The sequence below is a fragment of the Mobula hypostoma genome, chromosome 4, assembly GCF_963921235.1.
Source record: "Mobula hypostoma chromosome 4, sMobHyp1.1, whole genome shotgun sequence".
NCBI lineage: Eukaryota > Metazoa > Chordata > Chondrichthyes > Myliobatiformes > Myliobatidae > Mobula > Mobula hypostoma.
This window is the reverse complement of record NC_086100.1, coordinates 37,460,686-37,749,043: the sequence shown is the minus strand read 5'-3', so window position 1 is coordinate 37,749,043 and position 288,358 is coordinate 37,460,686. Positions and strand designations below refer to the sequence as shown.

The window sequence follows — 288,358 nt, the reverse complement described above, 5'->3', positions numbered from 1 at the left end:
TCCTAATTTCACTCTTAAGCTCCTTCCTGTTAACCTTATAGTTTTCTAGATCCCTATCATTACCTAGTTTTTCGAACCTCTTGTAAGCTTTTCTTTTCTTCTTGACTAGATTTTCAACAGCCTTTGTACACCATGGTCCCTGTACCCTACCATCCTTTCCCTGTCTCATTGGAACATACCTATGCAAAACGTCACGCAACTATGCCCTGAATATTTGACACATTTCTGCTGTACATTTCCCTGAGAACATCTGCTCCCAATTTATACTTCCAAGTTCCTGCCTGAGAGCTTCATATTTTCCCTTACTCCAATTAAGCCTTTTCCTAACTTGTCTGCTCCTAACCCTCTCCAATGCTATGGTAAAGGAGATAGAATTGTGATCACTATCTCCAAAATGCTCTCCCACTGGGAAACCAGACACCTGATCAGGTGCATTTCCCAATACCAGATCAAGTACAGCCTCTCCTCTTATAGGCTTATCTACATATTGTGTCAGGAAACCTTCCTGAATACACCTAACAAACTCCACCCCATCTAAACCCCTTGCTCTAGGGAGATGGCAATCAATATTGGGGAAATTAAAATCTCTCATCATGCCAACCCTGTTATTATTGCACCATTACAGAATCTGTCTCCCTATCTGCTCATCGATATCCCTGTTACTATTGGGTGGTCTATATAAAAAAAAAAACACCCAGTAGAGTTATTGACCCTTCCTGTTTCTAACTTCCACATACAGAGACTCAGTAGGTAATCCTTCCATGACTTCCTCCTTTTCTGCAGCCATGACACTATCTCTGATCAGCGGTACCTCTTTTGACCCCTCGCTGTCCTTTCTGAAACGTCTAAAGCCTGGCACTCTAAATAGCCATTCCTGCCCCTGAGCCACCCACGTTACTGTAATGGCCACAACATTATAGCTGCAAGTACTGATCCACACTCTAAGCTCATCCGCTTTGTTCATGATACACCTTGCATTAAAATAGACACATCTCAAACGATTAATCTGAGTGCATCCCTTCTCTATCACCTGCCTATCCTCCCTCTCACACTGCCTACAAGTTTTCTCTAATTGTGAGCCAACCGCCCCTTCCTCTGTCTCTTCAGTTCGGTTCCCACGCACCCCCCACCAATTCTAGTTTAAACTCTCCCCAATAGCCTTAGCAAACCTCCCTGCCATGATATTAGTCCCCCTTGGATTCAGGTGCAACACATCCTTATTGTACAGGTCACACCTGCCCCATAAGATGTCCCAATGATCCAGAAATCTGAATCCCTGCCACCGGCTCCAATCTCTCAGCCACACATTTATCCACCACCTCACTCTATTCCTATACTCACTGTTGCATGGCACGGGCAGTAATCAAGAGATTACTACTCTTGTAGTCCTGCTTCTCAGCTTCTTTCCTAACTCCCTGTAGTTTGTTTTCAGGACCTCTGTTTTTGTGTCCACAGAATTGCCTGTCTAACCCCCTAACTACAGAGTCCCGTATCAATGCTGCCATCCTCTTCCTTTCCCTATCCTTCTGAGCCACAGGGCCAGACTCTGTGCCAGAGGCACGGCCACTGTTGCTTTCCCCAGGTAGGTCATTCCACCCCACCCCCAACAGTACTCAAACAGGACTACTTATTGTTAAGGGAGACAGCCACAGTGATACTTTCTAGTATCTGACTCTTGCCCTTCCCTCTCCTGATTGTTACCTACTTATCTGTCTCCCGAGGCCCCGGTGTGACTACGTGCCCATTGCTCCTATCACCTCCTCACTTCCCCTGTCCAGACTAAGGTCATCGAGCTGCTTCTCCAGTTCCCTAACACGATTCCTAAGGAGTTGCAGCTCGACGCACCTGGCACAGATGTGGCTGTCCAGGAGGCTGGGAGTCTCCCAGACATTCCACCTCCTACACCCAGTACAGAACACCAGCCTTGCAGACATACTTCCTATTCCTATTCATTCTTCTTCACAAGTAACTTACCTCGCCTCGACCCTTTATTGCTGAAGCCCTGTTGAGCCAAAGCCCTCCAACTCTGACTCCCTCTACTCTGATGCCCACTCTATAAAGCTGTCTTCTTTTAAAATTCTTCCCGCCAGTCTAACTCACTGACGTCCACGCACCTGCTCAGTTGTGCCTTGATCATGTGCCTCCAAGTACTCTGTTGGAATATTAGACTCCAACATCTTCTCAACCACTGAAGTTGAGCTAACAGGTCTATCATTTCCTTTCTTCTGCCTCCCTCCCTTCTTAAAGAGTGAAGTGACATTTGCAATTTTCTAGTCCCTCTGACCCATTCCAGAATCTAGTGATTCTTGAAAGATCATTACTAATGCCTCCCCAATCTTTTTAGCTACCTCTTTCAGGATCCTGGCATGTGGCCCATCTGTTCCAGGTGAGTTACCTATCTTCAGAACTTTCAACTTCCCATGCACCTTCTCCTTAGTAACAGTAAGTACAGTCACTTCTGCCCCCTGGCACTCTCAAATTTCTGGCATACTGCTGGTGTCTTCCACAGTGAAGACTGGCGCAAAAGACTTATTCAGTTCATCCGCCATTTCTTTGTCCCACATTGTTACCTTGCCAGCATCATTTTCCAGGGGTCCAATATTCACTCTCACCTCTCTTTCGATTGAAAAGGATCTTGGCAATTGTAGGGATGACTTGCAGTGGACTGATAAGCTTGAGAATGTAGATATTAAGAAAGAGGATGTGCTGGAACTTTTGGAAAGCATCAATTTGGATAAGTGACCGGGACCGGACGGGATGTACCCCAGGCTACTGTGGGAAGCGAGGGAGGAGATTGCTGAGCCTCTAGCAATGATCTTTGCATCATCAATGAGGACGGGAGAAGTTCCAGAGGATTGGAGGGTTGCAGATGTCGTTCCCTTATTCTAGAAAGGGAGTAGAGATAGCCCAGGAAATTATAGGCCAGTGAGTCTTACTTCAGTGGTTGAAAAGTTGATGGAGAAGATCCTGAGAGGCACTTATTGAGAAAGTAAGGAGGTATGGGATCCAAGGGGACATTGCTTTGTGGATCCAGAACTGGCCTGCCCCCAGAAGGCAAAGAGTGACTGTAGACGGGTCATATTCTGCATGGAGGTCAGTGACCAGTGGTGTGCCTCAGGGATCTGTTCTAGGACCCTTACTCTTTGTGATTTTTAGAAATGACCTGGATGTGGAAGTGGAGGGATGGGCTAGTAAATTTGCTGATGATACAAAGGTTGGGAGTGTTGTGGATAGTGTGGAGGGCTGTCAGAGGTTACAACGGGACATTGATGGGATGTAAAGCTGGACTGAAAAGTGGCAGATGGAGTTCAACCCAGATAAGTGTGAGGTGGTTCATTTTGGTAGGTCAAATATGATGGCAGAATATAGCATTAATGGCAAAAGTCTTGGCAGTGTGAAGGATCAGAGGGATCTTGGGGTCCGAGTCCATAGGACACACAAAGCTGCTACGCAGGTTGACTGTGTGGTTAAGAAGGCATACAGTGCATTGGCCTTTGTCAACTATGGGACTGAGTTTAAGAGCTGAGAGGTAATGTTGCAGCTATATAGGACCCTGGTCAGACCCCACTTGGAGTACTGTGCTCGGTTCTGGTCGCCTCACTACAGGAAGGACGTGGAAACCATAGAAAGGGTGCAGAGGAAATTTACAAGGATGTTGCCTGGATTGGGGAGCATGCCTTATGAGAATAGGTTGAGTGAACTTGGCCTTTTCTCCTTGGAGCGATGGAGGATGAGAGGTGACCTGATAGAGGTGTGCAAGATAATGAGAGGCATTGATCATGTGGATGGTCAGAGGCTTTTCCCCAGAGCTGAAATGGCTAGCACAAGAGGGTATAGTTTTAAGGTGCTTGGAAGTAGGTACAGAGGAGATGTCAGGGATAAGTTTTTTATGCAGAGAGTGGTGAGTGTGTGGAATGGGCTGCTGGCAGCAGTGACGGAGGCGACGGTAGGATCTTGTAAGAGACTCCTGGATGGATACATGGAGCTTAGAAAAATAGAGTGCTGTGGGTAAAGCCTAGATAGTTCTAAGGTTAGGGACATGTTCGGCACAGCTTTGTGGGCCGAAGGGCCTGTATTGTGCTGTATATTGTCTATGTTTCTATTATATATTTGAAAAAACTTATCGTATTCTTTTTCATATTTTTGGGTAGCTTACCTTCATATTTCATATTTTCTCTGTTTATGGCTTTTTTAGTTGCATTCCTTTGGTTTTCAAAAATTCCCCAATCCTCTAGCTTCACACTAATTTTTGTTATATTTTATGCCCTCTCTTTTTCTTTTATGGTGTCCTTGATGTTCATTAGCCATGGTTGCCTCATCCTTTCTTGATCTTCATCTTTGTGATGTATCTATCCTGAGCCTTCTGAATTGCCCCCATAAATTTCAGGTATCGCTGTTCTGCTGTCATCCCTGCTCGTGTCTTCTTTCAATCATCTTTGGCCAGCTCCTCTCTCATGCCTCTGTAATTCCCTTTACTCCACTGTAATACTGATACATCAAACCAGGGGATCATTGCTAAGTCAATGAGAAGTGTAGAAGGGGTATCAAAAGAATCATTAGGCATATTCAAAAATGATGAGGAGCCAGTCTACTGAAGCAGCATACTTAACAGTAAAAACACTGCACAATAAACAGAGAAAAGCAATCTCATAACCAATGGAACTAGTTATAGTTCTGCACATTCACGACATCTAGTCACGGATGATGGTGGAAAATTAAACAGCTAAGAGGACGAGGAGACTTACATTACAAGAGAAGGCAATATCCTGGAAATAATACTTCAGAAGCAACTGTTTTGTCTAGCCAAGGTGTTTCAATTCAGTTACACTCCTGGCATGTATCTGTTAATGTGAAAAATTGCCCAGGAATGTCCTCTTCACAAAAAGGAGAAATTCAACTTGCCTGCTACCACCTATGAAGGAAGATAAATACTCATTTTAATGTTAATTGGGGAGTTGAAGAATAACAAGAATTTTATGATTAAAGAGTGTGAAGGAAACTGAAAAAGAGATTCATAGACAAATGAGGGGTTCATGCTATCTTAACTAGCACTGATTGTGGCAAGTTTGTCATTGTCATTCTCCTAATTAGAGGGTATCCCAGTGTGTAGATATCTTGATTTATGGAAAGCAGACTTTACACAAATTATCACATGCATTTTTCAGTATAGTATTTTTAATATTAAAATATTTTATGTTCATTAATGACTGTATAATGTTCAGTATATATTCCATTAGTTCAATTATTATTAGTGTTAGGTGAATATTTGATAAAATGAAAGAATTCTGACAAGTGTTCAATTTCAAGTATAATTGTCATTCAACCATATACATAAATATAGCCAATCAAAACAGTGTTCCCCAAGTGTATGTAGAGTGATACAATATGATAGTTGGTTCTTCACTTGCGAAGTTCAGGAGGGAAAATCTCCATTGCTGTAGGACTTTTCTTCCCGCCTGCGCTGTGCAGGTTTATAGTAAGGATTGGTGTGCGTGGACCAATTCCACTCTTTAGGCCGGGGAATGTTCCACAATGGCACAGCAAGCTGCAATGACCACAGCAACCGCAAGACTGTAGGTTGACTATTGGAGTTTTCCTTCTAAGTAGACTGCCTCGCAAGGCTAACAAGTCACATCTACCCGGGTTTGGAATCAGAGTTGTCCTTCTAGGCTGGCTGCCAGCCAAGGCTGATAAGTCCAGCCTGCCCACCCAGGTATACCACTGAACACTGAGTTGCACCATGACATAGCAAACTCAGTAAGAACAGGGATGTCATGTGAAGGCATTGCTATGGGCACAGTAGTATAGGAAAGGCCATATGCGAGTGATCTCCTGCATTGCAAACCGAACAGTGGACCTGTGGCGATAACTACACCTGGAAAGGCAAGGCTGTGGGGGGTGCTTCAGCTTCCTTAATTGAGCAGGACGTCCAGCCCAGAACTCACCCATCCCCAATACAATATGGGTGGCTGTAGAAAACACATTTCTGACTTATGAAGGAATTGATTTATGGACAATAGTCTGGATAGAACCTTTATGTAATCTGGTATACTGCCCGTATACTGATTTTCTTTTTTGTGATCATGGGTTATCAAATTGCATGGTGGCAATTATTCTAAATTTAAAGGCCACATCTGATTAGTGAAAATTTTGGAATTTTTCAAACTATTGTATACAGGAAAAGTTAAATAAAATGACTGGCTTGAGAACTGTCTCATGCCTTGGTCCAAAGTGAGCTAAACTTTGGAATGCAGCTGGGATTGGATATGTGGCTGAAGCAAAATACTGGATATGTAGAGAGCAAAATATTTGGAATACAAGAGGTACTGTATAATAAAGTTTTTTCAAGGAATCTATTGAATTCAAAGGGAGTGGGTGATAAAACCCAGCAAGTTTCAGTTTGTGTGTTTGAGCTTGTGAAAAGAAATTTAAAACACCTAGAGCTGGGGACTAGAATGTATGTTTAATTTTTTTTTGACAAACTCAAACGTTCAATCTGAAACTTGTACTTTATTACCCACTGGCTTTATACTCAAAGAATATTCACTGAGAAAATTTAGTATCCCACAGTGCATCATGAAAAATAAGTAACATAAAAGTGCATTTGGGTATTAATCTATAGTCTGAAAAAAGATGCTAATCTGGCATTACCAAAACTCAAAGAGTGCTGGATTATATAAATTTTTGATTCACACAAACAGTCATTCCAGAATGTCAAAGCATATTCTTTATTTACCTATGGATCTTTAATTAATAGGAACTGGATGATCAAATGAAGTATCTAAAAGACAAGAAGTTTAAGAAGACTGAAGAGCTTTATTCCATTAATGAGGAAGTCAAAACAGCTACAAACCAAACATCAGGAAATAAGGCAACACTCCGCAGTCTCAATAGCAGAATTGACAAACTTGACCACGAAGGTATTAGACAGCAGGAAGTCATCTATAACCAGGTAACCACAGGCATATTGTTATCCATATTGCTCTGCTGTATAATGTTATAGATGAAACACTCTGGTTCAGTCGGCTGCGTTGTTATTATTATTATTATTATTATTATTCCTCCCCCTCCCCCTCCCCCTTCCCCTTCCTCTTCTTCTTCTATTTCCGGCTGTTTAGATGCATCTAGGCGTATTACAACCCTCCGCAGGATGTATAATTCATTATAGAACTTCAAGGAGCTCAAATTCTCGAATACAGCCTAGTCTCACATATAAACTGAATGATAGACTCTTCAATCAGATGTTGATTCTCTTGATGGCTAAACAAAGATTTAATAGAAAACCAAAATAAATTGAAGCCAGATGGCCAGATGGCTGCGTAAGTCTCGGGAAGACAATTTCTGGCCTTGCCAAACGCGTGAGATTGAGGCGCGAGCCAACCCCAAAACCCTGTTTGTGTGCATGCTGCGTGATTCGTTACCCTGTTACAAATCAGTACCACGGAATAATAGACAGTACACAGCATACAATCAAAAGGTTTAGCTTTATAATTCTTAATTTAACTAAAGGGTTAGTAAAGAAAGAACAAAACAAGAAAAGAGCCCATTTTAATGAAACAGTCTAATGTGCACAAGTTGGAGCTCACGGTTTCCCCTTCGCCGAACCTCCTTCGATCTCACCCCCGGCTTCATCAAATTACGGCCCTACTCCGGGTCTAATCCTATGACCTCTTCTCTCTTCTTTTCCCTAACAAAAGCCCCAAGCCCAACCTTAGTGTCCCTCACCAGAGAAACCTCCCCTTAATCTGGCCATCCCAATTGGATGGCACACAATTCACCTATCTCTCATCTTCAACAGTAACCCAAACAAGCAGCTTGCACAGAACAGCACAAATGAAAAACGGAACAGCATAACAGTAAAAAAATAAGAACCAGGGTAATGCATAGATAACAATTTTTCCAGATGTTTTTGTTGTCATATAATAGTAAATGAGTTTAAATATTTTTGTATTAAGTAATCTGCTAATTAAATGTGCTGACGATACTATATTGATTGGCCTTATCTCAGATAATAACAAGGCAGCATACAGAGAAGAAGTCATCACCCTGACATAGTGGTGTCAAGAAAACAACCATTCCCTCAATGTCACAAAAGCAAAGGAGCTGGTTGTGAACTACAGGAGGAATAGAGACAGGCTAACCCCTATTGACATCAATAGATTTGGAGTTGAGAGGGTGAACAGCTTTAAGTTCCTCAGCATACACATCATCGAGGATCTCACGTGGTCTGTACATATCAGCTGTGCTGAGAAAAAAACACATCCGTTAGTCCCATGAGACCATGGATTTGCACCTTGGAGGGTTTCCAGGACGCAGGTCTGTGCAAGGTTGTATGGAAGACCAGCAGTCGCCCATGCTGCAAGTCTCCCCTCTCCACGCCACCGATGTTGTCCAAGGGAAGGGCATTTGGACCCATACAGCTTGGCACCGGTGTCATCGCAGAGCAATGTGTGGTTAAGTGCCTTGCTCAAGGACATACACGCTGCCTCAGCCAAGGCTCGAATTAGCGACCTTCAAGTCACTAGATGAATGCCTTAACCACTTGGCCACATGCCAACACGAGAAAAGCACAACAGCGCCTCTTTCACCTCAGACGGTTGAAGAAGTTTGGTATGGGTCCCCACATCTTAAAGAACTGTATTTATTCAATCGCGGGACCCTGAAGAGAGTGGTGCGAATAAGCCAGCGTATCTGTAGATGTGACCTTCCCACTATTCAAGAAATTTACAAAGACAGGTGTGTAAAAAGGGACCGAAGGATTATTGGGGACCTGAGTCACCCCATCCACAAACTGTTCGAACTGCTACCATCTGAGAAATGGTACCGCAGCATAAAAGCTACGGGACAGCTTCTTCCATCAGGCTATCAGATGGATTAATTCACGCTGATTGATACAATTGTATTACTATAAATTGCACATTTAGACGGAGACATAACATAAAGATTTTTACTTCTCATGTATATGAAGGATGAAGTAATAAAGTCAATTCAATTCAAGAAAGGATTCTGGTGCATTAGGCATGCAAAAACAGTTGTATAGATGTCATCAGTCAATGGAATATTTTGATGCAAGTTATAATAACTTTAAAAAGCTGTGCCTGATGGGATAGTTTTATCTCCAGTTTACAATAACTGGACAATGATGCTACAATCAAATAATAATGATATATTATTGTTTCCACTAAATGTTAGTTTGAAAAAAATACAAACATGTTATCTGAAATATCAATTTCTAGCAGCGAAGGGTTTTGTAATGCTATGGCCTGTTGACCAAAGACAAACTGCTAACAGTTTTGTACTCTGGCTTCATGCACAACACGCTGAAGGAACTCAGCAGGTCGGGCAGCATCCGTGGAAACGAACAGTCAACGTTTCGGGCCGAGACCCTTTACCAGGACCCAAGACCCTTTGGTCTCGGCCTGAAATGTTGACTGTTCATTTCCACGGATGCTGCCCGACCTGCTGAGTTCCTTCAGCGTGTTGTGCGTGTTGCTTTGACCCCAGCATCTGCAGAGTATTTTCTGTTTGTACTCTGGCTTTACATCCACTGGATCAATATTGCCCAAACTCATTTAATATCACTTAAATAGATTTTTTTTCAATCTGTGGCCTGAGTGCAAGCATAGACTAAAACATTTAAGGCCACTATAAGAATCCACAATACAAAATATTTCTGCAGTGTTTATTTTTCAGATCTTAATGTTTTTTGTCCTTTTTACCATAGATACTTTAACTTGGATGCTCTTGCAGATGCATGCTTGGCTCCCTGTATCTTGAAAAAACTTCTACTGGCCATAATATTTACATAAAGTTTTGTACTATATCCAATAATACAAATGATTTTTTGACAAACATATTAATTCTGTGATTCCACATTTTTGATAACTTCAAAAAGTCAAGCTATACAGCATTCAAATTTATCTCAGACATTAAGCACCAAAAATCTTATTAATCAATAGATACTGAGGTGAATAACAATAATGGCTTTCATTATATTAATAATTGACATTGGCAAAGAATTTTCTAGTAAATACTGACATTTTCACTGACAACTGACCACATTGATTAACACAAATGCAGACAAATGTTGGGATTCCTGCATGAGCATGCAGTTAACAGACTTACTGGCAAAGTTTTACTGCTTGTTTTCCAAAGGGTTCAGTGGCAGAGCTATATCTTGCATAGATTCAAAAGAATTTATGCTGACCACAGATTCAGCATAAATTGTATGGATTGGTTAATGTTTATTAATTGTTTTAATTTATTATGGTTTATTTCTTATTTAAATAAAAAAAATTCTTTCCAGCCTTTTAAATTGTTTATTAGTTTGTAAAATTTTCTGAATTGCAGACACATTGTAAGAGCTGAACAGTGAGGGTAATGTGGAGGGACATCACTCCGTTGATGTCTTAAGTAATTTTGTATAAGTATTTAAGGTTTATCACTGTTCAAAATAATTAGAACGAACTCATTGTTCTTGTTTTTAATCACAAATGAGAAAATCTGCAGATGCTGGAGATTGGAACAACACACACAAAAAGCAGCATTTTGTGTGTGTTCTTGTTTTTATCCTTTTTTTGTGTGATGTGGTTATTGTGTGTATGGCCAGCATTCATTGCTCTTCACTAACCACCTTTGAAAAGTTAATGGTAAGACACCATTGTGAGTCATTGTAGCCCTTCTGTAAAAATATTCACATAATACTTCTGAGTAGGGAGTTCCATGATTTACACAATGAAGAAAAAGTTATTTATTTTGTGATCAGGTAATGTGTCTTGGAAGGTAACATGCAGATGGTATTCTCTCGTGCCTTCTACATAGTGTATGTCATAAGTATAGAAGAAATAGGTTAAGAAACTTCTGTTAGAGTGTCATAGTCAAGTATAGATCATTTTTTGACAATACAGCCAATGTATAGAGAATAAATGTTTGGAGTCCAACCAAAAATGTTACACAAAGATCCTGAAAAATTCCATTTAAAAAAGGCCCAACTGAAACTTTACATTAGCAGTGACTCAAGCTGATGACTGGATTTTTAGTTAAAATCAAGGTGTATATATATATATATATATATATATATAGCCAGGTGCAATGATAAATAGTCCATTGTAGTGCAAAGTGGTCATTGTGTTGTGTACTAAGGTAGTAATTAGTATTGGTTTAACAGCTGAATGCTTGAAGAGAGGTAACTGTTCTTGAACCAGGTGGTGTGGGACTTCAGCCTTCTGTACTTCCTCCCTGATGGTAGCTGCGAGATGGTGGCATGGGCTAGATGGTGGAGATTTTTGATGATAGATGTTGCAGCTACTTTTAAACTCCAAAAAATACTAATTGAATTCAAGGAATGGATACAAGATAAACTTGAATAAAATGTTTTCTTTCTGTACATTTGCTATACACTTCACCTGAGAAAAAGTTATTCAAAACTAACAAAGCTAAAATGTGACTTTCACTGGAACACACACAAAATGCTGGAAGACCTCTTCAGGTCACACAGTATTTATGGAAATGATAGCAAGAGGATAAGATGGCAGCGCGTGCAGCTCTCCGATGAAATGATATCGTATCTGTTAAGTAGGGGCCGTGGACAATTCTGAATTGATGAAGACAGACGTGAGAAGCAGAGGAACATCTGAAGAAATTTCTGAAATGCCTGGTTCGCTGCTGTTGTTACTGTGCGTTCGAGAATCTCCGGAGGGTAGGCCCCAAAATCCCCGGCTTTGCCTGCTGCTGGTGACTGAGGCTGAGGTCGAAGCGTTCGGATAGAGATGGTGCTCAATGCCCTGTGTCAGAAGGCTGATCAGAGCTCGATGTTTTCGGACAGCTCAGAGTTGGACTATGGTCGGGCATGGCAGGGAGAGTTTTCTTCCTTCTCCCGTCTGTGTGAGATGTGGGACTTTCGAGAAACTTTTTGAACTTTTTTACTGTGCCAGGGACTGTTCTTCATCAAGTTATGGGACTGTTGCACTGTTGTAACTATATGTTATAATTAAGTGGTTTTGTTAGTTTTTCAGTCTTGGTCTGTCCTGTGTTTTTGTGATATCACACCAGAGGAATATTGTATCATTTCTTAATGCATGCATTATGAAATGACAATAAAAGAGGACTGCGTGTCCTCATAATCTAAAAAACTACTCAATATTTTGGGTCGAGACCCTTCAGCAGGACTGTTAATTTGAGATATAATATTTGCATAAATGGTATAGGAGTTATCTTGACCTCAAGGATTAGGTTTAAAATTCAAGTTTCAGATGTTGTGAAAGAATAACTACCCTGTTTTTCTATCAGGGCTTATCTTTCTTGTAATCAAACCTTCCTTGCTGAGACCAAAATTAGAAAATTATTCTTCAGTATCATTTTCAATTTCATCATATTGTGCACATTTATGTAAAAATGCATTAATTTCTGTCATCATTTGAAAAGCAGGTGACTTCAGTGAGTCATCATATACTTAACAAAAATAGACCATTTTGCACTTAACTCAAAGGCTGCTTTCAAATTTTAGGAATATCAGTACTGTATAACAGATGATTTAAGGCAGAATTTTATCCCTTTTACATTTGTACAAAATATATTGACCACCGATTAAATTTCACAGTGGTTGATACCAGAGACTGGAACACGTTGAAGAATGCACAGTTGGTGACTTGCACTTCTGAACACTACTAGCAGCAACAAATGAAAAAACAATTTCTTTCCTCTGGTAAAATAAAAGTAAAGTATACTTGACTGGGTTGATGAAATATATATTCTCTTTTGATAGGATTTTCAGATCCAGCAGCTAGAACAAAGGCTGGCCAAGTTAGAAGGAAATGTGAGCCATAATGAAAAAGAGATTTTGGGAGATAAGGTGGAAGAACTCACAAAGACTTTAGAAGAGAAGAAGAGCACAGTGAACCTATTGAATTCACAACTTAAGAAACTCCAGGTAATTAATCTGTATGTAGAGACTCATTTATTTATTTATTGAATGATTGATTGATTGAGATAGAGCATGGGATAGGTGCTTTAACCATGCCACCCAACAACCCCAGATTTAACCCTTGCCAAACCAAGGGACAATTTACAATGACCAATTAACCTACTAACTTTTTTATAGATGCACCGTAGAAAGCATTCTTCTAGGGTGCATCACAACGTGGCATGGAAGTTGTCCTGTCCAAAACCGGAGGAAGCTGCAGAAGATTGTGAACACAGAACAGCACATCACACAAACCAATCTTCTGTCTGTGGACTCACTTTACACCGCACGCTGTCGGAGCAGTGCTGCCAGGATAATCAAGGACACGATCCACCCATCCAACATACTTTTCGTCCCTCTTCCCTCTGGCAGAAGGCTCAGGAGCTTGAAGACTCATACAGCCAGATTTGGGAACAGCTTCTATCCAACTGTAATAAGACTACTGAACGGATCATGACCCGGATCTGGACCGTACCCTCCAAATATCCGGACCTGCCTCTCGGTTTTTTTGCACTACCTTACTTTCCATTTTTCTATTTTCTATTTATGATTTACAATTAAAAATTTTTAAATTTACTAATTTTAACTATTTTTATTATTTAATATTTGTAATCCAGGGAGTGGGAAGCGCAGAATCAAATATCACTGTGATGATTGTACGTTCTAGTACCAATTGTTTGGCAACTATAAAGTACAAAGTATGTCTTTGCACTGTGGGAGAAAAACGGAGCAATGCACATACTCCTTACAAACAATGGCAGGAATTGAACCCCGGTCACTGGTACTGTAAAGCATTGTGCTAACCATTACTCTACCTTGTCAATTTTAGCAGACTCACTTTCATCGACTGAATATTTTCATGTTGTTTATCTTTTCAGAATATCTCTAATTTCACATTGTGTAATTGATTTAAATAAAAATTGTTTGTTTCATCAGAATATTAAGTGATTTGCTGAGTTGTTAAGTAGCAATCTATATAATACTAAAACTTTCATGCTCTGTCTGTTTGTCTGTTTGTGACCTCCAGTTAGCGCAAACAGTGCATTACAGCGGCACTTTTTTTGACTAAATCGAATTAAAATGTGCTAACTTACAGAATGCAGGTTCAGGGTTATATATACGTATAAAATTGCTCATTCACAAAAATCAACAGGCTCCCTTTTAACCCAAGAACCGATCCGCCATCATAGAAATCAGGACGCGACAGCCTGACGCATGCGCATGGCCAGCCTCAGCAGCGACACCTAACGGAGCAAAAGGGCAGGGCAGCTCTATTTCGAGGGGTCACATTCTGCTAATCACCATCAGCATGTGCAGGATTGGGACAGATCTAACTGCCACCCATCGATAAGAGATAATTAAATCTTATTGTAATGACATACTTCGAGACACCCATAAAGCCCTTTGCTGCAGTCAAAGGACAGCGGTGACTATATCACCATTTAGGAGAGCGCTAACCACATCATCAACAATAATCAGTGTCCTTTGGTGTTACTGCTTTGTATCTTCTATCCAGCATTAGGGTAAAAAAAAAAGTCAGCCTAATTATGCCGCGTGGTCAAGAGATGATGCCAAACGTCATCGGGAAGCAGCAAGGAGAGGGAGAGAACAAGAATCGGATGAGGCCGCATGACTCCAAGATCAAAGAGTCAGAAGAAAAAAAAGATGAGAGAAGAAGAGACAGAGGAGGAGAGGCATGCATGTCTCCAGGATCAGAGACAAACAACAAACAGCAGAAGAGATGAAGAAACGGGGGATGGAAGGACCGCACATCTCCAGAATGACTACGAGATGCACAAGGGTGGCAGATAAACCAGAAATGATGCCATCAAAAGTGTCATTTGTTAAATGAGGAGCAGCTACATTTGCTTTGCTATGCATCGTTCTTCTTTAATAAACTCAGGTTTTCTACTTCAATTTCCAAAGCAAAGCGATACCAATAGCATTCAGGAAAATTTAATGTTCATTCTGGTCACATCAGACTTCTTCTCTCAAAGGGTGCCCCAATGGGTCACCCCGTTGTCTAGTATCCAATAAAATACAGATTTACAAGCATGTGAAGCATCAACAATATTTGAACTTCTAATGAAAAAATATGTTGAATGAACACATGAAATTGAAAGCACTAAGAGCAGTAAAACACCCCGTAGTAAAGAATGTATTAGTTGTAGCTCAATTATCCACAAAGCTTATGAAGCTCCTGGCTTTCAATGAAAATTGTTCTAGCTTCAGGCCACACTTCACAAATAATTGTGATAATTTTTGGGCTGCAGATCTAAGGAAAGATGTGCTGGCCCAGGAGAGGGTCCAGGGGAGGTTCACAAACTTATTAAAAATAGTCATAGACGAGTGTGTCACCACAAAATTGTTTAGTCTTCCCCAGCTAGAAACCCTGAAGGAACCATGAGATCTGCAATCTGCTGAGGGCCAGATCAGAGGCATTCAGGTCTGGCAACCAATGACAATACCAAAGATCCAGGAATGATATCTGGAAAGCCATCACAAGAGCAGTGGCAGTTTTGGACTAAACTTGAATCAATGAAGAATGCTTGATAATTGTGGAAGGGCTTGATTGCTATTACCTCGTATAAACTGAAACCAAGAAATGTAGGTGTGAAAAAGGTTTCACTTCCAGATTATCTCAATGCCTTCTATGCTCACTTAAACCATCAAAACATCAATGAACCTTCATGAACTGCCACAACCTCAGCTAACTCTGTAATTTTAGTCTCTGAGACCGACATGGAGCCTCCTTCGGGAGGCTGAATGCGCGGGAAACATCAGGACCAGATGGGGTACCTGGCTGAGTACTAAAGAACTGTGCTGATCAACTGGCTGAAGTGTTCACTTTTAACACTTTTAGGTGACCGCTTCAGCAGTCTGAGGTACCACCTGCTTCAAGCAGGTTTCAATTATACTGGTACCTAAGAAGAGCATGGTCACCTGCCTCAGTAATTATCATCCAGTAGCAATTACATACACTATGATGAAGTGTTTTGAGAGGTTTGTGATGAAACATAACTCCTGCTTGAGAAGCCATTTGGATCTGCTCCAATTTGCCTAACAGCACAACAAATTTATAACAAGTGCCATCTCATTGACTCTTCACTCAACCCAGGAACATCTGGACAGCAAAGATGTATATATCAGGATGTTCTTTACTGTCATGCACAAAATGCTGGAGAAACTCAGCTGGTCAGACAGCATCTATGGAAAAGAATACTGTTACATGCTCAAGGAGATCTGTTTTTTTTGTGAGAATGATGTAATGGTCTTTTGGAGGTCACCTGATGTGATTTTCCCGCCGATGTGAGGTCACGTGATGACACGTGCCCCCTGTGACTAAATAAGAGTTGACTCAGATGACGCAGTAGGTTTTTGAGTTTGTAGATTTCCGGGTAGAACGTGTTGTGCCTCCGTTTCTGTTGCATGTTTGTTTTTGTGACGCAGTTTCATTTTTAAAACGGAAGGTGCGTTCTCTTACATGGTATTGTATTTGGACTGGAAATTTGTGGCTGGAAGTGCCAATTTACTCAATTCCAACAGTTTTGAAGGGAGAGTGAAGAATTCATCAAAGTGAGGGATCGCGAGAAGTCAGCATCGTTTGGCAGTTTAATAAAGAATCGACCTTATTGAGTCTTCGTTGGAGAGAACCTGCATCGAGATAACTCTTGCAATAGCGCAATGAGTTCATGCAAAAAGGCTGTCTCTCTCTAAAGGAATTTAAGGTCAGGCGATTTTAAACTGTTTATTTTCGACATCGGGAATCCTGTGGACAGAACCAGCAGTAAAGTTACGCCTGTGAAGAAATCGTTCTCCAGAGAAGTCTCTCCCAATTGAATGTGTAAAATTGTTGGACTTTTGAAGTTATCGCTTTAAGAACTGTATCTGACTGTATCGCTTTAAAAACTGTTTTCGCATTTAATGCTTTAAGAACCAGAGCCGAGTGGCAAGTTGGTGAACGGCTGCGTGCCTGTTAACCTCCGGTTAAAGTTTTCCTTTGTTTTTTTTCCTTATCGTTTATACGTGTTTAATAAATGTTTGGTTGTTTCTATATAACCAGTCTCGATTAATATTCATTGTTGCCGGTTACGTAACAATGCAGTCAATGTTTCAGGCCAAAATCCTTCAGCAGGACTGGAGAAAAAAAGATGAGGAGTCAGAGTAAGAAGGCGGGGGAAGGAAGAAACACAAGGTGATAGGGTAAACTGGGTGGAAATTGGTGAAGTAAAGAGTTGTGAAGTTGGTTGGTGAAAGAGATACAGGGCTGGAGAAGGGGGAATCTAACAGGAAAGGACAGAAGGCCATGGAAGAAAGAAAAAGGGGGAGGAGCACCAGAGGGAGATGATGGGCGGGCAAGGAGATAAGGTGAGAGAGGGAAAATGGGATGGAGAACAGAGAAGGAGAGGACATTACCAGAAGTTTGAGAAATCGATGTTCATGCCATCAGGTTGGAGGCTACCCAGTCGGAATATAAGATGTTGATCCTCCAACCTGAGTGTGGCCTCATCGTGACAGTAGAGGAGGCCATGGATGGACATGTTGGAATAGGAATGGAAAGTGGAATTAAAATGGGTGGCAATTGAGAGATCCTACTTTCTCTGGCAGACAGTAGTTACTCAGCAAAGCAGTCTCCCAATCTATTTTGGGTCTCACTGATATAGAATAGGCCACACCGGGAGCACCAGATACAATAAATGACCTCAACAGACTCACAGGTGAAGTGTCGCCTCACCTGGAAGGACTATTTGGGGCTCTGAATTGGAGTGAAGGTGGAGGTCTAGGAGCAGGTGTCGCACTTGTTCTGCTTGCAAGGATAAGTGCCAAGAAGGAGATCGGTGGAGAGGGATGACTGAACAAGGGAGTCACTTGGGGAGCAATCCCTGCAGAAAGCAGAAACTGGGGTGGGGGCGGAGGAACGGAAATAAGTGACTAACTTATAAGTAACTTTCTGACTAACAGACCCTAAACTGTTAAGTTAAGAATACCGGCGTGCCTCAAGGCAGTGTGCTGAGCCCTCTTCTGTACTCCCTTTTCACCTATGACTACGTTCCTGTACACAGTTCTAACTCCATAATCAAGTTTGCAGACGACACCACGGTTGCTGGCCTGATCAGAGGAGATGACAAGACGGCCTACAGGGACGAGGTCCAGCATCTGGCCGCGTGATGAGCCGATAACAACCTGGCCTTTAACACCCAGACCAAGGAGACTTCAGGGATGCTAGGAGCCACACTCATGCCCCCATCTACATCAATGGAGCTGTAGTGGAGCATGTATCAAGCTTCAAATTCCTTGGTGTCCACATTCCTGATGATCTCACCTGGTCTCTGAACTCCTCCATCCTGATCAAAAAGGCGCAACAGTGCCTTTATTTCCTGCGGAGCATCAAGAAAGCTCACCCCTGTCCCAGGATACTGACGGACTTTTACTGCTGTACCATTGAGAGCATACTCACCAACTGCATCTCAGTATGGTATGGCAATTGTCCCGTATCGGACTGCAAAGCAGTCCAGTGGGTGGTGAAAACTGCCCAGCGGATTATCGGCACCCAATTCCCCCACCATTGAGAACACCTACCATAAACACTGCCTGGGCAGGGCAAAAAGCATTATTAAGGATGCGTCTCACCCTAACCATGGACTTTTTATTCTCCTCCCATCCGTTAGGCGCTATAGGAGCCTCTGCTCCCGCACCAGCAGGCTCAGGAAGAGCTTCTTCCCTAAGGCTTTGACCCTGCTGAACCTCATATCACAGCGCTAAGCAGTATTGCACCCATATTGGACTGTCTCAGTACTTTTATATTTGTATGCTGTAGCACTTACTTTTTATTTGCAGTTATTTTGTAAATAATACTATTCTTTTGCACTTCTGGTCAGATGCTAATTGCATTTCATTGGCTTTGTATCTGTACTCGGCACAATGACAATAAAGTTGAATCTAATCTAATCTAAATGCTTGCTGTTGGGATCCCGCTGGAGATGGCGGAAGTTTCCGCCATTTGCAGATTCTCTCTTGTTTGCTCTTAATTGTCTACAGCTCAGCTTTCAATACTATCACCCCTCAAAGCTAATCAATAAGCTTCAAGACCTTGGCCTCAATACTTTCTTGTGCAATTGGATCCTGGATTTTCTCACTTGCAGACCCCAGTCAGTTTGGATTGGCAACAACAGCTCCTCCATGTTATCCATCAGCACAGGTGCACCATAAGGCTGTGTGCTTAGACCCCTGCTCTGCTCACATTATACTAATGACTGTGTGACTAAGCACAGCTCTAATGCAATATTTGACTTTGCTAATGACACCAATGGCGTTGGTTTAATCAAAGGTGTAATGAATCAGCATATAGGAGGGAGATTGAAAAGCTGGCTTGAGTGCTGCCACAACAAAAACCTCTCTCTTATTGTCAACAAGACCAAAAACACAGATTATTGACTTCAGGAGGAGCAAAGTCCTCATTGGGGGATCAGAGGTGGGCATTTTTAAATTCCTCGTTATTACTGTTTCAGAGGACCTGTATTGGGCACCGCACTTAAGTGCAATTATGAAGAAAGCATATCTGCACCTCTACTTCCTACGAAGTTTATGAAGATTCAGCATGACTTTCTAAAACTTCGACCAACTTCTGTAGGTGTGGTGGAGAATATATTGACTGGTTGCATCACAGCCTGGTATGGAAACACCAATGCTCTTGAATGGAAAATGCTACTAAAAGTAGTGGATACGTCTCAGTGCATCACAGTAAAGCCCTCCCCACCACTGAGCACATCTATATGGAGCGCTGTTCCAGGAAACCAGTATCCATCATCAGGGACCACCACCACCCAGGTCATGCTCTCGTTTCACTGCTTCTTTCAGGAAGAATGTACTGGAGCCTCAGACTCTCACCACCAGGTTGAGGAACAGATATTATCCCTCAACCATCAGGCTCTGAAATCAGTGGGGGTAGTTTCACTCAACTTCACTTGGCCCATCACTGAACAGTTCCCTCAACCTATGCACTCACTTTCAAGGGCTCTTCATCTCATATTCTTAATATTTATAGCTTATTTATTTTTATTATTATTATTTCTTTTTTCTTTTATATTTGTAGTTTGTTGTTTTTTGCACACTGGTTGTCTGCCCTGTTGAATGTAATCTTTCATTGATTCTATTATGGTTTTTGGATTTACTGAGTATGCCTGCAAGAAAACAAATCTCAGGGTTGTATATGATGCTATATATGTACTTTGATAATGTATTTACTTTGAACAAGAATGATTCCAGCAATGAAAAAGGGTTAACCTATGTGGAGTATTTGATTTCCATGGACCTGTACTTGATGGAGTTCAGAAAGATGAAGGGAGTTCTAACTGAATCCTGTTGGATACTGAAAGGCCTCTATAGAGTGGATATGGAGAAAATATTTCCATTAATAGGAGAGTCTAGGATGCGAGGGCTTGGCCCATTAAAATTTGTGGATCTGTGGGAGCCAAGTCATAGGGTGTATTTAAGGCAGAGGTTGATAGGTTGTTGATTGGTAAGGAGGGTTAAAGGTTATGGGGAGAGGATAGGAGAACATGGTTGAAAACAAAAATCAGCCATGATTGAATGGTGGATGGGCTGAGTAGATTCAGCTTCTATTTTTTGTTCCTTTTTTTTGGTGTGTGCCTGCATACATGCGAGTCTGAGCGTGCGTGCGCGTCTGTGCGTCTGCGAGTGCGTGCGTCTGTGGTAATGTCTTTTTCATGGCTTTTACAAGGCGCGGAGCAAGAGAGAGACTGTGTGGCAAGCCACTCCTCACACAGATATTTTCGCAGCATTTTTCCCTTTATTTTACGAGGTCGAGTTGTGATCTCGACACTCAACTTGGCACGGATGGAAAGTGTACTCGGGAGCAGACCCGACTGGTTTCAAACCCAGGAACCTCCACTCCCGGGTCCGGCGCCTACGTCACTGCGCCACCAGCCAGCCCTATATATTTTATGTTCTTACTATTAAATCATGGCTTCATTTGCTACTTCAAGCGGATGTCAAAAATTCATGGCAATCATTTGATGACGAGTAGTGTTATCCCACGTGCCAGAATAGAATTTATTCCTCACCAAATAGGCTGCAACAGTACAGCACTTGTGTATTGATGTAGATTTTCTGTGCAATTCTCTAGATTTGCTATCAAATGCTGCCACAAAACCATGACTAATTTTTTGACAATTAGGCAGAAAACAAATGAGCTGAGCCTTAAGCAGTTTTTCAGAAATCAGACTCATACACAGATATTGATGCCAATAGAATTTAGTTCACCAAATCTGAAAACAACAGGATGAAATTAGTAAGAATGACTGCAAGTTTGTTGGATAGTTATATGCCTTTGCTGATAGTTATACATATTTGCAGTTTTCAGCCCCAGAGGAAAATTGGTTATGTGGCTTCAATGTGATGTAATAACAGAAAAAATCTGTTTTGGTTGGTAGGCAAATAGAATCTGAGCCTTTCTCCTTTGAGAGGGAAAATAACCATGTGATAATCATTTTAACAGAATCTTTTCACTTGCTGATGATGAATATGGTATATTAGCCTCTGAATAAAATTCCTTTCCCAATTAAAAGCAATGAAAGAAGAAATGATGAGAAATATTTGCTCTGATGACATGTAATTGTTGGATGCACCATTAGTAGAGGATGAGAGATAGTAATGAAGACAAGGATCAATCCCAAATCCTTTCCCTCTTTGAACAATAATATTTTTACAATTGTCACTGCCAATTACTCTCATCATCATTCTTCTGTGCATATAAGGTCAAATATGATGGCAGAATATAGCATTAGGTCAAATATGATGGCAGAGTATAGCATTAATGGTAAAACTCTTGGCAGTGTGGAGAATCAGAGGGATCTTGGGGTCTGAGTCCATAGGACACTCAAAGCTGCTACACAGGTTAACTCTGTGGTTAAGAAGGCATGTAGTGCATTGGCCTTCATCAATCGTGGGATTGAGTTTAAGATCTGAAAGGTAATGTTGCAGCTATATAGAACCCTGGTTAGACCCCACTTGGAGTACTGTTCTCAATTCTGGTCGCCTCACTCCAGGAAGGACGTGGAACCCATAGAAAGGGTGCAGAGGAGATTTACAAAGATGTTGCCTGGATTGGGGAACATGCCTTATGAGAACAGGCTGAGTGAACTCGGCCTTTTCTCCTTGGAGCGACGGAGGATGAGAGGTGACCTGATAGAGGTGTACAAGATAATGAGAGGCATTGATCGTGTGGGTAGTCGGAGGCTTTTTCCCAGGGCCGAAATGGCTCACACGAGAGAGCATAGTTTTAAGGTGCTTGGAAGTCAGAACAGAAGAGATGTCAGGGATAAGTTTTTTACACAGAGAGTGGTGAGTGCGTGGAATGGGCTGCTGGCGGCGGCGGTGGAGGTAGAAACAATAGGGTCTTTTAAGAGACTCCTGGATGGCTACATGGAGCTTGGGCAAAATAGAGGGCTACGGGTAAAGCTTAGGTAGTTCTAAGGTAGGGACATGTTCTGCACAACTTTGTGGATCGAAGGGCCTGTATTGTGCTGTAGGTTTTCTATGTTAACTATATTTCTCAATGTTCCTCTTTCTGATGTAATTTTACACATAAAAAGTCATGTGAAGCTTCCTTCTAAGTTGCCTTGTTTGGCAATACAACTTGTAGATTCACTGACTCTTAAGTCAAAATGGTTGCTTTGTCTTTAAGTATCAACCAATTATTTCTAAATCTATTATTTTTCATCTTTTAATAAAAGTATTTCATGCATTCCAAATGTTTAACAATTTCATTTGGTGCACTGAAAATTATGCAGTTTGTATAAATAATGTTTTTAACTGTGTGGATTATGTGACAAGAACAAAAGTACATAGAACAAACCACGATTTGTTTCTCTTATTGCAGAATGATATTCAACATTTGAGGAGATACCTGGACAAGTGCAGAGAGGAGAAGATTGATCTGACCAGTAAAATAGAAGACATCCATCTTCACATTGATAATGGAGAAAAAGAATTAAAAAAGAACAAACTTGCTGAACAAGTAAGAAGAAATAACTAAAAATGTTAATTTACATAATGTTACTGGCTGTGATGAATAACTCAATAAACTCTTTAGTAACTCTGAATTCAAACAAATACTATTTATTTGTAGGTGGAATACAAGGAGAAATATAAATTTCTTACCTTACGGGGACCATAATGGTCCTTACAAGTAAAAAGCAATTAAGTTCATGGAACATTTGCAATCACACTGCATGGGCAACTCAGAGTTCCACTTTAATTCTCCTTCATACTCCCACTCTAACCTCAGTCACTGTTAACACCAGAAGGCCCCCCAATGTAAAGTTAAGAAACCCCATTTCACATACAGTTTCAGATAATGTGTTTCTTGCTTGTATCAGAACTAAAAATGGATTGTGCAGGTTATTTATGTGATATCCGTCTCTCAGTTTCTTGCTCCCCCGTAGCAGAGCCTGCTGAACATGTCCTAAGCTCTCTATTTTGCAAAATTTTAAGTTCCTGTGTTTGTATTGCAATTGTCCAATTGCCTTCATCTCATAGATTTTGTTAATTTTCTCTCACCTTAATCCATCGATGAAAGGGAAAACTTTACAACTTATTGCCTTGGCTTCTCTGGGTTTGGCCTTTTGGAGATGATTTATAGTTTCTTTGGATTAATTTGACCCAAATTTGCTGGCATGGAGAATAAAGTAAAAGAAAAATCCAAATCTGACATGTTTTGCTGATATTAGTGAAACATATATTTGGTCAAAATGATTGAAATTTCAGTGAAATTGTGAAAATATGTGGCTTTCGTAAATGCAGTTTAATTTGAAGCCAAACACAATGTGCCAGTAATAATGGTTCTTTCATTCCTGTCAAGCAACAAAAGAGTCACTTAACCATTAAATCTGTCAAAAATTATGGAAATGCTGTGCATCTGTTGGAGAAGAGGTTTAAATGCCAAGAGGAAAAGATTGTTTTGACATCATATACTGATATGCACAGCAATTTGATGAGAAATCTGCACAGGGCTACAATGGAAGACTGACACAAGTTTTATGGGAAAGTTCAGCTACTACCATGCAAAGAAAGTACAAATTAGCAATGTGAGGGTGAGGTCTTGCTCTTGGACAGAAATTCAGAATAATTTATGCAAATTTAACAATGACCACAGTGGTGGATGAAAGGAAGTTGTTAAAAATTATACAAAAGAAATGTTATTCTGTTACTGAACAATAATAAATTATTAAGCAAGTAATCAGCTGTAATATCAGCTAATATATTTAACTTACTTCATATGTGCTGTTATATTTCAAATATTCGTTTGACAGGATAGCTTCATAATGCCTTCTAAAAAATATTGATTTCTCTTCCATTAATGAATGTATGTTGGAAAATTTAAGCTTGAGACAGGCAAATAAAAGTTTTCCCATACACACCATCACGGCTTTCTGAGCATTTGTGCATAAATATCTATTTCATGGAAGTTTACCTAAAACCAGCCTCTTAGGTTCTCCTTCGTGTACTCAGCTTTTCATTTCCACCTAAATCCTTATGTACCGGTGAAAGCTTGTGTAAAGTATTGGTTTTATGTTATTGGCCAAAAACAAGTAACTGTGCAATTACTTGTTTTTCAAACTGAGAGTAAACCAGTACATTGAATTATATTCTCTAGGAAGAGGTGCAGTCGACGTTTCAGGCCGAGACCCTTCGTCAGGACTCGGCCTGAAACGTCGACTGCACCTCTTCCTAGAGATGCTGCCTGGCCTGCTGCGTTCACCAGCAACTTTGATGTGTGTTGCTTGAATTTCCAGCATCTGCAGAATTCCTGTTGTTTGCATTGAATTATATTGTATTGTTATGTCGACTTCCATTGATGTACCTGGCTACGATTATTTAAAACTAATTAAACACTTTAAGGATTAACAATGAAATTCCATTTGCATTTGTGCTAACTGATCTACTCATCCTTTAGGATTTAATGATTGACGATAACCTTCTAAAGTTGGAAGTTAAGCGCCTACGGGACATGCTTCACAGTAAAGCTGATGATGTGCTATGTCTGGAGAAACGAAAGTTGCAGCTTGAGACAGCAATGAAAGAAAGAACTGAAGAAATCAAAATTCACATGGATATATTGCAAATGCAGATCAAGCACATTGAACAGGAACAGCAAGGTATTAGGTATGTCAATTCTTAAACTGACCGATAAGCCTGCAATTTTCTTTGTGAATCATAAGTACAAATCCCATTGTGACAAAGGCAGAGGTAAAAGTTCATAAGCTAGGAGATAAAAAGTATACAGTCAAGTTTACAGTCAGATTTGCATTATCATACTAAGTGGCTTGAAGGACTGAATGGCCTATTCCTCCTCCTAACTAATATATCTGTATGACTTGAATGTACTACCATCTGAATTGAATTCCAGCGAATGTGCCACATGCTAATGTTGGAGCTATGCAAAAGAGGAAACTGATGATATCTACATATCTTCATGGAAGTTTATTTTGATACCGGTCCTGCAAATTGTGCACAATGATCCTACTAACAACATACAATATATTAGCTACAGACGAAAAGTTTACTGTTTAGCAGCAGAACATTCCATCCAGCTCCAATCCCTACTCCAACACATTCACTAAAGAGTTTTCACATTTGTTTTAGTGTCCCAGAGTAAGTTGACTACTTATTTATATATTTTTATATATTTCTTATTGTAACTAATAATTTTTAAATGTTTTGCACTATACTGCTGCCGCAAAATAACAAATGTCATGACATGATAATTAATCTGATTGAAATAATAAATTTGCTGGACCAGATTATCACATTATTATGTAAATCGTTCATTTCAATGATGAAGAACAACGGACCCACCACCGATTTCTGCGGCAGATTGCTAGTTATAAGCCTCTAGACAGAGAAACTACCATCTATTACAACTCTCTGGCTTCTTCCACTAAGCCAGTGTCAAATCCAATATTTGAATACTTCATCTTGACTGCCAAGTAATTTAACCTTCTGCACCAGCCTTCTGTGTCTTGTTAAAGTCCATGCAGACAACATCCATCATCTTTTCTTCATTAACCTTTATGGTAACCTCCTCGAAAAACACTATAAATTAGGTTAGATAGACATGGCCTGCCATGCACAAACCCACATTGACTATCCCTAGTCAGGTCCTATCTATCCAAGTACTTATATGTCCTATATGTCCTATCCTATAGAATACCTTCCCATAGTTAATCCACGACAGATGTCAGGCTCACTGGCCTATAATTTCACACTTATTCTTAGAGTCGTTCTAACAATGGAACAACATTAACTATCCTCCAGTCCCTCAGTTTGTTTATTTTTCTTTATTTTACTGTTTATTTGTGTTAGTAGTTACAATGTTTTTACATTTTAATTTTTTTATTCAATTGTTTCAAAATTTCAATAGTCATCAAACACTATCTGAAACAGTGAAGGAACCTCTGACAGCACAACAGAAACAGTAATTCTGGCAGGACCTCATAGTCTCAAGGCAGCAGTTTGTTATTACTGCAATGGTCAAAAGTGATCCAGCTTATTGGAATCATTAAATTTTTAATCATTTTAAAATGAGGTTTTAAGTGAGGCTTAAATTCAATTATTTTGAAAATTGTGTTCTATTACTTTTGACAGCAAGTTTAAAAGGTTGATTATTTTCATTAGTAATTACAATTACTACATTGCCACCTTAATTTTTAATGACAGTAAGGTACAAATACTTTTTTGGAGGTTGTATTTTAGGATTTTTTTGTTGTTTTCTTAACAGCAGCTTCATTTTATGGCAAATATTCTCTTCTCCAGGGTGGCAAATTGGTGGAGGTATATTTTATTCTGCCCGTCCTCAGTTGTTGCTATGCTTACCTATTATGCAACAGGCAGAACAATAGACTAATCAAAATTACTGCAGTTAGCTGATGTGCCTGGCATGGATAAAGAGATGTCAGCTTCTGGAAACTGAGAGATGTTGTAGGACACCATAGTGTAATTTTTTAGTTCAGTTTAATGGAGTCTGTTGTTACCAAAAATAAGTAAGTCAGATAATTCTACATCGCAAGCACTGTGGACATTTTCTGATGTTTTCCAATATCTCTACTACATAGTAAAATATATCTTCTTCTTTTATTTGTGCATGAAAGGTCATAGTCTGACTTGACCAAATTTGGAATATTGTGTACATTTTTGATCACCGCACCACAGAAAAGATGTGGTAGCGTGAGAAAGAGTACAGAAGAGATTCACCAGGATGTTGCCGGGAATGGAGGACTTCAGTTACAGGGAGGGATTGAGTAGAGAGGAGTGCTCAGTGGAGTGCAGAAGGCTGGGGCTCATCTTGTAGATATTTATAACATTAAGAAGGGGACTTAACTAGGATAAATGCTCATAGTCTTTTTCCAAGGGTAGGGGAGTCTAAAGCTTGAAGTCATAGGTTTAAAGTGAAAGGAAAAGTATTTAAAGGAGATTTAAGACCAAGTTTTTCCACACAAAGGGTGATGGGGATATGAAACAAGCTGCCAGAGGAGATGATAGAAACATGTTGGAAGGTTACGTGCATAGAAAAGGAACAGAGAGATGTGAACTAAATGCAGGAAAATAAAACTAGCTTATATTAGCATCTTGAATTACCCTGCTCCTAAACAGTAAGACCTTGACATTACTTCAAAAGTTAATCCTAATGACTAAAATATTCACATCTTATTGATTCGTGGTTTCTATTGAAAAACAGAGCTCTATAGTAGATCACACAATCTTCAGGAAGCTATGGTTGGTTACTCAGGACACATTACTAAATATATCCTGTTCAGCATGCCAAAATGTCCTTGTAACATTATTTCATATTAAGATGATTTATGTTCATTGGGCTTGTCTAAAAAAAATTGGACATAAGCCTAATATTTCATCTTTTACCCATTTTAATAATAACGATTTCCTAAAAGAATATTCACACTAATTGAATTTAAATTGGCTTACTTTTGTCATATGTACAGAGGAACAGTGAAACAGATGGTTTTGCATGCCATCCATAAAGATTATTTCATTACAGCAGTGAATTTATCAAGTTATTTACTCCCATTAAAGAACTCTCCGAGTGCACTATTCATGTATAGCATCTTCTGAATGAAGAAATTTTTTCTTAGCACTGTTTTTGCTTTTTTATGACAGCTTGAAACTGCACCCTTTTCAAGTTCACTCTGCCTCTTATATCACCAATTTGCATTTTACCAGGGGCATCATTTTTGTATGTTATAATGGTACATTACACTAAGATCAAAATTACCTCCTGTAGTATGATGCCTAGATCTGTACACACCTTCAACCTAATTAAAAGCATAATGTATGAGATTTCCAAACTTCTTAAATTCGTTAAATAATCTTTTGAAAGATAATTATGACCATTGAATGCCTCATCTCAGATCAAAGACTATTGTAGATACCACAACCCTAGGGAGCATGACTTCCACCCATTTGATCCTGGAATGATATTTTTTTTCTTATTTTACTCAGTCCAAAATACACAGTTGACAGAGATTGCAGTATTTCAGAAAATGCTCAAGCTGTAGATCTGAAGATAAAAAAACATATCAGATTTCTTTGATCAGGTATCCTGAAAACCAATCTTGGCACCCTTGGTTTTGACTAAAATGTTGATTTTTGAAAGTATGTCCGGTTAATGAAAACTTATGAAACATTATTGAAATTGATTACTTTATTTTAAAATAGGAAAATAAGATTAATAAGATTAAGCTGTTCTTTGTGTTATTTTTGTTTTAAAGCTGGATAAATGGAGTGAATTAAAGGTAACTTTTTATTAATTTTTTTAAATAAATAGTAAAAACAACCCGAAAACTTTAAAAAACTGCAAATGCTAGGAATGTGAAACAAATGCAGAAAATACTGGAAATACTTGGCAAATCAGGCTGAACTATAAGTACATCAGTAGCAAGAGAGTAGCCAGGGAAAGAGTGCAAAATCTACATAGAGCTAGGTGACATGGGCAAGGTCTTAAAGAAGAGTTCTCAACTGTATTCCCCAAGGAAAATGATATGAAGAATGGTAAATGTAGGGAGAGGTATGTAAATAATCTGGAATAAATTAGTATCAGTGAGGATGCGCTATATGTCATGCAATGTACTGTATAAGGATCTCATAGAGAGCTTTATCCTCAGTTGCTGTAGGAAACAAGGGAGGAGATAGCTGAGGCACTGATGGAGATATTTGCATCTTTGTCAGCCATTGGTGAACTACATAAGACTGGAGGATAGCTAATGTTGTTCCTTTATTTAAGAAGGGTAGCCAAGTAGCTAGGGTGATAAGGAAATTATTGGAGAAAATCCTAAGTAATAGAATTATAACATTCCTACACTTTCTGATGATAATTGAAAATTGCTGGATCAACCCAGTTCTTATGAGGAATTTGCTGAGGTTGTTCGCCCTTTGCACTCGGGGAAGGCTCCAGGTCCTGATGGACTTTCTGGAGAGTTTTATAAGGCTTTTTCCTCTTTGCTTATACCTCACTTACATTCAGACCTTTCAGACTCTTTTAAATGAAGTAGGTTGCCGCAATCTTTTTATAAAGCCTCTATTTCGCTTACTCTTAAAAAGAATAAGGATCCAGCTGAGTGTTCTTCTTATAGACCAATTTCCTTAATTAATGTTGATACTAAAATTTTATCTAAACTTTTGGCTCATAGGATTGAAAATATTTTGCCACCTATTATTTCTGATCAGACTGGATTTATCAAAAATCAATACTCCCACTTTAATATCCGTCGTTTATTGAATGTTATTTATTCTCCTTCTAAAGAGACATCGGAATGTGTGATATCCTTAGATGCTGAGAAAGCCTTTGATCGGGTTGAATGGAATTATTTATTTAAAACTGTAGAAAACTTTAACTTTGGGCCCAATTTTATTCAATGGATTAAATTATTTTATTTATCTCCCTCTGCTCAGGTTCTTACGAACTCTCAGAATTCTAAACCATTTAAACTCCAACATGGAACCAGACAAGGTTGTCCTTTGAGTCCTTTGCTTTTTGATTAGGTCTTAGAACCTAATTTTTTAACCAAACAGCTTTTTTTTCTGGTAGTGGGTTTAGATTGTTTTTATATAATAAAATTATTTCTTTTCAATATTATGTTTAAATTTAATGTATACGGATATGGGGTAATAATAGTATATTTGTGATTCCAATATGTTGTAATTGATATATATTATATATCTTACTGTACTTTGTATTCTTTTGTGTAAGAAATCAATAAAAGGTGTTGAAAAAGAAAGAAAGAATGAATTTATGTACATTTGGAAAGGAAGGGCCTGATCAGAAATAGTCAGCATGGCCGTGTGCAGGGAAATTCTGCCTCAGTAATTTGAGTATTTTGAGGACAAAAGCTGAATGTTGTCCATATGGACTTCAGTCAGGCATTTGACAAGTTCCTGCACAATAGACTACTCTTGAAGATAGAGGGACAGAGTGAGCTGGCTAATTAGATCCAAATTTGGTTTGGTGATAGGAGTAAGAGAGAGTGCTTGAGGAATGGTTTTCAGAAGGGAAGTTTGTAACGGTTGTGTACCACTGGGATTGGTGCTGGGATACTTGTTATTTATGATGTACATTAATGACTTACATGTGAATATGAGGGATCAGAATCAGGTGTAATGTCACCAGTATATGTCATGAAATTTGTTAGCATTGCAGCAGCAAGAAAAACTGAATTACAGTAAGTATATATATTTATATTAAATAATTAGCTTAAAATAAGTAATACAAAAGCCAAAATAAATAAAGAGTGAGGTCGTGTTCATGGGTTCAACGTTCATTTAGAAATCAAATGGTGGAGAGGAAGAAGCTGTTCCTGAATCACTGAGTGAGTGCCTTTAGGCTTCTGTAGCTCTTTCCTGATGGTAACAATGAGAAGAGGGCACGTCCTGGGTGGTGGGGGTCCTTAATGATGGACACCGCCTTTCTGAGACACCACACCTTGAAGATGTCTTGGGCTACAAAGGCTAGTACCCATGATGAAGTTGACTAATTTTACAACTCTCTGCAGCCTACTTCGATCCTGTGCAGTACCCACTTTCTCCCATACCAGATAGTGATGTAGCCAGTCAGAATGCTCTCCACGGTGCAGAGAACCATAGAACCATAGAACATCACAGCACAGAAACAGGCCTTTTGGCCCTTCTTGGCTTGCCAAACCATTCTTCTGGCTAGTCCCACTGACCTGCACCTGGACCATATCCCTCCATACACCTCTCATTCATGCACCTGTCCAAGTTTTTCTTAAATGTTAAAAGTGAGCCCGCATTTACCATTTCATCTGGCAGCTCATTCCACACTCCCACCACTCTCTGTGTGAAGAAGCACCCCTCCCATGTTCCCTTTAAACTTTTCCCCCTTCACCCTTAACCCATGTCCTCTGGTTTTTTTCTCCCCTAGCCTCAGTGGAAAAAGCCTGCTTGCATTCACTCTATATATACCCATCATAATTTTATATACCTCTATCAAATCTCCCCTCAACCTCTGCTATCTCCTCTGGTTCCATACACACTTCTTCACTGTCACACTTGATTGGTCCTATTCTCTCACGTCTTATCCTCTTGCTCTTCACATACTTGTAGAATGACTTTGGGTTTTCCTTAATCCTGCTTGCCAAGGCCTTCTCATGGCCCCTTCTGGCTCTCCTAATTTCATTCTTAAGCTCCTTCCTGCTGACCTTATAATCTTCTAGATTTCTATTTTTACCTAGTTTTTTGAACCTTTTGTAAGCTTTTCTTTTCTTCTTGACTAGGTTTCAACAGCCTTTGTATACCATGGTTCCTGTACCCTACCATCCTTTCCCTGTCTCATTGGAACGTACCTGTGCAGAATACCACGCAAATATTTGCCACATTTCTGCCGTACATTTCCCTTGGAACATCTGTTCCTGCCTGATAGCTTCATATTTCCCCTTACTCAATTAAACGTCTTGTCGGGTCATTCTTTGTTTCCCTTTGTATTTCAGAATTTGCTACTTGCAACTGGTCCACCAATGCTGTGTGAAACACTTCTGCTGGGTCACTGTATGAAGACTTTTCTTCTTCAGTTGCCAACAGTGGAAGGTGTGACAAGCTATCCGCGTTGCTGTGTTGTTTGGTACCCTTGAACTCTACATCAAGAGTCGGTTCCTAGGAACAGCGCGTAACGTTTTCACCAGGTAGCAGTCATCACTGGAATTCCCACACTGGGATTGAAAATAGACACAAGGGGCTGGTGATCTGTCACTAGCATAAACTTTTGTCCGCAGAGTTAGTGCTTTATTCCTCATATTTGACTAAGTCTCTAGGTTGACCTGTGCATAGCTGCATTCTGTGCTTCTCAGTGATTTTGAAGCAAACACAATCAAGCATTCGGATCCACCTTTCATAATGTGTGACAAAACGGCCCCAATTGCATAAGGGGATGCATCACAGACTGACAGGCAGCAATGGGTCATAATGGGTGAGCAGCCCATTGGATGTTTGCTTCTTTGTTTTTGCTTCCTATCAATCTCTGCCTTAAATACACCCAACAACCTGGTCTCCACAGCAGCATGTGGCAACAAATTCCACAAATTCACCACCCTTTGGCTAAAGAAATTTCTCGGCATCTCTGTTTTGAAAGAGCACCCCTCTATACTGAGGCTGTGCCCTCTTGTCTTAGACTCTCCCACCATGGGAAACATCCTTTCCACATCTGCTCTGTCTAGGCCTTTCAACATTCAAAAGGTTTCAATGAGATCCCCCTCATCCTTCTGAATTCCAGTGAGTACAGACATAGGGCCGTCAAACGTTCTTTGTATGATAACCCTTTCATTCCTGGAATCATCCTTGTGAACCTCCTCTGGACCTCTTCAATGTCAGCACATCTTTTCTAAGATGAGGAGGCCAAAACTGTTCATAATACTCAAGACTTCACCACTGCCTTATAAAGCCTCAGCATCACATCCTTGCTCTTGTATTCTAGACCTCTTGAAATGAATGCGAACCTCACATTTGCCTTCCTCACCACTGACTCAACCTGCAAGTTAACCTTCAGGGTGTTCTGCACAAGGATTCCCAAGTCCCTTTGCATGTCAGAGTTTTGGATTTTCTTCCCGTTTGGAAAATTGTCTGCACATTTATTTCTACTACCAAAGTGTGTGACCATGCATTTTCCAACATTGTATTTCATTTGCCACTTTTTTTCCCATTCTCCTAATCTGTCTAAATCCTTCTGCATCCTACCTGTTTCCTCAACACTACCTGCCCCTCCGCCAATCTACGTATCATCTATAAGCTTGGCAACAAAGCCACCTATTCCATCATCTAAATAATTTATATACAGCATAAAAAGAAATGGTCCCAACACTGATCCCTGTGGAACGCCACTAGTCACTGGCAGCCAACCACACAAGGATCCTTTTATTCCCACTCACTGCCTCCTACCAATCAGCCAATGCTCTAATCATGTTAATAACTTTCCTGTAATACCATGGACACTTAACTTGGTAAGCAGCCTTATGTGTGGCACCTTGTCAGAGGCCTTCTGAAAGTCCAAATACACAACATCCACTGCATCCCCTTTATCTATCCTACTTGTAATCTCCTCAAAGAATTCCAACAGGATTCCCTGAAGGACACCTTGATTACTTTGTACAATTTTGTCCTGTGTCACCAAGTATTCCATCACCTCATCCTTAACAATTGACTCTAACATCTTCCCAACCACTGAGGTCAGGCTAACTGGTCAAAAATTTTCTTTCTGCTGCCTTCCTCCTTTCTTAAAGAATGGAGTGACATTTACAATTTTCAAGTTCTCTGGCACAATGCCAAAGTCCAATGATTTTTGAAACATCATTTCTAATGCCACCACAATCTCTAATGCTACCTCTTTCAGAACCTTAGGGTGCAGTACATCTGGTCCGGGTGACTTAATATACCTTTAGGTCTTTCAGTTTTTTGAGCACTTTCTCTCTTGTAATAGTAACTGCACCCACTTCTCTTCCTTCACACACTACAACATCAGGCATACTGCTAGTGTCTTCCACAGTGAAGACTGATACAAAATACTCATTTAGGTAATCTGCCATCTCCTTGTCCCCTGTTATTATTTCTCCTGCCTCATTTTCTACATTTTCATTGATTCCATTGTTTTTCTTGGATTTACTGTGAATGTCCACAAGAAAATGAATCTCAGGGTTGTATATGGTGAAATACATGTACTTTGATAATAAATTTGCTTTGAACCTTGATATATAAGTTAAATTAAATAAATAGTGCAAGAAAGAGAACAAAAAAGAAAAAAAAAGTGAGGTAGTAAACATAGGTTCATTGTCCATTCAGAAATTTGATGGCAGTGGGGAAGGAGCTGTTCCTGAAGCATTGAGTGTGTGCCTTTAGCCTCCTTCCCCTTGACGGTAGCAATCAGAAGAACAGCAGACTAATCGATTCACAGAGATAGAGAGCCTCGCACAGGTTGGGGAGAAAAGTTTGAAAAAGGAGTGTTTTGCAGGGCTCGGTGCATAAGAATAGTGGGTATGACTGCAAGGCCAGTTTTCTGTTCTGGGTTTCAGATGTGGGATGTCTGGGAGACTTCCAGCCTCCCTGACGGCCACACCTGCGCCGGGTGCATTGAGCTGCAGCTCCTTAGAGACCAAGTTAGAGAACTGGAGCTGCAGCTCAATGACTTTTGGCATATCAGGGAGAGTGAGGAGGTGATAGACAGGAGCTACAGGCAGGTAGTCACCCTGGAGCCACAGGAGACAGACAAGGGGGTGACCGTCAGGAGAGGGAAGGGAGGTCATCAGGTAGTGGAGAGCACTTCTGTGGCTGTACCCCTTAACAATAAGTACTCTATTTTGAGTGCTGTTGGGGGAGACCTACCTGGGGGAAGCAACAGTGGCCGTGCCTCTGGCACCGAGTCTGGCCCTGTGGCTCAGAAGGGTAGGGAATGGAAGAGGAGGGCAGTGGTAATAGGGGATTCTATAGTTAGGGGGACAGATAGGTGATTCTGTGGACGCAAAAAAGAAACAAGGACGGTGGTTTGGCTCCTAGGTGCCAGGGTTCATGATGTTTCTATGTGTGTCTACAATATCCTGAAATGGGAGAGTGAGCAGCCAGTCATGGTACATATTGGTACCAATGACATAGGTAGAAAAAGGGTGGAGGTCTTGAAAGCAGAATGCAACGAGTTAGTAAGGAAGCTGAGAAGCAAGACCTCAAAGGTAGTAATCTAGGGATTGCTGCCTATGCCTCGTGACAGTGAGTATGGGAATAGATCTTGTCGTTGTTGGGAACAGAGGAAAGAATGTGGTCAAGTTAGGCGTAGAAGTTCATCTTTACTTCATCTTCAGCATCCAGAGTTGGAGTATAGGCGCTGATGATGGTACCGTGTTGGTTCTTGACAAGTTGGATTCGCAGAGTCATGAGACGTTCGTTGATTCCCAGTGGTTGCTCTGTCAGCTTCTGAAGTAGGCTGTTTCGGATGGCAAAACCTACTCCATGGATCCTCGGTTGTTCAGGATCAAGTCCTTTCCAGAAAAAGGTGTATTGACCTTGCTCTTCCTTTAGTTGCCCTTCTCCAGCTCTGCGGGTCTCACTCAGAGCAACAATGTCAAATTTCTGGAATTCCTGGGCAACAAAGACAGTTCTCCTCTCTGTTCGGTCTGAGTTTGGGTTATCCATCAGAGTTCCTATGTTCCAGGTTCCAAATTTCATAGTTTCATTTCTTGATGTTTTTCGACCGCATAATGGTGATCCCTCTGGACGCGGCTTTCCAGACAGGATGGAGTGAAGCAGACTATTTTTAGGGCACCTTTTCTAGCCCCTTCCCAGTTCAGGGTGAGCAGAGTGGATCCTAAATAGGGCTGCTCAGATGTGAATACTGCTGCCGAACAACTTTCCTGCTTCTGTCCAAAAGTTGAGCGACTGAATCAAGTATTCACCGCTTTCATGCCTGTTCTTGACTAGGAGCTTCCAGCCATCACATTGCCTGCTCCCGTCGCCCTTCCCCGATCGCCAAAAGACTTGAAGAAGTGTCCCACAGAGCGAAGACGCCTGTGCGTGTATTTGTTTAACGTGTTACTTGATGTTGCACTCCAAGAAACACACAATACTTCACAAATCAACCAGCTGATTCCAGTGGCATGGAAACCACGACGATTGGAGCTGATGGATTTGTTGCAGCCTTCATCCATCTTCACAGCCATTGAGTTTGAAGTAACTTCATCCGCTCGTTCCACCGTTGAGGTCTTGGATGGATTGTTCTTTGTCAGGGACCTCACCCTCGACCTTACCGCCATGGGTGACCCTACCAGGAGCATAGCTCCAGACGGCATTGCTCTCGGGATCTCAGGACCACACAAGCCTCTCCACAGTGACAAGCTGACAATCCACGGAGTTGCAGCTCTTTCAGAAAACCCACCTACAACAGATTCTGACTGCCTTCAACCGTGCACGAAACTTGGGGTTACCATCAATTCCAAGAAGACTCAGATCATCTATCAACCATCACCAATTGAGACAAATCGGATAGAACCATCGTTTCAACTTGGCGAAACAACCTTGGAAAACATGGACCACTTTCCATATCTTGGAAGTCACCTCTCCTCCAATGTCGACCTTAATGACGAGATCCAACATAGTCTTAAATGCACTGGAACAGCTTTTGGACGTCGCCAAACAAGAGTCTTTCATGATCATGACATCTGAACAGATGCCAAAATGTTAGTGTACAAAGCAGTGGTAATCCCAACACTCCTGTATGTATCAGAAACCTGGACAACATACCGACGACATCTGAAGGCACTTGAAAAGTTCCATCAACGCTGACTTCGAAACATCTTAAATATCAGCTGGGAAAATAGAAGAGCCAACGTCAGTGTGCTAAATGAAGCAAAAACAACAAGCATTGAAGCCTATGTCATCAAGAACCAACTAAGATGGAGCGGTCATGTTGTTCAGATGAAAGACGAATGTCTGCCGAAACAAATCTTCTACTCCCAGCTTAAAGAAGGCAAACGTAAAAGAGGCAGACAACAGAAGAGATTCAAAGACGTCTTAAAAGCCAACATGGCCTCGGTTAAATGACAGATTCTTAAGATTCATAAACAAGATGGCACTTTGACAGTTGACCATGGCGAGATTAATAAATCCTTTCAAGAATTTTATACCTCTCTTTATCAATCAGAATTTCCTGATGACTCCACTATAATGCATGAATTTTTTAAGAAACTGAATATTCCAAAATTAACATCTAATGAATGTTCAAAACTAGATGTACCTGTTACAGTAGAAGAAATAAAGAATGCTATTTTTTCAGTGAACTCAGGTAAAGCACCTGGTCCAGATAGATTTACAGTAGAATTTTAAAAAATTTTTCTCAACTACACTAACTCCTTGGTTATGTAGTGTTTTTAGGGGTGCAGTCTCAATAGGTAGATTACCGCAATCTTTTTATCGAGCTTCTATTTCCCTAATTCTTAAAAAAGATGAGGATCCTACTGAATGTGCATCTTATAGGCCTATACCTCTGCTGAATGTCGATTCTAAGATTTTTTCTAAAATATTGGCAAGGAGATTGGAGAATGTATTACCCCAAATTATTTCTGCTGATCAAACTGGATTTATTAAAAACCATTACTCTTTTTTTTAATATTAGGAGATTAATGAATATTGTTTATAGGCCTTCACCCAAAATTCCAGAATGTGTCATTTCATTGGATGCTGAGAAAACTTTTGATAGAGTTGAATGGATATATTTATTCAGTACCCTTGAGAAATTTAATTTTAGTCCGATATTCATTTCCTGGATTAAACTGATATATTTTACCCCTTTGGCCTCGGTATTTACTAATAATCAAAGATCCCCTTTTTTTCTTTTTTTTTCATTTATTCCGTGGTACTAGGCAGGGTTGCCCTCTTAGTCCATTACTATTTGATATTGCCTTGGAACTGCTAGCTATTGCCATTCGTGACTCCCCTAATATATTTGGTATTACCCGTGGCAGTGAGATTCATAAATTATCACTATATGCAGATGATCTACTATTATATATTTCTAACCCAGGAAAATCTATTCCGGCAGTATTACCTTTGCTTGCTCAGTTTAGTAGTTTATCTGGTTATAAACTGAACCTAGGTAAGAGTGAACTCTTTCTATTAAATATGCAGGTTCCCATTTATAGAAACTCTCTATTTAGAGTGATTACTGATTATTTTACTTATTTGGGAGTTAAAATTACTAAGAGACATAAGGATCTATTCAATTTCAACCTTTTACCATTAATTAATCAGGTTAAACAACTGATTACTAAATGGTCCCCTTTGTCTCTATCACTGATTGGCCGTATTAATGCTACTAAAATGATTATTTTACCCATATTTTTATATTTATTTCAAGCAATACGGATTTTTATTCCTAAATCTTTTTTTGATACTATTGACTCTAAAATTTCCTCTTATATATGGCAAAATAGAAATCCCAGATTAAGTAAAAAATACTTACAGAAACCTAAGAAAGAGAGTGGTTTGGCATTGCCTGTCCTAAGATTTTACTATTGGGCAATTAATATCCGATACTTAATATTTTGGACACAAGATTGGAATATAACTCCAAGCCCATATTGGGTAAACTTTGAAGACCATTCTGTACAAGGGTTTTCTTTAGCTTCCATTTTAGGAACTTCACTGCCTTTTGCACTAACTAAATTGAATAAACAAATTTTCAACCCTATAGTTAAACATACATTGTGAATATGGTTTCAATTTCGTAAATTTTTTGGCCTGAATGAATTTATGTTATCAAGCCCGATTATATCTAATTTCTTTTTCCAACCCTCGGTAATGGACCAAGCCTTTTTGATATGGAAAACAAAAGGTATAATATGTTTTCGTGATCTATTTCTGGATAACTGCTTTATGTCTTTTGAGCAGTTATCTGAGAAATTTGATTTGCCTAGATCCCATTTTTTTAAGATACCTACAAATAAGAAATTTTTAAAATACTATGTTGCTTACCTTTCCGACTTCAAATCCTTCTGGCATTTTTGATAAAATTTTAGGTTTTAATCCTTTGCAGAAGGGATTAATAGCAATAATTTATGATATAATTATGAAATTACAGCCAGATATATCTGATAAAATCAAAAATGAATGAGGAAGGGAACTTCAACTTTCCCTACCTATAGAGAAATGGGAAAAAATTTTCAATTAGTTAGTACTTCTTCTATATGTGCTAAACATACATTAATACAATTTAAAGTAGTACACAGAGCTCATATGTCCAAAGATAAACTAGCTCGTTTTTATTCCCATATAAACCCTACTTGTGATAGATGTCACTCTGAAGTGAAATCTTTAACTCATATGTTTTGGTCCTGTCCTCTTCTGGAAAAATATTGGAAAGACATTTTTGATATTATTTCAACAGTTCTATGCTTCGATTTAAAACCCCATCCTATTACGGCAATCTTTGGATTGCCAATGGTAGAACATAGATCTTTGTCTTCTTCAGCCTGTAGAATGATAGCTTTTGTTACTTTAATGGTGAGAAGATCTATTTTGTTGAACTGGAAGGAAACTAATCCTCCAACTACATTCCAATGGTTTTCTCAAACCATATTAAGTTTAAATTTAGAAAAAATTAGAAGTGATATTTTTGACCCTTCGGTTAAATTTGAAGAAACTTGGAAACCTTTTATGCAACATTTTCATATGATGTAATCTGACCTTTCCGAATCTTTTTTCTAAATTTAAATTATATGATGAGAGGAGCGGAGTTAACGACATTACTGAACGTGTCTGATATAAGCTGTTGGTCTAGCCCTGTTTTGCCTTTTTTTGGGTTTTTTTTTTCTCTTTTTCTTTTGGGTTTTTTTTTGTTTATATATATATTTTTTCTTTTTATTTCTTTTTTTAATGTTTAATCTCATTATGAGTTTGGAAGTCTTTTATATCTATGTTACTTAAAATTCACTTTATATATGCTGGTGAACATTTTTCCAATCTCTTTGTACCAACTTTGTTATTGAGTTTATAATTTTGAAAAATTAATAAAAAGATTTAAAAAGAAAGAAAGAGCCAACATGAAGAAATGTAACATCGACATCAACAATTGGGAAACCAATGCCAAGGACAGGAAACTCTGGCAAGCCATCATCCGAGAAGGAACAGCAACTTTCGAAGCCAACAGATGTGCAGAATTATAAGAAAAAAAAAAGAAAATGAAAAGAGAGGCAGCAACAACCAAAGCCTAATCTGCCATCTGGAACTACCTGTCCTGAATGTGGAAGAACTTTCAAAGCCAGGATTGGACTCATAAGCCACTTGAGAGCCCATAAGTAGATCAACAGAACGAAGACCATCTTCCTCGACCTCGAGGGATAGCCACGATGACAACGATAGGGATAGAATGAGGTGGAGGGTAAATGTGTGGCTGAAGGATTGGAGCAGGAGGCAGGGATTCATATTTTTGGATCATTGGGACTACTCCTGGGGCAGATGTAACCTGTACCAAAAGGACAGGTTGCACTTGAATCCAAGGGGTCCAATTTCCTGGCGGGGAAGTTTACTAATGCTATTGGGGAGGGTTTAAACTAGATTTGAAGGGGGGTGGGAACCGAAATAAAGAGAGAGACGATGGAGAGGTTGGAGCACAAGTAGAGACAGCTTTGTAGGGAACTTATGAGGAAGGGTAGACAGATGTTAGAGCTGCACTCAGCCTGATGGTTTGAGATGTGTCTATTTTAATGCAAGGAGCAGCATAAACAAGACGGATGAACTTAGAGCGTGGATCAATATGTGGAACTGTGACATCGTGGCCATTACAGAGACCTGGATGTCTCAGGAGCAGGAATGGCTGCTGTGAGTGCCGGGCTTTAGATGTTTCAAAAAGAACAGAGAGGGAGGCAAAAGAGGTGGAGGTGTGGCATTGCCAGTTTGGAATAGTATCACGGCTGCAGAAAAGAAGAAAGTCATGGAAGGATGGTCTACTGAGTTAGTGTGGGTGGAAGTCAAACAGGAAGGGGGCAATAACTACTGGGTGCTTTTTATAGAACCCCCAATAGTAACAGGATATCGAGGAGCAGATAGGGAGGCAGACTCTGGAAGGATGCAATAATAATAGGGTTGTTGTGATGGGAGATTTTAACTTTCCTAATATTCGCTGGCATCTCCTTAGTGCAAGGGGTTAAGATGGGGTGGAGTTCGTTAGGTGTGTTCAGGAAGGTTTCCTGGCACAATATGTAGATAAGCCAACTAGAGGAGAGACTGTACTTGATCTGGTATTGGGAAATGAACCTCGTCAGGTGTCAGATCTCTTAGTGGGAGAGTATTTTGGAGGTAGTGACCATAACTCTATCTCCTTCACCATAGTGCTGGAGAGGGATAGTAGCAAACAATTTGGGAAAACATTTAATTGGGCTAAGGGGGAAATATGATGCTATTAGGTAGGAACTTGGGAGCAGATGTTCTCAGGGAAATGCACAGCAGAAATGCGGCAAATGTTCAGGGAACATTTGCATGGAGTTCTGCATAGGTATGTTCCATCGAGACAGGGAAAGGGTGGTAGATTAAAGAACCATGGTGTACAATGTATGTAGAAAATCTAGTTAAGAAGACAAGAAAAGCTTACGAAAGGTTCAAGAAAGTAGGTAATGATAGAGATCTAGAAAATTATAAGGCTAGCAGGAAGGAGCCTAAGAATGAAATTAGGAGAGCCAGAAGGGGCCATTAGAAAGCCTTGGCAAGCAGGATTAAGCAAAACCCCAAGGCATTCTACAAGTATGTGAAGGGTAAGAGGATGAGCCGTGTGAGAATAGGACCAATCAGGTACAGCAGTGGAAGCGTGTGTGTGGAGTTGGAGGACATAGCAGAGGTACTTAATGAATACTTTGCTTCAGTATTCACCAAGGAAAAAGAAGTTGGCAATTGTCGGGATGACTTACAGCGGACTGAAACACTTGAGCATATAAATATTAAGAAAGAGGATGTGCTGGAGCTTTTGAAAAGCATTAAGTTAGACAAGTCACCGTATACCTCAGGTTACGGTGGGAAGCGAGAGAGGAGATTGCTGAGCCGCTTGCGATGATCTTTGCATCATCAATAGGGATAGGAGAAGTACTGGAGGGTTGGAGGGTTGCAAATATTGTTCCCTTGTTCAAGAAAGGGAGTAGGGATAACCCTGGAAATTTTAGACCAGTGAGTCTGACTTCAGTGGTAGGCAAGTTGGTGGAGAAGATCCTGAGAGGCAGGATTTATGAGCATTTGGAGAAATAATCTGATTAGGGATAGTCAGCTTGGCTTCGTCAAGGTCATGCCTTACGAGCCTGATTGAATTCTTTGAGGATGTAACAAAACACATTGCTGAAAGGAGAGCAGTGAATGTAGTGTATTTCGGTAAGATATTTGATAAGGTTCCCCATGCAAAGCTCCTTCAGAAAGTAAGGAGGCATGAGATCCAAGGAGACCTTGCTTTGTGGATCCAGAATTGGCTTGCCCACAGGAGGCAAAGGATGATTGTAGATGGTTCATATTCTGCATGGAGGTCGGTGACCAGTGGTGTTCCGCAAGAATCTGTTCTGGGATCCCTCCTCTTTGTGATTTTTATAAATAACCTGGATGAAGAAGTAGAAGGGTGGGTTAGTAAGTTTGCTGATGACACAAAGGTTGGGGGTGTTGTGGATAGTCTGGAGGGTTGTCAGAGTTTATAGCGGGATATCGATAGGTTGCAGAACAAGGCTGAGAAGTGGCAGATGGACTCACCCCAGGTAAGTGTGAACTGGTTCATTTTGGTAGGTCCAATTTGAAGACAGGATATAATATAAATGGTACGACTCTTGGCAGTGTGGAAGATCTGAGGGATCTTGGGGTCTGTGTTGATAGGACACTCAAAACTGCTGCGCAGGTTGACAGTGTTGTTAAGAAGGCGGGGACTTCCGTCTGCAGCTCAATGGAGTAATACATAAATTTTGTGGCTGCCTTTAATTCCTCCTTTTCCCCAGTCTAAACCTTGAATTGTTTAACTTTTATTTCTTGGATCTTGGAGGGAAATAGTTGTCATTATGTCGTATCCTTTAAGAAGTGGAAAGCAGCTTTTTGAACCCAGCAATGGAAAGGGAAAAACTTCGAAAGAAAAATCAGAAGATATGCCTGTCTGGGCTGAGCGTTTGGAACATGCGTTGATGGGTCTCGACAACAAAATAGACAATAACACTTCTGAGTTGAAGTCATTCCGACAGAGTATTGAGTACAGACTATTGAGGAAAATATTGTTTCCTTGAATGCTGAGTTTAAAGAATCAAAACGTCAGATTGTGGATATTTCAACCTGCTTGGAACAGGCTCAACACAAAATTGTCGACTTAGAGGTGAAGTCTCGTCGAAGTAATATCCGAATTGTTGGTCTGAAGGAAGGCTCTGAGAGTGGGAATTTATTGGACCATTTTGCCAATTTGTTTCAATCTCTGTTTCCGGATATTTTATCTCAGCCTCCCGATATTGAAAGAGCTCACAGAATTTTCAATTCATCAGATAAAGCTCAGCCAATTTTGGTCAATTTTCTTCGCTTTAGAGTTAAAAACCAAATCATAAAATGTGCAAGGAAACAAAAAGTTTTAAAATTTAACGGTTCTGAGATCCACTTTTACGAAGATTATCTACGGGAAGTTATGGGACAGCGGATCAAATTTATACCTGCTATGAAGATAGCACATGCAAAAGGGCTTTTCTCATCACTCAGATATCCTGCTGGATTAAAATTATTTCCTAAAGATTCTATACCTCGTGTCTTCTGGGATCCCCAAGTGGCATTGGACTGTGTCAATTCTATTGTGGAATCGGCTGATGTATGAAGGATATTAGAGTTGCTGAATAATTTTCTGAAAGAAAACAGGCTTTGAAGATTTCTGTATGGTGAAGATATCCTTTGATTGATGGATTATTTAAAGAAAAGGTGAACTTTTTGGTCTGACTAAAGAATGACTTTTTTTGAAGTCTGTTTAATATACGGAGTGAATTAATACAGTGGACAGATTGTTAACTGGTTTGGTTATCTGTTTCTATCTTCCTTTTTCTCTATTAATTAAGTGATAGTTTGCTTATAGCTTATATAGACTTTTTCTTATGGAGTGTTTAATAATAGATAATTAACTTTAGTTCTTTTGTTAAATAAGGTAGTAAGCTAAAGAATAATGGCGCTGTTTTTCTCTTGTTAGAGATTATATTGTTTTGGCATAATAGCATTGCTTTGACATCTTTGGAGACTGTTTTTGCATTCCCTAGTTTATTTTCAATGATTAAGTATAAACATTTTTTTCTTCTCTGTTGGGCTTTCTTATCTTAAGGTTATGTATTTTCTTTGTAAGAGGGAGGGGGAAATTGAGAGTAAAAACTTTTAAATCACTATTTAAATAGAGCGGCATGCGGAGTTCTGCCTTTTTTGCTTTTTTTCTTGGGGATGCGTTCCAGCTTTTTTTCTCCTTTGCCGGATTTCTATCTTTGGGGATGGTGGGAGGTTTGGGGGTATTTTTGCATTTTGGGGTTTCTGGTGGGATTTCATTTTTCAGTTTTCTTTTTACATATACCCTGTATTTTTCCCCATTATGGAGCTCCAGAGCATGCGTGTTTTCTACTTGGTTATACTCATCACCGCCATCTTTGATTAGCCCGCGATGGTATGCATGTATTTTCGTGTTTAAAAACAATATTCAATGGTACTTAAACAGATCAACATTATTAGTTGGAATGTACGTGGCTGGGATCACCCTATTAAGCGAAGGAAGACCTTTAAAATTATTAATCGATTCCAGCCCGATATAATTTTTGTTCAAGAAACGCATATCAGAACAGGCAATCAAAATAGATTTTTTAAAATGTGAAAGGGCCTTCAATATCATGCTACTTGTCTAAATAAAACAAAGGGAATATCTATTGTTATTAAATCTAATATTTTATTTATTCAAGAAGACATCGTCTCAGATAATAATGGTAGGTTTTTAATTATTAAAGGAACAATTTGTAATAGAAAAATTGTCCTGGTTAATCTATATGGACCTAATGAAGATGATCCTTTTTTTAAAAAATGTATTTGGTTTATTACCAGACTTAAATGAATATATGCTGCTGATGGGAGGTGACTTCAACTGTTGTTTATATCCTTTGATTGACAAGAGTTCAACCAATCAGCAGCTTCTGAGTTGTTCAGCAACACTTATTAATTCCTTTTTAATTGATTATAGTTTGATAGAAATCTGGAGAAATTTACATCCTAATGATAGAGATTATTCTTTTTATTCACATGTCCATAAAAAAATATTCGAGAATTGATTATTTTATAGCTGATTTCCGATTTTTGTCCAAAGTCCAGAAATGTGAATATGATGCTATTGCTGTTTCGGATCATGCACCTTTAAGCTTAACTTTTGAATTAAATGATGTTAGTAATGCAAATGTGCCTAGGTGTTTTCCAGAAAATTTATTACAATGTTCAGACTTTGTCAAATTTATAGAGATTCAGATAAAAGATTTCTTTCTTTTTAATAATACAGGAGATGTGTCGAAATTGATTATATGGGATACACTTAAAGCATATTTGCGAGGTCAGATAATCTCCTATTTGGCAAAGCTCAAGAAACAGACAAAAATAGAGTTAGATAGAATTTCAAAACAAATTAAAGACCTGGATAACACTTATGCAGTTTCTCCTAAAGTTGATTTATTGAAACAAAGGGTTGAACTTCAATCACAATATAATTTACTATTAACTTATTCTATTGAAAGAAATTTGCTTAAATTAAAAAGTCAATTTTATGTGTTTGGAGATAAAATTAACAAACTATTAGCATCTCAACTTAAGGCAGTTAGAGCTAAAAGACAAATTTTAAAAATTCATAAGGGAGATGGTAGTTTAGCTTGTAATTATGAAGATATTTTAAAAAATTTTCAAGACTATTACAACGAACTCTATAAATCTCAGTTTCCAGCTGACCCTTCTAATGTGTATGCCTTTTTACAAAAGATTGATTTTCCTAGAATATCTGTTGAAGATCAGCAAATTCTTGATACTTCTTTTACTGAAAGAGAAATTCAGAAAGCTATTCTTTCAATGCAATCTGATAAAGCTCCTGGACTGGATGGTTTTTCTGTCGGATTTTATTAAAAATTTGAAGATTTGCTTACTCCTTATATGTTGGAAATGATTAAAGATTCTTTTCTGTTAGGAGAGTTACCTTCCACATTCTATGAAGCTTTTATTTCTTTAATTCTTAAGAAAGATAAAGACCCTACCGATTGTGCTTCATATAAGCTTATTTCATTATTAAATGTGGTATTTCATTATTAAATGTGGATGCTAAAATTCTTTCAAAAATAATGGTTGGAGAATATACTAGCTAAAATTATTTCTCAGGATCAAACAGGTTTTATAAAAGTCCTTTTCTAACACTCAGAGACAGTTATACTCATCCCTCTCGAAGACTCCCCAATGTGTTGTTTCTCTAGATACTGAAAAGGCATTTGATAGAGTTGAATAGAAATATCTATTTAATGTTTTAGAGAAATTTAGCTTTTGTACTAATTTTAATAAATGGATTAGATTGATATATAAAAGCCCTATTGCCACTGTTATTACTAATAACTGCAGATCCCCCTTTTCTCGACCTCCGCGGGGTACGAGACAAGGATGTCCGTTAAGCCTTTTGTTATTTAATTTGATGTTGGAACCATTGGCTATTGCACTTTCATGAAGCTAAAGATATTCAAGGAATTTCCATAAATGGGACTATTCATAAGATTTCCCTTTATGCAGATGATCTCTTGGTTTACGTTTCAAATCCTGAAGAATCTATTCCTAGTTATTGAAATTATTAAATGAATTTGGAATGTTTTCGGGATATAAATTAAACCTGCATAAAAGTGAATTATTTCCTTTAAATGATTCTGCTTCTATATATAATGACATTCCTTTTAAAGTTACGGATTCTTTTAAATACTTAGGTATTATCATCACTAAAAATTATGGAGACCTTTATAGAGCTAATTTAGTTCCCTTAGTGGATTTTATGAAGCAATTATTTTCTAGATGGAATCCACTTACACTTTCATTAGCCAGTCGAATTCATGCAGTTAAAATTATGATTTTACCAAAATTTTTATATGTATTTCAAAATATTCCTATTTTTCTAACTGAGAAGTTTTTTGATCAGGTTGACTCTATTATTTCATCTTTTGTTTGGAATAATAAAAGACCAAGAATTGGAAACTGTCATTTACAAAAATTAAAAAAGGATGGAGGTCTTACTTTGCCTAATTTAAGAATGTATTATTGGGTGATTAATATACGTTATGCGTGTTCTTGGTTATATTGGACCGATAGAAATGAACGACCACCATGGGTTGATCTGGAATTGAAAATTGTGAAACAATTTTATTTAACCACGTTATTAGGAGCCAGCTCCTTTACCTGTACAATTAGCCAAAAATTCTATTCTAAATATAAATCCTATGATTAAGCAGTCATTACGAATCTGGTACCTGTTTCATAAGTTTTTTAATCTTAAAAAATTTAACCTTTTTAGTTTAATTTATCGAAACTATTTATTTAAACCTTCACTTAGTGATCCTACCTTTTCTCTTTGGAGGAATAAAGGAATTTTTTCCTTTATGGATTTGTTTCAAGAAGGCCGATTGATGTCCCTTGAGAAATCAGTAACTAAATATTCTCTCTCATATTCACATTTTTTGCAATATCTTCAGGTCAGACATTTCTTACAAGAATATTTAAGTAATTTTCCATATATACAAGGTTCTGACCTGTAAGATATTATTTTTAAAATGAACCCTTTAGTGAAAGGTTTCATTGGGAAAATTTATAATTTACTATTACAACAGGATAACTATCCTTTACTTAAGATTAAGCAAGATTGGGAAAGAGAGCTTAACATGACCTTGATAACAGAGGATTGGTTGCGAATTTTGAAGTTGGTTAACTCTTCTTCGATTTGTGCCAGTCATCCTCTAATTCAATTTAAAATTGTACATCGTTATTATTTGACAAAGGAGAGATCGTCTAAAATATTTCCTAATGTTAATAGTCAGTGTGATAGATGTAAAACTGAGATAGCTACATTGACACATATGTTTTGGTCATGTTCTGTATTGAAACAGTTCTGGAAATCTATTTTTTCTACAATTTCTAAAGCTTTAAAAATCAATTTACAACCTAATAAATTGACAGTTTTGTTTGGTATAATTCATCAATATATTCACGGTATTTCTATATCGGACCATACATAATTGCATTTTTCACATTATTGGCTAGAAGGGCTATTTCATTAAAATGGAAAGATGCTTCTGCTCCCACTTTGATACAATGGTTCTCTCAGGTGATGTTATGTCTTAGTTTGGAAAAAATAAGAAGTCAAACTTTTGATCCTAGATTTGACTTCGAGAAAAGGTGGGGGCTCTTTTGTCCATTACTATCATTTGATTTGAGTTAATTAAGATGGTCCTCTTCTGATTCTTGGGTAAATGGATTTGGTTAGCAGATTGATGTCTTTTTTTTATGGAAGCTTGTATGGCATATAGCTCCAGATTTGTGCTCCAAATGGGTTTTATTTCCCGTTTTTGTTTGTTTCAGTAGGGGTTCTTTTTTCCTTCTTTCTTTTTTCCAAAAAAAAATAACTCTAACATTTTGTTTTTTTTCCTATCATTATTGATATACTTTTTAGCTTGGTTGATAGTTTAATTCTTATTATACATATTGATATGATGTCTTGATTATTTTGATGTATTTTTCTTTGTTGTTGATTTTCAATAATAATTAATAAAAAAGATTTTAAAATGAAAAAAAAGAAGGCGTATGGTGTGTTGGCATTCATTGGCATTCATAATCCGTGGGATTGAGTTCAAGAGCCGTGAGGTAATGTTATAGCTGTATAAGACCTTGTTCAGATCCCACTTGGAGTACTGTGTTCAGTTCTGGTCACCTCACTACAGGAAGGATGTGAATACTATTGAGAGAGTGCAGAGGAGACTTACAAGGATGTTGCCTGGATTGGAGGGCACACCTTAGGAGAATAGGTTAAGTGTACTTGGCCTTTTCTCCTTGGAGTGACAGAGGATGAGAGGTGACCTTATAGAGATGTTTAAGATGATGAGGGGCATTAATCGTGTGGATAGCCAGAGACTTTTTCCCAAGGCTGTAATGGCTAACATGAGGGGGCATAGTTTTAAGGTGCTTATAAATAGGTGCTGAGGGGATGTCAGGGGTAAGTTTTTCACACAGAGAATGGTGGGTGCATGGAATGCACTGCCGGCGGTGGTGGTGGAAATGGATACAATAAGATCTTTTAAGAGCCCCTTAGATAGGTACATGGAACTTAGAAAAATAGAGAACTATGTGCTAGGGAAATTCTGGGCAGTCTCTGGAGTAGGTTACATGGTTGGCACAACATTGTGGGCCGAAGGGCCTGTAACGTGCTCTAAATTTCTATATACTATGTTCTATGAGTGCATGATGATCAGATGCATGAGGATCTAGATTTAAGATGAGAGAAAGATGTTTTAAAGGAGACTCCAGGTATCAACTATTCTTTACACAGAATGGTTGATATCTGGATTTCACAGCCAAAGGAGACATTTAAACTAAAAGTACAAGGCTTAGAAGGATATAGACCTAATGTGGACAAATGGGATTAGTGCACTAATGTGGCTTGAAGCTTTCTAATTCTAACTGGGGTTGCAGATCTGAAACAATGACCTTTTCTCTTTCCAGTGGTTATGCCAATTTGTTTTCTTTAAATCAACAACCATTTGTGTAATAATAATAATAATACATCTGAATGTGAAATATTTTTTCCTTCACATTCTGCTTCATTCATTGTCTACCGGCATAGTAGATAGTTTGCCAGAAAATCCCGGAAAATTCTAAATGGGAAAATTTACTGTAAACGTTGCTTACAGCTTCAAATAACCTTCTTTACCCTGCATTATGCTAAATCACTTTCTATGCTCTCTCTCAAATCAGTGTCGAACTACATGAAAGGTTTTCAAAAATTGACAAAATGAAGAAGAGGTATGAACTTCTGATATTTACAATGGAGCCTCCTGAGGGTGAAGAGGAACGATCTCAGGCTTATTATGTAATTAAGGTAAAAAAAATTATTTACAACTATGAAGAGGAAATGGAAGATGCTGATCTCTTTATTTAATGCAATAAAGAAAACATTTTCTTTGACATCTGATTGTCTTACGACAATTTAACTATTCCAGTGGATATTTACAGACATAAAATAAATTATTTCAAACTTAGTTGATTAATTTTACCTGTCACAACATAACTGCAACAGCATTTTGTTCTCTCTGATAATACAGTTTTTATCTTGTTAATGTATCTTGTCCTTCTGTTCTCTTGTTATGATATTGATTCTTTGCCATGCACTATGATAAAATCCTGAAGGTGCTAAGTCAATTCTCTGCATTAATACCAATTTTACCTTCCCTAGCAAAGAGGTACTAAACCCAACAAGAATATCCTTCTTTTCAATCCTTGCTGGTGACCTAGCTGCACTGATTGGGCATCAAACTTAATGCAACTTCTAGAAAAATGGATTATGCTATTAGGCATTTGACCAGTTAAAGAGAACATTGCTATCAAACCAATTACTATGAGATGTATTGAAAAGACCCATCCCATTATTTTCATGTTTACATGTGACTAACAACCTTTATTGAAAGCCAAGCTGTGACTGGAATTACTGTGATCTATTCATTGACACATTTCATGGCATCCATGAAGCTTTAGTATACCAAGCTTCTAAATCATAATGAAGCTAAGGATTTTTGAATGAATCAAATGTGACATAAGCTGAAAGGTTGAGCATGGTGGAAGGCTATCAAAGCTTGCAGCAGGATCTGGACCCCTGGAAAAATGGACTGAAGATGGCAGATGGAATTTAATGTGAGGTGTTGGACTTTGGTAGGACAAACCAGGTTAGGATTTAAACAGTGAATGATAGAGCACTGAGGAGTGCTGTGGAACACAGGGATCGGGTATTACAAATCTATAATTCCTTGGAAGTGGCACCACAGAGAGACAGGGTCGCAAAGAGAGTTTTTGGCACATTGGCTTTCATAAATCAAAGTATTGAGTACAGCAGTTGGGATTTGAAGACATGGGTGAGGCCAAATTTGGCATATTATGTACAGTTCAAGTGATCTACTTACAGGAAAGGTATTAATAAGCTTGAAAGGGTGTAGAGAAAATTCAAAGGTTCAAAGGTCCAATTTAATGTCAGAGAAATGTATACAATATACATCCTGAAATTCTTTTCCTTCGCAAACATCCACGAAAACAGAGAAGTGCCCCAAAGAATGAACAACAGATAAACATAAGAATGCCAAAGTACCCCCCCCCCAGCTCCCCTCCCTCCTGCACATAAGTGGCAGCGAGCAGCAATCCCCCTCCTCCCTCGGGCAAAAAAATGGCAAGCATCAGCACCATCACCAAGCACTCAAGCTTTACAAGAATGTTGCTGGTTCTTGAGGACCTGAATTATAGGAAAAGAGTAAATAGATTAGGAACGCAAACACGAGGAAAATCTGCAGATGCTGGAAATTCAAGCAACAAACATCAAAGTTGCTGGTGAACGCAGCAGGCCAGGCAGCATCTCTAGGAAGAGGTGCAGTCGACGTTTCAGGCCGAGACCCTTCGTCAGGACTAAGTGAGTAAGAGATTTGAAAGTTGGAAGGGGAGGGGGAGATCCAAAATGATAGGAGAAGACAGGAGGGGGAGGGATGGAGCCAAGAGCTGGACAGGTGATTGGCAAAAGGGATACAAGAAGATCATGGGACAGGAGGTCCGGGAAGACAGACAAGGCTGGGGGGGGGAACCCAGAGGATGGCCAAGGGGTATATTCAGAGGGACAGAGGAAGAAAAAGGAGAGTGAGAGAAAGAATGTGTGTATAAAAATAAGTAACAGATGGGGTACGAGGGGGAGGTGGCGCATTAGCGGAAGTTAGAGAAGTCGACGTTCATGCCATCAGGTTGGACGCTATCCAGACGGAATATAAGGTGTTGTTCCTCTAACCTGAGTGTGGCTTCATCTTTACAGTAGAGGAGGCCATGGATAGACATGTCAGAATGGGAATGGGATGTGGAATTAAGATGTGTGGCCACTGGGAGATCCTGCTTTCTCTGGCGGACAGAGCGTAGGTGTTCAGCAAAGCGGTCTCCCAGTCTGCATCAGGTCTCGCCAATATATAAAAGGCCACATCGGGAGCACCGGATGCAGTATATCACCCCAGCCGACTCACAGGTGAAGTGTCGCCTCACCTGGAAGGACTGTTTGGGGCCCTGAATGGTGGTAAGGGAGGAAGTGTAAGGGCATGTGTAGCACTTGTTCCGCTTACACGAATAAGTGCCAGGAGGGAGATCAGTGGGGAGGGATGGGGGGGACGAATGGACAAGGGAGTCGCGTAGGGAGCGATCCCTGCGGAAAGCAGAGAGGCGGGGGGAGGGAAAGATGTGCTTAGTGGTGGGATCCCGTTGGAGGTGGCAGAAGTTACGGAGAATAATATGTTGGACTCGGAGGCTGGTGGGGTGGTAGGTGAGGACCAGGGGAACCCTATTCCTAGTGGGGTGGCGGGAGGATGGAGTGAGAGCAGATGTACGTGAAATGGGGGAGATGCCTTTAAGAGCAGAGTTGATAGTGGAGGAAGGGAAGCCCCTTTCTTTAAAAAAGGAGGACATCTCCGTCGTCCTAGAATGAAAAGCCTCATCCTGAGAGCAGATGCGGCGGAGACGGAGGAATTGCAAGAAGGGGATGGCGTTTTTGCAAGAGACAGGGTGAGAAGAGGAATAGTCCAGATAGCTGTGAGAGTTTTATTCTCTTAAACATAGGGAAATGAGGGAAGATCTTGTCAGAGATATTCAAAATTGTGATGTGTGCAATAAGGTGAATGGATGCAGGCTTTTCCCCATTGGTTGTGTGAGTTTAGAACTAAAGGTCAAAGCTTTAGGGTGAAAGGTGAAGTACTTCAGGGGAATCCAAGAGGGAACTTCTTCACTCAGGGTGCGAGTATGGAACAAGCTGCCAGAGGAAGTGGTAGATATGGGTTCTATCATAATATTTAAGAGAAGTTTGAATAGGTACATGGATGAGAGCTATATGGAGGGCAATGGTCTGGGTCCAGGTAGTTGGGACTTGGCAGAAGATCAGACTGGCATGGACTTGATGGAGCCATAGGGCTTGTTTCTATGCTGTAGTGCTGTATGATTCTATGTCACAAGTAACTAAGGAATATTTTGGTTATATTCCATGGTGAGAACACCTTTATCCAGCAGGTTTACAAGTAGATGATGGGTGTAACATGAATGTAAAGAAGGATAAGCCAATGATTGGGTACAAATGCAGACAGACCAAAGAGTTAAATTGTACCACAAGTGGGAAAATTCAAAAGGGCGAAGAATGCAGGACTGAAGGTGCTGTATTTAAATGCATGTAGCATTCTGAATAAGGTGGATGAACTCATGGCACAATTTGAGATTGGTTGGTTTGACATTGTGGGCATCACTGAGTCATGGCTGAAAGAAGGCCACAGTTGAGAGCTTAACATCAAATACTTTGTATTGAAAGGACAGGCAGCAAGGCAGAGGCGGTGGTGGTAAGAGATAGAATTACATCTTTAGAAAGAGGTGACATAGGGTCAGAGAATGTTGAATATTTGTGCCAAACATGAGGCTGCTTAACAAAATAAAATCCTATGGCATAGACAATGGAATGGCTGAAAGGCAGGAGGCAGCGAGTGGGAATAAAAGGAGTCTTTTCTGGTTGGCTGTCGGTGACCAGTAGTGTTCCTCAGATCAGTATTGGGACTGCTGCTTTTCACGTTGTTTGTTAATATTTAGATAATGGAATTGATGGTTTTGTGGCAAAGTTTGCAGATTATATGAAGACAGGTAGAGAGTTAGGTAGTGCTGAGGAAGCAATGTGAATGCAGCAGAACTTAAGCAAATTGGAAGACTGGGCAAAAAAAGTGGCAGATGAAATACAGTGTTGGGAAATATATGATAATGCATTTTGGTAAAAGGAACTGTAGTGCAGATTATTATCTAAATGAGGAGAACGTTCAAACATCAGAGGTGCAGAGGGAATTAGGAGTCCTCGTGCAAGACTCCAGGAAGGTTAATTTACAAGTTGAGTCTGTGGTAAAGAAGGCAAATGCAATGTTGGCATTTATTTCAAGGGGAATAGAATATAAAAGCAAGGAGATAATGCTGAGCCTTTATAAGGCACCAGTCTGGCTGCACTTGGAGTCTTATCAACAGTTTTGGACCCCGTATCTGAGAAAGGATGTGTTGTCATTGGGATGAGTCCAGAGGAGGTTCACGAGGATGATTCCAGGAACGGAGGAGTATTTGCCAGCTTTGAGCCTGTACTCATAAGAGTACAGATTAGATTAGAAGAATGTGGGGGGGGCGGGGGAGATCTCATTGAAACCTACTGAATGTTGAAGGGACCAGATAGGGTTGATGTGGAGAGGGTGTTTCCTATGGTGGGGGTATCCAGAACTAGAGGGCACAGCCTCAAAACTGAGGGGCGACCTTTTAGAACGGAGGTAAGGAGGAATTTTGTTAGCCAGAGAGTAGTAAATCTGTGGAAAGCTCTGCCACAGTCTGAGGTGGAGCCTATTTAAGGCAGAAGTTGATTGTTTCCTAATCGGTCGGGGCATCAAAGTGTAACGGTCTTTGCCGCACTGACCCCCATTGCCTGGGGTGAATAGCTGTCAACCCCACCAAACAGTGCAATTGCTTTGGTGTGGATAAGGTGTGAGTCGCTCAATGATCAGCCACGACACAAATATGAAACAATATACGAAGTGCGAGTAAAGAATTACACTTTATAGCAAATTTTTTTGGTGATGGGTTAGTAGAAACAACTACAAGAAAAGGCGCCACGTAAGTAACTTAACAGTCTGATGCACATAATATTTTAATACATTGGAGATTACGCCTCCGATTCCATTCACAACATCCTTCCAAGACTCCAGTCACCCTCTGATCCCCTGAGGTCTGGTGTCCGCCGCCCTGGAACCGCTGTCCGTTCCTCACACGTCCGTCCTCTCTGTTCGCCTCCCGAAAAAGCCCGCGCTCCTCAACTCAGCACATAACAGAACATGACTTCCATTGGCTAACAAATGAATACAATTTCCATTATCACACTGTATAACCCAAACATTGCAGTTACAGAGAACCCCTTGCTCATTACGAGAAGCCATTTTGCTAATAAGTGATCAACAGTTAACAGTCCATCTAGTATACTGAGAGCCCTACAGAAGGATATGGAGAGAAGGCAGGTATATGGGGTTGAGTGAGATCCAGGATCAGCCATGATGGAATGGTTAAGCAGACTTGATAGACTGAATGGCCAAATTCTGCTCCGATGTCTTATGGTCTTATGAGAGAGGGAAAAGTGAATGGGGAATATGCAAGAGGAGGGGGGGCATTACCAGAAGTTCGAGAAATCAATGTTCATTCCATCAGGTTGGAGGCAACCCAGTCGGAATACAAGGTGTTGCTCCTCCAACTTGAGGGTGGCCTCATCACAACAGTAGAGGAGGCCATGGATTGATATACTTGAAATGCGAAGTGGAATTAAAATGGGTGGCCACTGGGAGATCCTGCTTTTATCCCCCTCCTTCTCTATTCCCCATCCCTTTTTCCCTTTCTCACCTTGCCTGCCAATCGCCTCCCTCTGGTGCTCCTCCCCCTTTTTCTTTCATTCATGGCGGCCTGTCCTCTCCTATTAGATTTCTCCTTCTCCAGCCCTGTATCTCTTTCACCAATCAACTTCCCAGCTCTTTACTTCACCCCCCCCCAACTTCTAGCTCTGACTCCTCATCTGTTTTCTTCAGTCCTGCTGAAGGTTTTTGGCCCAAAATGTCAACTGTACTCTATTTCATAGATGCTGCCTCACCTGCTGAGTTCCTCCAGCATTTTCAGTCTGTTGCTTAGATTTCCAGCATCTGCAGATTTTCTCTTGTTTATTTTGTACTTCCACTTTTCTTTCAGAATATCTCAAAGTGCTTTATGGCTAACAAAATATTTTTGAAATATAAACACTAAAATAAAATGGAAGTAGCAGTCACTGAAAGTGCAAGAGATTAATTACTCTCAAATTTACTGCACTTATCAAAAACACTTCCTAATGATTTCACTAAGTTTCTCAGATTCAAATTATTAATCTTTCAGGTCAATGGTAAACATTGATTGAATTACTTCTAATATTTTTATTCCCCAAATTCAGAGAAGTGTCAGAAATATTTAAGCACAAGCTTACTTCTCAAATTCAACAATGAGTTTATTCAGAAGAGTAATATGCAGTAACAAAAGGCTAAAGAAACTGTCAGGCAGAATCTACGGAGGTAGAAATGTATGCCAAAAAGGTAATTGGGGATTTCAAGATGCAGGTAGATGGGGAAAATAAGGTTGGTCCCAAGATCCCAAGATAAAGAATTTCTAGAACACCTACAAGATAGTTTTTAAGAGCAGCTTGTGGTTGAGTCTACTAAGGGATCAGCTATTCTGGATTGGGTGTTGTGCAATGAACTGGAATTGATTAGAGAGTTTAAGGTAAAAGAACCAACAGGGGTAAGTGAACATAATATGATTGAATTCACGCAGTAATTTGAGGAGGAGAAGCTAAAGTCAGATGTATCAGTATTACCGTGGATTAAAGGGAGTTATGGAAGCATGAAAGAGGAGTTGGCCAGAATTGATTGGAAAAGAATACTGACAGAGATGACAGCAGAGCGGCAATGGCTGGAATTTCTGGACACAATTAGGAAGGCACAGGATATATACATCCCAAAGAGGAAGAAGTATTCTGAAGGCAAGATGACACAATTGTGGCTAACAAGAGAAATCAAAGCCACAATAAAAGCCAAAGAGAGAGCATATGATAGAGCAAAAATTACTGGAAAGCTAAAGGATTGGGGACCTTTTAAAAACGAACAGAAAGCTACTAAAAAGTCATTAAGAAAGAAAAATGGACTATGAAATTAAGCTAGCCAATAATATTAAGGAGGATACCAGAAGTTTCTTCGGATACATGAAGTGTAAAAGAGAGGTGGGAGTGGATATTAGACTGCTGGGAAATGATGCTGGAGAGGTAGTTATGGAGGACATGGAAATAGTGAACGAACTGACCAAGTATTTTGAATCAGTCTTCACTGTGGAAGACACTAACAGTGTGATGGAAGTTCCAGAGTATCGAGGTGAGAAGCATGTGAAGTTGCTATTACTAGGGAGAAGATTTTTGGGAAATTGAAAGGTCTGAAGGTAGATAGCTCACCTGAACCAGATGGTGTACACTCCAGTGTTCTGAAGGAGATGGCTGAAGAGATTTTGGAAGTATTAGTAATGATCTTTCAAGAATCACTAGATTGGGGAATAGTCCCAGAAGACTGTTAAATTGGAATTGTCACGCCACTCTTCAAGAGGGGAGAAGAAGAAGATAGGAAATTGTAGGTCAGTTAGTCTGACCTCAGTGGTTGGGAAAATGTGAAGTCGATTGCTAAGGATGTAGATTTGGGGTACTTGGAGGCACATGATAAAATAGGCCATATTCAGCATGATTTCCTTAAGGGAAAATCTTGCCTGAAAAATCTATTGGAATTCTTTGAAGAAAATACAAGCAGGATAGGCAAAGTGGAATCAGTTGATGTGTACTTGTTTTCAGAAAGCCTTTGACAAGCTTCCACACATGAGGTTGCTTAAGAGCCCATGGTATTACAGTAAAGATACTAGCATGGATAAAGCAGTGGCTATTTGGCAGGGGGCAGTGGGAATAAAGGGAGCTTTTACTGGTTGGCTGCCAGTGACAAGTGGTATTCTGTGTTGGGACCACTTCTTTTTACATGATATGTCAGTGGGGTGTATGGGGTGTCAGGGAGGGGTAGCACCTCTGGTGGGGGAACATGTCGCATCCTTTTCAGGGTGGTTAGTCCACCTTTGGTCCCCACCTGGAACTCAGCTCTCACCTGTGGCTCCCTGTAGCTGTTTGCATGCAACAGCAGCCACACCCCGGGCAACGGTTTTAACAAGCCGGCTAAACCAGGTGAGGGTAGTCAATGGATTTCAAACCCTCGGTGAGATAGGGAGTTGTCTATCCCAGGATGTGAAGACAGACTCTGGCGGATTGAGAGGACGAGACCAATGAAAGGTCCAATAGTCAAGGAGGCGGTCTCTGCAAGCGTCGTGGAACGTGTAGAGCAGGACAAGACACAGAAGATGTCCTGGTCATCCACTGCGCCTAGACCCATCTCCAGCCACCTCGACTCTGTCTTGCCTCTGGATTCAGATGGGAATTGGGAAGAGAGAGTGATGCTGACGCTATGCAACTCTCCCTCAATTAAATCCAAATCACGTGCTAGTCTCAACACCATCATGATGGTGTCGAGGTCCTCATCAATGTCGACAATGAATGAACAGTCCATGTCAGTGACTGGATGACTGAATTGATGGCTTTGTTGCAAAGTTTGCAGATGACACAAAAATACGTGGAGGAGCGGGTAGTTTGAGGAAGTAAAGAGGCTGCAGAAGGACTTCGACAGATTAGGAGAATGGGCAAAGAGGTGACATGGTATACAGTGTCAGGCAGTGTATAGTCATGCACTTTGTTAGAAGAAATAAAAGGGTAGACTATTAAAAGGGTAGAAAATTCAAAACTCTGAGGTGCAAAGGCACTGGGAATCCTTGTGCAGGATTCTCTAATGGTTAATTTGCGGGTTGAGTCTGTGGTAAGGAAAACAAATGTGATGTTAATATTCATTTCAAGAGGACTAGAATATAAAAGCAAGAATGCAATGACTTTATTAAGCATTGGTGAGGCCTTACTTGGAGTATTGTGAGCAGTTCTGAACCCCTTATCTTAGAAAGGATGTGCTGACACTGGAGAGGGTTCAAAGGAGGTTCACAAAACTGATTCCAGGATTGAACGGCTTGTCATATGAAGAGTGTTTAATGGCTCTGGGTCTTTATTCGCTAGAAATCAGAAGACTGAGGGGTGACATAGTTGAAACATATTGATTGGTGAGAGGCTTTGATAAAGTGTATGTAGAGAGGATGTTTCCTATGGTGGGAGAGTCTAGGACCCTATTCCTACTATCCAGGTACCTATCCAAACTTCTGTTAAATGTTGAAATTGAGCTTGTGTGGCAGCTCAATCTACACTCTCATAGCCCTCTGAGTGAAGAAGTTTCCCCCTCATATTCCCCTTAAACTTCTCACTTTTCCTCCCAACCCATGACCTTTGGTTGTAGTCCCACCCAACCTCAGTGGAAAAAGCCTGCTGGCATTTACTCAATCTATATCCCTCATAATTTTGTATATCTATATGAAATCTCCTCTCAATCTTATACATCATAAAGAATACAGTCCTAACCTATTCAATCTTTCCTTATAACTCCCATGAGGGTCTTTTCACTCTTAGTTTCATAACTCTATCCACAAGGATTTTACATCTTCCCATTCTATGTCACCTCTTTCTAAGGATTTGATTTTATTTTTTACCAACAGACCAACCCCATCCTCTCTGTTTACCTGCTTGTTCTTTCGATTTAAGATGTATCCTTAGATGTTAAGCTCCCAACTATGAAGTTCTTTCAGCTATGACTCAGTGATGCCCACAAGGTTATACCTGCCAATCTCTAACTGTGCTACAAGATCATCTAATTTATTTTATATACTGCATGCATTCAAATATAACACCTGTAGTCCTATATTTATCACCTTTTTCAGTTTTGCTCCTATGTTACACTTCAACTCCAAACTTCTAATGCTGGCCAACTCACTTTTTTCTCTCTCATCCTGAAGAAAGGTCTTGACCCAAAACATTGAACATCAATTGCTGCCTGGCCTGTTGAGTACCTCCAGTGTTTTGTTTCTTGCTCCAATATCTCCAGATGCTCCAAATTTCGAAAATCTGCAGTATGTTGCATCATCAAATAATGTTTACTTGTTTTGGTACCGAATGAGGGCTGCGTTAAATGAGAGATGTCAGAATTGGTGTGTGGTTAATTAATTGACTGTTTGGTCTCCTCTGCTAAATGCCTCTCTTGGCTGCCAAGCTGCCATTACTAATTAGCTCTAACCTACATTTAAAAGTCCAAACTGGCAGATTCTAGAAGCAGAACATGCACTGGCTATCCTGCAAATGAGAAAATTAATTTTTGATTTTTTACGATAGATACTTGTGGCTGTTCAGAGAACATTTTGCAATTTCTAATTCTTAAAGACAAGCATGTTAACTAATTTGATGTTTGAATGCAGTTCTGAGAGCTTTTCTGTACCACACATTTCATCCTTTCAATAAAACGATAAACCTAAGAAGGAATAGCTTCTAATTTTAAAACAAACATTTTTCTAATGTTCTCACCAATGTAACTTCTGACATAGTTTCCACAATAAATAAGAAAATAAATGGTTATACTAAGTTGCTGTGTGGGAATTTTTCTTTTTGCAAATTGGCTTCTTCCTGCACACATGGTAACATTAAGATGATTTCTAAAACATTATATAACAATCTAAAAACAATTGTTCTCTTTTTTTAAAAACTCTTTGTATTTAGGCAGCCCAAGAGAAAGAGGAGCTTCAGAGACAGGGAGATGAGCTTGATGCTAAAATTTCCAAAGGTGAAAAAGAATTAAGAGCCCTCGAGAATACATTGCAGCTCCTCCACAATCAAAACACATCATACCGAAAATCTTTCAGCAAGGTTACAGAAACAAGTATGTCTTTTCCCACTGTTACCAATAAGATATTTGTGATTGCTACTTTTGTTATAACAAAAAATGTTCAAATTGTTGAAGGTGGGATTAATACAAATTTTGCAGTTCATTTTTAAATACTGATTTTTATTATTAAAAGACCTCCTAAGTTTCATTGGAACAGCACGTGTACCATGTTATTGTGAATCTGTCCTTTCAGATGGTGACTTTCAGTGCAAAAATAAAACGCTCTTTTATCCAATTAATGACCCTGAAAATAAATAAAAGTCAAATGTGCAGTGCTGCCTTGTATTCCAAAGACCTAATACAGTTCTGAACCTATTTTAGGCCAGATTATCTTTTAGTTAACTGTGACAGCTACAACACTAAAAAGTCTTATGCATATTGTTTCTTTTATTTTTGACACCACTCCTGTGGATTGCTGCCAGCCTACATTCACCTTCTTGCACCTTTGCATAAAGTCATTGATACAAAATGGGATATTGACAATGCATAAATTGTCATTAGAATCCACTTGAGAGACAGTGGATGTTGATAGCTTATTCAATTAAGCCAAATCTACTGTTAGAAGAAATTTCTGGGAAATTTTATATTTCCTCTATGGGACTTTTGAAATATGAGACTAATTCATAACCAATTTGTTCTCAATCTACAATAATTTCTGCTTTTCTCGGTGTCGGATGTGGGAGGCCCTGGAATCTCCAAGCCTCCCGGACGTCTACATCTGCGCCAAGTGCATCGAGATGCAGCTCCTAAGGGACTGCGTTACGGAACTGGAGCTGCAGCTCGATGACCTTCGTCTGGTCAGGGAGAGCGAGGAGGTGATAGAGAGGAGTGGAAGGCAGGTGGTCACGCCGGGGCCACGGGAGGCAGACAAGTGGGTCACGGTTAGGAGGGGGAAGGGGAAAAGTCAGGTGATGGGGAGTACCCCGGTGGCTGTGCCCCTTAACAACAGGTACTCCTGTTTGAGTACTGTTGGGGGGGACAGCTTACCCGGGGGAAGCGACAGTGGCCGTGCCTCCAGCACAGAGTCTGGCCCTGTAGCTCAGAAGGGTAGGGCAAGGAAGAGGAGGGCAGTTGTGATAGGGGACTCGATAGTAAGGGGGTCAGATAGGCGATTCTGTGGACGCAGTCCAGAGACCCGGATGGTAGTTTGCCTCCCTGGTGCCAGGGTCCGGGATATTTCTGATTGTGTCCAAGATATCCTGAAGTGGGAGGGTGAGGAGCCAGAGGTCGTGGTACATATAGGTACCAATGACATAGGTAGGAAAAGGGATGAGGTCCTGAAAGGAGAATATAGGGAGCTAGGAAGGGAGTTGAGAAAAAGGACCGCAAAGGTAGTAATCTCGGGATTACTGCCTGTGCCACGCGACAGTGAGAGTAGGAATGCGATGAGGTGGAGGATAAATGCGTGGCTGAGGGATTGGAGCAGGGGGCAGGGATTCAAGTTTTTGGATCATTGGGACCTCTTCTGGGGCAGGCGTGACCTGTACAAAAAGGACGGGTTACACTTGAATCCTAGGGGGACCAATATCCTGGCAGGGAGATTAGCGGGGGCTACTGAGGTGGCTTTAAACTAGAATGGTTGGGGGGTGGGAATCAAATTAAAGAGGCTAGGCGTGAGGAAGTTAGTTCACAACAGAGGGATGGGAACCAGTGCAGAGAGACAGAGGGGTGTAAAGTGAGGGTAGAAGCAAAAAGTACAAAGGAGAAAAGTAAAAGTGGCAGGCCGACAAATCCAGGGCAAGCATTAAAAAGGGCCACTTTTCAACATAATTGTATAAGTGCTAAGAGAGTTGTAAAAGAGCGCCTGAAGGCTTTGTGTCAATGCAAGGAGCATTCGTAATAAGGTGGATGAATTGAAAGTGCAGATTGTTATTAATGATTATGATATAGTTGGGATCACAGAGACATGGCTCCAGGGTGACCAGGAGCTCAACGTTCAGGGATATTCAATATTCAGGAGGGATAGACATGAAGGAAGGGGAGGTGGGGTGGCGTTGCTGGTTAAAGAAGAGATTAACGCAATAGAAAGGAAGGACATAAGCCGGGAAGATGTGGAATCGATATGGGTAGAGCTGCGTAACACTAAGGGGCAGAAGACGCTGGTGGGAGTTGTGTACAGGCCACCTAACAGTAGTAGTGAGGTCGGAGATGGTATTAAACAGGAAATTAGAAATGTGTGCAATAAAGGAACAGCAGTTATAATGGGTGACTTCAATCTACATGTAGACTGGGTGAACCAAATTGGTAAAGGTGCTGAGGAAGAGGATTTCTTGGAATGTATGCGGGATGGTTTTTTGAACCAAGATGTCGAGGAACCAACTAGAGAGCAGGCTATTCGGGACTGGGTTTTGAGCAATGAGGAAGGGTTAATTAGCGATCTTGTCGTGAGAGGCCCCTTGGGTAAGAGTGACCATAATATGGTGGAATTCTTCATTAATATGGAGAGTGAGATAGTTAATTCAGAAACAAAGGTTCTGAACTTAAAGAGGGGTAACTTTGAAGGTATGAGACGTGAATTAGCTAAGATAGACTGGCAAATGACACTTAAAGGATTGACGGTGGATATGCAATGGCAAGCATTTAAAGGTTGCATGGATGAACTACAACAATTGTTCATCCCAGTTTGGCAAAAGAATAAATCAAGGAAGGTAGTGCACCCGTGGCTGACAAGAGAAATTAGGGATAGTATCAATTCCAAAGAAGTAGCATACAAATTAGCCAGAGAAAGTGGCTCACCTGAGGACTGGGAGAAATTCAGAGTTCAGCAGAGGAGGACAAAGGGCTTAATTAGGAAGGGGAAAAAAGATTATGAGAGAAAACTGGCGGGGCACATAAAAACGGACTGTAAAAGCTTTTATAGATATGTAAAAAGGAAAAGACTGGTAAAGACAAATGTAGGTCCCCTGCAGACAGAAACAGGTGAATTGATTATGGGGAGCAAGGACATGGCAGACCAATTGAATAATTACTTTGGTTCTGTCTTCACTAAGGAGGACATAAATAATCTTCCAGAAATAGTAAGGGACAGAGGGTCCAGTGAGATGGAGGAACTGAGTGAAATACATGTTAGTAGGGAAGTGGTGTTAGGTAAATTGAAGGGATTGAAGGCAGATAAATCCCCAGGGCCAGATGGTCTGCATCCCAGAGTGCTTAAGGAAGTAGCCCAAGAAATAGTGGATGCATTAGTGATAATTTTTCAAAACTCGTTAGATTCTGGACTAGTTCCTGAGGATTGGAGGGTGGCTAATGTAACCTCACTTTTTAAAAAAGGAGGGAGAGAGAAACCGGGGAATTATAGACCGGTTAGCCTAACGTCGGTGGTGGGGAAACTGCTGGAGTCAGTTATCAAGGATGTGATAACAGCACATTTGGAAAGCGGTGAAATGGTCGGACAAAGTCAGCATGGATTTGTGAAAGGAAAATCATGTCTGACGAATCTCATAGAATTTTTTGAGGATGTAACTCGGATAGGGGAGAACCAGTGGATGTGGTATATTTGGATTTTCAAAAGGCTTTTGACAAGTTCCCACACAGGAGATTAGTGTGCAAACTTAAAGCACACGGTATTGGGGGTAAGGTATTGGTGTGGGTGGAGAATTGGTTAGCAGACAGGAAGCAAAGAGTGGGAATAAACGGGACCTTTTCAGAATGGCAGGCGGTGACTAGTGGGGTACCGCAAGGCTCAGTGCTGGGACCCCAGTTGTTTACAAGATATATTAATGACTTGGATGAGGGAATTAAATGCAGCATCTTCAAGTTTGCGGATGACACGAAGCTGGGTGGCAGTGTTAGCAGTGAGGAGGATGCTAAGAGGATGCAGGGTGACTTGGATAGGTTGGGTGAGTGGGCAAACTCATGGCAGATGCAATTTAATGTGGATAAATGTGAAGTTATCCACTTTGGTGGCAAAAATAGGAAAACAGATTATTATCTGAATGGTGGCCGATTAGGAAAAGGGGAGGTGCAACGAGACCTGGGTGTCATTATACACCAGTCATTGAAAGTGGGCATGCAGGTACAGCAGGCGGTGAAAAAGGCGAATGGTATGCTGGCATTTATAGCGAGAGGATTGGAGTACAGGAGCAGGGAGGTACTACTGCAGTTGTACAAGGCCTTGGTGAGACCACACCTGGAGTATTGTGTGCAGTTTTGGTCCCCTAATCTGAGGAAAGACATCTTTGCCATAGAGGGAGTACAAAGAAGGTTCACCAGATTGATTCCTGGGATGGCAGGACTTTCATATGAAGAAAGACTGGATGAACTGGGCTTGTACTCGTTGGAATTTAGAAGATTGAGGGGGGATCTGATTGAAACGTATAAGATCCTAAAGGGATTGGACAGGCTAGATGCAGGAAGATTGTTCCCGATGTTGGGGAAGTCCAGAACGAGGGGTCACAGTTTGAGGATAGAGGGGAAGCCTTTTAGGACCAAGATTAGGAAAAAATTCTTCACACAGAGAGTGGTGAATCTGTGGAATTCTCTGCCACAGCAAACTGTTGAGGCCAGTTCATTGGCTATGTTTAAGAGGGAGTTAGATATGGCCCTTGTGGCTACAGGGGTCAGGGGGTATGGAGGGAAGGCTGGGGCGGGGTTCTGAGTTGGATGATCAGCCATGATCATAATAAATGGCGGTGCAGGCTCGAAGGGCCGAATGGCCTACTCCTGCACCTATTTTCTATGTTTCTATGTTTATAATTATCATCTGTTTGTTTAGTTCTTCGGTAATCCAAGTTCAAGTTTGTATATTCTATTATTCCAAATAAACTAAGAATATTTTGTTTATTCCTCATGATGCATTTTTGCCTAGAGTGCAAATCAGAATATCTGTTTCTCATCTTGTTGAAAATAATGTGCTTTTTGACTGCAAATCCCAGTGGCCTGGATCTAGGTGCTGATTCTTGTGCACGTTTGGGCCCTGCTTCCCACTGTGCTCCCTGTCAAGTACTTGCACCCTGACTCCTGCTCTCTCCTTGCAGTTCACTGAGACCCCAGTTTTGCACTGTCTTTTGCCTTTCTTTTTGCACTTACCACAGATTCCCAACTCTATCTCCACCCCACTTATCCTCCCCTACCTGTCACTACCTGTTTGTCAATCTTACACACTCCTTAGTCCACTGATAAACTCAGAATCCTTTCTTTCCTCTCCCCTTCTTCTTTCCACTCTGCACTCATCCAGGGTTTTGACCTGAAACATCGAACATTTCTTTCTCCCACCAATGTTGCTGAAACCTGAGTTCTTTCAGCAAGTTGTGTGTTGCTCCAGATTTCAGCATCTGCACTATGTTTTATTTCCAGAAAATCCCGAGCCACTTCTATTAATATAGCCTTGCTGTATATGCTACTAAAATATTTATGCTATTAATGATAGATTACAAAATTAATGGTATGTCTTTGATTTAATTCTCAATCCTTAAATCACACAGGATTAGAAGATACACATACTTCAGAATCAGAATCTGGTTTATTATCACCGGCATGTGTCGTAAAATTTGTTAACTTAGCAGTAGCAGTTCAATGCAATACATAAGAAAGAAGGAAAAAAGTAAAAATAAACAAGTAAATCAATTACAGTATACGTGTATTGGATAGATTAAAAATCATGCAAAAACAGAAATAATATGTATTAAAAAAGTGAGGCAGTGTTCAATGTCCATTTAGGAATTGATGGCAGAGGGGAAGAAGCTGTTCCTGAATCGCTGAGTGTGTGCCTTCAGGCTTCTGTACCTCCTACCTGATGGTAACATCAATTTTCAATTAGGACATAAAAATGGAATTAAAAGACAATACCTGAACTGATAGCTAATATCAGGAAGTTCCTTTATCCAGAAAGTTGTCTGTTTTCGATCAATTAGGTTATTTTTTATGTGCTTGTTTAGTTGTGGTCTACGGTCATATTAAACTGGATATAAAAGATTAGTTCAATGCTTTCAAAACTTAAATATTTAAATGTAATTGATAACATCAACAGGTGAAGAGTACGAGGATAAATTAAAGTTGGAAGAACAGAAACGGGCCATTGATGAAAAATATAGATACAAACGCAGGCAGATTCGAGAACTCCAGGAAGACATTCAGGTAATCATTTAAAACAGTCATGATCCCAATAATATTGCTGAAATATTGGAAAATTGATTAAAATCAGTTTTTTCATTTTTTTTCATAAGACCCCAAATTTCCTTGCTGATTCACCTACTCGTGAATTTGGTGTTGAGGCAGGTCTTAAATGACAGTGATGGAAAACAGGTCCTAATCTATCACATTTTGGAAATAGCAGCTAATTATCTTTTGTATTGTTAACTATGTCTATCTGATCAACTGATTCATCTGAAAATATTTTAATAAGTTTATGGAAGTCTCTCAGTCATCATAAATATGAGATTCTGCAAATGCTGGAAATGTTGAGCAACAAGCACAAGATGCTGAAGGAACAGCAAGTCAGGTAGCATTTATGGAGGTGAATAAATAGTCATTTTTCTTAGTCATCAGCCATTTTTGCTACAGATAGGTACAATTACTGTTGTGCTTAGGCTATGTTAGAATCCATGATTTAGGCAGGTCTTTGAATTTGAATTTGGTAAATTAGTCATCCACTGCTGTATCATAGAGACATAGAGTATTAGTGCATGGATATGGGCCCTTTGGTGCAACATGTACACATCAATCATTTTCCTCTATTTAGTCTGTATCCCTCTAAACCATACCTTTCCATGCACTTATCCAAATGCCTTTTAAACATTGTTATTGCAGGCATAACTTTAAGTTGTTTAGAAGAAAGTGTAGAAGAAATGTCACAAGTAGGATGTCAGAGGTAGGTTTTTTACAGAGTGAGTAGTAGGTGCATGAAACGTGATACCAGGGTTGGTGGTAGACACAAATACTTTAGAGACATTTAAGATTCTCTTAGATAGTAGGCACATGGATGGAATGAAAATAGAAAGCTATATGGGAGGAAAGGGTGAGATTGATCTTGGAGTAGGTTATAGGGTTGGCACAACATCATGGACTGAAAGGCTGTACTGTGCTGTACTGTTCTATGTTCTATTGTACTTGTCCTAACTGTTTTCTTTGGCAGCTCATTCTATATGCACCACCCTGTTGTTGTGGACTAGATCGCCAAGCTGGCTTGCAGACGTTTTGTTACCCAGCTAGGCAACATCATTATTGCAACTTTGAATGAAATTTTGGTAATCTACATTGTTCATCTTTTATGTGTCGTGTGATTGGTCTGTTTGTGTGTGTGTGTGGGGGGGGGAGGTATATGTGCCATTTCTATTGGATACCGATTATGCAATCCGCAATTGATTCGTTAAAATCCGATTAGGTGATAATTGTTGTCCGGGCTGTGTTAGTCGACCGTTATGTAGGGTTAACGTCGTCCTCATTGATTGATGCATATAATTAGGTGTGAACTGGCCCCTGGATCTGGATCGACGACTTGACACGACAAGCATTATATTGGACAGACTGGTAGGAAGCTATCAACATGGGTACATGAACATCAACTGGCTATAAACTGCCGTGATTAACTTTCCCTTATATCTATACATTGTGACAGTGAAGCACATCAATTCAACTGAACCAGTGTCACTAACCTAGGCCAAGCCTGTCAACAAGCAGCCCAATAATTCTTAGAGGCTTTGTTCTCCACACAGAATTCTATCAACAAGCACGTCGAAATGAACTCAGTTTACATCTCATTTCAGCATCCAGTCGTTGTACACAATCACATTTCCATTTCCGGTTTGTTATGTGAATGGTGTCTGTAATTTTAGAACTGGCTTATACTGATTTTATTGAAGAAGTTATTGATTCACTGTATCGAATTCCAAAGAAGCAAAGGGGGTGAAGCGCAAAAGAACTGCTAGTTCATTTAAAGCAGAATTGCTTAATGAAACAGTAGAAACTGCTACACCGAAAGCTCAGGAACGTGATCAGGAACATGCAGCTACAAGAAATATTTATGTACACTCCAGAAACTGGTGTTACCAGCATATATTGTTGAGATGCAACAGTTGCTGCAGAATTTGCAAGTGGGAAGGAGTGGAGTGATATTTGGAAACTAGATTTTTTAAAGTGTCATTAAGCAAGCAAGTCACATATGGATGGTGTGCAAAAGTTCCGGCAAGAAAATCCTACATTATCCACTACAGGTCTGCTAAGTATGTTTTGTGAAAGTGCAGATGAACGAAAGCGAGAACTATCAAACCCAGAGGAGATCAAAGTTCTTATTAGCAGTGTTTTGCTAGCTGTTAAAATGAATTCCTCAATATATAAAATTCAGTGCATACATGTTGTCACTGGGCAAAATATTGCAAAGCTCAAGACCTTTGGCGCACACTGGACTTTACAAATTAGAGGGAATGTTGCTCACCACATAAGACTCACTATAAGGCTCTCTCTGTCCTTGACCTGAAATCTGTTTTTTTTTTTAGCTTTTCTGCCATCTTTTTAATTTGCTATCCCAAACCTGTGCTTAATTTGCAGAATCTCATTTTTGACAATGTCCAGTTAGGTATCCAATCTTGCCGCAACACTGAAATGGCTTTTATCAACATGACAAATCATATCATAGGTTACTACCAAAAAGTTATTGATGCATTTGACCAAAATATATTTCTTCATTGTTTCATTACTACTGTATTGCCAAATAGTATGAGATTACATTCACCTAGTTTCTTTATTGCCTTCTAATCTGGCCTGTTCTCATTTTCTCCAAACAGGTTGTTTCATGCTGCCCCATTTGCTTCTGCTCATCAAAACCCCTTCTGATTTCTGTAATTGATCAAACGGTCCATATGACATCCAGTACTAAATGATTAGAAATTTCTCCAGATAGTGATTCAAAATATCAAAATCATCAACTCTAGTCTTCATTACAATCTTATTAACCAATCCATCAACTCCAGATATGCTGGTCTAAACTTTTCAGCAAAAATTGAGAAGGATAGAAGAGCTTACAAAAGGTTCAAAAAAGAAGAGCTTATGAAAGGTTCAAGAAACTAGGTAATGATAGAGATCTAGAGATGATTAAGGCTAGCAGGAAGGAGTTTAAGAATGAAATTAGGATAGCCAGAATGGGCCATGAGAAGGCCTTGGCAGACAGGATTAAGCAAAGCCTCAAGGCATTGTACAAGTATGTGAAGAGCAAGAGCATAAGACATGAGAGAATAGGACCAATTAAGTGTGACAGTGGAAAAGTGTGTATGGAACTGGAGGAGATGGCAGAGGTACTTAATTAATATTTTGCTTCAGTATTAACTACGGAAAAGGATCTTGGTGATTGTAGGGATGACTTGCAGTGGACTGAAAAGCTTGAGCATGGAGGTATGAAGGAAGAGGATGTGCTGGAGCTTTTGGAAAGTATCAAGTTGGATAAGTCACCGGGACTGGATGGGATGTACCCCAGGCTACTGTGGGAAGCGAGGGAGGAGATTGCTGAGCCTTTAGCGATAATCTTTGCATCATCAATGAGGAAGAGGGAGGTTCAAGAGGACTGGAGGGTTGCAGATGTTGTTCCCTTATAGAAGAAAGGGAATAGGGATAGTCCAGGAAATTATAGACCAGTAAGTCTTACTTCAGTGGTTGGTAAGTTGATGGAGAAGATGCTGAAAGGCAGGATTTATGAACATTTGGAGAGGCATGATAGTCATAGTCATAGTCATACTTTATTGATCCCAGGGGAAATTAGTTTTCATTACAGTTCCACCATAAATAACAAATAGTAATAGAACCATAAGTAGTTAAATAGTAATATGTAAATTATGAAATAAGTCCAGGACCAGCCTATTGGCTCAGGGTGTCTGACCCTCCAAGGGAGGAGTTGTAAAGTTTGGTGGCCACAGGCAGGAATGACTTCCTGCTCTGTGCTGCATCTCGGTGGAATGAGTCTCTGGCTGAATGTACTCCTGTGCCCACCCAGTACATTATGTAATGGATGGGAGACATTGTCCAAGATGGCATGCAACTCAAACAGCATCCTCTTTTCAGACACCACCGTGAGAGAGTCCAGTTCCATCCCTACAACATCACTGGCCTTACGAATGAGTTTGTTGATGTTGGTATCTGCTACCCTCAGCCTGCTGCCCCAGCACACAACAGCAAACATGATAGCACTGGCCACCACAGACTCGTAGAACATCCTCAGCATCGTCCGGCAGATGTTAAAGGACCTCAGTCTCCTCAGGAAATGATATGATTAGGAATAGTCAACATGGCTTTGTCAAAGCCAGGTCATGCCTTATGAGCCTGATTGAATTTTTTGAGGATGTGACTAAATGCATTGATGAAGGTAGAGCCGTAGATATAGTGTATATGGATTTTAGCAAGGCATTTGATAAGGTATCCCATGCAAGGTTTATTGAGAAGGTAAGGAGGCATGAGATCCAAGGGGACCTTGGTTTGTGGATCCAGAATTGGCTTGTCCACAGGAGACAAAGAATGGTTGTAGACAGGTCATATTCTACATGGAGGCTGGTGACCAGTGGTGTGCCTCAGGGATCTGTTCTGGGACCCTTACTCTTTGTGATATTTATAAACGACCTGGATGAGGAAGGGGAGGGATGGGTTAGTAAATTTGCTGATGACACAAAGGTTGGGGGTGTTGTGGATAGTGTGGAGGGCTGTCAGAGGTTACAGTGGGACATTGATAGGATGCAAAACTGGGCTGAGAAGTGGCAGATGAAGTTCAACCCAGATAAGTGTGAAGTGGTTCATTTTGGTAGGTCAAATATGATGGCAGAATATCTTATTAGACAATAGACAATAGGTGCAGGAGTAGGCCATTCGGCCCTTCGAGCCTGCACCGCCATTCACTGTGATCATGGCTGATCATCCACTATCAGTATCCAGTTCCTGCCTTATCCCCATAACCTTTGATTCCGCTATCTTTAAGAGCTCTATCCATCTGTTTCTTGAAAGCATCCAGAGACTTGGCCTCCACAGCCTTCTGGGGCAGAGCATTCCATATATCCACCACTCTCTGGGTGAAAAGGTTTTTCATCAACTCCGTTCTAAATGGCCTACCCCTTATTCTTAAACTGTGGCCTCTGGTTCTGGACTCACCCATCAGCGGGAACATGCTTCCTGCCTCCAGTGTGTCCAATCCCTTAATAATCTTATATGTTTCAACAAGATCCCCTCTCAGCCTTCTAAATTCCAGAGTATACAAGCCCAGTCGCTCCAATCTTTCGACATATGACAGTCCCACCATCCAGAGAATTAACCCTGTGAACCTAAGCTGCACTCCCTCAGTAGCAAGAATGTCCTTCCTCAAATTTGAAGACCAAAACTGCACACAGTACTCCAGGTGTGGTCTCACCAGGGCCCTGTACAGCTGCAGAAGGACCTCTGTGAAAATGAAAAAAAATAGTTAAGACCAAAATTTGGCCCTTGAAGACAGAAGCGGGTGAATTTATTATGGGGAACAAGGAAATGGCAGATGAGTTGAACAGGTACTTTGGATCTGTCTTCACTAGGGAAGACACAAACAATCTACCAGATGTAATAATGGCCAAAGGACCTAGGGTAATGGATGAATTGAAGGAAATTTATATTAGGCAGGAAATGGTGTTGGATAGGCTGTTGAGTCTGAAGGCTGATAAGTCCCCAGGACCTGATGGTCTGCATCCCAGGGTACTTAAGGAGGTGGCTTTAGAAATCGTGGACGCATTGGTAATCATTTTCCAATGTTCTATCGATTCAGGATCAGTTCCTGTGGATTGGAGGGTGGCTAATGTTGTCCCTCTCTTCAAGAAGGGAGGAAGAGGGAAAACAGGGAATTATAGACCGGTTTGCCTGACGTCGGTGGTGGTAAAGATGCTGGAGTCAATTATGAAAGATTGAATTACAACACATCTGGATAGTAGTAACAGGATTGGTCCAAGTCAGCATGGATTTACGAAGGGGAAATCGTGCTTGACTAATCTTCTAGAATTTTTTGAGGATGTCACTATGAAAATGGACAAGGGAGAGCCAATGGATGTGGTGTACCTGGACTTTCAGAAAAGTCCTATATAGGAGATTAGTGGGCAAAATTAGGGCACATGATATTGGGGGCAGAGTACTGACATGGATTGAAAATTGGCTGGCTGACAGAAAACAAAGAGTAGCGATTAACGGGTCCCTTTCGGAAGATTATTATCTAAATGGAGTCAAGTTAGGAAAAGGGGAAGCACAACGAGATCTAGGTGTTCTTGTACATCAGTCACTGAAAGCAAGCATGCAAGTACAGTAGGCAGTGAAGAAAGCTAATGGCATGCTGGCCTTCATAACAAGGGGAATTGAGTATAAGAGCAAAGAGGTCCTTCTGCAGCTGTACAGGGCCCTGGTGAGACCACACCTGGAGTATTGTGTGCAGTTTTGGTCTCCAAATTTGAGAAAGGACATTCTTGCTATTGAAGGAGTGCAGCATAGGTTCACAAGATTAATTCCCGGGATGGTGGGACTGTCATATGTCGAAAGATTGGAGCAACTGGGCTTGTATACTCTGGAATTTATAAGACTGAGAGGGGATCTTGTTGAAACATATAAGATTATTAAGGGATTGAACACGCTGCAGGCAGGAAGCATGTTCCCGCTGATGGGCGAGTCCAGAACCAGAGGCCACAGTTTAACAACTAGGGGTAGGCCATTTAGAATGGAGTTGAGGAAAAACTTCTTCACCCAGAGAGTGGTGGATATATGGAATGCTCTGCCCCAGAAGGCTGTGGAGGCCAAGTCTCTGGATGCTTTCAAAAAAGAGATGGATAGAGCTCTTAAAGATAGCAGAATCAAAGGTTATGGGGATAGGGCAGGAAGTGGATACTGATAGTGGATGATCAGCCATGATCACAGTGAATGGCGGTGCTGGCTTGAAGGGCCGAAGGGCCTACTCCTGCACCTATTGTCTATGCTCTTGTACTCAATTCCCCTTGTTATGAAGGCCAGCATGCCATTAGCTTTCTTCACAGCCCGCTGTACTTGCATGCTTGCTTTCAGTGACTGATGTACAAGAACACCTAGATCTCGTTGTACTTCCCCTTTTCCTAAATTGACTCCATTTAGATAATAATCTGCCTTCCTGTTCTTACCACCAAGGTGGATAACCTCACATTTATCCACATTAAACTGCATCTGCCCACTCACCCAGCCTGTCCAAGTCACCCTGCATTCTCATAACATCCTCCTCACATTTCACACTGCCACCCAGCTTTGTGTCATCGGCAAATTTGCTAATGTCACTTTTAATTCCCTCATCTAAATCATTAATATATATTGTAAACAGCTGCGGTCCCAGCACTGAACCCTGCGGTACCCCACTGGTCACCACCTGCCATTCCGAAAGGGACCCGTTAATCGCTACTCTTTGTTTTCTATCAGCCAGCCAATTTTCAATCCATGTCAGTACTCTGCCCTCAATACCATGTGCCCTAATTTTGCCCACTAATCTCCTATGTTGGACTTTATCAAAGGCTTTCTGAAAGTCCAGGTACACTACATCCACTGGCCCTCCTTTGTCCATTTTCATAGTTACATCCTCAAAAATTTCCAGAAGATTAATCAAGCACGATTTCTCCTTCGTAAATCCATGCTGACTCGGACCGATCCTGTTACTGCTATCCAGATGTGTCGTAATTTCATCTTTTGTAATTGACTCCAGCATCTTTCCCACCACCGACGTCAGGCTAACCGGTCTATAATTCCCTGTTTTCTCTCTTCCTCCCTTCTTGAAGAGAGGGACAACATTAGCCACCCTCCAATCCACAGGAACTGATCCTGAATCTATAGAACTTTGGAAAATGATTACCAATGCAGCCACGATTTCTAAAGCCACCTTCTTAAGTACCCTGGGATGCAGACCATCAGGTCCTGGGGACTTATCAGCCTTCAGACCCAACAGTCTATCCAACACCATTTCCTGCCTAATATAAATTTCCTTCCGTTCATCCATTACCCTAGGTCCTTTGGCCACTATTATATCTGGGAGATTGTTTGTGTCTTCCCCAGTGAAGACAGATCCAAAGTACCTGTTCAATTCATCTGCCATTTCCTTGTTCCCCATAATAAATTCACCCGTTTCTGTCTTCAAGGGCCCAATCTTGGTCTTAACTATTTTTTTCCTTTTCACATACCTAAAGAAGCTTTTACTATCCTCCTTTGTATTCTTGGCTAGTTTACCTTCGTACCTTATTTTTTCTCCGTGTATTGCCTTTTTAGTTACCTTCTGTTGCTGTTTAAAAGTTTCCCAATCCTCCAGCTTCCCACTCGTCTTTGCTATGTTATACTTCTTCTCTTTTATTTTTAATACTGTCCATTACTTCCCTTGTCAGCCACGGCCTCCCCTTAGGATCTTTCTTCCTCTTTGGAACGAACTGATCCTGCACCTTCCGCATTATTCCCAGAAACACTTGCCATTGCTGTTCCACTGTCATCCCTGCTAGGGTATTGTTCCATTGAACTTTGGCCAGCTCCTCCCACATAGCACCTTAGTTCCCTTTGTTCAACTATAATACTGACACTTCCGAGTTTCCCTTCTCCCTCTCAAATTGTAGATTAAAACTTATCATATTATGGTCACTACCTTCTAATGGCTCCTTTACCTCGAGGTCCCTGATCAAATCCAGTTCATTGCACAACACTAAATCTAGAATTGCATTCTCTCTGGTAGGCTCCAGTACAAGCTGTTCTAAGAATCCATCTCGGAGGGACTCCACAAACTCCCTTTCTTGGAGTCCAGTACCAACCTGATTCCTCCAGTCTACCATAACAACTGTAGTATTACCTTTGCGACATGCCAATTTTAACTCTTGATTCAACTTACACCCTACATCCAGACTACTGTTTGGGGGCCTGTAGATAACTCCCATCAGGGTCTTTCTACCCTTAGAATTTCTCAGTTCTATCCATACTGACTCTACATCTCCTGATTCTATGTCCCCCCCCCTCGCAAGGGACTGAATATCATTCCTCACCAACAGAGCCACCCCACCCCCTCTGCCCATCAGTCTGTCCTTTCGATAGGACGTATAACCTTGAATATTCATTTCCCAGGCCCTGTCCACTTGAAGCCGTGTCTCTGTTATTCCCACAACATCATACTTACCAATTTCCAACTGTGCCTCAAGCTCATCTACTTTATTTCTTATACTCCGTGCATTCATATATAATACTTTTAATTCATTACTCCCCCCACCTCCCATATCAATTCCTATTTCACTTGGCCATACTGTACGATCCCTTCTTGAGTTTTCTGCTCTGTTGATTCTGCTGTCTTTCTTAACTTTTCTTATTCTCACTTTCCCTTTATCTTCATCCTTATATTTCCAGTTCGTCCCCTCAGCCCCACTACTTAGTTTAAACACACCCATGTCGCAGAGGCAAACCTGCCTGCCAGAATGCTGGTGCCCCGCTTATTAAGGTGCAACCCGTCCCTTTTGTACAATTCATCCTTACCCCGAAACATACCCCAATGGTCCAAGAATGTAAATCCTTGCTTCCTGCACCAGTTCCTCAAAAAATTAATGGCAAGTTTCTTGGCAGTGTGGAGGATCAGGGGGATCTTGGGGCCCGAGTCCATAAGACACTCAAAGCTGCTACGCAGGTTGACTCTGTGCTTTAGAAGGCATACGGTGCATTGGCCTTCATCAATCATTGGACTGAGTTTAAGAGCTGAGAGGTAATGTTGCAGCCATATAGGACCCTGGTCAGACCCCACTTGGAGTACTGTGCTCAATTCTGGTTGCCTCACTACAGGAAGGATGTGGAAGCCATATAAATGGTGTACAGCATATTTACAAGGATATTTGCTCAGGTTGGGGAGCATGCCTTATGAGAATAGGTTGTGCAAACTCGGCCTTTTCTCCTTGGAGTGACGGAGGATGAGAGGTGACCTGATAGAGGTGTACAAGATGATGAGAGGCATTGATCGTGTGGATAGTCAGAGGCTTTTTCCCAGGGCTGAAATGGCTAGCATGAGAGGGTATAGTTTTAAGGTGCTTGGAAGAAGGTACAGAGGAGATGTCAGGGGTAAGTTTTTTATGCAGAAAGTGGTGAGTGCGTGGAATGGGCTGCAGGCGGTGGTGGAGGCAATAATGATTGGGTCTTTTAAGAGACTCCTAGATGGATACATGGAGCATAGAAAAATAGAGTGCTATGGGTAAAGCCTAGGTAGTTCTAAGATAAGGACATGTTCGGCACAGCTTTGTGGGCTGAAGGGCCTGTATTGTGCTGTAGGTTTTCTATGTTCTAAGAAGATTTTCAGCAGGTTTGGATAACACCTTCAGAAGGATGATTAAAGTTTAGGTTAAGTCAATGACCTTTAAACATTAGAATAAAAACCAACTTAAAATATTAAACTGCATTTTGAAAATGGTAACATTTTTAAATACCTTCATTGTGTTGAGGTTAATCAGTAATGTCATCATAAAGAATTCTCTGAGAAAAGAGTGGTGACATAGTTAATCTTAGAGCATAAGTTCATAACTATTTTCTATATTCAAATAAAGGCAAGATTAAAAAGAGAGAACAGAGGAAACTTCAGAGATCAGTTAAACGCTCTTCCCCCAACAACATTATGTGGTCCTCCGAGGTTTAAGATAGCAGCTGGAATATATCCCAAAAAAATACTGTTAAACCCATCAAAACAATTACTCCTGTTGGTTAATCCTACTGAACGGTCTCGACCTGAATTGTAGACTTTATTTTAAATTTCCATAGATGCTGCCGGGACCTGCCGAGTTCCTCCAGCATATGTGTATTCTTGTTGGTTGCTTGTTGCTTGAACAAAGACCACAAGTGATGTAGAGGAATATTAAATATTATTGCTGATCCTAGAGTTTCAATTCAAGAGGGAGAATGCAATTTTGAGAAGTGTGAAGCCACTATTTGATTCCCCAAGGCACAGGAAAGAAATCAAGGTGAATATCAAGAGATTGTTCGTCCTTAAGGATGAAATGGAGAGGAAATCAAGAAATATGCCAACTTCAGGAAAGAATGTGCAGTCTTCTCCTGGTAGATAGGGATGGATGTTGAGTACTGTCGTGGTTTTACAAATGACAAGGAGGCGCTGAAAATTCTTCAAGAAATGTTTAAACTTTAATTTGCAAACCAAAGCTGAGACAGTCAGTGGGCTAGCCTCTGAATGCCTGCCTCCCTGTTTCACATAGCATTCTTTCCCCCTTCTTGCTTAACTGTATTAGCATATCGCTGTAACTTTTACTCTAGCTAATAAATCAATCACCCTATCTCTTTACTCGGCTACATTCGTTTTTCTCGAGGGGTCAAAAGTACACAGGTTTCATTCTAGCTAATAAATCAATGGTTACATAGTGAAATACTGTAGTAATCCCCTACACACTCAATAACAGACACAAATTTGCTGATCCAGTTTATAAAATTATTATCCAGGTCATTGATATCAATGACAAACAATGGACTCAGCATCGATCCCTGCAGAAAACCACTAATCACAGGCCTCCAGTCTACTACCACTCTCTGACTTATTTTGCGAAGCCAATGTCAAATCCAATTGACTATCTCATCTTGAATGCCATTTGACTGAACCTACTTTACTAAACTCCTATGCGGGTCCTTGTCAAAAGCCTTGCTATAGTCCATGTAGTCAACATCCACTGCCTTGCCTTCATCAACTTTCCTGGTAACTTCCTTGAAAAAGTCTATAAGATTATTTAGACATGACTCTCAATACTTCAAAAATAGATTCATGGGGAAGATTTTGAATTCAAAGCCTAAAGAGAATGATATACCAGTAACATCCCCACAGCCTGATATATTAAGAATCCGCAAATCATTCAGTGCCAGGTTACATCTTCGAAAAGACACTGGCATTACAATCCCACAGAACTTAGGTTTTCTAATTTAGAGGTTTTAGAAGACTTGGGAACAACCATTAATCCTAGATGAGTTGACAAGCGTAGCCATTTTTAGACATGCAAAACTCCTGGAAGTAACAGTATGCCAGTTGAATTGTATTTGGCTCCATGGAACTCTTTTGGCCCGGAGCTGTTGGAAAATGCCAGCATATTAGAATTCATGAAGGATGGGCATCAACACCTTCTTGAACAAGAGAGCAAGAAGAGGGAAGAAATAGTTAATTAGCAACCCATCTCAGAGTTAAATACAGATTTCAAGGTTCTGTCCAAGGTTTTTGCCAATCAAGTCAACATTCCTGCTGGGCTCGGTGATTCATCTGGGCCAGACTTCTGCTGTATTGGGTAAGACGATTGCCAAAAGCCTTGGCTTACTGCTGATGATATTGACACAGGACAAGGGTGAACACTTACCTGGTCAACTCAGTTCAGGAGGAAGCATTTGACAGAATCTTACATGCACCTGTGAAGTATGCGTTTTCAAAATGGGATTTAGAAAGGAAAGAAGTATTGGATTAGACATCACTTCCACAGTAGTATTCTATGGATTGGAGGTAGAAAGCTTCCAGATCAAAATTGGAGTAAGGCACGGCTGTACAGCCTCCTAACTTGTTTGTATGTCGCAAAAAGCCTTCAGCCAAGTCCAACAGGAAAGACTCACTCGTATCAGACTGTTGATTGCCAGCAGCAGGTCAAAGTCTCTATATGCAAGGGCAAATTGCCTTTTTCCACTTGGACTCATTTTGGTTCACAAATTGATGTGTGAGTGTGACCAAAACCAATCACAATGAAAGCGAGGTTGTTTTTTAGCAGCTCCAAACAAATCCTATTGTTCCATTCATCAGTAGCTCCTATTGTCTTGTGATTGGGAGGAGCTGCAATTGAAGATGATTTCATCAGAAGTTTTTTCATAATCTTAGTCCCACCCTATCAAAGGTATGCTCTCTCCTATTGTTTCTGAAATTTGAAAGTAACTTACGATATTTTCCATCTTTCCAAGTTTTGATCAAGGATCTTCCACCTGAAACACTTAAGTTATTTCCTTTACCATGGATGCAGCCTGACTATTTTCTTATTTCAGATTTTTCGCATCTGCAGTGTTTTCATTTATGGAAATAGCATGAATTGCTATGAAAATGAAGACTTTGAGGTGCTGTATTATGTGCTTATGATTTGAATGAAGGATATTTTCAAATAAAAATATATACTAAAGATCAGAAAAGGCATTTTAAATTATTATTCCCTATACATTTACATTCCAGAATGAAAATAAACTTTGTGGTTTCTTTCCTTAGTGTATGACAAACACCTTAGACAACTTGCTAAAGGAAGAATCAACACTGCAGATAACTTCTCAAGAAAAACAAGATAAAACTGTTTATCTCATAAAAGAACTGGATGATCAGAAAGTCAAACTGGAAAGGGTGACCAAACACGTATGTACACATAAATATTAGTGTTTTGATAGAATAGTCAGATTCTTATAATCCACTTTTGCATTTGTAAACCATTGTACAAATCAGTATTCCTTAAAGTTCCTTATACAGTATGCCATTGATTAAGTTCACAATTTTAATTCTGAATTTACCGGCCACAATCTTTGAGGGTGATTGCATTCAAATGCATTTCCCACCAGCATGCCAACATTAAATTCCACATGCTACTGTGCAAACTCTGCTGCAATTCTTCAGCTCTTGAGAAACCTACTTGAAAAGCCTGCACAGGTAGATGAATAGCCGTTTTACATAAATTTACGTTTTGCATTTACATTTAATTGAACATTTTAATCAATATTAATTCTTTATTCTGCTTAATTTCAACAAGTTCTTGACTCTTTCCCAATGCCCAATATGGTCTGAATTTTTACAGCTGATAATACACAGGTAGATTTTGTTTTTATCCTACCACCTTAACAATACATGAATTACAACGTGTAAGACCATGCTGGCCTGCAGTCTCTCAACTTTGAAGAGTGGGTGAGTTTGGGTATAGAAATTGCTGAAGTAGATCTTCAGTTTGCCCACTAGTTGATAGCTGGCAGGAGCTTCTGGTCCAAAATTTTTGATATTTACAAAGGTTTTAGCTTGATGACATCAAAATAGATTATTAATTCCATCAAGCATAAAACTGAAAACACTCAGCAAGTCAGGATGCATTTCTGGAGACAGAACCAGATAACAAATAAAGTTCATAAGCTTTTATCAAACCAAACATGCCAACCCAAACATTCTATTTCTTGTCACTGAGGTTGCTGAGTACAGGATTTATGGCATTAACCATTTTCATATTTTCGCAATTTTTTTCTTTTAGTTTTTTATATAATACAATATTTACTAGGCAATAAACAGTTGAAAATACTTTAATTATTGTCAGGAACCACTCAGGTAGAAAAATTTAAAAATATGAAATATGAGCAACTTCCAAATAGCTTTACTAAATCTCAAATGCAAAAAAAAAACGCCTGAAAGTCCCGAAACATGACATGTTCGAAATTACTGAGGAGATCAGGCAGCATCTGTAGTGACAAAAATGGGTAGTGCGGGATTGATAACATCCACAGACATCATCTGACCTACATCTTTAAACATTCATTTCGTTCAGTGCTTTCTTGCATCACAAGCTATTAGCTGCATTAACTCACTCATACAAAATCATATTCTAAATTTATATTAATTACTTTCCCCTGATATTTCTCTAAATTAAACCCAATTTATACTGGGGGAGTTAACCTCCAGAACACTTTCTAGCACTGAATCCTCGCGTGTGATTTCTATTCTTCCTCTCTGCTTAACCAAATTGTCATCTCTGATATTAGTATCTTCAAAAAATTCTGAATGTTGGATCAATTTTCAAAATAAACAGTGCTCCAAAGTGGTTAAAGATGTACGTTCCACTAAACAAAGTGTTGGAGAAACTCCAGAGGAGCAAGACATTGATCTTCGTGAACTACGAGATTTTAACAGGTTATTGAACAAGTTATTAGCAGAAGCAATGGATGATTGTCCAAGTTTGGCTGCAGATCTTCAACTTTATTTTAACCAGGTAAAACAAACCAACCAGGTAGAAATAATTTTAATTGTTGTATTTTGTGAGGAAGCAGTTAGAATCCTTTTGTTTAATAATTAGATTTACAGACTGAACCATGACTTAATATTACTGGACAATGCAAAATTGGTACATATCAAATTAAACAGATGAAATGATTTCTCATTTGAAATGCATTGTTTGTTAAACAACAAAACTTAATTTCATAATCATATCTTTATCTGCTAATTTATGATAGATTAAAATTTAAAATAACAATTATTCTTACCATGCAAATAATTAAGTATGTTGTTATTTATGAGAAACTTTTATCTGTATTTGTGAATAAATTCTGAACTTTACAATGTAATATCTGTTAAGTAAAATTGCTAATTTAACATCTAAGGTATTGTAGTTGAATAAATCTAATTGCAAATATTTTGATTTAGGCTGGCTTGCCTTTACCAACTGCTCCAACACCACCACGTAGTCATCGTAGTTCAAGATCACCGTCAGTTCACAGCTCTGCATCATCTGTGAGGTTAGTAACAGGCATGTAAACATTCTCTATGATGCAGGTCTTCACAAAGTAAGAGTATTTTAATTAATGGAGTCACAAGAAATTGCAGATATAGGAAATCTGGAGCAATATATAAAGAAGATGAAGAAACTCAGTGAGTCTGGCACCAGCTATGGTGGGCAGTGGACAGTCAACATTTTGTATTGAGACCCTTCATCTGACTGGAAAGTCAAAGAGGAAATAGGCAGTATAAAAAGGTGGAGCAAATTAATATTAATTCATGTCATAATTTCTTACGCACACAAAATTTCTTTAATTGACAGGTTACCTTGAGCAAATTTGAGGGGGTGGATTTTTTTTCCCATTACATTGGATCAACACCACAACTTTTTAATGCTTTGCACAAGCTGCCTCCCACTCTACATGAATTGTTCTTGGTCATTTTTAAATGGAGCATAATGGAAACATTTCCATGCAACATTACAATTCCTTCAGCTTTCCCTTCTGCTAGAGAAAAGGCCCTAGTCTGCTTAGTCTTATCTGATTATTAGCATGCTTACAGATCCTTTTTTCAGTTTTACAAATTACTTCAGAATCTCCTTCCTGTTAATACTGTTGGAAGTGCTGTGAGAGTTTATCTCTGTCCATTGAATAATGAATCTCAGTTATTTTAGAATAGCCTGTATCGCCATTCATCTTCCTACCAACATACATCACTTTAAACATTTCTACAATTCACTATTGTTACTATTGAATACATAGTTCCTTATGCTAATTTATCTTCTCTTTTCTCACAATCTTCATTTGTATGAAAAATGTTCAGATTAATGGTATTCAGAAATTTATAAGTTTTGCATGTTTGTTTTGCCAAATGCTAATTAAAATCAAACCATTTCATACCCATGAACAATTCATGCCAGACCTTCCCAGATTCTTGACAGTAAGCAGTGATTTCAAGCAGAAATAAATGAATACAGTTTCATCATTACTAAATTTAATAGCCATTCTTTCCCTTCATCCCACAAACAAGGTTACATCATTTAAAAAATTAATGTTATTTTCCCACTTTTCCCCATTGAAGACGAGAAGCCAGCACCTCCTGGATATTTTGCCTATGATCTTGAACAATGTTCGCTTCTTAACAATCAAGATATCAGAGACAAGTCCAATCTCAATTGTTTGTAGATGTACTTGAATGTACCCTAGTTACAATTTTTGAACAACTCTGATAATGCTTATTTTTTTTTATTTTTAGCATCTCAAGCATATTGGTGAGTGGTGGTGTGCTCCACTTGCTGAATGTGAGAAATCAGGGAGACCAGCATTGTCCCTGATAAGTTCACCTGGGAGAGGCGCATCTAGCTGCAGCTCCTTACAGACCACATTAGGGAACTAGATCTAGATGAACTATGAATAAGAATCAGGTTTAATATAACTGGCATGTGTCGTGAAATTTGTTGTGTTGCAGCAGCAGTACTTTGCAATGTATAATAATAATAAAAATTATAATGAGGAATAGATATTTAAAAATTAAATTAAATAGTGGGAAAAGAGAGCAAAAAGGAAAAAAAACAGAATAGTGAGGTAGTAAACATGGATTCATTGTCTTCAGGCTCCTGTACCTCCTACTTAATGGTAGCAATGAGAAGATGGCATGGGCTTGGTGATGGGGGTCCTTAATGATGAATGCCACCTTTTTGAGGCATCACCTTTTGAAAATGTCCATGATGCTGGGAAGGCTAGTGCCATTGATGGAGCTGGCTGAGTTTGCAACTTTCTGAAGCTTTTTCCAATCCAGTGCAGTGTCCCCTCCATAGCAGACAATGCCACTGGTTAGCAGGCTCTACATAAAATATCTGTAGAAATTTGTGAGAGTCTTTGGTGACATACCAATTCTCCTCAAACTCCTAATGAAAGATAGCCACTGTCATGTCTTCTTTCTAATTGTACCAATATATTGGGCCCAGGATAGATCTTCAAAGATGTTGACACCTAGCAACTTGAAACTGCTCACCCTTTCCACTGCTGATTCCTTGATGAGGACTGGTGTCTGTTTACTTGATTTCCCATTCCTCGTCCACAATCAATTCCTTGGTGTTACGTTGAGTGCAACACACTCAACCAGCTTATCGATCTCACTGCTGTATGCCTTCTCCTCACCATCTGAAATTCTGCCATCAGTATTTGTGTCATCAGCAAATTTATAGATGGCTTTTAAACTGTGCCTAGCCACACAGTTGTGGGTGCAGAGAGAGTAAAGCAGTGGGCTAAGCTCACATCTTGAGGTGCATCACTGTTGATGGTCAGTGAGAAAGAGATGTTATTTCCAATCTGCACTGACTGTGATTGCCTGGTGAGGAAGTTAGGGATCCAGTTGCACAGGGAGGTACAGAGGCTCAGGTTTTGGAGCTTGTTGATCAATACTGAGGATATGATTGTGTTAAACGCTGAGCTGTAATCAATAAACAGCAGCCTGACATAGGTATTGCTATTGTCCAGGTGATCTAAGACTGATTGGAGAGTCAGTGAGATTGCATCTGCTATAACATACTGTGGCGATAGGCAAATTGCAGCAGGTTCAGGTCCTTGCTTAGGCAGGAGTTGATTCTGGCCATGACCAACCTCTCAAAGCAAATTATCACAGTAGATGTAAGTGCAACTGAGCAATGATCATTGAGGTAGCTCACCCTGCTCTTCTTGGGTACGAATATGATTATCGCTCTGTTGAAACAGGTTGGAACCTCCAACAGCAGTGAGTGATTGAACTCCCACCAGCTGGCTGGCACAGGTTTTCAGTGCCCTAACAGATATACCATCAGGGCCTGATGCCTTGCAAGCGTTCACCCCCTTGAAAGATGTTCTGACATCAGATCCTGACACAGAGATCACAGGATTACCGGATGCTGCAGGAATTTGCACAGGTGTAGTTGTATTCTCCCTTTCAAGGCATGCATAAATCAAAATTGGTCTTCATTCTTAAAATAGCCTTCTGTAGGTTGTACCTAGATGTTTTGTACAGTTCTGGACACCGGTCTTAAATGCCTCAGATCTAGCCCTCAGCAGTACATGAACCTCCTTGTTCATCTACAGCCTTTGGTTTGGGTATGCCCAGTATGTTCATCAATGAGTTAAGTTGTCAACTCATTTGTGGGGGCTAGTGGCTGATGAGACAAAAGTTATAAGAAGACAGTCATAGCTAGGTTGCAGAATGCAAATGGCTTGGTGACCATCAGAAGAGAAAACGTGAACAGGTAGTCACTGTGTGGTAGGAAAACTACAGCAGCCAGATTTCTGGCACTGAATATAAACACAAGAGATCCTGCAGATGCTGGAAATCCAGAGTAACACATATAAAATGCTGGAGGAATTCAGCAGGTCAAGCAGCATATGTGGAAAGGAATAAAGAGTCAACATTTAGGCTGAGACTGGTTATCAGGACTGGAATGGAAGGGGAAAGAAACAAAATAAGAAGGTGGAGGGAGGAGGAGGAGGAGTACAAAGTAAAAGGTGATAGCTGAAGCCTGATGAGGATGAAGGTTAGTGGGTGGGGGAATTCAGTTGAAGAAAGAAGGGAGGTGATAGCTAGAAAAAGCTGAAGAAGGAGGAATCCAATAGGAGAGGACAGCAGACCAAGAGAAAAAGGAAAAGGGGAGGGACAACAGAGGGAGGTAATAGGTGAGAAGAGAAAGGGTAAGAGTGGAGCCAAAATGGGATAAGGAAAAAGAGAAAGGGGAAGGAATGAAATTACTGGAAGTTAGAGAAATCATCCGGTTGGAAGCTGCCCACAGAATATGAGGTGCTGTTCCTCCAAACTGAGTGTGCTGTCACTGTGACAGTAGAGGGGCCATGGACCAACACATTGGAATGGGAAAGGAAACTGGAATTGAAATGGTTGGCCACTGAGAGATCTTACTTGTAAATCTGGCTCTGCGGCTCAGAATGGAAGGGGGGGGGGCAGAGTAGAACGATAATGATAGAGATTCTGTTGACATGAACGAGACCCCTGGATTGTAGTCCCCCTTCCTCTAGGTACTGGGGTCAGAGATGTATTAGAATTGTCCACAGAATGCTTAAGTGTGACTGTAAGCAGCCAGAAGTTGTACACAATGGTGCCAACAACATAGGTAGGAAAAGGGACGAGGTCCTGAAGAGTGAATATAGGCAGTTAAGAAGCTTTAAAAAACAGGACCTCAAGGGTTCTGTGCCATGTCCCACGGAGGTAAGAATAAAATATTGCAAACCAACTTGTGGCTGAAGAGTTGGTACAGGGGGCAGGATTTCAAATTTGTTGAGCATTGGCATCTCTTCTGGGGAAAGTATGACTTATACAAAATAGACCAAATACACCTGAACTTGAAATGAACCAATGTCCCTGTGAGCAAGTTTGATAGTGCTGTTGGGGAGGGTTTAAAGTCGGATGACAGGGGATGCGAACCAAAGTGATAGGCCATGTGCAGAGAGGAGAGGCAGTGGATAGGACATAAATGCAGTCAGTTGATTGGGTTGAAATGTGCTTCCTTAATGCAAGAAGTATTCAGAATGGAGCTGGATTAGTAAATGGAATCACTATGTTGAGGCCATTATAGAGACTTGGCTGCCACAAGGGCAAAAATTGGCTGCTTGGTATTCTCGGGTTTAGATGTCTCAAAAGGGATAGGGAGAGAGCTAAAAGTCGATTAGATCAGTGGCATTGCTAATCAGGGATAGGATCATATATGCAGAAAAGGAGGACATCATGGAGGGATTGTCTACTGAGGCAGTGTGGATGAAATTCAGAAACAATGAAGCAATCCACTGTACTGGGAGTATTCTATGGTCCCCCTATTAGCCACCCAGAATGAAATAAGTAGGAAAATTTGGAAAGGTGCAAATAACATAAGTGGCTCTGATGACAAAACTTAGCCGAGATCCCTCCATCTCCCAGATGTCACACCAGCTAAGTTTCCTCTTTTCCAGGCTCCCCCAATTAGTCCAGTGGCCCTGCTTGGTCATTGAGACAGCCCTGGCATGTCGCTCTGCCTCCTCTTGTCTTCTCAACTCCTCCACCACGAGCGGTCTCTTCTGCACTGATGTTGCCTTGTGCCATTGAGGAGCCTTTGGGACAAGCCCGAGCCCAACTCTCCCATGTTGGACTTGGCCAACCACATCCCTGAAGTGAAGAGCAGACTTAGCATTCTGAACGGCTTCAGATGGAGTCCACTTCCTCTCTGTTGCCACACGGGGGGCCAGTGATCGAATAACAGTATCTTCAGATTCAGTGAGGGTCATGACCAACCTTGCTTTGGTGCATTTGAATTCTTCCACAAGACTTGCAAATGGTAATTCCAATTTGCTGTTCTCGTACAGTCCAACAGGACTTAAGTATCGTGGAAATCCAAGCCACTGTTTTACATGTGTGCTGATCATTCTTTAGACTCTAATCCAGTATTAAATTACTGATGCACTTTGTGTTTTTATCATGTAATAGTCTCATGGGGGAAAAATCCCACAGGAAAACCAACTGTTTGATCATGAAAGAAAGATTAATATGAGCTGATTACAAATTGAGTTACTTACAAATTAGGAGTAAGAGTAGGCCACTCAGCTCTCAACCATTCTGCAATTTGACAGATTGAATTGTATTCTAAACCCTGTAGTTATATAGTCTTATCAGTGATGTCCACACCAGTGCTAGACTTTTCGATCATAAATCTCATTAAAATGTTCAAAGAGCTGGTGAAGCCATGCCACTGGGCTGAACTGCTTGTCCAAAAGTTTGCTAATATCTGACTCTACAAAACTATTTAAAAATAAATACTTAAAAAAAAATTTGGTTGAAATAAACTTAAAAAATGTAAAGTACTTAAAAACAGAACACACAAAAACAGACCTAAATTATATTAAAATACCTGAAACTTGCAGTCTTGCTAACAGCTTTTCCACTCCATTGAAGGGAATGTAGTTCATGCAGATATTTCAGTGTCCAGTATGAGGACACAGTGATCACTGATTATCTACTCAGAAGCCTGGAATTGCCAACCATCCTGCAGTTATTAAAGTAATTGCTCGTAGTTCTGTAGAAATGGATGGGTGTATCTGCATAAAATTCAGGCCCATAAAACACATTTGGTAGAAGCAACTGAGCGAGCCAAATTTTAAGTGTGTAAATGAGCAATTGTTGTCGATGATACAAAAGCCAGATGGGAAAGTGGGCTACAAGGAGAATGCAAGAGTTTGCAAAGGATATTAGAATGATTATAGGTTAAATGAATGGAGGAGAGTATAGTAATTTGGAGTTCAAATTGGATATGTGATAAACTATTTTGTAGGCAGGAACAACAGAAAAGAACACTTTCTGGGCAATAAAGCAGCATTTTACACAAACAGGAAATGCTGGGAATACCTTGCAAGGCAGCTCTGTACAGAGGAAAAACGAGAAAAATTAAAATTTCAGATTGATGACATATTTTCTGAACACCCTGCTGAGCATACGTAGCATTTTTACATTTCTATTTTAGATTTCCAGCACCTGGAGTTTTTTGTTTTTTGATTATTTGCCTCAAGGGTTTGCAGGGAACTATATGACCTTTTTTTTGCAGGACTGCCAGAAAAGCCTAGTCCATTATTCCATCAGATTACTCAGCCCACCTTGTCTTATTACGAACAATATTTGAAAGTACCCAGAACAAACTTGCTGTTTCATATCACTAAAATTTTAAATTGGACCATTGAGATATTGTGTAAACATATGAGATTCAGATTAGTCCACACAGTATTTTGTAAACTGTAATATTGAAGATCAATTTCATTCACTGAAATGATTCAAATTATATATGAAAAATCTTTAGACATCTTCCAGTTTTCCGAGATTATTTTTGAAAAATTTGGGTCAATGAAATTCATCAAAAAATAATGGGATCACTTAAGTAAATGATGGCCAATTGCATTTTTGCCTTTTTCAGATCTGTTTCATCATCTCGAAATAGTACAAATGGACAAACCCGTGTGACTCCTATAAATCTAGCTCTGGATCTAACAGCATCGTCGCCATCTACAACATCACGGGGAAGCCAGAAGAGCCAATAAATTTTTCAAAGCAACAAGTTATGATACACCAAGATACTTGATAATTTAAAGAAAAAAATTAATAGAACATAAATTTTAGAACTGCATATTCAGAGTTCCACTACAAGACAGGATATGAGAAAAAAAATTAGCAGGCAGTGTAAGTAGCAATATATGTAATAATTTCATAAAACTAAGAACAGATAAATGCAACTTTAAACTGATTTTGAACTCCACTCAGGATCAGTCAAGTCTTTTATTTAAAGGGACCAATTCGGTTGCTTCAAACTTTTTTAGAATTGGAAACTGTAAACAAATTATATAATCAGCATATTTGGGAAGAAAGTTTTCAAATATAATTGTACCCATCTGTTTATGGGCTGTGCTAATTTGCAGATAAGTACAGAAACATTTATCTGTAACTCACCAAAATAGAGTTATATTTGTGGTATAAATTTGTTTAAAATTCCAGTTCTGCTGATCAGAGCAGTTATTAAATGTCAAGTGATTCCAGCACTGATAAGCTGAAAATGATTGATCTTTTCTTAAATTCGGTTTACTGTCATGACCATAAGGTACATGATCCATAGAAACTGGAAGGATTCCAGGAACAAATCTCAGTCTACAGGAAATTAACTGATCTGACATAGATGGCGTCTATAGAGAGAGAGACAAAAATAACATGGTTCCTTTCCTGAGCACTCTCCACTTACTGTTCTATGTGGATTTCAGGTTAGGATAGAACTATGGTCAACTGCAGTGCAGCTGCTAGTCTAATTAGAATTAAAATCAGATTTATTATCACTGACATATGAAAATTATTGTTTTGCAGCAGCAGTACAGTGCAATGCAAAAATAATTACCATAGACAGTAAGAAATATATTTAAAAGTAAATAAATAGTTCCAAAAGAGAGCAATACAGTGAGATAGTGTCTATGGCATAGAAATCTGATGGTATAGGTGAAGGAGCTGTTTCTAAAACATTGAGTGTGCTTCCTTGGGCTCCTGTACCTCATTCTTGATGGTAGGAATGAGAAGAGGGCACATCATTTCTGCATTTGCAGCATGACTCACCTTTGAACTCTAAAATGAAGTACCAATGAGTAACTGATACTGGGAGAAATATATCTCATTACGTCTTTACCAGTGTTCATAAAGATGTAAACAGCGGAAATTAAGTTAAGCCCAGATTTCTAAAAAAAAAATAATTCTATGTCACAACAAGCATCATAAAAATAACTAATTGCATGTCCTAAATTCCACTAAGATGGGATCCTATCAAAACAATGCTGCAATTTTAATAAGATCAAAAGATTTGATTTTATTAAAAGATACCTGTCAATGAGAAAAAGTTATGAATGTAGTTTTCATTACTACAGTAACATAGGAAATGTTAAATATGTGGTCAAGGCAAGAAAAAGATGGTAGCTGGTTGTAACTGCTATAGCAGTGAAGTTGAAATTTCTTGAGAAAAATATTGTTATGAGTTGTGGCATTGCATTGTTGACAGGTGTACACAGGAGGAGACTTGATATCTTGTAAGGAACACGCCAGCCATGTGGTAGCACGATCACTACCAGGTCCAAAGGTTCTGAGCTAATGGAGGTACCAATCTGTGCCTCATGTGGGAACATTCTTCTGTGGCATAAGTCACAGCAGTAGAATTGGACCATTCAGCTAACCGGCTAATTTATTGTTCATCTCAATCCCATTCTACTGCCTCTCCCTGTAACCTTTGATGCCCTTATTTATCAAGAATGTATCAACCTCTTCTTTAAATAGGCAAACACTAGGAAATCTGCAGATGCTGGAATTTCAAGCAACACATTAAAAAGTTGCTGGTGAACGCAGCAGGCCAGGCAGCATCTCTAGGAAGAGGTATAGTTGACGTTTCGGGCCGAGACCCTTCGTCAGGACTAACTGAAAGAAGAGCTAGTAAGAGATTTGGAAGTGGGAGATCCAAAATGATAAAAGACAGGAGGGGGAGGGAAGGAGCCAAGAACTGGACAGTTGCTTTCCGTAGGGATCGCTCCCTACACGACTCCCTTGTCCATTCGTCCCCCCCATCCCTTCCCACCAATCTCCCTCCCAGCACTTACCCTTGTAAGCGGAACAAGTGCTACACATGCCGTTACACTTCCTCCCTCACCACCAGACAGTCCTTCCAGGTGAGGTGACACTTCACCTGTGAGTCAGCTGGGGTGATATACTGCGTCCGGTGCGGCCTTCTATATATTGGCGAGACCCAACGCAGGCTGGGAGACTGTTTCGCTGAACACCTACGCTCTGTCTGCCAGAGAAAGCAGGATCTCCCAGGGGCCACACATTTTAATTCACATCCCATTCCCATTCTGTTATGTCTATCCACAGCCTCCTCTACTGTAAAGATGAAGCCACACTCAGGTTGGAGGAACAACACCTTATATTGTCTGGGTAGCCTCTAACCTGATGGCATGAACATTGGCTTCTCAAACTTCCGCTAATGCCCCACCTCCTCCTCGTACCCCATCCGTTATTGCCGATCCTCTGGGTTCCCCCCGCCTTTCTTTCTCCCTAGGCCTCCTGCCCCATGATCCTCTCATATCCCTTTTGCCAATCAACTGTCCAGCTCTTGGCTCCATCCCTCCCCCTCCTGTCTTCTCCTATAATTTTGGATCTTCACCTCCCCCTCCCACTTTCAAATCTCTTACTAGATCTTCTTTCAGTTAGTCCTGACAAAGGGTCTTGGTCTAAAACGTCGACTGTACCTCTTCCTATAAATGCTGCCTGGCCTGCTGCATTCACCAGCAACTTTTATGTGTGTTTCTTTAAATATACCCAATGACTTGACCTCCACAGGCATCTGTGACAATGAATTCCACAGATTCATCACCCTCCGCGTAAAGAAATTCCTTCTCATCCCTATGCTAAAGGGACGTCCTTGTTTTCAAGACTGTGCCCCTGGCCTGATACAGTACTTGCCCAGTATAGGAAACATCCTCTCCACGTCTTTCAATATTCAGTGAGATTTCCCCCTCATTCTTCTAAACTATAGCAAGTGCAAGCCCAGATCCATCAAATACTCCTCATGTTAACCCTTTCATTCCTGGGATCATTCTCGTGAACCTCTGAAACCTCTACAATGCTAGTGCATCCTTTCTTAGATAAGGGGCCCAAACTGTTCTCAGTACTCCAAGAATGCTCTGAGCAATACTTTTCAAGCTTCAGCATTACATCCTTGTTTTTATATTCCAGGAATCCCAAGACCCTTTGCAACTCTAGTTTTTTTAATTTTCTTCATTTAGAAAATAGTCTATGCCTTTATTCCTTCCACCAAAGTACAATTTCCTACACTATATTCATCTGCCACTTCTACTTTGCCCATTCTGCAGACTTCTTGCTTCCTCAACATTACCTGCCCCTCCATCTATCTTTGTATCAATGCAAACTTGGCCACAAAGTCATCAATTCCATCATCCAAATCTTTGACATATACAGTAACGTGAAAAGAAGCAGTCCTAACACTGATCCCTGCAGAACACCACTAGTCACCAGCAGCCAACCTGAAAAGGTCCCCTTTATTCCACGCTTTGTCTCCAGGCTGTCATCCAATCTTTTATCCATGCTAGTATCTTTCCTGTAATACCATGGGCTCTTAACTTGTTTATCAGCCATAAGTGCCACACCATGTCAACGGCCCTCTGAAAATCCATGTAAACAATATCCACTGACTCTCCTTTGTCTGCCTGTTATTTCCTCAAATAATTCCTCAATGTTATCCCTAATACTGATTCTATTATGAACATTTCTGAAATATCATCGAGCCAATAAAGTAGAATCTTGCAGTACACAAACCAGCTGCATTACACACAAAAGTAACTTGTTGATTGCAAAGTAATTTGAGCTTCCTGAAAGACGTTAGACATGCTAGAAAATGTGAATATACATTGGATGACTCGTAGGTCCAGATTTTGACAATGCCAACAATTCTGAATAGAACAGAACTACTGGTAGTCACATTTTCAAATAGAACCAGGTCCAACAGTTCCACACATGCTAAATCAAATGCAAAAATTGCAAACTTAATGAAACTTGGCATATTTATCAGATATTATCAGCCAATTGGCGCAAGAGGTTCCAGTCAGCTAAGGTGTAACAGGATGGAGGCATCCCCGCTCAGACTTTCCAATCCATATTTAGTTTTTGCTTTTCCATATATAAACCCATGGAAATGATGTTTATTCTTTCAAAATCAATTAACAATTATTAATAAAAGATCTACTCAATAGAAGTATGTTGCAGGTTGTAAATCCATAAACTTATAGCATCTGGCTTTCAGTAACCAAACTTCAAAATATTGTATCTCTGTCCAACTTTGTAATTGTCTAAATTAGCTTTCTACCTAGCAGGGGTACAAAACCAATTCATTTAATACATGTATCTGCAATACAGCCCGTCAGATGCTTGGATTTCTCACAAGCTCAGCTGTTCACGTGGCTCACAATGCCTATATCAACAGTACTGCAATATGTATTTTACACACAATTAGAATCAGTTTAATATCCAGGGCATATGTTGTGAAATTTGTTAACTTAGAGAGTGCAGAACAATGCAATACATGACAAACACAGAAAAAAAATGAATTACAGTAAGTGTATGTGTATATATAATATAGAAAAATTAAAAATAGTGTAAAAACAGAAATAATTTTAAAAAGTGAGGTAGTGTTCATGGGTTCAATGTCCATTTAGAAATTGGATGGCAGAGGGGAAGAAGCTGTTCCTGAATCGCTGACTCTGTGCTTCTGTACCTCCTTCCTGATGGTAGCAATGAGAAGACGGCATGCCCTGAGTGATGGGGGTCGGTAATAATGGTCGCCACCTTTCTGAGGCACTGCTCCTTAAAGATGTCTTAGATATTACAGAGGCTAGTATCCATGATGGAGCTGACTAATTTTACAATTTTCTGCAGCTGAAACATATTTTAATGGTCATTCAAAGTACCTTCTATCGATAGGAATAAAAAGACTTAAGATTACGTATTAAAGTAATATAAGGAAACAGAGAAATCTGAAATTCAATATGGGTATATAAAACCATGTTAGTAAAAAATGCTAATTTCTAAAAGCAGAGAAGTTGATTTTAACTTGTGCAGAATCTTGTTCTGATGCACTTGCAAGAATTAGAATGTAGGAACCTGCAAATGTTTTGGGACTCAATATTTATAATAGATTAAGTAAACATATTGAGATAGACAAAATGCAGCACTGATGAAGGGTCCCAGACCTGAAATGTTAACTGTTTCTCTTTTCACAGATACTTTTTGATCCACAAAGTATTTCCAGCATGTTCTGTTCTTAATTTCGATTGCCAGTATCAGCTGCTTTTTTATATACTTTCAGAACTGATTCCCTACAGAAATATTGACATTTAGTTTGAACTACCAAAAGACCATGCTGGCTACCAGCAGATCAATCCCATCAACTGCAGTGCCCCACCTTTCTCTGCACTCCCCCTATTTGTTATCTTCCATGTGTCAATCAACTCCCCAACTGATTATTTTACCACAGAGGTAATTTACAGCAATCAATTAATTTACGAACATATCTTTAAGATGAAAGAGGAAACTACAGCACCAAGAGGAAACCCACATTGTTAAAATAGAATGCACAAATTCTACAGATTGGGAATCCAAGGTGAGAATTAAACTCACTTCTGGTTTCTTACGAAGTTTCTGGAGCTGTGCTAACTGCTGTACCACCATGCTATAAGATCATGACATATATAGTTAATAGGTGCTGAGATGCTGGACTCCACAACAGGATTTCCCTGCAATATGCCAGGAAAATCAACTTTACAATCTCATGTCAAACCTGGGTAGGACTGGTAACACATTAATTGCGCAGGGGCTTTTTTTGCCTGGAGAATGGGTAGAATAGTTCTCTTAATTATTTGATTTAATGAGTTTAATCATTACTCGCTGTTTCAATGAACTTTGTATTTTCTAATAGATTTACTTTAAATATTTTTCATAATTTAATAGTTTATACATTAGCTCACACCTTTCTAAGAAACCAAAGATGTGTCCACCTTTGTATTCTGCCAAAACCTGTCAAGGTAGTTCAGCCCCAGATCCACACTGCCTGAGTCCTGACCATAGTGAGATTTTACTGTCTGTCTATAGCCCAAAAAGTGTAGCTAGACAGAGATGATGAGTAGTTAACTGGCCTGGATCACTAGGAATGGGTCACTTTTCACCCATAAAGAGAAGATTAAGTGACCTAGTAAAGGTCTGTAAGATCATTATGGGGTTAAGTGATGGAAAGAGATTGGAGTGAATGCAGAGCTTTTAACCACAGAGACAAATAACATAGCTGCTTTTCAGAGGAAGCTAAATTCTTCTTAGGCAGTCCTTTTAATTTTGGCGTGTGCCTATGTGCGTGCGCGCATCCATAATGATGTCTTTTTCATGGCTTTTACAAGGCTCGGAGCAAGAGAGAGACTGTGTGGCGTGCCACTCCCCACACAGACATTTTCGCAGTATTTTTCCCTTTATTTACAAGGTCGAATTGCGATCTCAACACTCAACCCGGCACAGATGGAAAGCATACTCGGGAGCAGATCTGACTGGTTTCGAACCCGGGAACCTCCGCTCCCGGGTCCGGCGCCGATATCGTTGCGCCACCAGCCAGCCCACCATTACGCAGTCCTAGGTCAGCAAATAATGGAAAGCCAAATAAAAGGATGCATTGCTGGGCTTAAGTGAAGAGTAGGACCTAGATCATGTAGAACATGGAGAAGGAATGTGGATAATCTTTAAATGGTCTGTAATACTTTGTACACACTTGCTTTGTTTTGCTCACATTGTTTATCATATGTCATACCTTTGTTCTTTTGCTTATTAATATCAATGTCAAAACTGAAAATTTAAATGGTAATTACTTTTGGGAGAACTAGCTTCATTATTCTAAATGGAATAATTATAACAGCTGTATATGGAGTCTTCATGTTTATCAATGCCTTTGCATGGTATTCACAATTCCACATAGCACTGAAAGGATATAATGCTATAATTTAAAATTAGAAATCATGCAATAATTAGAATAAAATGAAAGACAAAAAAACAATTTGATTATATTTTTATATGACTGTCAACAACAGCACACAGTGCGTTTTTCAAAATTTAACAGTCCATGTTTGAAAGTAAACCTTTACCATGGCACAATATAGTCTGCACTATGCAGGAATGTTTTAATACAATAATTTAATTCATCCATAGCCAAGTCTGACACTGTAGGCCAATGATAATGCACCTGTAATCAATAACAACCAGATAGGATTGACATATTTTGAAATACACATACTCTTAAGAAAGGAATTTCAAACTATTTACTTAACAGAATGCAGCAATATAGTATAAAACCATAGTCTGTTACAGGTGTAATTATCAGAACCAAAGTTAGAGGCACATTAATGAAAAATAACAATGTTTTTAAGACACTGACCTGTTTTGGAAGAAAATTGCCTTTTAATTTTCTTTCCCACCCTTCTTCATTCCTCCCACTTTACTCAGCAAGGCCAAGTATACCTTACTTTCTTGTAGTTAGTATAGTGAATTCAAGTAATGAGTCTGGAAAATTCATTGTACACTTTTCCAATTTGATCACATTTTTGTAAAATGATACTTTTTTTTTGCATTGGTTATTTCTCTCTGAACCCCTTGCCAAATTTGCCTTAATATTAATAATTTATATCTTTTTCTGTGTTACTTACCTTCCTACCCTAAAGTTTCCATATTTAATATATTTTTCCTTAAACTCTTTGGAGTGCAGGAATGTACACTCTATAATAGAGGTCGAAGGAGATGTTGCTTAATATTGCAATATACTGCTTGTCTGTATGTTTCTTCCTATAAAACAGAAACTTGTCACTAACAGACAACATTAGGTAACTACCATTTTTTTTTTCTGTTCCACAGATCTTCCTGTTGGAATTTGTTTATTTTTGCCTTTTTCTGTCTCTGCCAAATTTTGAAGTAATTGATACCTTGACAAGTTTGGTCTGACTCTGTCACAGAGATGTGCCAAACCCCTTCCCCATCTTTGCAATTTAAAATATTGTTTTCCCAATTTTCCAGTTTTGATGAAGAGCCCTTCATCTGAAACGTTTCTCTGTTTGTCTCCCCTCAATGCTGCTTGATCATTTTAGTATGTTCAGCTTTTTGTTTCTGTACTACATAATATCCTAAAATTCAATCTAACTCTAGCAAACCAAATTTAAAACCAATTTAAAGAAAATTATGGACAAATACTAACCTTTTCTTACTAATGAGCGCATTAGTACATGTAAAACAAATAATTAACTACTGAATTAACAAAGGTCTAAGCAAACTCCCAACAAATGAATTAACTCACCAATTATCACATAATGCTTACTTTAATGGAAGGGCATACTAACGAAGTGAATTCACAATCTCCACCTTGGCATTTGTTTCTTCAATGTATTCAACTTCTTTTCAACAAGATATGTAGTTTTGGAAATAGATTCTTCAAGAAACATGTCACAGTGCCCACCTAATTGTTTTTCTGCTTACATTCCCCTCCATATTCTTTCCCTTTCTCAAACTCTGCAATCTGACTGAAGATTTCCAGCAGGTTTTGAGGCATACTTTTCACAGTTTTCCCTGTTGCACAGTTATGGTTATGAGGGCTGTCTTTGGAATTCTCCCTTTCATCATTCCTGTAATGTCTACTTACACTTTCATCTTTCCAGTCCTTGGAGCTACTTTCATGTACATAGTCCTTGCCACAATCTCCACTTTTTCCAAAATCACATCTTCCATCTTTAATATTGGAACTAATTAACCCAGAAGCTTTCCTCTCATGGTGGTACTTATCACCTGATGAATGTGAATATTCTGTGCATGAAGACTCAGAGTAGTTCCTACTGCTTTTTTTGCACATTTTACTGATGCTTTCATTCCCAATTTCATATTCTTGACTCCACTTCCTAATTTTATCAAGATCATTTGATTTTTTGTCACACAATTCCCTACCTTTATCTGCTTTGTGCCTTTTGTCATGCTGATAATAACTATCTTGAGTTCTTGAGCTATATAAACAATTTCTGTTATCTTCAGACCTACCTTCAAGAGGATCTAAAATTTCAACTGATGATGAAGAAACTGAACCGTACCTTCTTTTCTCCATGATTTCTGACCACTGGTCAACTGAACTTTCATTTTTCTCCAGCAACTTTGCTACTTCCTGTTTCTGATTCAGAAAGGAAGCGGAAGTATCAGCTGGAGGAGTGTACCATTCTTTTTTATTGGTATGCATATGATGAATTTTCTCATCACATGAACTTTTACTTAAATGCCTCTTCTGACTACGTGAAGAACCTGAGCGTTTTCTTTGCCGTTTCTTTGTTGATTTGTGTTTTCTAGAACGCTCAGGTGAGGAAGATGAACTAGACCATGAAGACTCAGGTGAGTCAGATGAAGATGATGAAGTTGACTTCTTTCTTTTTTTCTTCATTCTAAATGGAAATATACAGATTATAAAATTGCCACGATACTGAATCAAATGCCAGAATTCTTTTAACCTCAATGTAGATTATTATTTCGAAAGCTAGATATTGCTAACTCAGAACCCAAGCCATTAAGTTTTGAATTAAGAGATTAGTTGCCACTAAAAGAACAGAACTTTCACTAAAAAATCTGTACTTCTGAGTAACTGTACACAAGTAATAACCATGTCACAATTAACTGTCATTTTAGAACAGGATTTGAATTATCAAATATCTCCAAGGTTATCAAGTTTTCAATCATAGAATCATTACTTCAATTAATTGAACATCATAGCAACAAAATGAGTATTCAAATGATTTCAATTTAAAATAATTTCAAAATAAGGTGGTTTACATACCCATAACTATTGGTAGAGAAGGACTATGCCCTTTGCTACTGGGTTTTATACATTATCAAAGGTAACACAAAGCTAGATAAAGTTGCTTTTCATCTAAAGGAAATGTACTATATCTCTGGGCCTTTGCAAGATGGCTTCTAAACAGCTCAATGTGAGAGTCCTTTTAAAAATAAGGTATAGACAAACAAATTGTGAAGTGAACCATTTCGTGTTTATCTAATTTTAAAACAAATCCTGCATTTTCGATTTCAAAGGCTTGTAAGGACAAAGGGCATAATTATTAATTATAAACATTCGTATCCTTTAGAGATAAATCTTTACATTGAAATCTACAAAAGACAGCCTAAGTTTCTGACCATCCACAGTGATCACCTGCATGCCAGCCAAAAAATGTAAAATTTTCACAAATTTTACATCCTACCTTTCCAGAGAAGTATTAGCTTCTCAGTTTCTTATACAGCATTGGACAACTCCATAAACTACACTCCTCTGAAAGTTACCTTTTTTCTTCTTTTAACAGTTTACGCAATTTCTCTGCACTTGATACTTCGATTTTTTTTGCCTCTTCTTTAGTTTCTTTTGTTTTTTTTTCAAGTGATTTCTTTTATACCCAGTCATCAAGAAATTGCGGCAAAATTGCATTCAGTTTTCAGTCAGCAACATCGTTGGTAACATTTGTTTTCAGAAAACCATATTAACAATAAAACCAAATTTAAATAGGAATAAAAATATTATAAATTGTATAATTGTTAAATAGAAGAGCATAAGAAACAACACATGAGCAATCAAAAAATGAATGAAAGCAGTGTATATAAAAGCAGTATGTAGAACAAGTTAAAACGTTTTGCAGAGAAAACAAAATCAAAGACAAAATAGGCAAATGAAAAAATTACCAATTTGAAAAGCCATAGAAAATTACAGGACAAGGTTTAAGTAGCAAAAAAGTAAACCAAGGAACAACAAAGCAAGGGAGTCATGGAGTATCACAAATGTGATTGTAATTATTTTAAACAAGTTTTTCCAGAATTTACCAAATGTGTTTTAGAAAACAAACCAAAATCACCGTGTATTACCAGTTGTTCCCCAATGACCAGAGTACAAACCAAGTTTGTGCCGCAGAATCCAGTTCAAATCAGGTTGGTGTGTAATAAATTTCAGCAGGCGTTGCCCCAGAGGGAAAATGCACACAAAGAAACAGATCAAGGAAAAAAAATCAGTATTGCAATAATTTTTTTTATATGCAACAAAACTATCAAACTAAAAATAACTTATGTAACATAGTACCAAAGATTTTACTAAGGCACAAAGCTGAATAATTATAGCAAAAGTACATAGCATGGAAATGTTTTGTCTTATTACTATATTAAAAAATATCACCAAATTAGCACACAAGTAAGTTATTGAGTTTTCTGGGGGGGGGACAGAGATATGTGAGTGACAATAAAGGGGCTTTACAACATCTGGGAAGCAGGATAATTAAATAAAATTATGTCATTACCAGCACTTTGCTTTATCAAAGTCTACTATGCAGAAACTGGTTGCTACCTTTCTATATTACAATGGTCATTATACTTAAAAAGATCTTTGATATCTTCAGGTGAATAAATGCACTATACAAATCTTAAATCTAAAGTTGAGTGAACACTTTTGATTTTCATACCTATACTGTCGAACTATCTAAAACATTGAGTATCTTTGGTTCTAAAGCATACGTGCATTCAGATACACAAGAAAATTAAGAAAATTTATCCACAACAACATAAGTATTTAAGATGGATATATCACAAAAAGCAACATTTTGCCTTTAATCAATGACACCACAAATAGCTTTAATCAATTTTCAGATGAAAATCAATGCAAAACCTGTCAACTACAAGGTAAAAAGGGCAAAACAGTACAAGATATAAAAGTGAAGTGCAAGCAAAGCATTGATTCTTTGCCTTTCCCAACATAAAATGTCATAATAATACTGTTTGATTACAATTCTTCTGCTGATACAGTTTTCTCAATTCATTTTGTTTTTCTGCTCCATATTATCAAAGGCAGAAAGGGATTTACAGAGATTATGCAGCTGAGCAAAACACTATAAAGTTCTTGTGTCACCTGTCCGCAAAAAATTAAATGAACTGGCTATCTAGATTGTTCTTAATCACAAATGTTAATCACTGTCCAAACTGATAGCCATATCAAATTTAGAAAACTGTGTAACACTTGAGAACATGTAGACCAAAGAAGCAATTTAATCTGGGAACACAAGAAAAAAATTAAAAGAGGATAGTACTTCAGGTTCCCACAAATTTTAATCGTGATCTTTATATTATGTTGAACATACTTCTGAAAAAATATTCTAAAACAAAGTTCCTCCAGCTTTAATATGCTAAGCACATTTCCTTGGTTTAAATGAACACAAGATTTGTAATTGGAATGGTACATCTTTTTATAACTGTACAAGTCACCATTTTCAAGAGACATTTTCATTCATAGTACCAAGGTAAAGACAAAGTTAAATGCACACTTCAACTAGTGATAACAATAATACTATCCAGAATCAATTATGCAGCTTCACTCTCCATTCTTCATAAAAATCATCCTGAATGATGATCAAGAAAAAATTTAATCAATGTGGCAATTTTTTTTCCAACTGGGAAACTCCCTATTCCCTCCCCCCCCCCATGAATAGCCCAAAAATGTTCAGGATTTCACTATATAGCACATCAAAGGCCTAAATTCCATATGTGACCATTCCATTTGTTTTAGTTGATAAATATATTAAATGGTCTTTTCTCACTGCATCTGGAAAAAGAACAGTGGTAACTTTTTATACTTAAGATAGTACTGAACTAAGTAAATCACCTGCATGCGTTTTCTTAACTTCTGTAAAGCCTCTTCAGCCTCACTGAAGGTTTCATCGAGATTCAGTGCTTTTTTATAGCAACTTTCAGCATTCACCAATTTTTCTTCTTCTTCTAACCTGTTAAAATATTTTAAAAGTAATCAGTTTATTTCCTGAACATAGGATATCATGAAGTGGTTGCTGATCCAGTGACAGTGAGTATGACACCACCTTCAAAATTAAGCTATCTTCAAAGACGCCAAAGCAAGCTAAACTCCATAGTATTAATGTTCTGAACAATTCCAAAAATGCTGAAATTGTCTGAACATTTTGTCACAAGGTATGCCAACAGTTATAGCTCACCTCTATCCATATCAAATTCCCAAAATTGCTGTAGCTTAAATGTAAACAATGCAACACTGGGATAGGATGGAAAATATATAATCAAAATACATTACTTAAAAATGGAGACTAATTGGTGTGGTGAAATCATCGCATCCACAAACCTGAATTTCACCATAAACAGCGTTTATAAGGTGGTTGAGAAGGCCTATGGAATGCTTGCTTTTATTAGTCGAGGCATTGAGTTCAAAAGTCAGGTTATGTTGTAACTTTATAAATCTCTGGTTAGGCCACATCTGGAGTATGGCGTACTGTTCTGGTTGTCCCACCAATGGAAGGATGTTGAAGCTTTGGAGGGGGAGCAGAGGAGGTTTACCAGGATTAGCCTCCACTCCAGGAAAAAGAACCCAAGTTTACCCAGCCTCTCATGATGTGCTATCACAAGAGGCTGGATAAACTTGGGTTGTTTTTCACAGAGCGAAGGCTGGGGGGAGATCTGACAGAGGTTTACAAGATTATGAGAGGCATATAGATGGAGTGGACAGAGAGTATCTATTTCCCAGTGTTGATATGTCTAATACCAGAGGACATGCATTGAAGGTGAGAGAGGATATGTTCAAAGGGGATATGAGGTATCAGTTTTTTACTCAGTCGTGGATGTCTGAAATGTGCTGTCTGGTATGATGGTAGAGGCAAATACATTAGAGGCTTTTAAGAGACGTTTGGATAGGTACATGGATGTAAGGAAAATGGAGGGATATGGACATGGTATAGGTAGGAAAGATTAGTGTTTGGGAAAGATCTGTTTTTGAGCTGGTTCAGCACAACACTGTGGGCCAAATGGCCTGTTCTGTGCTATTCTCCTCTATGCAATCTATGTATTTAATAAAACAGAGTAATCTATGGTACCTAAAACTTATCAACCATAACATTCAATATTGAATACAATAAGTTCACACTCACTGGCCTCCTCTTTCCACCAGAGTCTGACAGAGATATTTCTTTGCATTCCTATGTGTTGGACAGGTTTCTAAGGCCAAGTCAAAGTCAGAAATAGCTTTGCTTAGACTTCCTTTTGTTGCATAGCTAAAATAAATAGGGAAACAAATGTTACTGAGATCCAACACACACTGTATTTACTTAATTATTTACAGTTAGTAATCTCCTGAATGAAATTGAAACATTAAAAATAGTCATGGAGAAATATTTAAACCGCTCACATTATCATGGAAAAATATAATGTAAATGACAAAGGGTTTAAGCAAAATTAACATCTTCAAATTAAATGTTTGAGCAAAACATAATCCTTTCAAACGGAAAACAAAATTTGATTTACAAATAATGTGGAAATTGATTGTAGAACTTCATACCCCTTAGATCTTGAATAAACAAACAACCAAACTGTAATACTGCATGAACATAAAACAAAGGAGTCGGCCAAATGGCTGATCCTGTGCTTGAAGCTACTTTTTGTCTGATCCCCATATTCTTTGATTCTCTCAGTCCTAAAAATTATCTTGAGTATATTCAATGACTGGGCACTCAAAGCTTTCCAAAGGAAGGGAATTTATGAAATTTAGAACTTGGTTTAAAGTGAACATCTGGTGCTGGGTAAGAAGACGCAATGAGTCCATAAAGTGATATAGACATGCTTAGCAGAAAATGTCAAAAGAACTTTAAGAATCCAGAATAATCAACCCCTTAACCAGATTTACCACTGTCTTTTGGGCTTTCCAACAAATATTAAGAGCTAGAGGAAAGTCTTTCAACAATTACTCCATCAATCTCTCTCAGGAATTTCCAAGTCATGGTGAAATCACCTGCCACTCAATAAAGCTCGATCTTGACCTCTCTGTCTGGGACAATTTCTTCATTCCAGGAAACCTGTACAGAAGGATGGGTTGCACCTGAACTGGAAAGGGACCAATATCCTGGCGGGCAGGTTTGCTAGAGCTGTTGGGGAGGGTTTAATCTAGTTTGGCGGGGGGGTGGGAATCAGAATGTGAGGGCAGAGATTAGGGTAGAAGGACAAGGGCATGATGCTATGTGTTCTGAGTTGGTGAGGAAGGACAGGCAGGGGACAAAACATAAATGTAGCCAGTTAGAGGGGTTGAAATGTGTCTATTTCAACGCTAGGAGTACAGGTGTTCCCCGCTTTTCGAACATTCGCTTTACGAAACCTCACTGTTACAAAAGACCTACATTAGTTACTTGTTTTTGCTAACAGAAGGTGTTTTCACTGTTACGAAAAAAGGCAGCGTGCGAAAAAAGCAGCACACGCCCCGAGCAGCCAAGCTCCTCCCCCGGAACTGCATTCTAGCCAGCATTGTTTAAACACATGCCTGTGAGCAGCCGTTAGCAAGTTGTAAGGTATCGGAAAAGTCTAAAGGAGCTCGTAAGGGTGTTACACTTAGCGTAAAACTAGTCATAACTAAGTGTTTCGATCGTGGTGAACGAAGTAAGGACAAAGTGAGTTTGGCTTGTGGAAGTTGACGAAGATGATGTTGAAGAGGTTTTGGCATCCCATGACCAAGAACTGATAGATGAAGAGCTGATGCAATTGGAAGAGGAAAGGATAACAATCGAAACCGAATGCAGTAGCGAACGGACCAAAAGTGAAGCCGTCCAGGAACTGAACGTGAAGCAACTGCGTGAGATTTTCGCTGCAATGATAAAGTACGACTTTAATTTTGAAAGGGTACGTCAGTTTAGGGCATATTTGCAAGATGGTTTGAGTGCTTACAGAGAACTGTATGATAGAAAAATGCGCAAGGCTAGGCAGTCAAGCAAGCCTTCCACATCAGCCACAGCAGATGACGAACCTCAACCTTCGACATCGAGGCAGGCAGACATAGAAGAAGATAATGACCTGCCTGCCCTGATGGAAACAGACGACGACGAGATGACACCTCAGTGTCCCACCACCCCAACCCCCGGGCCGTGGACCGATACTATGACGTGGAGGATGCAGCAGTAGCCGGGACGCACCCAGCACATCTTTAAGAAAAAAGCCTAAATAAACAAGCTAGTTAATTAGGTGATGTGAGGCACGTAAATGTCGGCCCAGATCAGAGGCGACGCAATCGGCAATCACCTCTGATCTGGGCCGACATTTACGTGCCGGGCAGCACCTAATTAATTAGCTTGTTTATTTTGGCTTTTTTCTTAAAGATGTGCTGGGTATATCCCGGGCACCGCTGTACCCCTGCATGCTTCGCGGATCGGTATCGGTCGGCGGCTGGAGGGTGGGGGCCACTGCACCACTATCCTCCGACGACTCAGCCTAACACACCATCATCAGTGTGCTCGGCGCTGTCTTCCCAATTCCAGTAAGTGAAACTACACTGTACATACACTATTTTTACTTTATATAGGCTGTGTATTTTTATGTGTTATTTGATATGATTTGGCAGCTTCATAGTTTAAAGGTTACTGGAGAGAGTGTTTCTGCTGAGAGTGCTTGCGTGAGATTTTCGCTACGGAGAACAGTGCGGCAATGATTGTAGAAATGTATTTCTACTTTATATAGGCTGTGTATTTATCATATCATTCCTGCTTTTACTATATGTTATTTTAGGTTTCATGTGTTATTTGGCATGATTTGGTAGGTTATTTTTGGGTATGCAAACGCTCACAACTTTTTCCCATATAAATAAATGGTAATTGCTTCTTCACTTTACAACATTCCAGCTTACGAACTGTTTCATAGGAACGCTCTACCTTCGGATGGCGAGGGAAACCTGTATTAGGAATAAAGGGGATGAACTTAGAACATGGATCAGTACGTGGAACTATGATGTTGTGGCCATTACTGAAACTTGGCTGGAGGAAGGGCAGGATTGGCTGATGCAGGTACCAGGGTTTAGGGTGTTTTAAAAGGAATAGGATGGGAGGTAGAAAAGGGGGTGTGGAGTAGCATTACTGGTCAGGGATAGTATCACGGCTATAGAAAGGGAAGACACTGCAGAGAGTGTCTACTGAGTCGGTGTGGGTGGAAGTCAGAAACAGGAAGGGATCAATCACTGTGCTGGGAGTAGTCTATAGGCCCCCAAATAGCCCTCGGGACACCAAGGAGCAGATAAGCAGGCAGATTTTAGAATGGTGCAGGAAATACAGGGTTGTAGTTATGGGTGATTTCAACTTCCCTCATATTGACTGGCACCTCCTGACTGCAAGGGGGATAGATGGGGCTGAATTTGTCAGGTGTGTTCAAGAAGGATTCCTGACAGAGTATGTGGACCAGTCGACGAGAGGAGAGGCCATACTGGATCGAGTTCTGGATAATGAACCTGGTCAGGTGGCAGACTTCTTGGTGGGGGAGCATTTTGGTGAGAGTGACCACAACTCCCTTCGCATCAGCATAGCTATGGAAAAGGATAAAAACAGACAAAATGGGAAAGTGCTTAACTGGGAAGGGCTAACTATGAAGGGATGGGGCAGGAACTAGTGAGAGTAAATTGAAACAGATGTTCAAGCGTGAAAGCACAGAAGTAATGTGGAGGAAGTTTAGGGGCCACTTGTGTTGGGTTCAGGATAGGTTTGTCCCACTGAGACAAGGAAAAAATGGTAGGAAAAGGGAGAAAATGGTAGAAAATGGTAGAAAAATGGTAGGAAAACGCCATAAGGCGTTTTATGGGTATGTGAAAAACAGATGGATGACAAGAATGAAGGTGGGGCTGCCAAAGGATAAAGAAGGCAACATGTGCCTGGAGGCGGAGGAGGTTGGGGAGGTACTAAATGAATACTTTGCTTCAGTATTCACAAGTGAAAAGGACCTTGATCAGGGTGAGGTCGAAATAGAACAGGCCTGTGTGCTGGACAATGTGGAGATTAAGGAAGAAGTAGTGTTGAATCATCTTAAAAACATCAAGATTGATAAGTCCCCAGGGCTGGATGTGATATACCCCAGGTTGCTGTGGGGAGTGAGAGAAGAGATCGCTGGAGCAGTAGCTTTGATCTTTGAATCCTCTTTGGCTGCAGGGGAGGTGCCGGAGGATTGGAGAATGGCAAATGTAGTTCCCTTGTTTAAAAAAGGTAATAGGGAGAATCCTGGGAACTATAGACTGGTGAGTCTAACGTCGGTGGTCTGCAAACTACCAGAAAGGATTTTTAAGAATAGTATCTACGTAGGGCGGTAGATGTGGTCTACATGGATTTTAGCAAGGCATTTGACAAGGGCCCCCACAAGAGACTCATCCAAAAAGTCATGAGGCGTGGGATCAGTGGAACCTTGGCTGTTTGGATAAATAATTGGCTTAAAGGAAAAAAAGCAGAGGGTAGCAGTGGAAGGAAAGTATTCTGCCTGGAGGTCAGTGACTAGTGGAGTGCTGCAAGGATCTGTCCTGGGACCCCTGCTCTTTGTGATTTTTATAAATGACCTGGATGAAGAGGCAGAAGGATGGGTCAGTAAGTTTGTGGATGACACGAAGATGGGAGGAGTTGTGGATGGACCTGTAGGTTGTCGAAGGTTACAAGAGGATATTGACAGGATGCAGAGTTGGGCAGAAAAATGGCAGATGGAGTTCAATCCAGATAAGTGTGAGGTGATGCATTTTAGAAGGACAAACCAGAAGGCTGAATACAGGGTTAAAGGTCGGTTACTTAAGAGTGTGGTGAACAGAGAGATCTTGAGGTTCAAATCCATACATCCCTGAAGGTCGCTGCACAGGTTGATAGGATAGTTAAGAAGGCCTATGGGATGCTAGGCTTCATTAATAGGTGGATTGAGTTCAAAAGTAGAGGTTATGTTGCAACTCTACAAATCTCTGGTGAGACCACACTTAAGAGTATTGTGTTCAGTTCTGGTCACCTCATTACAGGAAGGATGTGGAAGCTATGGAGAGGGTGCAGAGATTTACCAGGATGTTGCCTGGATTGGAAAACAAGTCTTATGAGGCCAGGTTAGCAGAGATGGGACTTTTCTCTTTGGAGTGTAGAAGGATGAGAGGGGACTTGATAGAGGTCTACAAGATTATGAGAGGCATATATAGGGTGGATAGCCAGTACCTGTTTCCCAGGGTACGAATAGCAAACACTAGAGGGCACATATACAAAGTTAAGGGATGGAAGTTTAGGGGAGACATCAGGGGCAAGTTTTTACACAAAGGGTTATGGGTGCCTGGAATGACTTGCCAGGGATGGTGGTGGAGGCTAAAACATTAGGGGTATTTAAGAGCCTCCTGGACAGGCACATGGATGAAAGAAAAATAGAGGGTTACGGGGTAGTGTGGGTTTAGTACGTTTTCTTAAAAGGCACAACATCGAGGGCCGAAAGGCCTGTACTGTGCTGTAGTATACTAGTGTCTAGTGTCTACAGATGTCAGGGGTAAGTTTCTTACGCCAAGAGTGGTGAGTGCGTGCAATGGCCTGCCAGCGGCTGTGGTGGAGGCGGAAATGGTAGGGTCTTTTAAGAGACTCCTGGAAAGGTACATGGGGCTTGGAAAAATAGGAGGCTGTGGGTAAGCCTTGGTAGTCCTAAGGTAAGGACATGTTTGGCACAGGTTTGTGGGCCGAAGGGCCTGTATTGTGCTGTAGGTTTTGTACGTTTCTTCTACGTTTCTACGAAACAGCACAGTAATTTAAACAGCATTGAGCCAAAGGGTATAATTTCCTCTAGATGGAGATCCTGAATGTTACAAGCAAGACTTGCTGACTCATCTATTCAAACTCTCTTTCCATTTAAGTTTTGCATTTGGAATTGCTTTGTACACTTGGAAGTTCTCTTTTACACCTCATCAACACAAGATTCCTCTGATTTTTGAACTACTAGTAAAGGACTTTTTTTCTATTTTGACAAAATGAGTAACCTCATATTTTCCTCTTTCACTTGCAGAGATCACTTTATGGACTCACTGTGCCTTCCCACAGTTCACTTTCCAACCCAGGCACTGGATATTCCCTGTGCCCTATCCTTCCCTCCTTTACCCACTATGCATTAAAATTAATTTGTTTTTTTCTCTTCCCAATTCTTATGAAGAGTCTTGAATCTGAAATGTTAACTTTGTTTCCTTTTTCACAGACATTGCCTGATCTGCTGTTTACAAACTTTTGTTTTTATTGTGGATCCTTTCTTCTTGCTTTTCACTGTTACTCTTCTTCAGCTGGAAAATGATCCCTGCTAACATAGCTCTTCATATAACCCTCCGCTGAGTGATTGGAATCATACCTGACACAAAGGAAAATGGTTGTGATGGTTGGAGGTCAATCATCTTATCCTCAGGACTTCACTGCAGGAGCTACTTAGGGAAGTGTCCTAGGACCAACCATCTTCAACCTTCCTTCCATTATAAGGTCAGAAGTAAGGATGTTCGCAGATGACTGCACAATGTTCTGCACCATTTGGGACTCCTCAGATAGTGAAGTAGTTCATACCCAAATGAAGCAGGACCTAGACAATATCCAGGCTTGGGCTGACAAGTGGCAAGTAACATTCGAGCCACATAAGTGCCAGGCAATGACCATCTCCAACAAGGGACGCCCTAACCATTGTTCCTTGACATTCAGTGACATCACCATCACTACTATCCTACTATCACCATCCTGGGGCGGAGGGGGGGGGTGTTACCATTGACAGGAAACTGAACTGGTCTAGCCATATAAACACCATGGCTACCACAGCAGGTCAAAGGCTAGGAATCCTGCGGCGTGTAACTCACCTCCTGACTCCCCAAAACCCGTCCACCATCTACAAGGCTCAGGTCAGGAGTGTAATGGAATACTCGCTATTCGCCTGAATGAGTGCAGCTCCATCAACACAGGAAGCTTGACACCATCCAGTACAAGGTAACCCACTTGATTGGTATCCCTTCCACAAGCATCCAATCCCTCCACCATTGGACAAACAATTGTAGCAATGCATACTATCTCCAAGATGCACTGCAACAACACACCAAAGTTCCTAAGGTAGCATCTTCCAGACCTACGACTACTACCATCTAGAAAGACAAGAACTGTAGATACCTGGGAACATCACCACTTGGAAATCCCCCTCCAAGTCACTCACCATCCTGACTTGGAAGCGTATCGCCATTCCTTCATTGTCACTGGGTCAAAATCATGAAATTTTCTCCCTAACAGCACTGTGGGTGTACCTACACATCAGGGACTGCAGCAGTTCAAGAAAGCAGCTCATCACCACCTTCTCAAGGGCAACAAGGGATGGACAATAAATGCTGGCTTAGCTGGTGATGTTCACATCCCATAAATGAATAAATTAAAAGAACTCTTTATATTGTCCCAGTTGGCCACTCAAGTGAAGCCTAGAACAAGTGAACTGCTAAACCATGTGATCCTTACAGCAGAGCCCAACATCATTTACTACCTTTGTACATACTGCAAATAGAAGCATTTAGATTTCTAGGCTCATTAAAACAGAGCCATAAAAGCCAACTGTGAAATTCTGAGTGTTACTCTGATTCAAGAGGTTAACTTATTGCATTGCTTGGGCAACACCATTTGGTATGTTTATCCTCGTAGAGAGACCTATGCCCATAATACTAAAAAAAAATTAAGAGTGTTAAGATCGGCATGGCCAATTAAGGGCTTCTGCAATTACTTACAATCTCTCATATACTTACAGAGCACCACGAGCCACAAGAGCTTCAACATTATTGCTGTCAATTTCTAAAGCTTTGTTATACTCGTTCATAGCATCAACATGGTGTCCTGCTTTAAAATGGTCCACCCCAGCCTTGACACTGTGGGCAATAAGCATAAGTTCAATTCAATATGCATATATTCAGTAACATGATTCAAATAAATTGGTATGTTGATATATTTCATTAGCAACATTTTATTGAAAATACTCATGCAAGTAAATAAAATTCATGACTAAGGTATCTATTCATTATTTTAAAACTATATTATTGGAGATTAGAATTTACTTTTAGGATATGCTAAATCAAAAGGACACTGAAACTAGCCTTCATCTGTTCTCTCTTACCCTCACAGTTATATGCAAGAGGTTTTATGAGATTACTCTGAAGAGAAGTAAGAACACACCTCCTGGACAATATCAATCCCCCAAACAACATTTAATATCAAACAATCCAAATCAACCAAAATTTAAAACTGCAATTCATAACTTATTTAAAAATACCCTCCTCCGTTATTAACAATTTAATCTTTTTTTAAATAAATGTGACAAATGCATAGAGTTTAAGACAAATAAATTTGTAACATTATGAAGCTAGAGTTGTTTGAAGTTCACTATGCCCAGTTAAGAAATTGCACAAGTAGATTTTTTTTTGATAATACACTTGCTCTTGGGTGGCTTTTTGTCAGATGTCCTTACATACTATAAGAGATAATCAATAGTACATTTTAAATATGATTGCTTTATTACTTATTTGGCTATAAACAATTGAAAAATTATGTAGTCAAAAGAAGAGCTTATAGAAGTTTGTATCTGCTTTCCTTGTGAGCAATCAATCCACATAACACTTCTGATCAATAGGGTAAAATTACTACAATTCATCCTTTGGACTTTGAAGTTAATCAAACTGTAATTACATACCACTTTAATGCCCAAGATGCTGACTGTTTCTTCCTTAAGGCAGCAGCATAATCATCTCCTAAAAAATTTTTGCTGTAGGAGGAAGAAAAGAATCATTAAATTTCACATGGGAAAATTATGGAATGTTATTTTAGAATACTATCAGTATTCGTAAGACTATCTCAACAGTTTAGGTCAACTTGAATATCACTAACTGAAGTATAAATCAGCAAGAGTATTTTTACCTGTCATTTTAAGACTTTCAACTGTGGAATTATAATAAAAGTCACAAATTTATCTACTATAGCCCAACAGAATTATTGCAGAGCTCTTATACGGAACCAATATCTAGATAGAATAAGGACACTTTTAACCACTTGATACTTAAACTGAAATTTTACTTTCCTGCTCAATGGTTTTGGCTTTGCAGCAATTAGAAGGCACAGCATTAAAATATAAATAAACTGCAGATCCTGGAAATCTGAAATTAAAACAAGATGCCAGAAACATTCGCTAGGTGCTGCCTGACCTGATGAATATTTCCCACATTTTCTGTTCAATTTCGTATTTCCAGCATCTATATTTTGATGCAGGCAAGGGCAAAATGATGTCTGGTTTCTGTTTTATATCCAAGGCCGAATCACAAATGAAGTCTTAACTGACCTAGGGCACCAAAGAAGTTATGTTAGCAAAAAGCAAAACTTTAATATCTTAAAGTTCGAAAAGCTATTAGCAAGCCAATAGATTTTTCATATCACGTTCAAAGTAAATTTATTATCAAAGTACATATATGTCACCATACACAACACTGAGATTCATTTTCTTGTGGGCATACACAGGAAATCTAAGAAACACAATAGAAATCAATGAAAGATCTCACCAAAAGAACAAACAACCAATGTGCAAAACAAACTGAAAATAGAAGAAAGAAATAATAATAATAATAATGAATAAATAAGCAATAAATATTGAGAGCATAAGGTAAAGAGTCCTGTAAAGTGAGTCTATAGATTGTGGGAACAGTTCAGTGATAGGGTGAGTGAAATTATCCCCTCTGGTTCAAGAGCCTGATGATTGAGGGGTAATAACTGTTTCTGAACCTGGTGATGAGAGTTCTGAAGCTCCTGTACGTTCTTCCTGATGGCAGCAACAAGACAGCATGGTCTGGGTGGTGGGGGTCCATGACAACAGATGCTGCTTTCCTGCGACAGTGCACTGTGTAGATGTGCTCATTAGTAGAAAGGCCTTTACCAGTGATGGACTGGGCCATATCCATTACTTTTTGTAGGATTTTCCTTTCAGGTAGTGTTTCCATACTCATCTCATCTGGGAGCGAAGCCTTGTTCACATCTATATTGCTTGGTTTCAGTTTGTAAGATATATAATAGCATTCAACCCCTGCCACAGCTGTCAAGCTTCCTTCAGTGATGCAAGTTTGGTCCAGAATTTCCACTTAGCACATGAGATGACTTTCTGCAGATTTTACCTGGACCTCTTGTATCTTAGTTGGTCGTCACACCTGAATGCCACTGATCTGGCCCTCAGCAGATGGTGAATCTTATGGTTCATCCAGGGCCACTGGTTGGGTAAGTCTGAATGATTTTGTGGGGGCATACTCATCTGTGACTGTTTATAAAATCCGTGACAACCGTGGTGTATTCATTCAGATCCTCTGATAAGTTTTTGAAAATGGTTGAGTCCACTAACTTGAAACAATCCTGTAGCCACTCCTCTGCCTCCCATGACCATCTTTATGTTGTCCTTATCTCTGGAGCCTTGCTCTTTAGCCTCTACCTGTGCGCAGGTAGAAGAAGGACAGACAAGGTGATCAGATTACCCAAGGTGCAGTTCTAGGCATGGAACAGTATGTCGAGATTGTTGGGACCCCTGATGCTATATGCTGATGACAATTGGGCAGAGATTTCTTCAAACATGCCTGATTGAAGTCCTCGGCTACGATTTGAAATGCATCAGGGTAGGCACGTTGTCTCTTTACCAAAATTAAAACTATAAGAAGAATATTATTTAAATAGTATTTGTTGAATGTAGTGTGATGCAGATATCATAGCTTAGTGTCATAAGTCTAAAGCATTTTCTTATCAGCAGCACCGAACAACTCCTATATTAGATAGCTCATTGTTTATTTTTCCCCACACAGCAATACAACAGTGTATGCCTACCTGGTCAATGCGGGTGTGTTGATGCTAACTTCACCCAACCAAATGAGTACAAAGGACAAAGAATTCATTTCCATAAATACCTGCTGTCATCTTGCTATGCTATCTTTGTTGTTACATTGCTTACATAATTTCCAACATTTCACCAACATCAAAATAATTTAAGCATTGGTTTACAATTGTGTAAAAAAGGGAAATTTTATTACAGCATTACTAAATACAAGTTCAAAAGTTTCCAGCTTGGCAACTGAAGGTCAGATCACTTTATGTTGTAGTGTTTACATTCAGGGATGATTATGGACCTAGACTTACAGCATCATAGAACTACAGATTGGAGGAAATTACAGACATTACACAGGTAGAGATAACATCCTATGGGTATTTGGAAAAACAAGGATGTTTTATTTTAAATCCTGTTGTTGCTTAACCAGGAGCCGAGTGTTTTCAACAATGCTGCAGGGTGAGTTAGGATTTTCTTTGAGTGAGGGATGTGTCCAGATTTTGTTTCTTATTAAATGTCAAAACCTATTAAATGAAACACTAAATTCATTTATTTCATAATATTCTCCATTTTCCCCTAACGCAGTTCTTGAGCTGTTCGTGTTCCAGCACATACCTCTGGCATCTCCAACCTGGATGCTTTTAACATGGTCCAACTTCATCCATCTTCCATGTACTTCAAATTGTCCAAAATATAATCACTAATATTCTGCCCCATCTTCAACTGACTCCATGTTCTTCAACACACTTTAAATCTTTGCCTGCAGATTTCTCCAGCACCTCCCTCAAATCTGGTTGGACAACCTCAATTATTATTTTCCTCCCAAATTTTGCCTTCCATTTGACATGTCATTCACCCTACCAATGGCAGTAATGAAGTCCACTCTGAACCTATTTTTTGTCAAAGTCTTTCTTTCATCAACATATCTTAACAAATCCCTCCTTTACACCATTTGCAAAGTGTCTTAGACAATACGTCCTCTTAAAGGTGTCATAACCAAGTCTGATCTCATTTTGTGAACAAGACAGAATAAAAGTTTTAGTCACGTTGGATTCAAAAGTGAGAGTGTCAAACAACCGAAACTGAAAAATATCACAGCTTTTGTTACATCAGACATTTCATCTTTTGAAACTTGGTCTCAAAATATATTAATTCAAAAAATCTCACCTCTGTAATCCTCTCATCAGAGACGGTGAATCAATTTCACTGATTCCAAGTTTGCCCAATAAATATTCAACTGCTGATGGATTAGCAAATCCAAGTGTGTGGTGTAAAATTTTGTCATATGTTTCTGTAATATGATTATCCAGCGTTGAATTTCGCCTATGGGTAAGAAAGCAAAGGAGCTACAATGTTTAAAACCCAGAGCAAGAATCAGTTTGTGATACCAGAATAGAAAATTATGTCATCATCTGCTCCTATCGATCTGTAGTGAGGAGCAAATGATGGCAATTTGAAGAGCAGTAGTAAAGAAGCACATCACTTGGCTGTCACTTGGAAGAGATTTTAGAACAAATGTCACTACTGCCCTCATGGGTGGGTAAATGTAAAAGAAATCTGACTGAACTGTATAACAATACCCACATTTCATGTGTTTTGAAATGTCTTCAGAACATCAGGTTTTAAAAGGGTGAGGGAATCCAGAGTACTCTACATTACATCCACATTCATAATAAATCAAAAGAAGCTGGTCAAGATTTCTAAAGGAGCAATTTATAATCATTCAAGGAATGATAAAGCAGTGCACAAAGGAAAGTAGTAGTCTAATTTTCACATGGACATCTCCAGTTTCCTTTTTAAACCTGATAATTTAAAGAATCAAGTTATCCAATTATATACCAGACACATTTTCCAACAATTTTTTTCTAAATTATGGCCTTTCAAAACTAAGAAAGCTTGCTAGAAAGTTCAATTTTGTGCCATAAGATTGTGGCTCTTGCACAGCCAGTTTCTTTCAAATAACTTTCCACGTACACATGGGACAAAAGCTTCTCGGTCAGCCAGAACAGATCACCTTGGAGGATTATCATCAAGTTCATGGTACACACTGAATAATGATTTGCACCTCATCGAACAACAGTCCACTGTATACATTCTGAGAAAGGAAATGTCAAAAAGCCACACAAACAAGAAGTACTTTTTCACCATGATAAAAATAGGAGTAAATATTTCATGAAGAAAAACTGTCCCAATGGATTTTGCATCACCTCACCTCTGCATTATGAAGGTAGGGAGCACTCCAGTGGGGCTGACCTATGCTGTTAGATTAAATTTAACATGCAGTTCACTGGGTATGTTAAAGGTGAAAGTTGGTAAGTTCTTGGCAGGGCATCAAAGTTTAGGGGGAGAAGGCAGGAGAAAGGGTTGGAGGGAATAGTAAATCAGCCATGATGCAATGGCAGCTACAATCTCAAAGGACTGAATGGCCTCATTCTGCTCCTATATCTTATGGTGAAAATGTAAGCTTGTCTGTCAGAAAGAGCATCAAAAAATGACCCGACTCATACAGAAACTTTTGAAAGTGAGCATTTCAACTAATTAAATGATGCCAATAAATCCAGAGAAATTCTATAAATTCTGCATAAACTATAGAAGCCAAATTATAAATTAATAATCTCAAACTATATTTTGAATGGTACTTAGCATTGGAATTTAATGACAAATGCTTATATATTACGTTTTAGAAAAGGCTGCATCATATTCTAATTGTTAAGCTGCTTAAAATTTTTTCTACTTAGCCAGTCCCTTGAGGTCAAGGATGAGTTCTTTAAAATCCATGGGTGCCATTGTTGATTTTATGGAGGATGGGGAGAAGTGCCAGGTGATTAAAAAATGGTGAAATAAATGGGCAATGATATGGCAGAAAAATATGAGGTCTTCCACACTGGTACAAAAAACAGAAAAAGTGACTACAAGAGACTGAAGAAGGATCTATGTGCTCTTATATACGAATCACTGAAAATTAATATACAGACACAACATCAAGTCGTCACTTTTTATTGTCATTTCGACCATAACTGCTGGTACAGTACACAGTAAAAACGAGATGTCTTTCAGGACCATGGTGCTACATGAAACAATACAAAAGCTACATTGAACTACGTAAAACAACACAAAAACTACACTAGACTACAGACCTACCCAGAACTGCATAAAGTGCACAAAACAGTGCAAGCATTACGATAAATAATAAACAAGACAATAGGCACAGTAGAGGGCAGTAGGTTAGTGTCAGTCCAGGCTCTGGATATTGAGGAGTCTGATGGCTTGGGGGAAGAAACTGTTACGTAGTCTGGTCATGAGAGCCCGAATGCTTCGGGGCCTTTTGCCAGATGGCAGGAGGGAGATGAGTTTGTATGAGGGGTGCGTGGGGTCCTTCATAATGCTGTTTGCTTTGCGGATGCAGCGTGTGGTGTAAATGTCTGTAATGGCAGGAAGAGAGACCCCAATGATCTTCTCAGCTGACCTCACTATCCGCTGCAGGGTCTTGCGATCTGAGATGGTGCAATTTCCGAACCAGGCAATGATGCAGCTGCTCAGGATGCTCTCAATACAACCTCCGTAGAATGTGGCGAGGATGGGGGGTAAGAGATGGACTTTTCTCAGCCTTCACAGAAAGTAGTGACGCTGCTGGGCTTTCTTTGCTGTGGAGCTGGTGTTGAGGAACCAGGTGAGATTCTCCGCCAGGTGAACACCAAGAAATTTGGTGCTCTTAATGATTCTATGGAGGAGTCGTCAACATTCAGCGGAGAATGGTCGCTCCATGTCCTCCTGAAGTTAACAACCATCTCTTTTGTTAGACGCTACACCTCCTCTCTGTATGCTGACTCATCGTTCTTGCTGATGAGACCCACCACGGTCATGTCATCGACGAACTTGGTGATGTGGTTCAAGCTGTGTTTTGCAGCACAGTCATGGGTCAGCAGAGTGAACAGCAGTGGACTGAGCACACAGCTCTGGGGGGCCTCTGTGCTCAGTATGATGGTGTTGGAGATGCTGCTTCCAATCCGGACTGACTGAGGTCTCCCAGTCAGGAAGTCTACAATCCATTAGCAGCGGGAGGTGTTCAGGCCCAGTAGGCTCAGCTTCCCAATCAATTTCTGAGGATTGATTGTGTTGAATGCTGAACTGAAGTCTATGAACAGCATTCGAATGTATGTGTCCTTTTTGTCCAGGTGGAGGGTGCTAGCAATGGTGTCATCTGTTGAACATTTGGGACGGTACGCAAACTGCAGGGGGTCCAGTGAGGGGGGCAGCAGGGTCTTGATGTGCCTCATGACGAGCCTCTCGAAACACTTCATGATGATGGATGTGAGTGCAACGGGACGATAGTCGTTGAGGCAGGTCACTGAAGACCTCTTCAGCACGGGGACAATGGTGGTGGCCTTGAAGCATGTAGGAACGATGGCGCTGCTCAGGGAGATGTTGAAGATGTCAGTGAGAATATCTGCTAGCTGGTCTGCACATCCTCGAAGCACTCTGCCAGGAATATTGTCTAGTCCAGCAGCCTTCAGTGGGTTGACCCTGTACAGGGTTCTCCTCACATCGGCCACAGTCCCAATCATTTGGAGGAGGGGAGATCTTCCTCGCCGCCACGTCATTTTCCGCCTCAAAGTGAATGTAGAAGTTGTTCAGCACATCTAGGAGGCAGGCATCACCCACACGGGCAAGTGATGTTGTTCTGTAGTTGGTGATGTCCTGAATGCCCTTCCACATGCGCCGCTGTCCTGGAAGTGGCTGTGGATTCGCTGGATATGTGCACGCTTTGCCTCTCTGGTGGCCTGGGACAGTTTGGCCCTCACTGTTGTTAGGGCTGCCTTGTCGCCTGCTCTGAAGGCAGAGTCACGGGTCCTCAGCAGTGCACGCACCTCCGCTGTCATCCATGGCTTCTGGTTAGTGCGTGTAGTGATGGTCTTGGCCACAGTGAGGTCATCGATGCTCTTGCTGACGTAGCTAGTCACTGATGCTGTGTACTCCTCTAAGTTGCTAGAGTCGCCATCGGTTGCAGCCTCCCTGAACATGCGCCAGTCAGTGTGCTCAAAGCAGTCTTGAAGAGCAGAGATGGTTCCTGTTGGCCAGGTTTTCACCTGCTTCTGAACTGGTCTGAAGCACCTGATGAGCAGTCTGTATGCTGGGCTTAGCACAGCAGAGATGTGGTCTGAGTAACGGAGGTAGGGGTGGGGCTCTGCCCAGTACGCGTCGGGAATGTTTGTGTAAACAAGGTCCAACGCATTCTCCCCTCTTGTTGCAAAGTCCACATTCTGATGGAATCTGGGGAGAACTGACTTAAGGTTTGCGTGGTTAAAATCTCCGGCGACAATAAACAGTCCATCAGGGTGTGCGTTCTGCAGTTCGCTAATAGCCCCATACAGTTCACAGAGCGCCTCCTTAGCATTAGCGCTGGGGGGAATGTACACACCTACTATAAAGCCAGTGGTGAATTCCCGTGGTAAATAAAATGGTCTGCATCTAACAGTCACAAACTCCACTAGCAACGAGCGGTATCTGGAAACCAGCACGTTTATACCATGACAATTAATATGATAAGCGACTTGTTTTCCTGTACAGTAAGACAATTTGAGTACAAAAGTAATGAACTGTTATCCCAGTTACCGTATGTACATAGGACCCCAAACACGAGAATGTACAGTTGATGCTAGAAATCTGAATCAGCACACACAAAATGTTGGAGGAACTCAGCAGGTCAGCAGCATCTATGGAGAAAATGAACGGTTCAACATTTCATGCCTAGAAACTTCACAGGACCCCATACTGGAACATTGTGTTTGGTCTCCATGCTTAAGGATGTACTTGTAAATGAAAATGTCAAACAAAAGTGCACAAGACTAATTACTGGGATGAGGTTTGTCATATGACAATAGATTTATCAGACTGGTTTGCACTCCAGAGTTTAGAAGGATGAGAGACGATCTCAATGAAACATACAAAATCGTTAAGGAGCTTGACAAGGTAGATCCAGAGATGAACGTATCACCTGCTAGGGTGCCTAGAACCAGGAGGTACAGTATTAAAACAAGGGGCTGCCATTTAGAACAGAGAAGAAATTTCTTTAACCAGGCGATAGAAAATCTTTGGAATTCTCATTCAAGAGACCTTGTTGGTTCAATCATTGAAATACTTCACTGGAAAATAACAAACGCTTGGATATTAAAAGAATGAAGGGTTACTGTAGGCAGATAATGCTGAGGTAACCTACAAAGCAACATGAGAGGCCAAACAGCATTCTATTGTTGTTACTTATTATCTTTATACTTTAGCAATGATTTGGTGTTTAGTCTGAGAATGCTAATGTATTGAAGCATTGCCCAAATACTGTAATGTACATCAGCAGTGCAGTAGTGCAACAGTTAGCACAATTGCACTACAGTGTCAGTAATCATCGATCAGGCTCGATTCCACAGCTGACTGTCAGATGTTTGTATGTTCTCCCTGTGACTGCAAAGGTTTTCCTCCCGTTAACTCCCACATTCCAAAGACGTACAGTTAAGATTCGTGAGTTGCGTGCATGCTATGTTGGCACCAGAAGACTGTGGGACTTCAGGCTCCTGTATCTCCTCCTTGATAGTAGTAAGAGGAGAAAGGCAAGCCTGGATGGGGAGTTCCTTAATGATGGATGCTGAGTTCTTGAGGCATTGCCTCTTGAAGATATCCTCAATTGTGGGGAAGTTTGTGCCCACGATGGATATGGCTGAGTCCAGAACCCTCTGCAGCCTCTCGCAGCCCTGTGCATTAGAGGTTTCATACCAGGCTGTGAAGCAACCAGAGAACATGCTCTCTATCATATACCTATAAAAATTTTGTAAGTCTTCGGTGACATACCAGATCCCCTCAAACTACAAACAAATTAGAGCCACTGCCATGCCTCCTTTATAACTGCATCAATATATTTGCTGGCACGAGGAACTTGAAGCCGCTCATCCTTTCCACTACTGAGGACTGATGTAGGTTCTCCTGACTTCTCCTTCCTCAAGTCCACAATAAGTTCTTTGGTCTTGTTGACATTGAGCGTGAGGTTGTAGTTGCAACATCACTCAACTAGCCAATCTATACCAATCCCCAATGCCTCTTCATTGCCATCTGAAATTCTATCAACACCACGATAAAGGATCAACTTTATTCGCCATATGCGAATCTGTTGTGGTGTGTTGGCACAATATGCAACAAAAAATAACACCATTCAACCATTACAAAGAATGTAAGATATATAAAAATAAGTTACAGCTTTTATATGGAATAAAATGCATAAATACCATCATGTATTTACAATGTAAACAGCATTATAAAAATGGTTTAAATATTTACAGTGCACTGCAGTAACTGAGGTAAGAGATGGGGGTGGGGTGTGAGGAAGGGTTAACTGGAGTGATCAATTTGATTAACTACCTGGAGGAAACAAAAATAAATGGTGTGAATTCTTTTCAATATCCTGACAGCACTCTCCAGAAGGAAGCTTTTGGAAAATGCAGTTTGCAGGGTGGGTAGTGACCATTTCTTTGTCCTGAACACATACAAGTCTTACAGTGATGGTAAACTGCAGCCGATGACTTTTAAAAACGCACACGAGGAACTCTGCAGATGCTGGAATTTCAAGCAACACACACAAAATGCTGGTAGAAAGCAGCAGGCCAGGCAGCATCTATGGGAAGAGGTACAGTCGACGTGTCGGGCCAAGACCCAGCGTCAGGACTAACTGAAAGAAGAGCTAGTAAGAAATTTGAAAGTGGGAGGGGCAGGGGGAGACCCAAAATGATAGGAGAAGACAGGAGGGGGAGGGATGGAACTAAGAGCTGGACTGTTGATTGGCAAAAGGGATATGAGAGGATCATGGGACAGGAGGCCCAGGGAGAAGGGGGAGGGGGGAAGTCCAGAGGATGGGCAAGGAGTATAGTGAGAGGGACAGAGGGAGAAAAAGGAGAGAGAAAAAATATATATATATATAAATAAATAACGGATGGGGTACAAAGCGGAGGTGGGGCATTAACGGAAGTTAGAGAAGTCAATACGCATGCCATCAGGTTGGAGGCTACCCACACGGAATGTAAGGTGTTGTTCCTCCAACCTGAGTGTGGCTTCATCTTGACAGAAGAGGAGGCCGTGAATAGGCATATCAGAATGGGAATGGGATGTGGAATTAAAATGTGTGGCCACTGGGAGATCCTGCTTTCTCTGGCGGACAGGGCATAGGTGTTCAGCGAAACGGTTTCCCAGCCTGCGTCGGGTCTCGCCAATATATAGAAGGCCACATTGGGAGCACCGGACGCAGTACATCACCCCAGCTGACTCACAGGTGAAGTGTCCCATGATCCTCTCATATCCCTTTAGCCAATCAACTTTCCAGCTCTTAGCTCCATCACTCCCCCTCCTGTTTTCTCCTATCATTTCGGATCTCCCCCTTCCCCCTCCCACTTTCAAATCTCTTACTATCTCTTCTCTCGACCCGAAACATCGACTGTACCTCTTCCTATAGATGCTGCCTGGCCTGCTGCATTCACCAACAATTTTTAAGTGTGTTGCTGATGACTTTTTCTGCTCTCCTAACAATTTGCTGTAGTTTCTGTATATTGTGAGAGGATGCTGCAACAAACCAGACAATGGCTGATGTGAGGATACTCTCTAAGATGGCAGTGTAGAATTGTATCAGTATGTTCTGGGGAACTTTACCAACTGCTGCAAGAAATACATCCTCACAACATTCATCAACAGTTGTGTCATCAGTAAATTTATTGATGGTGTTTGAGTTGTGCATATCTACACGGTTTTAAGTGTAGAGCAGAGCAGTTGGCTAAGCATGCATCCTTCAGACCTAAGCACATAATCCCTTTCAGTTAACAGAATCTTAGACAAGTGTGAAAAAGGCCCATAATAGTGATTTATCCTGCTCCCTAAACTTTTCATGGATTTATCACAGAACAAAAACTATATCCATTACACAAGAAAATTTGTAGATGCTGGAAATCCAAAGCAACACACACAAAAATGGAGGAACTCAGCAGGTCAGGCAGAATCTATGCAAATGAATAGTCAGTCAACATTTCAGACTGAGACCCTTCTTCAGGACATATATATCCATTGTTCTTGATGGATTGAGTTTGCACTGCGAATCAGAAGAGAATGCAGGAAGATCTTCCAATTGTCCTCCCTCTGAATTTCATGCCAGAAGCCATGCTTTAATGTTTCAGCAGAGATTTAGTCTGCTCTAGATATCTTGTGTGGCTGAGGAACTGGTGCAAGAAGCAAGGATTTACATTCTTGGACCATTGGGGTATGTTTCGGGGTAAGGATGAAATGTACAAAAGGGACGGGTTGCACCTTAATAAGCGGGGCACCAGCATTCTGGCAGGCAGGTTTGCCTCTGCCACACGGGTGTGTTTAAACTAAGTAGTGGGGGTGAGGGGACGAACTGGAAATATAAAGATGGAGATAAAGGGGAAGTGAGAATAAGAAAAGTTAACAAAGACAGCAGAATCAACAGAGCAGAAAGCTCAAGAAGGAATCATACAGTATGGCCAAGTGAAATAGGAATTGATATGGGAGGTGAGGGGAGTAATGAATTAAAAGTATTATATATGAATGCACGGAGTATAAGAAATAAAGTAGAAGAACTTGAGGCACAGTTGGAAATTGTTAAGTATGATGTTGTGGGAATAACAGAGACACGGCTTCAAGTGGACAGGGCCCGGGAAATGAATATTCAAGGTATACGTCCTATCGAAAGGACAGACTGATAGGCAGAGGGGGTGGCGTGGCTCTGTTGGTGAAGAATGATATTCAGTCCCTTGTGAGGGGGGACATAGAATCAGGAGACGTAGAGTCAGTATGTATAGAACTGAGAAATTCTAAGGGTAGAAAGACCCTAATGGGAGTTATCTACAGGCCCCCAAACAGTAGTCTGGGTGTTGGGTGTAAGTTGAATCAAGAGTTAAAATTGGCATGTCGCAAAGGTAATGCTACAGTTGTTATGGGGGACTTCAACATGCAGGTAGACTGGAGGAATCAGATTGGTACTGGACCCCAAGCAAGGGAGTTTGTGGAGTCCCTCCGAGATGGATTCTTAGAACAGCTTGTACTGGAGCCTACCACAGAGAACGCAATTCTAGATTTAGTGTTGTGCAATGAACCGGATTTGATCAGGGACCTCGAGGTAAAGGAGCCATTAGGAGGCAGTGACCTTATAATATGATAAGTTATAATATGATAAGTTATAAGAACTTATAATATGATAAGTTTTAATCTACAATTTGAGAGGGAGAAGGGAAACTCGGAAGTGTCAGTATTACAGTTGAACAAAGGGAACTATGGTGCTATGAGGGAGGAGCTTGCCAAAGTTCAATGGGACAATACCCTAGCAGGGATGACAGTGGAACAGCAATGGCAAGTGTTTCTGGGAATAATGCGGAAGGTGTAGGATCAGTTCGTTCCAAAGAGGAAGAAAGATCCTAAGGGGAGTAAGGGGAGGCCGTGGCTGACAAGGGAAGTAATGGACAGTATAAAAATAAAAGAGAAGAAGTATAACATAGCAAAGACGAGTGGGAAGCCGGAGGATTGGGAAACTTTTAAACAGCAACAGAAGGTAACTAAAAAGGCAATATGCAGAGAAAAAATGAGGTACGAAGGTAAACTAGCCAAGAATATAAAGGAATGTAAAAGCTTCTTCAGGTATGTGAAAAGGAAAAAAATAGTTAAGACCAAAATTGGGCCCTTAAAGACAGAAACGGGTGAATTTATTATGGGGAACAAGGAAATGGCAGACGAGTTGAGCAGGTAATTTGGATCTGTCTTCACTAGAGAAGACACAAACAATCTCCCAGATAGAATAGTGGCCAAAGGACCCAGGGTAATGGATGAACTGAAGGAAATTTATATTAGGCAGGAAGTGGTGTTGGATAGACTGTTGGGTCTGAAGGCTGATAAGTCCCCAAGACCTGATGGTCTACATTCCAGGGTACTTAAGGAGGTGGCTTTAGAAATCGTGGACGCATTGGTAATCATTTTCCAATGTTCTATAGATTCAGGATCAGTTCCTGTGGATTGGAGGGTGGCTAATGTTGTCCCTCTCTTCAAGAAGGGAGGAAGAGAGAAAACAGGGAATTATAGACCAGTTAGCCTGACGTCGGTGGTGGGAAAGATGCTAGAGTCAATTATAAAAGATGAAATTACGACACATCTGGATAGCAATAACAGGATCGGTCCGAGTCAGCATGGATTTATGAAGGGGAAATCGTGCTTGACTAATCTTCTGGAATTTTTTGAGGATGTAATTATGAAAATGGACAAGGGAGAGCCAGTGGATGTAGTGTACCTGGACTTTCAGAAAGCCTTCGATAAAGTCCCACATAGGAGATGACATGGATTGAAAATTGGCTGGCTGACAGAAACCAAAGAGTAGCGCTTAATGGGTTCCCTTCGGAATGGCAGGCGGTGACCAGTGGGGTACTGCAGGGTTCAGTGCTGGGACCACAGCTGTTTACAATATGTATTAATGATTTAGATGAGGGAATTAAAAGTAACATTAGCAAATTTGTCGATGACGCAAAGCTGGGCGGCAGTGTGAAATGTGAGGAGGATGTTATGAAAATGCACGGTGACTTGGACAGGCTGGGTGAGTGGGCAGGTGCATGGCAGATGCAGTTTATTGTGGATAAATGTGAGGTTATCTACCTTGGTGGCAAGAACAGGAAGGCAGATTATTATCTAAATGGAGTCAAGTTAGGAAAAGGGGAAGTACAACAATATCTAGGTGTTCTTGTACATCAGTCACTGAAAGCAAGCATGCAAGTACAGCAGGCTGTGAAGAAAGCTAACGGCATGCTGGCCTTCATAACAAGGGGAATTGAGTAAAAGAGCAAGGAGGTCCTTCTGCAGCTGTGCAGGGCCCTGGTGAGACCACACCTGGAGTACTGTGTGCAGTTTTGCTCTCCAAACTTGAGCAAGGACGTTCTTGCTATTGAGGGAGTGCAGCGTAGGTTCACAAGGTTAATTCCCAGGATGGCGGGACTGTCATATGTCGACAGATTGGAGCGACTGGGCTTGTATACTCTGGAATTTAGAAGGCTAAGAGGGGATCTGATTGAAACATATAAGATTATTAAGGGATTGGACACGCCGGAGGCAAGAAGCATGTTCCCGCTGATGGGTGAGTCCAGAACCAGAGGCCACAGTTTAAGAATAAGGGGTAGGCTATTTAGAACGGAGTTGAGGAAAAATTTTTTCACCCAGAGAGTGGTGGATATATGGAATGCTCTGCCCCAGAAGGCTGTGGAGGCCAAGTCTCTGGATGCTTTCAAGAAAGAGATGGATAGAGCTCTTAAAGATAGCAGAATCAAAGGTTATGGGGATAAGGCAGGAACTGGATACTGATTGTGGATGATCAGCCATGATCACAGTGAATGACGGTGCTGGCTCGAAGGGCTGTATGGCCTACTCCTGCACCTATTGTCTATTGTCTATAATCTTCTTGTATTTTAGTTGCCTTTTCAACCCCTGCTGGACTGGGGAACTACTTAATTAAAGATCATGTCTTGATTGCAGTTATCTTCATAAGAGCACCTTCTAGCTGGCAGTGACTGGCTCCATGTTTTTGGCTCAGAGATCTCCAAGTGTCTGGGCCTTGGACAGTCTTGAAAGTGAGGAAGAGTCCATGGCCTTTGTGGTTATTGACTTGTTGCTGGATCTCCAGAGCTCTTTCCATCCACTATCTATCACTTAGATCACAATTTTTTTAACTTATGCCTTTTATTTGCTTATGGATTAGCTTTTCTCCATTTTTCCATTTATTTTCAGTCCATGAAGCCTCTATTTTGGGTTAATTAGACCCTAGATTTCAAAGTTGATAATACAGAACCCAGTTCTGATGTTTTCTGAAAAGCAAATAAAACTGCAGATGTGCAAATCTGAAATAAAAACCAAAAAACTGAGGAAAAAATTAACATTTCAAGTTAATGATTTTTGATAAAAGTGCAAGCTGGAATTGCTAAAGAGCATAGTTCTCTGCCAGAAAAGCTCTAAGAAAATGTTTAATTCTGTGGGACTTCAAGGCAGACCAGATACTACAGTGTGTAGCTTAATATAATTGGAAGCTAGCGGATGAGCGAAACTTTCTTCCCAGCATCGTTGAACTCTTTGACATTGATTATCCTTCACTAGCATTCTTGTTTCATCTCCATTTGGACACCAGGGTTGAGAGAGATATACGAGATTGGTTCGTCAGTCATCAGCTACATTTATGACATTACAGAGGGTGGAATGGAGGTTGGCTTCCTAGAAAACAATCCACAAGCAAATAAAAGGCCTAGGTTAAAAAAATTGTGATCTAAGTGATAGATAGTGGATGGAAAGAGCTCAGGAGATCCAGCAACAAGTCAATAACATGAAGCCACATCATCTGCATGTGTTAAGAAAGGCAAGTTGAAAACAAATTTTGTGATGGTTTGTTGTGATGGAGTGTGGAATGAGCTGCCAGACGAAGTGGTAAATGCGGGTTCTTTTTTAACGTTTAAGAATAAATTGGACAGATACATGGATGGGAGGTGTATGGAGGGATATGGTCCATGTGCAGGTCAGTGGGAGTAGGCAGAAAATGGTTCGGCACAGCCAGAAAGGGCCAAAAGGCCTGTTTCTGTGCTGTAGTTTTTCTATGGTTTACATTTCTTCCACACAATTTGCATCAGAGTGTATGTTGTTGCATAATTTTTGGGTAATGATTTTACAAATTTGATAAGGGTTCATTTTTGTAAGCCAGACTATCATAAAATGAGAAAGGTTGTCTGTAATGGTCACTGAGCAAATGATACAATTCCCTTGCAATCTTTGCCCTATGACTTAATCTAGCAGATAGCAATATCTGGTTCGTGGGTCTTGTACTATATTCTCAGATGAGTCAAGGTATTGATAATGATAAGGCTGTATTATAATAAGGCAGAGCACACCAGTGTAGTTAACTTTTCCTAATTCTTTCTTGTTAGCCATGGCAATCCAAGACTGGCAGCAAAGTGGAAGATTGATTAGATTCCCTTTAGGACTAAAATCTCTATATTTTATATAATGAACTGTACTGCTGTTGCAAAACAGCAAATTTCATGACATATATCAGTGATAATAAACTGGATTCTGATTCACTAAGCTTCAAGTCTCAGGTGATGTGGCTGCAGTCGCTGGGTTGGTGAGGATAGTAAACAATTCAAACATGTAAAGATACATGTACATAAACCACACTGAAAAACCAACAATTTAAGCTATAATTCAAGTTGACAGAGGGGAAAGGGGAAATAAGAATCTCCACTTTACCACTACTTTTAGTACCTGTAGTACGTAGGGAGATCTTCACTACCGATGACACCCAATTTCCAATGAGAAAGGCGAGTTGAAAGTAACGAAGGCCGTAAAGTAACTGCAAGTCTTTCATGGTAACGTTCAACATCTTTTACAGCAACTGCAAAACATTTATTTTTTTTAAATCATAGATGTATTTTGAGATCAACATTTCAGTTAATAATTTTCCAATAAGCATTCGTATCAACAATCAATACCTCTTACAAGATCTCCTACTTGAAAGTAAGACAAAGGATCTTCATGTTTTCCATGTGAAGGTACATCTCTTACAGGACAAAGTGCCTATAACACCAACATTTTGATTAATGCATTATACAGTTTTCTTTTATGTATTTTAGATTTCTTAAGGTCAGAGCAGGACAAATTAAGATTTGATTAAAATAAAGGTTTTGTGTACTTTTGTATCAGTGTTCAGTCTTCCAACTTCCATGGCTCTAAAGAAAAATTAAATAATTGGAACTTTGCTCAATTGATTACTGGCAAAATGAAAGTTAAGATTTTGGGAAAAAAACACATCATGTTTAAGCAATTAGAAGCCTTAGAATGACTTGGGTCATCCATGCGCTAACCATGTAGTTTAATTCATCAAAGTAAACATAAAGGATACAAATCTTATCACAAAGCTTGTAACATATTTCTTTGCATTTTAAGTTATATATAAATTTAAAAATCTGAGGAAAAATGGATGCTAAACATGGGTATATTTGGCTAGTATTTTCTCAAAGCTGATCTACAAGTATTCATTTTCCACAATATTATATTTTTATAGTACAGGTACGAGTGATCATCTTACAGTTATTTCCAAGGATTCAATGTCCCGCCCAAGGTCCCCTCCAAGACTGATCAATGTTAGAAAGAACCCAAATTCACGAATAGATGTAACACGTCCAATCACAATGTCCCCACGTTCAATGTCACGGAAGAAGTACTGTCTTTTGTCATCACCGGGAACCTCCATCAACTGTTCCAAAGGAGGCATAATTGCATAATAATCTGGAAAAAAATAAAAGAAAGACTTTGAAATACTATTTCTTTCTATATCAATCAATGCAAACTCATTACTTATACTTTTATTCCAAAGCAAAGACTTTATGAAGTTCGGAGCATCATATTTATTCTAAGAGATTACTTAACTCAGTAGGAATAACATTGAAAAATAAATTAGCAAAATACTTTTCTAAATTATTGCTGATTTTCTCGTTTTACTTCTCTCCACTTCCCATAATGGTACAAGATTTTAAAAAATGTGGATCGCTTACTTGCTCCTGTACACCTCAGAGTCAGAGCTCTAATGGACAATTACAAAACAGGGCAAGTATTCAGAAGTGTTTAGAATTTTAATAGTTCTGGAGTATTGTAATGAACAAATAGCTTGCATATCTTCAAAGTCAATACAGTCATTTCCGAAGTGCTGTCAACACTGTTATTCTGGAAATGCAAACATTAATTTTCACAGAACAAGGTCTCATAATATTAATGAAATAAGTGGGCAGAACAGCTATCTTCGTTGCTGACTAGGAATAAATCTTGAACACATTCTTCAAATATGTCTTTTGCATCCAACTGAGTATGAATGGTCCATGAACACAACCTCGTTATTTGTCTTCTGCACTGTTTATTTATTTTTGTAACTTATAATTTTTATGTCTTGCACTATACTGCGGCTGAAAAGCAACAAATTTCACAACATACATCAGTGATAATAAACCTGATTCTGATGCAATTGGTTCCTCTGAAAACCAACTCTTCAAGCATGAAGCCACACACAAAATGTTAGAGGAATTCAGTAAGTCAAGCACCTCTATGGAGGGAAATGGACAATCAACATTTCGGCTCAACACTGTTCAGTTGGAGTTCAAGCATCCTTCACTCCCTCAGTACTGCAGCCAAACTGAAATCTGGTTTATATATTAATGTTTCTTAAGTCTAAATTAACCCACAGGAATTGATTTCAGTAGGCTTCTGGACAGTCACTAACTTACTTCAAGATATTTAAGGAAGAGGTAGTGAAATAGTTCTTCTTCCAACGGTTTTGGCAGGAAATTTTATATGATCTATCAAGACAATGAGCAAAGAAGGAACTATTTGTTCAAAAGCTGGGGGGAAGATTTTGCATACAAAGAATATAATAGAATATTAAAATCTAATGAAAAATTTCCTTTTCTGAGATGAGGAAACATCAAAAAGAGACAAAGAATACAAGCTCAGACATCTCTTGATTTCAAATCACCTTCCGTCTCTTCGTCATTCAGTTCAGTACTAACAGTTGATTTCCATGATGGAGCGAACAGAAGGTCTGCTTTTCTTGCAATGAACTGTTGTATGCCAATATTATCAATTCTTCTATCCTTTCTGCAAAACAGTAGCGTTCTATATCAAAATTACATTCTGTGCATTGTGGTACTACACACCCACCCTCAACTTAAAAGAATTGCCGTACCACAACTTTAAGCAAATTGACTGATATTATTCAAAGATATTTGTATTTATACACACAAAATATAAAAGGTAAATAAAAAGCATAAATGTGCTATACAGTTTTGATGAAATATTGACTTATCATATGGACAACTTTGTATTATTAGGTTACATACTGGCTTCACACAACAGGGACACATCAAATGTGATGCATTTACTGCTTAGCCAAATTTTGATTGTTTCAGTTATTGCAAAAATTTTCCATTTCCTTCAAATAAAAATCTGCATTTTTCACAAGAATACAAATTGGAGCTAGCTTCCAGGACAATGGATATTTTCATTAGTTTCCTTTCAGGGGACACATGATAAATATTAACAGAATCCCAAAGACACCCTATATTAACTTCTGAAAGACAATATCAACTGCTTAAGAGACCATGCATTGTTAATCATCTATTTCTATTAGCTTATAACAAAAATCGAGTGTTAGTAAATCAACCAAAACAGAAAAATCACGATATCTGAAGACCCCCAATACCAACTAGGGTGCCAATTTAATTCATACCATTGGATATAAAATTCAATATACTTCAAATATACTTCGTACCTCAAAGCATTATTCCTTAACATAAAATATGGTCTGGCAACTCGAAGATTAAAAAAAACAGTAGCGCATGAAAATCTGATAGTCAAAAGGTTATCAGCTTTGCAACAAAGTCATATACAGTCGGCCCTCCTTATCCATGGGGGATTGGTTCTGGGACCCCCCGCAGATACCAAAAAACGCGGATGCTTAAGTCCATTATATAAAATGGCATAGTATTTGCATATAACCTACGCACATCCTCCCGTATACTTTAATTCATCTCTAGATTACTTATAATACCTAATACAATGTAAATGCTATGTAAAATAGTTGTTATACCGCATTTTTTAGGGAATAATGACAAGGAAAAACTGCTTAAACATCAAGTGCTGGAGAGAGAACTTCTGGGTTTTCCCAATCCGCGCTTGGTTGAATCCGCGCATGCAGAACCCGCGGATAAGGAGAACCGCCGTGTTCTCTCCACATTCCCAACAGCAACCCCCAGCCCCTAGGTTCAATCACTCAACTACACATTAGCAGCAATTTGCAGTGGCCAATTAACCTACGTATTTACACATGTATTTAAAATGAAGGAGGAAACGTGCAAATTCTACTCAGATAGCAAGCATCTCGGGTCAGGATTGATTCAGGTCAATGGAGCTGTGAAGCAACAATTTTCTTAGCCACTCAAATGATAAAGAAAATCTGTGCTGTAGCAAACATTGCCACTGATTTTGTTTTTTTTCCCCAGTGACACAGTTTTTAATCAACATTCAGCAAAATTCCATCTATCTATGTTTGCTTGAATTCAAAATGTCCTGCTTTACACTAAAGCAGCGCAATCAACCACAGGGTAGGGATAATGTGTAACCAGATATTGACTGCTGGCAAGAAACTTCAGGAGGTTGCTAGGATGATGAAATATACACCATACAGACAGGTTCCTCACACTAATCTTTGGTAAGGTAATAGAAGCTTTGCCAACTTTGTGCTTTTAAACATTGCTCTGAGATACTGTATCTGAAAAAATTAAGCTCTGATCAGGCTGACTGGGTCTCACTCCCTTGATTCTGTTCTCATATAACTGTTGGTCAAGAAACGTTTTCACTGTCAGGGCTAAATGACACCCACACATCAGGTATAGCCATTTCACTGTTGTCACTGCTTATTCAAGCCTAGCCTCCTTGTGTCTTTCAAAACAAATAAAAATTAGCTGAAAACCAAATTGAAATTCCAGGTGCTAAACATCTGAAAGAAAATGAGGAAGTACTTAGATCAGAGATCATCTGTGGAGAGGAATAGCTAATGTTTCAGGTGACAAGTTTTCTTCTAAACGTGAACCTGAAACTCTTGTTTCTCTCTCCACATGTTGCTTAATCTGCTAAGTAATTCCAACATTTTCTGTTTATAATTCAAGAATCTCATCATTTCTTTCTCAAGAACACTTCTATTTGCCATTAATCCATTTGTTGCTCTCATATTAAAAATGTGTTCCGGTCCAAGCACAAATTACATATGGTACTATGATTGGCCCAATGTGCTTAACCGATCATGGTATGAATTACTTACATCAACCAAGCCATTACCCTCCTGAACTTCAACCTTAAGCATAGCAAGACCATTAGTAAACCAAAAGTCCAATTCAATCCACAGGACAGCTTTGCACCTGCCTTTTCACCTTTGTTTCTGTTAATTCCAGATTTGACTATTTATAAATTCCTCTCATTTGATCTCATCCTTTACCAACATATTCATTCAGAACTACTGCTATTTTCAATTTCTCACAAAATGTTTTTGAAAACTACAATATAAAATGCTAAGTTTGTCATTTTAAATTCTTTATGGCTTTGCATCCTAACTGACATCAAACTCTTGATTTCTGACCAATCTAATTCTGTGTGGATCTATCCACAATCAGTCATGGTCCAATTAACTGTCTTGACCACACAAACTGTTTTTCTCCTAAACTTCTCCATTTTGCCTTCCATTGTAAGAATCAAATTCAAGCACAAAAATTTCATCCTTCCCAGCCTCCACATTCTAATTGCATCTCTGTGATGGTTGAAGATATTTTTCGGATTTGAAATTATTTAGATCCCAGCTAATGTGTTCTGCCTTTGTTAATTTAAACTAGACCAAATGAATGAACATTAGCTTCTGCTGGTAAGAATTTACCATATCTTATGGCACAGGAAACAAATCTGCGAAAATATAAACTGGAATTGTATCACTAACCTATGAAAAATAGATTAATGACTTAACTAAACTAATACACCTGAACAAGTCTTGGTTGGTCAGAGTTTTAGACCTGATGAGACCATAAGACCATAAGATTTAGGAGCAGAAGTAGGTCATTCGGCCCATCGAGTCTGCTCTGCCATTCAATCATGGGCTAATCTGCTTCATCCAGTCATCCCCACTCCCCTGCTTTCACCCCATACCCTTTGATGCCCTGGCTAATCAAGAACCTATCTATCTCTGCCTTAAATGCAACCAATGACTTGGCCTCCATAGCCACTCGTGGTAACAAATTCCACAGATTTACCACGCTCTGACTGAAGTAATTTCTCCGCATCTCAGTTCTAAAAGAACGTCCTGCAATCCTGAAGTCATGCCCTCTTGTCCCAGAATCCCCTACCATGGGAAATAACTTTGTCATATCTGATCTGTTCAGGCCTTTTAACATTTGGAATGTTTCTATGAGATCCCCCCTCATTCTCCTGAACTCCAGGGAATTCAGCCCAAGAGCTGCCAGACGTTCCTCATATGGTAACCCTCTCATTCCTGGAATCATTCTCGTGAATCTTCTCTGAACCCTCTCCAATGTCAGTATATCCTTTCTAAAATAAGGTGCCCACAACTGCACACAGTACTCCAAGTGTGGTCTCACGAGTGCCTTATAGAGCCCTCAACATCACATCCCGGCTCTTATATTCTGTACCTCTAGAAATGAATGCCAACATTACATTCACCTTCTTCACAACCAACTCAACCTGCAGGTTGATTGAAGGTGGAAGATAGCTACAGAAATAATCAAGCGTTAAAAAAAAGGGTATGAAACACAATTTCACCCACTGATGGGCTGACCCAGGAACTGAAATTATTTATGTTTCAGAGACAAGTGTACGGAGTAATGTCAAGGTGACAAACAGTCTGGTTCAGCAGAAAACTGTAGCCAGAAAAAAAAACAACATAATTGGGATCTAGTAATGGTTTATAGAAAAGACCCAAGAAAAATTGCTTGAATTCTTAGTGTTCAAATTAGGGGTTCAAAATTCAAAATAAATGCATTATCAAAGTAATATACATCACCATATATTACCCTGAGATTCATTTTCTTGCAAGCATTCACAGTATACACAAAGAAACACAATAAATCAATGAAAAACTGCACACAACAAAGACAATGTGCAAAAAACAATAAAATGTGCAAATACAAAACAGAAAAAAGCCCAAAATAGCAATAAATAAATAAATAATACTGAGAACATGAGTTGTGGAGTCCTTGGAAGAGAGTCCACAGGTTGTAGAATCAGTTCACAATTGGGGTGAGTGCAGTTACCCACTCTGTTTCAAGAGCCTGACGTTTGAGCAGTAATAACTGTTCTTGAAACTACCTGATGACAGCAGTGAGAAGAGAGCATGGACTGGATGGTGCGAGTCTTTAATGATTGATGCTGCATTTGTGTGATGGACTGGGCTTTATCCACTACCTTCTGTCAACTTTTCTGTTCAAGGGTATTGGTGTTTCCATACCTGCCCATAATGCAACCAGTCAGTGTATTCTCCAACACACATCTACAGAAGTTTGTCAAAGTTTTAGATTAGATGCCAAATCTTTACAAACTTCTAAGAAAGTAGAGGCGCTACCTTGCCTTCCAGGTAATGGCATTTATGTGCTGGATCCAAAACAGATACTCTGAAATGATAACACTGATGAGTTTCAAAGTTAATTTACTATCAAAGTACATGTATATCACCATATCCAACCCTGAGATTCACTGCCTTGCAGGCACTCAATAGGTCCATAGAATAATAACCATAACAAAATCAATGAAAGACTGCATCAACTTGGGGGTTCAAACAGTCTGCAAAAGAAAACAAACTGTGCAAATGCAGAAAGAAAGAAAAAAAGAAAGAGAAAGAAAAAAAAGAATAAATAAGCAAGCAAGCACTAAATTTTCAGAACATGAGATGAAGGGTCCTTGAAAGTGAGTCCATAGATTGTGGGAACATTTCAGTGATGGGGCAAGTGAAGTTTATCTCGTTTGGTTCATGAGCCTGATAGTTGAGGGTTAATAACTGTTCCTAAACCTGGTAGTGTGAGGCGTGAGGCTCCCATACCTACCTGGTAGCAACAGTATGAACGGGGAGGACGGGTGGTGCGGAGAGTTGTCCCTGTGATGGATGCCACTTTCCTGTGACAGCGTTTTGTGTAGATATCCTCAATGGTGGGGAGGGCTGTACCCATGATGGATTGGGCAATATCCACTACTTTTTGTTGGATTTTCCATTCGAGGGCATTGGTGTTTCCATACCAGGCTATGATGCAGCTAATCAATATACTCTCCGCTACACATCCATAGAAGTTTGTCAAAGTTTTAAATGTCATGCTGAATCTTCACAAACTCCTCAGTAGAGGCAGTGCTATGCTATCTTCATAATTGCACTTACGTGCTGAGCCCAGGACAGGTCCTCTGAAACACCAAGGAGTTGCTGATCTTCTCTACCTCTGAGGACTGGCTCATGGACCTCTGGTATATTTCTCCTGAAATCCATAATCAGCTCCTAGGTCTTGAAAATGTTCAGTAAGAGGTTGTTGTTATGGCACCACTCAGCCATATTTTCAGTCTCCCTCCTATATGCTCATTCATATCCAAGTTTGATTCGGTCAATGACAGTGGTGTCATCAGCGAACTTAAATTGAAGCTGTATGTAGCCTCACAGTCGTAAGTATAGAGTGAGTACAGCAAGGGGCTAAGCACTCAGCCTTGTGGTGCACCTGTGCTGATGATGATTGTGGAGGAGATATCGCCAACACAAACTGAATGAGGTTTGCAAGTGAGGAAATTGAGGATCCAGTTAGGAGGCATTTAGGCCTTGGTCTTAGAGCTTATTGATTTAGTTTTGAGGGGATGATAGTGCTGAATGCAGAGATGTAGTCAAGGAAGAACATCCTGATCTTTGCATCTTCACTGTTCAGACGTTCCAGGGTTGAATGAAGATCCAATGAAATTGAAGCTGCTTTTGACCTGTTGTGATGGTAGGTAAATTGGAGAGGATGCAAGTTGCTCCTCAGACAGGAGTTGATATGTTTCATCACCAACCTCTCAAAGCACTTCATCACAGTGAATGTAAGTGTAACCGGTTGATCATCATTGAGCAAAGGAGGCTATTCTCTCCATACTGTCTGTGCTGCTCAATGCTTTAAGTACAGAGCCAGACTTTCTTTTAATCTTATTGACGAGACTCCATGTTTCTTATGCCATTCCATACTGTGATTTCCAGATTTCTACTACCATTGCCCTGACAATTCCCTATTTATTGACCCATCATAGCTGCAGGAACTGGGTCCTTCTTCCCCATATAGGCTTAATTTTTATACACCAATTGATTTTTTCTCCAGCCTCAAAGAAAGCCATCCAATCAAGCCAATCTCTCCTCAAAGCTAAAATATTCCACTATTGACATTATCCTCTTATCTAAACCCTCGCACTTTAAATTGAAGAAAATTTTCACCTATTCAGTCTGATTGCCACATAAAATGTGAAGTATCAATGGAGACATCAAGAGAGGTGGCAAGTATAAACACCACTCATAATTAAACTATCAACATACCTTTTGTGATATGAAACAAAAGGAGACTTTAGATCAGGGGTTCCCAATCTTTTTTATGCCTTGAACCATTAGTATGAAGCAAGGGGTCTGTGGACCGCAGGTTGGGAACCCCTGCCTTTGGGAGCTTAGAGAAAATTGAATAAGAAAACACTACAAGAAATTATCTGACCACAGATGGATAGTAAGAGTAGAAGCAGACTTAAGAGCAATGAGATGGAGTGTCTAAGTATCAAGAATGGTGAACAGATTAAGGATAAGGAATTATTCATTGCAGTTAGTTAAACATTGCACGGGATTCAGCTGAAACTAGTATGCCGGATTCAGAGTTAGCATGACAACAGGAAGTAGAATGTGATGGATTCTGACTGGAGACAGGAACTAGTGGGGGGGGGCAGGGGTCAATACTGGGACTTCGGTATTCCATTATTTATCTAACTGACTTAGATGTGAATGTACATGTCATGATTAGCAAATGCTGGTGATACTAATTATGGGGTCTTAATAGTGAAGCAGCTTGCAGAGAACTGCAAAGAGATCTAGATCAGTTAGGGAGTTGGGCTGAGGAATGGCAAATGTGTTTCAACCTACATAGGTAAGTGTGAGGCAGTGAAGAAGGCATTTAGCATGCTGGCCTTCAGTCAAGGGTCGGGAGTGGGGAACATTATGTTGCAATTGTACAAGTCGTTAGTGAGACTGTACTTGGATTGTGTACAGTTTCAGTCACCCTGTTATAGGAAATAACATTGTCAAACTAGAGGGGATGCAAAAGAGATTTTGGAGAATGCTGCCTAGAATGCTTGAATTATAGGGAAAAGTTAGCCATGCTGGATCTTTATTCCTTGAGGCACAGGAGAATGAAGGATGACATCATAAAAATTTACAGAATCATGAGGGGTAAGGATAAGGTGGACGATTGTAGTCTTTCCCCCAGGGTTTGGGAGTCCAAGAGGGCACAAATACAGAAGGGGAGTGATTTTATTTACCCGAGGGGCAACTTATTTATAGTGAGTGAGTATCTGGAAAAGTTGCCTGAGTATGTGGTCCATTTGGGTACAACTGCAACATTATAAGAGTCATTCGGATAGGTACGTGAGGGGAAGGGCTTGTAGGGTTATGGGCCAAATCTGGGCAACTAGGACTAGTAGGGAGGGTGGTATGGCCGGCATAGCTCAGTTGGGCCAAAGGGCCTGTTTCTGTGCCGTATGGCTATAAAGGATTTTAAAACCAAGATTACAGCATTTACCATAAATCCTAATGAAGCTTGCCAATTTAACATTGAGTCACTTACCTACCAACTTTTCTGCCTCACCGTTTTGATAATCATTTGTGTTGCCTTAATACTAACTCACTTCTGGATACAAACCAACTCAACACCACAATTGCCAAACCACGTACTCAGTACGTACTGACCTGATTAGTGCAATGGCTTACTTTTCGTTAAAATCTTTACATTTAAAAAGTACATAAGAATGATTTTTATTAACTCTGCAGCAACATATGGACGTGCAAAAAGGAACTAGAAAATCAGTCAAAACGCAGTGACCCTGACTCCATAAACCTAAGTTTACAGAAAATAAACAGGCATGCAAACAAGAATTTGGCCTGTTTGCAATCGTTTAAATTCGATAATGTAATAAGTGACACTCCAGTGTTGCTGGTGAAAGAAACCGTGTTGATGCTGAAGCCCAGTTAAACGGAAACCGTTTACCTGTGATGCAGCGCTGTTTTCAAGAACTCGGCCGAAACGCTTTGAATGTCTGGGTTTTCATATTGCTCACTTTTCAAAAGGGATAACAACATGGGCCCGTGATAACCCACTGACTGGCGCATGAGATCCTTGTTCATATTCAGCATCAATTTAAGTCCCGCTAGCCAGACTCCTCGGCATCCTGCCTTGGGAAGCCCCAGTGCGGACAAGGCGGCGAAGGCCCAGTCGGCCGCTCCCGCTCGGCGCGAGTGCGCATTCTCCGACGGGCGGCGCCGACTGCGCACGCGCACTTTCTGTCACAAACTTCGAGTAAACCTGCAGCGACTGTGTGGCCTGCTGCGTGTTTCCAGTACGGTATTCTATGCCTTTGTTTTATTTCTGTAAGTGACAGCATATAAAATGGGAAAAAAGAGAGAGAAAGGTGTGGTGAGGAGCAACGAGGAGATGCAGTGGAGGGAAAGATGGGAGGGGGCAAAGGGCAAGATTAGATTAGATTACAGTATGAGATTATGAGGACACGCAGTCCTCTTTTATTGTAATTTAGTAATGCATACATTAAGAAATTATACAATGTTTTTCCAGAATGACATCACGAAAACACATGACAAACCGACTTAAAAACTAACAAAAACCATATAATTATAACATATAGTTACAACAGTGCAAAGCAATACCGTAATTTGATAAGAACAGACCATGGCACGGTAAAAGTCTCAAAGTCTCTCGAATGTCCCATCATCTCACGCAGACGGTAAACCTCCAGCACCGCCAACCTGCCGATGCAGCATCCTGGAAGCATCCGACCACAGTCCGACTCCGAGTCCGTCCGAAAACTCTGAGCCTCCGACCAGCTCTCCGACACCGAGCACCAAGCACCATCTGTGCCGAGTGCTTCGATCCCAGCAATAGGCAAAGCCGAGGATTTGGGGCCTTCCCCTCCGGAGATTCTCGATCTCACAGTAGCAGCGGCAGCGAAGCAGGCATTTCAGAAGTTACTCCAGCTGTTCCTCCGTGCTTTTCACGGCTGTCTCCATCAAATCCGGATTGTGCACGGGCCCCTAGTTACACATACGATATTCATTCAGAACGGCCATGTGCGCTGCGTTGCGCCGCCATCTTCTCCTCCCTCCTCCAGATAACAGTCAGAAAGTGGGAAGGGATTAAAGGAAGAGAGAAGGGCAACAAGGTGGATAGAGAGCAGGGATAGGAAGAGAAGATAAGTGCTTTAGTAAGATTTAAGAAAGTGAAGATGGAAAAAAAATGAGAGGGTTGGGGAATGGTGCTGAAAAAAAATCATACCAAGGAAGAAAAATGTGTGGAAAATCCAACGATAAGTGAAAAAAATGAGATAGAATGGGAGAAGAGCATGAAATTAAAACCTATCCTTCCACTTTCAATAAACTACAAACATATGCAATCCAGATTTCTCTGTTTGTGTGTCCCCTTCAGATAAGTGCCCTCAAGTGATGCCCTCATCTTTCCTAACACCTGAGATTTCTCAGCATTAGACTTAATGATGCCTCTATTCTGCCAGCATGCCTGTATCTCTTCGTACTATCCTCCTCACAGTTCATTGTGCCTCTATGTTTTGTGTACACAAGAAATTCTGCAGATGCTGGAAATCCTGAGCAACACACACATAATAAGTTTATTTTATTAATTTATTTATTAGTTATGTTTATTATTTAGTGTTGCGTTTGTTATGTTATAATTGCACTGCCCCTGAGCAACGCTGTCTCATTCTGCCCTGCAGAGTTGATGTATGGTTGGAATGACAATAAAGTTTTTTGAATCTTTTGAATCTTGAATCTTTGAACTCAGCATTGTCAGGTGGCATCTACAGAGGGAAATGGACAGTCAATGTTTTGATCTGGGGCCCTTCATCAGGACTGGAAAAGAAGAGAGCAGAAGCCAGAATGAAAAGGTAGGGGGAGAGGAGATGCACAAGCTGGCAGGTAGTAGTTGAGTTCAGGTGAGAGGGGAAGGTTGATGGGTGGGGGAAATGGGATGAGAAAGGATAGATGCTGCCTGCCCTGTTGAGTTCCTCCAGCATTTTATGTGTGTGTTGTGCTATGTTTATGTTCTTCGAAGATTTAGAAATGATTTTCTGTTCATCCAGGTTCAAATAATTGCAATAAGAAAGCAGTGGTCCTCTTACTGATTCTTGGGGAATTCTAAATCCTTTAGTATTCTCTGAAACAAAGTTAAAATCAAGTTTATTGTCATATGCACAAGTACATGTATGCAGAGATGCAATAAAAATCTTACTTGCAGTAACATCATAGTCACATGGTGCCATGTAAGCAATGTTCACAAGGAACACATCAATATACAATTTTTACATGAAAAAAAACACAATTAGAACATAAAAATACAAAATCAATTTTAGTGCAACATCATGATGTTGCTGAACTATAGTGATTAGTATTTTGCCAGTTGGTTCAAGAAACAAATGGTTGAAGGTTGAAACTGATATTGTAGGACTTCAGACTTGTGTAACAATTTTCTATTTGTGTTACTATACCTCCCTTCTTTTAATTCCGTGGCCTTCTCTCTTGTTAACAGGCCTTGTTATAAAGAACTTCTGTAAACTGACCGTTTTTATTGTCCAGCTAGTAAGGGGAAAGTACTGTGCTCTCCACCAAACTGACACTAATGCCTTTTTTTTTAAACTGTTCCTTCTTAGAAATTAGGTCACATAGAGGTTAGACTTATTTTAATCCTTTTATAACCATGTAGTTCATACTTTTCCATAACCTACTACAACTGATAATCTGGCATGCTTGGGACCTTTATAGTACTGAGCTAACAGATTTTCTGGACTATTGGAAGACATAGATTTAAGGTGAGAAGAGGAAGACTTATTATAGGGGACCTAAGAGGCAAATTTTTCATACAGGTTGGTGAGAATGTGGAACGGGCTGCTCTATGCTGCAGCACTATGATAGGTGCCCTTTCCTATTTTCTCCATGCTTTTTATTCCAGCAATGATACAGAAGAAAAATTTAGCCAGTCTGAGAGGCTGAATGAGCTGTTCTTTCCAAGCTTCAACTCTAATGATAAATGAACATTATTTCAATCTGCTTCAAGAGGCCAGACCCAGGGAATAATTATCAAACACAGTTTACTTAAAATTACATACTGTTTATTAGCAAGCTTGTGTCACTCAGTTGAACTACAGAGTCCCCGCTCACAGAGCCTGGGAAAATCTGCAACCCAAGTGAGCCCCCAAGTACAGTCTGGGCTGCTGATATACAGTTTTTATCACATACATACTTGATAAGGGTAGACAGAGAAGCATTCTCATGCAACAAACACTTATTTGTTCATACATTATTCTCACAGCACCTGTCAAGCTGCCAATAAGTCAGATGGATTTTAGCCCTGTACCATATAGCCTACAGTATAATAAGGGATTACTTTATGTTTTATGAAACACGTCGTTGAAAGCGCTATTAGGTGCATATTGAGCATGCGTTATTAGGCGCATATTGATCTGTACGTGTGTGCTGAGTTCAGATTTTTTTTATATTTCAAAATATACTTCATTCAAAAATAAAATTATATACAATAAACCATTCAATAACTTTCCATCCTTTACATACGTTTCCATTATGGTCTGTACATACCCATACTTATGGCCACCCATGTGGCCCTCCAGTTGTTCACTTTACCACATTATTGTTGAGGGGTATACTCCCCGCCACCTGACCCCTCCCACTCCTGCGGGAGAAGAAACCTATACCGTGGTCCTTCCCCACTGGGCCCTTGCGGTGGCTGCACCAAATTTAAGTGTGTCCCTCAGCACGTACTCCTGTAGCCGAGAATGTGCCAGTTGGCAGCATTCTCTCACGGACATCTCCATGTGCTGGTAGATCATCAAGTTTTGGGCCGACCAAAGAGTGTCTTTCACCAAGTTGATGATCTGCCAGCAGCACTGGATGTTGGTCTCCGTGTGTGTCCCCGGGAACAGCCTGTAGATCAGAGAGTGCTCTGTCACGCAGCTGCTGGGGATGAAGTGTGACACTAGCCCGTCCATCCTCCTCCACACCCTCTCTGCGAACTGACAATGTGCAAAGAGGTGGGTCACAGACTCCTCCTCACTTCAGTCCTCCTGTGGGCAGCGGGGTGTGGAAACGACGTCCCTAGCGTACAGGAGGGATCTGACTGGGAGGGCCCCTATCACGGCCAGCCAGGCGAGGACCTGGTGCCTGTTGGTGAGATCTGGCGATGAGGCATTTTGCCAGATGAACTGGACTGTCTGCTCGGGGAACCACCCCACTAAGTCCATCACGTCCTTCTCCTGCAGTGCCTGCAGGACATTACGTGCTGTCCACTGCCTGATGGCCCTGTGGTCAAAGGCGTTGTCCTGGAAGAACTTTTCTATGAAGGACAGGTATGGCGGCAACGACCAGCTGACTGGGGCGTTGTGCGGTAGTGGGACCAGACCCATCCTTCGTAGCCAGGGCGACAGGTAGAACCTGGGCACATAGTGGTACTTGGTGCCCACATACCTGGGTTCTACGCACAACCTGATGCAGCCACACACAAAGCTGGCCATCAGGGTGAGGGCGACATTGGGGACGTTCTTGACCCCATTGTCCAGGGACTTGTGCAAGACGGTCCGTCTGACCCTTTCCATCTTGGATCCCCAGACGAATCTGAAGATAGCTCGGGTGATTTCTGAGCTGTAGGAGCGGGGGACAGGCCACACCTGTGCCAAGTACAGCAGCCCTGAGAGCACCTCACACTTGATGACCAGGTTCTTGCCCGGTATCGATAGGGAGCACCCTCCCCACAGTCCCAGTTTCTGTTTCAGCTTGGCAGTCCGCTCCTGTCAGTTCTTGTTGCACACCTCGTCCCCTCCGAACCAGATCCCCAATGCCTTCACGTGGTCAGGCCTGATGGTGAAGGAGACACTGGATCGGTCAGGCCAGTTGTCGAAGAGCATGGCTTCGCTCTTCATGCGGTTGACCTTGGCCCCCGACGCTAGCTCGAACTGTCCGCGAATGCCAATCAACCTGCGATCTGACCTCAGATCAGAGCAGAAGACAGTGCCGTCGTCCATGTACAGGGAGGTTTTCACTTGGGTCCATCCACTGCCTGGCAGCGTCACCCCTCTTATGCCCTCATCCCTCCTGTTGGCTTCGGCAGCAGACAAACAAGACAGGGGAGAGGGGACAGCCCTGCCTGACTCCAGACCTGATGGTGAAGCTGTCTGTTTCCCACCCGTTGACCTGGACTGCACTACAGATGTCTGTGTAGAGCAGTCTGATCCAATTCTGGATTCCCTCCCCAAATCCCATTTTGGAGACCATGTCCACCATGTACGTGTGCGATATCCTGTCGAAGGCTTTCTCCTGGTCCAAGCTGACCAGGCAGGCGTTCACCTTCCTGTCCTGCACGTAGGTGATGGTGTCCCTCAGCAGCGCGAGGCTGTCTGAGATCTTCCTGCCCGGTACAGCATAGGTTTGGTCCAGGTGAATCACCTGTCCCAGAGCAGACTTGACCCTGTTGTCGATAGCCTTGGACAGGAGAGAGATGGGCCTCCAATTTCTAATGTCCTCCCTTTCCCCCTTCTGCTTGTAGATGAGGGTGATGATGCCCTTCCTCATGGACTCTGACATGCTGCCGGTCAGAAGCATAGCGTTGTACACTTCCAGCAGGTCTGGGCCCATCTATTTCCACAGAGCTGAGTACAACTCAGCCGGTAAGCTGTCGCTTCCGGGAGTCTTACTCGACTCAAAGGAATGAATGTAGCCTGTCAGCTCTTCCAGGGTCAGAGGCTGATCCAGACTCTCCCACTTGCCGTCGTCTAAGACCTGCATGATAGACGACAGGAAGTTGCAGGAGGCTGTGGATTCTGTAGCCTTTTCGTCATACAGACTGGCATAGAAGGACTTGCAGATCCTCAGTAATCCGAACTAGATGTGTCAACAAAGGAGGACAGCTCAGTGGGGAAGATGTCCGCAGCTCTCCTCTCACCCATTGTCGACTATACAACGACGAGGAAGAGCTAGACAGCGTCGACGATGGGGAAAAACGCAGTATCCGTAGCCACGACTCTGATGAAGATACAGAGGATACAAGGGAGACAGATATTGCCAATAAGCAGGATGATGAAGACTACCTGGAAGTAAAAGAGCAGATGTACCAGGAGAAATTGACATCTCTCAAAAGACAGCTACAGCCGTTATGGGAAGGCACTTTGCAGGAGTATTAGAAAAGGATGAAGAAACTAGATTAACAATACAAGGAAAGTATACGAAATGCAGAGCTTTTTCTGCAACTGGAGACAGAACAAGTGGAAAGGAATTATATTAAAGAGAAGAAAGCAGCAGTGAAGGAATTTGAAGATAAAAAGATTGAGTTAGAGGAAAAGAAAAAGATGATTGAGAATGAGAGGCTAACAATGGAACTCACAGGAGATTCTGTGGAGGTAAAGCCAATAATGACTAGGAAACTGAGGAGGAGACCTAATGACCTTGTTCCAATTACAGACAAAAGACAAAAACCTGCACCTGCGCAGTTAAATTACTTGTTAACAGATGAACAGATAATGGAAGATCTGCGAACTCTCAATAAGCTTAAATCTTCGAAAAGACCAGCATCTCCGTCTTCTCCAGAGCATCTTCCCAGCACTCCTGCTGAATCACCAGCACAAAGATATGAAGCACGAATAGAAGATGGAAAGTTATATTACGATAAGAGATGGTATCATAAAGGTCAGGCTTGTAATGTATTATGTGAGTATTCGTAGCGTCAGAGTGCGTATGATGTCAGGACGTGGAAAAAGGTTTAAAAAAAAATGGAAGTCTGGTGTTCAATCTACAGCAGTATCCCAGTCACATCAATATTACATGGTGTCAGAAGAAAACGCGAAAAATAAAAAGGAAGAGAACACACAGTTACAGCCACCGTCAAGTTTAAGCCTACAAGGTAATCTTGCCGAAAACTGGAAAATATGGATCCAGAAGTTTGAGCTGTTTTGCACCTCTAGCGGCCTAGCTGAAAAGACGGAGAAAGTGCAGTGTGCTATGTTTCTGCACGTAGCGGGAGAAGAGGCAATAAAGGTTTGCATCACGTTTGTCTTCCAAGATGATGAGCAAGAAAAAATTGAAGTGTTGAGAAAAAAGTTTCAAGATTACTGCGAACTGAGAAAAAACTTACCGTTCATCCGACACTGGTTTTTCACGAGAGCTCAAGGACCAATGGAGACCATAGACGCCTACGTAACAGATTTGAAGAGCAAGGCAAAAGACTGTGAGTTCGGACAACTGCATGATTCTTTAATACGTGACAGGATTGTATGTGGCATACAAGATGATCATTTGAGAAGCAGGCTATTGAGAGAGGCAGATCTTACATTAGAAAAGGCGATTGATGTTTGCCGTGCCAGCGAGATCACGTCAAGTCAGGTTAAAGTGCTCAATGAAGAGATTGAAGTGCACAAAATAAAAACTGTGAAAACTGACAAGAGTAGGACAAAGCCAGCTCCACAGGATGATCAAAAGGAAGTTAATTGCAACAGATGTGGTTATAAACATGGATACAGAAAATCTCCAGCCTTTGGTCAGACATGCAAGTTCTGCCAAAAAAGAAATCACTTGGCAAAGATGTGCAGATCGAAGGAGCACACAAGGAAAATGCATGCTGTGGAACAGAGTGAGGGCAACAGTGACATGTTCAATGGCACAGTTGAAGTGGAACAGGAGGTATTGCATCAAGAATATTGACAATGCAGAGATGGAGGATGAAGATGATTGGACCCAAGATCTGATAATAAACAGGAGGAAAGTGACATTTAAGCTTGACACTGGGGCAAAGTGCAACGTAATGTCGGCAGAAACATTCAACTCACTGGACATAAGAGGAAGACTGGAAAAATCCACCTGCAAGCTTGTTGCATATTTTGGCCACAAGACAGTGCCACTGGGCAAAAAAGCACTCACCTGTGTATACAAAGGTCAAAAATACAAGATCGAGTTTGAAATAGTACAGCAAACATGTTCCAGCAATACTGGGCAAAGCAACATGCACAAAGCTAGGCCTCGTGAAGCGAATCTATGGTGTTGAAAAAGAAAATGACATTCTCAAAGACTTTGATGACTTGTTTTCTGGATTAGGATGTTTACCAGGGAAACACCATATCAAGATTGATCCAACTATCACACCAGTCATGCATGCCCCGAGAAAGATTCCAGTAGCTCTCAGGGATCAAGTAGTGGAGGAGCTACACGGAGTGGAACAGATGGGAGTCATAACAAGACAAATAGAACCAACCGACTGGGTGAATAGTATGGTGACAGTGGTCACAGAAAAAAAGACGAGGATTTGCATGGATCCACAAGATCTCAACCAAGCCATCAAAAGAGAGCACTATCCACTGATCATGGTTGAAGAGGTTGTCTCCCGCATGCCTAATGCAAAATACTTTTCAGTATTAGACGCAAATCAAGGCTTCTGGCAGATCAAGCTGGATGAAGAAAGTTCCAAATTATGCACTTTCAACATGCCCACAGGGAGATATCGTTTCCTGCGTCTACCCTTTGGGATTTCTTCTGCATAAGAGGTATTCCAGAGATCCGTGGCACAAATGATTGAAGGCCTGGACGGGGTGGTCAACATCATTGATGATTTGCTGATATGGGGTGATACAATTGAGGAACATGATCACCACCACCCAAGGACAAGCAAGAACTATTGAGGTTCATGGGCATGATACAACATCTTGCCAAATTCATTCCCAACTTATCAGAGATCAGCGCTCCACTCGGAAAGCTACTAGAGAGCAACACTGAATGGCATTGGGAAGACAAACAAAAGAAAAGTTTTGACACATTGAAGCAGTTGGTTACCAATGCACCAATACTCAAGTTCTATGATGTCAATAAACCAGTGACGATGTCTGTGGATGCCAGTTTGGAAGGAATAGGAGCTGTTATACTGCAGGATGGAAGGCCTGTGTGGCGTATGGATCATGAGCACTTACGGACTGCCAATGCTGATATGCTCAAATTGAGAAGGAATTACTTGCCATAGTTTATGGGTGTGAGAAGTTCCACCAATGGCACCAATATGGCAAAGAAATCCAGGTTGAGAGTGATCACAAACCACTTGACAGCATCTTCAAAAAGCCACTCCACCAAGCTCCTATGAGGCTGCAAAGGATGCTTCTCAGGCTACAGAGGTACACTCTCACAGTCACCTATAAGCCAGGAAAAGAACTGCACATCGCTGATGCTTTGAGCCATGCTTACCTCAAAGAGCAAAAGGAATAGTTGCTAGGAAGAGAGCTGGAGGTCAACTGGGTTACACCTCAGCTACCCATCTCTGAGAAGCTGAACATGTTCAGGAAAGCGACTGCAGATGATCTTGAAATGCAAATACTAAGAGGCATTACAATGAATGGATGGCCAGCAGAAAGAAAAGATGTTCCAAAGGAAATGCAGAAATACTGGACATTTAAAGAGGAAATCAGCTATGCATCAGGACTAATGTTCAAAACGGCAAAGCTCATTGTACCAAAGCAAATGAGACAGGAAATGCTCAACAGAATTCATGAGTCACACCTGGGGATAGTGAAATGTAAAGATAGAGCAAGGGACATTCTCTATTGGCCAGGCACGTCAACACAGATAGAAGACATTGTGTCTCAGTGTGCTGTCTGTAATGAAAACAAAAACAACAATCCAAGAGAGCCTCTGCTTCCCACCCACTACCAGGAAGACCATGGGAGAAGATTGGCACAGATCTCTTTCACTACAATAGTACAGAATATCTGCTTTGTGTGGACTACTATTCAAAATATCCGGAGATCATCAAGTTAAGTGACACGTCCAGTCGAGGTGTCATTACCGCAATGAAGTTGACATTCACAAGACATGGTGTTCCAGATATTGTCGTGAGTGACGATGGTCCACAATATGCCAGTGGCGAGTTCAGAGGGTTCTTAGAAAGCTGGGAATTTCAACATGTTACTTCCAGTCCAGAGCACACTCAGTCTAATGGACAAGCAGAGAGAACTGTACAAACTGTCAAGAACATGCTCAAGAAGGCACATAGAGCAACGGTGACCCTTGCATTGCTCTGCTTGAATACCACAACACACCGATTGAGGGTGTGGGGTTCTGTCCTGCGCACCTGTTGACGGGACGTCATCTGAAGTCCAAACTGCCAACATCCACAACTCTACTGACTCCTGAAGGTAATGCTCAAGTACATGACAAGCAAAGTACAAGCAAATAAAGCAAAAGAGCTACTATGGCAGACATACAAGACAGTTGCCAGATCTGCATACAGGTGAAAATGTCAGAATACAGAGAGGAGACACTTGGCAACCAGCCATGGTTGTGAACAGACATCAGCAACCAAGGTCCTTCATAGTTCGCACGCCGGATGGAAGAGTCTACAGGAGGAACAGGAAGCATCTGCTGAAGACAGGCGAGAGTGAGTTTCCACGTACAGATGCACAGGACATTTCCACAGATACAGACATGGAAACAAACAACACCAAGATTGATGCAGATCCCAAAGACACAGAGGTCACTGGAGAGACCGACACGGATGAAGGTCACGCACAGTCACAGTTGTATCACACACGGTCTGGGAGACAAGTCAAACTTCCAGCTAGATACAGAGACTAATGAAAGGTTTATTAGTCTATGTTAGTAAAAGAAAATACACTGCTGTTAGTATTGTAAGATACAATGCAGAATACAGTACAAGAAGGTAAGATTTTTTTAGTTTATGTCATGGTTGTTGCACTGTAAGAATGGCATACCTGGAGGTATTGTTTTGGTAATTCACAGTGTTGTAAAAAAAATCTTGAGAAGGGGGATGTAATGTATTGTGTGAATATTCATAGCGTCAGAGTGCGTATGATGTCAGGACGTGGATAAAGGTTTTTAAAAAATGGAAGTCTGGTGAATAAACGAGGTTGTTCAATCTACAACGGTGTCCGAGTCACATCAATATTACAAGGCTATCTATTTGGAATCTAAGGAGAATACGAAGATTGGCTGTGTAATTAGCTCAGTTGGAACAATGAGATATAGGTAAGGAAGACAAGTAATAGCACAAAGATGTGTATATATCTAGGAGAGCTGCACAGAGAAGTCTTCATTATACGGAGGCGATCTGCTGCCTAGAACTCTTAGCAAGTTGGAGGCGCACATCTTCTTAACTTACTATGCTCAGAGGTCAACTTTTCATGAGTTTTATATAGAAATCTGTATTAAAACAAACAAGTTTATTGATAGATATTACCCGAAGAGGCAGAGAAGACCCCCCCCCAACAGACTTGAGTTATAAATGGGTCTTAGACCAAAAGTAAAAAAAAGGCTTGTTATAATTTGATATTATTACGTTACTTTGTTATAATTTGATATTATTAAGTTACTAAGTAAACAAATGGTAAGCATTTGTATGTTAAGGGTAAACATATTTGTTTAGCACAGTGCTCCAGTAAAAAAAAGTTGATACGCTAGTAAAAGGGGAGGAGTGTACCGTATAGCCTACAGTATAATAAGGGACTACTTTATGTTTTAGTAACACGTCATTGAATGCGCTATTAGGCGCATATTGAGCATGCGCTTTTAGGCGCGCATTGCTCTGTGCGTGTGTGCTGAGTTTGGATTAAGCCAGTAAAGAACCATGAAACTTAGCTCCTGTCTCCAGCATTTTTATTAATGGTACTGTTGTGTAACCAGGTTACATACACAACAAGCCCTTTTAATTCTGCACATAATTCCTCATTATTTTAAAGGTGGTGATGGATCAGGAGGACTGAAAATTTGGCTGAGTGGTGCCACAACAACAACCTCTTACTTAGTATCAGCAAGACCAAGGAGCTAATTATTGATTAGAGGAGAAGGAACCCAGAGGTCCATGAGCCAGTCCTCATTGGGGTTTCAGAGGTGGAGAGGGTCAGCAACTTTAACTTCCTTGGTGTTATCATTTCAGAGGACATGTCCTGGTTCAGCATGCAAGTGCAATTACTAAGAAAGCACGGTAACACCTCTACTTCCTAAGAAGGTTGCAAAGATTTGGGATGACATCTAAAACTTTAACAAACTTCTACAGATGTGTGGTGGAGAGTATTGACTGGCTGCATCACAGCCTGGTATGGAAACACCAATGCCCTTGAATGAAAAATCTCATAAAAAGTAGTGGATATGACCCAGTCCATCACGGTAAAGCCCTCCTCGACATTGAGAACATCTATGTGACACACTGTTGCGGGAAAGCAGCATTCATTATCAGGGACCCCCACCACCCATGTCATACTCTCTTCACGCTGCTGCCATCAAGAAGGTACAAGGACTCACACTACCAGGTTCAGGAACAGCTACTACCCCCTAACCATCAGGCTCTTGAACCAAAGGGGATAACTTCACTCCATTTGCCCATCACTGAACTGTTCCCACAACCTACGGGGTCACTTTCAAGGACTCTTCATCTTATGCTCTCGATATTTATTGCTTATCTGTTTATTATCATTTTCTTCTTTTGGGGGATATTTGCACAGTTTGATGTCTTTAACACACTGGTTGTCCACCCTGTTGAGTGCAGTCTTTCATTGATTTCATTATGATTACTGGATTTATTGAGTATGTCCACACAGAAATGAATCTCAGGGTTGTTAATGGTGGCATTTATAATAAATTTACTTTTAACTTTGATGTGAAACTTACCAGAGTGAAGAGAGTCAGCAGCTTTAAATTCCTGGGCCTGGCGCACGGATGTGAGTATGTTGGCACCTTTACTTTCTCAGGAGGTTAAGCAGGTTCTGACTGTCACTGAACGAGCTAACAGACCTCGTTGAAAGTATCCTGTCTGGTTGCATCATGGTCTGGTACAGCAATCTGAATGTGCAGGAACGTGCAGAGCAGCGGTCTGTGGATTACATCACATCCCATTGGTAGCCTCAAGAAGGTGACATCCATCGCTAAAGACATCCACCATCTTTTCTCAGCTACTATCAGGCAAAAGGTATAGATGCCTGAAGTCCCACACTGAGGTTCAATCAGTTTCTTCTCTTTTTAACCATTTGGTTCTAGAACGAACTGGCAAAACCCGAATCACCGCTACAATTCTCCAACACTCTGGCTCCTTTGCACTAAAGTACATTTTCTTTTCTTTAAATGTGTATAATTTATGTTTTCCTTGTGGATACTGTTCACATGATGCTATTTGCCTCTGATACTGTTGCAGGATTTTCATTGCACTTGGCCACGTAATCTCCAGATGGTTTATTGATCCCAATGTAAATTACAATGTCACAGTAGCATAATAAACTATTATTTTTGGATGCATGGCTCCATATATTACGTATTTTCAACGTTTTGAACCTAATTTGAGGATTTTTTGTGGGTATTTTTAATTGCTAATCTGTCTGGCAATGGCATTTACATTGGATATTCGCGGTTTTCTTTAATCAGCTGAGTGCCCGAGAAGCGGAACTCATCTCCACTTGTCACCAGTTATTCAGCTATAGGAATCTGAGAATTCTGTTGCAAGGTCACATCTATTCAATACACAGATTTTCTTAACCACCCCGGTGTTTTTCAGAATTTAAGATTCCCGAGAAAACGCAGTATTTTGCTATTGAAGAAAGTGTGGGTTGAGTTGCTTGGTTGTTGCCTATTTTATCTTCTCTCGGCACGTTTCTGTGCAGTTGTGGTCGTTCACTGCAGTCGCGCGCCGCCACCTAATCTGCCTCGTGCTTGTGACTGGGGAGGGGGAAAAGGCGAACTCCTTCTCGAGGCGCAATGGCTATCGGGTTATGAAGTTTTTTGAAGCCGGTTTCGCTCGGTCGACATTTCCTGGAGCACTACAATTTCCGACATGCAGGGGGCGAACTGCGGTCGGATTGACGCACAGGCAGGGTAGGGTCGCTTTATTCTCCTCCCCCGCCCGCTGCGGAATTTCGTACAAGGGAGAGACGTCATTGTGAGGAAAGAACCGGGGAGCGGAATTGAAGCGTCTATTTTCCCAGTAATATTAATGGTAAAGGAACTATTTTTTAATGATTCGGAGCCATTTAACCGCTGAGTCAGAAACGCCCGAAAGGATCTAACATTAGGTTAAAGAACCTCACTACGATTTCAGGAAGTTACTGTCTGAAAATATGTGGTCTTAAACCCAAATGCAAATAAGGGACCTGGAGATTCAAGTTATGTGGCGAGTGAAATCGGAGTGACCTGAAACTGCGGGAGAAGGGCGCATTGACCTCGAAAGACAGCCGGGCTAAATCGGACGCTGCTGGTAATGCGAGCTCTTTCTGTCCATTAACATTATATCGTTGAATTTGCAAAATGAAAGGCTGCAGATTTTGGAAATCCGATATAAAAGCGGCAGATGGTGGGAACATACGTCATGCAGCATCTGCAGAGAGAGTAAAACAGCACTTTCGATTGTCAACTTGGAAAAGTTAAAAATAGAACATCTTAAGTTGCAGCAAGGTGATGGGATGGGGGTTATAACTACTGGAATGTCTTAGAGATGGAGACCAAGACAAACTCAATGACACATATGGTATTCGTGTCTGTTCAGCGAACATAGGGAAAACTTGTTAATTGCATCTAATTTGTCTGGAGTATGCCTTTTAATATATAGAAGAGGGTGGGGATGGTAGTGGTAAAAATCTGTAAATAACAAAATGGTGGTTGATCGTGTGATCGTCGTAGGTTGCTGTATCTATGTTTCTCCGTTGTATCTATGATAATAAAACAATTTTCGAAATGTGACCTACAAAAATGGTGGTGCTGGAAATTTTAAATGAAGTAGAATGTTGCAAATATTCAGAAGGTCATGCAGCATCTGAGAAGAGGAGAAAAAGTTAGCAAATCAGGTTGGTGGTCTATCATCAGTTCTAATACAGCTCAGAAACATTAGTTTTGTGTAATTGTTGAATGCATAGTTGAAATCTAATGTGTGAATATTCAATAATGTTTTCTGAACCTTGGAGAAATCAAATGCAAATATTATTTCCTTCATTGCTATCTTGATCAGGCAAATTGATTTGTAGACCACCTGTAATTTGCCTGCAATTGATTGACTTGGACCGCAAGAGTGACTTTAATCTCCTTTGCTGTTGGAATAAAGTCCAATGTGAGTTTAAAACTTTTTGTCTTCTGGCGAAGAATGATAAAACCCTTAAAATTCAAACATTTCAATTAACTGGCCTTTCCAATTTGTGTGAGAAAGAGTCAATTCTAATGAAATATCCTGTAAAATTAGCTTGGGTTTTCTTCCTCCACTAATGCATAACTCTCTTGTATTTCCAGTAATCACAATGTTTTGTACCTCACAGTTCTGGAATTGTTTATTTTATTCTTGTCTGTCTCCTGTTTATATCTCCTCCAGAGCGATCAGCTGTGACCAGTGTACTTTGCCACTTTTCAGCTTGAGTCATCACAACTTACATCATTCAGTCTTTCTTGGCCCCCATTCAATCATATATATTCCCAATGGTCTTTTAGCCCTTGCCATTCTCCGCAGTTTAGCTACCTAAACTACATCTCTTTCCACCCTGTATCTTGTGGGACTGCATCCTCTTTTCCTAGCTTCCACATATCTGCTAATGGTGAGGCTTCCCTTCTACTGTGATTAGTGGAGACCTCCCTCTGACTTCCTCTCACCCCACCTTCTTCTCAGAATGAGATAGAGTTCCTCTTTTTCTTGCCTTTCACCCGATGAGCCTCCATACCTTGCACATCATGCTGCAACAAGATTGCACCACTGGCTACATCTTCCCCTCTCATCCCTTTCTACCATTTGCAGAGACCATTTCTTCAGTGGTTCCCAAGTCTGCTCATCCCTCCCTGTCCTTACCGACCTTTGGCACTCTCCCCTACAACTGTGAGAGCTGCTGCACATCTCTATGTCACCTCCCTCACCATCATTCAGCGATCTAAACAGTCCTTCCAAGCAGAGATTCATGTGCACCTCCTTCAGTTTCATCTGCTGTTTTCTGTGCTCCTGAGGTGACCTCCTCCACATTAGTGAGATCAACCACAGACTAAGCAACCAATTTTTCAGAGCACCTGCCCTCTGTCTTAAAAAGCAATCCTGACCTCCTGGTTGCATACTATTTTAACTTCCCTTTCCATTCTCATCCTACCTTTCTGTCCTTGGCCTTCTCCACTGTCAGGGTGAGCCCCAACATAAATGAGAGACATAGTACCTTGTATGGGTAGTAAATTATTAAATTTCAAGTGACCCTGTCTCCATCTGCTTATCATCCTTCAACCCTTCTCGTCCACAATCTCCTACTGACCCTGAGTCATCACTCCCCTCTCCTCTTTATGCTGGCTATCTTTCTCCTCCATTCTCGGTACTATTGCAAGGTTTAAACGTTGAGTGTTAACAGTTCGTTTCTCCCTACAGATGATGTTTGACCTGTTGAATTTCCCACAGTAGATAGCTTGTTGCTCCAGATTTCAGTATTCCTTGTGTCTGCCAGTTAAAATATGTCTGGTTTATAACTACTGGTTCTCGTGAGAGGTCTTTAGCCTGACATATTAACTATTTCTCCCAATTGCTGCCTGACCCTCTGATAATTTCCAGCACTTTCTATTGTTACTTTATAATTTTGTTTTGGACAAATTGGAAGCATTGTTAATGTTTAATGGAACAGAGGTGCTTCTCGATACCCTCTGTGAAGTAGGTTTGGTAACTTTTCTTTGCAACATATTGAGATTTTTAGTTATCTCCAATTCCCTGAAATATAATGTAAATCAGGAGCAGCATATATGTAAATAGCATTATCTAATTTTTGATTTTTTTATGTGATGTGTATGTCTCCAGTTCTGCTTTAGTGAAGGCTGCATCCATAGGATATAGTACTGGATTTAAAGTCACAGACTGAGTAGGTTCAACACAATCATGCCCTCAGTACTAATCAACAAGCTTCAAAATCTGGGCGTTTGTAACTCCCTCTAGAAACTGGATCCTGGACTTCATAATTGGGATACCACAGTCAGTGCAGATTGGAAATAACATCTCCTCTTCGACAATCACTAGTGCACGTCAAGGATGCGTGCTTAGTTCACTGCTCTACTCTTTCTACACCTGCGACTGTGTGGCTAGGCACAGCTGAAACAGCATCTATGAATTTTCTGATGACACATCTACTGTTGGCAGAATTTCAGGTGGTGACGAGGAAGGATACAAGAGTCAGATAGATCAGCTGGTTGAGTGGTATCAAAACAACCTTGTACTCTAAGTGAGTAAGACGAAGAAATTCAGGAGGTGGACGTCAAGAGAACGCACACCCATCCTCATTGAGGGGTCAGCAGTGGAAAGGATGAGCAGATTCTAACTTTCTAGATGGCAATATCTTTGAAGATCTATACTGGGCCCAATATATTGATGCAATAACAAATAAGGCACAACAACTATATTTCATTAGAAGTTTAAGAATTTGTTTGTTAGCAAAGACTCTTGCAAATTTCGGCAGATGTACCGAGGAGAGCACTTTAACTGGTCACATCACCATCTGGTATGAAGGGGCCACTGCACAGAATTGGAATAAGCTTTAAAAAGTTGTAAACTCAGCCAGCTCCATCATGGGCACTAACCTCCCCAGCATCGAGGACATCTTCAGAAGGTGATGCCTCAGAAAAGGTGGCATCCATCATTAAGGGCTCCCATCACCCACGTTATGCCCTCTTCCTGTTGCTACTATCAAGGAGGAGGTACAGGCACACAATGTTTTAGGAACAGCTTCCCCACAGCCATCAGAGTTTTGAATGGTCAATGAACCCAAGTACATGATCTCACAAACGAGAAAATCAGCAGATGCTGGAAATCCAAGCAACACACACAAAATGCTGAAGGAACTCAGCAGGCCAAGCAGCATCTATGGAAAAAAATACAGGCGATGTTTCAGGCCAAGACCTTTCAGTGGGACTGGAGAAGGGTCTCAGTCCAAAACGTCAACTGTACTCTTTTCTCTAAATGTGTCAACTGTACTCTTTTCCCTAGATGCCGCCTGGCCTGCTGAGTTCCTCCAGCATTTTGTGTGTGTTACAATATCTCTCAATATTTTTTTAACTTTTTTTGCTCTAGTTGTTATACTAATTATTTAATTTTGTAATGTGTATAACATATTTCATGACATATGCCAGTGGTATTAAACCTGATTCTGATACTGATGTATAGAACAAGTATTGGTAATGGTCTAAGTATAATATAGCAATTTATGTCATTCTTAAAACTTCAAAGAGTCAAAATATATTTACTATCAAAGCTTGTGTACAGAATTAACTCTGAGATTCATCCTCCCACAGGCAGCCATGAAACAAAGATATATCATGGAACCTCTTTAAGAAACCATCAAACTCCCAACATGCAAAAAAAGAACAAATTGTGCAAACAGCAAAAAGCGAGCAAACGACATTTGGAATATCAAACCAAGAGTGCAGTACTATTCAGTTCAGTTCAGCACTATGCCGCCAAACCACTGCAGGCCGCAGAGCCATTTTTTGCCAAAGCGCCCCAGTCCACATTGATCGCCTTGATGAAGCAGCTCAAAAACAGCAAAGAAAAAGTAACTAGAATCCAGAAACACATGCAACATGAACCTAAAGGTCCCTCAGAGTGAGTCCACAGCCTCGCTGATCAATCCTTACAATGTAGAATTCAAGTTTCCTGCACTTTCCTCCGACAGCAGCTAGTGAAAGGAAGAGGAAGTCTGGTCAAATGCAGGCAGACGGTACCAAATACCTGCCCGTCCTGTGCTCTTGTCCTCTTTGGCTTCAACCTTGCTTGACTCCTCAAGTCGAAGAGAAGTAATGGAATCGATCATGACTTGCTCCAAGCTTCCAGGCCACACACATTACTCCAAAATTCACTGAACTCCCTCAGAGAAAGCCAGATTGCTCAATCAGCCGAAAAACACACCATCAAAATATAAACCACAGCTTCCAATCAATCGGGTGCAGCTTAGTGGTAGAACTTGACAGTGCAATTGAAATTTTAAATTGCAAGTTGGTTTTTTTGCTTAAAGCTGCATTGAATCAATGGTAAAGCTGTATTGGTTGTTCAGTTTGTTGGAGTAGGAGTGAATGCCAATTTTTTTTTGTCACCTGGATTTTATGTAAGAAATTCTTAGACTTCTAGGTGCTTGTACTTGGAAGCAAAATGTTCCGCCTAAAATGTTGATTGATGTCAGTGTAAGCTACTTGTACTGTTGAGTTTTTTAAGGCATTTTAGATTCTTATTTTCAAGCGTAGTGTAATCTGTTGACTGTTTTTGACAAGCTTTGACTGTGGCCTGTTTTATTTGTGTTTTTTGAATTTTTTTTTAGAAAGTGCAGAAAACATATCAACGTGCCTTGGTCTGGTTTCCTAAAGATGCAAACATGAAGGATGTTGATGCCAGAATAGAGTATGTAATTTCCAAGCCTGGATGTAAAACAGTGAATAGAAAATCCCTGCAGTTGGAGAACCATAATGAGCGAGGCAAAATACAGGTTAGACTTGCATGTTTTATCTAATGAAGAGGTTTAAATACTGTGGTTTATATTTGTTTTTTTTCCTGGACGAACTGGAGTATCTTGCTACATAGTGAATGTACCACAAAAATTAGCCAACAGGTTCGTGCAAGTAATTATGCTGCAATTCATACTTCTGCTGGCATGATTCTTAATTTTTCTTTTGTGTGCTCGCTCTTAAATGGAACTAAGCCATGTCCTGTGGTATAAAGTTCCTTGTTCTCTCCGGTTTATGATAACAAATTGAAATTTTAATGGTTTTTATGTTTTAATTAATTAAAGTTGCTTCAATTCTCTGTGCAAAAGTGAAGTTAAACATTTATTTTTATAAAGTCATTCAATTTCGACAGTTTAGCCCATCACATCTTTATTTGGCATTGGAATATGTATGTTACCACTTTCCCTGTATGTTTGAACTACATTCTTTTCATGCATGGTTTACTTTTGAATGGATTAATTCTGTATCTGTTATTTTTTTTATTGCAGCATTTACAGCTTGAACAACCCTTTTTTTTCAGGAGGATAAAATATTTAACCATGTTCTTGCAATGTAGTCAACATGCTGATATAGTTTATCCTTATTTCTCTTGAAATTTTCTTCATTTTGTATTCTTACACCAGATTTAACATCTTCTGTTATGATCTGTATCATTTATTTTTCCATCACCCCCATTTCCCCTTCACTAAAAAGGCTATCATTATTGTTATAATCTGAGAAATATTTTTGTATCATCTTGTAATATCTTTTCAGATATTATTATGACCTACTGTGGATTTGATATTCTGTCCACTATTTTGTAGAAACTTAATTATTGTGTATCTCTCACATCATCAATGCCCTTTTAAGAATCTGCGTCACTGAGCTCTTACACATTGGCTGTTCATATTAACATTCAATGCTATATTTTAATCATCTTACAATGTATGAATTTGCATTTGTTTTTTCCTGTAGTCTCTGTTTGCCCAGTCTACTAATTAGGATATTGTATTTACTTATCTGGTCATGGGATAATTCAAAAATATACACCATAGTTATGTACAGTTGTATTATCAGCTACCAGCTGAGCCCAACACCGACAAATAGGAGCTGTGATTCTCCACTGATCTCTGGGACAAAGCAGAGATCAGTCTAAAAATACTTCTGTCCTTTAACCAATGTTGTTATTCATGCTATTTAATGCAGTACCTGCTAAAATATCCTGTGTTGAGAATAACATTGTTTTTTGAGAATGTGCTGTGCTAAATAACATTCTTCAGTTTATACTTGAATGCATATATTGATTTAACAAAAAATATACTTTTGGAAATTTAATTCTTCTATCACATCTGCTAGTATAGTATCCAAAAAGATGGCCATTGATAGAATTTTTAAAAAGCCTTATAAGTTTGTTCTCCAGTGTGTCACATGAATACAAAGAAAAGCAATGACTTTGGAGTTTTTTACATGATGGTCATTTAGGGTATGTACTCATATCCTGAGATATGATTGTTGTTGTTAAGTCAAGGCTGACATCTTCATTTGTCACTTCACTTGCCTACTGATACGTCTCAAACGATAAACATTTTTGGAAGACACAGGCAATTATACTAGCTGCAATTTAGAGCAAAAAACACATTGCTGGAGAAACTCAGCAGGTCAAGCAGCATCTGTGGAGGCAAAGGGAGAGTCAGTGATTTGCGTAGCGACCCTGAATCAGGAATAGTGTGTAGGAGGAAGATAGCAGTATAAGAGGTGTGATGGAGTGTAAGGTAGGGAATGGCAGGTGATAGGTGGAATCAGGTGAAGAGTGAGAAATTGGGTGGATGGAGCTGGGAGGGGCATAGTTGGGAGAAAATGGCTGGTGGGTGGTAGGTAGAGACAGATGAAGTGAAAGAAGGGACCAGATGGAGCTGGGTGGAGGTGGAGACAGAAGCTGTAAGGTGATAAGTAGCTTCTTGTGTTTCCACTTATGCAGGACTCTTGTTGTAAGGAAGGTCATAAGTGGAACAAGTTAAGTGAGGGATGATGGGCAGATGGACCATGTTGCAAGAGTAGATAGGAGAACCAGGGTGTAATGCATTAGGCAGGTGCAAACAGGTGGGGAGGGGAGCAGTGAAACAGGAGAAGATTTTGCACAAAGATTGTGGGTTACCTGGAAATGGAAATGTATTCATCATTTTATGGACATCTCCTGTTCTTTGGGAAAAATTCCATAGGGCTCAATTTATCTTTTTAGCTCGGGTGGATAAGGCCTGGGTGCCCATCTTTTTCTAAACATGGTACATACAATACAGCTTTGTGACTTTGAAGTATTACTCCAGATTGTGTTGGAGGCTTGTAATGGGAATCAGAACATCGAATTGTGCAGCCCTTTTGACCCATGATGTTGGGCCAATGTTTAACCTAGTCTAAGATCAATCTAACACAAATCCCTCCCCATAGAGCCCTTCATTTTCTCATCCGTGTGCATACCTAAGCCTCTTAAATTCCTCTCGTGTATCTGCCTCTATCACCACCTGTAGCAGCACATTCCATGCACCTATTTCTTGCCCCATTTTTAAAAAAAACTAGCTCTGATACTCTACTTCTGACATCCCCTTTATACTTTCCTCCATACACCTTATGTTGTGTTCCTAATAACAACAATCAAAAGGCATTTGGATAAGTGCATGGAAAGGAGCAGTTCAGAGTGATACAAGCCTTAATCTTGAATTCTGCCTTCAAAATCAATCTTCCGAAGTTCTATCACTTCACACTTTAAGATTGAACTCCATCTGCCACTTCTTGGCCCAGCTCTGCATCCCATCAATGTCTTGTTGTAACTTAAGACAACCTACACTATCCACAACACCACCAATCTTCATGTTGTCTGCAAACTTTCTAATCCATCCTTCTTCCTTGTCCAAAAGTCATTTATTAAAAATGACAAAGAGCAGGAGTCCCAAACAGATCGCTGAGGAACATCATTGATCACCAATCTCCAGGCAGAATCCGTTCCATCTACTATCACCTTTTGCTTTCTGTGGGCAAGCCATTTTTGAATCCACTCAGTCAAGTTTCCCTGGCTCCCATGCCTCCTGACTTTCTGATTGAGCCTACCATGGAGAACCTTGTCAAATGCCTTACTAAAATCCATATATAGCACATCCACTGCTCTACCATCAATTTATTTTGTAACTTCAGAGAATTCAGTCAGGCTCATGAAGCATGACCTTCCCCTCACAAAGCTATGCTGACTATCCCTAATCAGACTATGCTTTTGCAAAAATTTGTAGATCCTGTCTCTAAGAATCCTCTGCAACAGCTTTCCCACTTTTGCATGAAATTTACTGTCTTTGTGTGTTCTGATCTGTAAGTGGTTCTGGATCAATGGCATTGTGGCACTAATGACTTTTATTTGTCCCCTGAAATGGTCCTGCATGCCATTTTGTTGTATTGGACCTGTACATCAATATATAAGAAAAACTGGGAGAGTAACAAAGGCAAAGCAGTGCCAATCAAATTGACTCTTTTAAAAAGTCCCTGTACCTCACAATTTGTGCCAAAGGTAGAGCATTTGTTCCAGATGCTTGTCAGGCAGTTGCCAGGCTATTACATCATAAATAAAGACCATAAAACCTGGGAGCAGAATTGGGCCAGTTGGCTCCTCGAGTCCGTTCCTCTTTTCAATTGTGGCTGATAAATTTTTCTCTTCAACCCCTTTCTCCTACCTTCTTCCTGTAGTCTTTGATGCTGTTACTAATCAAGAACCTATCAACCTCAGTTTTAAATATCGCTGTCTTTGGCAATTAATTCAACAATTTCACCACCCTCTGGCTGAAGAAATTCCTCCTCATCTCTGTTTTAAAGGGACACTCTTCTATTCTGAGGCTGTGCCCTCTGGTCCTAGATTCTCTCTCTAATGAAAGTATCCTCCCCACATATATCTAGGCGCTTCAATATTCAGTAGGCTTCAATGTGATCCTCTCCTCCCATTGAATAACTCCAGTGTTCCATCTTGATACTCCAATATATTCTTCCTGTACTTCCCCCTTTTTCTGTCATTAATTGGATAAAAGGAAACTTCATACACCACTTATTTAATCCTGCTTCTGATGTTCTCCTATCTGCCTCATTTAATACTAGTAGTATTTTTGATTCTGATTAAGACTGAGGCAATGGCATTGGTGAGTGATCATAACTTATTTTATTTGTTTCTGATCTCCCTTGGAATCTTGTCTTTAATTAGGATATTGTGTGTTTCTGATTTTCAAAAATACTGGTTTGGTTCTTTTCCCTTCCTAACAAATTTGTTAATTTAGATTGAAAGTATTTTAGAATGGAGTAGTGACTGATTCACACAATGATCTTGTACTTCAAGGATTCAAAGTGTATTTATTATAAACAGATGTATAAGTTATATAACTTGAGATTTGTTTGCTTAACAGGCAGTCACAAAGCAAGGAACCCGAAAGAACCAAATTTAAAAAAATAAGGCCAACCCCCAGTGCCCACATAAAAACAGGGGGAAAAAAAAGAAAACAAATCATGCAAGAAACAGAAACGAGCAACAACAACAGCATTCGAACCAAATTGAGTCCTTAGATCTAAGTTTCTAGAGGCATCTAACCATATTCTTTTTATCTAGTTAGAATGTAAGACATTCATTAGGTATATCTATACAGGTACATCTGGTATATCCGCTTTTCACATCATGTGGTAGGATTTTAAGGCAGGATACAAGTTGCATTATTGGGCTGCAATTTGAGGAATGCAGCCTTTGTGGTTCCAGCGGGACATTTCGTCTGGGTTTTGATGTGGCTTTTCAAAGCAACATTTCAGGCCTATTTCTGCATCAAGTTAAGCTGTCTTATTATGAATTCTCTTTATTAACAAAAATTTAAGCAAGATCATGTGATAACTATTTTGATAGAAGTTATCTGCATTAGAAATTCCAAGGTACTTGAAAGGAATATTTATCAAGGAAAATTGATGTGGAGATAAGTGAAGATTAGAACATGACAAAGGAGAATGAAGTTTTACGGGACAGCGTAAGTGAAGAGCAGATGCAGTGTTAGAATACTTTTCAGATTGGAATTTCAGATTGAGGGCATACACAGCTGCCACATGAAGGAAGGTGGTAATTGGGGATATGGAAAGTTTACATTTTGACGAACACAGAGGACTTGGTAATCTGTAGGATATGGTGAGAGACAAATACTGAAGAAATACTCTATGATTCAGAAATACCATTCAAGATCAGAATAGTAGAGGGGAATTTTTAAATGTCTTGCTAGCCACTAGGCAATGCTGATCCATAGGCTTAGAAGGTGATAGTTATTGATGACAATGTAAATCATGAATGGTAGATCTTTGAGAGAGCTAAAATTTTTTTGAGTGGCAAAAGGTAGGAGGCCAAGCATAGAATGTTACAGCAGGCCATTTCGATTAATGTCATGGCTGTATTTTTCAGGCACAGTTGGGGGGCAGACATTGTTAACAGAAGTGATTTTGGTGATGAAGAGAATATGTGTTCTGAAGCTGTGTGGTGAAGTGGAATGCTGACTATCATGGTTCAGAATGAGAAAGTAGAACGAGAGAGTTGGAATTTGTGGTGAGGCAATGGAGTTGAGATCAGGGCCAATGATAGTACCTTTGGGTTTCCAACTATTCAACTGTTTTATTTATTTTCTTTTGTTTTCCATGCCCCCCCCCCCCCATCTTATTATAGAAGAGAGAGTTGTGTGAAAATGCTTTGGAAACAGCAGGTCGTGTAGAAGGCTTGTCGCTGGATGTTTCAACACATTCCTGTATACAAATCTTGGATGAAGAAAAACAGAAGGGGAAGTATCACCAAAGTTTACACCTGTTCAAGCCCTTTCGTAGCTCTACCAAGTGAGTGCGTTTTTTAGTACAAGTTTAGAAATATTTTTGCTCCACTATGAAGCAATCTCCTGTTACAGATATCTACTTCTTTCCTTTACAACTTCATGATCCACTTTTGTTTTAAGACTTGGATTTGGAACAGAGGTTCTGCTGTAAAATTTGATATTAGTTGGAATTTAAATAGGGTAGGTTAAGCCAGATACAAAACAGGATTCCAAATAGAGACACAAGGTTACAGAATGTATTAATCTGAAACAACAAATACTTTTCCAAATAGATAATGGATTAATGTGTTATTAATTATAAGTAGATAGTACAAAAGGATTTGCATATTAGAAGTGTGAATTTCTTCAGGAAGGTAAGGACAGATAAATATAGTATGACGAATTTTGAGAGGAAAATGGGGAATATAAAGCATTGATTTGGAAAAAGTTGGAGTTTTTGGTGGGAAAGAACAGATAATCAAAAACCATTTTTTTAATCTGTAGGTAATGAAGAATTTACATAAGGTAGTGTTTAGAAATGGACATATCTCTGGTTTTTAGATTGTCTGTTTGAGAAAAGATATTAAATTGCTATCTTATTCTGAAGAGCGCAAGAAAACAATTTCTGTAAGGGGAATAGGTTCTGATCATTAGTTCCTGATGTTTAATTCCATAATGTTTTCCCTTTTCCTACATATATGTAGACAACAGCATCCTGTGGACAATGCAGGCTTCTTTTCATTTATGACCTTCAGTTGGTTGACGTCTTTGGCATTCACGGCTTATAAAAAAGGGCATCTATTATTGGAAGATGTTTGGCCCCTGTCAAAATATGAATCTTCTGAAATTAACAGCAGAAGGTATGAGTGTGATCCCAAAACAGTTGTATTGTAATTATCTTGACTAATTTTTTTTCTGTGCTATTGCAGTTTTTCACCAGCATTCATATGCAGCTTTTATATATGAAATAGGTTTTTCAATATTTCTTGACCTCTAGGTATGTTTATTATGCTTTCAAAAACCACTGGTTTATGTACACAGTTGGTATACTCAAGTAACTTTCTTTTGTAAAGTTGCAGAAGAGCAATTGTTTGAGATTTTTCTATGGAATAGTCTCTGTGTGTGTATAGCATCACAAGCAAATCTTGTGCTGCCCTTTTAACTCCAAAGGAACTCCAGGAATTTATGGCTGAAGACTTTTCCCTGGATGGGTTGGAGGAAATGCAGAAGTCTGAGGCACATTTGTATAGCCAGGGTGCTCAAGACTTTTGCACAGTACTGTATGTCTGGTTGCCAGTAATGTACAGAATATATCAAACTGCTTGAGAGGGTAGGAAATTTTACTCTGGAGTAAGATATTCACTGCAGTCCACCTTTTCACTCAGCTTTTTGAGTTGTATAGGGTATGAGAATATCATTTTGGCCAATACGTCATGTAGTTCTGAAGCAATGCTGTATTGTCAAATGGCTGTCTTTCAGCAGAGTCACAGAGACATAAATCATGGAAGTAAACCATTTGGGCCTCCAAGCTCATGCTGAACTAAACAACCTACTTACACTAATCCAATCTTCATACTATTTTTATCCTCAATCCTATTTTTCTCTAACACACCAGCTCCAGCCCAGATTTTACTGCTCACCTATAGGCTAGTAATAAATTACAATTGCCAAAGAACCCACCAATCCACATGTCTTTGTTTTGTTGAAAATGGAACACCTGAAAGAAATCATCAAGGTCATGAAAAATGTGTGAGTTCCACCCATCGAGGTTTGAAATGAACTTGTTGCTGTAGTTGAGGGGCAACTTATTGCTTTTCCCACAGTTTCAGATAAGGTGTAAATTTAAACCTCTATCTATGTTCAAATGCTGTATTTTTAAAAAGTCGCACCTTTTTGAATAAATATTATGGAGTTAATCTACTGTTAAGGATTGTTTACATTTTTCAGTTATCAGCAGGTTGCACTTAGCTATTTTAAAGATTAACAGCGGACTTATTTTATGAAGTACTTTACGTAATCTTGGAGTGCATTTTTCCCGTTTTCCAGTTTCCATTTCTACAATGAGTTGCTCTGTTTGGGTATTTGTTATTAATTTGCAGCAAGGCTGGCACTTGCTATCTATCTCAATTAAGATAATAAATTGCAGAGTTGTTATCGAAGCTCGTACACTGTGAACAAATAAAGAAAAGATCCTGCCATTGAAAACCCCATTGCTGAGCTACCTTTCTAAACAGCACTCTTTTTGAAGGTACCCCACTTTCTGTAGGTTTGTATAGACTTAAGACTAGTTAAGTAGCAATTTATCAAGCCTTTGGTTTGAGACAGGCAAGTTGTAATGAGACCAAAGTTTTGAGATGTTGAGTTGAATTGAAATTGCATTTTTATTGTCACATTTACTAAGATAAAGTTTAAAAAGCTTGCCTTTCATACTGTTCATGCAGATCAATTCATTGCGCAGTGCATTGGGGTAGTACAAGGTAAAACAAAAAAAGAATGTAGAATAAAGTGTAACAGCTACAGAGAAAGTGCAGATAGACAAAAAGGAACAAAATCATAATCGTAACCTTTTTATCATACTCTGAGCAGAGAATGTCAGCTGATGGTATCAGATGGTAAGAAATTGAATATGATAAAAGGGGGGGAGTTAAAATGATTCATGGTTGCTATTGTAAACAGAGATACTACTTCATGCCAGCCAGAGAGAAGATGTTCAGGTAATACTCAAACAATCAAACCATAAGATTATTGATGTAAATTACTGAAATTTAATTTCTGGATGCTTCTTTGCCTAGCAAAAATTCCCTGGTTTTGTAAAGATAAGTTGCTGCTGTTTTTAATCAAGTTCATTTTTCCCCCTCTGTAAATTATTTTGAAATGTGGTTAATGCGAGTGAAGTCATACATCAACCCCGCCTGCAAGTTCAAAGCTGAGATAGTAGTGGTAAATCAAACAAAGGGCATGATACAGCCAAGGAACTGATGGAATTGCAAAATTGTATCACCCTTTAAATGGTAAGGTCAAGAAGCTCAAAAGCACACCTATCCGCACTACATTAGTGGAGAGAGAAAAAGTTGACATTTTGTGATTGTTCATTTGAACTGAGTGTTCATATTCAGGGGATTAATTTCATCATCATTGCTTGATCAGTAATTTGTTAGAGTATTTAATTTTCATTTTCACTGTAATAAAAATAGGATCCATGCTAATGTAATCCTACTGGATTACCAAGAAAATGGGATAAAATTTCTGTAATCTTTTATGAAATGGTATTGAGCAGGTCCAAATGACTCATTTCTAGTTGGACTTAGTGGTGTTTGCACTGTGCTGATCTATGAAATCAAAAGGGTGTGGAGGGGAGGAGATTGGGGCAGGGTGAAGGTCAGGTGAGAAGAAATAAATTGCAAAGCTACAGGGAACTAATGAAGGAGGAATGAAACTTATGGAATATTGGGCAATATTTGAGGGTGATTAGCTACCAATTCAACAGAAAAAACTGAATAATCTTGCATGTGTTCAGCTGTCTTGATTTGTATAAATAAGACTTGAGAATGTTAAGAAAAGGAAGAAAAAACACCTCAGTTTCAGTAATAGTAGACTGTTATTTAAAAACTATGAAAAAAAATTCTGATCATGTTTTTTCAAACTTCCACAAATTAAAATCTTGTATCTTATATAATTTGTCTTTGTTACTGAATATTTCCCCTCGTTGACTGGACTAATTTCTTTGTTGCCCTAATAAAGTAAATGCTGAGTGACTGGGAAACATTTCCTTTATTGAGCTCTTGTTTATTTCTTTAAATTAAAAATATATTGCTTCTCTTCAGATTAGAACGGCTGTGGCAAACAGAGTTGAAAGAATGTGGCCAGGAAAATGCCTCACTAAACAGAGTGATTTGGAGGTTTTGCCAGACAAGGCTGGTCATCTCTGTGATCTGCTTGATGGTTACAATGGTGGCCGGCTTCTGTGGACCAGTAAGTTATTTAAGATTTACGAATTTCCAATAACTACTTTGGTTAGGAAGAAAGCAAAACTAACTTTCTAACCCTGGTTTACATCACAATTTACTGTAGCTCTTTTTCATTCCTTATGACCTTGCTTCAGAATAATTATCACTGCACTGGCTAATGTACCATTAATCATTTACCTCAGTGTCTAAGAGAAGTCATTAGAGTTGAAGGTAAAGCATGGAAGAAAACAACTATGGAATTATTTCTGTTGACTTGATGTTTTGGAGTTGTGTTGCATCCCTGTGTGGCACATTTTGGAGTTAATGACAAAGTATTGTGGAAACTCTGAAGTTTTTTTTACGTTTATGCAGATACTGAATAAGCTGCAGGTTGTAGGACGAAGATGGGTAACTGCATCTGAATGGCATTAATGTAGTGGAAGTTGATGTTGAACTATTTTTACAAATCGCTGCATTTCTTGTTTCCTAATTTCTTTTGGAGTATCTGAGTAAATCTACTGCAGGATTAGCCAAATGTGTCAGTAAATAGCATTTCATTGTATTTTTAAGTGTGGGTTCATTTGAAATTTGAAGTCTAATCATTTTTTAATGCAGTGTATGGAACACCTTCCTGGAGCATGACATTATTACGACACAAAGCAAATAATAGATAACCAAGTACGTTTGAATTCAGTTGGAAATTAGTTATGGAGAAACATATTGTATTTATACAGAATGCTTTTTGTTTGACTTGCTGATGCTATCTGTGAATGTTTGTGTTAAGTGTGTGTGTGGTCACTTGAACTGAATCTTCTAACCATGTTGTTTTTGCTCTGGAAGGACATCTTTAAAGTTCTGTGGAAAAGGAATCTCCTCCTGCAGAAAGCTGCTCTCTCCAGAAATGTGTAGTACAGTATGTATCAATTTTACTGGGGTGGGGAAGTTGAAAGCTGGGAAATGAAACAAAAAAGGACCTGGTAGTGTTTGGTCAGTGATGGCTGAAGTTTGAAATTTCACAAATTAAAATGGGCGATCCTTCTGGTTTACATAACAATTTAGAAGCAGAAGCAGAATCTGCTTGCTTTGTAAAAAGGAAAAGAACAATAAGATGAAGAGGCTTCAAGGTATTCTTATTGGGGGATGGGATGGTGGGTGGAGTTGGGGTGCTGGTTAATTGCCAGTGTTGCTGAGGAACTTGAAGAAAGAATTGGCTAACTCTAGATTAGGTATGGACTGTAGCTTGGGATAGAGAGCAAAAATATCTAGTTGTGAGTGGAATTCTCATATTTTTGCAGAGATAGCAGAACTTTTTCTACTAAGCTGTTATAGAGGTAAATTTGAAATATCTTGCTGTGAAGATCTGTTTTGTGCACATTCCACAACCTCTGAATTTGGAACATTATTTGAAGTGACTTCACATAAAACCAAATCAGTAAACCAGTTGAGGTGGAGCAACATGTAGGGAAACTTGAAAATTTATTTTAACCCGATTTTCAGCTCATGAAGCAAGTTTTTTGGTGGAATGATTCATTTGTGTTTTTTTTGTTCAAAGATAGTCTAGTTTCTTATTGAAAAAACAACATCTTATTTAAAGAAGTTACTTCATTTTAAATTGTTTTCTGGATTGAGTTTTACGAATAAAAATCAACTGGTTATTCTAATGAGATAAAAGCTTAACTGTAATGAGAAGAGTAGCAGTTAGAAAATTCCTCTGGCCACGCCATTATGCAGTCAGACCACTTTTAGATTTATCTTTTTCAAGTCAAAAGCAGTGTGCTTGAACTTTTTTTTCCCCATAACTCCCTATAATTTCCTTCCTTTGCATTGGAAAAAAGTTTTCATTGATTAGAAGTGGCATGCTAATTGAAGTTTTTGTACTGTTCTGACCAACAAGTTAATATGAAATTTGAAGTTTTCTGAATTCCAGTGATGTTTAAGAGGATGTTCATGGCCTGCTGAGTAGTTCTTGTATTCTGCATATGCGATTAGAGTTGTATGAAATCAGAAGACCAAAAAGGATGACATTGAACTGGGTTTGCTTTATCTTGTATTTAAATAGTAGCTTGATGTTAAGGCTGAGGAAAAGTACTGTATGTTACGGAAATGCATTGGTTTGCTCAAGTGCATATCCTAGTATCTAGCTGAGTTGATTGAAAACATGACTAACTCTGGAGTACTCTTTTCCAGTTTGGTATTGGTGTACGCAGCAAGTAAATCAGTACTAGTAGAATTGGAGTGTGTATTTTTTTTATTGTCTGCTCATGTACTGAACAAAAACAATGGTGAAGGGTACAGCTAAATTTTAAGCTTTGTGGAAATTTGCTGTTACCATAAAACACTTTTTATACATGCTCATGAATGGAGATCTGCATAATCCATGTAGGTTCACTGAAGGGAATGAATATGAACTTTTTATTACAGTGACTTTGGATTCTTTGGATCAATGGAAAATAGCTACTCTTAACTAGCATTTGGAATTCTAGAGTAGAGGCAGATTACTTGGTATTCTTATGCATCAAAGAAACGGTCTGCTTTTTAAATTTTAATTTTATTTGTTAGTTTGATTTCTTGAACAGCTTTCTAACACTTCTTGAATTGAAACAAAGTATACAGTTTTCCCCTCAATATGAGAAGAGCTTTGGTGCATTTTCCTGTGGAATTCATGAAAACAACAATTGATGGTTGACATAAATATTGTATTTTTGTCTTGAACTTTGGATAATTAGCCTAAAATTAAAATAAACCCAACATTTGATATTTAACAATGAGAACGTGCATTTTATCCGCCAATCTAGTTAAGTATATATTTGTATTATGTTCAAATATTGAGAAGTATTTTATTGCCCAGTCCATTTGTTGCACTTTTAAAATACCAATGACAAGAGCTCCATATACGTCCTCTTTAACAACAGAACAGATTATCACAATTTGTAGGCATTTAATCCTTTAGTCTGGAGTTACTGAATATAAGTCAAGTCGAGTTTACTGACAGTTAACAAGAACAATGAGGTACAGGTTCAATGAAAAACTTGAACCAGGCACTTAGGCTCAGGCAACACAGAATAGAAATTATACAAGACATTGGAACCAAAAAAACTGCACAAAACAGGACATTTGGCAAAAAAAACAGAGGTGAGTAGGACTTTCACAGTGAACGACAGGACCCTGAGGATTGTTGCTGAACAGAGGGACCTTTGAATAAATGTACATGGTTTCCTGAAAGTGGGGGTACAGTTGGACAGGGTATTTGGCCTTCATAAGTGAAGGAATGGAATATAAAATTTGGGAGGTCGTGGTGCAGTTGTTCAGGACGCTGATGAGGCTGCTTTTGAAGTATTCCATTCAGATTTGGTTGCAGTGCTCTAGGAAAGATGTTATTAAACTGAAAAGCATGCAAAAAGATTTACAAAGATGCTGCCACACTTGAGGGACTGAGTTTATAAGGAGAGTTGGATGGGCAAGGTCTTTATTCCTTGAAGCATTGGAGACAGATGATTTGATGAAGGTGTATAAAATCATGAAGGGCATAGGTAGGATGAATGTACTTCAAGTCTTTTTCCTCAGGATAGGGGAATCAAGAACTGAAGTGCATAAATTTTAGAGAAGGGTGAGATTTGACAGGAACTTGAGGGGACAACTTCTCTAAACAAATAGTGCTGCCAGAGGAAGTAGTTGAGGTCAGTACAAGATCTTTTGAAAGATAGTTATATGGATAGGAAAAGTTTAGATGTTAATCTGCCAAAAGCTAGCAAATAGGACGAGCTTGTTTGGGGCATCTTGGTTGGTATTCATCAGTTGGGCTGAAGGACCTGTTTCTTTGTGATATTACTCAATAATTTATTTATTGAGATATGGCATGGAATAGGCCCTTCTGACCTTCAAGCCACGCTGCCCACAACATAGGTTTAACCCTAGCCTAATCACAGGAGAATTTTACAATGACCAATTAACCTACCAACAGGTATATCTTTGGACTGTGGGAGGAAACCCATCTGGTCAAGGGGAGAACGTACCAACTCCTTACAGACAGCAGTGTGAACATAACTAAGCAATGGAAGTGCAAGAGGTGATTGATAGTGTTTCGTTGCTGAGGTAGGATTAGGGTTCTGCAGATCAGTACAGAAACCTGTAGGTCACAAGAAAGTAGCTATTCCTGAACTTGGATGTGTAGGACTTCAAGCTTCTGTACCTCATTCTAATATAGCAGTGAGAAAAGGGCATGGTTCAGATGATAAGTATCTTTGATGATAGATGCTGCCACCATGAGAGTTTTCTTTGTATTATGTATATATTGTCAATAGCAGGGAGAATTGTGCCCGTGATCCTTATGTAGATACAGTCTAAAGTGGGGTGGGCTGTGTCCATGATGCTCTGTATAGATGCATTCAGTAATGAAGACGGCTGTGTCTATCATGGAACGGTCTTGTCACCTACTCTATGCAGCCTCTTGTGTTCCTGTGCTTTGGAATTGCCATACCAGTCCATGATGCTACCAACCAGGATATTTCCAAGAGTTTATCTGTGGAAGTTTGTTTGAACATTTGACAACATGCTGAATTTTATTAAATTTCTAAGAAAATAGAACTACTAGTATGCCACCTTCATGATTGTATCAATGTTCTAGGCCAAGGACAGGTAATCTGAATTTGAACCTGCTCACCCTTTACCTCTGACCCACAAATGAGAACCGACACTTTTGTTGTCTTCTGCTGTTGTTAGCCATGAAATTAAGAATAACTGGTAGTTGTATTCTGGAAGTATTTAATAAAGTATAGTATTTCACATGTTTCTGGACATGTATTTCAAAAGGAGCTGAAAGAATCATAGTATAGTTAAGGTTCAGAAAAAGGTTACTTGGCTCATCAAGTTTATGGTATCTTCTGCTCCAGATAACCATCCAATTCAGTCATGTTCCTTTGCTCCTTATCCAAGGCCCTGTAAATTATTCATTCTGAAGTGCTTTTCAAATTGAAAACACTGTTCCTGTTTCCATCGTCACTGAATTCCAGATCATTGGCCAAAATTTGAATTGTCTGTCTCTTAGCCTGTTATTTCTGTATCTACCCGAACTAACCCAGTCATTATCTTCAAACCTCCATCAGATCTCCTCACAAATTTGCTGCAAAGACAATTACCTGAATTTTTGTAAACATAGTTAAAATCTTTAATCGCTGAAAACCTGGTAGTGAAGTCATGGAAGATGAGGAAAAGCTGAAAATTTGATTATTTTTGGAATGGGCATTGACAGTTTTTTTTAACCTGATTATTAGCTAGAGAAGGATGATTTCTGATTGATCGTGAATGAATTCTAAGAATTTTCAAGGATTTCTTTTTAGGAATTTTGTCAGTGGACAAAGGATGAAGAGATGAGAGAATCAGTTACTTTAGAGGAAAGTCCACTACATTTTCAGCTACTTTGGGTTTTTGAATAGTGTGATTTATTTACAACTTAAAGAACACTAGTGAAATGCACAACGGAAGCTTTTCTTAGCATTCACAGGATAGCCATGTAAAGGTGCATTGGAGTGCAGTGAGAAGTCATTTGCAAGTGGTCATCATGCTTTAAGGTAAGGTAGTGATTACAAACAGTAACATTTGCAGTGCAGATTAAAGCCATCCAGTCAGCATATTGATTTTAAATTTTAAATTTATTATACCAACAGTTATTTGCAGTTTTAATATTCATTGGAAATGAATATTTCAACGAAAGGAAATTACTGTGGAAGAAAAGAACCAATGGATTTTGTCTTATCTTTACTACTTTGATTACAATCTTGATTTCATTACTCTTTTAAAAGACTTGTAGAATAATGTTCTCCTTTGTGATTTTACTGTGTTTGGAAATAATTCAGTGCATGCTGTGTGGGAATGCTTTTATAGGTATGCTTTTTAAAAAAAAAATATAGACATTTTCAGAAGGTAAACGTGGGCAGGACTTGCATGACAATTCTGAGCAGGGATGATAATAAGTTCAAGTTAAAACTTGGGATGAATAAACTTTTTGAAATGTTCCTGTTATAGCGGAGAGACGAGAGACTGCAGATGCTGTACTTTGAAGCAAAAAACAAACTGTGGAGTAACTAAGTGGGTCAGACAGCAATTGTGGAGGCAGATGAATGGTTTATATTTCAGGTCAAGGCCCTGTATCAGAACACAGGGTCTCGCTGTGAAACGTTAACCATTCCTATTACTGTTGTCCTTTATAATGTTTTGTGTAGTCTGATCACCACTGGGCTGCTTTTAATGACAGAGAATTGTTCTTGTGCCCTCACTAATTCTTTATTTACAGCCGCTGAGGTGTAAAGTCTGAATCCATACAAATTCAGTCTTCCATTGAAATTTCCATACTTATAAAAGTTTTTATATGCTCTCTATAAAATGTTGACTGGAGGTTTTCCAAGAACAGCTACTTCACACTTGACTTGCATAGTGGAGGTGACCAAGAAATGGACAGCTGCTTTTTATATCGTGATTTGCCACGGAAAACAATAACATGATGGAATCAGCTACCGAGAGAAAATGAGATGAGCGATTCACCATCACAACACACTTCTAAGTAGGGCTTGATTCTCCTCTGTGAATCAGTCAGAAAGAATTGCTGGGACTGCAGTTAATGTTTAACTTGCAAATTAGCTCTATTTTCAAAGCTTGTATGATTCATTTACTGATGTGACTATGATTGAACTGATGGACGCAAGCAGTTTCAGTAATTTCTCCAGAGCTGTTTTATGTCTTTCTAAATCTTTGCTGATATGTTTATCTTGCATTTTGCTGCATTGTTGCCTAGAGTTCTGATACTTGGGTGCATGTGCATGCATATTTGTTTTCTTTCTGGTGGACGTTTTAAATTGTACACTAGTGTGATACATCAAACCTCTGCCCATGGTCTGATTTTAAATTAATGAATGAATTGAAATGATAGACTGTATTTATAAAAAGACATGTATATTTTGGTTTTAGATGCCAATTTGATCTTAACATTTTTATGTTTCTCCAAAATTTAATCAGAAGAATATTGCTTGATATGACTGTACAAGTTAGTGAAGCAAATTTATAATGCGAATGAGGAAGCACTCTTATTGATCTGGAACAGCAGTAGTTTAGCCAAATAAGCTAGTTAATGGAGTTTCCGGACTTGTATAGCTTCTGTACCTTGGCTCTATTTGTTAATATTGCCTCTGCTGTACCATAAGTATGGAAACAATGTGCTAAAATAATGCACGGAGTAGGGGGAACCACAAGTTTAAGTATTCATGATGATTGAAATCATTAAGACCATAAGATACAGGAGCAGAATTGGGCCATTTGGCCCACTGAGTCTGCTCTGCCATTTCATCATGGCAGAACCATTTCCCCCTCAGCTCCAACCTCCTGCCTTCTCCCCATATCCCTTCATATCCTGACTAATCAAGAATCTATCAACCTCTGCCTTAAATATGCATAAAGACTTGGCCTCCTTAGCTACCTGTAGCAGCAAATTCCACAGATGCCCCACTCTCTAGCTAACTCTCTGGCTAATTAAGCAACTTAATAGCAGTAGAAGACATCAATGTGTTATGGGTATTATATCGTGAAACTATGATTGACATTTGAATAAATACTAATGTATCACTATTCATAAAGTCATCAGGTTGTTTATTTTACTGAAAAGCACATCCATAAATTTAGAGAAACTCCATTGAAGCTCATTGGCTAGTACAATTTTAAGCTATATATGGTTACCACGGTAAATAATATGGATGTTGAAGTCATGACGAGCTGTAGATTCTATTTGCCAAAGTCCAAAGAACTTGAATTGCTTGTTGGAAGAATTGAGTAGTTAAGCATTTTTCTAAGGAACCTCAAAATGTTCAGTATTTATCTAGGTTTAAGTTTTAAAGAAAATGAATGAGAAAAATACATTATTGGTAAAATTGAGCTCAAGTTCCTCCTTTTTGGCCTTATTCCAAAATACATTCCTGTTTTTTTAAAAAAAATCTTCAGGTCATCATGCTCCTTACAATTATAAATACAGACAATGATTCCCCTTTTACATCCCTCGACACTAACTCCTTGGAATGGAAATGTTGAATATATATAACTTATAAAAAAAAATTAACAATTCCCCATAAACGTGAGATTTTGCAGATGCTGGAAATCTTGAGCAACACCGGCAAAGTGCTGGAAGAACAATTCCCCTTTTAATGTGTTGGAATTCATGCAAATAGAATGATTAAAACTGAAAGAGTTTTAATGAATGGTCCATTACATTCCTTGCTTGTAATTGCCATTACATTCTCATAGGTTTGTTTTATTTTTGGAAACATCCATAAGTCAGACAACACCTTATTTCTGATGACACAATTTGTGAATTCTGTGTTTGTGCATGATGTAGTGAGCCCAGCACTGAATCTTATTGCACTTTTCCAAAAGGAAAAAAATACACGCACTGGAAAGCAATGTAGATCATGTAATGGTGTTCTACAGCATCCACTTTTCATCAAAATACTCAACTTTTTGTAAAATGTCATTGCTTTATTAATGTACTTTGAAATAATTTCCTTTATGTGATAGCAATGTAGATGAAATGTACAGCACTTATGAGAATGAAGACATTTGTGTAAATGTATTAAATACTATCATTTTTTTTTGCACTTGTATGTGAGTTTGATTGTTGGAACTGATTGAAAAAAAACAATAAATTAGTCCCCCCTCAAATGAGTTGAAATCATGATATGATAAAAATTCCATTTTTATGGTTTCCATTTCCTCCTTTTCTGTTCATAATGTTGACATCCATATTGTAGATTGTGTAGGAGGTGAATATTTTGGTTGAAGTGAGTATCACAAAATATTCTAATGTGGGTTTGTTTTTTGCTTTTTACCCGCCCTGGTGTCATTAAACTCCCAATGTTTACTTTCAGCTGTGTTTTGCAAACACTGCCAATTCACTCTTCAGTCAATTGTAGGTATATTTTTCTGATTGACGCAATGGAATATGTTAAAATTAGTGATGCAAATTTAAAAAATAAGTACACGTCAGAAATTTTTGATTTAAAATAAACATTTTCATTTTCACACTAGTGTTTTCCTTTTCTAGGCTTTTCTTGTGAAACGTCTTCTAGATTATGCAGCACTGAATGAGTCGAATCTGCAGTATGGTTTGTTGTTGAGTCTTGGGCTGTTTTTGACAGAAGTAATCCGCTCCTGGTCATTGGCAATGACCTGGGCATTGAACTATCGCACTGCTGCCAGGCTTAGAGGAGCTGCCCTTACCATGGCATTTGATAAAATTCTGAAACTTAAGAACATGAAGGAGAAATCTTTGGGTGAGGTATGTTTCCAATGTTCGTTATCCTAGTGATACATAGAAGTCGGTGAATAGAAATTATATGGATTTAGAAAGAGACTAAAAGTACTGAAATTTAAGGATTGACATGCATCAACTGGATCATGAAGCTTTCACGGGATAATTGAGTTGCACTGTACAAATTTGGCATCAAAATTAATACAAAACACCCATTTTCTACAACAATGGGTGGAATCTTACCTAGCAATGGCCTGAGATCTGCAACTGTGATTTCCTCATTCCTCTCTTTATCAGGTTGGGATCTTTCTGGCCCAATGCTTCCTAAACTCCATGGGGAGGTCCAAGCCACATGAAGGCCATGTACTTTGAGGAAACACTACCCTAGAAAGCAAAGCTCCAGCCCCAGCTGTAAAACTTTTGAGAGACATCGAAATGGTTTCTAAAGTTTACTTCATATCATCAACCATGCTATCTCCAGTGAAACCGAGGGAATTTCAAGTATAGGATTGAAGAGGCCCATTTTATTAATGGGCATCGCCCTCCCCGTTGCACCATAAGTGCTGAGGAATCAGCATGATGGAGCACAGCTGTGGTAGTGAGTTAATAGATTTGACATTCTAAATTTTTCAATTATTCAGGGACTTGCATTGAAGTACCTTTCTTGGCTTTCAGCTAGGCATGTAGCTGCCAATAACAGTCCTTTTCGACCCACAGGCACTTACTGGCAAGAGCTGTACCACTATGGTGAAAAGCAAAAGTTAACAGGGACATTTTTGAGTTAATTAGAAACATAGAGTGATTTGTAGCAAAATGAAATTGAAATGACATGTATTTTGTTTAACCTGTAAAACCCATCTAAATTTGACTTGCTTTCTGTCCAGCTTATTAACATCTGCTCCAGTGATGGACAGCGATTGTTTGAAGCTGTTGCATTTGGAAGTTTGTTGGCAGGTGGACCTCTTGTAGCAATTCTGGGAATGATTTATAATGCCACATTGCTTGGTCCCACTGCCTTCCTAGGGTCTGCAGTTTTCATACTCTTCTATCCAGCTATGGTGAGTGAGTACTAGTTTTTGAACACAAAATAAACTGGGTTGAAGAGCAATTAAATACTGAAAATGGAGCATTGCTCTGATGTTTATCATGCAGTAAAGTTAATTTTGAAATAAATTTAATGGTCATTGGCAGTGAGCTGGCCACTACTATTACATGCTTCCTTTGATAAGCTGTTGTTGCCATGGTATTTGACAAATTTCTGAAATAAAATATGACTTAAGCTTCTATCAGTCTGGAACTGATTATTGTAATTAATAGTATGTTGTTTGTTTCTATGTTGCATTTTAAAGATTTTTAATTTGGCTCTTTTTACAGTTTTCACTACCATGTTAATCTTTTCCCATTTGAAAGTGCAGATTTTGTGTAAATTGGTGATTTTAATTTGAATTTCACTTTTCTAAGTCTTCATTTTCTGAAAGTACAGAGTGATTACAGGGATGATCATTAAAAACAATAATCTCTGTGTGCTGTATTTTGATGTCAGCTGTTCTCATAATGCATTGAATGAAAGAACCTATTGTACCCATCCTGTACTGGAGGAATCTCAGTTTGTCTCTTTATAGTAAGCAGTCCTTACTGTCTCTTCCACTTATTTTTTCTGTATTGAAATAGATCTTTTGCACATTACTCTTACTGCCTTTCATTGAAAAGAGTTATTGTACTGTATCATGCAAGTTATTATAGGAAACGTTATGCTCTGCAAGGGCAAATCATTTTTTGCTTTTCACTCATGCCTACTTAGCTCATTCCTGCTTTTTTGCTTCGACACCACCTTTTTTCGGTTCTACTTTTTATGAATCAAAAATATTACGTTCCAACTTTCTACTCTTTGTTACTATTAAAGATGTACATATATCTTCGTTATCACATCTGTTTCCTTTCTTTTGGAGTTGTAACAGCTATTGCAAGTCAGAAGTCACACTTCACACTGAAACTTGTTTTATTTTGTAAAAGATGTTCGTGTCCCGGCTGACTGTATACTTCAGAAGGAAGTGCATTTCTGTGACCGATGAGCGTGTTCAAAGAATGAATGAAGTCATCTCTTACATAAAATTTATTAAAATGTATGCCTGGGTGAAAGCATTTTCACAGAGTATTCTCAGTGAGTATGGTATACCAAAGAAATTAAGTTCTTCAATTCACTATATACTTTAAACTGATTTAATTTTATTCCCTGTTACAATTATCAATATTTGTTTACTCCTGATTTCTGACAACTTCAGTAGAAACAAATTACTTAACTCTAAACCTCTTAATTGATTTGGAGATTAGTAGGAGTTTCCCTTTATGCTTTAAGTCTTAACCTTTTAACCAGAAACCATTATCTATTCATCCTCTGCATATAGATAAATAGGTCATCGTTCACAAGATACAAATCAGTATTCTGGATTTTGGAGATGACAACAGGGCAGCTAGCATTTGTTGTCTTTATTCTGTAAACATCTTTAGGATTTCCCAAACGTTCATTATTTTAATGTGCAAATCTAGAATTTTACTGAAAATAGTTTTGTATACGCTGAGTTTTTGCAGCCTCCTTCATTAGTCAAGGTAAATTAATTGCATTAATGGAACTTGTTCATGTAAAGTAGATGAAAATTTTTGTATGATGACTGTGATTTCGAGTGGGAATATTTCTGCTTGTCAAATATTTAAGGCCTAAAATATCTAATTGTATGTTTGTTTGTTTGTTATGTTCCTTGATAAGTATCTCAAAATGGTTTACTCTTTAAAATGTGCTACTTTAAGTTGTATCCGAATTGTATGTTCATGTTCTCTTCTAGTGTTTGAAAATTGTTTATTAAATTAGATATCAATTGTATTTTTTTCCTCCTTGAATTGCTGTCTGAGAGTGCAGTCTAGTTTAATTATGTCTCAGCTGCTAAAGGCCATGCATGTTTGAAATGATATTTGGTAACAGTTGAAACATGGTATTTCTCAGCATTGAGCTTGGAAGATCTTTTTGCAAGATTTCCATGCCATTAACTCCTTTGAGTTTACCATCATATGTCACTATCATTGATTAATTTGAATTTTTTTGTTAGTAAATCTTGTGTACAACAGTTCTCATCATATTAACTAACTTGGAATTGCCTCATATAGCTGTAGCAACCTAGGTTATTTCCTGACCTCTAGAATTGTATGTGTGGAGTTTGCATCTTCTCCACATAACAAAAATGTACTGATTGATAGGTTAATTAGCTACTATAAATGTCTCCTTGTGACAGGAATATCAAAGGGCTGCTGATGAGAATGAGTTAAAAAGAAATTTTGTGGTCAGGATAAAACAAATTACTGTTGAGAGGCGGCAAAGGCTTAGTGGGCTGAAAGGCATCAATCTATGTTGTAAGGGCATACTAAAATATAAGAAACCTTGAAAATTTACAGGAGTTCTACAACAACTCTTTTAATGTAAATTAGCATATTGGTATTTTTTGAGAAATTAATAAAGGTTTTCTGTTTTCACTGAAATATGCATGTCATCACATCAGATTTCAATTTAAGTGTTCATTTGGTCATGGTCCCAATGTCTTTTGTTTTCCTTGCTAGAAATCAGAGAGGATGAACGACAAATCTTAGAATACGCTGGATATTTTCAAAGCATCAGCGTGGGTATTGCTCCAATTGTTGTGGTTATAGCAAGTGTAATGACTTTCTCTGTCCATATGCTCTTGGGCTATGACCTTACTGCTGCTGAGGTTAGTCTGCATATTGAAAATTTATAACTGTTTGAAGAAAAACCCTACTGTTTTTTTTTGTAGCATTTTGAATAGATTGAATGGTTCACAGGTATCAAATATGATGCGGTGAGTGTTGATGTTTCCTTTGATGAGAGAATAAGAGAAAACTTGGAGTCAATGTTCAAAACTAAGGGGGCAAATTTGATTATTTTCCTTGGATAGTTGAAAATCTCCTTCGACTATGATTTGAAGAAACTTCATAATTTTAAGGCAGAGGGCGTGGAAATTTAATGGGTGTATGGTGCTGAGTTTATTGTAGATCAAGCATGATGTCATTGAATGGTAGAGTAGTTTTGTGGGACTAAGTAGCCCAGTGCTCCCTTTTAAATATCTGTATGAAAGTTAAATTAATTGAAATGATTCTGATTCTAACATATAGGGCTCTCATCTGAAACTAAAATATAACAATGTTTCAAGTAGAAATCCTTGAGATTGTTGTGGAAAAGTGATTACTGTGAGCAGCTGTTTAATGAATTGAGTTGGTCAGCATTAATGGCTTGCACATGAGTGCTTCTGCACTCCTTATTTTGACTGAAAGCAATATAATCCAGCTCCAGGTGTAGAAACCATTGAATGCACCTTAGTGATGAGATAGGCCAACTTTCCAAAGTGTCTGCCAGCAATCCACCAATGTCCACCATTTTTCCCTCACCTTGCTAGTTGCTTAACCCATACATGGATCTGTGAATACTTGTACTTCAGGGCACACTCAAAAAATGAAATAATTGCCTACATCTAGATCCTCATTGGATTGCCAAGGTGTCTAGAAAATCTACTGAGTCTTTGTTTACAGTTTCTGAATATCTTCCCTCCAGCTTCTCCAGCCCCCCCAGTAGTAACTAGCCAAGCTATTTGGCTGTAGTAGAACAACACTGAAATTTGGGAAACTGACCGGCCACGAGCAATCATAAAGCCCCTTGATTGCAATGAACTCTGGGAGCCAGCCTCCCAGAAAGAATATTCAGGAACCTCGTGATAGAAACTGCATACTCTAAAAGCTATACTTATGAAAATTTGGGGGTTTTTTTTATCAGTCATTGGAAGATCTGTACAAGCTTTCAATTTGTTGAACATCAACTGAGATAGTAGCCATTTTACTTTTCATGCAAACTGCTTGAACTGTTAGTATTACTATTCTTTCAGATTTCTAGCATTCAAAATTCAGTATTCGTGTAAAATGTTTAAAATGAGTAAATGAATGATATTAAAACATGTTTTTACATGATCTCTGTTCTAAAGTAAATGCTTATGGTTTTATCAGTTCTATATTTAGGTACAGGGTCAATGACACCTGCATTACCGGGCATTTGCACTCCCAGACAACTCACTGAATTGCATTTTTCCATAACATGAAGTTATCTCATCAAAAAAAGCAAATTTAAGAAAATGTTTAATTATTTGCATTTATCCCACGTGAATTCTGTGAGAGCAAATTTTATTCCATGTCTTAAATTTTGGGTGGTTATTTGTGACTTCTGTCAGGGTGAATTTCCATTGCCAGTCATACTTTCTCAATTAGATTGTTTCTATACATTGTTATTAGCGGTACATGCAGTGGGCTCGGCTCAGCAAAGCAATGCAAGCTGGCAAAATGCTTTATTCCATTGGTCTCTCCTTAAAATTGAATAGTCTTATACTAGGCATTGTGTGAATTATTGTAGATTTTCATAAGGAATTATTCTGGTATCTTAGCTGAAATTGTTTGCACATTGGATGAAAAATCTTAAGAGCACCCTCTTGTGTCATATAAGATTAAATCCAGACGGGCTACTTTTCCCCAGTTTTTTCAGTGGAAGTGTTCAGCAATGGTAACAGAAGTCAGATGTGATCTTGTACAGGCTAGTACGAGGTTTTAAAAAAAAAATAGTGCAAGTATCAGAATAAGTTTGCTAATAATCTCATATCTGACTTCGGATGGTAAGGTGTTAATTGGTACAGGAAGGCAAAAGAGGAAAAAGTGTTAGATTTTGTTCCAGGAGTACTTTAGGAATCAACCTGTTTGAGATTTTGATTCCAGTATTCTGCCACTAAGAATTAGAAGTAGGGGCAGATGAAGGAACAATATAGATTTCTGTTTCATTGGTGCTTCTAGTTACTTGCCATTGATACTTAGTTTTAATCTTTTTTTTTGACGTGTGCATGCATGCGTGCAGCTGTGATGTCTTTTTCATGGCTTTTTACAAGGCGTGGAGCGAGAGAGAGAGACTGTGTGGCACACCACTCCTCACACAGACATTCTCACACAGACATTTTCACAGTATTTCCCCTTTATTTTTACAAGGTCGAGATGCAATCTTGACACTCAACCCGGCACAGATGGAAAGCGTATTCGGGAGTGGATCTGACTGGTTTCGAACCTGGGAACCTCCGCTCCCTGGTCCAGTGCCAATGTCATTGTGCCTCCAGCTGGCCCTAGTTTTAATCTTTACTTTTATTAATTGTCATTATTTCAGATTTTCATATGTTTGAGTCATGATTCAACCTCCTGATCATCCAGTGTTGTTTTACTAATATTGGAGAACTTGAAAAAGCTGGCACTGTTTTAGTACATCTTGGCATGAGATATCATTGGGGGTGGTCCTCCACAATAGTCAGATAAGTATCCCTTGCTTTACAAATATTCAATTTACAAGCTTTTGCTGCAATGTCATGGACTATTTGGGTCTTGTCATTTAGGAAGCTATTTTCACTATTACAAATAGCACACCATTTAACTATCTAGGGGATAACATTTTACCAAAATACCCACAATGCTTTTGTCTAATCAGTTAAATATATGAAATTTTGCTTAAAGCATTTTCCAGATATACAGCCCTCTATCAATTAAGCTAAAAGCTATTCTCAATCCAACCTTCCTATCATCCTCCATTTCTAAAATGATTGCACTGGAAGGCCAAAACATCACAGCAAGTAAATTTTCAAACTTTATTTTGAAACAATCATTGACTTGATTAGCTTTAGACAGTTTACTGCTAGGTCCAGAAAAATGCCCAGTGGAGTACCATTAATGATGATAGTTGTTGTACTGAGTTTTATTTGAAAATTGATGTTCGAATCCCAGAAGACATTAGCAATGTTGCAAGTGAATAACAAGTCATTATCTGTAATATGATTGGAAAAGTGTACAGTTGACGTTTCGGGCCGAGACCCTTCAGGACCAGAAGAAGGCTCTCAGCCCGAAACGTCAAATGGTTTTTTTTTTAACTCTTTTCCATAGATACTGCCTGACCTGCTGAGTTCCTCCAGCATTTTGTGTGTGTGTGTTGCTTGGATTTCCAGCATCTGCAGATTTTCTCTCTTCTGTAATATGATTAGTGACTTGAAAATTTATGATTTACCAGTGTCAAAAAAGATAGATAGATTTTTGCATTTAACATTCATCCATGGTAAAGGCTTTGTGACTTGAATGTTTGTGTATTTTCTATTTGGAAATTATAACTCTTTCAATTTGTTTGTAATTTTCAGTTTTTTGCCATGATATTCTTTAATTTCAGGCCTTTACTGTGGTGACTGTTTTCAATGCTATGACTTTTTCCCTTAAAGTCACTCCATTCTCCGTGAGATCACTTTCTGAGGGATCTGTGGCAGTGGATAGATTTAAAGTAAGTTACTTTTCAAAAACAATTTATTTTGAAATATTTTAAACAGAAATGTTGCCTTTAAGAAGCCTGATGCTAGCTTTGGATCAAAACCTAATTTGCTGTTGATGAATAGGCAATGGGGAGTTAATGGGAAAGTGGGGAGAATAAATAATGGATGACTGTAAGTGGGTGCAGACTTGGTGAAGTGAAGAGATGAGTGACTCTCTAACTCTGTTTGTAACTATAGTGCTATTCCTGGATTTAAGTTGAATATTAATGAAATGTTCTGTCCATCAAGTGATAGGAAAATTGAGATATGAAGCATTTTATACACATCCATATCTTTTCCAAAGATTTGCTATTTTATTCCTGATAAAACTGTAGAATTTTGACCGTACTCATGATCCAGGAAGCTGACTGTAATTATCCAGTTTAAAAATACAAATACTAAAACTGCAATCTTCGTCTTTTCATGTTTATATAAAAGTAGTCCATCTTCCAACCACTGATCATGTTTGGTCATGTGTTTCGTGTTATTGTGAAAGACAGTCATCATTTTAGACATCAAAGTGAGAACCTCACACTGTATAATTTGCTTGTTTTCTAATGACATGAAGTATTCTGGTAATATTTTTTATACTGAAAAATGCAGTCTTTCAAAGTGAACAATTATCAGTACAGCTTAAAACTGCCTTAAGTGGCCAGATTATCAACCTTTGCATCAGGACCTGTCAGAAAAGTTCTTCATCAGTTGCTGACCTTTAAACTCAGCTGTTCCCTAGCCATATTAATGGTAGCTGACTCTCTCAGCTCTTGTGCTGACAGATGGCGTCCCTTTCCAGCTGTCCCACCTTCACAGAGATTTTTTCCAGCACACTTGAGTCACTGAATAATGGGGTGCCTTGGAGTAATCACCACATGTTTTTGACTTGGGCTAATGTAATTCTGAACCACATTAAGGATTTTGGAAGTTCTGTGCACAGCACAAATTATTTCAAATCTCCCTGATTTTGTGCAATTATTCAAATATGTCTAGTTGCAATAAACAGGATAACTTAAATTCTGCCAATTACTGTCTTGTAAGTTTGCTGTCAGTCATCAGCAATGTCATGGAGAGTATTGTCGGACAGTGGCTTCAAGCAGCTTATTGATACTCAGCTGGGGTTCTACCAGGATTACTATGCTCTTGTCTTCATTATTGCCTTTATCTAAGCAGTGAGACAGTTGAATTGCAGAGATGAGATATGAATTATTGCACATGATGCAATTATGACAGCATGATGGCAATTGACAGTGTGGCAGAATTGGAAAATTCTTCACTACCTGAAATCAAACTTTACAAAGAAAAGCAGACTGGTCAGGCAGTAATTAGATGGATTGGATTTGTCCCTTTATAGTGAACAGCTGATATGTTGGGATTGACCAGTAGATGCCAGTGTTGTAACTACTGGAGCAGTTTAGCAGGAGGCACAGCTAATTATGGAGCTTGCGTCTACAGTCACAGCTGGGATGCTTTCTGACATATAACCTTTTATGTATCGACTGTTCTTGAACTTCTTTGATATCATGAGAAGGGAATTGAATTGGTTAAGGACTGGCTTCCATGAGGGTAATTCAGGAAGTAGCTGAGACAGAGAGCTATTCAGTATTTCTGGCTGAATGTACAGTTGCAAGAAAAGTTGGTGAACCCTTTGCAATTACAGGTGGCCCCTGTTTTCCGAACGTTTGCTTTACGATACCTTGCTGTTACGAAAGACCGACATTAGTTACCTGTTTTCGCTAACAGAAGGTGTTTTCACTGTTACGAAAAAGGCAGCACATGCCCGAATAGCCAAGCCCCTCCCCCGGAACTGCATTCTAGCCGCCATTGCTTAAACACATGCTTTATCTCGATTTATTTTGTGCATTCGTTAGCAAGATGAGTTCTAAGGTATCAGAAAAGCCTGAAAGAGCTTGTGAAGGCGTTACACTTAGCGTAAAGCTAGACATAATTAAGCGTTTCAATCGTGGTGAACAAAGTAAGGACATTGTCCGCGTGTTGAACTTATCTGCGTCCATCATTCACACTATTTATACGCAGAAAGAAATGGCTTTTGGTTATTCGTATAAGCAAGTGTTTAACTGTGACGGAACTGCAGTTTATTGGAAAAAATTGCCTAGCAAGATATTTATTTCGTGAGAAGAAAAACAGGCTAAAGGACACAAGGCATCGAAGGACAGGTTTACCCTAATGCCTATTATTAACGCCACTGGTGATGCTTAAGCCTCTACTAGTGTAGCATTCAGAAAATCCGAGGGCACTTAAAGGCATTGATAAGAATACACTTCCCGTTGTGTTCCGTTCACATCCCAGTGGTTGGAATACCTAAGTGCTTTTTTCTGAGTACGAGTGCATATGTTAGTCCTTCTGTTGGAAAATACTGTAGAGAAAATAACCTCGTTAATAGGTGTCTTGTGATTGTCGATAATTGTGCTGCTCATCCACCCACCTGCCATTACCGAGTATGGTGGTAACATTCGTGTTGCATTCTTACCGCTGAATACGACATCGTTGCCATGCGACCAAGGCCTAATAGCCACAATGAAGGCTTACTATACGCAAACTGTGATGCGTTTTATTGTAAGTACCATTGACGGAGAGGGCAACTCTGAAGCGTGTTTGCGAGAGATCTGGAAAGAATACAATATAAAATTGGCAATCGCCAACATTGGAGATGTTCTCGATAGGCTAACAGTCTCGATGAGAAATGGCGTTTGGAGGAAACTGTGTCCCGAAGCGGTGAACGATTTTAAAGGCTTTGAAACATCAGCAATAAATACAGCCATAGTGAGTTTGGCTACTGTACATACATTATTTCTACTTTATATAGGCTGTGCATTTTTATGCGTTATTTGGTATGATTTGGCAGCTTCATAGCTTAACGGTTACTGGAGAAAGTGTTTCTGCCGAGAGTGCTGCCGTGAGATTTTCGCTGCGCTAGATAGTGCTGAGAGGTATTTCTACTTTATATAGGATGTGTATTTATCATATCATTCCTGCTTTTACTGTATGTTACTGTTACTTTAGGTTTTATGTGTTATTTGGCATGATTTTGTAGGGTATTTTTTGGGTCTGGGAATGCTCAGAAGTTTTCCCCATATTAATAAGTGGTAATTCCTTATTCACTTTACGACATTCTGGCTTACAAACCATTTCATAGGAACACTCTACCTTCAGATAGCGGGGGAAACCTGTACCTGGTTTTCTGCATTAATTATTCATAAAATGTAGTCTGATCTTCATCTAAGTCACAATAATAAACAAACACGATCTGCCTAAACTAATAACACACAAAGAATTGTAATCTCACATCAGTACTGAGTACACCATTTAAATGATCATAGTCTAGGTTCAAAAAAGTATGTGAACCTCTGAGATAATGCCTTTTACAAAAGCTATTTGGAGTCGGCTGTTCCAATCAATGAGATGAGATTGGAGGTGTAGGTTATAGTAGGGCTGTGCCCTTTCTTTTAAAAAAAAGAGACACACAAAATCAGTTTACTGACAGAGCCTGCAGTCCTCAAGGAAGACCATGTGAACCATGCCTCGATCAAAACAACTTTCAGAGGATCTTAGAAGAAGACTGGTAGAGATGTATGAAGCTGGAAAAGGCCACAAAAGCATTTCTAAAGATCTGAGTATTCGTCAGTCCACAGTAAAGAAATTGTCTCTAAATGGAGAAAACTCAGTACTGTTGCTACTCTCCCTAGGAGAAGACAACCTGCAAAGATTACACTAACAGCACAACGTGCAATGCTGAAGGAGGCAAAAAAGTACCCAAGGGTAACAGCAAAAGACCTGCAGAAATCTCTGAGACTTGCTAAAGTCTCTATTCGTGTATCCACTGGAAGGAAAACACTGAACAAGAATGGTGTTCATGGAAGGACACCACAGAGGAAACCACTGCTCTCCAAAACAAAACATCACTGCATGCCTCAAGTTTGCATAGGACATCTGGATTGTTCCACAATGCTTTTGGGACAATATTCTGTGGACAGATGAAACAATAGTTGAACCTTTTGGCAGAACTGCACACTGCTATGTTCGGAGGGAAAAGGGCATTATACAGCAACACCAAAACCTCATCCCAACTGTGAAGGATGGTGGAAGGAGCATCATGGTTTGGGGCTACTTTGCTGTCTCATGGCCTAGACAACTTAAAATAATTGAGGGAACAATGAATTCAAAATTGTATTAAGACTTTTTTTTTACAGTAGAATGTCAGGGTAGGGGTCCATCACCTGAAGCTTAATAGAAGTTGGATGATGCAACAGGACAATGACCTGAAAGACATGAGTAAATCAACAACAGAATGGTTTAAAAAGAAGAAAATTTGTGTTTTGAAATGACCAAGTCAAAGTTCAGATCATAACCAAATTGAAATGCTGTGGCATGACCTGAAGAGGGCTATTCATGCAAGGTATCCCAGAAATATTGATGAACTGAAGCAGTTTTGTATGGAGGAATTGTCTAAAATTCCTCTGAGCCAATGTGCAAGACTGATCAACAGTAACTGGAAACATCATTACTGTACAAGGGGTTCAGACCAGTTACTGAAAGCAATGGTTCACATACTTTTTCCAACAAATACATGTAATATTGGATCATTTTTCTCAATAAATAAATGAACAAGTATAATGTTATTGTGCTATTTATTTAATTGGATTTTCTTTATCTAGTTTTAGTGCTTGCGTGAAGATCTGATCACATTTTAGGTCATATTTATGCAGAAATAGTGAAAATTCTAAAGGGTTCACAAACTTTTTAGCACCACTGTAGATGCCTCTGCTTCCACCTTTTCTTTCGCACACAGGCTGGACCCTGCCATGGGATGTTCTTGGAGCCTCGTCTTTTTTCACTAGCTACTGAATCAGTCTGATCTGATGATTGTGAGACCACTGAGCAACACCTATTGCATGCTTATACAGCCCCAATTCAACCGTGGAACCAGCTTCATAATAATGAGGGAGGGGAGCATGTACTGTACTGGAAAACTATGCAAATGATAGTGGTATTTCCCATTTCTGCTACTGCTGATGTTTCACAGCTTTTTGTGAATGCTTAGTTTTAAACTAATCTCTTCTGAGACAATTCTACTTAGCTCAAATGTGCCACACAACACGAGGATTGAGAGGTGAGACTTTGTATCAATAAGGACTATGTGGTGAATAAATCAAACTGCATATAAAATGAGGTGTTCTATTAAAACAGAGAAAGTAAATAAACACAAAATTATCTTCCTTCAGATTGATTGAGTCTTGTTAGGGTATAATTACACCTGGAGTTAGTTGCTCCTAATGAGCTACATTTGGTTTTCAGCATCTCTTCCTTTAACCTGCTGCTGTGTATTGCTGCCTGTGCCATTGGCTTATTGTGCATTGCCCAGGTGTCATAACTTTACACCTCTTCAACCTGTTCAGAGTTTATTTCTAATGGAAGAGTTTCACATCATAAGAAAAAAGCCAGAAAGTTCTCAAATCGCCATAGAACTGAAGAATGCTACTCTGGCTTGGGACTCCCCAAATTCTAGTGCTCAGTCCTCGCCGAAGATGACACCCAAACTGAGAAAGGACAAACGTGAATCCAGAGGGAAAAAAGAGACAAAGGAAATTCACCAGAATGAACAAAATGGTCCTTTAACTGAGCAGAATGGATATCTTCTAACAAACAATGACTCGCAGCCCAGTCCAGATGAGAAGGAAATTTCTCTGATCAGTCCAAGATTACAGAGGACACTGCACAATATCAATCTTAGCATAGAAAAGGTAAGAAAAATGCAAACATTGTTTAATTAATAGAAAAATGTTATATCTTTACAAAAGATAATTTGAAGTAAGGTTTGTTAAATATGTAACTTGCCTTGGTCTTGTCATTTGCACTTGTAATTTAGTGAGAGTTTTTTTTGATTTTTTGTTTAAATGGATTTCTTGAACTATTTTGATATTCTATTAGTTGTACTGATCTTTCTCATTTCTGACAGGGGAAGCTTGTTGGAATCTGTGGCAGTGTAGGATCCGGCAAGACATCCTTGATTTCTGCAGTTTTGGGTCAGGTAATGCATTTTTAAGTTTTCATCATCTACAAAATAGTTGCATTGTATACAGCAGAATTAAGTTACATTCTTAGAAGTTATTTATTAGGCCTCACATTATTTCCTTGAAGTTATAAAGCAAATTCACATTCATAAAGCTTGAGTTTTTATTGTCAAATTAGTGTGGAAAATAAACATTTTAAGCTTGCATCATTGGAAGTGAAACATGCAGTTTAGCCTTAGTAATTTCCTTTCTAATGCCTCGTGTCTTTTTTTAATGAGTCTGGTAATTACAGATCAGTTGAGCTGGAAGTATGGATCTGTAAATACTGAGCCAGATCTTTCTGGACACAGCCTGCTGTCCCAACTTGTTGCTCATGACTCACTCACTCTTGTATTTTTTTTTTCCTGAATGCGTTGGCCTTGATGAGGTGATTACCACCCTTCTCCCCATCCCAACCAATAGGGATTGAAGTAAGATGGGTTGCAAGTGAAGATTAACCCTCCTGTTATAACCTGACACCCTTTTGGACTTTGCCAATTTATTGGCTATCAGAGGCTTTTTTATGTTAATAACTGTCTTTGACAGAGGCATTTTGAAACAAGTCACAGATTTTAAAAAAAGAACCATTAAAAAGATGTTAAACCTCTGATACACAATCAAGATCATTGATAAGTAAAAAAAGCCATTTGCCCTTGTCCTTTTCCTTGGAGTCAAATGAATGGAGTTCCCCGCATTCCATTCATTAGCCCTCAGTACTGTAAAGTTGAAGACAGGGTATAAAGTGTATTTGAATCATTTCTTCATGTTGTTGCTGCACTACTAGATCGATGATGAGTCTAGCAATATAGCAGTTGGTCAGCTAGTCTGATTTCCATTATGACTTAAAAACTTCTACATAACAACACATGACAGTGATAAAACACGGACCGGTCTTAGCTGAATATCTTTCAGCATTATTCAGAAAATTAAAATGTTTCAAATAAACATTGGGGAAAAAAAATGAAACAGAGAAAACTAAATTGATTTTGAAGTTTTACAGTTCATTCCGTAAGCCTATTGCAGTACTCAAGTACTAGATAAAAGTCAGATAAACTATTCATTCTGGGAGTAGCCATGTTGTGTTAAGAAAAAAAAGTAATCATGTAGCTTGAGTTCACTTAGGGTTTCAAAAACATGTAATAACTTTTCTCTTCTAAAGTGAGATCTGTGGAAGAGAGATACAGGTAAAACAAGTGATAAAGTTTACAGTGCCTATATTTATTTAAAAAAAAAGTATTCCCCCCGCCTCACCAAAAGTTTTCAAGCTGTATTGTTTTACAACATTGAATCACAGTGGATTCAATTTGGCTTCTTTGACACTGATCAACAGAAAAACACTCTTTTGTGTCAAATTGAAAACAGATCTCTGTAAAGTGATCTAAATTAATTAGAAATATAAAACACAAAATTATTGATTGCATGAATATTCCCCCCACCCCTTTAATATGACACCAGTCATCACTGCTGCAGCCCATTGGTTTTAGAAATCATATAATTAGTTAAATGGAGATCTGTGCAGTCAATATGTTTCAATTGATTGTAGTAAAAATACACCTGTATCAGGAAGGTCCAACTGCTGCTGAATCAGTACCCTGGCAAAAACTACACCATGAAAACAGAAGAACACGCCAAGCAACTTGCGAAAAAGCTATTGAAAAGCACAAGTCAAGAGATGGATACAAAAAAATTTACAAGTCACTGAATATCCCTTTGAGTACAGTTAAGTGAATCGTCAAGAATTGGAAACAACATGGCACAGCTGTAAATTTGCCTAGAGCAGGCTGTCCTCAAAAACTGAGAGATCATGCAAGAAGGGGACTAGGGAGGGAGCCCACCAAGAGACCTGTAACAACTCTGGAGGAGTTACAAGCCTCAGTGGCTGAGATGGGAGAGACTGCGCTTGCAACAGCTGTTTGCCTAGGTACCTCACTAGTTGCACCTTTTATGGGAGAGTGGCAAAGAGAACGCCACTATTGCGGGGAAAAGAACTCAAATGAAATCTCAGCTAGAGTTTGCCAGAAGGCATGGGGAGACTCTGAAGTCAGCTGGAAGAAGGTTCTATGGTCTGATGAAACCAAAATTGAGCATTTTGGCCATCAGCTTAAACGCTGTGTTTGGCAAACACTGCACATCGTCAAAAGCACACCCTCCCTACTGTGAAGTATGGTGTTGTGGGGATTGCTTCACTGCCGCTGGCCCTGGAAGGCTTGTGAAGGTAGAGGGTAAAATGATTGCAGCAAAATACAGGGAAGTCCTGGAGGAAAACCTGATGCAGTCTGCAAGAGAATTGCAACGTAGGAGAAGATTTGTTTTCCAGCATGACAATGACCCCAAGCATTAAGCCAAAGCTACACAGGAATGGCTTAAAAACAATGAAGTTAATGTCCTGGAGTGGCCAATTCAGAGTCCATACCTCAATCCAATTCAGAATTTGTAGCTGGACTGAAGGGGCTTTTCACTCACGAACCCCATGCAATCTAACAGAGCTTGAGCAATTTTGTGAAGAAGAATGGGGAACAATTGGAAGAGTCCAGATGTGCAAAGCTGAATCAGACCTTTCCACATAGACTCAGGGCTGAATTGCTGCCAAAGGTGCATCTATGAAATACTGACTTGAAGGGGGTGAATACTTATGCACTCAATTAATTTGTGCCTTATATTTGTAATTAATTTAGATCACTTTGTAAAGAGATGTTTTCAATTTGCCGCGAAAGAGTCTTTTTCTGTTCATCAGTGTCAAAAAAAGCCAAATTAAATACATGGTGATTCAATGTTGGTGAACAATAAAACATGAAAACTTCCAAGGGGGATGAATACTTTTTATAGGCACTGTAGGTTCAATTGCTGTACCTTGAGAAAAGAGTAACCATGGATGTATAGAATATGTCCTCAAATGTTATTGCAGGCTACATTATGTACAGTATGACACATTGGGTATATGATGGCAGCCACTTTGAGGAAAGATGAGAAAAGCTAAACACAGACAAGAGAAAATCTGCAGGTGCTGGAAATCCAAGCAACACATACAAAATGCTGGAGGAACTCAGCAGGTCAGGCAGACTCTGTGTAAAAGAGTAAACATTTGATGTTTTGGGCCGAGACCCTTCATCAGGACTGATAAGCTAATGTTTTTTGCAAAGAGAGGTGACTGAGGGAAGACTAAAATGAGGTATATAAAATTATAAAGGGATGAGATGGAATGGCAAGGAATGACCAAGTTCCCTTGGTTGGTGAGATTGAGGGGTGTTACTCGGGCAGTGAATTGGTGGGAACGCAAAGGACAGGAGAGGCTGATTGCAAGGATGAATAAAGTTTACTTTGCTGAAATAATACAGGCAGGTAAATCTAGTATGTTGAACATAGCATCAAATAATCTAAAATACACATAATGTGGAAGTATGTCAGTTGATGTGTGCTAGGATGAATTGGGTGGTGGCTGTGAGTAGGGATGATATGATTGTAGATTATTTCTTCAAAAATCTAGTTAGTACAAGACTGCATTGAAAGTTCTGGTATTGGTATGTCATTGACTTATGAATCAAAACCTAGAATATATTTTTGTGGCTGCACTCAAAGAATATTGATGTACAAGAGAGTTCCATGTAGTTAAATCAGAATTATGCTTGGTAATTATCTAAATTTGCTTTTGATGGAGAAAACATATAGCGGGGGATGGTTTGGGGAACATGGAAGATCATGGCATCTTTTCAACCGTGGCACCAATATGTATAATCCCAGCAATGCAATAATGCTACCTGCAGAATGACTGTCACCAGAACAGCTTCCACTTCTTAAAGAAAGTTAATGTTGTGCTTAACTGATTATTCAGACAATTGTCTGAACAAATACAGTATCTGAACTGGATGGATGAGGAAAGCTTGATCTCCTGGCATTATTGTTAACAGATCTTGAGCTCAGATACAGTGGTGCTAGAAAGTGTGTGAAATCTGTCGAATTTTCTCTATTTTGCATAAATATGACCTAAAATGTAATCAGATCTTCACATAAGTAGTAAAACTAGATGAACAGATTCATTTATTTATTGAGAAAAATTATCCAATATTATATGTATTTGTTGAAAAATGTATGTGAAACTCTGGGGTAATGCCTTCAAAAGCTATTTGGAGTCAGGTGTTCCAATCAGTGAGATGAGATTGGAGGTGGGTGTTGTAGAGGTGCCCTGCCCTATTAAAAAGACACAAAGTAAGGTTACTGACAGAGCTCACTCTTCTCAAGAAGATAGACCCCGCTCTTCTCAAGCAAGGTCTGTTTATGTGCAACATGCCTCTATCAAAACAACTTTCAGAGGACCTTGGAAGAAGAATTGTAGAGATGAATGAAGCTGGAAAAGGCTACAAAAGCATTTCTAAAGACCTGAGTATTCATCAGTCCACATTAAGAGAAATTGTCTACAAAAGGAGGAAACTCTGTACTGTGGCTACTCGCCCTAGGAGTGGGCATCTTGCAAAGATCACTCCAAGAGCACAATGTGCAATGCTGAAGGTGGTGAAAAAGAACCTAAAAGACCTGCTGAAATCCCTGGAACTTGAAGATTTTGTTTGTGTGTACACTATAAGAAAAACACTGAACAAGAATGGTGTTAGTGGAAGGACACCACAGAGGAAACTACTGCTCTCTAGAGAAAAAAAAATTGGTGCACATCTCAAGTTTACAAAAGACCACCTGAATATTCTGCACTGCTTCTGGGACAATGTTCTGTGGACAGGTGATATGAAAGTTGAACCTATTGGCAGAAATGCACACCGCTATGCTTGGAGGGAAAAGGGCACTGCACACCAACCAAAACCTCATCCCAGCTGTGAAGCTTAGTGGAAGGAGCGTCTTGGATTAGGGCTGCTTTGCTGCCTCAAGGCCTGGACAGTTTGCAGTTGTTGAGGGAGCAATGAATTCAAAATTGTATCAGGACATTTTGCAGGAGAATGTCAGGGTAGCAGCCCATCACCAGAAGCTTAATAGAAGTTGGATGATGCAACAAGACAATGATCTGAAAGACAAGAGTAAATCAGTAACAGAATGGTTTAAAAAGAAGAAAATTCATGTTTTGGAATGGCCAAGTCAAAGTCCTGACCTTAATTTTATAGAAATGTTATGGCAGGACCTGAAGTATGCAGTTCATGCAAGGAAACCCACCAACATCCCAAAGTTTTGTAAGGAGGAATAGCCTAAATTCTTTCAAGCGGATGTGTAGGACTGATCAACAGTTACTGGAAATGTTTAGCTGAAGTTATTGCTGTTCAAAGGGGGTCACGCCGCCCCCCCCCCCCATCACAGAAAGCAAAGTTCACATACTTTTTCCAACAAATACATGTAGTATTGGATCATTTTTCTCATAAATAAATGAACAAGTAATATGTGTTTTGTGTTATTTATTTAATTAGGTTCCCTTTATCTAGTTTTAGGACTTGAATGAAGTTCTGATCACATTTTAGGTCATATTTACGCAGAAACGGAGAAAATTCTACAAGGTTCACAAACTTTCTAGCACCACTGTATATGAAAAACTAGTTAGCATTCCCAAAAATTTCTGGAGTTGTTTCGTGCTTGTGAATTCCACACGTGCTGTAATTCAAATCTTTTAAGCAAGTATGAAAATTGTTTTCATGATTGGGGATAACATTTGATACAATTTTGGAATGGATTTCTTTAGAGATTATAGCAACTCAAGTAGCAAAGGAAAGTGGAAGGAGGTATGATTTAGTTATTAGATGTGTACTTTCTTGTTCCTTCGCCTATTTTCACCTCGTCCTTGAAAACGTGAATTTTCATTTATTATCCAGATGACCCTGATAGAAGGAAGTATTGCACTTGATGGAAATTTTGCCTACGTGGCTCAACAAGCATGGATTCAAAGTGCCACTGTTAGAGAGAATATTCTGTTTAACAAAGCATACAATGAAGAAAGGTAAAAATTTAGGAATTACTAAGGCAATTGTTGGTCAAATTTAAGTATTCAAAGCATAATGTTATCAATTAGTTAAACACGGAAATTGCCATCAATGATCTACAAGTAAGGTAGTTTCTGTGTTGAAGGAAATTTTTCAGGCCAGTGATCGTCCATAACTGTTGAGTTTTTCTTGCTAGGCACACACATTATGATCTTTCAGTGGAAGAAAAATGGTCAAGGCACATCAAACAAGATTTCAAAATCATCAAAGATTGATTGAATGTTTATTTGAATTAGTTCACAAATCATTAGTAAAGCAATGAGGGTGGATTTTGAACCATGTAAGTGTTCTGGAACAAGTACAAAACATTGAAAAATTCCTTATCTATGTTAGAGATAAACAGCTGGCCAGATGTGATGAAATATCCTCGTCATTGCGCACTTTAATGTGCTTGACCACACCATCCTTCCATGCTTCCTTGCTATTTCTCTTTGATACTTTGATTTGTTTTGTTCTATTCTTATCTTTCCAGTCATAGTCAGAAAATCTCATGCTGACCTTTGATCTGTTGAACCTGAAACTACACTGTAAAATGCAAAAATCTGAAACTTACAGATTAGTTAGCTGAAGCTGTCAGTTCTTCTACAGGTGTACTCCATGCAGCTGTAGAAAGTACTGTCGAGGTTCTTCAGCACTATGTGAAAGAATTGCCATCCCAAAATTGAGGTCTATATGATTTGAGTGGGAATTTTTGGACAAAGGCTTATAAAGAGTAAAATGGGCATAGATTATATATTTTTTGTTAGACAATTTAACTTTTAATTATTTCGTTAAGTTTTTGTATGACTTTGATTAGCAGAGACATTTAAACGATATTAAAATCAATGGAGCACAATCAGAAAAGCACCACATTTTACCTTAGTCATGTTTGGCTTGTGTGTTTGAACTCCACGGTCAGAGGACCATGCACCACTGAACTTCGAGGTGCAGGAGTGCCAATGTGGGGCAGCAGGTTAGCAAGGTGTGGATATACATCTTGCTTTTCTTTCACTATGTATGTTTTCCTTTCTCTTTTTCTTTGATTTCTCCCTCTTCCGCTAACTTTCTCTTTGTTTTCTTTCTTTAGTTCTCTCTTTATCTGCCCATCTCCCTCCCCCTTTTCTACCTTACTCCTCCATCAACAAAGAAGGTTCACTAGATTGATTCCTGGGATGGCAGGACTTCCATATGATGAAAGACTGGATCAACTAGGCTTATACTCTCTGGAATTTAGAAGATTGAGGGGGAATCTTATTGAAATGTATAAAATCCTAAAGGGGTTGGACAGGCTAGATGCAGGAAGATTGATCCCGATGTTGGGGAAGTCCAGAACGAGGGGTTACAGTTTGACGATAAAGGGGAAGCCTTTTAGGACCGAGATTAGGAAAAACTTCTTCACACAGAGAGTGGTGAATCTGTGGAATTCTCTGCCACAGGAAACAGTTGAGGCCAGTTCATTGGCTATATTTAAGAGGGAGTTAGATATGGCCCTTGTGGCTAAAGGGATCAGGGGGTATGGAGAGAAGGCAGGTACAGGGTTCTGAGTTGGATGATCAGCCATGATCATACTGAATGGCGGTGCAGGCTCGAAGGGCCGAATGGCCTGCTCCTACACCTATTTTCTATGTTTCTATCTCCTTTTGCCTTGCACCATTCCCTCCCACCACCTCACCCTATTCCCTATTTTTGGGAATTCTATCTTATGACGCTCTTGTGCAATGGGATCTTTTTGTTACTTTAAAGTTGCAATATAACCATGGGGTATTGGTATTGAATGTGCAAGTTGCTTAGTGGCGAATCTCAAGCTTATGAAATAGCAGATACATCTCAGAGTTAAAGCTAGAATAGGATTTTGGGCATTGGTGGAAAGCAGTACCACAGAGGCATGGGGATTAATGAAGAAAAGATTTAATAGTGAGGAACACCCTTTCACTTAGAAGGTGCAGCTAGTGAATATGACTGAAGATGTGCTGAATTAGAAAGATCCTACGGTAAAGGAAATCATTCAACCTTAGTCATAGTAACCAAATGAGTGAATATACTGGATAGAGATATCCTTTGTATGTAGTTACTGGAGTGAGTTAGAAACAAGAAAACCTACAGCACAATACAGGCCCTTCCGCCCACAAAGCTGTGGTGAACATGTCCTTACCCCAGAACTATCTAGGCTTACCCATAGCCCTCTCTTTTTCTAAGCTCCATGTACCTATCCAGGAGTCTCTTAAAAGACCTTATCCTATCTGCCAACACCGCTGGCAGCCCATCCCACACACTCAGCACTCTCTGCGCGCGTGTGTGTGTGTGTGTGTGTGTATATATATATATGTGTGTGTGTATATATGTGTGTGTGTGTATGTGTATATATATATATATATATATATATAAAAATAAATAAAACTTGCCTCTGACATCTCCTCTGTACCTACCTCCAAGCACCTTAAAACTATGCCCTCTTGTGCTAGCCATTTCAGCTGTGGGAAAAAGCCTCTGACTATCCACACGATCAATGCCTCTCATTATCTTATACACCTCTATCCGGTCACATCTCATCCTCCGTCGCTCCAAGGAGAAAAGGCCGAGTTCACTCAACCTATTCTCATAAGGCATGCTCCCCAATCCAGGCAACATCCTTGTAAATCTCCCTTTCTATGGTTTCCACATCCTTCCTGTAGTAAGGTGACCAGAACTGAGCACAGTACTCCAAGTGGGGTCTGACCAGGGTCCTATATAGCTGCAACATTACCTCTCAGCTCTTAAACTCAATCCCACGGTTGATGAAGGCCAATGCACCATATGCCTTCTTAACCACAAAGTCAACCTCCATAGCAGCTTTGAGTGTCCTATGGATTCGGACCCCAAGATCCCTGTGGTCCTCCACACTGCCATTAATGCTATATTCTGCCATCATATTTGACCTACCAAAATGAACCACCTCACACTTATCTGGGTAGGACGCCATCTGCTACTTCTCAGCCCAGTTTTGCATCCTGTCAATGTCCCTTTGTAACCTCTGACAGCCCTCCACACTATCCACAACACCCCCAACCTTTGTGTCACAAGCAAATTTACTAACCTATCCCTCCACTTCCTCATCCAGGTCATTTATAAAAATCACGAAGAGTAAGGGGTCCCAGAACAGATCCCTGAGGCACACCACTGGTCACCAACCTCCATGCAGAATATGAGCCATCTACAACCACTCTTTGCCTTCTGTGGGCAAGCCAGTTCTGGATCCACAAAGCAGTGTCCCCTTGGATCCCATGCCATTTTCAAATGCCTTGCTGAAATCCATATATACTACAACTACGGCTCTACCCTCATCAATGTGTTTAGTCACATTCTCAAAAAATTCAGTCAAGCTCGTAAGGCACAACCTGCCTTTGACAAAACCATGCTGACTATTCCTAATCATATTATACCCCTCCAAATATTCATAAATCCTGCCTCTCACGATCTTCACCATCATCTTACCAACCACTGAAGTAAGATTTACTGGCCTATAATTTCCTGGGCTATCTCTACTCCCTTTCTTGAATAAGGGAACAACATCTGCAACCCTCCAATCCTCTGGAACCTCTCCCGTCCCCATTGATGATGCAAAGATCATCGCCAGAGGCTCAGCAATCTCCTTCCTCGCATCCCACAGTAGCCTGGTATACATCTCATCCAGTCCCGGTGACTTATCCAACTTGATGCTTTCCAAAAGCTCCTGCACATCCTCTTCCTTAATATCTACATACTCAAGTTTTTCAGTCTGCTGCAAGTCATCCCTACAATTGCCAAGATCCTTTTCCGTAGTGAATACTGAAGCAAAGTATTCATTAAGTACCTCTGCTATCTCCTCTGGTTCCATACATATTTTTCCACTGTCACACTTGATTGGTCCTATTTTCTCACGTCTTATCCTCTTGCTCTTCACATACTTGTAGAATACCTTGGGGTTTTCCTTAATCCTGTCCGCCAAGGCCTTCTCATGGCCCCTTCTGGCTCTCCTAATTTCATTCTTAAGCTCCTTCCTGCTCTTCGTATAATCTTCTAGATCTCTATCATTACCTAGTTTTTTGAACCTTTCGTAAGCTCTTCTTTTTCTCTTGACTAGATTTACAACAGCCTTTGTACGCCACGCTTCCTGTACCCTACCACCCTTTCCCTGTCTCATTGGAACGTACCTACTCAGAACCCCAAGCAAATATCCCCTGAACATTTGCCACATTTGTTCCATACATTTCCCTGAGAACATCTGTTTCCAATTTATGCTTCCAAGTTCCTGCCTGATAGCCTCATATTTTCCCTTACTCCAATTAAACGCTTCCCTAACTTGTCTGTTCCTATCCCTCTCCGATGCTATGGTAAAGGAGATGGAATTGTGATCATTATCTCCAGTATGCTCTCCCACTGAGAAACCTGACACCTGACCAGGTTCATTTCCCAATATAGTCGGCCCTCCTTATCCACAGGGGATTGGTTCCGGACCCCCCGCGGATACCAAAAAACGCGGATGCTCAAGTCCATTATATAAAATGACGTAGTATTTGCATATAACCTACGCACATCCTCCAGTATACTTTAAATCATTTCTAGGTTACTTATAATACCTAATACAATGTAAATGTGATCTAAATAGTTGTTATACTGTATTGTTTAGGGAATAATGACAAACAACGAGTGCTGGAGAGAGAACTTCCGGGTTTTCCAGATCCGCGTTTGGTTGAATCCGTGCATGCGGAACCCGCGGATAAGGAGGGCCGACTGTATCAGATCAAGTATAGCCTCTCCTCTTGCAAGCTTATCTACATATTGTGTCAAGAAACTTCCTGAACACACCTAATAAATTTCACCCCTCACTCTAGGGAGATGCTAATCAATATTTGGGAAATTAAAATCTCCCACCTGTATTATTACACCTTTGCAGAATCTGTCTCCGTATCTGCTCCTCGATGTCAATGTTACTATTGGGTAGTCTATAAAAAAACACCCAGTGGAGTTAATGACCCCTTCCCATTCCTAACTTCCACCCACAGAGACTCAGAAGACAGCCCCTCCATGACTTCCTCCTTTTCTGCAGCCATGACACTATTGCTGATCAACAGTGTCACGCCCCCAATTCTTTTGCCCCCCTCCCTGTCCTTTCTGAAACATCTAAAGCCTGGCACTTGAAGTAGCCATTCCTGCCCCTGCACCATCTAAGTCTCTGTGATGGCCACAACATCATAGCTCCAAGTGCTAATCCATGCTCTAAGCTCATCAGCTTTGTTTGTAATACTCCTTGCATTAAAATAGACTAATCTCAAACCATTGGTCTGAGTGCGTACCTTCTCTATCATTTGCCTATCCTCCCTTTCACATTGTCTCCAAGCTTTCTCTATTTAGTCATAGTCATACTTTCTTGATCCCGGGGGAAATTGGTTTTCGTTACAGTTGCACCATAAATAATAAATGGTAATAGAACCATAAATAGTTAAATAGTAATATGTAAATTATGCCAGTAAATTATGAAATAAGTCCAGGACCAGCCTATTGGCTCAGGGTGTCTGACCCTCCAAGGGAGGAGTTGTAAAGTTTGATGGCCACAGGCAGGAATGACTTCCTATGACGCTCTGTGCTGCATCTCGGAGGAATGAGTCTGGCTGAATGTACTCCTGTGCCCACCCAGTACATTATGTAGTGGATGGGAGACATTGACCAAGATGGCATGCAACTTAGACAGCATCCTCTTTTTAGACACCACCGTGAGAGAGTCCACTTCCATCCCTACAACATCACTGGCCTTACGAATGAGTTTGTTGATTCTGTTGGTGTCTGCTGCCCTCAGCCTGCGGCCCCAGCACACAACAGCAAACATGGTAGCACTGGCCACCACAGACTTGTAGAACATCCTCAGCATCGTCCGGCAGATGTTAAAGGACGTCAGTCTCCTCAGGAAATAGGGATGGCTCTAATCCTTCTTGTAGACAGCCTCAGTGTTCTTAGACCAGTCCAGTTTATTGTCAATTCGTATCCCCAGGTATTTGTAATCCTCCACCATGTCCACACTGACCCCCTGGATGGAAACAGAGGTCACAGTTACCTTAGCTCTCCTCAGGTCTACCACCAGCTCCGTAGTCTTTTTCACATTAAGCTGCAGATAATTCTGCTCACACCATGTGACAAAGTTTCCTACCGTAGACCTCCCTTGTGAGACAACCTCCCTTTCCTCTGTCACATCAGTTTGGTTCCGAACCTCCAGCAATTCTAGTTTAAACTCTCCCCAATAACCTTAGCAAACCTCCCCACCAGGATATTGGTCCCCCTGGGATTCAAGTGCAATCCATCCTTTTTGTACAGGTCACGCATGCCCCAAAAGAGGTCCCAGTGATCCAGAAATCTGAATCCCTGCCCCCTGCTCCAATCCCTCAGCCATGCATCTATCCTCCACCTCATTCTATTCCTATACTCACTGTCAGGTGGCACAGGCTACCTGATTATTACCTTCGAGGTCCTGCTTCTCAACTTCCTTCCTAACTCCCTATAGTCTATTTTCAGGACCTCCTCCCTTTTCCTACCATTGTGCCTATTGATTAGAATGGTCAATATGAGCAATAAATAGCACTGTTCACATAGCATGATAGTAGTTAAGAGTAACACCATTACCACCTAGGTTCAATTTCACCACTGTCTATAAGGAGTTTGTACATTCTACCTGTAACTGTGTGGGTTTCTTCCGGATGCTGCGGTTTCCTCCCACATTCCAGAGGAATACAGATCAGTAGGTTAATTGGTCACATGGGTGTGATTGGGTGGAGTGTGCGTATTGGGCCAGAAGGGCCTATTACCGTGCTGTATCTTTAAATAAAGATAAAAATGAAGATGTAAGTGTTTGGCAAGCCTGAGAGGAGTGTGCTAGATTTAGAGATTAGTGAGGTGCAGTGAGTCCAGGAGCAATTAGAAGTAATTGGTTGAGAGCCGCACATTTTCCATCGAAGATGGAGAGTAGAAAATGGAGAAAAAGGCTATTTGAAAAGTCAGTGTGAGGGTGTACAGGTTGAGCAAATGTTTCAAGAGTAAGCAAGTGAAGATGAACTATCTTGCAGCATGGAGTGAAATTTTCATGGCAGCAGAGCTAAAACCAAGGACAAGGAATAGGCTAGTAACAAAATCAAGTATCCAGCAGACAGTAGTTTTTTCTAAGACTCAGTAAGGAAACAGCCCAAAATGAACAAACAGAAAATGCTGGAAATGTTTAAGAGATCAAGCAACATTTGTAGAAAAAGAACTGTTCACCTTTCAAGTCGTTGGCCTTCCAGTAGAATAGTCCACAAATGCTGCCTGACCTACATTTTCTGTTCTCATTTAAGATTTAGAGCAACCAAGGCAGTTTACTTTTGCAGGAGAAAGTGTCTTTTGACCCAAACTTCCTCAGCAAAAAAGCTTGTTTCCAAGTACTTAGTTGATAACTACAATAATTGCATGAAAGGTTATGAGCTGTAAAATGTTACCTTTAAACTTGTAGCAATAAACTAGCTGATCCAGATAAACCTTAATGCAACTCTGACAGCAGTCTAGTCCTGCTGTTGGAAAATTCTAAGAGTTAGTGAAAAATGGAGCAATTTCAACTCTTGCAAGAGCATAGTGGAGTGAAGAGTGAAGTACAAGATCTAATTAAGGTTGGTGGATTCTTAAGCTAACAGGATGTAAAATTTGATCCTTTTAATAAGGCTTTGCGTAAATATGCACAGTTTAATTGTTGTAAAGACTTGCATTTAATTTGATGAATCAGATTCATGAGCTTCAAACTTTTAAAGGACTGTATTAGTTGCACCTGCAACATTTCACATCATCTGCAAAGGCCACTTAATTTAAAGAAACTTCTTTGGTGTAAACTAAGCATCTATTCTGTCAAAAATGTGCAAACACTGGATTGCAACATAGCTTGTGTTGTTCGTCGGAACCGTTTGCTTGTTAACCAGCTCTTTGATGCAAGTGATCTTTGTGAACATTTGTTCCACTTAATTGATTAAATATGGACCATCAGTGTTTTTGTGAATATTTTAAATGTGACTATATTTAATGTAATAAGATTAATTTTTTTCTCTTATTTCAACACAGATATAATAATGTTCTTGCTGTATGCTGCCTTAGGCAAGATCTTGCAATATTGCCCAATGGAGATTTGACACAGGTAGGAAATGTGCTGTTTTTGTTTGCTGTACGTATATTATGCTTAGCTTAACTTGAAAATCATTAAAACTGTAGATGTTGGAAATCTAAAATTTTAAAAGAATTTTAAGAACAACTAATCGCTTAGGCAGCAATAATTTGCAAGAACCCATTTCCTGCTGGAACTTGGTGGGTCGAGCAGCACCTGTTGGTTGAAAAGAAGTTTAAATCTTCCCTTCGGGACTTCAGTGAAACACTCTCTCACTGCTCCCCCTCTGTGATCCCTGCTGCTCTCCAACTCTTTGACACCTATCACCTGGTGTTTCTCTTTCCCCTCCCCTCACCTTTTAAATCTACTCCTCAGCTTTTTTTTTCTCCAGTCCTGCCAAACTGTTGTGGCCCAAAATGTTGACTATACTTTTTTTCCATAGATGCTGCCTGCCTGCTGAGTTCCTCCAGCATCTTGTGTGTGTTGCTCAGATTTCCAGCATCTGCAGATTTTCTCTTCCTTATTCATATTTCATATTGCTTGAGTATAGTAATCCTCGAATATCCTTTAAGAGTGAATACTTGAAGAGGTCCACAGACACTGAAGTAAAACTCTTGCCTGTGAACTGATTGTTAAAGCTGATGCTTTATGAGTCTGTGTTTTCAAAGTAGAAAAATTCCATAGTCCTTCTGTAATTCTCCATTCTTTTACAGGGTAAAATATATATGGAATTTAGTGGCAAAAGTTTTTGGATAATTTTGGTCTTTTGCTATGTTTCATAAGACCATAAGATATAGCAGCAGAATTCGGCTATCTGGCCCATCACATCTGCTCTGCCATTTCATTATGGTTGATCCAATTTTCCTATTAGCCCCAATCACCAACCACCTTCCTGTATTCCTTCATGCCGTGACCAAGCAAGAATCTATCAACCTCTTGATTAAATTTACATGAAGACTTGGTTGCCACAACTGGCTGTGGCAAATAATTCCGCAGATTCTCTGGCAAAATGTCTTAATACATCTGGCTTAAGAAATTACTCCTCATCTCCATTCTAAAAGGATGTCACTCCATTCTAAGGCTGTGTCCTCTGGTCTTAGACTCTCCCACCATAGGAAACATCCTCTCCACATCCATTCTATCAAGACCATTTGTTAGGTTTCAATGAGGTCACCCCTCATTCTTCTGAATTATAGTGAATATAGGCCCAGAGCCGTCAGACCCTTTTCATATCACAAGCCATTCAATCCTGGAATTATTTTCGTGATCCTTCTTTGAACCCTCTCCAGTTTCAGCACATCCTTTCTATGATAAGTCAGAGGAGGTTCCATAGTGAGGGGAACAAACAGGAGGCTCTGTCAGCCTGATGGAGATACCCGCACAGTGTTTTGCCTCCCAGGTGCCAGGGTACAGGATGTCTCGGACCGGGTGTGGAATATTCTGAAGGGAGAGGGTGAACAGCCAGAAGTCTTGGTACACATTGGTACCAATGACAGAGGAAGAAGAGAGAATTCAGGGAGTTGGGTAGGAAGCTGAAAAGCAGGACCTCCAGGGTTGTTATCTCAGGATTGCTGCCTGTGCCATAGGTTAACGAGCGCAAGAATGGCATGATCAGGCATTATTAATGCATGGCTGAGAGACTGGTTTGGGGGGCAGGGCTTCGGGTTCCTGGATCATTGGGGCCTCTTCTGGGGGAGGTACGACCTGTACAAAAAGGCCAGGTTACACCTGAACCCAAAGAGGTCCAATATCCTAGCATAAATACGAGGAATTCTGCAGATGCTGGAAATTCAAGCAACACACATCAAAGTTGCTGGTGAATGCAGCAGGCCAGGCAGCATCTCTAGAAGAGGTACAGTTGACATTTCGGACCAAGACCCTTCATCAGGACTAACTGAAGGAAGAGCTAGTAAGAGATTTGAAAGTGGGAGGGGGAGATCCAAAATGATAGGAGAAGACAGGAGAGGGAGGGATGGAGCCAAGAGCTAGACAGGTGATTGGCAAAAGGGATACGAGAGGATCATGGGACAGGAGGCCCAGGGAGAAGGAAAAGGGGGAGGGGAGGAAAACCCAGAGGATGGGCAAGGGGTATAGTCAGAGGGACAGAGGGGGAAAAAAGGAGAGAGAGAGAAGGAATGTGTGTATATAAATAAATAACGGATGGGGTACGAGGGGGAGGTGGGGCATTGCGGAAGTTAGAGAAGTCAATGTTCATGCCATCAGGTTGGAGGCTACCCAGATGGAATATAAGGTGTTGTTCCTCCAACCTGAGTGTGGCTTCATCTTTACAGTAGAGGAGGCCGTGGATAGACATATCAGAATGGGAATGGGATGTGGAATTATAATGTGTGGCCACTGGGAGATCCTGCTTTCTCTGGCGGACAGAGCGTTGGTGTTCAGCAAAACGATCTCCCAGTCTGCGTCAGGTCTTGCCAATATATAGAAGGCCACACCGGGAGCACCAGACGCAGTATATCACCCCAGCCGACTCACAGGTGAAGTGTCGCCTCACCTGGAAGGACTGTCTGGGGCCCTGAATGGTTGTAAGGGAGGAAGTGTAAGGGCATGTGTAGCACTTGTTCCGCTTACAAGGATAAGTGCCAGGAGGGAGATCAGTGGGGAGGGATGGGGGGGACGAATGGACAAGGGAGTCGCGTAGGGAGCGATCCCTGCGGAAAGCGGGGGGGGGGAGGGAAAGATGTGCTTAGTGGTGGGATCCCGTTGGAGGTGGCGGAAGTTACGGAGAATAATATGTTGGACCCGTAGGCTGGTGGGGTGGTAGGTGAGGACCAGGGGAACCCTATTCCTAGTGGGAGGATGGAGTGAGAGCAGATGTGTGTGAAATGGGGGAGATGCGTTTGAGAGCAGAGTTGATGGTGGAAGAATGGAAGCCGCTTTCTTTAAAAAAGGAGGACATCTCCCTCGTCCTGGAATGAAAAGCCTCATCCTGAGAGTAGATTTGGCAGAGATGGACGAATTGCGAGAAGGGGGTGGCATTTTTGCAAGAGACTGGGTGAGAAGAGGAATAGTCCAGATAGCTGTGAGAGTCAGTAGGTTTATATTGGAACTATATTTATAGCAGAACTCTTACTAGCTCTTCCTTCAGTTAGTCCTGACGAAGGGTCTCGGCCCGAAACATGGACTGTACCTCTTTCTAGAGATGCTGCCTGGCCTGCTGCTTTCACCAGCAACTTTTATGTGTGTTGCTTCAATATCCTAGCAGGCAGGTTTAATAGAGCTGTTAGGGAGTGTTTAGTCTAATATGGCAGGGGTATGGGAACCGGACTAATAGAACTGAGGAGGGGGAAAAGCAGAAATAAATCAAAGATAGCGTGCAACAGAGATGATAGAAAGGACAGGCAGGAGATGAGGCACAATCACAGCCAGTGGGATGATTTACAGGGCAATAGAGATGTGGTGCAATTAAAACGGAAAGCAACAAATACTGGACTAAAAGTGTTATATTTGAATGCACGCAGCATAAGAAATAAAATGGACAGTCTTGAAATTCAGCTACAGATTGGCAAGTATGACGTTGTGGCCATCTCTGAAACTTGTCTAAAGGATGGCTGCCATTGGGAGCTGAACGGCCAATGACATACGGCAGCGGTCCCAACCACCGGGCCGCAAAGCATGTTGCTACTGGGCCGCGAGGAAATGATATGAGTCAGCTGCACCTTTCCTCATTCCCTGTCACGCACTGTTGAACTTGAACATAGGGTTGCCAACTGTCCCGTATTTGCCGGAAACATCCCGTATATTGGACTAAATTGGTTTGTCCTATACGGGACCGGCCTTGTCCTGTATTTCCCCCACTAAGGTAGAGCGTTCCTATGAAACCTTTCATGCAGAAGTGGCGTAAAGCGAAGAAGCAATTACCATTAATTTATATGGGAAAAATTTTTGAGCATTCCCAGACCCCAAAAAATAACCTACCAAATCATACTGTGGACGCATTATCAATGATCTTTCAAGAATCGATAGATTCTGCCATTGTACCGAATGACAGGAAAATTGCAAGTGTAACTCCGCTATTTAAGAAAGGTGGGAGGCAGCAAAATGGAAACTATAAACACGTTAGCATGACATCAGTGGTTGGGAAGTTGTTGGAATTGATTGTTGGGGATGAGATTACGGTATACCTGAAAGCATATGATAAGATAGGCCAAAGCCAGCATGGTTTCCTGCAAGGAAAATCCTGCCTGACTAACCCACTGTAATTTTTTGAGGAAATTACGAGCAGGGTAGACAAAGGAGATGCAGTAGATGTGGTGTACTTGGACTTTCAGAAGGCCTTTGACAAGGTGCCGCACATGAGGCTGCTTAGCAAGACAAGAGTCCATGGAATTACAGGGAAATTACTAGCATGGGTGGAGCATTGGCTGATCGGCAGACACCAGAGAGTAGGAATAAAGGGATCCTATTCTGGCTGGCTGCCGGTTACCATTGGAGTTCCACAGGGGTCGGTGTTGGGACCGCTGCTTTTTACAATGCATGTCAATGATTTGAACTATGGAATTACTGGATTTGTGGCTGAATTTGCCATTGATACAAAGATAGGTGGAGGAGTGAGTAGTGTTGAGGAAATAGAAAGCCTGCAGAGAGACTTAGATAGTTTAGGGGAATGGGCAAAGAAGTGGCAAATAAAATACAATGTTGGAAAGTGTATGGTCATGAACTTTGGCGGAAGAAATAAACGGGCAGACTATTATTTAGATGGGGAGAGAATTCAAAATGCAGAGATGTAAAGGGACTTGGGAGTCTTTGTGCAGGATACCCTAAAGGTTAACCTCTAGGTTGAGTTGGTGGTGCAGAAGGCGAATGCAATGTTGGCTACACCTGTCTCTACACTTCCTCCCTCACAGCGCCCTAAACAGTCCTTCCAGGTGAGGCAACACTTCACCTGTGAGTCTACTGTGTGTAGTGCTCCCGGTGTGGCGCCCTGTTTTTTTGGCAAGACCTGACTTGGATTGGGAGACCGCTTCGCCAAGCACCACATCTCCGTCCGCCAGAAAATGCGAGATCGCCCAGTGCCCACACATTTTAATTCCACTTCTCATTCCCATTCCGACATATCAGTCCATGGCCTCCTCTACTGTTGCAGTGAGGCAACACTCAAGTTGGAGGAGCAACACCTTGTATTCGGTCCAGGTAGCCCTCAAACTGATGGCATGAACATCGATTTCTCAAGCTTCCAGTAATGACCCACCTCCACCTTTCACCATTCCCCATTCCCATTTTCCTCTCTCACCTTATCTCCTTACCTGCCCATCACCTCCCTCTGGTGCTCCTCCTCCTTTTCTTTCTTCCATTGTTTTCTGCCCTCTCCTATCAGATTCCCCCTTCTCTAGCCCTGTATCTCTTTCACCAATCAACCTTCCAGCTCTTTATTTCACCCCTCACCCCCCCCCACAGTTTCACCTATCACTTTACTTCTTCCTCCCCTCCCTCCACCTTCTAACTCTTGACTCCTCATCTTTTTTTCTCTCTCCAGTCCTGATGAAGGGTCTCGACCCGAAATATCGACTGTTTACTGTTTTCCGTAGATGCTGCCTAGCCTGCTGAGCTCCAGCATTTTCTGTGTGTTGCTTGGATTTCCAGCATCTGCAGATTTTCTCTTGTTTGTGATTGGACTACTACACTGCTGAGTTTCTTCCAGGGATGCTGCCCCTAAAAAAGTTTAAACCTTCCTTTCGGGAGTTCAGTGAAACCCCCTCTCACTGTTTCCCCCTCTGTGATCTCTGCTGCCCTCCTACTCTTCAACCATGAGTTCATCCAGACCAGCTACCACAGCCACGTATACTCCCTGGGAACATATCTTTGCCACCAGCTTGTACCATATTGCTTCCAGATCCATTTTTAAGCCTCTCAATTCAGACCCTTTGAGGACTCCTGGTACTCACATTCAATTGACTGCTGCTCCCACTGCATTCTACACACCATGCTTTCTGACACAAGAAGGCACCCGGGGTCACTTCCACAACTCAGTGATTCTATCTCCGCTGCCTAAAATGGACCTGTACACTACTATATCCTCCGCCGGATCCATGCTTTCAGTCACCAGTTCTTTGGCTTTCTCACGTCCTGCAAGGATCAGAAAATTGCCTGATTACAGACTACAGAGCTTGCTGTCTCCAGTGCTGGCAGGCACAGACATTTCCAGTCCATGATCCCTGCTGCTGATCTCAACAGTTCTCATGATCTCGAGCAGATTCAGATCCTGGACTCCTCCACCATCAATGCAGGTTCCAATGACCTCAGACTCCTTCAAAGTGCCGATTGCGCAACCTCCAATTCCCAACTCCAACCTTGACAGACAGCACCTCCAGGCTGGGACTTCACACGCTGCTACTGGAATCCCTGTCCCCCCTTCCCCCACCACCACTCTCAGGTTCCACCACCAGCTCTTGGGTCCTCGAAGACTCCATCTTGCTCTTGTCCCACTTTCCCTGAGCACCCCAACCTTCCCCTCCCCTCTGACATGACCAACTCCCTTCCCCCGCCCGATCTCAGCTCTCATCCATGCCAGGACTTCTCGATCCCCTCTGATCTTCCTGTCTCTGAGGCAGAATGTTCTGTCCTCAGTAACAGCCTCAGCTTTGTCCCCCTGCACCCATACCTTGGTGAGTACCACACCCGCCATGATATTGAGCTCTTCTTCTGCCACCTCCAACTCCGGGCCTACTTCTTTGGTAAGGAGTCTCCATCCTGTACTGATGACTCCTTCTCCCTTCTTCAACCCCTCTCCTCTTCCTGAACACCCCACTCTGGTCTTCTGCCTGCTCTGGATCTTTTCATTGCTAACTGTCGACGGGATATCAACTATCTCAACTTCACCACTCCTCTCACCAATTCCAATCTCAGTTTTATCCCACCTGGTTCAGTCCCTTCCTACATCCGTGACACTTCACACACTCTTGATCTTTTCAATGATTTCACGTTCTCTGGCCCCAATCATCTTATTTTCAGTATGAATGTCCAGTCCCTATACATCTCCGTCCCCCACTAGGAAGGCCTCACATCTCTCTGTTTCTTTCTAAACACCAGACCCAACTCTCCTCCGTCTGGTGGAACTTGTCCTCACTCTCAATAATTTCTTCTTTGGCTCCTCTCTCTTCCTTCAAACAAAAGATATAGCCATGGGTACTTGCATGGGTCCCAGCTATGCCTGTCTGTTTGTCGGATACATGGAACAGTCCATGTTCCAAGCCTACACTGGTATTGCTCCCCAACTTTTCCTACACTGCATCGACGACTACATTGGTACTGCTTCCTGCACCCATGCAGAACTTGTTGACTTTATCAACTTCGCCTCCAGCTTCCACCCTGCCCTCAAATTAACCTTTTACATTTCCAATACCTCCCTCCCCTTTCTCGATTTCTCTGTCTCTATCTCTGGAGACAGCTATCTATTGATATCTGTCATAAAACCACTGACTCTCACAGCTACCTGGACTATACTTCTTCCCACTCTGTTGCTTCTAAAAATGCCATCCCCTTCTCTCAATTTCTCCGTTACTGCCACATCTGCTCTCAGGATGAGGCTTTTCATTCCAGAATGAAGGAGATGTCCTCCTCCTCCAAAGAATGGTGCTTCCCTTCCTCCACCATCAATGCTGCCCTCAACTGCATCTCTTTTATTTTGGGCATGTCTGCCCTCACCCCATTCTCTCACTAGCCCACCAGGAATAGGATTCCTCTTGTCCTCGCCTCATCCAAGATATCCTGAAGTGGGAGGGTGAGGAGCCAGAGGTCGTGGTACTTATAGGTACCAATGACATAGGTAGGAAAAGGGAAGAGGTCCTGAAAGGAGAATATAGGGAGCTAGGAAGGGAGTTGAGAAAAAGGACCGCAAAGGTAGTAATCTCGGGATTACTGCCTGTGCCACCCGACAGTGAGAGTAGGAATGCAATGAGGTGGAGGATAAATGCGTGGCTGAAGGATTGGAGCAGGGGGCAGGGATTCAAGTTTTTGGATCATTGGGACCTCTTTTGGCGCAGGCGTGACTTGTACAAAAGGACGGGTTACACTTGAATCCTAGGGGGACCAATATCCTGGCAGGGAGATTAGCGAGGGCTACTGAGATGACTTTAAACTAGAATGGTTGGAGGGTGGGAATCAAATTAAAGAGGCTAGGTGAGAGGAGGTTAGTTCACAACAGGGGGATGGGAACCAGTGCAGAGAGACAGAGGGGTGTAAAATGAGGGTACAAGCAAAAAGTAGTAAGGTGAAAAGTAAAAGTGGCTGGCCGACAAATCCAGGGCAAGCATCAAAAAGGGCCACTTTTCAGCATAATTGTATAAGGGCTAAGAGAGTTGTAAAAGCGCGCCTGAAGGCTTTGTGTGTCAATGCAAGGAGCATTCGTAACAAGGTGGATGAATTAAAAGTGCAGATTGTTATTAATGAATATGATATAGTTGGGATCACAGAGACATGGCTCCAGGGTGACCAAGGATGGGAGCTCAACATTCAGGGATATTCAATATTCAGGAGGGATAGACAGGAAAGAAAAGGAGGTAGGGTGGCGTTGCTGGTTAGAGAGGAGATTAACGCAATAGAAAGGAAGGACATAAGCCAGGAAGATGTGGAATCGATATGGGTAGAGCTGCACAACACTTAAAGGGCAGAAAATGCTGGTGGGAATTGTGTACAGGCCACCTAACAGTAGTAGTGAGGTTGGGGATGGTATTAAACAGGAAATTAGAAATGTGTGCAATAAAGGAACAGCAGTTATAACGGGTGACTTCAATCTACATGTAGATTGGGTGAACCAAATTAGTAAGGGTGCTGAGGAAGAGGATTTCTTGGAATGTATGCGGGATGGTTTTTTGAACCAACATGTCGAGGAACCAACTAGAGAGCAGGCTATTCTGGACTGGGTTTTGAGCAATGAGGAAGGGTTAATTAGCGATCTTGTCGTGAGAGGCCCCTTGGGTAAGAGTGACCATAATATGGTGGAATTCTTCATTAAGATGGAGAGTCACATAGTTAATTCAGAAACAAAGGTTCTGAACTTAAAGAAGGGTAACTTTGAAGGTATGAGCTGTGAATTAGCTAAGATAGACTGGCAAATAACACTTAAAGGGTTGACGGTGGATATGCAATGGCAAGCATTTAAAGATCGCATGGATGAACTACAACAATTGTTCATCCCAGTTTGGCAAAAGAATAAATCAAGGAAGATAGTGCACCCGTGGCTGACAAGGGAAATTAGGGATAGTATCAATTCCAAAGAAGAAGCATACAAATTAACCAGAAAAAGTGGCTCACCTGAGGACTGGGAGAAATTCAGAGTTCAGCAGAGGAGGACAAAGGGCTTAATTAGGAAGGGGAAAAAACATTATGAGAGAAAACTGGCAGGGAACATAAAAACTGACTGTAAAAGCTTTTATAGATATTTGAAAAGAAAAAGATTGGTTAAGACAAATGTAGGTCCCCTACAGACAGAAACAGGTGAATTGATTATGGGGAGCAAGGACATGGCAGACCAATTGAATAATTACTTTGGTTCTGTCTTCACTAAGGAGGACATAAATAATCTTCCGGAAATAGTAGGGGGCAGAGGGTCCAGTGAGATGGAGAAACTGAGGGAAATACATGTTAGTAGGGAAGTGGTGTTAGGTAAATTGAAGGGATTAAAGGCAGATAAATCCCCAGGGCCAGATGGTCTGCATCCCAGAGTGCTTAAGGAAGTAGCCCAAGAAATAGTGGATGCATTAGTGATAATTTTTCAAAACTCTTTAGATTCTGGACTAGTTCCTGAGGATTGGTGGGTGGCTAATGTAACCCCATATTTTAAAAAAGGAGGGAGAGAGAAACCGGGGAATTATAGACCGGTTAGCCTAACATCGGTGGTGGGGAAACTGCTAGAGTCAGTTATCAAAGATGTGATAACAGCACATTTGGAAAGCGGTGAAATCATCGGACAAAGTCAGCACGGATTTGTGAAAGGAAAGTCATGTCTGACGAATCTCATAGAATTTTTTGAGGATGTAACTAGTAGAGTGGATAGGGGAGAACCAGTGGATGTAGTATATTTGGATTTTCAAAAGGCTTTTGACAAGGTCCCACACAGGAGATTAGTGTGCAAACTGAAAGCACATGGTATTGGGGGTAAGGTATTGATGTGGATAGAGAATTGGTTGGCAGACAGGAAGCAAAGAATGGGAATAAACGGGACCTTTTCAGAATGGCAGGCAGTGACTAGTGGGGTACCGCAAGGCTCAGTGCTGGGACCCTAGATGTTTACAATATATATTAATGACTTGGATGAGGGAATTAAATGCAGCATCTCCAAGTTTGCGGATGACACGAAGCTGGGCAGCAGTGTTAGCTGTGAGGAGGATGCTAAGAGGATGCAGGGTGACTTGGATAGGTTAGGTGAGTGGGCAAATTCATGGCAGATGCAATTTAATGTGGATAAATGTGAAGTTATCCACTTTGGTGGCAAAAACAGGAAAACAGATTATTAACATACATCAAAGTTGCTGGTGAACGCAGCAGGCCAAGCAGCATCTATAGGAAGAGGCGCAGTCGACGTTTCAGGCCGAGACCCTTCGTCAGGACTAACTGAAGGAAGAGTGAGATTATTATCTGAATGGTGGCCAATTAGGAAAAGGGGAGGTGCAACGAGACCTGGGTGTCATTATACACCAGTCATTGAAAGTGGGCATGCAGGTACAGCAGGCGGTGAAAAAGGCGAATGGTATCAACAGGAATTCTGCAGATGCTGGAAATTCAAGCAACACACATCAAAGTTGCTGGTGAACGCAGCAGGCCAGGCAGCATCTCTAGGAAGAGGTGCAGTCGACGTTTCAGGCCGAGACCCTTCGTCAGGAAGGCGAATGGTATGCTGGCATTTATAGCGAGAGGATGCGAGTACAGGAGCAGGGAGGTACTACTGCAGTTGTACAAGGTCTTGGTGAGACCACACCTGGAGTATTGTGTGCAGTTTTGGTCCCCTAATCTGAGGAAAGACATCCTTGCCATAGAGGGAGTACAAAGAAGGTTCATCAGATTGATTCCTGGGATGGCAGGACTTTCATATGATGAAAGACTGGATGAACTAGGCTTGTACTCGTTGGAATTTAGAAGATTGAGGGGGGATCTGATTGAAACGTATAAAATCCTAAAGGGATTGGACAGGCTAGATGCAGGAAGATTGTTCCCGATGTTGGGGAAGTCCAGAACGAGGGGTCACAGTTTGAGGATAAAGGGGAAGCCTTTTAGGACTGAGATTAGGAAAAACTTCTTCACAGAGAGAGTGGTGAATCTGTGGAATTCTCTGCCACAGGAAACAGTTGAGGCCAGTTCATTGGCTATATTTAAGAGGGAGTTAGGTATGGCCCTGGTGGCTAAAAGGATTAGGGGGTATGGAGGGAAGGCTGGTGCAGGGTTCTGAGTTGGATGATCAGCCATGATCATACTGAATGGCGGTGCAGGCTCGAAGGGCCGAATGGCCTACTCCTGCACCTATTTTCTAGGATTATTAACATAAAATGATTATAAAAAGCAAAACAGAATAAAATTTAAAAAAAACTACAAAATTTAAGGCCGCACAGGAAATACGTAAGATGACAAAAGGGAAGTAACCACTCAGAATCCCCTGGGAAAAGAAAGAAATGACGCAGTTAAAAAGAAAGTTTAGCAGCCATATTAAGAAATCGAAAGTAAACTTTTCTGCCCAAATAGGGCACAGAAAAGTTAAAACCAACCAATTGACAGCCTCCGATCAACGGAGAAAATTTAAAAAAAGGCAATTAAGATGTTGAAGATGAAAGTTGATCCAGATAACTCTGGGCATCCGATGGAGAATCAAAAAAACGAAGGGCTCCATCTAACATGCGAATCCTTAGACGTGCAGGGTACAGCAGCGCTGGTCTTAAATCCATCTTATAGAATTCCGACATCACGGATCTGTAACGGACCCGTTGGTCCCAGATTGGTTTACTGAAATCTTCCACGAATCGGAACTTAAGATCCGAAAAATCAATGAAACCTTTAGATCGAGCGAATCGAAACAGTCTCTCCTTGTCTTGAAAGTAATGAAAACGTAAGATAACATGCCTCGGTCTATCTGACCTAGACGAGTATGATGGGATTCTGTGAACACGATCCAGTAGCGGTGGTTGGTCAGGAAATACAGTAGGGAATGCATCTTTTAAAAGTTGGGAGAAATATTTCATAGGGTTGTTAGCTTCCACGGCTTCCCTGACGCCAATCATTCGTAAATTCTGCCGTCGCATTCTAGATTCCAAGTCAGAGTTTTTAAAAGTCAAAAAGTCAAGTTTCTTCTTCATTACATTAATTGTTTCTTCGACTTTCCCCATCTTAAGCTCACTTTGTTGCGCGGATTTTTGAAGATCAGATATAGCCGACTGATGTTCCGCAATACATGTTTGCATCTTATCAATTAAATCGGCAATTTTCTGGAACTTAGTTGAGATTTCCGTATGAATCAGGTCTTTAACAAAGCCCATAATTTCTGTACGAATCATCTCCCTAACAGAGGTTGAAATTTCCCTCTGAATTAACTCCGATATCGCTTTCAAAGTCACCGGTGATTCAGTCGGAGGGAGATCCGTAGCTTTCGGTTTAACCGGAGGTTTACCATCCTTGCCGTCTTTCCCGTTCTTAGACATAGCCGATCTCAGTATCATCCAATTGTCAGAGAATTCAGTTTAATTCAAAGTATTGTAAAAATTGATGCCTTAATAGTTAATTAAAGTATAGCTGACCATAGAGAGAAAAAACTCAGAGGTAATGGAGCGAGTCAAGAACGCGACTTCACTCCATGAGCGCTACCGGAAGTCTCTCCTGCACCTATTTTCTATGTTTCTATCCCACCAGTTTAGCACATAATCCTCCGTAACTTCTGTCATCTCCAACAGGATCCCCCCTCTGATTTCCCTCCTGGCAATTATCCTTGCAAGCAGAACAAGTGTTGCACCTGCCACTAGACCACCTCCCTCACTACCATTCAGGACCCAAACAGTCCTTCCAGGTGAGGTGATACTTCACCTATGAGTCTGTTGGTGTCATCTACTGTATCAGGTGCTCCCAGTACAGCCTTCTGTATGTCGGTGAGACCAGACGTAGATTGGGAGACAACTTCATCGAGCACCTATACTTTGTCGCCAGTAAAAACTGGATCTGCCATTTTAATTCCAGTTTCTATTCCCATTTCAACATGTCAGTCAATGGCCGCCTCTACCATCACAATGAAGCCACACGCAGGTTGGAGGAACACCTTGTATTCTGTCTGGATAGCCTCCAACCTGATGGCATCAACACTGTTTCTCTAACTTCTCCCTTACCATTCCCCATTCCCATTTTTTCCTTTCTCACCTTGTATCTTCACCCACCCATTGCCTCCCTTTGGTGCTCCTCCCCTTTTCTTTCTGTCAATGGCCTTTCGTCCTCTCCTATCAGGTTTCCCCTTCTCTAGCCCTGTATCTCTTTCACCTATCAAATTCCCAGTTCTTTACTTCACCCCCCCTTCCCCTTTCTGCTATCATCTTTTGTTTCTTCTTCCCCTCCCCCACCTTCTTATTCTGACTCCTCATCTTTTTTTCTCCAGTCCTGATGAAGGGTCTTGGCCCGAAATGTCAACTGTACTGTTTTCCATAGGTACTACCTGGCCTGCTGAGTTCTTCCAGCATTTTGTGTGTGTCGCCTGGATTTTCAGATCTGCAGATTTTTTCTTGTCCATAGTGCAGGAGTTGTCCACTTGAAATGTAAGAAAGAAAAGCAGACCTTAGAGAATATTAGTTTTTACCTTCCTTTAACCCAAGAAGCAATCATTCTCCATCTCACAATGAACACAAAATGCTGGAGGAACTCAGCAGATCCTTCCTCAGGATTGTTAATCTTATAAAAAAAATTTGTCAAATATGTTAAACAAAATTTGGTCTGAATGAATTGGCAATCGTCAGCATTAATTGGCTCGGATGAAGGGTGTGGGCCTGAAATGTTGACTGTTTACTCTTTTCTATGGATGCTGCCTGGCCTGCTGAGTTCCTCCAGCATTTTGTGTGTGTCGCCTGGATTTCCAGTATCTGCAGATTTTCTCGTGTTTGTGATTCACCACTTCACTCTGCTTTCTTTAACAGAGCCACTTTTATATCCAATGTCTCTTTAATGTCACATTAATTATAAGCCTGTTATGTGGCAACTTATCAAAAGCTTTATGGAAGTCTGTCAACAATGCATTGACTGTATTATCCTCATCAATTCTGATTGTTATCAAAAAATTATGTCAAATTTGATAAGCAAAATTTAGCCCTAACAAATCGGTAATCGTCTGCCTTAATTGATTCATTTTCCTCCAGGTCATTATCAATCAGTTCCCAAATCAGCATTCCTGAAAACTTTCCCACCACTGTGATTAAGCTGACTGGCCTACAGTTGCTCTTATCCTAATCACTTTTTTTTGGATTCGGGGAGTAACATTTGCGTAACTCCAGTCCTCTGGCACTATCCTCTATCCAAGGAGTACTAAAAGATTATTGCCAATGTCCCTGTGATTTCTTCGCTTGCTTCTCCAAAATCCTAGGATGCGTCTCATCCTGGTAACTTAACCACTTTAACATCAGCCAACTTTTCCAATACCTCTGTTAAAGTGACTTTGCTATCTCCTCTTCCACTGTCAGTTTGGAGGGACTGATGTAAAATACTGTGTAATTCCTATTTTTAGACTATAATAAGACGGTAAGATATTAAGAGCAGATTTAAGCCATTTGGCTCATCAAGTCTGCTCTGCCATTCAATCATGGCTGATTGTTTTTTCCCTCCTCAATCCCACTCCCCAGCCTTCTCCCTGTAATCATTGATGCTGTGTCAAATCAAGAACCTATCAATCTCTGCCTCAAATACACCCAACAACTCGGCCTCCACAGCTGCCTGTAGTAACAAATTCCACAAGTTAACTACTTTCTAGCTAAAGAAATGTCTCCGCATCTCTGTTTTAAATGGACACCCCTCTAATCCTCAGGCTGTACCCACTTGCCCTGTACTCCCTCACCACAGGAAACATCCTTTCCACGTCTACTCTCTCTAGGCCTTTCAACATTTGAAAAGCTTCAATGAGGTCCCCCCTCACCCTGCAAAATTCCAACGAGTACACACCCAGAACCATCAAACGCTCCTCACATGACAACCCTTTCATTCCTGGAATCATCCTTGTGAACCTCCTCTGAAAATCCCTACATATCTTTTCTCAGATGAGGAGCCCAAAACCGTTCACCTTTTTGGGGTCCTCATCTAAGAAAATACGTGCCTCAGCTTCAGTATCACAACCCTGCTCTTGTATTCTGGACCTCTTGAAATGAATCACAAACAAGAGAAAATCTGCAGATGCTGGAAATCCGAGCAACACACACAAAATGCTGGAGGAACTCTGCAGGCCAGGCAACATCTATGGGAAAGAGTACTGTCAATGTTTCTGGCCAAAACCCTTTGGTAGGACTGGTGGAAAAAAAGCTGAGGAATAGAGTTAAAAGATGGGCAGAGGGGAGAGAGAAACACAAGGTGAAAGGTGAAATCTGAAGGGGAGATGAAGTAAAGAGCTGGGAAGTTGATCGGTGAAAATGACAGAAGACCATGGAAGAAGGAAAAGGGGGAGGTGCACTGGGGGAGGTGATGGGCAGGCAAGGAGATAAGGTGAGAGAGGGAAAAGGAGATGGGAAATGGTGAAGGAGAGGGGGCTGTAGGGGCATTACCAGAAGGTTGTGAAATCAGTGTTCATGCCATCAGGCTGGAGGCTACCCAAATGGAATATAAGATGTTGTTCCTCCAACTTGAAATTAATGCTAACATTTCATTTGCCTTCCTCACCACCGACTCTACCTGCGAGATAGCCTTTAGGGTGTTCTGCACAAGGACTCCTAAGTCCCTTTGCATCTTAGATTTTTGAATTTTTTTTCACCGTTTAGAAAATAACCGGCATGTTTATTTCTACTGCCAAAGTGCATGACCATGCATTTTGCAACATTGTATTTCATTTGCCACTTTCTAGCCCAGCGGTCCCCAACCACCGGGCTGCAAAGCAAGCGCTACAGGGCCGTGAGGAAATGATATGATTTGGTGATATGAATCAGCTGCACCTTCCCTCATTCCACGCACTGTTGCGCATGCGTCATCCATGTCAGCGCGGGAAGGAGATCAACTCCTCGAGCTTGCAAATGGCGGCAGGCTGAAAAGTATGTTTGACATAATATCTCTGCCGGCATTCTGGATCAAAGTCAAGGCTAAATATCCTGAGATAGCCACAAAAGCACTGAAAACGTTGCTTCCATTTCCAACATATCTCTGCAATGAACGCAGCGAAAACTAAATTGTGGAATAGACTGGACATAAGAATCCCCTTCGAGTATCACTGTCTCCCATCACCCCTCGATAGGACCGTCTTGTTGTAGGGAAATAAGCCCAGGGCTCCCACTGATTCAGCGATATTGGTGTGTTGCAATGATTTTATATGTTCATACAGGGAAAATACGTGCTGTGTGTTTAATATCCAAACGTTACTTAAAATGTTATGATGCTATTGACTTATAAGTGACTTATATAACCATATAACAATTACAGCACGGAAACAGGCCATCTCTGCCCTTCTAGTCCATGCCGAACGCTACTCTCACCTAGTCCCACCGACCTGCACTCAGCCCATAACCCTCCATTCCTTTCCTGTCCATATACCTATCCAATTTTTCTTTAAATGATAATATCGAACCTGCCTCTACCACTTCTACTGGAAGTTCTTTCAACACTTACTTCCAGCTCCCCTGTCCTCCCCTGATAATTGACTTATCACTATATTCTTGCGAGGAAAATATGCGCTGTGTGTTTAATATTAAATTCGTTAGATAAGCCCTTTTCGAAACGAAATTGAGTGTATTAGCCACTTATCACCGATATTCCGGTCGTGATTAACACCCCGCCCCCCCCGCCATACAGAATCGCCAAAAACGATTTGTAGAAAGAAATCAGCAAGTACAGGCGTGCGCACTGGTGCCCGCACAAGGCTTCATGGTCATTGTAGTCTTTCTCATGGTAAATATATTTGACTGCTACTCTTGTCCGTTGGCAACCCTACCCTACCCGCCCCCCCGGATCGGCCGGTCCACAAGAATATTGTCAATAATAAACCAGTCCGCGTTGCAAAAAAGTTGGGGCCCCCTGTTCTACCCCATCTAAATCCTTCTGCAGGCTTTTTCACCCTTGCAGTTTCTTAACTGGAACCACAAAGATTCAACATTCTCTGACTCGATGTCACCTCTTTCCAAAGATGTAATTCCATCTCTTACAATAGAGCCACACCACTGCCTGTACCTTTCTGCCTGTCCTTTCGATACAATGAGTATCCTTTGATGTTAAGCTCCCAACTGTGGCCTTCTTTCAGCCACGACTCAGTGATGCCCATAGTGTCATACCGACAATCTCCAATTGTGGCACGAATTCATCCACCTTATTCCGAATGAAACGTACATTTAAATACAGCACCTTCAGTCCTGCATTCTTTGCCCCTTTTGAATTTTGTCAATTTAACTCTTTGGTCTGTCTGCATTTGTACCCAATCATTGACTTGTCCTTCCTTACATTCATGTTATACCATCATCTACTTGTAAACCTGCTGGCTCATTATCAGCTCTCGTAAAACTGCCCGCAAGAATATTGGTCCCTCTCGGATTCAAGTGCAGTCCGCCCTTTTTGTACAAGTCCCGTCTGCCCCAGAAAAGGTCCCAATTATCCAGAAATCTGAATCTCTGCTCCCTGCTCTCTGGTCCAATTCTTCAGCCACGCATTTATCTGCCACCTCATTCTATTCCTATCCTCACCGTCATGTGACAGGCAGCAATCCTGAGATTACTACCCTTGAGGTCCTGCTCCTCAGCCTCCTTCCTAACTCCCTGTAATCTGTTTTCAGGACCTCCTCCCTTTTTCTACCTATGTCATTCATACCAATATATACCACAACTTCCAGCTGGTTGCTCTTCCTTTTCAGGATATTGTGAACACATTCAGAAACATTGCAGACCCTGGCACCTGGGAGGGAAACTACCATCCGTGTTTCTTTATCGTGTCTACAGAATTGCCTACATGCCCCCCATCTGTATATAGTTCTCTGTTACTGCTGTCATTCTGTTCAGTTCCCTACCCTTCTGAGCCACAGGGCCATACTCAGTGCCAGAGGCACAGCCGCTGTCGCTTTCCCTTGGCAGGTCTGTCTGTCTGCCTGTCTCTCTATCCCCTCCCCCCTCCCCCCCAAACAGTACTCAGAATGGAAGTACTTATTGTTGAGGGAGCAGCCACAGGGGTGCTCTCCACTATCTGACATTCTCTCTCCCCTCTCCTGACAGTTACCCATTTGTCAGTCTCCTGTCCCCTTGGGGCGACTACCTCCCTGTAGCTCCTGTCTATCACCTCTTCACTTTCCCTAACAAGCTGAAGGTCATTGAGCTGTATCTCCAGTTCCTTGACACAGTGTCTTAAGGAGCTGTATCTTGTTGCACCTGGTGCAGATGTGGCCATCGGAGAAGCTGGTCGTCTCCCAGAAATCCCATTTCTGATACCCAGAACAGAACACTGGCCCTGTAGTCACCTGTTGGGGGGGGGGGAAAAACTTCCTGCTTTTAAAGCTGTTCGCTGAACTTGTGCCAGAATGCTTCTACTGCGTCTGTGCAGCACTTTGATAAAATAAGTGGGTTGTTGGGCAGTGCAGCTCACTGGGCTGGAAGAGCCTGTTCAGCACTGTATCTCTAAAATAAAAATGACATAATAAATAAATAATAAAGTTGAACAGTTCAAAGCATTATCAAAATCTCACTTTCGTGTTTACCCCTCATTATGTTTGTTCTTCAGAAAGTACGGTAAGTTCTAAGCAAATACCCAGAGACAGTCCACAAGTTGCTGTCTTAGTATTGTAACTTGTAAATTTTTTTAGCCAATGTGCTGATAATTTTCCACCACTTGGATGGCATACAGGTAGGCGAACACGGGGCTAACTTGAGTGGAGGACAACGCCAGAGAATAAGTTTAGCACGTGCATTGTACAGTGACAAAAGCATTTATATCTTGGATGATCCACTCAGTGCACTAGATGCTCATGTTGGGAATCACATCTTCAACAATGCAATTAAAAAGCAACTAAATTTGAAGACTATTCTGTTTATCACTCACCAGCTTCAGGTAATTTAGATAATCGAAATGTATCTATGTTTACCGTACTGAAACTTTAATATTCAAAATCAGGCATATAATGATTAAGATTCCCTTTTTGATCAAAGGAAGGTTCTGAATTGAAATGATATTCACTGACCACTGTAATGCTGTTTACTTTTACCTGCTTGATTATTTGGCATGTGTTTATCAAAATGCAGTACATTTTTAAATAAAGATGAAGTAGCTTATTCACGGGTGAATAGGGGTTAGTTGATACTTAAGCAATAGATAGACTCTTATGGGAATAGAATTGCATTTTGGGTGCACAAGCATTAAAGGACAGCAGTAGAATGAAAAACAAATGTTTGATATTGAAGAAAAAACTGAATTTTAAGATTTTGAAGAGAATATATTGAAAGACCTTAATATGATGTAAATGATGCTTCCACCAGACAGTCACCATCTCCTGTCAGGGGGAAGTCTAACCATCTATTCTTGACACAGTCCTCTCTGGATTTTGCTGGGAATGCCAAGTAGCAACAAAACTTTTCATTTCACTAACAGAACCCTTTACGCACGGTGTAAATGACACTGAAGAAAATATTTTTTTTATCGTGATGACAATTGTGCTGTTTGTCTCAGTATTTTGAAAGGAAGGAGAATATGGACATTCTATAATCCTTGGATCATTGTTTTCAGCTTATAAAATTGCAGAAGATGTTGTACCTTAAATATGTAGTTAAATGTGCAAGCCTAGATGTCGTGTAATGCAGCTTCAAGTAGTCAGTAGGTAAATGTTGAACACCAAAATAATAATTCCTTCTCAAAATTTTGATCTCTTACATCAAAAAGATATTATTTGAATGAAATTATATTTTCAAAATATTCTGTTACTCTCAGTCATCTAACTTAAGGAGAAATAATAATTAGCTGACATGAACTGGAAAATTATCCTCCTTGTGGTAAAGTAAGGATATTTGTTAATCTAGATATATGTTAAGTCTTTGGACTTGTGTCATTAATGTACATCTTGCTTTATCTCCCAATGTAGCTAATCCCTTCAGAAAAAAAGTTTAAAAACAACAAGTTGTGTTGTGCCTAATTCTTAGACATTTTAAAATATCAGGTTTGATTCAATACAATTTGCAGAGTAGTGACTTAAAACATTCTGCATGCTTTTGTTAAGCATTGCAGTCTTGCCTTGATAGCCTACCATGACAGAAACTTGATCACTGGAAGCTGGCTTGAAATGTAAGTCTTTTGAACTGCATTTTTCATACATTTCATTATTATATGAGCAGTTTAGATGAATGTACAGCAGAACATTGGCAATGTAATGTAGTTAAATCTCAATTAAGCTGCTACATTATTTGGTCAATTCTAGTACAATTGACAACATTTCTTATTTATTTCACTGATTTCTGTAATGCTTGTTCTGATTCCTTTCCATATTATTGCTTTGTTTGCTCTGTTATTTTTTTCCGGTTGGACTACCAGCTATGCAGTTCTTTTTAACTTTGAGGTAATTTTCCCCCATCAAATCTCATCGTCCCCACAAGGCCAAAAATTAATTTAATGATCGAAGATGTCCAGTGGAGAGTTGTATCTTATATTAATCTTCAAACCTAATGAATTAACATTAAAATTCAAAGTTTTCATTTTGATCAGAAATATTTTTTCAAGGATATATATTTGCAGTATCGTGATGGAGATTGACAAGAATATGGGACTGTAGGCCAAGTGGAGATGGAAAGAAAGAAAACAAAATATGATTGCTTTGTGCTTCGTGGATAAACTTAAAACTAGTAAATTTCTGTGTTTTTAATTTTACGAAGGAAGTATGTGGAGTTTACTGTTTAGTATTGTGCTAGCAGATCTATGCAGTAATATATTTTGTTCCCTAAAATTTTCTTCAATATGTGGGAGGTTGATGAAAGAATCATAAGTGAGATATAAAGATGCAGAAATAAACTAATTGTTTGTCTGCCTATCCTGAGCAGTATTTGGTCAACTGTGACGAAGTACTGTTAATGAAGGACGGTTGTATAACTGAGAGGGGGTCTCATGAAGAGTTAATAATCTTGAATGGAGATTATGCAGCAATGTTCAATAATCTACAGCTGGGAGACGCTCCACATATTGAGGTAATTTTATTGCGTCACCTACTAGTGTTTAAGATTAAGATATGTATAGGATCTCTGTATTTTCACCTTTTATATGGCAAGTGATCTTGCAAGTTTCATCTGACTAATCAGGTGATCATAATGACTACTTGACTAATTTGAGGGGAGTGTGATAGCTCAGTATTCCTTGTGTTTACATAATGATTTTCCCTTTTTAAGAAACATTGTCATCCTGGACATTCAAGATTTATGTGGCAGTGAAATTAAGAGTTAAAAGTGATAATGCTTGTGCATTAATTATACACAAATATTAGCAGTTTAAGATATTACCAGTTAATGCTTTCTTTGAATTTAAAATGTGAAGAATTTGATCTGTAGAAAGAAGAGAACTTAACAAACCCACCTACAAAAATACACAGCAGTCTCTGTAGAATGGGCTCTTTTTCCAGTGAGAATTTCCTGAACCATATCACAAAGTTCAGCGAATTTCTATTTTCAAGTTTGTTATTTTAATATTTATTAAGGAATTGCAATCCACACATTTTTTGTGCTGAGAGTTTTCGACTGATAATATTTGAATATTTCTCTCAAACCTAATCACACCTCATGTAGTAAAGCATAACACTTTCAAGCTACCTCGAGAATAATTTGTAACTACATCAAGTTTTTCCTTAGGTTGTCATTTCCTTAGAATTATTATGGAAAAGTTTGTAAAGTAATATACTCTCAGAGAGCAAGGCAATGTCTGTATGTGGAAATTCAGAGCAAGCAGATGCTGAATTTCCATATTTAACCCTGCCTGGTTGCTTCAGAAGCTGCTATCATTTTCATGATGCAGTGAATTTTAATACTGAGAGTATTGCAAGGAAAATTAAACTAAATTGTAGATAAATTGTTCTGGTAGTAAATTTACCAGGAAGAATCATAATGTAGTAACCAGTTTGTCTGAAGAGAATCTTTGTTTCTATTCTGCATTCTGTTTGTGTTTTTTTTTAAGGTACACAATCAAAAAAATGCCAACAGTTCCTTGAAGAAACCTCAAGACAAAAGCCAGACTGGATCAGTAAAGAAGGAAAGGAATGTGAATAAAGCAACAGGTAATTTTTAAAAAAAAAAAGTTCTATGAGCTCTAAGTTATAGTATTTAATGTTGTTAATGTGGAACTATATCTCAAAGGGCCATCGCGTATTTTAAAAAACAGAATGCAAGCCAAGGACAGAATTTGGCAGAAATAGCCTAAAAGGAGAAATCAAGACTGATCAGGGTGTGGGGTTCAGAATTGTCAATCACAGCAAAGTTAACAATTTTTCAAAGTTGAGGGAATTTACAAGCCTAGTTTGAAGAATCATGTCAGTTAAAATTTAGTTTTATTCAGAAGATTTTGTAATAAATGATTAAAGTACTTTTTTAAAAAAGTGTCTTGTTTCTAAATATTTCTAGTTTCACAAAGTGAAGTCCTTTTCATGTAGTTGCAATTATGTAGGTGAATTTTCTATATTCTGTAACAAAACATTGGCTGCAGATATTAAATGACCATTTCAGGTCATTTGGCCACGATGTCTTTTGATTTAAGTACAGTCCTAGCGAGGGCTTTTAATACCCATCTGATTAAGTACTCTGGCTTTATTACTGATTTGTTCAAAGGATGTGTCGAATAGCATTTTCTTCAGAGTATTCACCATCTACAGTCTCAAACCCAGCTTATTTTTTCCACTGAGGCAAGGGGAGAAAAAACCAGAGGACATGGGTTAAGGGTGAGGGGGGGAAAGTTTAAAGGGAACATTAGGAGGGGCTTCTTCACAGAGAGAGTGGTGGGAGTATGGAATGAGCTGCCAGACGAGGTGGTAAATGCAGGTTCTTTTTTAACATTTAAGAATAAATTGGACAGATACATGGATGAGAGGTGTGTGGAGGGATATGGTCCGTGTGCAGGTCAGTGGGACTAGGCAGAAAATGGTTTGGCACAGCCAAGAAGGGCCAAAAGGCCTGTTTCTGTGCTGTAGTTTTTCTATGGTTTCTATTATTGAGAAAGAGCAGTCTGAGTTATTTTCTAATTCTTTGATCAAGAATATTGTTTATATGGTCTGCCTTCTATTCTCATGCCGATAGGTTACTAAAGAATGACAACTTGCAATTATGTATTTCTTTTAACATTGCAAAAATATCCCACTTGGACGATATTATCCCCTTTATTTTAGAAACTGGTTTAATTAAAATGCATTGGAACAATTGGAATTCTTTTTAAAAGGTGGCCTGCTGAATATTCTTTAAACTGCTTTGGTACAGTATATGTGATAGAAGTTGACTGCAGTTGAAACCTGTATGCTGCCTTGCTGCTATCTGAAATTCTGCCAACAAGTCATGTCATCATTGTATTTATACAAGGCGCTTCAACTGTGCCTAGCCACACAGCCACACGTGTGGAGAGAGTGGAGAAGTAGGCCAAGCACACATCCTTGAGGTGTGCCTGTGTTGATTGTCAGTGAAGAGGCAGTTATTTATTTATTGGTATACAGCGTGGAGTGGGCCCTTCTGCCCTTCAAGCCATGCCGTCCAGCAATCTCCCAATTTAATCCTAGCCTAATCGCGGGACAATTTACCAAGACCAATTAACCTACTAACCAGTACATCTTTGGACTACGGGAGGAAACCGGAGCACCCAGTGGAAATCCATGTGGTCATGGGGAGAATGTACAAACTCCATACAGGCAGCGGCGGGAATTGAACTTGGGTTAGTGGTACTGTAAAGCGTTGTGCTAACCAGTGCGCTACCATGCCTTCCTATTACCATTATCACCGGTCCACGCTGGCTGTGATCTCCTGATGAAGAAGCCAAGGATCTATCTGCAAACATCATAACACACATCTTCTATTTATAAAATGGAATCATGCTGATGAACATGGCTACTGTAGCCAGTAACTGTTGTGCAATTCAGCAAACTGCATGTGACAGATTGTGAGCTATGCACAGGAAGTAGCTTCAAGGACAGTAAGCTGAAACTGCACTTGCTTTAAAGACTAGCTGTATTTGTCACTGTACATAGAATCCTGTGTACAGTGAAATGCATCATTTGCATCAACGACCAACTCAGTCCAAGTATGTGCTGGGGGCTGTCTGCAAATATCACTATGCTTTTGATGCTAATGTAGAATGCTCACAACTTAGTAATATGTATGTGTTTGGGATGTGAGAGGGAACTGGGGCAATGGAGAAAACCCACACTGACACGGGCAGAACACATATTCCTTACAGAAGCAGCAGAAACTGAACCCCAATCACAGAAGCGGTAAAGCGTTATGCTGGCTGCAACACTACCATGCCGCCCCAGTACTTGGAGGTATTCTTAAGAGGTCCAGGATTGATGGAAATAGATGTGAACTGAATTTTGTTCTCTTTGAAGAAGATGCTAAAGTGCTGCCAGAGTCTTGTATATTTTGCCCATTCTGATTAAGTTTTCAATATTAGTTTCACTGACCATTCGGGGGAGTGAAAGGACCTGTGCCTCTTTGCTGGCTAAGACGAGAGGAAGAGGACACATCTGTACAGGAACTATTCACAAAGAGAGTTTGGAAGTAATTCTTGTATATCCCTCTTAACAGTGGAAGTAATTCATCAGATTGCTAAATTAATACAAGGCATAGTTTCAGTCGCAGACCTTTTCCATGTTTCTCTACCCATGATAAAGGTCACATGGCCCTGAACATATACTTGGGACTTTTCCAGGTGGTGGTGACTAATTTCTGCTGCATCCTGCAGTTTGCAACTCACACTACAATTCCTACTTCAAAGAGGTTTTCTGATCATTGGAGAGAAATTTCTATCCTTTTCTTGCAGAAGGCATCAAATATCCCCCAAGGCAACAAACAAATACCAGAAGTTAAAAATGTGATAATACATGCTGGATTTCAATTGGGCCATTCAAAAGGGGAACTATTTCCTCTTGCTGCTCAATGACATTACTATTGAATGCTGACCCATTGAGCCGAGAATGCTAGCTAACATTACAAAGCACATGGGCATTATGAATAGGATGTTGTTTATTTGTATAGATAAATGCAGCTTCAGAGATGGTATAAAAGCTTTGTTTAATTGAGCACAATGTAATCCTCTATATTGTCATGCTTGTCAATTAGCCTAAATATGATTCAGGTCTATTATTGATTCAATAGATGTAGAATGTATCAACTAGATAGCAACTGCTGTCTAGGTTTTATTTACAATACAAGGAAGTGCCTCCGCCTATACAGTCTTATGAGGTCATAAGATATAGGAGCAGAAGTTGGCCATTTGGCCCACTGAGTCTGCTCCACCATTCAATCGTGGGCTGATGCAATTCATCCCCACATCCCTGCCTTCTCGCCATACTCTTTGATGCCCTGGCTAATCAAGAACCTATCTATCTCTGCGTTAAATACACCCAGTGACTTGGCCTCCACAGCTGCTCTTGGCAAAAAATTCCACAGATTTACCTCCCTCTGACTAAAGTAATTTCCCCACATCTCTGTTCTAAATGGATGTCCTTCAATCCTGAAGTTATGTCCTCTTGTCCAAGACTCCCCTTCTGGGGGAAATAACTTGGCCATATCTAAACTGTTCAGGCCTTTTAACATTTGGAATGTTTCTATGAGATTCCCCCCTCATTCTCCTGAACTCCAGGGAATACAGCCCAAGAGCTGCCAGACGTTCCTCATACAGTAACCCTTTCATTCCTGGAATCACTCTTGTGAATCTTCTCTGAATCCTTTCCAATATCAGTATATCCTTTCTAAAATAAGGAGCCCAAAATTGCACACAATACTCCAAGTGTAGTCTCACAAGTGCCTTATAGAGCCTCAACATCACATCCTTGCACTTGTATTCTATACCTCTAGAAATAAATGCCAACATTGCATTCGCCTTCTTCACCGCCGTCTCAACCTGGAGGTTAACTTTTAGGGTATCCTGCACAAGGACTCCCAAGTCCCTTTGCATCTCTGCATTTTGAATTCTCTCCCCATCTAACTAATAGTCTGCCCACTTATTTCTTCCGCCAAAGTACATGACCATACACTTTCCAACATTGCATTTCATTTGTCACTTCTTTGCCCATTCCCCTAAACTATCTAAGCCCCTCTGTACATTCTGTTTCCTCAACACTACCTGCTCCTCCACCTATCTTTGTATCATCGGCAAATTTAGCTATAAATCCATTAATCCCATAGTCCAAATCATTGACATACATTGTAAAAAAGCAGTGGTCCCAACACCTACCCCCGTGGAACTCCACTGGTAACCGGCAACCAGCCAGAATAGGATCCCTTTATTCCCACTTTCTGTTTTCTGCTGATCAGCCAATGCTCCACCCATGCTAGTAACTTCCCTGTAATTCCATGGGCTCTTGTCTTGCTAAGCAGCCTCATGTGCGGCACCTTGTTAAAGACCTTCTGGAAATCCAAGTACACCACATCTACCACTTCTCCTTTATCTACCCTGCTGAGTAATTTCCTCAAAAAATTGCAGTAGGTTTGTCAGGCAGGATTTGCCTTTCAGGGTACCATGACGGCTTTGGCCTATCTTGTCATGTGCCTCCAGGTACTCCATAATCTCATCCCTAACAATCGATTCCAACAACTTCCCAACCGCTGATGTCAGGCTAACAGGGCTATAGTTTCCTTTCTGCTGCCTCCCACCCTTCAGCAATGTAACATTTTCTAGTCATCCGGTACAATGCTAGTATCTATTGATTCTTGGAAGATCATTGTTAATGCATTTGCAATCACTCCAGCTACTTCCTTCAGAACCCAAGGGTGCATTCCATCAGGTCCAGGAGATTTATCCACCCCCAGACCATTAAGCTTCCTGAGCACCTTCTCAGTTGTAATTTTCATTGCACGTACTTCACTTCCCTGATATTCTTGAATGGCTGGTATACTACAGATGTCATCTCTGTGAAGACTGATGTAGAATATGCATTCAGTTCCTCTGCCACCTCTGCGTCTCTCATTACAATATCTCCAGCGTCATTTTCTATCAGTTCTATATTTACTCTCGACTCTCTTTTACCCTTTATATACTTTAAAAAGCTTTTAATATCTTCTTTGATGTTAGTTGCTAGCTTCCTTTCATAATTCATCGTTTCCTTCCTAATGTCCTTCTTGGTTTCCTTCTGCAAGATTTTAAAAGCTTCCCAGTCCTCTGTCTTGCCACTAGCGTTGTCTTCCTTGTATGCCCTCTCTTTTACTTTTACTTTGGCTGGCTCTTCACTTGTCAGCCACGGTAATGTCCTTCCATTTGAAAATTTCTTCTTCTTTGGAATATATCTGTCTTGCACTTCGCTCATTTTTCACAGAAACTCCAGCCGTTGCTGCTCTGCTGAGCTTCCTGCTAGTGTCCCTTTCCAGTCAACTTTGGCCAGTTCCCCTCTCATGCCATTGTAATTTCCTTTAATCCACTGAAATTCCGACACATTGGAATTTAGTTTCTCCTCCTCAAATTTCAAAGTGAACTTGATCATATTGTGATCACTGTTTCCTAAGGGTTCCTTAACCTTAAGCTCTCCTATCACCTCCGGATCATTGCACAACACCCAATCTAGCACAGCCGATCCCCTAGTGGGTTCAACAACAAGCTGTTCCAAAAAGCCATCCCTTAGACATTCTACAACTTCTCTCTCTTGAGGTCCAGTACTGACCTGGTTTTACCTATCCACTTTCATGTTAAAATTCCCAGCATTTATCATGACATTGCCCTTCTGACATAGCTTTTCTGTCTCCTCCTGTAATTTGTAATCCACACCCCAGCTGCTGTTTGGAGGCCTGTATACAACTGCCATTAGGGTCCTTTTACCCTTGCCACTTCTTAACTAGAAGGATAGGGAAACTTTTCACTTGAGTAGGATCTACTGGGTCATCACAAAGTCAATGATCACCTTTTCTGAGAAATTATATGCCTGTTCCATTGTGCTTACTTGTTTGCAATTTGGATCTTTCTACATATCATAGACTGGTATAGCAGTTAGTTTGGCAAACTGGTCTTTACTTTTGAAAATTTGGTTTGATCAATAAATGTTGAACTTCCAATGAGGCTGTCCTCCGATGAGTGATTAGGAATGAAGAGGAACCAGGATAGTCCAAGCAACACTATTCCCCTGTTTGCCTTCATGTTTTGCCACACTTCTTCAGAACCATGGGGACTATACTCAGTGTTTTGAAAGAGGTAGCTGAAGAGATTGTGGAAGCATGAATAATGATCTTCCTGGAACCACTAGATTCTGGAATAGTTCTGGGGGACTGTAAAATTGCAAATGTTACTTCACTCTTTAAGAAGTGAGGGAGTGAGAAGAAAGGAAATTATTGGCCATTTAGCCTGGCTTCAGTGGTTGGGAAGATGTGGGAGTCCATTATTAAGGATGAGGTTATTCTGTAAATTGTTAAAGCAGATTATGTTCTTCTAATACCACATGGGTACTTCCCAACAATCTGGGTTGCCACTTGCTGCCTTACTCTAAATGCAAAGCCTGTTAGCGGATTGGTAATTGATTTATTATTCTCATGTATTGAGATACAGTGGAAAGAATTTGTTTGCATTACCGTCCCCTGAGTTCATTTATATAGAAGTACATCAAGGTAATGCAAAAGAAATAGAATTCAGAGTATGGTGTTACAGTTATAGAGGAAATACATTACAGGTGAACAAATAAGATGCAAATGGCATGATGAGGTAGATTGAGAAATCAAGAGTTTATTATATACGAGGTCCATTCAGGAGTCTTAACAGTAGGGTAAAAAATTGTTCTTGAGGAGGGTAGCACGTGCTTTTGTATCTTCTACGTCTGCTGCCCAGTTGGAGGGAGGAAAAGAAAAAATGACCGGGGTAGATGGAGTCATTGATTACGATTGCAATGGGCTGGGTTGCATTCACAGCACTGAAATTTCTTGTTTTCTTGGATAAAGCAGTGCCATACCAAGCTGTGATATATCTGGATTGGATGTATTCTATAGTACACCTGTTTAAGAAAAAAATTGGCAGTGGAGGTGCTGGTGTGCTTCTTTGACTATAGCGTCCACATTGCTAGACCAGGACACAGTTGGTTATACATACATCTTGAAACTTGAAGCTCTCAACCATCTTCACCTCAGATAGGGGCATATGCTTCATTCTAAAGTCAATGACCAGTTCCTAGTTGCGTGGTTTTACAAAAGTAACCTCACAATCAACATCAGCAAGACCAAGCAACTGATTGTGGACTTAAGGAATATATGTCAGGAGAACACACACCAATTCTTATTGAGGAGTCAGCAGTGGAAAGGGTGAGCAGGTTCAAGTTCCTGGGTGTCAACATCTCAAGTGTTCTCCCCGAGCCTAAGACATTCATGCATTCATGAAGACACGCCACCAGCTCTACTTTGTTTGAGGGGATTTGATATGTCATCAAAGACTTGCACATTTCTATATATCTATGGTGGAGAGTATTCTGACTGGTTGCATTACAGCCTATTATGGCGGTTCCAATGCAGAGTGTTGGAGATTCGGCCAGTTTGATCAAGGCTCAAATCTTCCCACCATCTATTACACCTTCAAGAGGTGATGCCTTAAGATCACAACAGCCATCGTTAAGGACAGTCACCATAGGACATTCCCTCTTCTCATTACTACCATCAGCGAGGAGGTACAGGAGCCTGAAGACCAACACTCTGTTATAATCCCTTACCTACTCTTCCTTCAGTTAGTCCTGACAAAGGGTCTCGGCCTGAAACGTCGACTGCGCCTCTTCCTATAGATGCTGCTTGGCCTGCTGCGTTCACCAGCAACTTTGATGTATGTTACTCTGTTATAAGAACAGTTCCTTCCTCTCTGTCATTAGACTTCTGAAGAGTCCATGAACAATACATAATTGTTCATCTTTTGGACTATTTATCTATCTTGTAACTTGTAGTTTTTATATCCTGCATTGTACTAAAATTTAAAGTAAATTTATTATCAAAGTAGATAAATGTCACTGTATACAACCTTGAGATTCATTTTCTTGTGGGCATACTCAATAAATCCATAACAGAGTCAATGAAAAACTGCACCAACTTGGGAATTCATCCGTGTGCAAAAGGCAACAAACTCTGCAAATGCAAAAAAGAAAGAAAGAATAATAAATAAGTAAGCAATACATGGAAACATAGAAGTCTACAGCACATTATAGGCCCTCTGGCCCACAATGTTCTGCTGACCATGTAACCTACTCTGGAAACTGCCTAGAATTTCCCTACTGCATAGCCCTCTATTTTTCTAAGCTATCTAAGGGTCTCTTTAAAGACCCTATTGTATCTGCCTCTACCATCTTCGCTGGCAGTGCGTTCCACGCACCCATGGTGCATTCCAAGAACAAGAGATGAGAGTCTTTAAAAGTGAGTCTGTAGGTTGTGGGAACATTTCAATGATGGGGCGAATGAAGTTAAGCCCTTTAGTTCAAGAGCCTGATGGTTGAGGGGTAATAACTATTCCAATACCTGGTGGTGTATGTCCTGAGGCTCCTGTATCACCTTCCTGATGGCAACAGCAAGAAGAGAGCATGTCCTGGGTGTTGGTAATCCCTGATGATGCTGCTTTCCTGCGATGTTTCATATAGGTGCGCCCAATGGTGATGAGGATTTTGCCCGTGATGGACTGGGCCGTAACCATTACTTCTCGTAGGATTTTTCGTTCAAGGACTTTAGTGTTTCCATACCAGTCTGTGATGCAGCCAGTCAACATACTCTCCACTACACATTCATACAAGTTTGTCGAAGTTTTAGATGTCATACCGACTCTTCACAAACCCCTAAGGAAGTACCAGGACAGATCCTCCTATATAATAACACTAGGAATTTAAAGATGCTTAACATCTCCACTGCTGATCCTTTGATGGAGACTGGCTCATGGACCTCTGGTTTCATCACTTGAAATCAATAACCAGTTCCTTGGTCTTGCTAACATTGAGTAAGAGGTTGTTGTTATGGCATCACTCGGCCATATTTTCAATTTCCCTCCTATATGCTGATTCATCTCCATCTTTGATTCAGCCTACGACAGTGGTGTTGTCGGCAAACTTGAATATGGCATTGGAGCTGTGCTTAGCCACACACTCATAAGTGTAAAGCGAATAGAGCAGAGGGCTAAACACCTGTACTAATGGAGAACACAGAAGAGGTGTTGTTGCCAATTCAAACTGACTGGGGAAGACGATAGAGGAAATCAAGGATACAATTTCACAAGGAGGTATTGAGGCCAAGGTCTTGGAGCTTATTGATCAGTTTTGAAGTGATAATGGTATTGAATGTCGAGCTGTAGTCGATGAAGAGCATCCTGATGTACGCATCTTTACTGTCCAGATGCTCCAGCATTGAGTGAAGAGCCAATGAGATGGCATCTGCTATGGACCTGTTGCTCCAGTAGGCAAATTGGAGAGGATCCAGTTGCTTCTCTGCAGGAGTTGATATGTTTCATCACCAACCTCTCAAAATTCTTCACATTGTGGATGTGAGTGGTACTAGGTGATAAGACGTTGAGGCAGGTTACCATGTTCTTCTTAGGCACTGGTATAATTGAAGCCAGCTTGAAGCAGGTGGGTATCTCAGATTGCCGAAGTGAGAGGTTAAAGATCTCAGTGAACACTCCAGCCATTTGATCAGCACAGGTTTGTAGTACTTGGCCAGGTACCCTAACGGGGCCGGATGCTTTTCGTGGTTCACCCTCCTGAAGGCTACTTGCACTTTATACTTCATTGTTACCAAACAATTGATACTAGAACGTACAATCATCACAGCGATATTTGATTCTGCGCTTCCCGCTCCCTGGAGTACAAATCGATAGTAAATATTAAAATTTTAAATTATAAATCATAAATAGAAAATAGAAAAATGAAAAGTAAGGTAGTGCAAAAAAAACCGAGAGGCAGGTCTGGATATTTGGAGGGTATAGCCCAGATCCGGGTCAGGATCCGTTCAGCAGTGTTATCACAGTTGGAAAGAAGCTGTTCCCAAATCTGGCCATACGAGTCTTCAAGCTCCTGAGCCTTCTCCTGGAGGGAAGAGGGACTAAAAGTGTGTTGGCTGGATGGGTCGTGACCTTGATTATCCTGGCAGCACTGCTCCGACAGCATGCAGTGTAAAGTGAGTCTGAGGACAGAAGATTGGTTTGTGTAATGTGCTGTGCTGTGTTCACGATCTTCTGCAGCTTCTTCCGGTCTTGGACAAGACAACCTCCATACCAGGTTGTGATGCACCCTAGAAGAATGCTTTCTACGGTGCATCTATAAAAATTAGGGTTTTAGGGGACAGGCCAAATTTCTTTAGCTTTCTCTGGAAATTAAGGCACTGGTGGGCCTTCTTGGCAGTGGACTCTGCTTGGTTGGACCAAGTCAGGTCATTTGTGATATTGACCCTGAGGAACTTAAAGCTTTTGACCTGTTCCACTTGCACACCACTGATGTAAATTGGGTCGTGCAGTCCACTACTCCTTCTGAAGTCAACAACGAATTTTTTCGTCTTGCTGACGTTGAGGGATAGGTTACTGTCTTCGCACCATGCCACCAGGTTCTTAATTTCCTCTGTACTCAAACTCATCATTACCCGAGACACGGTCTACAATTGTCATGTCATCAGCAAACTTACATATTGAGTTCGATGGAAACTTGGCTACACAATCATGGGTATACAGTGAGTACAGCAGGGGGCTGAGTACACAGCCTTGTGGGGCACCAGTGCTCAGAGTGATTATAGAGGAGAGCTTGTCCCCTATTTTTACAGCCTGGGTCCTGTCTGTGAGGAAGTTGAAGATCCAGATGCAGATCTGAGTGCTAAGGCCCAGGTTCTGGAGCTTAGGAATCAGTTTATTTGGAATGATGGTATTAAAGGCAGAGCTGTAGTCAATGAAAAGGAGCCTTACTTAGGCGTTTTTATTCTCCAGGTGTTCTAAGGAGAAGTGTAGGGCCAGAGAGATGGCATCTGCCGTTGACCTGTTGCTCCAGTAGGTGAATTGCAAAGCATCAAGGTTGCCTGGTAGGCTGTGGCTGATGTGTGCCATAAGCAATCTCTCGAAGCACTTCATAGCAATTGATGTTAGAGCCACAGGTCGATAGTCATTCAGGCATGCCACATTGCTCTTCTTTGGCACTGGGATTATCGTTGCCTTCTTAAAACATGAGGGGATCTTAGACTGAAGCAAGGAGCAGCTGGAGATGTCAGCAAACACTCCAGCTAGCTCGCTTACACAGGCCCAGAGAACCCGTCCCGGGACACCATCAGGGCCCATCACCTTCCTTGGATTTATCTTTAGGAAGGCCCTTCTAATATCCTCCCCAGTGACGATGAATCTCGATGCCACCAGGTCCAGTTCATCCGGAGCGAGCAGGACGCTCCTCTTCTGTTCGAATCTTGCGTAGAATACGTTAAGTTCGTCAGGAAGAGAAGCGCCACAGTTTTTGATATTTCCAGCCTCTTTGCGCCCAGTGATCTCATTTAGACCCTGCCATAGTCTACTGGCATCCCTCTGGTTAGCCTGGGCTTCCAACTTGGCTCGATATTGCCTCTTGGCGCCCTTAATGACCTTCCGGAGTTCACGCCCGGATTCCATGTAGCGACTGGTATCCTCGGACCTAAAAGCCGCAGCTCTAGACTTCAAAAGGGACTTGACCTCATAATCCTTCAGTCCTTCAGTCGGCCTTAGACTGAAATCACAGGAACATTGGGTGCTGTGGGAGTTTGTGATGGCCCCTACATGTTTTGATGGTTAAAGCGAACATAGAAGGCATTGAAATTATCTGGATGCTAGGCCTTGTTGTCACCCATATTGCTTGACTTAACATTATAAGAGGTGATAGTATTCAAGCCCTGCCATAACTCTTGAGCATCCTTCTTTGATTCAAGCTTAGTCCAGAATTACCACTTCACCTGTGAGATGGCTTTCTGGAGTTTTTACCTGGACCTCTTGTAACTTTCTTTGTCATGAGACTGGAATGCCTCTGATCTGGCCCTTAGCAGATTGTGGATCTCAAGTCCATGACAAAAATGGTTTGTTCATTCAGATCCTCAGATGAATCTTTGAACTTAGTCCAGTCCACTGACTCAAAGCAATCCCATAGCTGCTTTTCTGCATCCTGTGACCACCTTTTTTTGTCCTAATCTCTGGAGCTTTGCTCTTTATCCTCTGCCTGTATGCAGGAAGGAGAAGGGCAACCAAGTGATCTAATTTACTGAAATGCAGTCTGGGCATGGAACAGTAGTAGGCATTCCTTATTTGACTATTAGGTGTTTAAGGTTGGGGAAACATGAATTTGACCAAACTGCCACATTAGAGCACCGCCAAGTGTTTATCATGAAACACGCACCTCCATGTTTTGCCCTTTCCGAATCAACAGTTCAATCCGATTGGTAAATCACAAGGCCTTTGGGTCTGTCTGTTGTATCTGGTATGCTGGGGGAATGCCACATCTCTCTCAGATATCTCTTACTTCCCTCCGATACAAGAATCTTGCTCTCGGGTTCTCAGTTTTGTTCTCCAGCAACTGCATATTTGCTAACAAGATGCTGGATAGTGGGGACTTCAACCCTCTGCATTTCAGCCTGGCTTGGAGTCCCCCTGCCCCACTTCCTTCTAGCCATGGCGATGACCCTTACCCTACATGGTTTGCAAGTCCTTCAGAAGATTGTGATATTTGTAGCCACAAAACAACAGATTTCACGATGTATGTCATTGGTACTAAATCTGACTTTGATAATATTACAAGGAGTCCAAAAATCAAACATATCAGAATCTGTTAATGAGAAATATTGCTAAAAATTGCTGAAATTATTGGACCGGTAAGATAGAAGCTATGGAGGGCGAAACAAAATTAACCTTTTCGTCAGAACTTGACAATCTCACAAAGAATATTGTGTTCTGTAAAGCTATTTTTCTTTTTGCAGCTGAGGATATGCTGGTACTAAATTTAACAATGGATAATATGTTTCTTTTATTCGGTCTCTAGATCAGCTCGGACAGTTGGAGGATAAAGGAAAAGGTTCCCTACCATGGTCCGTGTATGGAGTGTACATCCAAGCAGCAGGAGGCCCACTTGCGTTTTTCTTTATATTAGTCCTTTTTGTAATGAATGTAGGAAGTGTTGCCTTTAACAACTGGTGGCTTAGTTACTGGATCAAGGCAGGAAGTGGGGTAAGAACTGAGGTGGCATTTCATAAAGCTGATATATATATAAAAAGAAATTTAAGTTGACGGTATTAATCATTTTTGCGTAATTTCAACATTATTGTGTTTTTTTAAATGTGGTGAATACCTGTGCCAGTTATCCAACACTTAACTGAAGGGGTGGCACAGTAGTGTAGCAGTTAGCGTGATACTATTACAGCACCAGTGATCTGGGTTCAGTTCTCGTTGTAAGGAGTTTGTGCCTCCCGTGATCTTGTGGGTTTCCTCCAGGTACTCCAGTTGCCACCCATGTACCAGACACACGGGCTTGTAGGCCAATTGTTCACATGAGTGTAATTGGGTGGCACAGGCTCATTAGATCCATCGGAGCATGCAACCTATTGAATTGGGGACCATTTACAGGGACCATGTAACCTTAACTGGGATCTGTGACTTTAAGGTCTATTCCTGATGCTGTAATATGCCTTCATTTCTTCTATTATTTTGTTGCCAACATTGCAGTGGTTTTCCTTGCTACTTTGATGGGTAAATTAAATATTTGAAATACATTTTATAAGAATTGTATAGTTACTTTCAACTTATTAATGTAGAATTGGTCTTTAATTTTGAAGTAGAAGGTGAAAGCTTATTTGCTCTTTGCATCAATCTCAATTGATTTCAGCTCCATTTAGATGGTTTGTTTGTGCTTTATGCCTTTTAAATTGCTACCAGATGAATAAGACTATTTGTCTTTAAACACCAAGTAGCAGTGAATTCTCCTCACCACCATTTAACAGTTAAGAGTCCCAGTTTATATTAATTGCTTGCATTTATGATACAGAGGCTAATTGGATCAGATCGGGACCATCATATTTTGGCCCAATTAAGTGGCTGTTCCATTTAGCCGAAGTTTCATCAAAATAGTTAAAAGGTATAAAAAGTCCAAGACTGAGTAACAGTATGTATTTGAGTGAAATACAGAATAAACCAGAACACTACCAATACCTCTACAGTCCTATAAAACTATATTAATTCCTAATAGTTATCAACAGAGAAATTTATCTGCCTTGTTTTTGTGATTGAATGTAAAAGAACAAAATCAGCATAGGCACCTACTGCTGATAATGGACTGCCTCCCTTCAATGCTTTAGCCCAGGGGTTCCCAACCTTTAGCAGAGGGTGGTGAATCTGTGGAATCTATTTCCATGGATGGCTGTGGAGGACAAGTCATTGGGTAAATTTAAAGTGGTGGTTGATAGATTCTTGGTTAGTCACGGTGTCAAAAGTTACAGGGAGAATGCAAAAGAATGAAGTTGAGGGGCATAATAAATCAGCTGTGATGGAATAGTGAAGCAGACTCAGTGGGGTGAATAGCCTAATTCTGCTCTGATGTGTCTAATATTCAGGGTATAATTTCGATCTGTTTTTTCCCCTCCAAGCACATCATACCTTTCTTGAGTATATTAAAATGCATCTGCTATATATCTGCCATTGCACCAGTATCTCTTCTGAATTTGGTTACTATTCTATTTATTATTAGCTGCAAATTTTGTGTCATGTTTTAAAATTAAAATTAAAATCAAGCAATGCCAATGGTCTTTCAATGGTATATATTGATGCTGAGTCAGAGAACCACTAATCACTGCTTCCTAAACCAGTTTAAGTATCTGTGCCTTTTGTACCACATTCCAACTAAAGAATTTGATTCTTTATTTTTTAAAAAATGTATGTATTTCCATCCCCCTCCATTGAGTTATCATTTTTCATCATATGACATTTTTCATCATATTTCTCTTTAAAATCATTCCTCAAATGTTGCCAACCATTAAATGTATAGTTCTTTTCAATTTCCAGAACAGTCAATTAATGAATGATGGAACAATTAATAAATAGGATTCTGTGTTATACATTCATTGTTTTGTGCCTGGAAGCTGCCTACTCCTTCAAAGTGAAACAAAATAATGTGATCATCAAGTGGTATAGTCAGCTTAAAGTATTGTAATTTTTCTAGAAGTTACAGAAATGTTTACTCCAGCATCTTGTACTGTTACAGAAACATTTCCAAATTTTCTTATTATGTACTCTTTCTTTCAGAATACATCTGTGACGATAGGGAATAGAACTCATGTGGGTCAAAGCATGAAGGACAATCCGCATTTGCGTTACTATGCAGAGATCTATGCACTTTCTATGGCAGTAATGCTGATTCTCAAAGCAGTGCGTGGCATTGTATTTGTTAAGGTACATGAACTTGAAATATTAAGGTGTAGTACAATACTTAATCTTAAAAATTATTTTCATTAATCTTCATATCAAAAACTCTAACTGCCCTTCAAGATGCATCTCAGATTAGCTTCATGATAAACAGTAATGTTATCTTTGGATTATGGTTGTTTTGGTATTCATTGACATAGAGCGCTGCAGTATTCCTAGAATGAGATATTGTTCCTCAAAATTACATTGGGCCTCATTAAAACAGAGAAAGGTTGGAATGGAATTAAGTGACAGGCAACTGGAAGCTCAGGTCCACTCCTGTGCACTGAATGCAGATTTTCTACAAAGCAATCACCCCATGTGCATTTGGTCTCTCCATTGAAGAGTAAGCTACATTGTGAGCTTTGAATGCTGTATACTAGATTAAAAGAAGAGTAAGTGAATCGGTTTCACCTAGAAGTGCTAGGAGAATAGGTGTTGCATTTCCTGTAGTTCTGAGATTAGATATTCTGAACTTCCAGATTAAAACACAAAAAATTTCCATCTTCAGTTAGCTCTTTCTTTTGATCCCTATCAGAACTGGCCACTTCTGCTTTTTATCATTTTGGCTTAGTTTTTCTTAGTGTACAGTACTTAGCAAAAGTCTTAGGCACATATATCTAGAGATATAGATATATTTATATAGATAGATATAGCTAGACTGCCTAAGACTTGCATTTGTCAACATGGAGTGAAGAGCGAGTTTGTAAATTTGGTCGGAGCAAAGGATGGTGGGAATAGAGAGGGTGGAGTGCCTTGAAAGGGGTGTAGGACAGGTGGCAGAAAAGAAGTGTCACAGGTGCAAACATACCCAGCCCAGAGACACCAGGCAAGGTCATGTGATACCAAACAATTGGTTTATTGATCATTATAGAATGTGTCTCTGGAGCTTCCTGCTCTCTTCCCTCTACATTCCCCTTTTCCCAGCCATGATTCCCCTCTCCCTGCCCCTTTCCCACTCTTAGTCCACAATAGAGAGTCACATCAGAATCAGGTTTATAATTACTCATCCCACACAAAATGCTGGAGGATCTCAGCAGGCCTGGTAGCATTTATGGAAAAAAGTACAGTTGACGTTTCAGGCTGAGACCCTTTGGCAGGACTGGAGGGGAAAAGATGAGGAGTAGATTTTAAAGGTGGAGGAGAGGAACACAAGGTGGTAGGTGATACCAGCGGGGGTGGGAGGAGATGAAATAAATAGCTAGGAAGTTGACTGATGAAAGAGATTTAGGACTGGAGAAGAGGGAGTCTGATAGGCAGGGATGGAAGGTCGTGGAAGAAAGACAAGGGATGAGGAACACAATAGGGAGATGATGGGCAAGCAAGGAGCTTCTGCCATCTCCAATGGGATCCCACCACCAAGCACATTTTTCTCTCCTCCCCCCCCCCCCCGACTTTCTGCTTTCTGGAGGGATCGCTCCCTACGTGACTTTCTTGTCCATTTGTCCCTCCCCACTGACCTTCCTCCTGCAAATGGAATAAGTACTATACCTGCCCCTTCACCTCCTTCCTCACTACCACTCAGGGCCCCAAACGGTCCTTCCAGGTGAGGAGACACTTCACCTGTGAGTCTGTTGGAGTCATATACTGTGTCCAATGCCCCTGGTGTGGCCTCCTGTATATCAGTGAGACCCAAAGTAGATTAGAAGACCACTTCACCAAGCACCTATGCTGTCCATCAGAAAAAGTGGGATCTCCCGGTGGGCACCCATTTTAATTCCACTTCCCATTCCCTTTCTGAAATGTCTATCTATGGCCTCCTCTATTATTGTGATGAGGCCACTCTCAAGTTGAAGGAACAACACCTTGTATTGCATCTGGGTAGCCTCCAACCTGATGGCATGAACATTGATTTCTCGAACATCTGGTAATGACCCCCCCCCCCCACCTTCTTCACCAGTCCCCATCCCCTTTTCCCTCTCTCACCTTATCTCCTTGCCTGCCCATCGACTCCCTCTGGTGCTCTTCCCTCCTTGTCTTTCTCCCAGGGCGTTCTATCCCCACCTATCAGACTCCCCCTTCTCCAACCCTGTATCTCTTTCACTATCATTTCCCAGCTATTACTTCATCCTTGGTTGTCGAATTATTAAAATATATCTTTCTGGAAGCAAACAGTGCTTCTATACATTAGAATTACAAAGTCTAATGGTATCATGAAGATGGATTTGGGTTTGTTCCACTGCCAGTTGAACTGAGATGTACATCGCCAGACAATGTTAAAGAACTGGAAATAGGTCTTTGAGATGATACAAATATTTGGCTGAAGCTAAAACAGATCTCCAGATGAGGTAGGGAAGATTACACTCTGGCTTCTGTTTGTATTGTGGAAGGGAAATTTAGTTGACAGTTTTTCACGTTTCAGGCATTTTTATATTTAATTCTATGCAAGTAGTTTCACGATCATAATTTTATTTTTGGTTGGAATTTGATTTCGAGCAGATTCTTTCAATAAGATTGATATCAATAAAATATTTTGTGTTTTGATTTGACATCAATAATCAAAAATTATACTATGGCTGACATATCTTAATGAATTGCAAATAAGATGTATTAGATTTGAAATGAGTGGAAAATATAATTATCAACTTTGTTCCTATATTATTTTTGAAGGGAACGCTTAGAGCTTCATCCCGCCTTCATGATGAGCTCTTTCGTAAAATCCTCAGGGTCCCCATGAAATTTTTTGACATTACACCCACTGGCCGAATTCTCAATAGATTTTCAAAGGATATGGATGAAGGTAAATCTCTGTTACATTCTGACTTGTACGAGGTTTTTTGAAAAGCTTGTTATTTTTTTCTCTGTCACATGAAGATTGCCATGAAAATAGCATAGCAGATTAGTATTTCCTTATTAATTTCTCTGCATCAATAATGTGTGTTCTTTATCCATTTTCTTAGTGGACACAAGGCTTCCTTTACAAACAGAAATGTTTATTCAGAACATCATTCTGGTATTTTGCTGCATTGGTGTCATTGCTGCTGTCTTCCCATGGTTTTTGGTTGCCGTTGCTCCTCTTGTGATTCTTTTCGTGATTCTCAACCAGGTATCCAGGTAATAACTGTACACCTCCTTCTGCACTTGATAATTGTTTTCTTCTGTTACAATATATTGATCATACTAATGACATTATATAATAATTTCATGTTTTTTGTTTATTGTTTATATTGATTCAGTTGTGCTTGTATCTGTTTTGGTCAGAATAAAGCTATGAACAGAACTTCAGAATATTTTCATCTGATTCCCATGAAAAGTGTAATTTCTGCCAATGAAAATAAGACAATACCAAATATCTTGCATCAGCTTTGTCTGAAAATGAGTACATTTAAGACTGTTTCAGTTATTACTAAATGCAGTATTAAGGCACATTGTATTTATTCTTTCTCTACTCCTGGAGGTTTACCAGTACAATAACAGTTTTATTTTTGACGAGTAAAATGAATTTCTTAGGATTGCTTTAACGTTAACAATAAAACCCTTTTGAAAAGTTGAGGCAGCTAGCATAGTAGGGAGTGTAACACGATTACAGCGCCGACAATCCATGTTCAATTCTGCTGCTGTCTGTAAAGAGTTTGTATCCTCTGGGAGTTCCAGTTTCCTCCCAGGTTCCAAGGACGTATGGATTAGTAGGTTAATTGGTCACATGGATGTAATTGGCCAGCAGTCTTTTTGCGACAGAAGGGCCTGTTACCTTGCTGATTCTCTAAATTTAAAAAAAAAGTGAGAATCTATCCCTGTTCTAAGTACTCCTTCCAAATTAATAATATTATGATGGTCACGAGTTATGCAAATTGCATTTCTAGATATCTCTTGTTCATGTCCACCAATTGTATAATCAGTAGAGTAGAAGATGCCCATGAAAGGAGGATTTGATGGGTGTGGGCTTGTACTTACTGATGTTTACAATAAGGCAGGGGGTGGAATCTCATTGAAACCTATCGAATATTGAAAGGCTTCGATAGAGTGGAAGTGGAAAGGATGTTTTTTATATTGGGTAAGTCTTGGACGAGAGGAAATAGCCTCAGAAAAGAGGGATGTCCATTTAGAACAGATGAGGATTTTCATGAGCCAGAGGGTGGTGAATCTGTGGAATTCATTGCCTTGGACGGCTGTGGAGGCCAGGTCGTTGAGTAAATTGAGTGGAGGTTGATAGGTTCTTGATTAGTCAGCACGTCAAAGGTTATGAAAAGAAGGCAGGAGAATGGGTTGAGAGAGATAATAAATTAGCCATGATAGAATGGCAGAGCAGACTTGAAAGCCTAATTCTGCTCCAATGTTTTATAGTCATGGTCCTAAGAGTGTTCAGAGCACACTTTCTGGCTGTACTTTTATTCAAAGCAATTTCACAACAGCAGCTGCCTGGGATCTATACCATTCATTGAAATTAATCTTGCTGGAGTAGAAGTGTTTTCTAGATTCATAGTCTAAAGAAATCACTGAATGTTTTTCCGTAAAATTGTTCTTGAAGGAGCTATGACAATTACTTCTGTCATGTCAGTCCTGATTAGAATCCTCATTACTGTCATCCACAGTGATTCGTTTAGTGAACCATTTATAACTTTATAACTGCAAAGCCACTGACATCCAGGTGCTGTTCCGATTTCAAGCCCATTACCGTCATAACCAGATGTGCCTCAAACAAATTGATTGCACACATCACAACATAATGACAGTGTTCGTGGTGTCCTATTTCAATGTATCCCTCCTTCAATCCTTGATTTATTTTCTTCTCAACTGCTCCCCTCCTGTGTTAATGATTTAAACTTGCACTGTAGTCTTTGATTTTAGAGTATAATTATAGCATCAAATTTTGTGTATATGTGCTCCAATCCATTTATCTCTATCTGTAAACCCATATACTGTCTGAAGATTTTTGTTCCTGGTACTAGTTATTTGAGCTGCATGAGTTCCCATTTTGTTTTCAGTTTGGCATGTGTTGCACAGATATATTTGCATCCTAATTCCACCAGCGCTCATATTAGGAAGGGGAGAGACCTATGAAGTAGGAATTGCGTAGAGTAAGCAAGTCATGATGCCTGTAAGCATTACAACAGTTATGTCACACCAGCACTGCCAATTCTTGCTTCTCCAGTGTAACTAATCCATCAAAAATGATGATGATGTGTGTGTGTGTGTGTGTGTGTGTAGCACAAGGAATTTGTATTGTCCTCAAGACCTCTCCAGTTAAAACTTTGAACATTTTAGTGGCTATCCCCTTGATGTACAAGTTGACAAGAGTAAGGTCGGAATATAAAGAACAAAATACTTTGTTCGCAAAGATTTGTCAAGAAGCCATGTTCTACCATATATCTTTGTGAAGCAGTTCTTCTACATACTCTTTCGTGAAGAACAATGGGAGATATGTTGTTTAGTAGGAATGCCCCCTTCCTACACAACAATTGCAGAAATCTGCGAATACTCCTCCAACACCATCTGTGGAAGTCGTAGTCATTACGAATTTGTGTGCGAAGTTCTTTCTGGGCTGGTGCTACAGGTATCTATAACATGTATTTCAAGTTTTCAAACATTATTGTACTTGGACAGGTACAGACACTTCATTCCTAGAAAGCTGAATGTACTTGTCTCTTTACAAGAGAATGGCATATAGAGTGAGTTCATGTATTTTTACCAAGATTGGAAGCTTCCCTGTGCTGCACGGTGTCATTGTAAAGGTAGCATATCAACTTGGAGATGTAAAGGTACTCAATTTCCTGAAAGTTCACCTAATTGTGATGCCATACATATAACATAATGTTAGTTAATTTCTGGCATTCAGGCAGCAAATGATGCATTCTTAGTGCAGTTGTTCATCATAACATCTGTATGGGAGCCTAATGATAATCCTGGTGGTTGGCCAACAAGAATTTTCCTTTAGCAACCACTTCCTTCATTTTCAGACAAAGCTGAAGTAAATTTTTTTGGTGATGTCTTATTTTCAATGACAGTAATTATGTTTAGTTACATCACTGTGAGAAATGTGAGACAGTTAATGCTTTCAAATAGTTATTCAGGTTCAAGCTTATTGTCATTCAACCATACAGATGTATACAGTCAAATGAAACTTTGTTCCTTTGGGGCAAAGGTGCAAAACGCTGAACATATAGTCATGTACAGCACTTAATTACAATCTAGCACAAACAGTCATAAAATAATATTAATACAAGTTCCTATGTGGCATGGCCCAAAGACTGACAGGTTGACATAAAGTGCAAGGTGCATGTTTGTGTAAGATGGTATAATGTTACCCATATTATTATAATGAGAAGCAATCATATAAACACATGAAGCAGCAGCAATAAAAAATAAAAAGTGATTAGTGCTGGATGAGAGTGCCTGTTGAGTTGGGAGGTGGCGGGAGGAGGGCAGCAGGGCATTCAGACAGGGTGTACATGAGTGCTGGGTGGCACCAGAATGTAGAGAAGTCTAACAGCCTTAGAAAAAATATTATTACCCAGCCTTACTCTTCTGGTTCTTATGCTGCTGTGGTATCTTCTTCCTGACAATTGGAGGTCAGAGAGATTGTGGGAAGGATGGGAGGGGTCTTTGATAACATTAGAGGCAACTTCTTATGTGTGACTTTGTTACAATGAGGGCAGAGCCTTACCACCAACTAACCATGGAGTAATATGGGAGAATTAATCCCCTTTTTGGACATATTCAAATGCAGATTAAATTGACTTGAAATGGTGATGTCATCTCTGCTCAGTGTTCAAATATTCCTGTTTAGGATTACAACAGCTGAAATCCACAGTCACAGCCAGAATCAGAATCAGAATCCTTTATTATCGCCAAGTATGTGGACACCTACAGGGAGTTTGATGCCGGTTTCCCTGAGCTCTCGCTGTACAGAATCAGAAAGCAAACAAAACAATAGTGCAAATAATTGTGAACTATAGACAATGAGGTATACCTGTGTATGTACAGGTGGACTTGGTTTATAATAGACTAAAATTCAAATATTCATAAGACTGATGGCATACGGAAAGAAACGGTTCTTATACCTATTTGTCCTGGCATACAGTGATCTAAAGCGCCTACCAGAAGGAAGGAGTTGGAACAGATGATGTCCAGGGTTTGATGGGTCTACAATGATGCTGCTTGCTCGCTTCCTGACTCTAGATGCATATAAGTCCTGGATCGAGGACAGCTTCACACCAATAATCCTTTCCGCAGCCCTGACGGTTCTTTAGAGTCTGTTCTTGTCTTGTTTGGTAGCTGATCCAAACCAAACAGTGATGGATGAACAGAGAACAGACTGGATTATTCCTGAATGGAATTGAATCAGCAGCTCCTGAGGCAGGTTGTATTTCCTGAGCTGACGTAGGAAATACAACCTCTGCTGAGCCTTTTTGATAAGAGTGTCCGCGTTGGGTGTCCACTTCAGGTCCTGGGAGATTGTGACACCCAGAAACCTGAAGGTCTTCACTGCAGACACAATACTGTTGAGTACAGTGAGTGGGGGGAGTATTGGGGGGCTCCTCCTGAAGTCCACTGTCATCTCCTGAGCATATTTAGCTCCAGATTGTTCTGACCACACCAGAGGGCCAGCCGTTCCACCACCCGTCTGTATGCAGACTCATCACCGTCTCAGATGAGGCCAATGACAGTTGTGTCGTCTGCAAACTTCAAGAGTTTAACAGATGGATCCTGTGAGGTGCCGTCATTAGTTTAAAGGGAGAAGAGCAGTGGGGAGAGCACACATCCCTGGGGGGCACCGGTACTGATTGTCCGGGTGCTAGAAATGATGCCCCCCAGCCTCAGTTGCTGCACCCTGTCAGTCAGGAAGCTTGTGATCCAGTGACAGATGGCGGGGGAGACAGTGAGCTGGGTAAGTTTGGAGTGGAGGATTTCTGGGACGATGGTGTTGAACACCAAGCTGAAGTCAACAAACAGGACCCTCGCAGTAGTATGTAATGCAGCCCCATGTTGACTGCATCATCCACTGACCTATTTGCCCGATAAGCAAACTGCAGGGGGCCTGTGATGTCCTTCAGGTGAGCCAACACTAGTCTCTCAAAGGACTTCATGACCACAGATGTCATGGGTACTTCAGTAAGCAGCATTGTTTTTAAGAAGTTTAAAATGGACAAACCTTGGACAGCAGGCTCGTGTCACAAGTATAGTTCCCCTTGAAAGAAAGCGGAACCCGTGCCGGGCCAATTGAAATGCAAAGGCTTTAGGATTCCACTCCTGACTATCCTGCTGGCAAATGTATAATCTCTAGAAAGTATGATTAAAGACCTCAGAGCGAGCTTGCTGTACCAGAGGAACATCAGGGACTGCTGTGTACTTGCTTCACAGAAACATGGCTCACACTGGCCATTTTGGATGCAGCGCTGCAGCTCGGTGGCTTCACCATTCTCCACAAAGACAGAAGAATTTAGTCCCTTAAAGACAGGGGAGGTGGAAGTGGTTTATGATCAACTCATCGTGGTGTTGAAACGTGGCAGCTGTGTCTCAATTCTGCTCGCCCAATGTGGAACATCTAGCTGTCAAATGTCATCCATTTAATCTGTAAGGGAGTTTTCCACCATCACAAAACTGTGCTTCCCCTATCATTGCTGGAGATTTCAACCAGGCCAGCGTGAAGAAGCCTCTGAACATCTACCACCAACATATCACCTTTGGAACCAGAGAAGTCAACACACTTGATCACTATTGTACCACCATCAAGAACGCTTACTGTACCATTCCACGCCCACACTTTGGAAAGTCCGATCATTTGACTATACTTCTACTACCAGTGTATAGGCAGAGTCTAAAGACTGCAACCATCAGTAGTGAGGATCAGGAAAATATGGTCAAGGAGTGTTTTGAGTCAGTGGACTAAACAATATTCAGGGATTCATCTTCAGGTCTGAGTGAATATGCCAGAGTTGTTATCGACTTCACCAAAACCTGTGTGCATGAGTGTGTGCCTTCGAGAACATGCTGGACATACCAAATCAAAAGCTGATGAACCAAGAGATTCCTAGTCTGCCGAGGGCTAGATCTGTGGCATTCAAGATTGGTGATCCAGAACAATACAAGAAGTCCAGGTGTGACCTACAGAAACAACAGGAATTCTGCAGATGCTGGAAATTCAAGCAACATACATCAAAGTTGCTGGTGAACGCAGCAGGCCAGGCAGCATCTATAGGAAGAGGCGCAGTCGACGTTTCAGGCCGAGACCCTTCGTCAGGACGAAGTCCTGACGAAGGGTCTCGGCCTGAAACGTCGACTGCGCCTCTTCCTATAGATGCTGCCTGGCCTGCTGCGTATGACCTACAGAAGAATATTAAGAATGAGTAAACAATTTTGATTGAGGTTAGAGACTGAATCAGATGCAAGTCAGTTCTGGCAGGGTTTGCAGTCCATTGCTTTCTACAAAGTGAAACCCAACATCTTGAATGGCAGTGATGCTTCATTCCCAGATGAGCTCAACACTTTGAAAGAGAAAATAAAACTACATCTATGCAAATCCCTCAGCATTTGATGACCCAATGAGCTCTGTCTCAGAGACCGACGTCAGAACATCTTCAAGAGAGTGAAGCCTCGCAAGGCGTCAGGCCCTGATGTTGACCTGGTACGGCTCTGAAAACCTGTGTCAACTAATTCCCAGGGCATTCAAGGACATCTTCAATCTGTCACTGCTGCAGTTGGAGGTTCCCGTCTGCTTTGAAAGGGTGACAATCATACCAGTGCCCAAAAATTGCAGGGTAAGCTGCCTCAACAACTACTGCCCAATGGAACTCACAACTGCTGTGATGAAGTGATTTGAGAGATTGGTTATGTCTCAAATCAACTCCAGCCTAAGTAAGAACCTGGACATGCTGCAGTTTGCCTATAGCCACAATAGCTCTACAGCAGATGCAATCTCACCAGCCTTGGATCACCTGGAAAATATTAATACTTACATCAAGTTGCTGTTTATTGACTTCAACTGAGCATTCAACACACTCATACCCTCAGTTCTAAGCAATAAGCTCCAGAACCTGGGCCTCTGTACATCCTTGACTTCCTCACTGGGAGACCACAGTCTGTGCAGATTGGAAATAACATCATCTCCTCACAGACAATCGACGCTGGCCTGCCTCAAGAATGTGTGCTTAGCCCTTTGCTCTACTGTCTCTAGACTCGTGACCACGTGGCTTGGCACAGCTCAAATGCAATCTTTAAACTTGCAACAACATAACTATTGTTGGCAAATTTCAGATGATGATGAAGCGTACAGGAGCAAGATAGATCAGCTGGTTGAGTGGTGTCGAGCAACAACCATATACTTGACGTCAGTAAGTCCAAAGAATTGATTGTGGACTTCAGGAAGAACAAGTCAAGGGAACACACACCCATCCTTATCGAGGGATCAGAAGTGGAAAGTGTTTAGCAGTTTCAAGTTCCTGGGTGTCAGCATCTCTAAGGATCTGTCCTGAGCCCAACATAATGATACCACATTCAAAGAAGGCACGGCAGCGGCTATATTTCATTATCAATTTGAAGAGAATTGGAATGTCACCAAAGACACTTGTAAATTTCTACAGAAGTACCATGAAGAGCATTCTGACCAGGCAGCATCTCTAGGAAGAGGTGCAGTCGACGTTTCAGGCCGAGACCCTTCGTCAGGACGAAGGGTCTCGGCCTGAAACGTTGACTGCACCTCTTCCTAGAGATGCTGCCTGGCCTGCTGCGTTCACCAGCAACTTTTATGTGTATTGCTTGAATTTCCAGCATCTGCAGAATTCCTGTTGTTTATGAAGAGCATTCTAACTGGTTACATCACTGTCGGGTAGGATGTGGCCACTACACAGGATCGGTAAAAGCTGCAGAAAGTTGTAAACTCAGCCAGCTCCATCAAGGGCACGAGCCTCCACAGCAACCAGGACACCTTTAAAAGTTGATGTCTCAAGAAGGCAGCATCCATCATTAAAGACCCCCATCACTCAGGGGACATGCCCTCTTTGCTACGATCAGGAAGGAGATAGAGGAGCCTGAAGGGACATGCTCATTTCAGGAACAGCTTCTCCTCCGCCAACAGATTTCTGAATGGATAATGAACCCATGACACTTCTTCAGTATTTTCCCCTCTCTTTTTCCACTACTTATTTAATTTACTTTTTTATATATACTTATTGTAATTTGTTTTTAATTACTCTGAATTGCAGTGTACTGCTACCGCATAACAACAAATTATCACGGCATATTCTTGTGGTATTAAACCTGATTCTGATTCTAATTACCAACACTTTTCACTCATTAACAGATATAACATAAGACTTTAGTTGTCTATTTGAATAATACTCTGTTTACAAGCTATGTTATCTCAGCTTTAGTAGGTTTAAACTTTGGAAATGGTGCAGTATCTGACTATTGGAACCACCAATAAAGTGTGAAGCTATGGGTGATGGTGAAGGAAAATTGAGAAGGACTGTATTTTCCAAAATGTAGTCAAAGCTAACACCTTTTTAAAATCACACAATACCACATTATCTTGTTTATCATCTACCACCATTTTCTCCAACAAAGAAAGGAGAAAAGGGGCTGAAGTGGCTGGAAAGAGCAGAGGGGTCAGAATCTGAAATAATTTGGACCAAGGGAAAAGGAAGTAGGAGAGATTGGTATATTCAGATTGTTTTAACCAATATTGCATCAAGGTAACTGATATAGAATTGCTTATTCAAAAGACCATACCTCATTTTCATTTATAAATTCTTATCCATATTTATGATAGACATAGCCCCTATAAACATGTTTCACACATTTTTAACCTTAACGCTTTGAAACAAGTAAGTAGAAACGCTGCAGTGTTTCATTGGGAGGAAAGTTTAATTACAACATGACAAAGTTATGTAGGTAATTTATTCTGTGAATGGATGAGAATTGCTAAAGGAAAGGATGATTGGAGATGTGTACTGCCATACTATAGTTTCAAATGAAGTATAATATGGAAAGTAAACCTGAATACATTGCATTAAAATATTAGTCCTGAAATATGTACTACCCTCAATTACATTTAATTTGACAATTACAATTTTCTCAGCACTGCAGGATATCAACTAATTTCATATAGAAAATTAAGTTCAAACACTTATTTTGACATTCTCCTTTTTTGTGTCCAAAGCTTTAATTACCGGATTACATTTATGGACAGGAAGGGAATGGAGGGTTATGGGCTGAGTGCAGGCCGGTGGGATTAGGTGAGAGTAAGAGTTTGGCACGGACTACAAGGGCCGAGATGGCCTATTTCCATGCTGTAATTGTTATATGGTTATTTATATATTTATATTTGGCACGATGGATTGTCAACATTCCTCTCTACTCCTGTGGTTGTTTCATGTATAAGAGAGCAATTTCTGTTTCAAGGACAATCTGATTTCAGTAATGTTTATGCACCATACAAAATGCCTTGTTTTCTTATGAAGAGAAATTTTGGGTTTATTTAATGTGTGGAAAACATTGTAAACATGGTATTTGCAAGCTGAGGCAGGTAGACCATGACATGTGAATGTGTGTAGTCAATATTTGGGCTGCAGACTTACTCAAGAATTATACTTTGGATTGAAAGTGTTTTCAATGGAATGTAATTGAGAATTTTAAATTGAAGAGATCAAAAAAGGAAGGATATAACTTCATTATGATAGTGTCAGATATTTATAATTATTGCAACTACTATAAGCTAATAATCACAAAATGCAGAATGAGTTTCATAAATAGCAGAACATTCCTGATCTGGAGTACTTAAGAATAATATGCAGTTTTTGTAGTCCACAGAAAACATTTAAATGCAGTGAACTTGACATGTTTTTTCAATTGTTGAAAATCTCTGCAGGATTTTTATCCGAGAATTAAAGCGTTTGGACAACATCACTCATTCTCCTTTCCTATCACATGTCACATCCAGTATACAGGGATTAACCACAATTCATGCTTATAACAAGACAGCAGAATACAGATGCAGGTAAGTAACGTCAAAAATAGTGTATTGTAAAGGAGAAATAATGCACCATGTAAGGTACAGAAAGTAGCTAGCTTACTTAGTAATATCTGACTCGTATAGCTCTGTCAAATTTTGTTTTAAAACATAACAATTGGTCAGCTCATTCATTGCAAATAATAACTTCTAGTAGTCATAGTCATACTTTATTGATCCCGGGGGAAATTGGATCAATTTCTACTTCCTGTTTTTCAGTTTTTTTTTAAAAAAGTACATTTGAATCATGACCATCATGAGAGCAGTTAGTTTCCTGCTGATTTGAAAATGATATACCAGTTGAATCTTTTGTCCCAGCAAGCTATAATTATAAATGCTAAATGTTTAAAAATCTGATTCCTATGTACATTAGTGATTGAATGGCATACCTACTGCTGTTTGGGTAAACTGAATTAGTGTGTGTGTGTTTTTTTTCAGGTACCAGGAGCTGTTAGATGCTAATCAGGCTCCATTCTTCCTATTCACTTGTGCAATGCGTTGGCTTGCCGTGAGACTGGACGTAGTCAGTATTGTTCTTATTGGGACAACTGCAGTAATGATAGTTTTAATGCATGGTCATATTCCTCCAGCTTATGCAGGACTTGCAATTTCTTATGCTGTCCAGGTTTGTAATAGTCAACGAAATTGTCTTAATAGTTACCATTCGTTGGTACATGAATTGAATTCTTTAATGGTTTGAATTTTGATTTTGTTTGTTTTATATCAGAGTAATCAATAGTACAACAAAAGATCATTCATTAACCATCTTAGTTTCTTTAAAGGCACAAGTAGAATTTTGTCCTTTTTTTCAATTACCATATTTTTCTTGCAGCTTACTGGTTTATTTCAGTTTACTGTCCGACTTGCTTCTGAGACTGAGGCTAGATTCACTTCTGTGGAAAGAATTCATCACTACATAAAGGTATGAATAAATTTGCTACTCTTAACAATTTCAATTTTTTACAACTTTATGCTAGGGCTCTACACAGCTGTGCTTAGGCCGCATCTGGGGCCTCTGAGGTCTGCCGTTGGTCGGGATTGACCATGGATATTGCGTGCCAGCTGCCTACATGATATGCAAGCAAGCCAGGTCAGTACGATATGGAGAGCAAGCTGTTGCCCATGCAGCAGGCCCCCCCTCTCCACGCAGCTGATAAATCCAAGGGAACGGCAGAGACAAATGCAGTTTGGCAGTGGCTATGTCCCGGGAGTTGCCAATCGGCATTGAACTCAGTGTAGGGCTGCCTTAGGGTCTCCAGCTCTGGGTTTACTCCTAAAGCTTTCGGCATGAGTGGGTATAGACACAAGGCAGCGGAGGTTTGAGGTCAGTCTTCCTTCGAGATGACCTGCCAACTGCAGCTGATGAACACCATCTGCCCAAAGCAACTGGCTTTATGGCACCAGTAACTCACCTTTGCCCCTTCTCCTGTAGCTAGGAACAGTTCCATCTGGCTTAGCAGCTAAACTACCCTTGAAGATTTACAAGGATGTTGCCTGGATTGGTGAGCATGCCTTATGCGAATGGGTTGAGTGGACTCCTTCGAGCGACGGAGGATGAGAGGTGACCTGATAGTGGTGTATAAGATAATGAGAGGCATTAATCGTGTGGATAGTCAGAGGCTTTTTCCCAGGGCTGAAATGGCTAGCATGAGAGGGTATAGTTTTAAGGTGCTTGGAAGTAGGTACAGAGGGGATGTCAGGGGTAAGCTTTTTTTATGCAGAGTGGTGAGTGCGTGGAATGGGCTGCCGGCGGCGGCAGAAACGATAGGGTCTTTTAAGAGACTCCTGGATGGCTACATGGAGCTTAGAAAAATAGAGGGCTATGGGTAAAGCTTAGGTGGTTCTAAGGTAGGGACATGTTTGGCACAGCTTTGTGGGCTGAAGGGCCTGTATTGTGCTGTAGGTTTTCTATGTTTCTATGAAGGGCAGGAGTTGTACGTGATTGTCAGAGGTTATTTGAGGTGCACGCTATTGAGATCATTTAATAGATAGTAGGAGCTTATTCTCACTACCTCTCTCTGGCTATGACAATCTTAAGGAATCCGCACCTGGAATATTGCATATAGTTCTGGTCGCCCCATTATAGGAAGGATGTCAAGGGTTTGGTGAGGGTACAGAAGAGGTTTACCAGGATGTTGCCTGGATTAGGGGGCATGTGCTATAATGAGAGGTTGGACAAACTTGGATTGTTTTATCTGCAGCGGTGGAGGCTGAGGGGAGATCTGATAGAAACTTGTATGGTTGTGAGAGGCAGAGATAGAGTAGATAGACAATATCTTTTTCTTAGGGTTGAAATGTCTAATACTAGCAGCATGTACTTAAGGTGAGAGAAGGGGTAATTTCAAAGGAGATGTGAGGGGCAAGTTTTTTTTTAGTGTTGGATGCCTGGAATGCACTGCCTGGGGTGGTGATAGAGGCAGAAATGTTAGAGACTTGTCAGAGCTGTTTAGATAGGTACACGAGGAAAAGGTAAGGATGTGGACATTGCGTGTAGGCAGTAGAGATTAGTTTAGTTAGCCTTTAATTGGCTCAGCACAAAATTGTGGGCAAAGTGGCCAGGTCCTGTGCTGTACTGTTCTATATTCTATACCACTTTTGGGGTTGGACGTATTGGAAACATTTTTGGACAAGTAAGGTATACAGCTTGTAAATGTGTGTCAATGCATACTTACTCATTTTCAGTTGTAAGCCGTAAAAGGTTGATGTTTAAATAATTGTTAACTTTATGAGACCTTTTCAAAATGTTGAATTCATTCGTTAACAGCAGATTGCTCCATCAAGGGTTGAAACTCACCAGAGATCAAGCTAAAGAAGGAAAATCCTTCGTAGGGATTAGATAATGTAACAGACTGGATGAGATGTAGATTGTAGCATAGTTGAAAATTTTCTGTCAGACCTTATGGATGAATCCTTTTCCCTTTTCCATGTTAAATAAGCTCTAAATGAAGACCTATGATGGCTTTAAAAAATGTACCGTATTTTTATTTAGCTTTATTTCTAGCTTGCGTCAAGCAAAAGGAAGAGAAAAGAGAAGTATGCTTGCTTCTTACTTTCACAACTGGAAACGTCTTCAGATTTCAATTGGTGCAGCACAATTGTTTGTGTGTGTGTACATGAATGTGTATGAGTGTGTCTCTTGAAAGTGCAAGTTTCCAAGGCTCTAGGCTTTGGAAAGCCTTAAGAAAGATGACTTTATTTTTAGATCGGGGGGGGATGTTGTTTTCCTGAAATTGAGTGATATATGCATATCACATTATGGATATAATTATGGCAATAGAAATCTTAACTTTTCTTTGGGATTGTTCCATATAAATTATGCACATTGTGGTGAATGAGCAAATCTGCATTTTAAAAATTGAAAATGTGATATTTTTAAACATATTTCTTCATTCGAGTTACCGGCTGCCGAACCTAATTCTTCTTTCATGTTTTCTATATGTTACAATAGTAGATGAATATGAATGGTGACTACGAGATGTATGAATGTGTAACATGTTTGCTAGTTTTGTTTATATTATGATTTATAATTTATTTCCTCTTTTGAAGCAATTGTAACAATCTGTCACTAATATTGCAGTCCATTTTATAACTGTCCACTCCATGTTACAGTTGGGATGAAGTACAAAACACCTGAGCTTCCTCTCCCAATAAACTTAAAATTAACTTGATGCCCTTCTACGAAGCTATGCTCACCCTATATGTTAGAAAACTTCTAACCTTGTTAACTTTCTATTAGATTCTGGAATTGGAAGCTTCAGCTCATGTTAAGGATAAAACTCCTCCTGCTGACTGGCCTCAGCATGGACAAATAACATTTGCAAATGTTGAGATGAGATATCGTGAGAATCTACCTCTGGTATTAAAGAAAGTGTCCTTCACTATTAAACCTCAAGAAAAAATTGGTATTGTGGGGAGAACTGGATCAGGTAAGAAATGTGTTGCTAATTGATGTAAGATCAAGTGTAGGTTTTCACTGAACCAGCAACACACATAAAAGTTGCTGGTGAATGCAGCTGGCCAGGCAGCATTTCTAGGAAGAGGTACAGTCGACGTTTCGGGCCGAGACCCTTCGTCAGGACTAACTGAAGGAAGAATCAGGTTTATGTCATGACATTTGTTGTTTAGTGGCAGCAGTACAATACAAAAAATTAATGTCAGCTGCAAAACAAGAGTGCAATGTAGTAGTGCAATCAACTGTTCAGCTCTTGGCTCCATCCCTCCCCCTCCTGTCTTCTCCTATCATTTTGGATCTCCCCCTCCCCCCCCACTTTCAAATCTCTTACTAGCTCTTCTTTCAGTTAGTCCTGACGAAGGGTCTCAGCCCGAAACGTCGACTGTACCTCTTCCTAGAGATGCTGCCTGGCCTGCTGAGTTCACCAGCTACTTTGATGTGTGTTGCTTGAATTTCCAGCATCTGCAGAATTCCTCGTGTTTGCGTTTCACTGAACCAGCTTGCTTTGATCAGAAAAGCAGCTTTTAAAAAGGTCTGTGGTGGAAGTGGAACAGTAGATTGATTTGGTTTAAATCTGTTATCATCCTATAAAATCGTGTTTGTATTAAACTCATTTTTTGTTTTGGCAGGAAAGTCATCACTAGGAATAGCATTGTTCCGATTAGTTGAACTCTCAGGTGGTTCAATAATCATTGATGGGGTGAACATTACTGAAATTGGTTTGGCTGATCTTCGCAGCAAACTATCCATTATTCCTCAAGACCCAGTTTTGTTCACTGGTACTGTGAGGTAAGCCCTGTTCATTTTCAGTGTGCAGTTAATTTATACATAATTGTATCTTAATTCCTGCAGAGATTTGATTATTTAATGTATCCGTGTATCACAGAACCATAATACTACAGAATGTTTGCTTATATAGTGCCAATCAAAAGTATTCATTCCCTGCCCCCCCCCCCCCGGCAGAAGTTTTCATGTTGTATTATTTTACAACATTGAATCACAGTGTATTTAATTTGGCTTTTTTGACACTGATCACAGAAAGGACTCTTTTGTGTCAAAGTGAAAACAAATTTCTACAAATTGGTCCAAATTTATTAAACAAAAAATTGATTGCATAATTATTCACCCTTTTCAAGTCAGTATTTATTTTTATATATATAGATGCACCTATGGCAGCAATTACAGCCTTGGGTCTGTGTGGATAGGTCTCTATCAGCTTTGAACATCTGGACACTGCAATTTTTCCCCATTCTTCTTTACAAAACTGCTCAAGCTCTATCAGATTGCATGGGGATTGTGAATGAACAGCCATTTTCAAGTTCAGCCTCAAATTCTCAATTGGATTGAGGTCTGGACTCTGACTTGGCCACTCCAGGACATTAACTTTGTTGTTTTTAAGCCATTTCTGTGTAGCTTTGGCTTTATGCTTGGGGTCATTGTCTTGCTGGAAAACAAATCTCCCAAGTCGCAGTTCTCTTGCAGACTGCATCAGGTTTCCCTCCAGGATTTCCTTGCATTTTGCTGTATTCATTTTACCCTCTACCTTCACAAGCCTTCCAGGGCCTGCTGCAGTAAAGCATCCCCACAGCATGATGCAGTCACCACCATGTTTCATGGTAGGGATGGTGTTTTTTTTTTTAAATGATGTATGGCGTTTGGCTTATGCCAAATGGCCAAAAAGCTCAATTTTGGTTTCATCAAACCATAAAATCTTCTTCCAGCTGACTTCAGAGTCTCCCACATGCCTTCTAGCAAACTCGAGCTGAGATTTCATGTGAGTTTTTTCTAACAGTGGCTTTCTCTTTGCCACTCCCCCATAAGCTGCAACTGGTGAAGCACCTGGGCAGCAGCTGTATGCACAGTCTCTCCCATCTCAACCACTGAAGCTTGTAACTCCTCCGGAGTTGTCATAGATCTCTTGGTGGCCCCCCTCCTCATTAGTCCCCCTCTTGCACAGTCACTCAGTTTTTGAGGACAGCCTGCTTTAGGCAGATTTACAGCTGTGCCATATTCTTTCAATTTCTTGATGATACACTTAACTGTACTCCAAGGGATATTCAGTGAATTGTTAATTTTCTTGTATCCATCTCCTGACTTGCGCATTTCAATAATCTTTTCACGGAGTTGCTTGGAGTGCTCCTTTGTCTTCATGGTGTAGTTTTTGCCAGGATACTGACTCACCAACAGTTGGATCTTCCAGATACAGGTTTCCCCTGCCATCCGAAGGTAGAACATTCCTATGAAACGGTTCGTAAGCCGGAATGTCATAAAGTGAAGAAACAATTACCATTTATTTATATGGGAAAAATTTGTGAGCGTTTGCAGACCCGAAAAATAACCTACCAAATCATGCCAAATAACACATAAAACCTAAAATAGCAGTAACATATAGTAAAAGCAGGAACAATATGATAAATACACAGCCTATATAAAGTAGAAATACTTTTCTACAGTCATTGCCGCACTGTTCTTCATAGCAAAAATCTCACGCAAGTGCTCTCAGCAGAAACACTCTCTCCAGTAACCTTTAAGCTATGAAGCTGCCAAATCATACCAAATAACACATAAAATATACACAACCCATATAAAGTAGAAATAATGTATGTACAGTCTAGTATCACTTACCGGAATCTGGAAGACAGTGCCGAGCACACTGATGATGGTGTGTTAGGCTGAGTCGTCGGAGGTTGGGGTGGTACAGTGGTTCCCACCCTCCAGGCTGGGGAACGATACCGATCCGCGAAGCATGCAGGTGTGCAGCGGTAGCCGGGATGCACCCAGCACATCTTTAAGAAAAAAGCCGAAATAAACAAGTTAATTGATTATGTGCCGCCGGGCATGTAAATGTCGGCCCAGATCAGAGGCGACGCAAGGGTCCTCACGAAGGGTCTCGGCCTGAAACTTTGACTGCACCTCTTCCTAGAGATGCTGCCTGGCCTGCTGCCTTCACCAGCAACTTTGATGTGTGACACCTGTACCTGAATATTTTTACTACAATCAATTGAAATACATTGACTGCACACTGGTGATCTCCATTTAACTAATTGTGTGGCTTATAAAATCAATTGGCTGCACCAGTGATGATTTGGTGTGTCATACTAAAGAAGGTAAATACTAAAACAATCAATTAATTTGTGTTTTATATTTGTAATTAATTTAGATCACTTTGTAGAAACCTGTTTTCACTTTGACATGAAAGAGTCTTTTTCTATTGATCATTGTCAAGAATAGCCGGGGGTTAGTTTTATTTTGTGTTTAGCCACCCTCAGACTAAACACAAAATAAAACTAACCCCCGGCTATTTTTGACAATGATCAATAGAAAAAGACTCTTTCATGTCAAAGTGAAAACAGGTTTCTACAAACTGATCTAAATTAATTACAAATATAAAACACACACACATATATATATATAATTGTTTTTTTTTAAAAAGCCAAATTAAGTCCACTGATTCAATGTTGTGAAACAATAAAACATGAAAACTTCTGGGGCGGGGGTGCTGAATACTTTTTATAGGTGCTGTATTTTACTAATTCAGTAAATCTATTTGGAAATCAAATAAACTACAGATGCTGGAAAACTGAAATAAAAACACAGAATGCTGGAAAATTTAGGAAGAAGAGGAACAGTTTATGTTTTAGGCCACAGACATGCTGCCAAAAAATTCTCTGGCCTGAAATATAAACCACTCTTTTAGACAGGTGCTGTTTAACCTGCTGAATTTTTCCAGGTTTATATGGAACTTGAAGTTGTATGAAACTGTGTGAACTGTCAGTTTTTAGAAAGAACCATATCACATAAGTCACTTTAAAATGAGAATAAATCAGTAAGGTAGTAAAAAGAAAAGTTTTACCTTTCATTCATCTTTTTCTACACACGAACATCCTCTTCTAAACAAAAATAGCGTGCTTCATCTGTACAGTGAAGGAGAGCCATGTTAACTTGACATTTGAATGGAAATAGGGTAGGGAAATCCTTTTGGATAATTAGTTTTAAAATAAAAATACACTCAACATTGACATGAAATGAAATGTGAGCATTTTGTATCCAATCCAATTAAGTATATACTTATATTTATGTTAAGTTTAAAATATTGAGAAATATTTCTCAATATTTTAACATAATATAAATATTTGATGCCCATCTCATTTGGTGCACTTTAAAAGTACCACTGCCAAGAACCCCATGTAAGTTCTCTCTAACAGCAGTATACAGAGTGCACTCATTCTAATGGCATCCACTTGAAAAGTAATGTTTGGCCAGGAGAAAACTGGCCATTTTTTGATATTGCTTCACACTGCAGTGGGGAAAAGACACAACTGAAATATCCTACATGAGCAGAGAAGGAATTCTCAGCAAAATATGATGAATCTGATAGAAAAGACTTATTGAATGCAAGTCAAGTTGTTTATTGTCACATAAGAACAGTGAAGAAAAGATTCAATGAAAAACTTGCATCACAGGCACATAGATTTAGGCAACTCAGAATATAATTTAGACATGACAGTGGAACAAAGAAAACACAAAACAAGACGTTAATACAAAAAATAAAATGATCAGGGGTGAGTAGTACTTTCACAGTGAACAGCACCCTGGGGAGTATTGCAGAATAGAGGGATCTTTGAGTAAAAGGATATGGTTTCCTGAAAGTGGAGATACAGGTAGACGGGTAAGTCAGGACACTGGTAAGGCTGCTCTTGGGGTATTGTTCATATTTGATCACCCTGCTATAGATAAGGTTATTAAACTGGGCAGAGTGCAGAAAAGATTCAGGAGGATGTTCCCAGGACTTGAGGGACTGAGTTATAGGAAGAGTTGATAAGGCTGGGTCTTTATTCCTTGGAACATTGGAGACAGATGAGAGATGAATAAGATCATGAAGGGCACAGACAGGGTGGGGTGAATGCACTCAAGTCTTTTTCCCCAGGGGTTAGAGAATCAAGAATTAGAGCACATAGGTTTATAGTGAGAAGGGAAAGTTTTAATAGGAACGTGAGGGGCTTTCTCCAATACATACTTGGAATGTATGCAAAATGAGCTGCCAAAGGAAGTGGTTGAGGTCGGTACAAAATATCTTCAAGGACAGTTGGATATGTAACAGATAGGAAAAGTTTATAAGGTTATGGGCCAAATGCTACCAAATGGGATAAGTTTGGTGGGGCATCTTGGTTGACATGGACCATTGGACTGAAAGGCCTGTTTCTATACAGTGGTTACTTTATTAAGTACAGGATTGTATCTAATAAAGTGGCCACAAGTTGGAACCCATTGTGGTTGTCTGCTGCTGTAAGCACATCCACTTCAAGTTCGATATGTTATGCATTCAGAGATGCTCTTCTGCACAGCAATGTTGTAATATGTGGTTGTTTGAGTTACTTGCGCCTTGTCAGCTTTAAGCAGTCTGGCCAGTCCCTTCTGACCTTCCTCATTAATAAGACATTTTTGTCACAGAACTGCTCACTGGATTTTTTTTTGTTTTTCTCTGTGATCTCTAGTGACTGTTATGCATGAAAACCCCAGGAGATCAATAGCACCAATAATCATTCCACAGTCAAAGTTACTTAGATCACATTTCTTTCCCATTCTGATGTTTGGTCTGAAGAACTGAACTTCTTGGCCATGGCTGCCTGCTTTTATGGATTGAGTTGCTGCCACATGATTAGATTTTTGAATTAAGGAGCAGGTGTACCTAACGAAGTGGCCACTGAAGGTATATTAGATAAGTATAAAATCAGTCCTCTGGAGAATTGTTTTAGCTCTGGAGCTGACTGACTTGGAAAACGTTTGGGTTCCATGACACGAAATGCATTTTAAGTTCCATTTATGTAATTTGTTTTACCTGGATGGATTTGAAACCAACCCACTGAATTAAACCCCACAGAATAAATGTCAATAACCATATATCAAAGGGACAATCAGGTGAAAGATCTGAGAAAAACAGTTGTGAAAATATCAGTAAACTACTCCTTTAGATCATGCTGGCCTTAATCATTCTGATGATGTAATCTGTGCCTATCATGGGTGCCATTGGTAGTTTTGTTGCTTTGGATTAGGGGAAGCCATCTACTTTCAGCAAGGAAGGAAAGCAGTTGATCAGCCCATATGTACATTACTGACAAGGGGTACTACTAATCAATATACAGCTCCAACAGTGTAAATCAAAAGCTCATTTTCTGAATAATTTTGGCAGCTATACATCAGAGGACTATATTCTACCAGACTCTGATCCATACAGTTTTCCAGAATTGAATCAACTTGAGCAAGGATGGCTATTAGATTCATCATATTATGCTAAGAATTCCATCCCTGTTCATGTAGGACATTTCAGCTGTGATTTCTTTTTTTTTGGAGAGAAAATGGTGTCCTCGTATCTGGGTATAGCAGTTTAAGTTTGCAGTTAATGGTACACCAGAACATGAGCCAAAATTCTCACGATCTCTGTAGTAGGTAAATACTATATGTAACATTGTCACTGGTAGCTGCTACATTTCACGACCTCGCTTAACTGACCACTTATTGGCTGCTTTAGAGCAAAGAAAACCTCATATTGAGAATTGATGACGGCTTTTGACAATCTTGTTGTGCATGTGTATAAATTTCTCTTAATCAGAGCAAATTCCAAAATAACAATCAAATTTTTCTCTAAAGTGCATTGTCCTGAAAGCAGCATCGTGTTGTTTCCAGTTACAAAAAGTGTAATTGAACTTACTATCATATAGAAACTTAACTAATGGGAAAGGATAGCTTGTTTTAGATCTAGGATTAGATTGGGAATAGTTATAAATTGTACAGTTTATTGTCACACAACCAGAGCTGTGAGTGCAGGGCCTGTTAAAAAACAACTATTCATTTTTTTTTTGGCAGATATAATCTAGATCCTTTTCAGCAATACTCAGAGGAGCAGGTGTGGGATGCATTGGAGAGAACACACATGAAAGAATGTGTAAGTACAGCTGAGAATTTGTTCGGTAATAGTTATAATTAAAATTGCATATAATCTGAAGGAAGCACTATAAATTTTCAAGATAATTTGTAATTGTAAAGTTTTAATAGGTTAGAGATAGTTTAGTAAACAATCTTGTGTTTTGGTTTTGATAGGAATTGAAAATGATATTTATCCCATTGTTACTTTGCATTTAGAATATATTCAGTAGTATAAACTTGGTTTAAATCCAACTGTGATTCAAGTTAGCTTTTTTTTCGTCTTGTATTTTTGAATTGCAAGTGGATTCAAAAATCAGGTCCACAATGCTCAAGAGAAAAAGACAAATTAGTTCCTTTTGAGGAATGGTTCTGTAGCAATAGTACGTCAAATTAATTGAGTTTGAGATAGAGTACAGGGAGCTTTAATTTGTGTTCATGAAGTGAAATATTTAACTGGCTTTGATAAATGCTTACACTAGGAGTACAGCTAAATATTGAGATTTTGTTTTTAATACAGCTAGCTTTTATGAAGCTTGTAGCTGCAAAGAACTCTTGTACATTACAATGGCAAGTAAAAAAAACAAACATTTCAAAGTAGATTGCCATTGTCATAAGGTGCTTTCAAACTGACTATGGTTGTTTTACACTCAATATAGATTTCTCAGCTGCCTTTAAAGCTGGAATCTGATGTGATGGAAAATGGAGAGAATTTCTCAGTCGGAGAAAGACAGTTAATATGTGTGGCTAGAGCACTACTACGGAGGTGTAAGGTAAGAATTGAGGGGCGAGTCAGATCCTTTATGGATGAACTTGTATCATAATCATTCCATGTACATTGAGCTAATCATTTTCTGAGGCTTCTCCCCTGGATTGTAAAATTTTGGATCTAAAGTCATGAAGAGAAAGAGAGCACAGAAACAAGAGGGTATAAGTTTTGGATGAGAGGAAATAATTTTAGAAAGGATTTGAAGATAAGGGTTTTTTTTATGTACAGAACATGATTGAATCGTGGAACTTGCTGCTACAGCAGGTGGTGGAGTCGGATATAATCACAGCATTTAAGAGTTATTTAGGCAGGCACTTGTATTGGCAAAGCCTAGAAGGATACAGACGGGAAATGGGGTTTTTATAGGTGGACAAAAGTTGATGTGGATATGATGTATGTAAGGGACCTGTTTCTGTGTTGTACACCTCAGTGTCTCTATAAAAGTGCCCTTCTGGTTTATAAGTCTGTGGAAGTCATCAACTGCCCATTTACCACAAATTCCAACATTAATCCCATTTTTTCTTTCTTCTCCCCACATCCTCATCCACTTTCCACAGATTTTATTCACTCATATACATATTGCAGGTAACCTACAGTGGCACAGTTAACCTTCGAATTACAATTTTTGCTTCTCCTTTGTTCCCCTGCCATTGGGAACAAACATGGCATGTTGATTTGTGTCATGAGTGTTTGGAATCAACTGATTTCATGTACACTCTGTCCGCCAGAGGAAGCAGGATCTCCCAGTGGCCACACATTTTAATTCCATGTCCCATTCCTATTCAGATATGTCCATACGTGGCTTCCTCTACTGTCAAGATGAAGCCACACTCAGGTTGTTGGCACAACACCATATATTCTGTCTGGGTAGCCTCCAACCTGATGGCATGAACATTGACTTCTCTAACTTCCGTTAATGCCCCTCCTCCCCTTTTTGCCCCATCCTTTATTATTTTTTATTTTTTTTCCCCCTTTCTTGCTCTCTTTTTCTCCCTCTGTCCCTCTCACTATATCTTCTTCTGCTCCCTTCCTCTCTTTCTCCCTCGGCCTCCTGTCCCATGATCCTCTCATATCCCTTTTGCCAATCAACTTCCCAGCTCTTAGCTCCATCCCTCCCCCTCCTGTCTTCTCCTATCATTCTGGATCTCCTCCTCCCCCTCCCACTTTCAAATCTCTTGCTCTCTTTTAGTTAGTCCTGATGAAGGGTCTCGGCCCGAAACGTCGACTGTATCCCTTCCTAGAGATGCTGCCTGGCCTGCTGCGTTCACCAGCAACTTTGATGTGTGTTGCTTGAGTTCATGTATGTTGCTCACTATTGTGCTTGGGCCAATAGTGAGTGTATGAGTACATGAAGTAATGAAGGTTTGTTGTGTGGAAAAATTAAGGGAGAATGTATACAAAATCTATGTATACACAGGGGCAATGATAAACCTATTTGCAGCAGTTTCACAGGCACATAGCATTCACAAGAAAAAAAATTACATGCAAATTTAGGTTACTGCAAAGTGGTCATAGTGTTGCTAAAATATAGTGATTAAGGTTTCACTGGTTGGTCAAGAAGTGAATGGTTGAAGGGAAATAACTCTTCCTGAATCTGGTGGTGTGCAACATCAAGCTTCTGTGCCTCCTGCGGATTGTAGCTGTGAAAAGGTGGTATGGTCTGGATGATAGGAATTTTTGATGCATGTTGTCGTCTTGAGGCAACACCTCTTGTAGATACTAGTGATGGTAGGGAGGGACGTGCCTGTGATGTGTTGTCAGAGTCCACAGCTTCTTGTGTTCTTGTGCATTTGAACTGCCGTATCACACCATGACGCAATATGAATACTTTCTATAGTAAATATGTAGAAGTTTGTTGGACTATCAGAACCTCCTACAAAAGTAAAGACACTGGCCTGCTTTCCTTATGATTGGATATATGTTCTGGACCCAGGACAAGTCATCCGATATGTTAATGCCCAGAAATTTAAAGCTGCTGACTCTCTAGTGCCAAACCCCCAGTGTAGATTTGCGCATGTTTGCCCTTCTTTCCATAAAATCTGAGTGATTTTGGGTACAGGTTTCCCCCACCATCCGAAGGTAGAGCATTCCTATGAAACGGTTCGTAAGCCGAAATGTTGTAAAGTGAAGAAGCAATTACCATTTATTTATATGGGAAAATTTTGTGAGCATTCGTAGACCCAAAAGTAACCTACCAAATCATGCCAAATAACACATAAAACCTAAAATGACAGTAACATATAGTAAAAGCAGGAATGGTATGATAAATACACAGCCTATCTTAAGTAGAAATACTTTCCCACAATCATTACTGCACTGTTCTCCGTAGCGAAAATCTCACACAAGCGCCATCGGCAGAAAATCTCACGCAAGCGCTGACAAAAACACGGCGCAAGCGCTCTCCAGTAACCTTTAAGCTATGAAGCTGCCAAATCATACCAAATAACAAGTAAAAATACACAGCCTATATAAAGTAGAAATAATGTATGTACAGTGTAGTATCACTTACCGGAATCGGGACAGCACCGAGCACACTGATGATGGTGTGTTAGGCTGAGTTGTCGCAGGTTGGGGTGGTGGGGTGGTGCAGTGGTCCCCACCCTCTGGGCCACCAACCGATACCGAACCACAAAGCATGCAGGGGTGCAGCGGTAGCTGGGAGGCACACAGCACTTCTTTAAGAAAAAAGCCGAAACAAACATGCTAATTAATTAGGTGCCGCCTGGCACGTAATTGTCGGCCCAGATCAGTGCCGATTTCTGATTGCGTCGTTTCTGATCTGGGCCGACAATTATGTGTCGGGCGGCACCTAATTACTTAGCATGTTTATTTCGGCTTTTTTCTTAAAGATGTGTTGTGTGCCTCCCGGCTACTGCTGCATTCTGTGCAAATTGGTATCTGTCCGTGGCCTGGGAGTTGGGGTGGTGGGACACTGGTGTGTCATCTTGTTATCGTCTGTTTCCATTAGGGCAGGCAGGTCGTCTTCTATGTCTGCCGGCCTCGATGTCGAAGGTCGAAGTTCGTCGTCTGCTGTGGCTGATGTGGAAGGCTTGCTTGACTGCTGAGCCTCGCACATTTTTCTATCATACAGTTCTTTGTAAGGACTCAAACCATCTTGCAAATATCCCCTAAACCGATGTACTCTTTCAAAATTAAAGTCATACTTTATCATTGCAGCGAAAATCTCACGCAGTTGCTTCACGTTCAGTTCGCTACTGCATTCGGTTTCGATTGTTATCCTTTTTTCTTCCAATTGCATCAGCTCTTCATCTATCAGATCTTGGTCATGGGATGCCAAAACCTCTTCAACATCATGTTCGTTAGCTTCCACAAGCCAAATCACTTTGTCCTTGCTTCATTCACCACGATCGAAACACTTAATTATGTCTAGTTTTACGCTAAGCCTAACACCCTTACGAGCTCTTTTAGGCTTTTCCGATACCATAGAACTCATCTTGCAAACGACCACTCACAGGCACGTGTTTAAGTAATGCCGGCAAGAATGCAGTTCCGAATCCGGGGAGAGCGGCTGCTCGGGGCGCGCGCTGCTTTTTTCTTGTAACAGTGAAAACACCTTCTGAAAGCGAAAACAGGGTACTAATGTAGGTCTTTCGTAACAGTGAGGTTTCTTAAAGCGAACGTTCGAAAAGTGGGGGACGCCTGTATCTGGTTTTGGGTTTTCAGATTCTACTTGCGCTACAAATACAAGGTAACTTTTATCTTAAGTATATTGCAATAGAACTTATTGCCACCCTCAATGAAGAATTCCACACCAATCACAACTGAGGGAATAAAAGCTACCATAGGAAATTTCTTTCACGGGGGTGATTAATGGGTGACTGATTGGCAGCCTCAAGAAAGATCTGTATAAATGTTGCTTGGAATTGAATGTTGGAGTTTATTTTTGTTTGCTGTTCTGAACAGGGAATTAATTCCATCGTATTTCAAAGCTTTCTATTCATTTACATATGAGGTAGAATTTTGATTTCATCATGTCTGCATGAAAAGACTTAGAAGAAAACATGCTTGTGTTCTATTTTATCATTAGTGTTTGGACCCGTAGACACATGACATCTGATACTTTTTTTTTTAAAAAAAATCAGTATACATATACAATTTGAATAATATTCTTTGTAGTAACCCAACTTATTCCTATATTTCAAATGAGAAAATCTGCAGATGCCAGAAATCCAAGCAACACGCAGTAAAGAACTCAGCAGGTCAGGCAGCATCTATGGAAAAGAGTACAGTAGACCAGTCCTCCTGAAGGGTCTCAGCCCGAAACGTCGACTGTACTCTTCCACAGATGCTGCCTGGCCTGCTGAGTTCCTACAGCATTTTGTATGTGTCATTCCTACATTTAGTGGTACTAATCAGAATCAGGTGTACTATCACTGACACATGCCATGAAATTTGTTGTTTTGAGGCAGCAGCATGGTGCAATACATAAAAATTACTGTGAGTTATAATAAATAAATAGTGGAAAAGAGAAATAGTGAGGTAGTGTTCACGAACCACTCAGAAATCTAATGTAAGAGGGGTAGAAGCTGTTCCTAAATGTACCTTCTCCATGATGGTAGTAATGAGAAATGGTATGTCCCGGATCTTGAGAGCCCTTAATGCTGGATGCTGCCTTCTTTTAAGTGGGTCACCTCAAGAGGTACAGAAACTTGACAAATCACATTCATAGACATTTGACGTTTCGCCACTTAAATTTGCTTAGCTGTCGTACAAACTGATAAAGAAGAAGTCTGTCTTACTCAAAGAAACATCCTTTTCAGGCTGTGGCTTAGAATCAATGTATCTGTTGCAGCTGCAACTGTTGGTAATGCCATTCATCAAAATCACTGTCAGTCTTTTTGGGGAGAGCTCCATTTCACACTATGGCAATGAAAATTTTAAAAAATTGCAGGTGGTTGAAATCTGAAATAAAAAGATAATATGCTGGAAGCATCCAGTGAGTTTTGGAAATATTTGTGTTCAGAGAAGCATGGTTAACACTTCAGGTTGAAACTTCATCAGAAGTTTTGAATAGCAGAGAGATGAGCTAGGGGTGGATAGGGCAAACAGAATACCCCTGAACAGCTGAGGCCAAGGTTATTGCCATATGGCAATTTCTTTCTTTTCAAATCTTTTTATTGTTACATTATACAGGAAAAATAACATGAGTACATTGAAGTAACAACACTTACAATGCCTCAAAAAAAACATTATCTTAAAGATTGAAAAACAAGTTTTGTGATAACAAAAAAAACCTACTAAGCAGAAAAGTGAAAAAAAAAGAACCCATTAGATATACAACCCCGGAGTCATGCGTCATACAAAAAGCTTCTAAAAATAAACATCAAACTGCCAGCAAGAAAAGAAAATATACTAAAAAATTTACAATTAGATCGTGGAAAAATTATATCAATTAATTCAAATGATAATAACGAGCAAATGAGTCCCATCTTTTCTCAAAATCAAATAAAGGTTCGACTTCTAATTTTCTCCAAACTAAGACATAGCATCACTTGAGAGAACCATTGTGACAAAGTAGGAGCTGATGTATCCTTCCACTTCAACAAAATGGCCCTCCTAGCTATCAATGTAACAAATGCAATAACATGTTGGTCAGACACAGAAATACCGTGAATATTTTGAGGAATTATTCCAAAAAGCACAGTTAATTTATTAGGTTGTAAATTAATTTTAAGTGCTTTAGAAATTGTTGAAAAAACCGACTTCCAGAACTTCCAATATAGAACAAGACCAAAACATAGGTGTCAGTGTAGCTATCTCAGTTTTACATCTATCACAATGACTATCAACATTAGAAAAGATTTTAGAAAGTCTCTCCTTTGTCAAATGATAACGATGTACAATTTTAAATTGAATCAATGAATGGCTAGCACGCCATATGGCAATTTGGTTGATAGATTGATGAAGGGAACTTGCGTACATCTGCTAAGATGGTGACACGCTCAGAGGCAGCGGTCACTCTGGGTCCAATCAAAGGTGCATTTGTTCATCTTGTATGTCTCTTTTATGACTCTTGCAAGTCACTACTGGATACTAGGAACATTTGAGTAATGCAGGACCATCTCAGCAATTTGCTCAATAGTGATAGAGCTGGACTTACTGCATACTGTTGTTGTGTTGTCTGGAATGGTTGCGTACTGTTATGTTGAGACAATGCACAATCCTAGAAAGGGTGTGAGTGATTGTCCTGCACATCTTCCTTGTGATTGCAAGGCCCTGTTCGACATTGGTGATGTAGAATACTGCAAGTGCGGTTCACCGCTTCATTGGTGAGACCAACAGCGGGGGAAGTTGTGTTACCTTGGTTGTGGCAGGGACTAGGTCAAGGCTCCAGAGTCACCTGTTGTAGCCACCCAGGGGAGAAGAAGGCCGAGGCAATGTGGGAGAGACCCTGAGAAGCGTGCTGGAATCTGTACTTGGGTTGGGGGTTGGCCCCTCCCATAAGTGCTGCCCTCCAGTATTTGCTTGGTGAAAGAATAAGCTAGACCAGGACAATCTTTTTTTTTTAATTTTATTTTTATTTGGATAAGGAATTCACAATTATCATGTACTTTTTTCACACATATAACCTTTTCCATTTTTTTATATGTATAAAACTACAATTATTTATACATTCTTAAGTACACATTGAGATGATATAAAAGGAAAATAAACATTTAAATAGATAATTATGTACTGTGGTAAATCTAACCTATTAGGCTAAGTAAGACCAGGACAATCTATAGTCATGCCACTCAGGGACCTGGGCTATATTATTTATTTTATTTCCTTGTGACTGCATGTTTTTCCAAAATTATAACCATATGTGGTTTTTGCGCTTTGTATATTGTGCTGTTGGTAATGTGTTTTGCACTTTGGGCCCAGAGGAACACTGTTTCATTTGGCTATATTGATGTATGGGTGAATGATAATTAAACTTGAACTTGGAGGGATAGGCAGAAAACTGAGAGAATGCTCACATTAGATTAGATTAGATTATGAAGACACCTAGTCCTCTTTTATTGTCATTTAGTAATGCATGCATTGAGAAATGATACAGTATTTCCTCCAGTGTGATATCACAAAACACAGGACAGACCAAGACTGAAAAAACTGACAAAACCACATAATTATAACATATAGTTACAACAGTGCAACAATACCATAACTTGATGAAGAAGTCCATGAGCACAGTAAAAGTTCAAAGTCTCTCAAATGTCCCACATCTCACACAGATGGGAGAAGTAAGAACTCTCTCTGCCATGCCGACCACAGTCCGACTCTGAGTCATCCGAAAACTTCGAGCTCCGATCAGCTCTCCGACACCGAGTACTGAGCGCCATCTCTGTCCGAACGATTTGACCTCAACCTCGGTCACCAACAGCAGGCAAAGCCGGGGATTTTGAGGCCTACCCTCCGAAAGATTCCCGACCACGCAGTAACGACAGCAGAGAACGAGCGTTTCAGAAATTTCTCCAGATGTTCCTCTGTGCTTTCATGTCCATTCTCCATCAAATCAGAATTCAGAATTTCTCACGTGGTTGATGATCAGACAGTGAGCCATAGGGCCTTTCTCCAGGGATATCACTGGATATCAGGAATTGCCCAGTTGTACTGGATACAGAAAAGGTTGAGAGACCGGATAGTATCTTAAATGAATTACTTGACTTTGGAAAACTTGTGCTCCAGAATGAGCCACATTCCAAGCCAAGCAGTTACAAATTGTGACATGTACCCAATAATACAGAAAATCACTTGCGTTATCTCATGTTCCAGTAAATGTAGGTCAAATCAACACAACAAATTACCATATTGTCAATCAACACTCAGTCATCAATTGTTTGATGGAAGGTATTATCAGCAGTACTATCAAAGGGCAATAAGCGTTACCCTGCTTGCCTGGCTCCATTAAAGTTTTAATGTGACCATTTGATTCTGGACCTATTTGCACTTATTCATGATAAGTGTAACAGAAGAAAATTCTTGATTTAGAATTTCAATGTCCCACCAGATGGACAATTGTTTTGAAGTGTTTTAGTCTGTGTGTAAATTTTTGATTAATGTTACAGATTTTGGTATTGGATGAAGCTACAGCTGCCATGGATACAGAAACAGACTCTTTGGTGCAAGAGACAATCCGGGAATCATTTGCTGACTGTACAATGTTGACCATTGCACATCGTTTGAATGCAGTACTCAGCTGTGATCGTGTCATGGTGCTAAGTCAGGGTCAGGTAATAGAAATATCTGCTATTTATTTGGAGCCTTTTTAAACTTCAGAATGTCCCAAATCAGTTTATAGACAAAAACCTACGTACCTCCTTGAAATGGTTCCCTATTATAGGCAATTCAGCAGCCAGTTTCCACAAAGCAAACAATAATGTGAAAGTGATCAGATAATCTTCCTCTCAATCATCTCTGCAGAACTTGTATCCTTCTAAAGAGCAGATAAGGTAGTTTAAATGTCTGAGCTGAATGTGTTTCTCTAAAACTGCCTGACTCAGTGGAATGTCAGCCTAGATTGATTTTTTCATGAAATTTGGGCCATAATGTTCTGATTGAAGCAGAAGTTCTGTTGACTGAGCCACAGCTGACATTTAAATAAGGGAGGATCGGGAAAGCTGGTTGTTTTAACTGTGTGCTTAAGTAAACATTTGGGGAAATACAGAGATGCCGTGAGTTGATCAATACTGAACAAGTGCGGAACAATTGTACTTAACATTTTTCTTTAATTAGAGTGTATATATTTTCCATATCATGAATATTGGGTCAATTTACTGTATAGTTTTTAAATTTGGGAGAGTTAAGTAATAACTGGCATGCTTCTACATTTATGTATTTTTACAGTGTATCTTTTAATGCTGTGGCTTGGTTTAATGAAGTAATATTTATTCTTTCAGGTTATGGAATTTGATAAACCATCTGTTCTTTTATCCAATGAGAACTCACGATTTGGTGCAATGTTTGCTGCTGCTGAAAATAAAGTTGCTGTAAAGGGCTAATAAAATTGATGGCATTTTCTCCAGAATCCTGAACTTGGTAACTGTGGCATGTTGCCTCCAATTCTCTATCCAGGGACAACACAACCTCAGTTTTATAGCACCTTGCACCATGTACCTTCAGAGCAGTTCCAGCTGCTCTGTCAAACGTTTTTTCCTCATTATTTTCATAATAATAAATGGAGTTAATTATCTTAACTTGAAATGCACTCTTAAGGTTCAGAGAGCCTTTGATATTGATAGCTCCATATGCCTAAAGTTAAGCTTTACACATTATAGATCTATAAATCTGTATATAGAATATTTGAAAAACATACATGCTGTACTTTACTTTGTATTCTATTTTTGCACTATTAATATTGTGCTTTCTTTTGTATTCTATCCTGTACAGTTTTGCACTGTATCAGTCTGCTATTTAACTGTGAGACAGTTGTCGATGTCAAGCTATATTTATATAGAATAAAGAGTGCTTCTATTCATAAATCAATATATTAAAATATATGACTGTTTTATCCAGACAGCATTGAGTGTTGCTTGGGCATCAGTATGGAATGGAATATTTAATAGAATTCTGACTTTAGAATGGCACTAGTTTGTCTGGGTTCTTTGTTATTGAGTGAAGAAATATATCTCAGGATCAACTTGCATTTTACTGTATGATTTGCACTGTTGGAAATTATGTACTGTTGATAAAAGTTATTTACTGAAGTCCACATGAAAGTGGTCACTCCTGTTGCCATAGAAGCTTGTTACATTTGTCCAGACAATGTTGCATGTATTTGTCCACCTTGTACTTTTTAGAGCCTTAGCATGATTTTGCAACCTAAGCAAACCTGCCTTGTTAAATCTTTAAAAATATAAATAAACTATTTTCTACCTAATATCTACCTTTAGGTTTTTTTTAAATCTGCTTCAGTAAATTTATTCAATAAGACCTTGAACCCATATTAAGACTGGATACCATGTGCTAATCAGGGCAGTAGTAGCATGATAGTATAGATTAATGAGTGGCTGAGGGAATGGTGTGTGGGGCAAGGTTTCAGATTTCTAGTTCACTGAGATCTCTTCTGGGGAAGGTATGATCTGTACAGAAAAAGATGAGTTACACCTGAACCCAAGGGGGACCAATATCCTTGCAGGCAGTTTCGCTAGAGCTGTTGGGGAGGGTTTAAGTGAATTTGGCAGGGGGTTGGGAACTGGAGTGAAGATGGGGCAATTGGTATACAACACATTGTGCAATGAGACTGTGAGGAAGGACAGACAGATGACAGGGCAAAATTTGCAGTCAGTGGGATAAGTTGAAGGGAAGGGGGGGGACAAAATCAAAAGTGTGATGAATACAGGACTTGAAGGTGTTGTATTTGAATGCACACAATATACGGAATAAGGAAGATGACTTTGTAGAGCAGTTAGAGATTGGCAGGAATGATGTGGGCATCACTGAGTCGTGGCTGAAAGAAGAAACAAAATGTATTGAAAGGTCAGGCAGGTATGCAGAGGGCAGTTGGGTGGCTCTTGGTGAAAATGAAATCAAGTCCTTAGGAAGAGGTGACATCGGATTGAAGATAGAGAATCCTTCTAGGACTGCAAGGGTAAACGACCCTGATGGGAACTGTATACAGGACCCCGAACAGTAGCCAGGATGTGGGATATAAATTACTAAGGGAGATGGAAAAGGGATATAATAAGGGCAATGTTACAATAGTCATGCAAGATTTCAATATGCAGGTTGATGAGGAAAATTAGGTTGGTGCTGGGCCCCAAGAGAGGGAATTTGTAGAATGCCTATGAGATGGCTTTTAGAGCAGCTTGTATTTGAGCCCACTAGAGAAGAGGAAATTCTGGATTGGGTGTTGTGTCATGAACAAGATTTGATGAGGGTGCTTGAGGTAAGGGAACCCTTAGGAGGTAGTGATCATAATATAGTATTCACCCTGTAGTTTGAGAGGAAGAAGATAAAGTCATGTATCAGTATTACAGTGGACTCAAGGGAAGCATGAGAGAGGAGCTGGCCAAAGTTGATCGGAAGGGAACACTGGCAGGAATGATGGCAGGATAGTAATGGCTGGAGTTTCTGAGGGCAGTTTGGAAAGCACAGGATGGATACATCCCAAGGAAGGAGTATTCAAAAGGAAAGATGAAGCCACCATGGCTGACAAGGGAAGTCAAAGACAGCATAAAAAGCAAAAGAGAGGGCATATAGTGGGAAGTTACAGGTTTGGGGAGCTTTAAAAACCAATAGAAGGCAACTGAAAAGCCATAAGGAGAGAAAAGATGAAATATGAAGAAAAGATAGACCATATAAAAATGATACCAAAAGATTTTTTTCCTAAATATAAAAAGTAAGAGAGGCAAGAGTGGATATTGAGCCCCTGGAAAATAATGCTGGAGAGTAGTAATATGTGTAATTGCTATTATCAAGCAGAAGACGCTTAGGAAGCTGAAAGATATGGAGGTAGGTAAGTTACCTAGACCAGATGGATGACACCCCAGAGTTCTGAAAGAGGTAACTGAAGAGATTGTGGAGGCATTTGTAGTGACGTCTCAAGAATCAAGAGATTCTGGATTCCGGAGGACTGGAAAATTGCATGTGTCACTCCACTGTTTAAGAAGGGAGGGAGGCAGAAGAGAGGAAATTATAGGCTAGTTAGCCTGACTTCAGTGGTTGGGAAGATGTTGGAGTCTATTATTCAGGATGAAGTTTCAGGGTGTCTGGAGGCATGTGATAAAGTGGGCCAAAGTCGGCATGTTTTCCTTAAGGGAGAATTTTGTCTGATAAATCTGTTGGAATTCTTTGAGGGAATAACAAATGAAAGACATATGATATATGAAAGGCGAGTCAGTGGATGTTGTTTACTTGGATTTTCAGAAGACCTTTGACAAGGTGCTGCACATGAGACTGCTTCAGATAAGAGTCCATGGTATTACAGGAAAGATACTAGCATGCATAGAAGATTGGCTGACTGGCAGGAAGCAAAGATTGGGGAAAAAGATAGCCTGTTCTGGTTGGCTGCTAGAGACTAGTGGTGTTCCACAGCAATTGGTATTGGGACTGCTGTTTTTTCCACTTTGTGTCATTGATTTAGAGGATGGAATTGATAGCTTTGCGACTAAGTTTGCAGATGATACGAAAATAGGTGGAGGGGCAAATAGCGTTGAGGAAGCAGGGGGTCTGCAGAAGGGCTTGGAGAGATTGAGGGAATGGACAAAGAATTGGAAGATGGAGTATATTGTAGGGAAGGGTAGTCATACACTTTGGTAGAAGGAATAACGGCATAGACTATTTTCTAAATGGGGAGAAGATTTATTTATCAGAGGTGCAAAGGGACTTGGGAGTTCTTGTGCAGGATTCCTTAAAGGTTAACTTGCAGGTTGAGTTGATGGTAAGGAAGGCAAATGCAATTTTAGCATTCATTTAGAGAGGATTAGAATATAAGAGCAAAGATGTGTTGCTGAGGCTTTATAAGGCACTGGTCAGACTACACTTGGAATACACTGAGCAGTTTTGGGCCCCTTATCCAAGAAAAGGAACGATTCCAGAAATGAAAAGGTTAATGTATGAGGAGTGTTTGATGGCTCTAGGTCTGTACTTGCTGGAGTTCAGAAGAATGAGGGGGGGGGCATCTCATCAAAGTTTATCGGATGTTGAAAGGTCTGGATAGAGTGGATGTGGAGAGGAACAGAGGGCATAGCCTCTGAATAGGAAAACGTCCAACTGGAACAGAGATAAGGAGTGATTTCTTTAGCCAGAGAGTGGAGAATCTGTGGAATTCATTGCCATTGTATAGACCAAGACATTGGATATATTTAAAGTGGAGCTTAATAGTTTCTTGATTATTCAGGGTATCAAAGCTTACGGGGAGAAGGTTGAAAGCAATAATAAATTATTCATTATGAAATGGTGGACCAGACTTGATGGGCTGAGTGGCCTAATTCTGCCCCTGTTATATGTGTTACAATAAAAATGTGAAAAGTAATTGTCACTGCTTCTTGAAATCATGTTGGAAAATATTTTCACTCGTAGCAGGTTTGAAGTTCAAAGTAAGTTAATCAAAGAATATATATGTCCCAATATACAACCCTGAGATTCATATTCTTGCGGGTATTCACAGTAAATATAAAGAAACAATAGAATCAATGAAAGAATGCACACAAGATGAATAAACAACCAATGTGCATGACAATAAACTGCAAATACAAAACAAATTTATAAACTATAAATACTGAGAACATGAGATGGAGTCCTTGAAAGTGTATACATAGATTGTATTCAGTTCAGTGTTGGGGTGAGTGAAGTTATCCCCTCTGGTTCACGAGCTTGATGGTTGAGGGGTAATAAATGTTCCTGAACCTGGTAGTGTGGGTCTTGAGGTTTCTGTATCTCCTTCCTAATGGCAGAAGTGGAAAGAGAGCATGTTCTTGGTGATGGATGCTGCTTTCCTGCAACAGCACTCCATGTAGATGTGCTCAGTGGAAGGGAGGGCTTTACCTGTTATGGACTGGGATATATCCACTACTTTTGTGGGCTTTTCTGTTCAAGGGAAATGGTGTTTCCATACCAGGACAGGATGCACATCTGTAGATGTTTGTCAAAGTTTTGGATGGCAGGCCAAATCTTTGTGAACTATTAAGCAAGTAGAGGTGCTGCCCCGTTTTCTTTATAATGACACTTACGTGCTGGACCCAGGACAGATCCTCTGAGATGACAACATCGAGGAGTTTAAAGTTGCTAACCATCTCCACTTCTAATTCCCCCATGAAGACCAGCTCAAGGACCTTCAGTTTCCTTTCCTGTAGTCAGTAATCAGCTCCTTGATTTTGATGACATTTGAGTGAGAGTTTGTTGCTGTGGCAACGCTCAGTCAGATTTTCAGTCTACCCCCCCCCACCATATGCTGATTTGTCACCACCTTTAACTCAGCCAACGATGGTGGTGTCATCAATAAATTCAAATACGACATTGGAGCTGTGCTTAGACTTACAGTCTTAAGTATGTTCCAAGGGTTGAGTGAAGAGCCGCTGAAATGCCATCTGCTTTTGACTTGTTGTGACAGTAGGCAAGATACAGTGAATCCAAGTCGCTTCTCAGGCAGGAGTTAGTATGTTTCATCACCAACCACTCAAAGCACTTCATCATGGTAAGTGCTACTGGATTATTGTCATCAAGGCATCCATGCTCTTAGGTACTGTACTGGTATAATTGAAGGCTGCTTGAAGTAAGTGGGTACTTCAGCCTGCCAAAGCAAGAGATTAAAGGTATCAGTGAACACTCCAATGAGTAGATCAGCACAGGTCTTTAGTACTCAGCCAGGTGCACCATCTGGGCTGAATGCTTTCCGTGGGTTCATCCTTCCGAAGGATGCTCTCACGTCATCCTCAGAGACTGAAATCAGAGGGTCTTCAGGGACTGTGGGAAGTTTGAAGGTGCCACCATGTTTTGATGGTCAGAGAACATACAAGGCATTGCATTTATCTGGGAGCAAAACCTTGTTGTCGTCGTTTCAAGTTGTAGGAGGTCACAGCATTCAAGCCCTGCAACTTCTGTTGAGCATCCTTTAGTGATTCAGGTTTGGTTTGGAATTGCCACTTCGCATGTGGGATGGTTTACTGGAGGTCGACCTAGACCTCTTGTACTTTACTCAGTTACCGGACCACTGATCTGGCCCTCAGCAGATTGTGAATCTCATGGTTCATCCAGGGCTTCTGGTCGGAGAAGACTCTGAATGGTTTTGTGGGTACACACTCATTTACGACCATTTCTTTAAACTCCATGACAAACATGCTGTATTTGTTTAGAATCTCTGATGGGTCCTTGAACACATCCCAGTCCATTGATTTGCAATAATCCCATAGTCATTCCTCTGCCTCCCACAACTGCCTTTGTTGTCCTTATCCCTGGAGTCTTGGTCTTTAGTCTCTGTCTGTATGCAGGTAGGAGGAGTACAAACATATGGTCAGAGTTCCCGAAATGATATCTAGGGATCAAATGAAAGGCATTCCTAATAGTAGTACAACAGTGGTTGAGTGTGTTGGGACAGCTTGTGCTGCAAGGCATGATAATTAGGCAGATTTTTTTCAAACATGCCTAATTGAAGTCCCCAGCAATGATATGAAAGGCATTGGGGTAAGCTGTTTCTTGTTAGGTGATTGTGGCACTCAATACTTCGAGTGCTTGCTTAACATTGGCCTTTGGCTACTAATTAAACTAATTAATAGCAGAAACATTGTTACATATCAGAAACCATATATTATCTTATTTATTGTTTTAGTATGCTTGTTAATATACAGTGGATTCCAGTTAATTGGTCCATCAATTTTATTGTTTTATTATGCTTGTTAGTATACAGTGGATTCCAGTTAATTGGTCCATCAATTAATCAGGGCAGCTACTTATTTGGGACAACTCTTAAAGAACAAAAACTAATCAAAAAAATTGTTGGGATTCCCATTTATTTGGAAAACTATGTGCCTTAATTGGGATAGAGACAGTTGCCAAACAGTTTCTAACTACAGTCAGTCACCTGAACTTGTGTGGCTGTTAAACACACACCGTGCTTAGCATGAACAGTTTTTAAATAGTGTCCATTGAGTGTGTTTGTGTTCAAAAAAAGTGATTTTTGTCACAGATAGCTGGCGAGAAATAAACAGTAAGACAATTTAGAATTATTTTGCTCACTGTGGTTTCAAGCATTCAGGCTTGAAAATGTCAGTAATGGCCAGTAGTGAAAATGTCAGTAATGGCCAGTAGTGAAAATGGCTGCTGTGGCATGCAAACAGCTACCTAGAGCCACAAGTGAGAGCCGAGTATCCACTGGGGACCAAAGGTGAGTGAGCTGCCCCAGAATGGACACACCAGAGGCACTACCCCCCACAGGGGAATGCCATACATGGTAGCATACACTGGATGAATTCCTCTGTTGATAACTATTAGGAAATATTACACAGTTTTATAGTACTGTACTGGGATTGATAGTGTTCCAATTTGTTCTGTATTTAACTTCAATATATATATTTTACTCAGTGAAACAGTAGTTCATCTTTTTTAATACTCTTTTAACTATTTCTATGGAACTTTGGCTAATTGAGGAAGCTGCTTAATTGGGAAAATTGTACTGGTCCCAATTAAGCGGAATCCACTGTAATTGAAAATCTTGGTGAAATATTTTGAATTCTATTGATGGCAATATCTTGCATGATTGATAAAGTGTTTATTATTATAACTTTGCAAAAGGCAATGTAATGCCTGGGTAGCTAGTTTGCCTTTGTAAAGGTAATTCTGCTGCTACAAGGTTTCGTCATTAAATATGCCAATAGTTGAATGTACAACTGTAAAACCTGTTATGTCTGTTAACATCTCATAACTTGCAGGATATGCAGAATCAGCTGGAAACATGAAGAGTTGCCAATATATTCGTCTTGGTAATAGAGGGCAGTCATTATCAATATTGCTCACAACTGAGGAAAACTCATCTCCAGGCACATCATTAGCAACGTGAGGATTTGGTTCTTGTTGAATGGGCTGAGAATATGATGGAGGAAAAGAATCATAGCCCTCTTTGACATCAGGTCACAGGAGCTTTTGATTGTTTCACTGGGGAGAGCCCTTGAAGTAAGGCAATATTTTCTGAAAAATCAAAGCAGAAGAGGGCATCACTACAGTTACATGCTACCTGAATTGATAACAGGCTGTGGGAAAAATAGGCCACCTGACCAAGGCACTGTAGCACAGACTATCCAGGAATAAGGGATGTTAAAAAGTAAACAATGGTGTGGAGGGAAAATATAGTCACGAGGATACTGTTCTCTGCAGCAGTAAGTATAAGCCAGAGTACATTCTACTCAGAGATAGGCTGCAGGTCATCTGCTTACAGCTGGAGAGATAAGAATGAGATGGGGTTGGGAGAAGCAGGTCTAGTTGTTAAGGCCCATGTAGGAACTCACACTATGCATTGAAGAAAATGATCCTGCTAAAGGACTTGGGTTGAATTAACAAGCAAAATGAAAAACCCCTTGATTAACATTTAATCCATTGCAAACTGGCTGAAGATCAGACAGGCTGGATCCATTGTGCAAAGAAGGAAAAGAAGGAGTCTTTCCATTGAGATGGGCTTCATTTGAATAAGGTTGGGATCAATGTCATGGCAAACATGAACTGTAGCCAAATCTTTAAAATAAGTGGTTGGAAGGAGGGGAAATACCAACGATAAAGAAAGGATCTTGCCTCAGAAGATCAGACAATAGATTCCATTCAGGAGAAGATGAGGAGTTTAGGATAGTAAGGTGAACATTTAGATGAGATCAGGACCTTAAACCTCAGCTTCCTGTAGATACTGATTTTTTTTGAAATACAACAGCATTGAAATCAGGGATTATTTGGATCAGGCTGATAAATTTGAGCTGACGCTAATGACCAGAACAGAAATTATCTTGTATGGTGGACTTGAGGTTTAATGACGTCTCCTTCCCTGTTTCTTCTGTTGATCTTCCTAAAGAAAAGTACTATTATTTTCTTGTCAGGCAAATTAACCTTTGAAATGATGAAGTAAGGAAATGACTGCTAACTGGTCAAGATTTCATCCATCCAGAAAATGATTATGCTGTGCACCGCTTTCTAAAACAGAAAATTAAACTTCTGCTAGTCCTGTTCTGTGCATGTTTTTTTTTCTCAAGGAAGCATTATATTGTCATGATTCAACAAATTGTACAGGCTTATCTGCTTATTCATAAGAATGTAAAGAATCTGAGGGATATTTTGTTTATAAGTTCTCCAGATATTCAACACAAAATGCTGGAGGAACTCAGCAGGCCAGGCAGCAGTAATGGAAAAAAGTAGTCGATGTTTTGGCCCGAAACATTAACTGTACGTTTTCCATAGGTGCTGCCTGTTCCTGCCGAGTTCCTCCATCATTTTGTATGTGTTGCTCGGATTTCCAGCGTCTGCAGATTTTCTTTTGTTCCAGATATTCCAGTTCTAATTTATGTTCCCACACTACCAACAGCATTGAATAGTTTGGAAATGATCTGAAAGTGTGAACCTTGCAGCATATTTTTCCCGTCACAAGTGGAACTTCCCAGTCGCCAATCGTTTTAATTCCGATTCCCATTCCTGTTCTGAAATGTTGATCCATGGCCTCCTCGTGTGCCAAGATGAGGCCACCATCAGGGTGGAGAAGCAGCACTTTACATTCTAAGTAGCCTCCAACCTGATGACATGAATATCGATTTCTCCTTGCAGTGAACAAATTCCCTCCCCCACTCTGACCTTTCACTTCTTCTCACCTGCATCTTACTTCCCCTGGGTCCCCTCCTTCCCCTTTTCCCGTGGCCCCCCTCCTCTCCTATCAGATTCAAATTTCTCCAGCCATTAACCTTTCCCACCCTTCTGGCTTCACCTATCACCTTCCAGTTCACCTCTTCCACCCCCCCACCCCCACCACCTTATTATTCTGGCACCTTCCCCCTTCCTTCTCAGTCCCAAAGAAAGGTCTCAGCCCAAAGCCTTGACTGTTTACTCCTTTTCCATAGGTGCTGCTTGACCTGCTGAGCTCCTCCAGCATTTCGTGTGTGATGTTTTTGTTAAATGTAATTTTACTTTGCAATATTTCTGATTTTGGTATTGTTGACTGCAACTGCAGATAGTTGTGGATGCAGCTCAGCACATCACAGAAACAACACTCCCGTCCGTGAATTCTGTCTAGACTTATCACTGACTCGCTAAAGCAGCTAGCATAATTAAAGATGCCTCCCATCCTGGACATTCTCTCTTCACCACCGACCCGACCCATTGGGAAGAAGATACAGTACACTGAAATCACATACCACCAGGCTCAAGGACAGATTGTATCCACTATATAAGACTATTGAATGGCCCCCAAGTACAATAAAATGTACACTTAACCTCACAATCAACCTCATTTTGACCTCCTTTGGACTTTCTCTGTAACTAACTCTTATTTTGCATTCTGATACTGTTTTCACTTGTGAACTCAACAAACTGTTGTAATGAAATGATCTGTATTGATGGCATGTAAAATATCTCAGCCGAAAACAATGTCTGTTTATTTCCCTCGGTAGATGTTGCCTGACTTTCTCCAGCATTTTGTGTGTTGCTTACCATTTTCCAGCATATGCAGAATCTTTTGTGTCTCAAAGATTTTCCACAGTACCTCAATACATGTGACAAGAGTAACTAATTTACCATTTTATTTTGGTACTGTCACAGAACAAGGCTAAAAGTGAATCTTGAAAGAATTGGCCTGAAAGTTAAAACTGTCAAGTAATAAGGGCAGTATATAGATCTTCATTCATGGATGACTAATTCAGTAGAGAAAAAAAATCATGGTTTTACAGAATGCAGCTGGTAAAATCTAGACATTGTCATTTGTAGGTTAAACAAGGCATGTCACTTGTATCCATCACAATCTAAACTGAGATAGGCATCTTTGTAGTTTTGGTCAAATATTGACATGCTTTAGGGTGGAACCATCCCTTGCTTTTAGGATCCCACGAATAAGTCGATGCAACATGCAGTGTATTAATGGCTGCTAATTTGATTCTGGGCTACATCCTTCACTTGGTGACTACGACGTGAATTTATCACATGCTATCACAATAATGTAGGAATATCAACAAACACACAGGTATTCCTCCAAAACTTCAACTAGGTAAGATATATTCACTGTTTCTATGTTTCTAATGCTTCAATGTCTGTGTTATTATTTGAGTGGCAATCTCACCCAGGAAAAAAATCGATATACATTAATAAATACATAAAAGACAATCAATTTAAATTTATTGAGGGATATGGGCCAAGCATGGACAAATGGGACAAACGTAGATGGGTATCTTGGTTAGCAATGACCGAAAAGCCTGTCTCCACAGTGCATCACTTACTTCATTTACTGCTTTTTTATGCAAACTTGAAGATGCCTTTGGATAAAGAGAAAATAGAACATGCAGCAGTCACAAAGTGTCGGATCTTTTATTTAATAGCCTCTGCTAACAAAATGTTGTAATCCATCGATGCCTTGAACTTCCTATTTTCCAGACCAGAGCAGCATTAATGCATTAGAAATGTCTTGGCTCCTCGACACCCTTTAAGTATGGTTCAACCCCCACACAGAAACACATGTACACTGTTACTGTGCACTTTCTCTTCCTTGTTTCTTTTAGCTTTCTAATGTTTTGTAATCATTGGTTTGGTGTTTCAACTTCCTGCTACAACCATGTAAACAGCAGGAAGCTACATTTGTATGAGTATTAAGCATAGGATATATCTTGGCTCTCATCCATTCAGATAAATCTATTAATTTGGTTGTTGAAATTGAACCGGTTTCAGAAATTCGGAAGTGTAGTCCAATTACTTTTGCAATGATGCTGGCATTATCATTGTGACCATTGCAAAATGCTATTTTAAACCAAGATTTTTTTGTATTAATTTCTTCTCAAAATATAAATTCTTATACAATTTATATGTATATTTCTGTTTAATTGTAGGGGAATAATATTTTACAGAATTCTGAGAGCCTGGCTTAATTTTTACAAGCTAAATGGAACAGAACAGATTTGTCCTTATTGTTCATGCACTGTAGATTCCTATAGCCTATAGCCTATAGTCACAGGTTAAACCCAGCACAGGATCAGCAAATGGGAATTGTAGGGCTGAAGAGAAGAAAGCAGAGTTTTAGTTTTAATGATTTGTTTGATACTCTTGACAAAAAATGTTTCTAGTCTTTTAGTTGGGTTCATTTTCTTTAATAAAAATAACAACATTTTTGAACTACCTATTCTGGCCTGGCCTGCTGCCTTTTACTAGAAATTTGTTTATATTTCATAGTTTCAGCATGTACAGTTATTCTGATTTTCATTTAACCAAATTATACTTTATAAGCTTTTAATTTGATAATTTAAATGATCTCACTTCCTTAGGCTTCAACTAGTCATAGTCATATTTTATTAATCCTGGGGAAAATTGGTTTTCATTACAGTTGCTCCATAAATAATAAATAGTAATAGAACCATAAATAGTAATATGTAAATTATGCCAGTAAATTATGAAATAAGTCCAGGACCAGCCTTTTGGCTCAGGATGTC

General features: G+C 40.2%; 3 protein-coding genes across 18 annotated transcripts in view; 2 read left to right on the top strand and 1 right to left on the bottom strand.

Moving 5' to 3' along the window:
* The window catches only part of ccdc39 (coiled-coil domain 39 molecular ruler complex subunit), a 115,994-nt gene extending 26,230 nt beyond the window's left edge, over positions 1 to 89,764 (top strand). Inside the window, exons 10-20 of one of the 2 annotated variants that reach the window (XM_063044854.1) lie at positions 6,758 to 6,952; positions 12,764 to 12,928; positions 22,863 to 23,000; positions 24,939 to 25,147; positions 50,015 to 50,138; positions 60,618 to 60,777; positions 66,752 to 66,858; positions 79,943 to 80,083; positions 81,510 to 81,689; positions 82,121 to 82,212; positions 89,133 to 89,764. In XM_063044854.1, the coding sequence (XP_062900924.1) occupies positions 6,758 to 6,952; positions 12,764 to 12,928; positions 22,863 to 23,000; positions 24,939 to 25,147; positions 50,015 to 50,138; positions 60,618 to 60,777; positions 66,752 to 66,858; positions 79,943 to 80,083; positions 81,510 to 81,689; positions 82,121 to 82,212; positions 89,133 to 89,256 (1,635 nt within the window). In that variant the 3' untranslated portion in view covers positions 89,257 to 89,764. Of the gene's footprint in view, positions 1 to 6,757; positions 6,953 to 12,763; positions 12,929 to 22,862; positions 23,001 to 24,938; positions 25,148 to 50,014; positions 50,139 to 60,617; positions 60,778 to 66,751; positions 66,859 to 79,942; positions 80,084 to 81,509; positions 81,690 to 82,120; positions 82,213 to 84,924; positions 85,019 to 89,132 lie in introns of those variants that run through there. The other variant, XM_063044855.1, reaches the window with a different exon arrangement.
* A 6,438-nt stretch (positions 89,765 to 96,202) lies between these two features.
* ttc14 (tetratricopeptide repeat domain 14) lies at positions 96,203 to 139,133 on the bottom strand. Of its 6 annotated transcripts, none has more exons than XM_063045650.1 (12): positions 138,886 to 139,133; positions 130,566 to 130,687; positions 129,129 to 129,328; positions 128,533 to 128,617; positions 128,306 to 128,435; positions 115,154 to 115,309; positions 111,830 to 111,901; positions 110,892 to 111,011; positions 103,279 to 103,401; positions 101,994 to 102,111; positions 99,641 to 99,741; positions 96,203 to 98,751 (listed from the first exon to the last, which is right to left on the bottom strand). In XM_063045650.1, the coding sequence occupies exons 1-12, from the start codon at positions 139,029 to 139,031 to the stop codon at positions 97,788 to 97,790; spliced, it is 2,337 nt and encodes a 778-aa protein (XP_062901720.1). In that variant the 5' UTR covers positions 139,032 to 139,133; the 3' UTR covers positions 96,203 to 97,787. The 6 variants fall into 6 exon arrangements, 5 of the variants coding, with proteins under 5 accessions (XP_062901720.1, XP_062901721.1, XP_062901723.1 ...); XR_010017643.1 differs by lacking the exon at positions 99,641 to 99,741 and adding an exon at positions 100,204 to 101,384 and having other exon boundaries at positions 98,630 to 98,751; XM_063045651.1 differs by lacking the exon at positions 99,641 to 99,741 and having other exon boundaries at positions 96,204 to 98,744.
* Positions 139,134 to 152,814: 13,681 nt separating this feature from the next.
* On the top strand, positions 152,815 to 277,141 carry abcc5 (ATP-binding cassette, sub-family C (CFTR/MRP), member 5). Of its 10 annotated transcripts, none has more exons than XM_063045641.1 (31): positions 152,822 to 153,153; positions 157,182 to 157,491; positions 158,201 to 158,365; positions 164,077 to 164,240; positions 164,920 to 165,075; positions 168,040 to 168,187; positions 177,242 to 177,475; positions 178,333 to 178,506; positions 179,462 to 179,609; positions 181,055 to 181,203; positions 184,740 to 184,847; positions 190,287 to 190,631; positions 190,847 to 190,918; positions 196,739 to 196,863; positions 204,971 to 205,043; positions 223,992 to 224,195; positions 226,169 to 226,312; positions 227,289 to 227,388; positions 240,268 to 240,452; positions 242,520 to 242,666; positions 245,289 to 245,418; positions 245,579 to 245,732; positions 255,484 to 255,612; positions 256,063 to 256,249; positions 256,457 to 256,546; positions 259,361 to 259,550; positions 260,206 to 260,365; positions 266,441 to 266,519; positions 267,157 to 267,270; positions 275,336 to 275,500; positions 276,167 to 277,141. In XM_063045641.1, the coding sequence occupies exons 3-31, from the start codon at positions 158,255 to 158,257 to the stop codon at positions 276,266 to 276,268; spliced, it is 4,287 nt and encodes a 1,428-aa protein (XP_062901711.1). In that variant the 5' UTR covers positions 152,822 to 153,153; positions 157,182 to 157,491; positions 158,201 to 158,254; the 3' UTR covers positions 276,269 to 277,141. The 10 variants fall into 10 exon arrangements, with proteins under 10 accessions (XP_062901709.1, XP_062901713.1, XP_062901715.1 ...); XM_063045642.1 differs by having other exon boundaries at positions 152,866 to 152,895; XM_063045639.1 differs by lacking the exon at positions 157,182 to 157,491 and having other exon boundaries at positions 152,815 to 152,895.
* The last annotated feature ends 11,217 nt before the right edge of the window (positions 277,142 to 288,358 follow it).

Coding starts and splice junctions, on each gene's coding strand:
- abcc5 (XM_063045639.1), top strand. Junction 178,507..179,461: donor TACTCTTCTATCCAGCTATG/GTGAGTGAGTAC, acceptor ATTTTGTAAAAG/ATGTTCGTGTCCCGGCTGAC. Junction 242,667..245,288: donor GTGGCATTGTATTTGTTAAG/GTACATGAACTT, acceptor TTATTTTTGAAG/GGAACGCTTAGAGCTTCATC.
- ttc14 (XM_063045650.1), bottom strand. CDS start 139,031: ATGCTGAATATGAACAAGGATCTCATGCGCCAGTCAGTGGGTTATCAC. Junction 128,618..129,128: donor TTGAATCCTTGGAAATAACT/GTAAGATGATCA, acceptor TTGGTGTTATAG/GCACTTTGTCCTGTAAGAGA. Junction 103,402..110,891: donor CTTGTGGCTCGTGGTGCTCT/GTAAGTATATGA, acceptor TATTTATTTTAG/CTATGCAACAAAAGGAAGTC.